The sequence below is a fragment of the Echiichthys vipera genome (assembly GCF_963691815.1).
Source record: "Echiichthys vipera genome assembly, chromosome: 10".
NCBI lineage: Eukaryota > Metazoa > Chordata > Actinopteri > Perciformes > Trachinidae > Echiichthys > Echiichthys vipera.
In genome coordinates, this window is record NC_139835.1 from 16,089,095 (window position 1) to 16,377,452 (window position 288,358).

At 41.1% G+C, this 288,358-nt stretch overlaps 13 protein-coding genes across 23 annotated transcripts; 7 read left to right on the forward strand and 6 right to left on the reverse strand.

Moving 5' to 3' along the window:
- Positions 1-251: 251 nt before the first annotated feature.
- Positions 252-83,999, reverse strand: dip2a (disco-interacting protein 2 homolog A). 7 transcript variants are annotated; one of them, XM_083922133.1, is made up of 39 exons: positions 83,562-83,999; positions 36,560-36,631; positions 31,881-32,000; positions 31,672-31,791; positions 27,027-27,296; positions 24,772-24,909; positions 20,880-20,999; positions 19,607-19,804; positions 19,263-19,354; positions 17,702-17,812; positions 16,506-16,629; positions 16,310-16,419; positions 15,381-15,483; positions 14,721-14,785; positions 14,161-14,254; positions 13,108-13,227; positions 12,815-12,929; positions 12,114-12,253; positions 11,412-11,548; positions 11,200-11,280; positions 10,643-10,770; positions 10,384-10,498; positions 9,977-10,178; positions 9,729-9,829; positions 9,248-9,328; positions 8,566-8,683; positions 8,326-8,447; positions 7,974-8,085; positions 7,736-7,845; positions 7,184-7,314; positions 6,919-7,087; positions 6,314-6,484; positions 5,696-5,725; positions 3,508-3,569; positions 2,289-2,346; positions 2,110-2,184; positions 1,593-1,767; positions 1,382-1,505; positions 252-1,186 (listed from the first exon to the last, which is right to left on the reverse strand). In XM_083922133.1, the coding sequence occupies exons 1-39, from the start codon at positions 83,683-83,685 to the stop codon at positions 934-936; spliced, it is 4,791 nt and encodes a 1,596-aa protein (XP_083778259.1). In that variant the 5' UTR covers positions 83,686-83,999; the 3' UTR covers positions 252-933. The 7 variants fall into 7 exon arrangements, with proteins under 7 accessions (XP_083778259.1, XP_083778258.1, XP_083778254.1 ...); XM_083922132.1 differs by having other exon boundaries at positions 9,720-9,829; XM_083922128.1 differs by lacking the exon at positions 5,696-5,725 and adding an exon at positions 23,545-23,586.
- A 1,915-nt stretch (positions 84,000-85,914) lies between these two features.
- LOC310952725 (CASP8 and FADD-like apoptosis regulator) lies at positions 85,915-90,147 on the reverse strand. The gene is made up of 9 exons (XM_083921408.1): positions 89,844-90,147; positions 89,648-89,753; positions 89,357-89,492; positions 88,959-89,008; positions 88,793-88,862; positions 88,530-88,576; positions 88,342-88,420; positions 87,278-87,782; positions 85,915-87,180 (listed from the first exon to the last, which is right to left on the reverse strand). The coding sequence occupies exons 1-9, from the start codon at positions 90,131-90,133 to the stop codon at positions 87,051-87,053; spliced, it is 1,413 nt and encodes a 470-aa protein (XP_083777534.1). The 5' UTR covers positions 90,134-90,147; the 3' UTR covers positions 85,915-87,050.
- A 1,471-nt stretch (positions 90,148-91,618) lies between these two features.
- LOC310952612 (hyccin 2) lies at positions 91,619-134,774 on the forward strand. Of its 3 annotated transcripts, none has more exons than XM_083921265.1 (13): positions 91,619-91,739; positions 106,394-106,478; positions 111,756-111,833; positions 113,850-113,951; positions 115,063-115,242; positions 117,723-117,803; positions 120,604-120,719; positions 123,043-123,138; positions 123,847-123,963; positions 126,028-126,115; positions 126,356-126,512; positions 127,248-127,427; positions 130,373-134,774. In XM_083921265.1, exons 3-13 carry the CDS (start codon positions 111,783-111,785, stop codon positions 131,029-131,031), a joined length of 1,827 nt encoding a protein of 608 aa, XP_083777391.1. In that variant the 5' UTR covers positions 91,619-91,739; positions 106,394-106,478; positions 111,756-111,782; the 3' UTR covers positions 131,032-134,774. The 3 variants fall into 3 exon arrangements, with proteins under 3 accessions (XP_083777391.1, XP_083777393.1, XP_083777392.1); XM_083921266.1 differs by lacking the exon at positions 91,619-91,739 and adding an exon at positions 104,270-104,308; XM_083921267.1 differs by lacking the exon at positions 127,248-127,427.
- A 4,285-nt stretch (positions 134,775-139,059) lies between these two features.
- Positions 139,060-157,877, forward strand: trpm2 (transient receptor potential cation channel, subfamily M, member 2; the record flags this gene model as incomplete). Its single annotated transcript, XM_083921026.1, has 32 exons — positions 139,060-139,229; positions 139,447-139,615; positions 139,711-139,891; positions 141,144-141,307; positions 141,434-141,614; positions 141,713-141,774; positions 142,002-142,202; positions 143,556-143,658; positions 144,640-144,761; positions 145,225-145,596; positions 145,948-146,085; positions 146,200-146,329; positions 146,605-146,750; positions 146,936-147,048; positions 148,098-148,196; positions 149,144-149,369; positions 149,470-149,588; positions 149,668-149,800; positions 150,438-150,609; positions 150,758-150,938; positions 151,086-151,267; positions 151,958-152,090; positions 152,908-152,995; positions 153,202-153,286; positions 153,379-153,518; positions 153,637-153,689; positions 154,482-154,511; positions 154,609-154,695; positions 155,229-155,307; positions 155,412-155,516; positions 157,510-157,626; positions 157,761-157,877. The coding sequence occupies 32 exons, from the start codon at positions 139,060-139,062 to the stop codon at positions 157,875-157,877; spliced, it is 4,398 nt and encodes a 1,465-aa protein (XP_083777152.1).
- Positions 157,878-182,870: 24,993 nt separating this feature from the next.
- On the forward strand, positions 182,871-191,089 carry map3k13 (mitogen-activated protein kinase kinase kinase 13; the record flags this gene model as incomplete). The annotated part of the gene is made up of 13 exons (XM_083921159.1): positions 182,871-183,510; positions 184,969-185,152; positions 185,305-185,496; positions 186,777-186,935; positions 187,063-187,221; positions 187,405-187,513; positions 187,737-187,846; positions 188,036-188,152; positions 188,596-188,739; positions 189,169-189,922; positions 190,023-190,093; positions 190,323-190,614; positions 190,753-191,089. The coding sequence occupies 13 exons, from the start codon at positions 182,871-182,873 to the stop codon at positions 190,852-190,854; spliced, it is 3,033 nt and encodes a 1,010-aa protein (XP_083777285.1). The 3' UTR covers positions 190,855-191,089.
- Positions 191,090-197,086: 5,997 nt separating this feature from the next.
- pfkla (phosphofructokinase, liver a) lies at positions 197,087-206,329 on the forward strand. Its single transcript, XM_083921946.1, has 22 exons — positions 197,087-197,283; positions 197,825-197,898; positions 198,020-198,097; positions 199,244-199,433; positions 199,731-199,896; positions 200,337-200,381; positions 200,469-200,577; positions 200,815-200,910; positions 201,120-201,212; positions 201,375-201,500; positions 201,603-201,667; positions 201,880-201,943; positions 202,072-202,218; positions 202,305-202,375; positions 202,860-202,947; positions 203,059-203,211; positions 203,673-203,837; positions 203,938-203,999; positions 204,856-204,967; positions 205,118-205,217; positions 205,309-205,414; positions 205,496-206,329. The coding sequence occupies exons 1-22, from the start codon at positions 197,187-197,189 to the stop codon at positions 205,641-205,643; spliced, it is 2,355 nt and encodes a 784-aa protein (XP_083778072.1). The 5' UTR covers positions 197,087-197,186; the 3' UTR covers positions 205,644-206,329.
- A 345-nt stretch (positions 206,330-206,674) lies between these two features.
- On the reverse strand, positions 206,675-210,231 carry LOC310952415 (uncharacterized protein; the record flags this gene model as incomplete). The annotated part of the gene is made up of 6 exons (XM_083921027.1): positions 206,675-206,802; positions 208,222-208,332; positions 208,793-208,980; positions 209,076-209,165; positions 209,290-209,416; positions 210,210-210,231. 6 exons carry the CDS (start codon positions 210,229-210,231, stop codon positions 206,675-206,677), a joined length of 666 nt encoding a protein of 221 aa, XP_083777153.1.
- Positions 210,232-212,435: 2,204 nt separating this feature from the next.
- On the forward strand, positions 212,436-213,607 carry tmem169b (transmembrane protein 169b; the record flags this gene model as incomplete). Its single annotated transcript, XM_083921138.1, has 2 exons — positions 212,436-212,706; positions 212,887-213,607. The coding sequence occupies 2 exons, from the start codon at positions 212,436-212,438 to the stop codon at positions 213,519-213,521; spliced, it is 906 nt and encodes a 301-aa protein (XP_083777264.1). The 3' UTR covers positions 213,522-213,607.
- A 2,714-nt stretch (positions 213,608-216,321) lies between these two features.
- On the forward strand, positions 216,322-224,615 carry LOC310952752 (X-ray repair cross-complementing protein 5-like). The gene is made up of 21 exons (XM_083921445.1): positions 216,322-216,361; positions 216,834-216,947; positions 217,654-217,837; positions 218,648-218,696; positions 218,825-218,947; positions 219,388-219,567; positions 219,699-219,813; positions 220,103-220,241; positions 220,813-220,925; positions 221,031-221,093; positions 221,178-221,315; positions 221,415-221,505; positions 221,904-222,034; positions 222,227-222,423; positions 222,980-223,070; positions 223,169-223,238; positions 223,379-223,488; positions 223,766-223,862; positions 224,066-224,133; positions 224,235-224,309; positions 224,478-224,615. Exons 1-21 carry the CDS (start codon positions 216,347-216,349, stop codon positions 224,490-224,492), a joined length of 2,178 nt encoding a protein of 725 aa, XP_083777571.1. The 5' UTR covers positions 216,322-216,346; the 3' UTR covers positions 224,493-224,615.
- Positions 224,616-225,137: 522 nt separating this feature from the next.
- Positions 225,138-238,438, reverse strand: LOC310952750 (collagen alpha-2(VI) chain-like). 3 transcript variants are annotated; one of them, XM_083921442.1, is made up of 28 exons: positions 238,298-238,438; positions 236,475-236,640; positions 235,274-235,884; positions 234,780-234,800; positions 234,582-234,647; positions 234,419-234,472; positions 234,280-234,324; positions 234,158-234,184; positions 234,035-234,061; positions 233,880-233,924; positions 233,731-233,784; positions 233,465-233,527; positions 231,556-231,618; positions 231,409-231,462; positions 231,281-231,316; positions 231,122-231,184; positions 230,474-230,536; positions 230,078-230,140; positions 229,871-229,933; positions 229,728-229,778; positions 229,067-229,165; positions 227,620-227,682; positions 227,488-227,523; positions 227,344-227,389; positions 227,109-227,261; positions 225,956-226,408; positions 225,829-225,867; positions 225,138-225,744 (listed from the first exon to the last, which is right to left on the reverse strand). In XM_083921442.1, the coding sequence occupies exons 2-28, from the start codon at positions 236,632-236,634 to the stop codon at positions 225,143-225,145; spliced, it is 3,120 nt and encodes a 1,039-aa protein (XP_083777568.1). In that variant the 5' UTR covers positions 236,635-236,640; positions 238,298-238,438; the 3' UTR covers positions 225,138-225,142. The 3 variants fall into 3 exon arrangements, with proteins under 3 accessions (XP_083777568.1, XP_083777569.1, XP_083777567.1); XM_083921443.1 differs by having other exon boundaries at positions 236,481-236,644; positions 238,298-238,432; XM_083921441.1 differs by having other exon boundaries at positions 236,475-236,644; positions 238,298-238,432.
- Positions 238,439-248,084: 9,646 nt separating this feature from the next.
- On the reverse strand, positions 248,085-257,001 carry LOC310952402 (E3 ubiquitin-protein ligase MARCHF4-like; the record flags this gene model as incomplete). Its single annotated transcript, XM_083921013.1, has 4 exons — positions 248,085-248,500; positions 249,382-249,574; positions 250,304-250,459; positions 256,576-257,001. 4 exons carry the CDS (start codon positions 256,999-257,001, stop codon positions 248,085-248,087), a joined length of 1,191 nt encoding a protein of 396 aa, XP_083777139.1.
- A 3,057-nt stretch (positions 257,002-260,058) lies between these two features.
- smarcal1 (SWI/SNF related, matrix associated, actin dependent regulator of chromatin, subfamily a-like 1) lies at positions 260,059-270,359 on the forward strand. The gene is made up of 17 exons (XM_083921170.1): positions 260,059-260,770; positions 260,848-261,199; positions 261,981-262,031; positions 262,132-262,392; positions 262,509-262,559; positions 262,653-262,836; positions 263,093-263,243; positions 264,942-265,103; positions 265,197-265,262; positions 265,717-265,857; positions 266,901-267,119; positions 267,688-267,758; positions 267,980-268,082; positions 268,365-268,547; positions 269,010-269,110; positions 269,329-269,425; positions 269,605-270,359. The coding sequence occupies exons 1-17, from the start codon at positions 260,462-260,464 to the stop codon at positions 269,701-269,703; spliced, it is 2,601 nt and encodes an 866-aa protein (XP_083777296.1). The 5' UTR covers positions 260,059-260,461; the 3' UTR covers positions 269,704-270,359.
- A 2,089-nt stretch (positions 270,360-272,448) lies between these two features.
- On the reverse strand, positions 272,449-280,615 carry LOC310952417 (thioredoxin domain-containing protein 6-like; the record flags this gene model as incomplete). Its single annotated transcript, XM_083921029.1, has 14 exons — positions 280,576-280,615; positions 280,123-280,226; positions 279,936-280,007; positions 278,891-279,007; positions 277,919-278,000; positions 277,668-277,750; positions 277,474-277,566; positions 276,771-276,925; positions 276,270-276,466; positions 275,646-275,790; positions 275,460-275,567; positions 274,774-274,925; positions 274,542-274,686; positions 272,449-272,782 (listed from the first exon to the last, which is right to left on the reverse strand). The coding sequence occupies exons 1-14, from the start codon at positions 280,598-280,600 to the stop codon at positions 272,449-272,451; spliced, it is 1,812 nt and encodes a 603-aa protein (XP_083777155.1). The 5' UTR covers positions 280,601-280,615.
- Between the last annotated feature and the right edge of the window lie 7,743 nt (positions 280,616-288,358).

Genomic DNA, 288,358 nt, shown 5'->3' on the forward strand with positions numbered 1-288,358 from the left:
TTATATTCCTTGCCATTTCGTGACTTTCAATGATCGGCACTTACTGTCTGCAGTCATTCGAAGCAGCATCTTTCACATCACTCATATTGCATTTTGTTCAGATAAAACAATAACTATATTACACATTTTAGATTTAGAAAAGAATGAGATCGATTCAGAACCACAAAATGATTTCTACACGTTCTGTTACTGATGCCACGAACTAAAGTTTACTACTGCTGGGATGAGCAACGGATAACACTAACAGCCCCGTTGATGCAATAACGTGGAATGAATTGAGCAGGGAACACAAAAAGAAATCAGAGTTTTACTTTCAGATGCAGCTGTAATCTGAAGAGCTGAAGAACCACAGATGTCACGACAATGTATGTGCGGGAGACTTTTTCTATGAAAAGCGTAAGACCTGCAATCTGTGAACAATGTTAGAGCTGGTAAGAATTAGGGTTAGGGAACTGGGAACTGGTTCTGTGGCACAAGTGTATGGCAGACACAACTAACATTCATAATATTGGAGACTGACAAAGTAAATAGTGTTAATGGCACAGTGTAGTATAAAACTTTAGCCACCTGCTGTACTGCTATTGAGTGTCCTGGGTTTAAGGAGTCAGATGCTCTAACATACATAAAAAAACTCCCTTCAACAAAACCTTTAAAACGTTATTTGTTGAGGCAAGAAATCACAGGGAGAAACCGAAACCGAGGTTTGTGTCCGTCTTATTTCTCTTGGAATTTCTCTCCATGAAGTTTTGCATCCGAGTTTCTTTTGTATTTCTTGTCCGCAAGCTGAAAGAAGAGCTTGCTTTCTCTCAACAGAAGCCGTACTCGCCACAGGGTTCTGCTACAATTACGAGCCCCACGTTTACTGTCCCCCACGCTGTTTCCTGTTGTGTGACAAGCCACGCGGAGGGGTGACCCTCCTGCAGCAGGCGGCCCTCACATGTTGTAAGCCACATATATGGGGTCCAGCTGGTCGGCCAGGAATCCGTCTCTGAGGTGCATGCGTTGCTTCTCCCCTCTGGAGTTGATGGGGATGACGCCGGGGTCGACCACCACCACCACTCCTACGATGAGGTAGTGCTCCTCCAGGACAACGTTGGTGACCAGGGCCACCAGGTCCAGGGCCTCCTGTTCTGATCCCTCCAGCTCCACAACCACCACGAGGAGGTTGGTCCAAGTGAACACCGCACTGGAGAGGGGAGGAAAGGAAAAAGGCAAGGGGAGACAGATAAAGAGAAAAGAGAAAAAGGAGGGGAAAAGGACATTTTTGTAGTTGGAATCCATGCTGCTCAACTATATTTTGAAAATGAAGACATCTGATAACCAGATTATTGAAATATGAACAGTAATAAAGTAGTGATCTATGTTTGATGTTAATACTGACCATTCAGCTATGCTCTTATGAGAGCGGATAACAGAGGTCTCGATATCAATTGGGTGATACCTCATTCCCCTCAGCTCCAGAGTCTCATCCAGAGAGCCCACCACATAGAGGGCGTCATGGCGCTCTGAAACATGCCCACGCACACACAGATTTGTTAGTTTAGATCAGCAAAGTTACGTTTTGATGTCATGTGAGCACTTCTGATTCTTACCTCCACTGGCATCCGTCAGCTCAGTGCGCCGCAGGAAGCCCAGGTAGCCCGTCCTCGCCCAGACGGTCTGGGTGTCGCCGAAGCTGAGCTTGGTGTTGAAGTGGTCAGCATGCAGCGCCTCCTCACCATAAACCGTGTAGTAGCCTGTGGCATTGTGAGGACTGCTCACCCAGACCTGTTGCACGCACAACAATGACATTTAGTAACTGTTACACAGATGATCATACACATCTGTCCCTCTTTTGATTGAAGTATTGAAGTTATGGATCAGGCATTTCATTATCCAACATTTATAATGAAAGAGAATATATGTATTGACCGGTCACTGGCAACTGTAGTTTGTGTTTTCTGCTTTGAAAACTTTTCTTATTTATTGACTTACTAATTATGACTATTAATACAATAATACAATGTTTACTCCAGAAGACCTGGTAACTTGAGTGCATGAACTGATTGTGGGACAGATAACAGTGAAACAAGTCTGCTCTGAAAAACTCAAGGTGACGTTGTGACTTGCCTCTCCTAGATGGGAGTCTCCCAAGGGTCCTTTAGTCTCTGTGTTGGCAATGATCACCTTCACTCCTGGGAGAATCTGCAACAGCAGACAGTCACATCTCAAAGAAAGCAAAAGAGCAACCCTTTTGCAGCGTTAGGTTTTTTGCCGTGTTTTGTGTGTGTGTTTACATGAGGACGTACCTTCCCAGACTCCATCAGTGGCAAGCTGTGCGGCGACCCTCTCTCTACCAGGCGAACCCTAAAGAAATAAGGACAAAATGAGCAAATTCACAATTTAATTTTAATTCCATTTCTCAATTTGTAAAAACGTGTGAAAAACAGTCTAAACAGTTCGGTTCAAGATCTGAAGGATACATTCATACACTCCAAAATATACTGGCATTTGTTGAAGGGAATTGAGTTTTTCATTACTAAGATGTTCATTTTAATCATGGGAGAACATGACACCGAGATGATCTGAAAGTAAATATACAAAGAGAGGAAGAAAAATCATGCTGAAGGAACTTAAGTCTTGTACAGTAGGGTGTTTGGGGGAATTCCTGTTATCATATTTCTGCTTATATGAATAGATGTGTTGTCATAGATCCACCAGGAAATGAATAATGTTTAAAGCTGATGTGAGACTAAATAAAAGAAGGCCCATTATAAAAGAAACAAGCCCGGGAGGGAGAGTGAAACCTCCCTGTTTCCTGAGTGATAATGTTAAATCTTCCCATAGTCTCTTTACAAAGAATTGTGTGTGTTACAGTTTAATTGGAACACGCAGCTGGTGGGAAAGAGAGAGAGAGAAAATAAGAGACGACCTTGGGTGAATTCACAGAAAGCCTGTTGCTGGCTTCAGTTAGTGTTATTTCAGAGGTTCATTGTGTAATAACACCTCCAAATTACAAATTATCCTATATTTTGAATTTGTAGCCAAACAGGGACTTTCAGGGACTTTCAGTGACTTCCGTGTTCCGATAACTGACCGATCAGGAACGTCCCAACTCACTAGGAAAAGTGTAGCATGAAAGGTTAAAAAAAAAAGGGTTTGAATGAATTTTTATTTGATAGCAATCCCTTCCTATTTTCAGATCTTTATTAGGATACGATTAAAACACTATACTTAAAGGTCCCATAGTATTTTCGTTCTAAATATAAAGCAGGTTAAAGTGCTATAAAAACAATGTAAAAGTATCAAAGCACTCAAGCTACAGAGAAATACACGCAGCCTGTATTCAGTGAGCATAACAGGTTCATTTTCAGAAATATAGAGTTTTGTTCATATGTCTCAGTGTTCGGTTCCTACAACTCTATTTCACAGGTTTTTATTCAAAGTTCACACTGTATGAGACAGTCTAAAGAACAAGAAAACTCTGTTGACTGTGGTCAGTCCACACGGCTGCAGTGGCACCCCTACCTATCGTGTCGTAGAGCTCTCATGTCCACATAAACAGTAGTGGGGTCTGGTCCGGCCGTTCCCTGGAGAGAAACAAGTAGAGTGCAACGTGAGTGGATAATGTAACTCTTACAGCTCTGACATTAATGCTGTATGTTGTCTAAGTGGAGGGGAGATGGAAGCTGCTTATGATACAACTGTTGACAAAGCAGGGAGGAGGAGGGGGAGGGGGGGGCAGCCAGAAGCCAACCAGCCAGGCTACGATAGTTGGCAAAACTTAACAATGTAGCCACAGACACTGCAAGTTCCCACACAGTTAAACTCACCTGCTCTAATGCTGCCAGTTTGTTTTCACAACAGTGTAAGATGGTCGGGGAAAGCTACAGTGCCAGTTTAAAGGAACTGTAGTTGATTTCCTTCAGTTGTTTATCTTCTCAAATGTCTAATAAAAAAAATAAATCTAACTAAGCAGCATTTTTCTTCATTAAATGTCTAAAGCTCAGCCATGCGCCTGAATTCAAATGGAGCCATTTGTCAAGTACTGATTCCGGTTGTCAGATATTGATTATTTCTGCTGTGGGATTTTTCATCATTACTGCTGTAACACTAGTCACAACGCATTATTGCCTCCATCATTCTTTTGTGAGCGTGCCGCCAGAGTGCAGGGCTAGCATTGAGCCACTGAATGGTCGTCTGCGAGGTCAAAGCCAAACACAGAGCGGGCTGCACATCAACAAGACCTAATCCAGAGATTAGTCTTTGCCATAATTCCAAAGTCAGCCTTCTTATTAACCTAATTAAAAGTGTATCTATCACTATTGTTTTATGAACCTGATCAACATCGCTGACTCATCCAATGCAACTTAAGAGTCAAAACTCTTTATGATATTTGTTGAAGTTGAGATTTTTTTTAGAGGTACTTATCCATGGTCAGAGTACAGTAGATGGTGGCCGGCACTCCCCCAGCTTGGAGATGCAGGCAGTAGTCCAGAAACAGAAACTAAGCCACTGCTGTGGATGGGGGCAGCAGCTAAATGTACTTTACACAACCCAAAAAGGCCCAGCTAAAAAAAAATTATCAGTTAAAGTGTCACTCAAGTTAAGAATATTTTCACCGCTTTACCTTGCTGTAAGAATGGCTTAAGTTATGACAGGGAACTAACGCAGTTTTATCGCTCTCTACAAAGACCAGACTCCTTTGACAAAAACTGTTCTTTTGGGGCGGTGGTGGAACAGTGGTTAGAGCGGTCGCCCCATGTAAAGAGGCCGAAGGTCCTCGAGACAGCGTGTTCGACTCCGACCTGCGGCCTTTTGCTGCATGTCTCCCCCTCTCTCTATCACCCCATTTCCGGTCTGTCCTAAATGATAAAGGCTTGAAAAACTGCCCAAAAAATAATCTTAAAAAAAGAAAGAAATGTAATTTAATCTTGTTGCTGGTTTACCGCTGCCTCCGTCTGCTAGTTACTTTGGTAGTTTAGTGAGAAAAAAGTCACACAATAACACAATCAAACCAGCAACTCACATGACCTGCGTGATAAAATTACAGCTTTTTTTTAAAGGAGTCTGGGGGCTTTGAAGAGCGCATAAAGTTCCTAACCGTCATCTACTGTAGCTAATACACTGACTTTGGATAAGTACCTCATACAAACCCACTTCAAAAAATCCAAGCTATCCCTTTAAAGAGGAGAAAACCTTCTACCCACTACAATCAACACAAAAACTAAGCATGACAAATTGCTGTAATGACTGTCCTTCACTGGTAAAAGAAACAAAAAAAACCCACCAACAACAAAAAACATAAATAAAACTAAACAAACGATTCTTCTTCTGTATAAATTTTTGCATCACATTGTGGAATAATGATCACAGGGTTTGAAATTGCACTCCCAGATGAACTTAATCACAGCATAGTTCATGCTGCTAGCTCATGGTATAATGTAGTACCGCATACACATATAACCTATAGCAATGATTGAGAGCCAGCTGGTACAGGTAAGACTCGGCTAAAATGTATAGCGAAAAAAAAAAGAAAAGAGATAAACGAGTGGATTAAGGTGAAGCATGTTTAAAAATCATGCAAAATTAACAAACACGCACATGAACACACACACAAACACACACACACACACACACACACACGCACAAACACAAACATACAGATCCAGCGGCAGCCCAATGAGCAAATCAGCAACTCTTATTCTACAGTTACCTGCTCAGCCAGTTTCCCTAACCTGTTGGGCTGACGGGACAGGGCAGGACAGATAAATAAAGATATATATATACACACATTTGTATACATGGATAACCATGCACACACACACACCAGGGATAGGAAGAAACAAAACAGAACACCAAAGGGTCAAAGGAAAAAATAAAAAATGATGAACATTCAGACAGATGCAGCTCTGCATGGTGTTTTTTCCATTGTTCAACAACCTTTGTAAACTTAAGCTTTATACATTTCCCTTTACCTCAAATTAGTTAGTAACAAGTAAACAAGCTTCCTATTTTGTAGTAAAAAAAAAGAAAGAACGCCTTTATTCGTTCCGCAAGGGGAAATTCAATTTTTCCATTTTGTTACTATATTATTCATGTTACACACATACGGGCCCGAAATACACACACATGCACAAACAAGTCACTTGCATTACAGCATCAAAACTATGCGTTCTTATAAAGTGCTGCAAATCCTGCAATTTTTAAGGATTTCTTGGATGTTTATCTGAATCATTGCATAGATTCATCGCCCCTAAAGCGTTGACCATCATGAACTCTTGACTTTCCCAACCCTACTCCTCCTCCTCTTTATCGTTCACCAGCTGCTTACCTGCAAACAGATCGCCACATTCACCCTGCAGCCGAAGGTGGTGCTGACTGCGCGTGGTGAAAGCCCCAAGTCCTTGAAGATCTTTGAGAAGGACTGAGTGAGTGTTATGCGGGGCCTCTCCTCCGCTACCACCATGCATGTACGCACACAAGACAGGTTCACATTTCGCAACTAGAGTTAGAGAAAAAGAAGAGTTGGATGAGTAAAAACTTTTAATAAAAAGTGCAAATTGCGTGAAATCATACTGCAACCAGTAATAATTTAGAGAGCTGGGTGGATGCAAACTCGGAGCTGACAGTTACATTTTCATATGAATAATAGAGCTTTTTTTATTAGATAGATTCAACTCATTAATGCACAGACATGATTTGTGAAAAAAAATCCCAGTCTCAAGTGCTGCAGATAGTAATCAGCACACAGACACAGAGGAGTGAAGTGTTTCACCCCTGAAGACTATGACTGTCTCCATTATCACAGCGCTGTAGCAACAGCACTACAGGGAAAAAGGAGTAATTGAAGAAAACCCTTCAACTCTGCAGAAGGAAATGCTGCAGTTTGTTGCTTCCCCCAGTGACACCACTCAACACCTGAAGAGACAAACTGACCCGCAGTGCTTCTGTCTGTGAACCCAGGCCCTTGGTGCACATCTCCATGACAGAGTAGGAGCAGAAGGTTACGCGCACTTTGTATTGGCTGACTGCCGCAAGCCACAGAGATGCGTTGCTCTCCAGCTCCAGAGGAGGAACCAGGATCGATTGGTGGCCCGAGTACACACTGAAACCAGAAACGTACATGCAAACAGAGATGCTGAGCACAGGCTCTTTAACGCTGACGATTTTGCTTTTGTGCATTTGTTAGCTGCCGGTTTACCTGCACAGGCACCAGAGTGCAAAGCCCAGACCGCAGTAAGGGTCTAGACAGATGGCGATCTGCCGCGAAGGGTAGAGCTCACACTGCAGTTTGATGGAGCGACATAAGGCACTGGTTGCAGTGTGAGACATCTAGAGGAGAGGATTTGACACACAGAGACACAAATGACGCATCGAAACTGGATCCTGAAGTAACATTCAGCTTAGAAAAACCTCCTTGAGTTTTCATGGATCCATTATTTCACTGACGGATATCCAAGCAGTGTGTGGATAGTTGCCTGAAGCTGAGAATTTTCTGCATATGAAATTAACTATTGCACAGTAAGACAAACTACTCCTACTACCTCTACTACAGCTGGAGATAGATAGATAGATAAACTACATGTGGATTTAAATGTGCTGAGGTTGACCTGATCTACACATTTTAGTTTTAACTTTCGCTAGCTTGTAATGACAGAAACAGTGACGTTGTTTTATTCATGATCTCAACATGACACCTACACCCTATCAAAAACCTAGATGGCTCGTGTGAGTTCTTCAACATTGAACATACTTTGACCCCTGCTAAGATGCCTGTTGTGGACACACTGAAGTCCAAGTAAGCTAACATCTCTGGGGTCGGGGGCTTGTACATCTGGGGACTCTTCTTCCTGGGGAGGTCATCTGGAGGATGAACAGAGGGAGAGGAGGAAGAGTTTTTACAGAAGGCATGAAAATCACACCCTTTCTTTACTTCAACATCCACTCTTTGGTAGCAACATGAGAACATAAACTGTGTGTGTATAATTCACCTGTGTCCAGCACCATGGGCCAGCTCTTGACGTCCACAGCAGCAGCAGCCTCTCTGGATTTCAACAGCTTCATTATTGCTTGAGTGGTCAGGATACACACTGACTTACTGACCTTTAATACACAGATACTACAGTATTAATACACATATATTACATTATTTTAATTATTCACACAATTTGCACCCTTGCACAGAGCAGACCTGAATTTGTGTATAATTCAGTTGATTACATTTTGAAAAAACATACATTCAGCAGGTTTAATTATTGTAATAATAACGCGCATGCTATTGTAATAATGTGCAGAGAGGGATTAATTGAGCACTTTGATGTAAGACAGCTGATTCTCTATCACCTCAACAATCATCTTGACAGTGGGAAGGGTGGTCGCCAGGTTCTGGGGGTGCGGGGGTCTGACGGTGACTGGCACACAGCCAGCGTACAGGCAACCGTAGAAGGTGGCAATCAGGTCGATGCCTGCACATAAAGGTTTACGCTTAGTGTTTGGAATAGACAGGGGTAGTGAAGACACAGCCGTGACACTAAAGAACAGAACTGAAAGTACAAGGAGCACAGTTGCAGTGACACTTCTTACCCGGCGGGTAGACGAGTGCTACGTGGTCTCCAGTGTTGAGGCGTCCTATCAGTGCTGCAGCCACCCGCTCTGCACGCTTGTGCAGCTGCAGACAGGAAGCTGTGCTAGCCACCGTGCCCTGAGGAGCAAAAGATAAGAACACAAGTTACATTAATTTTACACTGCTATGCTATATTTTATTTAACAGATGTAAAAGTTGTAAGATAAAGTAAATGGACAGTCTTTATCAACCAGTAGAGAGTTCTATGAGGGTAGCTTTCACTTTCAATTCAATTCAATTCAATTCAATTTCAATTCAATTCAATTCAATTCAATTCAATTCAATTTAATTCAGCTTTATTGGCATGAATGTCACAAAGACTATGTCGCCAAAGCATAAAAATTCAATAGAACAAACAACAATACATTTCATAGATATATAACGAAGGAAAATGATTTCCTATCTCCTGTTGTATTAGCCTGTTGCAAACCAATAAGTAAAATAAGCTTTTTATATCAAAGCAATGAAGTGGCATGATTTATTAGTTATTAAATTAACTGAATGATCCAGAACAGACATAATTCTCTATAGTCATTTAAAAAAAATCTATGAACAGTTTCTCAACTGCATTTCCAGGAAATGTCACAATACATGTTGCCATGGCAAAACTAAATTATATAAACATTGACAAAAAGGCAGTACCTTAGCATTGAGAACCAGGAACAGTGGGTGGTCTGGAGTGGCCTGAGCCCTCCATTGCAGCACATCTTGTATGTACAGGAACTACAGTGGAGAGATACACATGCAAGTTTAACTACAGAGATATGAGAGTATCAGCAAAGGATACAAACAGAGACTGATGATGCACAAACAATGTAGTATAAATGGAGCATGGTGGCACAAGGTGGGCTTTTGTAGTGGAGCGATGACAGATGTGATGGGGTGCAGTATATGTGAAGCTGAAAATAATATTGGATGTGATACATGATGGAAGTGGACTCTGAATTACTCAACACCTGTGCGCATCCAGATAGCAAAGACAGCAGGAAGTCAAAACTGTGTCCCCTCCATCAGCCGTACCTATTTCAGATTCCACTCCTTCCTATATGGATCTTTACCTGTGTCAGCGTATGTGTGGAGGTGATGAGGGGTTGAAATGAGGAAGACTATCTACCTTACGTGCCTGGTCATTGTCCTCTAGCTGTGCCACGTCTCTCCCACAGGCCTGTGCTATCCTCTTTCCCGCCACCAGGTTTCCCACTATCATAGAAGCAGGACCAACCTCTGTCAAGCATAACCACATTCAGTGACGTTAGGTCTTACATTCATAGAGACATAAATATAAACACAGCAATAAAAAATAAAACTTATGTAAATTAGTCTCCATGCTGCTCTAAACCAGGTCAGTGCTGGCACATCTGGTGATTTTACCTGGCTGTTTTTGTCTCGGCTTGGGCAGGTTGGTGACACATGTGTGAGGGCACATGAGGACGTTGCAGGGATGCAAGGCGCCCTCCAGGAAGCGCTGTTTGGACTCAGATATATGGATGCCGCCCAAGGGAGCCTTAGGAAGCGTGTTTGCAGGCACCAGAGCCAGACAGTACACCCCGACCTGGTGGATGCTGTCTATGGCCTGGAAACAGACAGGTAATACACAAACAGAGGAGAACAGTCATGTAAATCACAGGAGTTTCACAGTCAACTACTGTATGTAAGTAGTAATTACAACTAACAAAGTATACCTGATTTCATCTTACTAAAACAAAACCTACAGATATAGTCCTTCAGTTATGTGTGACTAAGTGATAAGATGTGAAAAAACAGAGCACAGTGAGTACCTGAAGGACACGGCTCATCCACTGGAAGCTGTCTTCCTCAGAGGCGTCTGGCCTCTGCTCTGCCACAACAACGATCCTCTCGTCATGCAGCACGGACACAGAAAACACTGCTATCCTGGAACACATAACATTTGAATAAAACACACTGATACAGTTGGACTGTACTCATCCAATCAAACTGCTCAGTTGCTGCTGCTGCTGCTGCTACTCTCTGTATGGGAGAAATGTAATGAAGTGTAGAGTTTGCTTCCTCTCTTACCTCCCCCTGTAGACAAACTTCATGGGCTCCACCGCCAGTGCTGTGGCAACCACATCATCGGCATTGTGTCTCCGACCACTGACCACCATCAGCCCATCCATCTTCCCCACAACAAACACAAGGTTGTCCTGGAGGGAAAGACAAAGCACATGCCTTTATAAGGGTAGGTCTTGACATTTACCCCAATCTTAAGTACCGTGTGCATCCATACAACTAACATGCAAGGTAAGGCGACATAGGACATTTTGGACCTAAAAAGGTTTCTTAAAAGAGAAAAGAACTGTCAGAAATAAAAACCATCACCATTTGTTGGCTCATGATTGGCCTATTTTATACCCAATTTTTACTTCACTCATTACGGCTAGATAAACCTAAAGACACTGAATATGGCAGATTGAGGATTTATGACAAATTAAGTCTATTTGAAGTTTAAGCAGAAATTATTTCAAAATATCACAGCTGATGTGTTTAACACAGGGCCATCTTAATGCTATAAGACTGACATCAAAGTAAAGTAAGGTTTAAAAAAAAAAGCACAATAATGAGGTAGAACTTACTGGCCCCACAAAGCCCAGCAGTGAGGTCCTGGTAAATGGTCTGTCGCTGATGGAAATCCCAGATGATGTTACTGGTATGGTCTGCAAATACACACGACGCTGTTAAAAACACACACTCGTAAAAATCCATTGCCTCCTCTTAAAATAACTTAGGAAAACAAAAGCATTTGCACTTTGAAATCATTTAACAGTTCCAGAAATAAAACATTAACCTCAAAGACGTTCTTGGTCATGCCCAGGAGGCCGTAATAAGCGACGCCTGTGCTACCTGAGCTCACACAGATCTCTCCAACCTCGTCAGTCTGACAGAGATAGGGTGTGCCCTCCACCCGCACCACACAAACCAGAGCTGGAGACACATAATGATGACAGGAGGGTGGGACATTAGGAACAATATGATATAAGTTAAAGTAGATGTCTAAATTGGCTCATAGATTTGTGTGCAGATTACTTATTTCTTAACTCATAAGAAAAAGTTAGTAATATTCAAAAACTGAGTTAGTTTTTGGTTAAAGTGCATTCCGGCAAAATTTCATTTTCTAATTGGAATAACTGTTTTATGTTGTAAGCAAATTCTTTTGTAATTCTGTTTGAAATGTTGAAATGTTCAAGAGGTCTTTTAGCTGGCTAATGTACCTCGACATCAGCGGATGTTAATGATGTCATAAAATAAGATCAGCAAAATATTTCAATCTCAACATTTATACAGGTGCAAGTAACAATCCTTCAGTTTAGTTTTTCTTTTAATTAATATCCTACAAAATTGGATCTGATCTGATCTGATAAGCTCCATTCTATGGGGACACACGGTGGTGTCAATCTAAAAATTAAGTCTTTCAATCGATCTATCTTAATCTTCGCATTTTACTCATAATCAGAAGCAAAGTGTTAATAAGCAGCGCGGTGCACTGTACCTCCAGGCATGACCTGTCCCACGTCCTGCACTGTAAGGACAGAGAGTTTCTCCTCTGTGTCCACACGGATCACGCTGTGGCTCAGCCCACCCATAGACAGAACCGCCTTCCCTGGAGGAGGAACACCCATTTCTGGAGGTCTGCAGGATGTAGACATTATTACAATTACATTTGTTATTAGTGAACAAAGTGACACACGCTTAGAAAGACTTGCAGTTAAAGACATCTGTCACTTATTCCTCTTTATTTCCTCTACCATTCATGGCAGACACAACATACGATGCCAGTTCTATATCAGATATTAAATACAACTTTTTTCAAATATCAGAATGAGCCATCTGCTGCCTTAGTACACTGTCTTTATTGCAGCAGTACTGACAAAGGCATATGGTTTTGGTAGAATATGACGACCACTTGAATCTGTGAGATATAAACTCTGGATTCATCTCAACATTTCTAGAATCTCACATATTCATCAAAAAAGGCATTTCCTATTTTTAAATAGCCCGTTAGTCTATCTTTCATCCTAAACTTTCTCCATGACTGAGTCAAAAAGAAACACTCTTAAAGAAGCACAAATCTCCCTCTTCTTCCTGCAGAATCGGGCTAACGTTGCAAACGCAGTGTGATTTAATAGCACTAGGAGGCAAAGTGGTGGCAGGATGCTTTTGTTCTTATGCGGTGCAGTAAAGGCAGCTCACCTGCGGATGGCGACAGTCATGGCTTCTGAAGAGCTGGCACATGGACAGATCACCTCAGGTCGCAGCCCACGTGCCTGAAACACGTTGAGGAAAGCGTCGCAGGAGGATATCGACCCTATGATCACACACACACACACAGACACACACACACGCACACACACGCACACACGCACACACGCACACACACGTACAACAAATCAATCATAATATCTCGTGCCTTCAGGGTGTTTATAGAATATATATATATATATATATAATAAATGTATTAAATGAGAATGCGCAGGTGAACTCACATGGGTTAGCTCCATCAGCTACAATCAGCATGCGTAGCGAGCTCAGGCTGATGTCTCTCTGGTCTCTCTGGGCCAGAAGAGACCAGTGCATGTCCCTCGATTTCACCACTGCAACCCGTGCTGTGCAAGGGGACACAAAGACAAAGAGACAGGTTCACAATAGAATCACCCAATCAACACCTCTGTCATTCAGCTCGACAGCCAGTCGCAAATCACAAAATCTGACAGCAGCAAGGTCTGACTCAGTCAACAACAAGTGACTTGGCAAATATCGGACCAGAAAGGAGATCTATTTCATTTTGCGCAGCAGAGCTTCTGTCCTACACCTCCACCAGGCTAACACAATTGAACTAGAAATCAATGAGTCCAACAAACTATTGGTTCAATTCATCCTCTCCTGTCAAACGTGCAGTGAGAATCAACGCTGTTACAAAAACAGACTCTCTCTGGAAGTCAAACTCATTCAGGCTTATAGACACTTAAAACAATAAATACATTTTGTGTGAACTATCATTTTAACGTCAAGCAAGCTACTAATTACTTCAAATGAATGATTAATTCTTGTGAATAACCTGTACTGTCGAGTGTGTGCTACTTTGTAAGTATGATACAACGCACTTTGCAATCTGTAACGTTCCGTGACTGTATCTTGAACAGTTGTGACTATCCCAGTGACAAAATTAGTTCCTGCTACAGTGGGTGTCTCCAGGGCCACATTTTAAAACGCGCACACACACACACACACACACACACACACACACACACACACACACACACACACACACACACACACACACACACACACACACACACACACACACACACACACACACACACACACACACACACACACACACACACACACACACACACACACACACACACACACACACACACACACACACACACACACACACACACACACACACACACACACACACACACACACACACACACACACACACCTAATTGAATCCCTCTTCATAGGGGTTGAAATGCAGCAGGCAGAGTAACGGTGAAAAGTGATATATCTCAAAGTGAATTGACCCTCACCTTTGTACGTGTGCACCTTCTGTATCCAGGAAAGAGGATTGACTTTCATCAGGGAGTAAGGAATGCTGATCACGTGCATCCGATTCATGACACTCTGCCATGAGAACAGACAAGCATCGCGTAAGCACCAAAACGTGTCACAAGTGTATCATAACCACATGTTTGTCACTGTAAACGAGCTGAGAGTCATGACAAGATTTTATCATTCACTGCTCAGAGTATAAATAAAACATTGTTTGTGCTACTGTTGTGTCATTTTAGGAATTTAAATGTGCAACAACAGGCGCTACACGAGCTGTATGTAAATGAAACAGCATTTTTGAAACCAGGGCTACGGTTGGGTGTTAGAAGAAACAGAATATTTTTTTACAGGTTATGAGACAAGAAGCTTCAGCTCATCAGGACGTCATTAGTCTGAATGCATTTACACACTGATAAAGTCATCATAGGGAAGAAGTCAGTCAGATAAAGCAGACATTTTATCAGCAACTGAGGAGCTCTTCTTTTTCTAATTATAAAACCCTCCTATTAGCTTTTCATGATTGTTCAAGACCACTCACAGTAAGAACGCCGTGCCATAATCCTGCTTCTCTCTTGAAGTCCAGGACGTTGGTTATGGTCTCAGCTGCAAATCAAAAAAGGAGATTTTGCCAAGATTAGGGTTCAATCTGGCCTTTCTATTATTCACTAGAGCAAATCACACATCCTCACATTACTTTTAACACAAAACAATCCCTGCATTGATGAGTAAGTCCTGATTGTAGCAGTATTACATTCAGTGAAGTACCAAACTAAGCTTCAGAAACAGACCTGAAGAGTCTCTCGGGCTGCTGCTGCAGTTAGGGAGTTATTTTAGAGCAAAACTGGGACACCGGAGGAGAGGAAGTGCCTTACGTTCTTAGAAAGAAACACAACCAGCTGAGCAGGCGCATTTATCAAACTAGACTGTAATTACTCTGATCGAATCTGTGAGCAGTGTGAAGGGGAAATTCTATAATATTATAGATTACAAAATAGATTTATTTGAAGAATGTGCTCTGCATTATCTAACCTGCTGTATAAATACATAGAAAACAACACTGAAATTCCAAAAGGTCATGCCTAATGTTTCCTTTGTTTTTGTTTTTTTGCACCATCCTATATTTGAATCATTACTAAATCTGGTTTATGTGTCTCTAGCACACCGAACATCACAAACTGGAGCAGAGTTTCCTCCTCACCTTCAAGGTAGCCGCAGGCTTGTGTGAGGGCATGGCAGTGGGCCAGCATGGCTGAATGGGACACTGTAATCCCCATGGTGCTTCCCTCCTTGCTGGTTTTATACTGGATGTAAGAAACACAAAAAAACATTTTAAAAGTTTAATTCCAGAAAAGGAGACATGGATTATATGAAAAAGAAGCATTAAGAATTAGATCAAAATATCTAAAAACACATGAAGATATATTTGCTTTATTATGCTAGTGACGGAAAAATAGTAAAGAACTGTGATAAGTAACTTTTCTGTTATTTTTAAATGTCTACTTTGAAATGCTGCCATAATGTGACAATAGCTTTAATTTCAACAGGCTACAGTTGTTATTACGTCCGTTTTGTGCACATCTGTGAACACAACTGTATGCTCAAGGACCTCTTGTGGTTGCGGTGGACGTTTAAAACATCAATAATGTCAGCCAGCAGCTTAAATGCCTTTGTCGGTTAACTCATCACTTAAAGTGGCAATAAACTTGACTACTTTTTCATCATCATGATGATAAACGTACACTGAATATTTAGCTACCTTCCTGAATACCTTTGCCTGTACATTTTGCAGTCAGTGACAGTATAAAACATTATTCAATAAGAAAGGGTTTTCAAAAATGTGAATCACCACAACCATGAGAGGTCCTTTAGCATAAAGTCACAAATGTAAAACTAAGAAATATTAGGCTCATGGGTCCAGTAGTATTAGCTGTGGACAAACAGATACACAAACGTACACACCACCGAAAACATGATCCTTACGCCCGGCAGATTGATGGCAGAGATAATAAGGAGCCTTTTAATAACAGTATTTAGTTACTTGATTTATAGAATAATGTACTAGAGTGCTTGTTACTGCTAGGTTAGCCCCAACACTGTTGTTAAAGTCAATGAAATTAGTAGAATTACCTCTATGTAGGCTATATCATGACTGGCTTCCCGTATTGGAGGATGCCAGTCTTTTGGAGGCTTCACAACATGTTTTCCATCTGTCACAAACCACAGCAACCGCGGCCAGCCTGCAGACACAGAGGCATAAAGTCAGTTCAAACCAAATGTAACTATACAGACAGACAGTCACAATTAAAATTAAATTAGACTGTACCTTTGAAAGTGGCAACCTCCCCCGTTTGTGCTTTGGGCAAGCCTTTCTGACAAGCATCAGTGGTCAATGCCAACGTGACGCCACAGCTGCCCAACAGAAAGCCAATCTGTTGACTTCCTGCATCCTGGGGGACCAAAGAAGATGAAAAACTCAAGTTCATACTGGCAAAAACTTTGGCAAACAGCAATAGCAACAGCAAACAACAATAATAATCAACTATTAAGAACAATGAAATTCACAAGATGAAAGCTATGAGAAAAGACGCTCTGAGGGAACGTGGGAATAGTAACAGACGATGACTGAAAAAGAAACCTTCAGAGCATCATGCATCAAAGAAGCAGCAGGTAAGAAAGCAGAGTGACAGCCAATCACTATTAAAAGCTCTACCGCCAAGCATCAAAGCCCAGTTGTAGCAGGAATGAAGCCCAAGGTCTGAAACACACTCACTCATATTTGATTGGCTGTGCAAATTAGCTTACAGCTAGACTCGTGCTGAGTAAACCATACTGTGCAGAAAAGGGAGGAAAAAATGTGAGATACTGAATGGGAGCAAAAAAAAGAAAAGCGGAAGAAAGAGAAAGAAGGATTGAAAGAAAGAGGGAGGACAAATGTGAATCTGCAGAGTGAGCATACAAGTTTCTGACTCCCGAGAACAGTTGGCGTGTGATAATAATATTAACTAATATTTTGACTGAAATCACACATCATTTCACCTCACTCAAATCTCGTTAATTACCGCACAGCGTCTCCCAACAGCATGCTTATAAAGGGCAAACAGGAACAGGCATTAATATTCTGTCTGTGTAACTAATGTAGGTGAATTTGGTTCAGTTTGAGCTGCTGGATGTCCTGGAAAACTGCAATGCATCATAACACTCAGTAATTAGGACATTTAAATTGCTGCTGCTGGGGTTGTTATCATGCAGTATATTATGAAGGAGCAAGATGTTCTTTGGTACAAACAGATATTCTGGAATATTGGTATAAACATCTACATTTAAACAACTGCACGCAACTCTAAAGGGTCTCATTTAGGGGTCAAATGTCCAGCAGGGGTCACTACTGCACTTCACTGTTTATATAGAACAGCACATATTAAAAATGTCACAGATTCCCCGGAGATTGTTGCCTGATATCAGACAGAATTGTCAACTCTATGGAGTGAACGGTTCAAAGGACCAAGGAAAAGTCTTTACCTTTCTGGTCAGCGGCACTTCAATAGGCACAGGTACCAGCTCTGCCAGGAGACAGCCGTAGAAGGCCACCATGAACATCACTGGGTCGTTGTTGGGGAAAACAAGTGCAACCTACAGGTATATCATAGAAACGGTATGTTATGGCATGATGTTATGCAGTACCTGTTTAAAGTATAAGGGTTGGAAGGCAAGGGGCATATATACACTGGAGATCAAAATTAAGGAACAAATTATTAATATTTAATTTATTCTGAAATAAAAAAAATGTATTGTTCAGAATTTGATAGAATATCCGCTGTGGCTATACCACTGCTGTACTAGCATGTTATAAAATAACCAAATCACTTCAACACAAAAACAGGGAACAAAATTAAAATATAGTAACCACTGTGTCAGAAGAGTAGATTTAAACAATGTTTTCTTCGGGCTATAGGATTGAAAAATGAACAGGAAGTGTAGTGACCTTTGCTTTCAATGACTGTAGCACATCTGCGCCCACAGGACATCACTAGTTTCTCACACTGCTCTGGTTTGATCTTGGTCCATTCTTCTTCAGTCTCTTCCACAGTTCAGTAACTGTAGTGGGTTTCTTAGCCATTACATTGTTCAGTAACAAGGATTTCCCATAGATTTTATACGGGGTTTAGATCTCTGACATTTCCTCCTCCAAATTTAACTGACTTATTTAGACACTTTGCGTTCAGTCTTTTTCCAGTCCAACAATGAACATAATGTTTCCCATCAGACCCAAATAAAATGAACTTTAGCGATGTCATGTCATGGTTTGGGGGATGTTTTCTGCAGCAGGAGTTGGGCCACTTGTACAGCGACATGGCAGGGTGAATGCAAATGCTTATGTGAACCTCCTTCAGCAACATGCAATACCTTCACTGCAGTAGTCTCCCAATCAGTCCGCAATTTTCATGCAAGACAATGCAACCCTTTCCCACCTCAAAACGGGTTACGCAGTTCCTTGAAGCTTAGAATATTGACACAAGGAAATGGCCAGCCCAGAGTCCAGATCTAAACTGTTCTGTAATTTTGCTCACTGTTTTTTCAGTGCCTTGATTATTTGAAAAAACATGCTAGTACAGAAGTGGTATAGCCACAGCTGATATTCTAACAAATTCTGAACAATAAAAAATAACAAAAATAAATCCATAATAAATAATAATAAATCAAGTATTAATACTTTGTCCTCTAATTTTGATCTCTCCAGTGTGCGTGCATACATATATATACAGACATAAAGTATTATTATTATTATTATTATTATACTGTAAAAAAAAGGAAACCCTGAGCGTTCTGAACAAAAGAAAGAAGACATATGAAGATTTCAAGTAGGCTGACTTGATCATAATATATTCTCAGTGACTAGCTGATTACATTTCTTGTTAGCTCTTTTCTCTGCAAATTTCATTTTCAACACTACTTCATGTTCAGAGAAATACAGTCCTGAACTTGCTGAATATTATTTCAGGAGTGTCAGCAAAATGCTTACAATGCAACTCTGTAACTTACAACTAACTACCATTTAACACAGTTTTAGCTCATGGCTTACTCTGTCTCCGGGCATGAGCAAAGGCTCATTTCTGGTGCTCAGCTTGTTCAGAAGAGTGTAGGCCAGTTTCTGACTGCGAGTCCATAATTTACCTAGGGAGGTGAACATACAGTGTCAAATATTTCACTTGATTTAACAAAACCAGATCCACAAATCAATATGCAAACATACAAAATGGCTGAGAATAACAGCAGATTACAAAACAAGGTATGTAAAGACATAAAAAGGCACAGGCACGTCCTTGTCCGTTATTTGACCAGAGAAAATCCATAAAGAATGGATGACAAGAGGTGATATTGTTTTCTGGTAAATTCTGAGCCAATCATACACAGGTTGTTACACACCATAGGTGAGTGTGTAGACGGGCTTGCCAGCATTGTCGAGTGCTGTCAGACATGGGCTCTTGGGCTGGGTGTTGCCCCACCGTTGTAAGGCTGCTGGCAAGGAGGGAGGCCAGTTGTTGACCACCCCGAGAGGCTCTCCTTCCAGAGGACTCATGTGCTGGCCTTCTGGTTTTGGCTGGTTGGGATCTGGCTGCTGGACTAAATGGGGAACAGAATGGGGCATAAGTGTGATTGTGGATAAATGTATATCTTGAGTGAATTAAAAAAGAAATGGAAAATTTGTCAATTATACAACCCTCTTAGAGGAAGGCAATAAAATTGAATGACACTGACATGGGAGTGATAGAAGAGGAAAAGCTGGAGGATTAAATGGGAGCTGTGTTCTGTCCTTATCAGTCTCAGCTGCCTCGGATACCAATTCCTGAGAAACTTAGAGAAACCTGTGCTTTTCAAATAAGCCGTAGTTCTCTTTATCCTTCACCTTCCTTGCCTCCAAGCACCCTATTCGCTCCTTGATTAGACTTCCATCTCTTCATCACTATTCTCTGTCTCCCCTCACACTCTTCTGAACTATCTGGTAACTGCCATTCCGAAAAGCTTAACTCAGCTGTCAGGATGTACCCTGCCAAATAAAACACCTTTATCAAAAGCAGATATTGTTATGCCTGCTGCCATTTCAGCTGTATGTTTTTTCTGCTCGCATCGAGCAGACCACCGGGGCTTGCCAGGCCAGAGTTTTTGTGCCAAACTCAGGGAGGCTTTACAATTACCTGCTGATGTATTACTATTCCTACCGCTTGTTCATTTTCACAGTGTTTATTCAGCCTGGTACCACCCAAAACCATGTTGGAATGGAGGAAATAGTTAGCAAGGGTTGGTCCGTGTGTCTGTGTGTGTGTGTGTGTGTGTGTGTTCCCTAACCACTCCCCTAGCACACCTGGTGGTCTCAGCTCCACCTAGAGAAGAAAATAGGAAACCACTGATCTAAAAGTGTACCATCACTGTTTATTTGCGAGGCGTGGTGAGGTGAGGTCAACATGACAGTTTATTTAGGCTGCAAAAAGAATTTTAGTGAAATAACTGATTCTGAATTTAGAAATCTCCACTGAGAGCTACACATAAATTAGACAACATCCTACAGTTCATGTAGCTGTCACACTAAAAGAGCAGCAGTCTTTGTTTAACTGCTGCTCACAGCGTAGACAGGCAGATGTTTTTTTTCATGATTTATTGATTTAATAGAAGCAACATAATTACTTTAAGGCCAGCTTACCATCCAAAAGATCCTCAAAGTCATCTACAAAGAACTCTCGCAACGGCGGTCGCTTGGGTCTCTTCAGAGTGTTTAGCAGCTGCTGGATTTTGGAGGAGACGCGACTGTTGACTGGAACACCTACACAATGACATGGATGGAGGGGGTGAAAAGAAAAGTGCAGAAGGAAATAAACATGGCAAGACAAGGATATGGAGAGACATATAGAGATGGAGAGGAAGGATATGTGGAGTGGAAATAGGCAGAAAAGACATATCAATGGATTGATTGAGAGATAGACGAATAAAGGGGAAGTGGATGGATAGGGGAGGACAGATAGGAAAAGAGAAAATGTCAGTGTGGTGCTCTAATGCGACATAGAGGAGAACCAGCTGTCACTCACACTGTAGCATGACAACAAAACAGTGGACCTTGAGGTCCTCTACAATCACCTGGAGGTCAAAGGTTACAGTTTTTAAGTCAAGATACTCTCTAGAATAACCAACACCGTTCACAGATTATAAATCAGAAAATAAAGAGCCAGCTGCCTAGCAACAAAGATGTCCTCCCTGCAGTAGGTCATTCATGAGGTGTCTAAAAAGATGCCTGTTTCACATACAATCTGCAAAATACATAACTGTGGTAGGCTTAAACCAACGATCACCCAGTTCAGTCAAAATGCATGCAAGTCATTTGATGTGTACGTTAAAATTGCTGAACCAGAGCATAAATGCAATACTCAAAAAGCATAATCGCAGAGACATGGAGCTTTGTAAAGACATAAATTACAGAGCAGATAGGAGAGAAACAGCAGACTAAGAATGAGAGAAGAGAGGAGGCGTCCACTTAGATTTCCCTCACATTTTAGACATGGCAGCTCAGACTACAACCATCATTGGACATCATTTCCTCCATATAAATTCATACTTGGTTTGGGAGGGGTGGTCCGTGTCAGACATTCCAGTCAGCCACAGGAGACGAAGGCCACAGCTGCACACAGCCTGCCTGATCTATCTTACTATAATAAGCCTGGCTCACACAGACTGTGCCTCCTCCTCATGTAGGGACAGATGTACTGGGAGTAGACGTGTGGGGGTCAGCGCTGCACCTGATGGGCCAATTAGAAAGCCCCAGACACAGAGGGCAACATCTGAGGGCCCTGAACCTGAACCTGAGCCTGAGCCCCACCCACTCAAGTGCTTTGATCATCAATATCACCAACCAAGACCTGCCTGTGATGATGACTATAATTATTTTTATGATTTTGTAATTACATCATTTATCCATCCATGGCATTAAATTACAGTAGCAAACACTGGCTGTTGTTAAACTTTATTTCTTTCCCATAATATGTATATACAATCAACAGAATTATATTTACCAACGGGCTAAGACCATAACAAAGATGGAGATAAAGAGCAAGGCTGGCTATTCCATTTTTTATTATTGTTTATGAATCCCACAGAAAGACTAGATCGATCCACTATGTATTAAGTCCGACTTGTGATATTTTTGACTTCCTCAAGCCTCAAGCTCTTTTTGTTCTTATTGAAACCTTAATTATTCATAAACAGTTAATTTTCAGTAAGTAATTTCCTAAAACAGCAGGGCATTGTCAAACTTTACTACTTAACTTTACGGAGGAGCATTTGTTGTGGACTATTTTCAAGAAACATTTGGTGCTCTAGGGCACATTAAGGGAATCCACAGGGTTACCAAAACACTATTTAAGAAGTGAGCCCAATGTAAGTAAGAGTCGTTAGTGACTATTTTGATTATAGGTTTACAATTAAATATTTTCAAATGGAGGTCCCTGAAGCAAAGTCTTATCAAATGAGGGTATGTGATCGAAAGTGTATCAATTTAGGGGTCTTGGCACAAAAACGGTTGATGACCACTGCTCTATTGAGTGTTTATATATTGAGTATGTTGTGTTGACTGAAAATAAACGTTAAAATAAACTTGTTTATCATAATAAAGGCACATGTGACCCAGTGCAACAATTCAGCTCATTGTTGTGTTTTTAATTGCTTTTGTACAACAACTGAGGTCTAAGAAGGGAGGAATGTGCTATTTCAGAATTTGCATATACAGACAATACTTGTTAGAATAAATTGTTGGTTTTGGTTTATTTTCGTGGGATCTGACCACAGTAAGAACGCTCCATCAAGAAACCAACACAAACAATGTCACTTAACCGAGTCCAGATGGAACCAAAGTTTCCCTGTGGCATGTTTTCTACACCCAGCTATGTGTTGTTATTAAAATGGCAACAGTGTTAGATGGCTGCCATCAAATAAGCCACTGTGTGGCTACAGGCTAACACGCTTGTGTATCAGAGTTTAGTGAGAAATATAAACTGACAAGTCGGAGTGTCTCGGTGTGAGTGCAGAATCAATTATGTTAACATGCTAATAATTAACCACCCAAAGTGAATAGTTACAGCTGTCATGGAAAAGGCCTTGTCAAACACATCATGATTATCAATTTGATGAGCATACAGGAAAGACATTGTTCGTAGATCCTATAAATGCTAAAGCCTTTGCAACACAATAAGCTAAGCACACACACACACACACACACGCAGAAACTAATGACGGCGGAAACACACACAAACACGAATGCACACACAGCAGAGTGCACACAGAGAAGTCTGCCATAGAGTTGGAAGAACAGTTATAAATACCATCCATTAAACCGAGGGATCCTTCCCTTCCCCACTCACAGCCTGGAGGAGAGACACATCAGGATTTCAATGAAACAATCCTGCTAACTTTGTGTGAAAAAAACGTGTGATAGAGAAATCTACCAGCAGCAAGGCATAGGTGAGAGCTCATAAACGCTAAGACAAACTGTCGTTGTGTTACCATAACAACAAAGATAGGATTTTTTTAACATTTGAGCTATGTTTGTCGGTTGTTTTTAATGAGTTATGTGCGAAAACTTGCATGGGCAGCGTGGGTTTGAAACATCTTGAACAACAAACAGCCAAGCAGAAGGGATAAAAATGACACTGCTCACATCTAAAACTCCCTTCCAATTTATGAGTCAGTTATGTGGGCTGGTTTTAGCATTCATTAGCAGTAAAAACCCAGACAACGCACACAGTCTTAATGACAGAGGATGGATGGCAAGAAGGTAATAGCTCTGCTGAAGCAGTGTTCCAGTTTTCTGGCTCTTAGCTTCTTAAATAAATTTGACATTCATTAAAAGCAGCATTTGAGCTCTGATGTTGAATGAATGAAGATGGAAGGGTGACAGGAACTGTCACTGCTATTAACGACTGCTCAACCAAATTGTTGTTTATGGCAACTCTTTGAAGATAATAACGTTGTTTCAAACACTGTAAAAACATATATCTTACTGCATGAAACAAACTGACCTAATACGAGGAAAAATAACCAGTTCAGCTGACATTTTATGCACTTGATGACACATCCTCTCAGTTTGATTTCACTGGTTACACCTCTCTACACTGCACCTGCACAGCATATTGGGTGCATACTGTACTAGACTGTGCTGTTTGAATGAGGAATGATGTTTGGCCACTGTTAAATGTATGCACTGATTCATGACAAAAAACTGAAGCACCTGTATAAATCATGATCAATTGGTTTTATTAGTGTCAATGACATATTAAGCATCAAGGTAGGAACAGTGTTTTGGTGTTGGAGAGGTGCGGTGTTACCATGGCAACACAAGAGGGTCAGTCAGCAGCTTGTGAGACTACTAACAGGCAGACCGACGCAGAAGAAGACAGAGGGACAGACAGCAGGGGAGAAAGGGAGGTGACTGTGTTTCTGTGTGTGTGTGTGTGTGTGTGTGTGTGTGTGTGTGTGTGTGTGTGTGTGTGTGTGTGTGTGTGTGTGTGTGTGTGTGTGTGTACATGTGCGCACGTGAGTAAGAAACTCACCATCTGCAGTCTCCATGACGGTGGTGTGGTGGTTGTAGCCCCGGGAAACGCTTTGCACCGAGGCCACCTGGGGCCGTTCCGTATGAAGCGAGGAGCGCTCCGACAGCCCCGTCACATCAGGGGGTGCTGAGTGGTTATCTGTGATGAGTGGGGCGTTGGGGAGTTAAAAGGTCAAACACCAGGCCTACTTTGGTCTATCGTTACTATATCAAAATCTACTTCATGAGCTTGCAAACATACCTTTCTGACAGCTTTGAAATTTGATTGAAATGCTAATCTGCAAGTGGATAGTCTTTAACTGCAGAAGACTTTGTTTTAACAAGGATTTCACATTTTACCTCCATTTTAACTACCTGCCAATATAATTAATGAACGGGTTCTATTCAGCGGATACATTAACCTCAATGTAAAAAGTATCCACAGAGAACAAGATGCCTGTGTATTATGATTTTACAGGCAAGTCTGAGGGCATTGTTAGGCATTAAATCTAAGATTACTAAACGTACGTATTTGTACAGCACAAGTGTATTAGTGCTATATACAACCCGTCTACTGCATTAAGCACGCCTATACAACTGAAAGCAATCCAATATAATAGATCTGCCAAATTCAACATTTAGGAAGATTATAATGTTCAGTTTTTGTTGACAGTTTCAGAGAAGTGATAATTCAACGATACATTTACTATTAAAGTCGTAGTGAGAAGTGGTGTTGTTGTACTGGGCTGCATTATATAGAAATATGTTTTCTGATATATATTTTATTTTTAACCTGATATGGTACAAAGTGAAGTGAAATGGAGTATATGTGTTTTGGTATGGTGTGATGGGAACTGAGTTTAACATAAACCAATTAACACTAGTGCTATGGTAAAAGTGTTGTTGGAACCAAAACAAATCGCTGTAAACCGTAGCTGTAGAGAACTGAGGCCTGAGGTTCCCCTCCAAAGAGCCTAATGCAATGTATTAACTGCATATAGCATGTACACAGCACAAATGTATGATTTCAAAACCTGTGATGGTGTACTAGTCATTGCCTTTTGCTGAAGTGAATGACAGATGGAATCAGTTTGAGGGGTCAAGGAACAGGATAACATGGGTGATTTATGTACAGTTCCATTCAGCACCAGTCACATGCTGCTACTTTATGATGTAACCTTGAGAGGACCAGGCTGAGCAGAAATCAGACAGCTCCATCCTAATAGTATATCGTTCTGCAAGCAGACACACATGAACACATGTACACAAGCAACACCATCTCACTTTGCGGCTGCATGAGAGACGGAGGGAGATAAATCCACTGAATCACATTAACTAGCTTGTGACACTCTCAAGGCAATGCGGAACAAGTAGCTTTGTCGGGAAAGTGGCTGGGAGCCCTTTCACATGACTGAATGACAGTGTGATGGCAGATGGAGACAACTAATTAGAAAGACGTGAATTAAAAACTCTGTTGCTGGTTTCCTTTGTCTTGCTTCATCAAGTGCTTTTGGTTTTTCTGTGGAAAGATATGGCCTCGGCAGTAGCAGATGTGTAAGACACGGCTGTCTGTCTGGGATTGAGCTACAGGCATAGAAAAACTGTCTGAGCAACATAATAAGTTAAGATGTCACCTTTGACAAGACATAAATTCTGATTGGCTAGCAATAACAGAATGCACCAAACCTCTGCTGATATCAGCCAAAGTAAGGACAGCGGAATAAGTACAAATAAGATCTGTCTGCATACTCTGTGATTCATGTATATATTTAGATGGAGGAATTCAAAACCATACAGGTAAGCAGGTCATTCTACAGGCGTGTTAAAGGACCATGTGTGAATGCTATTTTACCGTGAAGTTAATGAAACATAAATCAGGATTCTTCCACCAGCACACTTGAACAGTGGGAATACTATAAGAATAAAAAACATTTTAAAAAATCTAATACTATTTCCTTGCTTGGCATGACAAAGTTACCTCATTCTAGTTCGAAAATACCTTCCTATTACCACAACAACCACCTCTGAACTGATGGGATCAGAAAGCTGCATCAATTAATCAGGCCAAGAACACAAGGTTGTGATGTCTTGTGTCTGTTGTCCTATGTTTGAAATTTTAAATGTGTCTTTTACCATACACCAAGCGGATTTGCATCTCAAATTTCATTGTTTGCGCTGCACAATGACAATAAAGACTTCTATTCTATCTCATACAGAGCGACCAGCCGTAATGTGATTGCATATGAGACTGTGTGTGTGTGTGTGTGTGTCACTGACCTAGCTGGGTGTGTGCCATAAGGTCGGCCAGTGCGGTAGCTGCGGCGTTGGCGTTGAGGGCTGCATGGGCAGTGGTGTTGGTGGTGGTGACGGATCTCCCTCCCGGGTGGGATGAAGTGGATGACGCGGAAGATGAGGTGGACGAACCCTGGATGACACGGTTAAACCAGTGCTCAACGGCTGGGTGGCCGTGGCCCTGGTATGGCGTGGAGGTGGCCAGACGTCCCTGCCGGCGCAGCGAGCCCTCGTCTTCTGACGCTGAGGAGGTGTCTGTGTTTGACAGGTCAAGACAGGGCAGCGTCACAACAGTGGACAAAGAAATGGGCTGCAGAATTGAGATGATATGCTGATGATACACTATTCTACTTATACATACTGGAGATAGTATATATAAGATAGAAGGTTGGCCAGATGATTTCAATGAAGATGTAAGTTGTTTAGATGAGGGATGATTTTTGGGAAATGTCATATGTCACTAGTAGAGTTTGTATTTGATATTTTATTACCCGTAGTCACACAAACACACAGCATAACCTTGCCCACTGCAACTACATGTATGCTATACGAATAGTAAAGTGTGATGGACTTTGACAACATATAATATATAAAAATAACACAAACCAAATTGTAGTGAGAACTCACACTCCGGCTCCAGATGCATTTCTCTTTTATTTGGATGAAGTTTTAGCCCTGAGGCCTTCTTCAAGACCTCTTGTCAATCTTGAAAAAATGATGAAACATCATCTAAATAAAAGAGAAATGTATATGTAGCCAGAATGCAAGAGTCTTTTTTTTTTAACCTTCAATACTTTGATAACAGACAGACGAGAGTGTTTCGTATTTGTAGTTGTCAAGGATGTCAATAATAAGAGGTTGTGTTTTTTTACACACTGAAAGTAGACTCAAGTTAACTGAGATTTTTTCATTTTGCAGATTTAAATCCAGCTCTATGTCATGGCAATGTGGGCAGTGTGTACAGATAAACAGTATTTGGCTTTCCTTCATAGCAGCAGTGCACGGAGCACCAGAGGTCTGCGGAGAGTCCACTGAGATCTGCTGGATGATCTGCTGGTCATCCCGATCTGTTGAAATACAGCTAAATGACAGGTATGCGCCATAAGGGGGATTTCATCAAATCTTCGCTGCTACGCTCCGCTGGAATTTCCTCGACATAGGGGAAGCCAAACATTGTTCATCTGCATTGCCATGATAAAGAGTTGATTTAAATTTTGATCATGCAACTAACAAAGGAAGCTTTTTAAGAAATATTTATGGGACAAACTACACAAAATTATATGTCTACAGTAGCTGTAACAAGGAACTTATAAGATTATATTTTAAGTTCTTATAAGAACTTTTTAATCTTATTTAAGTTGAACTACAGTCCATAAATACATACATACTGTATTCCTATACAATACATACACATATCGAAACAGCCTGAGCAAATTTCCTTAATAATATTGGTATACATTGGTATAAGACTACACTAAGTGTGGTGTATGCTCAAGTTATAATGGCTTGGACTCAAACCATTTTACTGTCTCTCCCTTGAGGCAGCTGAGAGCAGTTGGTCTCGGTAAAAATAGCCCAAACAGGAACGACTTCAAAGCAAGGTAAGGATCATTCAAAATGAACACATTCCACTTCATCTGCCAAGCTCCCAGAAACGTCTGTTCTTTCCACATAATCACTGAAGTTGCTCAAGAGCGTCAGGTCAGTCTGAGATTTGTATTCTGAAGAGAACTATGAGTGCAATGAAAATGCTAAACAGGCTTAGGCTTGCCCATTTGAGAAAATGAAATAACCGTTCTAAAAATCACCAAGAAAGCTCACACGTTCCCCCAATTATTCATCATTAACAAAGTAAACAGCAACAGCCCATATAAAGTACAAAACTCATTCACAAATTTCAAAATATTACACTAAAGTCTCTGAACATGCTTTAAAAAACAAGGCCTTAATGATGGAAAATCGGTCCCCAGTCCACAAAGGATGAGAAGGAGACATTTAGAAACCAGAGATTAAGCCAATGTGTGATCAGCACATGCCTGATGATGTTCTCTAAACTGATGAGCCTTCAAGTGACCTGCCTCATAATCACTCACAGAATGTACAGTACAAATAAAGCCAATCAATCGAGGGAAAAAAACCTGTTACCTTCCTCAGGCTTTCTCATGGCCTTGCAGAGGCTGCCAGAGGAAGGCTGGAGGAGGTTTGATTATGACAAGCTAGAATTTAATGTCTCTACAACCAGCAAACTCATGGGGGTTATCTCACATTTATGATTCTGTTTGTTATTTCTCCGCCTCTCTCCAATCTCCCAATCTCTGTAACCTTGACACAGTTACACAGAGGGACATAGAAAGAGGTGTCAGAGAACAAATGCAAAGTAGAAATAGAGAGGTAGAAAGAATGGGAAGGAAAGGAAAAAAGAAAAAGGGGTATTGGTCACAGACAGACTAAATCAAGAATAGATAGTAAAGAGTGAGTCAGAGAAGAACGGGCAGTGATGGAGGATTTGAAGGTAGGGAGTAATATAAAAGAGAAAAAATCTAAGTAGAGACAGATCTCAGTTGTTCTTGCTCACTAATTTAATATTGTACAGAGATACATTAATAAAGCTTCAACCCAGCAGTACAACAGGGTAACTAGCTTTAGCATGTGTCTTTAACTGTAAGTGCAGTGGGCTGATCCATGGTTGTGAGACTAGTGGTCAAAGGAGCGCATGTTAAATCGTGGATAATCACATTTTATTTCCTTTATCTTCATCACAATAAAAGCCCTCCGTTATTTTGTTATTAAAAAGTTTTTATTATGAAGCAACAAAATCAGGAAATGTTGGGTTTTCATCAGAAGTAACTTAACACGACTCCTATACAGATTAAAGTGAACATGAAACAGTAAAATAAAGCTGATATCTAAAAGTTCAAACAGGGACGCAGGAGAGAAACTTACAACAAGAGAGATTCAGTTAGAAGCTACAAAAGTGCTTATATCAGCATGCTAACATGTTCACAATGACAATGATAACATGCTGATATAAGCACTTCAAATATTTTACCACGTTCACGTTCATGATAACAGAACGAAACAAAAAGTAGAACTATGGCTGATGTCACTTGTTTTGTAGGTACTTGGTTCTAAATCAAAGTGCCGGGCAAATTGAATGTTTGACCTGATGATGACAGATAAAAAGTCAGGGGATCACCAAAGTGATTATAATTTGTGTTGAGAGGGACATGAATGTGTGAATGAAATTCCATGGCAATCAAACCGGTAATTATTGAGACATTTTAGTTGAAACCACAAATGCGCACCTTAAAGTGGCGCTAGAGGAGAAGTCAAGAGATCACCACAGAGGGGAAGGCTTCATCTTCGAGAGACCACAGATGTCTTCTAAATTTCATGAATTTCGATCCAGTTATATTTCAGTCTGGAGCAAAGTAGTGGACTGACGGACAAACTAAAATTGTCATTCTTACTCTATGCCGGTAGCTGTGTGGCAGTATCAAAATGATTTTGCTCACATCGGTACTAGTTCTTCACAATCAGACACGGAGTGTGACCAGCTGTGAACCAGTCACTGCAGATTAGCAAAATAAGAGATGGAAAAGGAGAGAGTTAATCCATGTGCAAGTGTGTTAACTACAGAGACCAACAAAACTGAGCCCTGTTCATCAAAACACTACTCAGCGGCACCATTAGTGGCCAAGAAATTCACTAAATCCATCAACAGTACTCTGATGAAATGTTAAAAAGAAGTAACATGCCACTGTGTGCACACTAAGAGCTGTAGCTGCCATTTGCCTTGAAAACACAGTCCCAAATGATCTTGTACGTACAGTATGTCATTTTGCAGATCTGTCAGCCATACCCGTGTACCTTATTCCAGTGGATAACAGTAGGTCACTCAGAGTGATTAAAGAAAAAAAACATGAAAAGGCCCCCTCCTTCTCCCCTTCAAACCCCAATGTCTGAGCTCTTAATCCGTTTATTCGCACCACCACTGAGTCTTCTCTCTATACCAAAGACATGAGGCTCTAAGGCCCCCCACCAATTAACTCTCATACACCAATGATAAAGTCACAAAGTTTTCTATCATCAAATTTTTCACGGATATCCTACTGACTGATTAAAGATTGAATACTTTTTCAGAGAAACATGCGTACAAAACTAACAATACATAAAGGGCTTTTTGGAACTTGAAAATTCCAACAAAAAAGCTGCAGATCACAGTAAAATGACATTAAAATGAACTGGCCTACACAATACAAACTGTAATAAAAGCAGGCGAAAGGTCGACATTTTGAGACTATGTCAAAAATCTGATTATGCCTCCATTATGCAACTCATGTGGGAAGGTCTGCCTGGGAACACAACAGTAAGAACTGAGTCCTTTATAGTAGCAAAGAATGGAGACATTCATCGAACTGCATATTTCTTTCAAGTAGCAAAGGCTTGCAAACATCATCTTCCACCACTGGACACAACAGTGACAGCAGCCTACACTTCGCTGCTCATGGGAACACATGTAAATAACCAAATAGTAGTAAATAGTGTGAGCAAAAGCGTTTGCTTTGTGTGCCCACAGGATAAACTTTTCCATCGGCGAACAGTGGGTTTACAGGAACAGAGGCCTCACCTGGCGGGGTGCATGCCTCAACAGAAGACTGAACTAACACAGATCGTCTCTTGGAGGGCATTGGCATCTTCCTCTCCTTGTACTTTGCCAAAGCTGCTTGGACGGCTTCTGTGTGCAAATCTAAGAGAAAAGATAACACAGTTAAGCTACAGCATAAAAGAATAGCAACAGGACTTTAAAACTCTCAGGCAGTATGGAGACATGATTACCAGATCTGAAGCGTTCATCCCGGGTGTTGGCCGCCCGGGACTTGTTGTGTTTGGAACCCGGGAGAACAGCTTGGGAGGAGGCCTGGATCCTGTTGTCAATTTGCAGAGAAGGATCTACACCTGTAAAGACCGAAGCAGGGAGATGACAGTTTTTAGAAGGACAGAATCAATTGTCCTATAATGCTAAAAAGCAGAAATATCACTCTCAGAAATATGAGCATATAGACCCTTTTGCAGAAAGTACCCTGGGCATACAGCACACTTCGGAATATTGCTTGACTAGATCAAGTATCCACAAGCTTAATCGTAATCCTTACTTAGGCTGCTTTCTTCTAATACAGTAGCTTGGAGACGAGTAGGTCTTCACTTAAATTAATCCAGCCTCTCTCACAGCTTTCCAGCTGCCTTCCAGCTTTCCGAGGGAAGCAAATGCAAATTACACAGACGTAACAGAAAGGAGGTGATTAAGCACCATGAATGTCAAGCAGACAACTTCTTCTAACTAGAGCGTTCTAAAATTATAACAGACTCAAACTCGTCAACTTCTCTGCGCTCTGCGTGACGTAGGCAGCAATTCATCCTTTTGCTTATGCAATTCTCATTTGAGCCTTATTAAGGAACTAGGGGTTAACATCAGAGGGGAAAACCAAAGACTACCGCCTTAAGGAAGGTCACGTCTCAAGCTCTTTTTGTAGTCTTCTACCATTGACTTCAAAAGCTGAATCTTTCTTTGCTGTACTTCATGAGTTTGATCCAGATGATCTTCCTAACCCATTAATTATTGACAGAAAGATTTATGCACATATAAATATATAATGTCAGTATGTTATATGAACACACTAATTAAATAAATGCATTTCCCCAAACTTGCTTCTATTTCCTTGTTGAGTAGTAAATTCACACACAATAGAACAGGAAGCTGTCAAAGGAACAGCATCTATACAATAACTTAGCAATACATCCCACAGCTTTTAACGTATATTTTCCTGACAGTGGAACAATAAGGAAAATAAAGTTTTAAAGGATGCGTTTGTAGTTCTGTAGCCCTGTCTCTATAAACACCACCAACTACTGCTGCGATGTTTCCAAGGCCCCCTGCCAGTTTCCCTCTAGTCTCCTATACCTAAACAATGCATGTTCTTAACTTACGGTTATATATATCAAAGTAGGAGTACAAGAAAAAGCTAAATACATTACATGTTTGTGTGAGTAAAGTACTAGAGGCCCTGTGGAGGTGACAAACATTAACTTGTAACATCATAAGCTCAGGTACACGCTACAGAGGTGTTATACAGGAATAACAGGTTGTCTTTTATTCCTATGAATCCTGCTAACTAGATGCTAAAATGTACATATACAATATACATCATTTACATATACTGAGTTTTTTGGAAAGCAGAACCAAGTCAATGGTGGAGTCCCACTACCACAAATTAAATCCCAGCTCTCTCTGGTGGCCTTGCATTGCCGGACCTATCACCACACAGTGCTGTGTCAGCACTGGGGAAAACTAAAGCTGCATCATTTATCTTTCTGGTAAAATGGGGAAAACGTTCTGGTTTGTTTGTATTTTTAAAAAAAAAGAATAATAATAATTACGATCATCTTGGGCAGCGCAAAGCAGACGGTGCTCTTGCAAAATAGATAGCGGAGATACAGTGGAAGGGGAGGGGAATGTGTTACAGGGTAGGATAATTGTAGGAGAGTTTCTACATTATAGCTGGATACGCAGCCTAAAATGAATAGTTAAACTATACACAGTAACTACTTGATTAAGTTAAAATAAAAATACAGAATATCTTTTGTGGAGGCTAAACGTAAGTAAAATTATTTTCCCATTGAAAAAAAGGAAATCTACAAGTGGGAGAGTTAATAGTGTGGTTCAAAAGCATCTATGACCAGAATATTGCAACCTTGGCAAGTATACCCATTAGATAAGAGCCTTTTGACGACAGTCCTACCATCCCACATTCAGCCAGCTAGATCCAACACCTAGCTGGCTGGCCAGTCAGACACCCAGCCAGCCAGCCTGCACGGCTTTTCAGTGACAGCTTAGTGTGGATCAGTGAGCTCCACACTGTCAGCAACTCTCAGACAGCAGCAGCATACGCATACGGAAATGCACAGCAACATTCACACGCGTTTCAACTAAATCTATGCAATAACACGAGAAAAACAAACAAATATTACACAAGCTTCAAAAAGGCCTGAGGTAATTTAAGGACACATAATGCATAATGATTCACACACACACACACACACACACACACACACACACACACACACACACACACACACACACACACACACACACACACACACACACACACACACACACACACACACACACACACACACACACACACACACACACACACACACACACACACACACACACACACACACACACACACACACACACACACACACACACACACACACACACACACACACACACACACACACACACAAATATGTATACAAATAGTGTCCCCTGATAATAGACACATCAATATATGCTGGTCCCTCATATCGCTATGACAGCCCAGTCACAAACCAGCCTTTCCCCACCTACCGGAGGAAACAGGTCTATAAAAACAAGCCAGGCCACCAGACCCGGTTGCTGGGAAGAACACTCTTCACTGCCCTGAGCCAATCAGAGTCGAGCTCTGCCACAGCAGATGTTGTTATTGGTCCACAGCGAACCCTGATGATTTGAGCATCAGTCTGATGCCAACACTTACCGGTGGGGCAGCTGATGACCCAAGTGCTGTGTCTCGCCTCGTTGAGGGAAAATGCACTCGGCTAATGATTTGCATCGAATACACAGTTAGATATTTGAATCCCAGACATAAGTAACTGATTGAAATTAGAAATAATGACAGTTTGAAAGAGCTGGGACTCAGCAACTGTATTGAAAGTCAGAAAATGAAAACCATCACTCAAGATAAGGTTGGGCACACCTGTATTTTCAGCGAGGAGGTACAGTACAAACATCCCTCCAAGTGCTCCGTTTGACACTGATAAACTTACATTCTAGCCAGCTTTTCCTAAATGTTTGACCTACCAGTATGGTCGACACCTCAAACCAATTATTTACTCTTAAAGTTCCCAGTAAAGCCCAACCACCAAATTATAAACAAAGGAAATAATCCTACTCTCTCATAGATCTTAACAATCCAGCTTTGTATCCCTACTTTACTGCCCTTGGCACATGTACAGTCCTTTGACAACAGTGAAATATAACGCAGTAAAACAGCTTATGAAATTTTGCATGGAGCTCAGAAGCCTTCAGTCTACTGGTCTTCTATTTCAACCCTGCAGCTGTTAAACCCTAACCCACTGATTCACCGTGCTGGATGGATGTGTCATTAATTCCCAACACACATCCCGCTCGAAGGATATCACCCACTCCAAAGCCCATCCATTTCTGCCCTATATCTATCACTTCCTTCTTTATGTGTTAGATCGACTCAGTGTGGATCCTAACAATAGACGACAGACAGAAGAAAAAACAAACACATGAATCCATGATAACAAGGAGGGAAAGGAAGCAAGAGAAAGACAAAATAGAGGAGATGATCCACCTAAGCTAAATAACAGGCCTGCTAACTGCAGTGGAAATCCTTAAGCAAGAAGCCCACAACAGACTGGTTTCCACTGAGGCTTGGTGTTGTGATAGCAGGCCAAACCGAGGACTGCCACGGACCCCGGATAAATGACGGAGACAGCGATCTGGGATATGCCACAAACCACTGCGACCTTACAGTCTGCCAAAGGCGGCTCTGACTGACGGACTGACTGCTCGACTTGGGCTAAATATACACTCAATTGATGTATAAATGTGTTTGCAGTCAAAAGCCATAAACGGATAATAAGTAGTGACATACATCTTGGAAACTTCACGCCTCGCTGTTTTTCAAAGTTAATACCTATCTTCTCAAACACCCACAGCCTAACCCAGGATGGCAGGCACAAAAATGCTCAAACTGCCGATTAAATAAACAAAACATTGCTCTTGGGGCTCTTAGGATTTAGTTAGACAAAACATTATGAAAGTAGGAAACAAACACACGCAAAAATGTAAGGCCAGATCTAGACCCATTACCATTCAAGCAGAGACACCTACTCATTGCAGTTCCATGACAGTATGTCTTCATGCCATGGATGGCCAGCATCTTTTTTTATTTGGCCCCTACATCCGTTACGATAGAGGGCTGCTACAGGGCTAAGGCATTAATAACAGAACCGTGGGTCACTGTTAAAGAATAATCCAGCACACAGCAGCAAGCACACCATATCTAACCAGGTTCTGATGTGTCAAATCCTACAGAGTATCCTTCATGACCATTTTATGACAGTGTGATGGTCCATCTGGTAACTCCGATATTATATATACTCGATTTACTTCATTTAAAAGTTTTGGCTTTGCTTGTATGCTGTTTCTTTATGTGTTCAGATTATATTTTGGATTTATCTTTCTTTTACTTGCAAAAGACGTGTAAAAATGTGCTATATGTAAATGCTACTCCTAAAATTATCCTTGTGAAAATCACAAGATTATTTTTCATTTTCTGTATGCTCTTACAAGGACACTATGCTAACTGCTATGCTAAGAGGCTGCCAGAGCAAAGATAAAGACCTGGACAGTGTATTTCCTCCAGGCCTGTGAGTCTTACCTTGTATCTGTGGGATGTACGGTGCCAACAGCTTGCCTCTTTTCTTCTCATAGCCCTTCTGAGTGATGTCCCCTTTACAGACAGAGACAGAGAAATACAGAGGAACAGACAGACAGAGAGAGAGAAGAGGGGGGCAGAGAAATGAGTCATTAGCTCAGCCGTGCCCTGGTGGTGGTGGTGTGTGTGTGTGTGTGTGTGTGTGTGTGTGTGTGTGTGTGTGTGTGTGTGTGTGTATGCGCGCGCACGCAATAGTGCCTCAAGATCACACTGCCGGGCTGGTTACACTGGCACCACAGGGCACCAGAAGTGGGTTGTGGTAGCAGATGACCAGCTCTCACCCATTGGATGTCTTTCACATATACACAGGAAGTGACATTGAAATTGTTAGACGCGTTAGCTGACATATATGGTAGAGTGGCACATTTCCTACTGAATACTTGAATGATAACATCGACAAGGCAAGAGGCATTTAAAAGACCATTTGTCTGGTGCGCCTGGAACATTTTCCCTTGCAGTGTTTTCACCAGAAGTAGAAATACAGCTGATGTAAGCATGAACTGAATCCGCCTCAGTTGTCTCCCCACACATAGTTAAAAGGCAATCTGTTAAATAAGATCTAGCTGCATGTCATTTTAATAGCTTTATTTGAAAGGAACGTCAATGTACAAGCTTTTCCTAGCCTGGAAATTAAGTAGAGTAAATGAAGAAAAAGAAAACTGAGGGCAGATAGAGACAGAGAGAGATAGGGTAAAGGTAACAGGCAAAGTAATACCATGGCTCTGTAGATACAGAAGGGTAGCTTAACTCCACTAATTGTCTCTAGACTTGGCAAGGTGTAGAGTAGACAAGGATAACCTTATGTCTGTTGTAAACATGGTGATGAAGAAGATGACCATGAATTCCCTAAACTGACAAACATAAATAAACAGATTTTAAAAGATACACAACCCCCAAGTACTTCTTCTTGATTGCTTTTATTGTTGCTGATCTAAGAGCAGAAAGTCCCATTGTCAGGTCCATATCATAACAATCTGACAAGACCCAAAAAGCAATCCCTGGCTTCATTATACCCAACATAAGAATGACTTTGAGGAAAGAGTGGATTGCTTCATCAACTCAACTGCAATGGCCTTTTATTGCCGTTTTCCAAGAAGACATAAACCAACATTGAACTCATAACTAAAAGACAGTGTCAAACAGAAAAAATGTCGAAACAAATCCATGTCCACATGGGATATTGAAAATATAGACAAGTAGGTGACACACTGACTTCAGTGTTTTGGCTGCTTGTGGTGGTTTTGGGGATATCTGATGTCACTTTGTTTTCTGCATATCAGTGGAGGCTAGCTCTTTTGCAGACAAAAGACATATTGATTCAATGAGAGAGGGCTGACTGACAGCACCTCAAGCACATGAACCAAGAGAATGTACACAACTATGCTCACATATATGACCTCTCAAACAAGCTCCAACACCCCTACAAGATGCACTAGAAAAAACAAAACAAAAAACACAAAAAAGGAAGGGCCTTGTGGAAAATATGCCAGTCAAACAGAAGGGCTGGAGGGAATGTCAAAGTCAAACAGCAAATTGACATGACATATGTATGTGGATCCAGTGTTTTGGTAGGAAGCTACCAAAGAAAGTGATTTCTTACAAAAATCAACACAAGATCTCAGTGGTTAGATGTTAACCCTGGAGTCCAATGTAGAGGGATCACACTGTGCTTTATATTAATCTCTACAGGCTCTCAGTGGGGGTCATAAGGGTGGAGGTCAAGCGAAAAAGCAATAAGTTCAAAAGGGTTATCTGAACAGAACAAACTGATTAAAACCTTCCCAATGGGATCGGGGGAATTCTTTATGTCACTCCTTATTGACAAGTTCAACCTAAAGTACATTAATTCATAAAAGGTATACTGTGCACACACTCTGTTTTCTATAGTTGCCCTGCCATAAAGTACATCAATATATTGCAAACTGACACTACCTGTCATGTATTTTTAGCAACATTTCTTAAAAAAAACAAATCTTGATTTATCTTTGCTCCTCAAGCCTCTACAACACAACAGTGTGGTAGTGTGAAGGCAGGTGTTGTTGGTCACACTGGCTGCCACGCTGCCCGCTGGTCCTGAGTCACCAGTAACAGCTGAATGCCCGCACTGTTAAATGTCCAGGAGAGCTGGAGGCTAGCAACAATACAGCGCTGTCCGCAGGCTGGGCCGGCTGACCTGACACTGACTCTTTCTGGTGATAAGTGTCTCTGTTTGTATGTGTGTACATCAGTTTATGTTTGTGTGCATGCCAGCATGTCTGAGTGCGTGCACCACAGCAGCTAACCAGCCTGACAACCACACAATGGAGGGCTATTCTCTGCCGCTGCTCCAAAAAATTCTGGCTAGCAGCCTCAGTGGCCAAGCGGCCCCTAGCACACACTGATCCATCAAGTTATGTCTCGGTGAAGCTAATCTTTTCATCTGAGAACAAATAGCTTTGTCATTAAATATGGAGGAATGGACTCAAGCGTTCAATGCGTAAACAATGGTCCATACTCAGAGTGTTAAAAAGGAAACAAAAAGAGGCACCAAAGGATCAAGATATTTACTGTGTGAGTGTGTATGAACAAGAGCGTGTTTGCATATCCTTGCACATATATTTGTGAGTGCATTTTTATGTATTCACAGACACAGATGCTTCACTTCCCCTCTCTGGTTGAGCTTTGAGTGCCTCCATAAGATAAAAAATGGGAGGATTCAAAGGTCAATATGTGGCCTGCTGCCTGGGGAATAACAGAGGGGGAAAGGGTAGTGGGATGCACAGAGTAATGAAGCAATGGATAGAGGAAAGCTTAGCACCTACACCGAATTGCATAGTCACAAGGGACAAGCTGTAGCTTATAGTATATTTACAGCATTGGGAAACACTTCATTTGACCCCTTTCACCCTCCTGCACTGACTACAGGCTTTACCATGTAATTGAGCTGTAAAGCAAAGGGAAAGGGTGTATTTTCCAAACAAGCACCTGGGGGGAGAGGGGCGGTGGGATCGAGTAAATAAAAAAATCGAGATTGAATGTGTCAAAGCGAACCAAAGCACAAGAGTCATGTCATGGTGGTGAGAGAACATTTCCCGGACTCAGCTGGGAGACTGTATTTTATTTTCGTCCCACCTCCTTTGTAGCCTGGATCACTCCGCTGTAACCTCTTCATCTTCTTCCCAATCATAGCGGGCTCACTGTCAACGCATACTAAAGCCTCCCAGTCATTTCTTGACCTCTTATTGTAATTACCTGCAACAGTTCTTGCTGAGGGGAACAAATAGAGAGTAGAGGAGCAAAGGGATATAATGGCTGATGTCCACATTTTGGGGGGTTTAGTCTTGGGACACCAGCCCCCATCTATCCGAAGGGGCAAGATTTTATTTTCCAGAGATAAGAGGCCTTTTTGTCTGGCATTTCATCCAATGTTGTTACTGTAAAAATAGCTCTCACCTTGCACTGAATCCAATTTTCAAAAAAGAGACAGTCTATCTTGTGACACTGACAGTGACAGCAAGAAAACCCACTGTCCTCTGCTTTGTCCTATTGATCACAACTGACTGATGGCTATTGTTTGGTGAGAGCTGAGTCCCATTAGAGAATTACCTTGAATCTGCCCAGACGGAGATCTTCAATCAGGAAGGGAAATACTGAAGCAAAGCACATTCCTCTACAAGCCGGCACAAACACACTGAAGCTCTAAATGGACATGGTGAGGTTGGCTTTACTTAAGATTGTGTAAGACTTACTTTGATCAGAGTGAAACATTAATCTGTAACAAGACATCCGCATCGTCACAAACATTTACACACAAACACACACTGCACCTTAGATTATTATACACACACACACACACACACACACACACACACACACACACACACACACACACACACACACACACACACACACACACACACACACACACACACACACACACACACACACACACACACACACACACACACACACACACACACACACACACACACACACACACACACACACACACACACACACACACACACACACACACACACACACTGAGCGTAAGTAGTAAGTAAAAGAAACAGCAGCACAGAGGGCTCAACAATCACATCATATTAATGTCTAAAGCCCTGCATCTGTGTGATTCTTCCTCAGTCTGCTGCCTATTAACAACAGAACCGACAGCCGGTCTGTGTGTTTTTGTTGAATCAATGTCAAAAAATTGTGATAATTGCCTATCATAATCACCTGACGACCAAAAAGGTTGTATTCAGATTGCTTGTTACATTTCAACCAACAGTCCAAAACTCAAAGATGTTCAGATGATTATCATAGAAGACAAAGAAAACCAGAAAATTCTTCACATTTGAGTTTTAAAAAATTACTCAAACTATGAATTGATTGTCAAAATAGTTGCTAAATATTCTCAGCTCTGAAATGAATGATGGCAAGATGACTTTGACCACAATCTCACAGAACCTGAGACCTCAATATACATCTTGAATTCTTATATCAAACATCAATGAATGTGTCAATATTGATCGATAATGCTGCGCTGACTAAGGCAATACGCATTTTGTCCATAACGTCCACTGCTAATCGATAGTCTAAAATTCTTATTTAGCTTGAAATAAAAACCCACCTGTCATTGCCACACTGCCACCCTTCTCTTCCTAAGTGACAGACAGTCAGATAGGGGGCCCCACCCACCCTTAGTGTCAGTTCCTGTGCCAGGCTGACCCACAATGTGCTGACACTGCTGCCAAGCCAGCGACCAAGCTGTTTGCCCTTCAGCCACGGAAAACCACAGTTAAATATTTAGGCAGGGCAGTATTTGCTTTCCAGGCTTGTGTGTTGCCTCCAACAAAAGCAGATGCAGCCAGCTGTCATTTAACATTATCTCCCCGCCAGGCATATAAATGTTAGTTTTAAGCATTTGGATTAGGTTTTTCAAATTTGCAGTGGACGGTTTATTTAAGGACGAGACGAGAACTGTTTTGGGTGTTTAAGGTCAGTTCTGTGCACTATTCCACTAATTCCTCAAGCCCCGAGGAAATGGAAATATACCTGTGCTACTCACAACTTCTTCCTCCCCTATGTCTGACAGATACAGAAAATGTTCCAGTTGTTGCTGAGTGAAAGGAGCAGAGATATGAATAACAGGCAAAGAGAGGGATAGATGGAGAAAGTGCACATCCCCACCACAGATTCAACCACATCTCTAGCTGTTTTGTCCGTCAACATGACAAAAAACACTAACCAAGCTGCAGGTAAGAGTGTGCAATGACCACATCAGAACCCTATTAAATTGTTTTAACAGACAGACAGGGGCAGAATAACTCACATGCAGGAGCCAGAGAAGCAAGCGGAGAAGCAAGCGGAGAAGCAAGCAGAGCAGCGAAGAGACGTCTTCAGCAGAGAGAGAGACAGAGAGAGAGAGAGAGACAGAGAGAGAGAGAGAGATGCACGGGTGGATGGTGGAAGGAGAAGAAGAGGCCAGCGGCTGTATACAGGCAGTCAGGTCAGCGGAGGCTAACTAGCTAACAGGCGAACTCTAAGAAGTCCTGCTGTCATAAGTCAGGCTCTTCACCATCCTTTGTTTCTTTTTATAGTGAGAGCAGGAGAACGAACAAATCTCTCTCATTCTTCCTTCCCTTCCCATCACTCCCCTCCCTCTCTCGCCCTCTCTCAACCCCCCCCCCCCTCAATTGACTGCCCCTGACAACCCCTCCTTCTCCCTCTCCCTCTCTCTCACGCTTTCCACCCCTCTCTCCTCCACACAAAGCCAAGCTAGGCTGCAGGATTAGGGTGTCAAAGCAGACCCCCGCCCCCCACCTTCCCACATACCAATCTCACACACAGACACTGTACAAGAACTATAGAAGAGGCTTCGTTAGCCTGTTACAACAAGTTTATGCGGGTCAAATTACAAAGCAAGACAAAGCTTCCGTACTCAGGCAGGCAACCAAAGCACTGGAGTCAATGCTTACTATAACATTACAAAGACCACAGCGGGCATGACTACCTGGACAGCATGCCTGACATTATACAGGTACATTGTCTAAAATGTATTCTACTGTAATTTCCACCTGGAAATTGTTTTGTGAAAAGTCGAGCATGTATTTTAGAGTGAAGGAGAAGCTAAACTGAGATAAGATTGGGCTTATCAGGAGGAGACGCTTGATGTGGAGGAAAACACTACCCTGTGTTTAAACCGGTTGGTACTACTACAGCAGTCCAAGCAGTGTTATCGCCCAAGTGTGTGTGTGTGTGTGTGTGTGTGTGTGTGTGTGTGTGTGTGTGTGTGTGTGTGTGTGTGTGTGTGTGTGTGTGTGTGTGTGTGTGTGTGTGTGCACATTACCATTTCATTTTAGAAATGAGAGACCTATTTACCCTATGGCAGTAAGTTTTAATGAATAGCTGCATATAATTAGGCTCAATTATTGCTTGCAAGCACACACACTAATGGACCTGCACAAAGACTCCAGCAAACGCCCACACACACAAAAGATCATCTCCTCTGTTTCTAAAGACAGATGAAATACATGTCACCTTGAACCAGTGGGTCAGTCACCTTCTGTATGTTGGCTTAAACTCACATGATAAAAGGCTTTTCACATGTTAAGCGCCATATAAAGGGTGCAGGAAAAGAAAACCCCCTATGTAATGGAATGAAGACCCTGCAATGCTACCTCTGTTGAACTTTTAATTAAGGATGAGAAAATAGGTCGTTGAGCAACTAGTTTGATAATGGTCAATTCTTTCAGTCATTTTTCCTGAAAAAAATGCCAAAACATTTATTAATTTTGGCTCCCCCAAATGGGGAAGTAAATTGAAAATCTTTGGATATTGGACTGTTGCTAATCAGGGAAGTCATAGAGGAGATTTTTTTCCTCTTTTTATTTCATAGACAAAAAAATGTATCAAGAAAATGATCAGCGGATTACTCAATAATGAAAATTATGGTTGCATCCGTACTTTATTTTAGTGTTATTTTCATAGCATTTTAAACTTAATAGACTGAAGTGTAGAATAGACATGAGGGATAGAATAAGGTCAGCCAACTCCAGAAAAAGATCTGCAAGTAAAAGTTCATTGCATAGGGATTTACGCTTTATATAATGACACATTTTTGATTCATCTCAGTAGCTGGGTTCATACTCTATACTATAAATAATATGCCTTGACTATTGTTAGAGGCTGTAGTTTGGTGTTGTACTGGACTGCAATACTGTATATTGATGATTTGATATGTTGCCTGAAAACCTCCAATATATGTAAATGACACAAATACTGCATTTAATTGCATCACATTGCATAAGATTTCCTATTTTTCCAGTCACTCAGAGTATTTACACAGTAGTCCTAGACCAGTTTCCATCACAGCTTAATTCCAGGCAAAAATCATTTGAAGTCACATAGTGTATGTTGCCTAGAGATGTCATGTAACCTAAAGGCTATAACAAATATATGACTGCAGATTTATTCGTCATACTGAATGACATGAATGCTAGGATCATTTATGCAAAGCACATCCTACTGGAAGGTTAAAGACAGGGATAAGAGGAAGAAAGGGTAAGTGTTGCAGAAAAGAGGGGTTGATTGAAGAGGACAAGGAGCTCGACACTGAGAGGCAGCTGGAGAAACTGAGGGGTATGTGTGTGTGTGGGGGGGGGGGGGTGAAAGGGGCTATAGGGAGAATTTAGAGCCAGAGGGGGGGATGAGGAAAGAAAAGAGAGGAGGAAAAAGGGATAAGGAATAAAGAAGGATATGATTAAAAAGTAATGACTTCCTCTTCCTTTCACACACACACACACACACACACACACTCACACCCTCACACACACACACACACACACACACACACACCCTCACACACTCACACACACATTTGTAATCCAAAATCACATGGGCGTCTCTCAGTCTCCATCCATCAACTGCTCCAATCACACAGCCGTATCGCTTTTAATTAAGTAGTAGTAACGAATCAGAAGATTGAACGAACCCTCCATTACCACTTTGCTAATACATAACCACCTCATTACATATGCACACACAGCCCAAAATCCACCTCCATCCCCCAGGCTCTGTATGGCTGGTGAGCAGACAGACAGCGTGGATAATAAGACATTAGATGCAGCATTGCCTTACTCAAGGGGCCCTGCAGCTGTGCACTGATTTGGGAAGCAGACAAGAGGTGGGGGGTGGGGGTGAGGGGGGCGTAATTAACAGTCACAGATAAACGCTGACACACACACAAACACACACACACACACACACACACACATTTGCAATGCTTGCACCAGCTCTCAAAAAGAGACAGATGCAAATCAACTCAGCAGCAAATACTAACGCTAATGAGGGATCAGGCCATTGCTCTCAAATGAACAAACCTCACACATTGGTGTCATTGGTTGTATCAGATGTGAAGGTATGGCACCGTGGATGAGAGTGAACATGCTCACCTGTGTGTGTGTGTGTGCGCGCATGCGTGCGTGCATGTGTGCGTGTGTGTGTGTGTGACAGCAAGAGAGAGACCTGGCTGGAGTCCAAACTGAGCTGCATGGTAACTGAGCGATGTGCTACTATTCTCGCTCTCAGCCAGAGTTTCATGATGCGTAATCATGCGTCTCACCTACGCGGACAGCAGCAGCAGCTGTCCTATCCAACATCACACAGTAATTCGGTATACATGGCTTAATAAAACTACCCAGACCAGTGACGACGAAGAGCACAAGTGTGGATAAAAAAAAGCAATACTCTACCTCAGTAGTGCAGCCTCCTTTAGTGATCGTAATGTCTTTTGCACATTGTTTGTTTATAGTATTTTTTTTTAAAAGCTTGAGAGAACTGCGACATAAAGCTGGTTATTTCATACTAGACTATCTCATTGTATGAGTCCTTTCAAGTCGCCTATATTTTACTGTGTGTGTCTGTATGGAGTATGTGTGTGATTTGTGGAGCAAGACATCTGTGTGACAGGCGTGACCAGTGTGGGAGCCTCAAGAGTAAAGACTCTGCATCACAAGAATCTGTTCACAGCCAACAAGCACAATGTGCCTCCAGCTACACTATAATGGACTAACTACTGTATTTCACATGTTTAGCTTATGAGTGCCAACCTTAATGTACTCCCTGCCAGTTCAGTTATTTGATGGCATGCATATAAATCAGCTCTACTGGTGGTGACAGCTTCAACATCTCATTTGAGCGGAAAACTGTGTTTGCTACTGTCATTTGGCCAACACATCCATGCTAATGGTGTAGTTACAGAGTGAGCTGAAGCGATCCACACAAAAACCAAGACTAGTGCCTAACTAGCTCAACATGTCTCATTCAAAATCTACTCTTCACGCACAGATCGACCCCTACTGTTAAGTGACCTGATTAGGAGGTTGAAATAGGTCGTTAGATATGTCATTGTGAGCCGTTTTAAAAAGTAAGAAGTCAAGTCAAGCAAAGTCAAACTCAGTTTCACTGATGCCCCCCCATTCAGGGCTTCACAGCTCTATTCTCAAAGGCAACAATCTAATTTGTTGCAATTAAGAAAGACTCTAAAACACAGAATGGTCTACCCAAATGGGAAATCTTGCCATTGTCAAGACGGTATTCGACATGCTCAGCCACACATGCTGTATGCAGTCCGGCTGTTTTTCATTCCTCAGGGGACCTGTTAAATAAGCCGTGTAGGAAACTAATGTTTTTACAGACCAAGGCTCCGATTGATACTGAGATGAAATTTACACATTTGCTAAATGTTGCGTATTTTGTGCAAGACAAATATGAGCCAAAAGCAAAACAGATCATCATTACATCCTATTTTTCCTCCATATAAAACCAAAGTGACAATAACTTAAGAATAAGAATAATCTCACTCTACTGTCCTAATGAAGAACTAAAGCTACTAACTATGGCTACCACCTACTTGGCGGAGGTTCTAGCACTTTCAGCGTATACCTTTGTGGAGAGAAAGCCTGCTGCGTCCCACGAGTTTGAGATACGATTGGGATGGTGTCCCATCTGAAGCGCCCAGCTCTGTGGGATCTGCTCACTTCTCTGTACGGTCTCAAAGGATGTGGTTGGATTTATTGTCTCCTTCTTTGCCTGGTTATTACCATATGAATGAGTATTTTTTCACTGGCCTGACACAGGCTTAGCCATTAAGCTCTTTGCATTTACACACACATACACACACACACATAAACACCTATGTGCTAAAGTGAGGGATAGCGGGATGGGAGAGAGTATTTTTGCACGAACACACAAAACATCTACACATGGGTACCGTGGAAATCCAATTAAAGGGTGCACACACATATATGCTCAGTGGAGATGCAGGCTATCACCCCCAACTGTGTGTTTGCGTATCCATATCTATATGTCAGCGGCCAGCCAGGGCTAACTCGCTCTGCTCCAAGTCTAACAAGCCATACGGTAAAGTCTTTTGTTCCTCGCCAATGATTCATGACCGGGTATTGGAGGAGAGCCCAGCGTCAGTGTGTGATAACATGAAAGCGTGTGTTTGTGGCTGTAGTCACCCTTTTCAACACAAAACATACTATAGGTCCATTAATTCTTGTCATCACTGCTTATGTGAAAGAGTGTGTTTTCCAAATATACACTGCCTTTTATAGAGAACAAAGCAGGGATATCCAGGTGAGATGGGATCAACACAGCATCGGTGCAGGGCAAAAGAACAAGCAGGTGGCATACAATGTAGGAAAAATGTGCTCAAACACAACTGTGTAACAGCTTGAATCAAGAACCGACCTGAATAGTGGCAGCAATGTTGGCAAACAACGTATCAGTTAATTTCTGGACAGGCAGGCTTGCTTTTAGGTTTTTTATCAAATCCAAAACATTGTACTGTATAACATTTTAAGCACACTGAAGACCACGGTTCCTGAATAGCTCTTACAAGAAGAGATAAGAGATGTTATTACTAGTGATTTTTTGATTGTTATATTAAATGTTTGGTCTGTGAGATGTCAAAAATTGTGAGAGATTACCATCCCAGATGTCTTCAAGGTGATGTTGAAGACATGTTGTCTGACTAATGTATTCAATTCACAGTAATAAAAAATAGACAAGCAACGAACACACTCACATCCAACAAGCTAGAAACAGCAACTGTTTGGCATTTTTCTTTGATAAATGACCCAATGATTAATCAATTAATAATTTCAGCACTATTACAGGTACAAGTTTTTTCTCTCAGTGATATGGGTCACACTTGGACAGCGAGTTTGAGGTGTCTTACTGTCTATTGCTCACAGATGCAATACTGTCACTCACTGGTCAACTGCAGTTCTCTCTCTTTCTAACACGTACCAGCAGTACAACAGACCAATCTCACCAGGCTCTGGACAGGATGACCACAAGTCTCGCCTCCTACCAAACACCATCTGCTCCTCTGTTTCCATATCCCTTTCTCTCTGCATCACAAACACACTGTTCCAACACCTTAAAAATGTCTCTACATGTACTCCCGTGTGGAGATGTGTCTGTGAGCATATACACATACCTACACACTTTCTAGCTCATGTATACATGTGACTGCTCATCTATAATTCAGTAGTGTGGTATTTTCACTTTCTCCGTCAAACAACTGGCTGAACTGTGCTCCTCTGGCTGCACCCAAGCAATTAAGTGGAGCAGTGATAGTGCTCTCAAGGCCAGACTTAAGCCTTTTAAATTTTTACACCACAGCTCAACACAACCATGGCCCTTGTTAACAAGACCGGGGCTGGCTTGAACATCTGGTTGCCCTCACACAAGACATTTGTTACTGGAGTAGAAAAATATAAAACATGCTGCACAGCCAGCAGAATTGTGTTGAGGATTACTACTCTTTTTTGGGACTACCTTGTACTACCTTAGAAGAAAGAGAGAGACAGCGAGTGACAGCGAGAGAGAGACAGCGAGAGAGAGCAAGACAGAGAGAGAGAGGGAGAAGGAGAGAGAGAAAGAGAGAGAGAGATCAGCGGTCTAGTCACTTCAAGTCTATGTTTGCAACACCAGTTAGGGTTTTATATCACATTTTAAAATATCTGTTTGCAGTGTTATTTATTTATTTTTGTTGAATTGTTAAATAATATTAAGTCAATTTCTGTGTTCATTTGTTACCTTTTTTCAACAAGGCTAAATGTTTATGTCAAGCCTGATGCCTTCACTCACATGGTAAGGTATACGCTTCATTCATTCCAAGGATACACACACACACACACACACACACACACACACACACACACACACACACACACACACACACACACACACACACACACACACACACACACACACACACACACACACACACACACACACACACACACACACACACACACACACACACACACACACACACACACACACACACACACACACACACACACACACACACACACACACACACACACACACACACACACACACACACACACACACACACACACACACACACACACACACACACACACACACACACGAGGAGACAGTTCAGCTGGGGCACATGTGCAGAGCTCCTGTCCTAATGAGTCTATTAGTCAGTGGCAGAGCAACCACAACTGCCACCACCCAACCTCCCACACACACATTTTAAACATATTCATGTTTTACATATTCACATAATAAGGCTTCCTCTGACCCTGAGCTAAAATCAGAACCACATCCACACGAAACATTCATTTGGCTGTGATACATTTTAAAAGTGGGAATAGTACTCCTGTCAAGCAGGTTTATTGTTTTACACGGTAGCATCTCGCCCTATCCCACCGGAGTGCACGCTGACAGTAAAATAGTGGTGGGCTTTCGTCTAATCTGTCCAACAGAGGGTGCTAGAGTGATGCGTAACCGGAAGGATCCCACACCATCACTCATCTGTCCGCCTCAACCATCTCATCTATTCTCCTCTTTCCTCTTATCAGTTTCTAGTCCAGACACAGTCACATTGTACAGGACTATTTAATGTGTATATGTTTGTCTTTACATGTGTACTGTCTCAATTTTGTTGGGCTAAATTGCTAAAAATGGTAAGTCTGTCCAGTTTCTTGCATGAAATTAATAAGAATCATTTTTCAATCACTGGAGTAACACCCCATTAAACCACTATTTGAGACTATTAACAGCATAATTTCATGATTGCCAGGGGCAGCTCTGGGCTCAGTGAAGAGTGTGTGAGTCATACTGTACTGTATCTGAGCCTGATAATGTCATATATGGATTAACAGATTGAGCTACAGCATAGAGGTTGAAAACCCTGGCTTCAGAGTGTGTGTGTGTGTGTGTGTGTGTGTGTGTGTGTGTGTGTGTGTGTGTGTGTGTGTGTGCGTGTGCGTGTGTGTGTGTGTGTATGCAAGTGAAGTGAAGTGGCAGCACTTAGCCTGTACTCATCCATCACAGGGGTTGTATGTGCACGTGTTTTCTTAGGAGTGTGCTCTTAATGAGGCTGAACCCTGTGTAATCAGCTCTCTTCAACAAAGGCCAAGCTATAAAAAAGCAATAACTTCACCCCAGCAGCACAAGCAAAGAACAGTTTTACACAAAATATCAAGCTCTTGACCTGTCCAGGCAAGTATTACCCTTCAGCCATATAGGTTTTTCTTTACATCAGTGTGTTTACAGCTGGGCTGCACTGAGTGCTGAAATGATAATCTCTATTATTCTAAGAGATATAATCTGTTAATCTATGGGTAATCTGATGCAGAAAGAGAGCAGATAGTTATGGTAAAGCTCTGTTTAGTTTAGCTTGAACATGTAAAAATAATAAATAAATAAAAATAACAAATAACAACAAACAAAATGAACATTGCACATATACCAAACTCAATATACACATTTTTCATGAACAACATAAATTAATAAGAAAAACAAATATGACATGTCTGAAAAAGAGTAGGAAGAAGTTTTCACCGATCCGGTCCTAGCCCTTCTCCATAACTTAAATTAAATCATATATTTTTACAATTCAAACAGCTAAATCAACTATTCCAGTGCTCTTATGTATAAGCCAAACTATCCACCCATATATAACTTAAACAATACCTTAAATTTGTACATCTTCTTGAATTGATTTATATTTGGACTTTGCTGAAGTTTGTGTGTAGCATGTATACAAATGCATAATGATTGTAGGGTAGGCATTTCTCCAAACCTCCACACAGTAACTCAGCTACAGTTACACAAGTGTGTAAGCCATTTGTTACTGCAATAATAGAAAATGTTAAGAAAAGTTTTATATTTATCAGGATCGGATTTTTAAAATCAGATCAAGTTCATGACAAAAATAGCAAAAAGAAATAAAAATGCAATGTTGACAAATCAGAAATGATTGGATCTGCACCTGCAATCAGATTTAATAACAAACTGACAAACAAACTAATAGAGGTGATAAATGTTAAGGAATTGGGAATATGCCACTATTGTTATGTTATCGGAATTGTGCATTGTTTATGTATATCTCTAAATAGATATATAGAGTATACTCCACATATTTTTTGTTTTTATAGTAACTGTATGAGCCCGGCATTGATTGCAACACTAATACGATACACCTTTGAACGCGGGAGCTGTTACGCATCTCAAAGGCAGTTAAGCTCTCTCCTAGAAATGAGCCATGTTTCATTACGCGCACCGAGAGTGCTGAGAATGCAGATGTGGGCCATTGCAGATAGGGAGAGGTGGGTGAGGGAGGCTGAGAGGGATGTAGGGAGGTTTGAGAGGTTGGGAGAGGGAAGTAGGGAGGGATGCAACGGTGAGTGACTGCTCTTGACTGTACATATGAGAGAGAGAGTGATGCCAGTCTGTGACCTACCCTCAAAGGGATTTACAAAGATAATGTAAGTGCCCAGCTAATGCAGCACACTGGATATTTACCTGCTTCCCTCTGATCGATGGTCATCACTGAAAAGACGTAGGGTCTGTGTGTGTGTGTGTGTGTGTGTGTGTGTGTGTGTGTGTGTGTGTGTGTGTGTGTGCGTGCGTGCGTGCGTGCGTGCGTGCGTGCGTGCGTGCGTGCGTGCGTGCGTGCAGGTCCTATTCAGTTAATGTGTATGTGTGGGAATGGCTCTGCATGTTGTGTGTCTTTTGGTCATGTAGAATGCAATTTGCTGACTGTATTGTACAAAGCATAGTGCAGAGTGCAGGCCTGACCTGACAAGAGCCGGTGAGTCATCAACAACCCAACCCACTAAAGACAATTGAACAAAAGTACTAACTTCAATGTATCAGTATGGAACTATTTTGAAGCAATACAGTCAGATAAAGTAGTCTAGCATGCATGCTGCTCTCTATTCTCAGCTTTACTGTAAAGAAACCGGATTCAAAAGAGCATATTTGTAAAAGCACGCTATTTTAACTTCAAGACTGTCCCTTGTTAGACTTGTTTGAAGCATGAGTAGCAGGAAATTTGACAATAGAGACATGTCATTGTAAAGCACCATAGTTAGGGCTGCTATACAACTCCGACTGAAGGGAGAAATTATGTGGTACAAAGTTCAGCGTCTATTAAAATAGATGCTGTACACTGCCTCTCAGTGCTGCCTGTCTTGTATATATTTTGTGCTTTAACAAGTGGCTTTATGCCGTTTCCTGGAACATAGGAAGCTCCTCTAAAAATAGTTGTGAAGATGGAAACTAAGAAAGAAGAAAGAGAAAAAAATAAATGTTGGTCATTCCAGATTATAGTCTTGTTGTTAGTTCTCAGACGGAGCTTTCCTTCATCCTCACGCAGCCTGACAATGCCTCGAAAGAATCTCACCGCCATTTGTCCATACATTCCACCAAGTATGACATAATTCCTTATGTGGGCCGTTACTATTTCCACACTCTCTTCGACAGATAAGGTGCAGTGTGTTTCCATGCTGCTCTGGATCCTCCCCTGAGGGTACCTGGCCTTGGCATGAAATGCAAACTGCCCACCTGCCTGGGCAAAATGTCTGCTACAAGAGGGGGAGACATGGCTTTGATGTCTCTGGGCTGGTGGGATTCCCTTGAAGTGAGAGGGTTGGAAAAAAGGAGGGATGGAGTAGGAAAGGGAAGAGGGGCTGGGAGATAGAGGACAATAAAGGCAGAAAGGGGGAAATATATTGATTGAACAATGGAAAGAAGAGAGAATACAAATAAAGATAGAAAGGGAGCGAGTATGGGAGACAGGAAAAAGAGTAGGGGGGCATGTGCTTTGAAGTTATGAGCTGAGCGCAAAGACCTGCATCCCAGGAGTAATGCCTGGGAGGGTTAGAGCCTGCAATCGTAAAGAGTGGATGGTTGGCGGAAGGGGAAAGGTGATGAATCATGACGGGCAGGATAAAAGCTATAGTGGACATCTCTCTGTCTCCGTATCTCTCTTCGTCTCTGTGCTACATGTTTTAGCCATCAAAAGACATAAAATTTGAACAGATTTCTTTTCTGATGTCTTTACTGCCATCCACTTGCTTGATTGTCTGCTGTTTTTTCTTTTCTTTACAGACTTTGGCAGCGTGTGGGTCAGATTCAGCCAGGCCAGCAGTGGTGATTTAAAAGCAAGGCTTTCAGCATCTGCAGCACTAGTCCAGAGCGCCCTGCTGTCCAAGATTGTCTATCCCAAGCAAAGGTCACCATGGTGACAGCAGCAGTGCACTCCAAGGGTTGTCTGACACAGGGAGTGAATGTAATGAAAAGGTTGATTGTTCGACTTGCACCAAATTAACAGAAACTAGTTAAAAACAAATGCAGTTTCTTCATCCCATGATGTAAATTATACCACTGTACATCATTTGACTCCAAAACAAACAAATTGAGACTAGCCATTGACTCTTGGAAACTTGAGAAATCTCACAAAAGGAGAAATAGGACGTGCTTTATTGTTTACAAAAAGGACATGGAGAGAAAAAAAAAAAACACATATGGTCAAGTCGTGACAGATAGTGTGATGGAAAATGACAGGCATGCGAGGGGGAGCAGGGAAAGAAAAAGCACTTTATAGGATGGAGTGACCACTTAATCTTTGCTTCACACTACTTACAGTTACCAGGCACTTCCTGTTCTATTGTGTGTAGGATGCTGGCTGTACGTACAGGAAGTGGGCTCTTTGTTTCCTCTCTCCTTCCTGTTGGTGTCGAGCACACTGAAGAGAGGAATGTGTGTGGATCTGGGAGGGAGGGACAACACACGCTGTGTTTGCGAGTAACCAGGAAGGAGCTCCCGATGCGGACCTTTGCACTTGGAAACATAAAAGTAGAGTGTAGCGTGTAGAGTGTATGTACTTCAAACATGAAGAGATGGTGACAACAACAAGAAAAAAGGAGGAGGTTTGTTCAGCAGCTGCACAGATGGGGCGACACCAGATACTTAATATACAGACATTTAACGCAGGCACACACGCCAAACATTAAAGCTGGTCTGATTAGACACCTGATCCTTGCTGATTCATTTGATCAGTTTCATGACTCATCAGGAAACAGAATAAATCATCAATGGCAGGCTCTCGGCTACAACATATGTCATGTCAGCCAACTCTATTTACCACTCTTTATTGATTAACGCCTACACAATAGCCTCTGAAAAAGTGGGGCTCTTTTTGGCATGAAACATCCCATCCATTCTCCTCTTAATCTACCCTGCACGGCTGATCGCCAAGAAAAAAGGGAATTTATCATGATTTTCCATCAAAAAGATTAAAAGCTGTGTATGTGGCCCCAAATCTTTCAGTGTGTTATTGCACACACAGCATGCTGAAACAACATGCTGTGGGGCTCAGTTCAAAGATGAAATGCTCTCTTCACTGAGGGACAAAGGTTGAAAGAAGATGATAATAGGCCATAGAGATCGCTCCGGAGGCATACAATATCATACAAGAACCTCATCAGTGTCAAATTCCCTTCTCACATCCCATTTAAAGTATGTATAAAATGAAAAAGTACTCAACTTGGTTCAGAGTCTGGAATCTACTGTGTGGTTTTTAAAGAGTCTGTTAGATGTCATTGTAATTTCACACTCCATTTACACGTTTTTGCACATCCGGGCTGTGAATTGCAATCTTGCAATCAATCAAATTTGTCAGCAATCAGCAAAGTGAGAACTTCAGACCAACTGGCCACGTAGAAAATATATCATACATTTATTTCAAGTAAGCGTCATTTGCTGTATTATCTAATTTTTGTTCCATTAATTCCATTTGTGCTATTTGTTGTATTTTGATAAATGCTCCTCTTCAACACTGCAATGCCCCACTTTCATTTGAATTTTCAGAGATATGCTTTGCACTCTGCGGGGAGTGGAGCGTAGAATTCTGTATCCGTTTTGGTTTTGCAAGTCACATCCAAATTTGCGTTGAATTTACAGTCCCAAAAACTAGAGCGCAGAGAGGGAGAGAGAGAGGGGGAGAGAGAGAGAGAGAGAGAGAGAGAGAGAGAGAGAGAGAGAGAGAGAGAGAGAGAAAGAGGTCAACATGTTGCCACAAACACCCAGAGAAACTAGTTCCACTGGACAGACAGGTCAGAGAAGATCGAAACAGAGAGATGAGGACAGTGAGGGAAAGAAGCAGGGAGGCAGGCGTGAGAGCAGCTGTCGGAAAGATTGATTTAAAGAGAGCAAAGTAACGACAGCCCAGCATCATCCAATCAGACCCTTGTTTCACAAGGCTTACAGAGCAGGGCAAGAGTCTGTGTTTGTCTGCATGGTAAATTCTCAGAGGAAAGAAATACAAAAAAATAACAGTGAAAGAAGGTGAGAGGCAGTGATAAAAAAGACCTGGGGTGTTGTGTTGTGCTGTCAGTTGTCACTGTGAGTTTGAGGATCTGCCACATGATAAGAAGAATAATGGAGGACACAGAGGGAGAAGCAAGACGTTAAGTTTCTTTTTTTTAAACCATTTAGCTTTACATCACAGGGTGTCCGTTTCCTAAATCTTTCTGTTTCCTCAAGCCAAATGGGTCTGAAACCTTAGTCGATGGAAATAGTTTAGTTATTGAATTTATTTTAAAACTAAAATAATGAATATATTGCAGATTTCTTTCTCACTAATATAATCTCCCTCTGTACAATTAAGTGCATTCTCTAACAACACTATTGCCACACTAGCAGCTCTGTGAAGCTATACTAAGCTCAATGCTTAAATCAGCATGCTAACATGTGACGTTTAGCATGTATATGGTTAGCATGCTAACATTTGCTAGTTAACAAAAAACACAAAATCTATCAGATAACTGTTGATCCAATTTCAGTCTCATCAAAGTGGTGAGCAATACTGCTGCTAGCATGGCTAATGTTATTCTGTTATTCTGTTGTTCCTGTGATACAATTTTATTGAACAGAGATCCATGTTTTATTATCATCATGCGGACATGATAATAAAGCTGAAATTCAAACAAATCTCATCTCATCTCATCTTCAACCGCTTATCTGGGGTCGGGTCGCGGGGTCGGGTCGCGGGGGCAGCAGCTCTAGCAGGGGACCCCAAACTTCCCTTTCCCGGGCCACATTAACCAGCTTCAACTGGGGGATACCAAGGCGTTCCCAGGCCAGTGTTTAAATGAAACGTGTCTCAGCCTTTCTGAACTATCCTGACGCCAGTTATTCTGAGTGCCACCCATCAGCCCTTGTGTCCATCTACACCCCAAAACCTGATGGTGTGACATACACTGTTATGTCCTCCCTCAAGGCAAATAGTTTGAGAAAAACAGAACAAACACGATAAACCACCTCTCCATTAACAGGAATTGTTAAATGGTGTAGTCACTTAAAGCGCTTCTGCTGTGGTTTTTTTTTTCTCAGATCAAATACTGATCTCTAGGCAGGAGGACTTCATGCATGTTTGTCTGTCTATAAGTGTGTGTGTGTGTGTGTGTGTGTGTGTGTGTGTGTGTGTGTGTGTGTGTGTGTGTGTGTGTGTGTGTGTGTGTGTGTGTGTGTGTGTGTGTGTGTGTGTGTGTGTGTGTGTGTGTGTGTAACTGTGACCTGAGGCGTGCACACTAAGACGATGAGGATCTGGAGATTAGAATAAAGAGGAGACAGCTGGGCCCTTGACTTCAGGCCATCTCAGCCATTCACGGAAGTTTAATGGAGTGTGATAATAATGGCAACTAATCTGAGGGGGTGACGGGAGGTCAGGAGGCCCTGATTGACTCGGGGTCAGTGCAGGAAGAGAAGAAAGGGAGAGAGCATGTATGTGTGAAACCTGAAAAACATTGCAAACAATAGCACACCAGGAGATAAAATTGATCTGTAACTGAATCAGATCAATTTCTGTTGCGGCGGCACACACACAGCGACAGACGGAAATCAAAGTTAGTTTACCAAAAAAAAGTGCCCGAGACAAGAAGAGATAAGAGAAAAGGGTGATAGAGTGGAGTGATAGAGTGGTAGTTGTACAGTATCTGTCAGCTCTTTGATGATACGGGACTTTTCCCACAGGGGCAATACCCTCAGACAGGGCTGACGTGGAAAACAAACAACTGTATTGCCTGTCCTCCCTCCCTGTGAGCTTATTTTAGCCCTCCATTACCTCTTTTCCTTCTCTCTTTCATCGTCTCTCTCCCTTCCTCTACTGATCACCTGACCCCTGGCTCTAAATGTTGAGGAAGAGCAAGGATATCCAAACACAGTTTTGAGTCAATGTCTGTCCTTTGGACTATTTTTGCCATATTAAAGATCAATGCAGTGCACTTTTTTCACTGGTGAAATAAGTAGGATAAAAGACCAGCTAAAACAGTCTGAGAAGTTTGGAAAATTACATCACTTTACTGTAATGCAGCCTTTAAAACAACACTTATGTCATATTATGACATCCAAAATCTAGTCTCAGATCACCATATCGATATAATATCCCCAGTCCCAGCTACAGCCTCTGAAGTGTGAGAATTCTAACAGTAGTCATTCTAAATGTCAGCTTTCTAAACTTGCAGCTGTGTTTTACTGTAATTGATAACTAGGAACTAAACCAAGAGCTTAGAAATCACAGCACACAAGTTTTACCTTGCAGCCCTGGTTGGAAATCTATAGTCTGCAAATTGACGGTGCAGGGAGTGGGAGTTAATCAGCCGTTGCTAAAAAGAGGAAATCCTCCCATTTCCCAGCTGCCACCTGTCAGTCCACCTGACACCTGCTCCACCGGTTATGTCTCTCCCCCTTCTCTCTCTATCTCTCTCACTCACACACTGCAGAGCATGCCTTCAGAATGTCTGCCCATATAACGTCATCAATGCGTGCATACTAAACACATGGTAGGGCGAAAAAGTTAATACACATGTACACAGGTAAACCCGCGTTCCTGTGTTTGAACATGCTATTTATCAGGCGACACCTTAACATAACCCGGCAGGCAAAGGAGCAGAATGTGAGAAGAACACTACAAAGGTTTAGGTGCAGGAACACACACACACACACACACACACACACACACACACACACACACACACACACACACACACACACACACACACACACACACACACACACACACACACACACACACACACACACACACACACACACACACACACACACACACACACACACACACACACACACACACACACACACACACACACACACACACACACACACACACACACACACACACACACACACACACACACACAGCTCTTATCCTTTGCCCCACGCTCAGATTCATTTCCAAAACACTTTTTTTTTTCTATAAGCACTTGTACATCTGTATGTCTGTGTTTGTGTATAGTGTTTGAGTGCTGTGTTTTTTTAAACCCCACCTTGCAACCATCCGTTGACTCCAGATATCAATACGCGTTGTGTTTGTTTCTGTGAACTCGGCTGTGTGTCCCGGGTCCTCATATCTAAACTTCTAGCGGAAAGAGTGTGATCAACTTAGTGAATTTACAGCCAGCTGCTGTTGGATCAATGCTCACGCTCCTACATGGCCTTCAACATTACGCCATCACTGTTTTTCATGCCAGTGGGTAAAAGGAAAAAAAACACACATGCATGCAAACATGCTTTGCAACAGACACATGCAGATACATGCATGCATTAATGCACAGACACATAAGCATGCACAGATTCATTGCTCTGCTCTCACACCACATGTGTTCAAAGCCATAACACAGACATGAGTGCATACACCCACACTATAAAGACACATTTTCAAGCCTAATCCTTACTCTTAATCCACCCGGATTCTCATGATATACAGACATAACCTCAATAGTGTGCAGCTTACTTCACAGATCCCTATTAAAAGCGGAGTTGTTGCCACTCAGCTGGTATTATCTCCTTTCCAGCACACTGTCCAGGTCTAATGAGTGACATGGATAATACAGATGCATTGTGCTGGAAGGATTACAAATGTAAACATGTGCTCTCTGACTCAGGTCACGGTCTAGCAGCTTCATTGACAGAGTTGATTATTTCATCTGTCTCTTTCCAACTGTCCACGCTGTTTAATAATGCATGTTGTTATAGCCAAAACCGACCTACATTTAACAGACACCTACAAAGACCCCTATTGCGTGGTAAAAAAGGTCATCGTAAACCTGGGCCCATATCTTTAGTTCAACTCCACAGCAGTCTATAAACACAAATGCTGACTCAGGTCATGGAGCTTGTGCTATGTGCTGGCCAAATGAAGAGAGGAGGCATTGCAATAAATCAGCTAAACATCTCTCTAAGCAGCCCGAGCTCTTTGGATCATTTCCTTATAAGGACCAATGGACTGGTGATGCAGGGATACATTCGGTGTGCTGTAGGTAAAGTACAACTGCTGTGCCTTTCATCAAGTACAACGGGAAGTTTGACTTGAACAAGACTACACAGGGTGGAGGGAAAAGAGACAAAGGAGAAGTAAGTGTAGGCACCAAAAAATGAACTATGAAAGGGAAAAGGAAGAAGGAAAATATAAGGTTGACAGACAGACGAGGGAAGCTGCGAGATGAGAAAAAAGTGAGCAACAAGAAGAATGAGAGCAACAGCTACACTAAATAAACACACACTGACAGGAGACACAGCAAAGTCGGCCTCCAACAGGAAACAAGGGATATAAGTCATGGCCAGTCTACTACCACTATCAGCTCAGAAACCATCAGACACAATGACAAGTAAAAAAGACACTTGACTGCATGTGCACACCAGACACACGAAAACAAAGTAACATTAACAGTCTTGTTTACAACACAAAACAGAGACTGTGCTGTGCATTTGTGTTCAACAACGGACATTTGGATTTCAGGGTAAAAACACCTGCATAATCGGAAACTGAGAGGAGCAGAAACTGCAAATGATTCAACTCTCACTACATAAGTATTGAGCTGAAAAGGCTTAAAGTGGATTCTTGACCTTGACAACAGCAACTGAGAAAACAAAAGATCAGCCGGTCAAGTTTGTTGCATTTGTCTGGCAGTCACAACTTCGGCTAACCTTGGATAGCAGCTGCACTTTCGTGAAATCACAAGATCACACAAATCCATCTGTGTCTGAGCTACAGTGGCTCGACCAATCAGGGTCTTGGGAGGAGCAACTAGCAGCTACAGGCGCGGTTTAGGTGTCTCAGAGGGAGATAGGCAGGAGTTTTATTTTGTGTAGAATGTTCTAAATAAAAAATAATAGGATAAATAACGCTGGTCTTATGATAAATAGTAGTGAAAATAAGCACTGTTGGGTACAGGTACCGAATTCTTAACACCAAATTTGTTAGATTCAATGCAGGTTGCCTATCCAAAAGTCTGTAACAAATGAACTCATTTGTTTATTAAGGTCAAGTTGCTAATTAAACTAGGCTAAGTGCCGCTTAGTGGTGTTTTTACGCTGCTCCTATAAATTGACTTCCCCGCAGGATGAACAACTGAATCATATTTTCTGACCTCATAGGGTCTAATACAGATGGTTCCTCCTTTCTTTCATTATCTGTAGGGAACAAATTATTCACTGTGACCATGTATGGTAAGAGAGGTTCCATACAAAAAAGCTTTAAGAAAGCACTACCTCATTGGATAGCTTTGCAAATCAGTCATCTGGATGCCATACCATTTGGTCCTACGGAGCTCGGCAAGATGCTGGTTGAGGTCAAAGATATGTTAGATGACATCAGGGTAAAGGCAGGCTGGAGATCTGCCTTGTATAACTTCACACAATAGAGATCACTGGGCTTTATTTTTTTGTCTTTCTCTCCGTTTCCCTGTGTCTATTCTTTCTCTCAGCTTGTCTTCTTGTATTTCTTCATCTAACCATCTGTCTTCATGTCCATCCTTTATGTCTTTCAAATGAACACTAAAAAAAATGAAGGTGTGCGTTCTTGGTGTCCTGAAGGGAGTTTCGTAGCTTCGTCTCATCTTTCAGAAGTCTAACCTCCATCCCAGACTCCTCGAGCTACAAGTGAGAAAATGGAAACTGTCTTTTGTTTGGCCTTGGCTGACTCATTGAAAATATAGGAAAGATATACTGTAAAGGAAGAATATAAGAGGCTATAATACAATCACTGTCGTCTCTCAAGTGGAGGATACAGTAATACAGTTTTATGCTCTTGATCCTAATGAAACCACTGTTCCATTAATCTCTCCTACCAGAATTCAATAACATTAATCCCCAGCAGCTTCTCTCCCTCTCTCTGTTTCAGTCCCATGCGCTCACTGCCACGCCATACAGTACACAACTAATGTCATAAAGCCAGGCTGCCTGCCAGGTGTGACCTCATTGACCTTTGGATAATTTGGTGTCGCTGCAAAGTGAGTCACCTTTAGTTTAGCAGCTATGAGGGGACTCAGCTTGGAGGTATAATTGTGTAGGACCGGCATTAAAGGTCATCCTCAGGCCAAAGACTCTTTTGAAGCCGATGGCCCCTGACCGAAGCTGAAAAAAAAGAAGAAAAAAGGCCTGTAGCTCTGCAAGTGTCACGTATGACCATAGCACGTGGACAGTGAAAGGAGTCAAACGGCTATAAAGTGAGCATCTGAATGAAGGTAAAGAAATAAGAGGCTGCCATTGGTTTGAAGTGCATAGGAGTGAACAAGCCAAACTAATTTCAGTTTGATTTAATGTATGACTTTGACATCAGGATTAAATACATTTGTTTTTACAGGAAAAATAACACCATTAAAACGCTTTGTAAATGCCACACACAACAGATTTTGTTCAAGATAAATTTAAAACTGGAACTTAAGAAGGAAAATAGAAAAGTAGACTGTTGTTTTCTGAGTCCTGCAGTAGAGGCAATGAAATTATTTAAGTGTAAACATAGAAAAACATGCTCATCAGCGCACAACCTTTAATATCTGACTTTCAAAAAGGGAACAGGGTCCAGCGTCCAGAAGTCGGAAATACCAGCGTGACGGAGAGCCCGGGTTCGATCGCTCAGCTGATGACGGACACTTCCTCCTGCAGTCTGCCTGATAACAGTGTTTACACTGGTTACCACACAGCGAACTCCTCATCCGAAAAGACTTTACTGCACTGTCAACCGCCCAAACAGACAGAAATATGTCTTATGAATGAAGTCGCAGCATGGACAGTGTCCACTTCAGCGCAATACCTTAAAGGATTCTCAAAGGAATTTCAGGATGTAGCCTAAATAATGTGATTTAAATGCATTTAAAATAGGTGGCATTTCACTTGAGGATGAACCTTGTGTGTTTTGTTTTGGCTTCAGGACTGATCTTTTGGTTGACTGAACACTATATGACAACCAGAAGATAAGTTTTCAGCCCAGGACCCTGTGCTGTAACAGATGATTACTCCTGAGTCGCTTGCAATGCCATAAAAATAATATTAAAAGTGCCAGTTAATACCATAAAGTCCACAAAGCCAGAGTCCAACAACACACAGAGCTTATGGCCGCAGGTGACTGTCCTTGCTTTACCTCTCAGCTGTCAACATGGCTTCTTACATTTAAGAGAAATAAACTGCCAGAAGGGAAAGAAATGCTTTGCTTCCTCTGAGTCAGTGGAAGACATCCTTTAATGCCTTCACCTTAGCATTACTATTCAATGGTAGTACTAATAATTACATAATTATAAAAGCGACATCCACACAATGACTCATCAGTTACTCAGAAGGGCCTTGCTACGTATTGAAGGACAAAGAGGACACAAGTGCAGTGATTCTTTGGAAGGCAGCGTTAGCCTCACCACTCCCCTCTGCAGGCAAGCTGCCCAGAGAGAGATAGAGAGAGAGAGAGAGAGAGAGAGAGAGAGAGAGAGAGAGAGAGAGAGAGAGAGAGAGAGAGAGAGAGAGAGAGAGAGAGAGAGAGAGAGAGAGAGAGAGACTTGCTGACCTGTGACTGTGCTTTGCTTGCAGATGCTAACACAACACACATTCCAATCTGCAATCACAGGACACACATGATCCACTTTCCATGTTCATACACACACATACATGCATAAACTCCAAACAGTTCACTGGCAGCATGACTGAGGTAAGCAGGGGAAAAATTACAGCTTCTTAAAAGGAAAATTCTTGTCCACGCTGAAGATGCATGGCTGCTCAGTCACACATCCCCGGGCCAGGATAAAGGCCTTATCTGGAGAAAGGAAGCACATAAATGGCCTGAATGGCAAGAGAACTAGAGTGAAAGTGGTCCCCTGTGACCTGGAGGCTCATTACATTTAGTAGTAAACAAATGCTGTGGGACCAATAGTGAGTGCAATGGGACCTAGCTGGCTCACAATTTTGCCTAACACTTGCATATATTGTTTTTAATTTGACTTTAACTTGAGTATGCAAGGTTACAACTACACTTTACTCTGATGCTGCACCAATTCATCCATCCATCCATCTATCCATCCATCCATCCATCCATCCATACATTATCAAAACCTACTGGAACCTAACCCAGCGTACACTGAACGAAATGCTAAAGGCCTAAAGTGTACACCCTGAACAGGTCAGGAAATTGGTTAGTGGAGTGGATAAGTGCTGTCCCCAAACCCCAGTTGATCAAAGCCTTTGATGACACAAGACCTTTTTGGTCAATAAGAACTTATCAAACTGACTTCAATTCACTGCAAAGTCTATGGGGTTTGTTCCAAATGGTGATTATCAAACTGACTTCAGCTTGGTGTCTAACCTGCAGGGCAGAGTTATTTTCTGGCACTGCTGTGGACTTGATTGTGACCCTTTTGGGGCTGGTTGTCTCGACTGTGTAAAGACTCAGAAAGCTTTATTTTTTTCCCCTGACATTGCAATGTGCTACTCTAAATAATTGCTTGCGAAAGGAACATGGGATAGATCGATCATTCAATATCCTGCTCAGCTGAATCAGACAGATCCTTGCTCATCCCATTTTAGTATTGATGTAGTTCCTATAAGCTGATTTAGGCAATCCGTTCATTCATTAAATATGCAGTTATTTCTGTGTAATGTGGCTTCTCTTTTTTCCCTAAAGCTTAACAGGCATAATAATGTTTCATAAAAAATAAATCCACCATAAAATACTTCTTATAGTGCTAGAAACTATTGTTGTGTCCCAAATCGCGCAATTCCACTCTCAAACTGGCTTTTTTGAGGCTGGAAGTGCGTTCACACCGGAAGTCGGTAAAATGCAGTGTACTGCATTTCTCAAGGTCGCACACTCAAAAAAGGCCAAACCTCACTGCACTTAATAGCCGCCATTTTGTCTACATAGCGGAAGAGGCGGGGCTAACTTCAAACTGGAAAATGGCGGAACAACAGCGCAACGGAGGGGTAACAACTAGATTTACTTTGTAAATGTAAAAAAAAAGGATCACAAGGATTTTTGGCGGTGTGCTGAGTCAGGAGAGTTGATGGAAAAGCTTTTGGAAAAATAAACAGAAGAAGAAATACGATCGTCATTTCCGGTAAGTGCGGGGCGGCAGTGTCTGATTTCAGACAGCCCTCACTGGGGTAATTGAGTGTACTGATCGTGTCAGTACATAGGGCACACGGTGCACGAATGTCAGTACACTCACTGCAGTGCGCGATTTGGTACACAGCATATGTGATAGCACTGCATTAGTGGTATCACTTGACTAATAACCAAATGCCAAAACACACTATTCAAAACCTATCAACCTGTACAGCATTCACTGATAATTCTCTCTTATCATTGAACCTTTCTCTTTGAAATTTGTTTCTAGTCTGTTTGTAGAGTTTCATGACACTATTCATTTATACAGTGAGCTCAAGTTTCAAAAAATGTTCTCCATCACACATGAATACAACTGGGCTCATTGAAGAGTCTCAGTTTTCTAGTCATACCACATTTATGCAATTCAAATACTCTTTAGTATCTTTGAAAATAATCATATAATAATTGTGTTATGAGAAAAAATGTATGTTTTTTGCCCTAGACTGCATGGGATAAGCATAAAGTGGGCATGTCTTTAAAGCGGAGACTCATGGGTACCCAGAGAATCCATTTACATCCCGATATCTTGGCCATGCCAGTTTTTGCCTTGCCAAAATTTTGCTCACCTTTGGATCATAATTTAGCTTTCTTCCTGACATGTGTGTCATGGTTGGTGCCAATCGATGGTCCTCTAGTTTCTAGCTTTTTAAGGGAACCCCTGCTTAAAGACATAAATTTGAATTCCTGTATAAATTATCTACAAATCAATGATTATACTATGTCCTAGGGTTTTTATTGATTTTTTTCCTAAAAATTAAATAATACACTCTACTTAAATTGGTCACTGTAGGCCACCAAATAGTTCTCACTGTAGAATGTTTAACACTGCAGTTTAAAAGTGCTTGAACTGTGCTAGCATGGTGACAAACTACCACAAGATTAATATGTGTTGTATTTTTTTATTCACATTTTTTCAGAAGTGTTGTTTGTGTTGTTTTCAGAAATTATTATTTAATTATGTAGTGTTATAAAATGCTTGACAGCGGAAATAAAGCTACTACTGGTGCTATGCTAGCACATATTTTCTAACTCTAATCTAAGGATCTATACCAGACTAAAAAATCACCATGACCTTTATTCCCCTCCAATGGTACAGATCAACCCTACTGGCTCACGAACTGTGAGAAATCTCACTGGTGACTGAATTTGAACTAACCACAGATACTTTTACCATACTGATACTCGAAAAGGCAGAGTATCAGTTTAACATCTAATGTCAACATCAAAAGGACCTGTTGGCTCCTCTCAGCTGTGACAGTGTGCAAACTGACACTATCGCTACTACACCTGCTTGGTGGCTGAGGTAATTTAACCATCCAGGGAGAGATCTTTTTTACAGCCTTATCATTTTACAGTGAGCTGTGTGATTTGGAGCTTCTCAGCATTGCTTTAAGACCACCTTTCTCATCTTCTTTCACTGGGAAATGCTGTACCTGAGCTGAAAGTGAAACATTGACAGGCCGATCCCATAGCTGACATAGCCTGTAGGCTTGGTCTGTAACACACACCTCTGTATCTTGTGAATAAATGAATCCCATTCAAGTCCTTTGCCAAAAACAGTTGTGGTTATTGATTAGCAATATCGCCCCCAATGGTCAAAAACAACCAGAAATTCCAAAGGGATATCTTCTATTTTATAAATGGCAGAGCAAAATCTCAGAAGAAAGAAAAATGTATATTCTATCCTTGTACGGTATATAGGCCAAACCTCCTGCAGCATGTTTTCTTTTCTTACCATGTTGAAGAGATATTATCTTATTCCAACTCTCTCACACTCATTCCTTGTTCTACTTTGTCTCTCTGTCTTGTTATCTTCCCTCTATCCTTTACTTCCACATGTTTCATGATCGCTCTAACTGCCTGCTCTTACTCCATTTTTCACAGTCTCCCTCGGTCTGTCTCTCGCTTTGCTTCTCCATCCTCCAGCCCCTCAATAAATATCCTCCCCCTGTGAAACCTCAAGTATTATTGTCAGTGGTCAAACCCTTGGGTGAGCCTCACAGAGAGGAATCTGACAGGCAGACAGAAAGAAATGAACCCAGAAAAGAGTAGATTCCAGCCTCATGCTATTTAAATGGTGTCAGGGAGAGAAGAGAGAAAAGGAGACGGATTCAGAACATCTGTGCTGCAGTAACATGCAGTAATGTACGATAGCGTATTAGGGCCATTGTAGGTGATCCTTGCAAATTCATGACTTTATAAGCTCATTGTAAATTCAACTTAAAAAAAAAAAGTCAGAAATGAGAGTTTTTCCACATAAATTTACCACTTTAATCTCAGAGAATATCCAAGTTTTCTTCTCAGAATAATACACCCCCACCCCTCCCCCAGCTCACCTTTTTCCCCCTACAATAGCCCTAATACACTCTTGTAGTAATGTGCCTCTGGGAAAATGTATGTAAATCTTCATTCTGACAAACATGATAAAGGACTTCAAAACCTTGGGAAGTACCTTCAGAGAAATGACTTTGTGGGTGAACAATCCCACAGATGTAATGGGTGTTATATCATGCAAGCAAACAAACAAACAAACAGAATAACAGCAACCACAGGGGCTTGTTTGCTCACGTCTGTCAAACAGACAACAGCCTGAAGTCCATTTCACCAGCTGCCTGAGGTATTCTGCCAGCTCTCACCGCCTCCCCATACATGGGGAAAACAACTGAATAATATGCTTGTTCTAAAAATTTCTCAAAGCCCTCCCAGGCCTTTTTCCAGCCACACATTCCACATACGCCCACAATTCAAAGTCAGGCAGCCTTTCGAACCAGGCAGCGGCACGGCTGCTCACTGTTCTTCCAGGACACGTGGAAGATAAGGCGAGGCAAGAGTCAGCTGTGATGATATTGTTCTTGCTTAGTAACACTAGCCAGCTGATACTGTCTGCCAACTCCACTGCAGGCTAATCGGCCTCTATTAGTTGATGTGGTGAAGCCTCCGCCTCGCTAGGGAAATTAAATAGTAACAAGCACGAAGGGCCGTGAGTTTATTATGTTAAGTTGTGTCAATGTTTGCAATTCTTTGCCTTATTTTCAATCTACTTGGAGCAAGAGATAAAGCTTTTTGTGTAGAAGTAACTTATGAGTGCCAGAAAAATTTAAAGTAAATGAAGTAAAATGGCGGTGTGGCTGACACTGTGTGGATGGTTCTCCAACAGTAACGAAACATGTGGTGAACTAAATATATTCATTTCAAACCTAAGAAATCATTGACCATTCTTGAGGATCTAGTCAAAGGCTTCACCGCAAGAATGCATAAACTTCTGTAACATCCAACATCTCCAAAAATGAAATTACTAAATCCCAATCCATTTTACTAGACAACATGTCCTGTATTTATGGAACCAGTGTTAGATTGCAAACAGTGGGGTGTAACTCGTTAGCTGACACTTCAAAAACAAGTGGAGTTGATTCCAAGACAAAAACAAACTCTTGTCCCGGCTAAATCTTGTAATAGCATTTTTCACTGAGCAAGGCATTCAGTGCTTCAAAACCCTTCACCACTCCTTACATAAAAAAGACAGAGAACAAGAATAAATGGTCAGTTCAGGAGAGAGACAGACAGGGCGGACAGCATTGGGGTCTGCTTTTGCACTTATCCTCCTCACACACATGTAATCCAAGGGCCAAACCCAAGGCCTAATTCAACAAACAGGCTGTGACACGAGGAAAGGGGGGTGGAAGTATGTGTGTGCGTATTTATGTGGACACACACACATGTGCAAAGCCTGCCGACTTAAAAACACAGAACAGAGCAGAGTCAGGGGTCCCATGTGATTGTCAGCGATAGCACATGGTCTCTAACCGGTGGACAATTCCTTTTGCCCTAAAGGGAAAGTGCAGATTTATGGCAGCCCTGCTGCTCATTCGTCTTCTGTGACCTGCAGGGGATACAGCACTCATCCTGATGCAGCATCAGTAGCAGTGGGTCAGAGGTCAAAGCCTTGAGGATGACACTGCTGAGGCCTGCAGAGAGTTCATCTTCACAGCACTTCCAGAAGACGATGCAGATGTTGGAGGTATTCTTAATGATTTTTATTAGCAGAGCTCTTTCAAAATGGTAAATAAAAACAGAAGACCATATCAAGAGAATTAAAAGAACTACCCTTTTATGTTTTTGTGCTGTACGCAATGCCACGAAAAGCCAGAAAATAGCATAAAGCATTTAATTTCCAGAAGTCTGACTGATGGAATAAGGTGAGCCAGCTCTACTGTTGCCGTAATGACCAAAAAATAATGTATTTTTACAACTCTGCCAGGCTAGATCAATACTGCATGTACAAAAAGCACTGATGATTGCAAACTCCTCTTCAAAAATAGGCTGATATACGCCCAAACACACACACGCACACACATGCATGCACACGCACGCACATGCACACACACGCACACATAGCCAGTGTTTGCGATTACATAGCCTTAATTCTTAGCTTTTATTTCAACATGGTATTTACTTCATCAGGATGACTATAATCAGGAGTAAGGCATCTAAAAAAGGACACAAGTGAAATAGTTTCTTGTGTTTTCCCTGGTCTGTGTGTATGTGGAGAAGCAAATACATCTGGTACAAACAGGTTCAAAACAAGCAATATTAATAATTGGTCAATGTTGAGTTCCCTGATGTCGGACGCAATCCATCTGTTTCTGTGTAAGGGAATATTTAAATCCAGGCCTCATTATTCCTCCCACTCCTCTTCTCCTTTTTCTTCTCCCTCAGCTGACCCTCCGGACACAGACACGTAAATACAACTCTCTTTATAGATTTGACTTGGAAGGACTGACTTTAACCTCAGAAAACCAGACCAAACTGTAAGTCTGAACGGCATGTCATCTTTAAATAGAAAGAGACTGGTTCCCAGACTGGTTTTCAATACATTTTCAACAGCTTAGCTTCGTCAACGTGATATTCATTCAAACATTTTTCAAGAGTTAAAGATACTTTTCTCCTTACACAAAAGGCAAAAATAGAAAAAGAAGGACATTTTGACGATGAACTCACAGTATTCAATAATCCAAAGACGAGATGCACAAGTTGAGAACGAGCATTCATTTACAGGTTCAGTTGTAAATAAGGTGATGAGTTCTTTGCATTGACAGGAAGCCTTTGTTGTGTAAATCTTTCCCGTTTTAGTCCTATTGATCTCCATCAGATGGCAGTTGTGCAGGAACTGCTATTACTCCTCTCTCCTCTCCGCATTCCACACAATTACAAATCATGCTACGAACAGGAGGCTGCAGAAGTAAGCCGTAGGAGAAAGTCTACAATCAAGATTATGTGTGTGTGTGTGTGTGTGTGTGTGTGTGTGTGTGTGTGTGTGTGTGTGTGTGTGTGTGTGTGTGTGTGTGTGTGTGTGTGTGGTATAAGGGGCATGACACACTAGGAGACCTCCCCACAGCTGGGATTTGACTTGACTGCTTCTCCCTCCTAATGACAGCCAGAAGTCAGCGTGTACATTATACTGTATTTGGCATCACTGCAATTATCATTTGGCATTATATTATTGAAACTGTTGAATCATGAACTATTTCATTCTCACTGTTGCTTTGTTGATGTTTAGACCACCACAAGCCCAAGCAACTTTAAAATAAAGACTCAAAATGTAGAATTATGACAGTGACTCACATGAATATATGAATAATCATTGCTTGTATCCTAACGTACAAAAATACACACACCTGCAGAACACACACAGACAACACACTACTGTCTACATACTTGACCTAAGCCCACACACTGTAAAGAATCGCAGGTACCTACAAGTTTATGAAAGTTGGGTGTCTTATTGTACTTGGCTGCCTAATGAGGTTCTTCGATGGAGGCAAAGGGGACAACGGAGAGAGGGATGATAGGAATGAAGAACAGGCTTCTGACATTCAACAACTGAGCTCCAACTGTCATCATAAGGCGAGTTGCACACACGTTACGGGACCACAGCCATGAGCATCGACCGCAGTCTGCAGAGGCCTGTGACCTCTATGTCAAGAATGTTGTGAGTAAGAGCACTGGGACGTGACGTGACGGGTGCATTTATTGTGTGTGTGTGTGTGTGTGTGTGTGTGTGTGTGTGTGTGTGTGTGTGTGTGTGTGTGTGTGTGTGTGTGTGTGTGTGTGTGTGTGTGTGTGTGTGTGTGTGTGTGTGTGGTATATTAGATTACAGGTCAGCTTAAAGTTGAATCCATGTCATTGTTCCTCCGCAAGCGTCTGGGATTCCACAAGAACCATTGTGTAAGAAGGTTATTCAAACTCTTTAGGGTGTGTTGACATTGACAAGCAGCAAAAATGTGTTGATTGCAGTGAAAACAAAGTGTGTTTCATCAATGTATTCAGAAGGCTAATACTGTACGTAGATCAGTACAGATTGTCAAGGTTTGAAAGTGTTGGGCACTTCGAGGGGGGTAGATTTTGGACACTGCTCATAACCAATGCCACATGACTATGGAAAATGAGAATAAAAACCCTCAGTTTCAAAGTAAAGTTCAATGCAATGAAAGGTAAGAAGCTTGGTTCAGAAAAGCTCATCAGAGGCAGTCTAAAGTAGAAAACGATCCTCTGAACGTCTTATCATTCCAAACATCTGGTGGTGGTAGCGCCAGAGAAAACATTACAGTGATTAGACTTTGAACATGCATAGTATGAGAGTTCATACATCATTACTCAGGAATGGAGATTGGATGCAATCTCCTTGGATAGGAAGGCTTACCTGACTATAAAAAGGCCACTGAAACCATGTTGAATTTAAAGAATAAAAATATATGTTTTAGGAAACTAAGGGAAAGACATAAGGCTGCTCAGAGGCCAGGTGGAATAGCACTAATTTGCTTTCATCAAGAAACTGTCTCTGATCAACCACTGTATCCAAATCTTCAGAGGGGAGATAAAATAAAGATCGATATTATATATATCAGAATTTATTTAATAACAATCACAATGTATCATACATGCATTCAGGCAGGCACTTCAGTTACAACTCTCTCTGCAAAGCAGAGTCACGGGTCAGCATCTCTCTCTCTCTCCCTCTCCCTCCCTCTCCTTCTCTCTCCCTCTCTCTCTCTCCCTCACTCTCTCTCACTCTCTCTCACTCTCTCTCACCCTCTCTCACCCTCTCTCACCCTCTCTCACTCTCTGCATATGACTGTTCATGGGCACAGCTATGGTAAGTGTGGCTAAGTCTGTGGACAGTTTTGGTAATAATATTAGAATTTACCTAGGTTTTCTCTTACAAACAAGTTTAAACAACCTTAACAAATGAGTTTATTTAAACCTCTGAATGCTTGTGTTTTTTTCCCTGTCTGATTTCATGTTAATGATATCTCCGCCTGCTCCGGTCTCAGCCATTAACTAAATGAGTACAGTTATTACCAATGATGAATGATGAAATAATGCAAGAAATTGCAAGTTGTAATAAACTAAAACCGTTGAATCAACCGTACAAAAAAGTCCTTACCGTAGAGGCCCAGGATTCAAATCTGACCTGTGACCCTTTCTCGTCTACCTTAAGCAGCATCTATCATGAAAGGCAGAAAGCCCACAAGATAATCTTCAAAAAAGGGTATATATCTCAGCGTGCTTCAAATTTACATATGCATTAGCTCTTAAATGCAGAACCAGGAACTGTCTTGTGAAAAACAGTTTGGATGTTTATCAAGATGATTTACAACTTATGTTTTACAGACATACACATTAGTAAGTAATTGTTATATGCAAAAAGATACTCAACGCTTTGTCAGTTATGCCTTAGGAGCTTTAAATTCAGTTCTGACTTGCCCTAGCTTTGCGTCCCTCCTTTCTTTCCGGCTATACAGGTACACTTTGAATAACACACTTGGAAAAGTCTCTGGAGGGCGACATCAGCAGAGCTCGCCTAAAACAGTCCGCTTGCTTGGAGAACACAGACTGAAAACACATTTTCTGGTGAGCCGAGTTAAGTTTTAAATCTAAATAAAGCCTGGCTTTAGCCCCACAATATAAAAACTCACATAGTTCTATTTTATTCCTTCCCTCCCATATTCCACTGGGACACCTAAGGGAAAGACGTTAAGAGGAGGAGGGGGGACTTGGCCTTGTTCTTTTCAAAGGCTGGGGCAACCTGCTATGCCATGTGCCTGTTTGCTGGGTGTAGTTGTGCCCTGCAGCAGTGGTGGGGATTTGGAAACCCCTCTCCTCATGGTTAAGTTGATAGGTCACAGCACATTCCAGACATTTTCTGTCTGTTTGTTTTCCACCAGGAAGGCTCACAATGCAGACTGCTGCTGCTACAAAGGGTTCTGTTTGTCTTTGAACTGCACATCACACCTGAGTAGGCCTAGACAGTGATTGAACAAACAAAAAAAAATCAACTTGTTTATGGTCTCAGACATCTCTCCGGTCTCACTGCTGTTTTTTTTTTTCAATTTCAAAGAAAATAAATGTCAAATGTGAAAATAATTTTTCTTGTTTTACACTGTAGTCAGAGCAATGTGATTGGGCATCAGTCTTGGCAAAAACAATAAGAGCAATACATTTCCTGGCAAAAAAAGATGACCCTATCTACTGTAAGCACTGTAGGTTTCTTAAAAGTTCCCCTGTGTAGGGGTTTCTCCACACTTTCACTGAGGGCTGCTTGCTGGCAGACTCAACATGAGCCTGTCATACAGTGCAGGCCGACCTCTGCTAGCTTCTGGCCAAGGAAGGTCAACAGAGGCTAATAGGTGTTGATGTCACTGACCAGTACATCATTACACCACCACTCTGGAATTAATTATCATCACTTATTTTAATTAAACAACGCCAACTCCTGTCATTGGCAGCTTTTTTAACTGAGATTCCAATCAGCAATATAATCAACACTTTGACGAGACGGAGCAGATGATTTGATAGACAATCAGAAGCTTCTGTGATGCCTCTTGAGGTGATGGAAGCTTTTATTATAAACAGTTAGCTTGTTGGATGATGTTCCACTCTTTATTATGACGTGAACACTACAGGAATGCATAACACCAGATCTGGCATGTGTGACACTCTTTTGCTTAAGTGTGTAAAGCAATTACAAAGTGTTCAGGAGTTGATGAGTGTTTGAAAGTAATTGAGAGGCAGTGCAGTCAAGATAATGTACAGCATTAATGCTACAGAATGAATGCGTGAAAGAGCATATGGGTATGCTGTTAGTATGGCTTCACTGTTTGGTAATGTGTATTACGTTTCAGCGATGAAAGCAGAAATAAATATTGAATGAAAAAAGCTGAGAATAAATAATCATGACAATCAAGATAGATGAAATGGAGGTTGTTCTTGTTTTTTTTTTTTCCTTTGGGCTATAATGGCTCGCTGCACAGCTCTGGGACCTCGCAGCCCGCTTCTATCCTCTGCAAGCAATTCACTCAGCACCTGCAGTACAAATATTGTGAATTAACTTCACTTATACAGTAAGCAATAATAATAGGTACGCTCTTAAGGCTGATTATTAATCTTTTAGAGGTGCATTGTAGCATTTATAGAGAATTCGGCTATCTGCGGAGGATTCTGTATGTGTGTTAATGTGACTGTGATTGGACCAGAGAGAGGACAGACTGAGCTGTGGTGTTAGCTGGAGGGGGGCTCCTTAGCTTCCAACTCCCATGCTAAGCTTCTGTCTCTACCAGATGGGCACAGAGAGGTTGAGGGAACACACACACACACACACGCACACGCACACGCACACGCACACGCACAAGCACGCGCACACACAGGTGAATGGACAGCAAGCAAAGAATTTACAGCGGAAAGCTGATGAAGGCAGAACAAAACCTTTGCTGGGCAGAAGAATGCAGTGCACAGAGCAGAGTGAATTTTGTCATATGTCCTTGAAGTGGGTTATGCAGCAGTTTGGTCAGCAGATCTTCCTGGCGCGGGTGCCTGCTGCACTGCCCTGCTCTCCAAAGCACATGCCTTCTCTCTTGCAGAAACCACTATGACACCCATTATGACAAAGAAAATATTCTGAAACATGACGAGATATTTATTACGTTTTTCAAAATGGTTTTCACACCTTCTTTCAATATTGGTTGAGCGCTTACAAAAGCACCGTCTGGCCACTCATAGCTCCCAGTGGTCTCTCTGTAGCAGGATGGACAGTATGGTAGCCTAGCGGGAGGCTGGCACTATCTTTCTACTGTTGTCTTAGCAAAGGACCAGTTCTCTGGTTCTATGCAGCCATGTGATTTAAAAAGTTAATAGAACTCAATTGCAGGAGACTTAAGACTACAGAACAATGCAGGGAGACATATAGGAGCCAAGTATTGGGTGTTGGCCAATGCTAAGGCAGAGTCCATGATCTGGGGCTCAAATGTATTTATTAGCCTCATAACAAAATGAAGACCCTTTCACACGCACTGCAAACCTGAAATTACCTCGACATTTCCCAGCAGAGCTGTATATGCGAACACAAATGTCAGAATCATTTGGATTCAACATTAAACAGACTTTACCCTGCTAGCTTGCTAGTCCAAAGTATGTCTAATGTCCAATTGAGTCCTGGTATGAATGTGGGTATGTTGATGGTGTTTCTATTACGTGGCCCGCTCAACACCGAAATAAAAAAAAAACATGCAAGGGTGAAGAAGAAGGGTGATTTACACAAGGAAAGCAAGGGAAATTTCTAACTGGGAGAGATTCTGAAACTTCTAAGGGCCGATGCGGAAGTCGTCGGACAAATTAAAGGAACGAAAAGAGATTTTAATGTTTATGACCAAATCATGAACCGGTTATATGACTGCGGTGTAATCTATGTCATGGCCTACCTTCTGCACTCTTCCAAGGCCTAAACCAAACAAAATATTTTCAGGAAGTGAGAACTTATCACAATCTCCTATTGTGTGCTGCATGTGTAAAAGGGCAACTTCGGACAATGTCCACATCTGATTGGTCCGACACTCTCCTGAGTTGATATGAGCAAACGGCTTAATAGAAGTTTGATATGGTAGTGTACCCAGGCCAGCAGTAATATTAAATTGACAATAATACCACTCAAAATAAATGTGGATAGTAATACTCTCTGTACATGAATGAACCGGTTGAGAGATTGTTAGCTACAAATTCAGCCAGCATACATTATATGTGGTTAATGTCCTTAAGTTTATGGTATTTCATTTCTCTGTAAAGTATGGGAACAAATTATGGGGAATAATTGATTTTTACCGTGTTTTTCCCACAAAAAAAGGAATTGTACAGCTAGCTGTGTTTGACAGTTTACACGGGTCCATGTCTGACCAAAGTAAAATAATGCATGACGTGTCGATTAAACGTCACTTATACTATGTGAAAGATACTCTTCTCTTTTAGGTGTTGTTCTTTCTTACATAGTATATTAGAAAATGCTGCGGTTTGTCACAAGCTGGGGACTGTAGGAGAGTGGCAGTGTAATCAAATTGTGCAGCGATTTGTGCCATCAATTGTAACCACTGCAATAAAGCGCTTTCTGCGATAACACTGCTGAAATAGTACCAGTAAGTCACTTCATGTTTGAATCAATTGAGAGAGAATGAAATGTGATATTTTTTTGGCATGCACACAGAGAGGAAAACATTTTGGAGTCTCAAGTTTCAGAACAAACTTTAAAATCCCTCTTTACCGAAAACCTTTACGATACTTCCACAAAGTAGGTGGGAATTCAAATCAATCATTACTGAAACAATTAGTCAGTGCACATGCTAATCATGTAAAAATGTAAGTAGAGCAAAAATGATTGTTGATAAATATTCACTGCTTCTAAAATTAGATGCATTCTTTTCTCCATTCATACAACTGTTGTATGAATACCTTTGTGTTCGTTAATAAGATTGTGCCATATTTTTTTCAATTGTAAACACTACATTGGTTAATAGTTAATGGGGTAAAAAAAAATAGATCAACTGATAACGATAACCAATATTAATAATATTAAATGAACAGTTCCAACATGGAAAACAACAGGGACACCAAAATAACTGCGCAAAAAAATCTTACTCTGTAGACTCATCCACGCTTGAAGAAACAAAAAGGGAAAAAAAATATTTCTACATATTACAATACCATTCCATTAAATATGCATGGGTCCCATAACGACAGAGGCAGGACGTTGAAGAGCACTGTAAAGAAAACACAATTTAGTGGAATCGCCAAGACAATAACTGGCACTGTGGATCATTGTTGGGCTAAAAGGAAACACAGCTCTGTGATTTGAAGGGAGCACCTTAACAAGAGACACAAGCAAAAGGTAAATGGACCAAATATGCTCACACTTCCATGTGACTCGAATATACAGGCAGAAGCATATGAGAGCGGCACAAGAATCTGAAGCTCCACTCTTCTCTAAGGCACACCCTTGAAATATTTATGACCCTCCACGTTCTATCCTCCACTGTGGCAGGGGCACGGCATAGCTGCCTCTTTATCTCAGAACTGGACTTTACAGCAGCCAGCTAGCTCTCTCAAAGGCTCAACATTCTTCTCTTTTGGATCCTATTACAGAGCTAACCAGCATCCATGTACTGCACAAAGTCCCTTCAGTAATCGACCTAAATCCTGCATGTTCTCAAAGCTCTTAATGCCGAATGCGATTCTACATTTATCAAATGTTTGGTTTTGAATGACAATAGACTGAACTGACTGAGTAAGCCCAGTGGAAGTTCTTTCTTCATAAGTTGGTGGTGAAAGTAAGAGACCACAGAGAGGAATGAGTCAGGGCCAATAAGAAGTCGTTCTCTGCACTGGGTGGTCTTTCCTGAATAGATTCTGGAGTCCAACTCACTGGTGTTTCCTGTACACTCATACGTTCCAAAACGAAGTTTTATGAAACTGCTTGCCACCAAAGCTATCCACTAGCCCCACCGTGTAGACAGGCCTGTGACCTTGATTTAGGCCTGATTGTTTTACAGGCATAATACTTATGGATCTAGGTCAAATATTACATTAATACCCATGCACTTTGGCAATAGAGAATTGCAGGGATGACATATTTTTGTAGGCCAACAGGGCTCAATATTAATAGTTGCCATTGGCAACCATTTTTAGAAATTGGCAACAAATTCTTGGTGTTTGGTTGCCATCAGGGGCAGTAAATAGCAAACATTTTATAACAAAATTGCTGTTACAGTTAGAACTGGAACCAGACAACTGAACATGACGCTCCACCTGCATTGGCGCATTTACTTGCAGACATGGAAAAGCTTCAAAATTCACAAGTGGGGTATTTACTGTGGTAGAAAAAAACGTGAAAATCCCTTAAGCTTGTGTTAATTTGAGGCATCTAACAACAACAAAAAAGGGGGTGAGAGAACCGTGAGTGCAAAACTACTAATTCCAGGTTTTAGGATATAAAACGATGTCATAACAGCAGAAATTAAATGGATATGGAATTTAGTTTCACTTATTGTGGTATGAGTGCATGGATATTAGCTAAGGCTACAAGTCCTGTTACTTACATTCATTCATTCATCTTCTTCTGGACAGGACGCCAGTCTATCGCAGGGCACATAGAGACAAACAGAGACAGACAACCATTCACACCTACGGGCAATTTTAGAGTCATCAATTAAACTAAAATGTGCATGTATTTTGGATTGTGGGAGGGAAACCGGAAAACACCCACACAGACACAGGAAGAACATGCAAACTCCACACAGAAAGGCCCCAGCCAGGATGCGAACCTGAAACCTTCTCACTGTGAGGCAACAGTTCTAACCACTAGACCAGCAGCAAACACGAGGATGCGTACAGCATAAGGTCATAACTGTGGATCTACTGTGAACAGCAGCCAATGAGAAACTCATACAATCATTTATGAAATCATGTGGGAAAGAGCAACTTTTCACACACAAAATGTGTTTGTTTCCATCCTCTCTGTCTGTACTGCACATACCTAATCACATTGTGTACTGCAGTCTTGTCATTAGTTTAAGGAGAAATTAAAAGCACCTGTTTTAAAGGAAATGGCTCTCCCTGCTGATAAAAAAATACTGTAGAATCATCAGGTAAGGATGAGATTGATAACAACCAGCACTGTGCCTGGTCGCCTCTTTATGTACAGGTCTACAGTGAGTAAAATGACACCTTTACACAGTGATTAGATAAGGTGGATCTTTAATGATGGGGAAATTGGGTCACTACAGGAGCAGATAATCGGATATAGATAAGAGAGAGCAATTGAAAACAGAATAAATCTGACACATGTAAACTGAGAAGTAGCTACATTTATGTTGCTCGTTCTTCTTCCAAACACCTAAAACCTGCCACAAACCTTTCTCTCCAGGAATACACACAACCATAAACAAGCCAGGCACCACTTAAACTACCAACCCTGCACTGCTCCCTTGAAAATGTTTGCTGAATGGGAGCAGGAAAAACAAGCGCAATGACCGTCCAGGGCTTTGGCAGTTTCCCAGCAAACAGCAGCACTGGACTAAAACTGACTTTGTAATCAGAGGGTTTAGAGAGCAAACAAAAGAAGGGGAGAAGAAAACCAGGGAATGATAGAGTGAGTCCATGAATTACTCAGCAGACACGTCTCTCCCTCTTTACTCCCTGCAGGAGATAATGGTGACCATCCATCTTCTTGCCATCTTTTTACGCCCCATCTTTTGACCATTCATCTGCATCCAGGTCACCTGAGAAAAACCACGTCCTCTCCAATAACTATGATGTGTAGAGTTTGGTGGGAGGGGATTTTAGCAAATTGTTTTTGAAAAAAAGCCACAGCAAATAGACTGCATTTATACAATATAACGCTTTCCTACCTTAATAATTTGTCTCCCAAGGCAAGGAAATTGTCTGTCCATCAGGAGAAATTTAGGATTCAGTGTCTTGCTCAAGTACAATTCAACATGTGGACAGAAGCTGGCGATCGAGCTGCCAACCTTGTGATTAATGGACAACCGCTCCACCTCCTGAGACACAGTCGCCTCAACCGGTCTCACAAAGCAGAATTACTGAATGATCACATTTTCTCGATCGGCTTCTTACTGTGAGTGAGTCTGACATGAATAGGCAATTTAAAGTTAGAACAGTTTTGTTTATTGAACACAAAAGACTTCTGCGTTTGTGGGCGGGGACGAGTTAGAGGTGATGCCGCACACTTCTGTACTCCAATCACCATTTGGCAACACCTGATTCAGAATCTGACGACAGTTGGTGGGTTGTTTGGTCACTGTACTCAGATGTGATCAAACCACGCCACACGGTCCTGATAAAGCAGATTAGCTGAGTTTTTGACTGTTAAAACACAAAGGAATAGTAAAAGTGTTTGGCCAATATAATAATTACCAAGAGTTTGATATCACTCATACTCACTGTGTCCCCAGTACTGTAAACATGTTGCTGCTGAATGGAAACATGGGGAGACAGCTAGACCTGCTTTGGTGTCAAATTTCTACTAACAGCATCTCTAAACCATTAATTAATATGTTATACTTTGTTTGTTTAATCTGTAAAAGAATGAGTAATGCAAGAAAGCCAGCAAGCATATTACCCAAAAATGTAAAAGTGTTCTATGATAAATAATGGCTAGATGTGTTTTCTTTTTATTTTACTTAAATTGATGCTTGTTAAGTTATGAATAGTTTATGTTATGGAAGAATGTTTAAGATTCAAATCAAAATGTTCAAGGGCTTTAACTGAATATACACAAGGCAGAACCTTTTGGTCATCAAATAAAGGTCTCCTCACTATATCTATAAAATATTTAAATCAGCTAACAGTGCCTTCATTCGATTATGGTCCTATTCTCTGGAATTCTCTACCACAGGAACTAAGATTGGCTACAACAGTGTTGTCTTTCAAAAGCAATCATATCCACTTTTGCACGTTTTTTGGTAGGCTTGAAGTGTGGGGTTAACTGGAAAGAATCCAGATCGTTGTTTTTATTATATCCTATTAACAATAATAATAATACTTTATTATTTTATTCCCTTTCTATTTGTAATACCTGTTTTATGCTATCTTTTATGCCCTCATGTAATACCTTATTCTTGTATGGTTCTTTCATGTATGAGCTTTTTTATTTTATTTTGAAGCACAATGAGTCTACGCCTGTCATATGAAATGTGCTATATAAATAAACTTGACTTGAAATAAACTTAGAAAGCGATTCCAGGTGTAACTCAATGTAGGTATTCAGATTATTAATATTGCCTAAGCAGATAGGCCCCAAAGTCTACACCAGGGGTGTCCAACCCTGCTCCTCGAGACTTGGACACTTCTGGTGTACATAGTAAAGAGTGTTTTCAATGATTTAACTTCACAGACAGATTGAATAAAAGAGCAGCACTGAGACAAGTTGTAAACAAAAAGAATATTAAAAGGGACATAAAAAGATAAAATAACTGTTATCAATATCATGTACAGGTTATGAAAAATGACTGGGTAGTCGGGTTCTTCATTACCATAAAAAGACAGAAGAGTTAAGTTATCTATACATGTTCGCTACGCAATAAAAACAGAGCAAGATAAACTGAAAATGAATCCATATCTAAAGGATAGAGCATTTATTATAACCACAATACAGTGCAGAGATTGTTTATTTCACACATCAGCAGGCATAAACTGCTGACACTGGAATATCAAGCTGAGCTGCTGGACTGCTTCAAACTCAATTCATTCCAATGGCTGCTGCTGCTAAACTGCTTAAGAAAACATACGTGACACATCTTTTCAACTTCATGAATAATTCCTCCACACACACACAGACACACACACATCATCTACTGGCTCGCTCAATCCGAGATGTGTCTCTGTGTGACAGAGACAATCTCTATGACACAATATCATTGAGCAGGATAGAAAACCGGCAGGATTCTCAGACTCTCATCTCCTTCCAATAAAACAAGTCAGCTATTCTTCCCTGAGGCAGGATGCAACGGAGAGGCAACCAAAGGGCATCATCGTGAGGTGAAGAGTTCACAGCAGCGTACAGGAATAGGACTTGAGAGGTTGATCTCTCTTTACCCAAAAGAGAATGTCATTTTCTTCTTTGATTAGAGAGAAAATAGAGGACACTTGGAGTCGGGGAGTCAGTTAAAGAGAGACAACAGAGTATGTCGGCAGGGAAAAAAGCCAGAAAGAGAAGCAGAAGGCAACAGAGTTGAGAAGATACTGCTATCAGAGCTCAAACATGGCAGGATGTTACATGTGGAGAGCAGGAAGAGGAAACTGGACAGATATAGATTAATTTGGTAGCCGCTCCTGAAAACATGTCTATTCCATTAGGGGCTTCAGTGGTAGTTAATGTGCTTATCAAAGCGAGCACCTTTGGTCTATTCCTAACCCTGGTATGGTGCAACAACACACTGCTAACATGGAGAAAGACAGGGTCAGTGCAGAATCTAACTACAGATCAGTGTGTTTTCTATTATTTCAAGTTCTAGGGCTACAATTTTTGGCCTGTAGAGTTAATGTTTTCTTCAGAGTGCGCAAGAAAATAGGGTCACACCCTGGGATCAAATCACAAATCTAATCAGAGGGTCATTAATTAGTATGACTTTACATCTGCTCAGCTATTTTTACCATGTGGGCTCCGCTCAAATAAAGGAGCAGTTAAACAATGAGACCCACTTAACTGACAAAAAGAAACAAAAGAAAATCTTTGAGGAAAAACAAGCACCCTCTTCTTTATTAACAGTGAGTTCAGCTTTATCTAAGGGCTTAGCTGCTACACTTAAAGGTGAAGCCCTTTTAGCACCAAAAGTGACCAAAACAAAGACAAATCATGGTTTTAAGTTGACAGGTGGTGCATTTGGCTTTAGATGTTTTGAATGTTGAATAAAGTTTTGATATCTTACGGGTCTGTAACGTGTTCTTTGTTTCCATTTTTAAATATTATATGGTTGGTTTATGTCTGAAACTGTGTTACATGCGCTGCTGCCTGTCTTGGCCAGGATAGTCTTGAAAGACTGATTTTTAATCTCAATGAGTCTTCTATCCCTGGTTAAATACATTTTTAAATAACAAACAAATACGGGCAATTTCACATTTTATTTTTACATGGAGCTCCAGAGAGGCTAAACGCTGTTGATGCCTAATACATTCAGCTACATACTGTAAATGTTACTTTCAGTATTAGTGAAACTGACATTTGTCCTTTAGAACAAATATCAAGGAAAGCGATTAGGTAGTGTAATAAATCATATCAGTAAACCTTTTTTTCAGGACTTTGTACGGACACATGCTTTGGTGTCTTTGTGTTTCTGTCAGCAGGTAGCCTAAGTATGATATAAGGGACTTATTTAATATAGAATTGGCCTTTCTTTTCTTACTTAAAGTGTAGCAAGTATATGCATGCCATATACTATGCATATGATAGATTATACCCAGCATAGAGGTACACTTTAGGTTCGCTTTTTATAGGCAATCAAAACATCTGATTCTGACTAAAAGGAAAAATACATCAAATAAATCAGGTGAAATGTTTCATGTTATTTTAAAACACAAATAGCCTTATTCAAATGTAAGACAGCTGAGTGACTTGAATTAAAAAGGAATACTTTTTTATAGACAGACAGATGCAAAATCTCCATGTTCCAAAGCCTCTCTGTGCTCTTTTTGTACGAAAGTTGAAGGTATAACAAAGGATAGGCCTTCACCATGAACATGAACACAATCATGGATGCACACAAACAAGTTAGAGGACCAGCAATAGCAGCAAAGTCCTTGGAAAAACTTCATAAGGATCCCAATAAAAACCTTAAGCTCATGTTATCTTTATTAAGACATGAAGGACTTTCTCACTGTAACAACTTTTCAACTTCATTGTGAGATTAGAATGGTTGTTTGTACAAGTGTGTGCATTCACTGGTATTACTTCTTAACTTTCCTTTTTTGTCATAAACTTAAAAAAGGACACTCTTGATTGTATTATGTGAGAAACAGAGCCACATAACAGCAGCATGGGTGTGTCAGCTCAGCTGTTCACGTTGAGGCAGTTTAGTTTAGCAGCTCCCAGTAGTTAACAGTCATGAGGGGGGAAACTACAGCAAGAGAAGTTGAGTTTTTAGGGGTGATTGATAGTAGCAGAGGGGCTTCGGTGATGCTGGCATGTTTTCAAAAATGAGAGCCAAAATAAAGGGCGGTGGTTCTGATAGTTGTCATGTACATGAACAATGTTTAAAGCACCCCTCCAGGGGGGAAAAAAGAACGCTTTGGTCACACTGGTGCGGTAGTTTGCGTAAAGGCTGCATGTTGTTGTCAACTTACCTTCAGAGAGCTCCAGCTCCAGCTCCGCCAGCTTCTCCCGGACCTCCGCCGGCAGAGTCATAGCGACAGCCGGCGTGGGCTCCAACATCATCGTTAGCAACCCGGTGGAGGTTCTCTCGGCCATGGTACGATGAAGCACAAATAGGTCCACTGAGTCGCCGGTGAGAAGGACAATGCGACAAAAAAGAAGAAAAAGAAAACAAAACAATAGCCTCTCCTCACTTGGGTTCGGCTAAAGGAGGACAAATAGGGTGTTGGTGCTCGTTTCGCTACAACGTCGTACAGATGTGTGAGAAACCTCTCCAACCGTCATGACACGGCTATAGCTGTGATGCTAGCAGACACACCTGGCCGTGCGCTTCCATGCAGTGATGTGGTGTGGCCCTGTCAGTGTCTCCGTGCCTGCTGTCTGTCCCTCGACACTGACGGTGTCCTGACTGTCGGCCGCCGCTGCTTCACTTCAACTGTGGAGGGAACTCATTCAACTCCTCGCTTCCCACGGCGCAGTCGCCATTGCATCATAGCAACAGCAGCCCTGACCGTGCGCGTTCACGAGCCCTACTCTTGTGTTTGTGCGCGTCCCACGATGTTTGTCGTACAACTTGCCTGCCTCCTACTGTCACAATCACAGTGCTGCGTGCACGCAGGTACTGTAGCCAGTGGGGTGCATCTACTCAAGTACTGCACTTAAGTACAATTCTGATGTACTTGGGTAATTCCATTGTAATTTACTTTACTCCAGTACACTTCAGAAGAACTATTGTGAGCGATTAAAGTCATTAAAATGAGCCCCACCTTTATCAGCTGCAACATTAGATATTTACATTAATCTCTCCATAATCATCATCCAATAATATATTTTTCTGAAACAGCCAATTCTGCATTATGAGAACTTTAATGTTTATACTGCTTAAGTAAAACTTTTACTTAAATAAAAGGTCTGAGTACTTGTTCCACCACTGACTGTAGCCTACTGGAAATTTAAGGTGTATTTTTTTTCATTTGTTGCATGTCACCCCAAAACCTTCATACCTCATACTTAATGTTGTTCTGTGTTACTATAGAAATTTAATAGAAATATAAACATATATATGGTGCAGTATGTCAGGGATATAGACCAAAGAGGTGTCAGGATATTATCATAATCATTAATAATGGGAAGGCTATTAATTCCTGATAATGGACACCTCATCAGCATGGACAGATTATGAGACAATAGGCCCCCTATAGGCACAGATCTGTAAAGGCCCCCCAACCTGTCTACATACAGTATAATAAGATATCCAAACTAAGACGGTTGACTTTCTTATTTTGTGTCCCTTTGTGGTCATTTTGCATCTCCTTGTGGTCGTTTTTCAATCCTTAGCTATTCCATTTTAGTTTCACGTTTCTTTGTAGTCGTTTGTGTCTATTTTGAGTGGTGATACTTTTCTATGGGGTCGTTTTGTCTCTTTGTGCTTGTTTTAACATCGATTTTTAGTTCTTTTGCATCTCCTTGGCTTGTAGTCATTGTGGGTCATTTGTAGTTGGTATTTTGGTTTATGTGTATGATTTGGTGGATTTGCGTCTACTTTCGGTCACTTAACGTCTCATTTTGGTTGTTCTGTGTTGTTTTATCTTAGCAACCTTTGTCAGTCTGGGCAACTCCCCCTTTGGGCCGCTGAGCCTGTGCTCGGCAGGCCCGTTCAGAAATCCATCCATGATGCTCAGGCATTATCCCTTACATATTATTATACAGAAAACAATAAGTAGCCTATCATTATTTAGGGATGTCCATTTATCTGGTGTAGCCTGTTTACATACATTTCTGACTTTGCTGCTACCATGGAGGACCACAGGAGTCATGGAAACAGTAAAAAAACATTTCTTTCATTAATAACTAATTGTAATTCAAGTGCTAAAAGCAGTTGAAAAGTCAGACGAAATGTAGTGTGGTGGTAATTGAGCAATAGTGTCAGTTGAAGTGGAAGTCCTGAAAGATATTATAAGTATGAGCGTATGAGGCCACTATAGGGCACAGGCAAGTATATAGTACAATTCACACTGAGGATGTTTCAAAGTGCTTTACATACAATTTCACTTCAAGTTACAGTAGTCCTAATTATTCACATCAAATATATATTTTGGTGCTTGACATGGATAATATTTAGGCTATAACAGGTAGGTAATATTTGTATATAGTCACAACACACATTTAAATATAACATTAAAGAAGTGATGACACCCCCATGTGAAAGTAATATTGACTTATCAAGACAAACAGAATGTAGCAAAAATAAATATTGGTTTAACAAATGAATATTTGAAAGGAAAGAAAAAGCCAAACATAAAATATTTATAGACCATTGGAATGATAAGTGTGTAAAGTATTACGGTAAATGGATACAGACATGATCTAGTTGCTTTAACACTATCTGAGGTACAAATTGTTTGAAAATATTGTTACGCTCCTTATTCATATATATATATATGTGTGTGTGTGTGTGTGTGTGTGTGTGTGTGTGTGTGTGTGTTTACTTCACTCAACTAATTATTATCACATTTCTACACAGGTTCAAAAAGTATTTTGAATAATAAAATAAAATAAATACAAATGGCACCATCCCAGTTTTAGCTGCACTATATGAGGCATGAAAAAGATAATGGACATAAATGCTTCAAAAAACAAAGTTATGATGAAATCACAGAGTATACTTTTTGTCTTGCACAAATTGGCGTTTGCTTCTATTGCGAGGCTCTGATTGGCTTGTTTGTAACTCCCTGTGTCCATTTGTATGTTATGACACTATCCAAAAATAATTTTTTAAAAAAGACATGGAAATCTCACTTTTTACATTACTGAACCTTTAACAGTACATCTGTGCACTGGATGTAATGTGTTTAGATTTGTACTATACTATATATATCATAATCTGTGAAAGAAAAAAACAATAGCTTTTTGTTAATGAAATACACTTGTATTGTCATTGTCAGATTGTAGTCAGTTTGTTTACTGAAAAAGAAATGTGTTGTATATGTAGCTTTTACATTAGGCTTATATGCACCATTTCAGTGGTTTAAGACATTGTCATGCACTGTGCATACAGCTTCTTGCTCATGATTCATAGAACTCTGCCATAAAAGAAAAAGTGGAACGTTGTTTTTCTGAGAATGAAAGTTAAAATTGTAAAATATTTGACATATTTGCCTCAAGTGACACAGAGAAGAAGGAAATAAAATTCAGTAGTAAGTGAAAACAAAACGTAATTCATTTCTTCACCTTCTCATGGGATAACGTGCTACTTAACTTCAAACTGTCCAGATCTTCACTGGTCATATCCTCATTTACTTTATATCTGCCATCAATACTTGTGTTTTAAGTTGCTACATCCAGTAGGTGTCACTGAACACACAGTCTAAATAAAAAAGGTTCTTCTTCGGCAAGGAATATGCTACTCTAATGTGAGTGACAGTACTGAGGCTTTGCTGAAAGTGATGGTGATAAATCCTCTATTGTAAGTAAAGATCTTTCCTTAAAGTATGTTTCAGATCGATGTGGTAGCTTGCTCCAGGATTCCTCCTGTTATGTTCAAAGATGGCTCCATTCACCTCTGTATGAATGTCAACAAGATGTGTTTTCCTGTCAGAACACAAAAAAACGGTTTAATCAAAAGTTATTCGGAAAACTGTCTGATGCTAAACAGAAGCTGGATTTGCTGTTGAGTGTTTTCCCGTACCCGCTTTGACCTTTGTGTAAGGCGTCTGTCAGAACCTTCAGGTAAATGGAGCGATGGTGTCCTTGGTCCAGTTGAAGTTCATCCGTCCAGCAGTGACTCCAGAACACATCTGCATCTGTAGGGATGAAATCATGTCTGGAGAGCCCATCACACCCATCTGTCTCCAGATCCTCATCCCGGTGCTCCATCCTGGCATGGGGCGGATACTCTGGGACTCTGTAACTCTGGATGAAGAAGAGTTTGGGCTTGCCGGCCAGCATGGGGCATGCATCAGCAGTGAAAAGACGTCTGACGGCGTCCAGATGTAGACCTGCGCAGTACGAGTCTGTACCCAGAAAACGGTTTGTCGTACCACGGCTGATGATGCAACAGACAAAGCCGTCCCCTTCAAGGTTCTCTCTCTGTCTGGATATCCCTTTGAGAGCTGAAAGAGTTTCATTCACACTCAGCCACTTGTGCAGGACCACTTTGTAATGAAGAGCCTTAAATGTCTGTTCCAACATGTCTGAGTGAGGAAGGAAAGGTGAAACCATAATTTTAACTTTTAACCCTGGTAAAAGATCCATGAAAAAACACTATCAGACTAGGACTGCTACTAAAGCAACCCAAAGATATTCAGTCTATGACATGGGATGACACTCAAACTTTTCATATGGTTTAATTGAAATAACTGTTAGCAGCCAACAAAGATGAAATCATCTATTATTTCAAAAAGAGCAAAAAAGAAGAGAAGCATCCTGAAAGTAAAGGCAAATTTGTGTAGTAGTTAAAACTAGCTTGATCTCAACCAGCTACAACAGTATAATGCTGCTTACACATTGATGCATCAGTATTAACAAGCTATTATGTACTGAATGACGTCAAAGGCCATTTTTCTGCAAAATGAGTACTCTTATTTTGATACTGTAAGTACCTGTTGGTGATGATACTTACAGGATTTTAAATGCAAGACATCCGCTTGAACTGCAGTATTGTTACATTGGTATTGGTACTTGTGCTAAAATAATGGATCTGAATACTTATTCCAGTAAGGTACTGTAGGTACAAAGTGTCATGTGTCTCACCTCCGTCATTACCCACACAGTCTATGATAACACAAACTCCTCTTGGATCAGTGTTGAATTTGTACCAATCTAGTTCACTCTGTAATGCAAAGAAGCAAGCAAACAGGTTTCATGAGTGCACTTTGCTAATTAACACATTCAAACAAACAGGGAGAAAAAACTGCACAAATAGTGAGTGAAGACCTTACCTGACAGTGTTGCTCTCTGCAGACAGGTACTGGTTTATTTACTTTGCCTGATGACAAAGAGGAATACATTGTTATGAATATCAAAGTGAAATACAATGAGGAACCTGGGGCTTTCCAACTGCTTTAATAACTGCGTAGCTATGACGCCCCATGTGAAATCCTTTTTGTTGATGCTTGTTCCATTACTTTGAAAGGGGTATTTTATCCAGCTAATACATATTGTTTGAAGTTGTGTCAATTTGCTAATAAGCAGCCTGTCTTACCGAAGTGGAAGGAGTGTGCTTGTTTTGTTTGCCTCAGAGAATGGGAACTTTTTGGAGTGGGGGATGGGAACTGAAGAGAAGATGTTTTTTTTTTTCAACAGTATTAGTTTTGCAATAGAGAAAAGAAACTTTAAATGTTGAAAAATTACAGTTGAACACTACTTACAGGAGCTTGGTGCCTTTGCTGCTGAGAGGAATGTCCTTCAGATGTTCCGACTGTGAAAGGTTTACATGGACAGAAATACACATGAATACAAGTGCAGCCAATAAAGTATAATTCAATCAATTTGTGATTCTTCTTTAATGTAAATCCACTTTTTAGCAGGATAAAAGCTTAAACGTATAACATGTGGTTTGGTAAATACAGAGTTTTAGTGTGTGTAATTCTCTGTGGAAAGCATGCATTCACATGCACTGTGCATACAGTATAGCCTAAATGGTACAAACTTCTCAGCTGGGAACCCTTCAAACTTCACACTTTCCACATTTCGTGAAGGTGAAATTTCTTTCTTATTATTCATAAACTCTTAACAATTCGAGCGGTTTATGAATGTTCAGTCTCACCTGACATCTTATACGCGGTCACTTTTTTGGCTAGGTCGACCCTGCTGATGTTTCTTAAACATTCCTCTACAAAGTCGACACTTTCAGGTGAAACTATATCCAGCTTCTCAAGTTCAATGATCACATCCAGGAAACTCTGTCACAGAAGAGAAAATGGATTAAAATTGCTGTGGTATAAGCACATTTGACATATTTGTCTCAAGGGACATCCCACCAAAATTCCCCCCAGCCCACACACAAGAATGGGAAATGCACTAGTAAGTGAAAACAATACTTCGTTCATTTTTTCACCTTGGCTTTTTCCAACTTCTCATGGGGTAACGTTCTGCTTAACAAGAACTTCACACTGTCCAAATTTTCACTGGTCATATCCTCATTAATATTAGCCATCAATACTCTGCAATACAAGGGAAATGACGATTACCGTAGGAACCACAAGTATGTTGACGTGAATTGTTAAAATATTTATGACTTCTTAAAACCCAACCTGAATCTGGACAGAACCTGTCCATGTCTCAGAGTCCTCTCCACCTCATCCCTGCTGGTTTCATACACCGCCCTCAGGATATCAAAACGTCTCAGTTGCAACATCAGCTCTGTGAGAAGCAGGTGGCCCCTCTCATGGCACATCGCTTTCAGCATCTCCTTCATACGCGCCACACTGTCGTCCGCGTCTAAGTTCCCACACAGGTAGAAGAGACGCCTGCGTTCACAGCTGCTGAGAGCCTCCGCTATCTGATTGATGGCTTGGAGTTGACGTGGGTCCGGAAGATCCATGAAGAGTGAGGGCTGATGGCGTTTAACAGCAATGAAGGCCTATAATGATCAACAAATAGCAATTCGTGCGTCTATAAACTGGATCAGATTAAATACAGTTTCGATAAACTCTCATGAAAATATAGAAAGAACAGAAAGGAGTATTGAAGCCGCCGTGCACCGTCGGAATGTGACATCAGAGAAACAACCGAGAGAGGAATTTACACAGAAAACTACAGGAAAGATGACGCACAACTAAAAAATGCTTCTTGGGAAGTACCTCTCATGTAGACCACTGAAACCTCTTGAATCTTGCACGCCAAGAGTTACTAAAAACATCTATAGAGCAGCCCTCCTGGTTATATAGCTTATATATAGGCTAGAGGTATGCGAATGTATCGTAATTCGTCTAGGTTTTATAAAACAGCACAATACGCTAGCATGACCGAAGTGAAAGTGAAAGCAAAAAGGCGACAGGGCTTTGATGGCCTTTTTTTTTAAAGGCACATCCGTGTGGCAGCAGACCATGACAATTTCTTTGCAACTACAGACTTGCTGGATTCAAACCCCTCAGTTAATAATGTATTAACATTTATAGCTGCAGGTGTGGTATAGGCTATTGCAAGAAACCCATCAGCATTTAACAGATTAATCATATTCATAACTGTATTATTAATAAGAATACATTGCCCTGGATAAACACCAGTCAGTGTCATTTTAGTGCCATATTGATTGAATGGTTGATCGGTTGATTGATTGATTGGTTGATGACCACAAAGCCTATTTGTTGTTATTAATAATGAGGCGTGGACAATTATTGTTACTGATCTATAGAGTAAAGTAAACCATTCATGAAGCTATTAGTTACAGTATCAATATTATTAATACATTTATAATTGTACCTTATTAGAACACGGCACAAAGAATAATGAATCTATATCATACCATAAAAAAAAAAAAATTATTAAAATTGACATGAATAATATTAAAAAAACACTATTTATTTTCTTTATTTTCTTGTTTTAATTAACAAATTAGATTATATTAGCTCGGGCTACTTATTGCACTCTATCTTTTTCATAAGAACGGGCTTTTCAATAATAGGGAATCTTGTTTCAGATAATATTCACTGAGTGCATTTATGTTTAATTATATATTTGTTTATGTTTGATATTTTCAAATAGATATGCTTTGCTTCAGTATGTTCTACTGCTGCCATTCCATATTCAAATCCTGCCATGGTTACGTGTGTGCAGTTGAATCGGTGTGTTCATGTTTCTTTATCAGAAGGCTATGGGTATAACTTTAAAATGCACAAGTGCGTTCAAACCATGTGATGCTGAGTTATCCGACAGCCTGGGAGGCATCACTCCTGCTCCCCCTGCAGGTCGCCGGAGCTTCCTGCTTACCAAAGCAAGCCACCGATTCCGCTCAGTCCGACCAATCGTGTCGCGCTGTGGTTCAGCACCATTGCAGTGTGGAGAGATCATACAGGAGGTGTAGCTCGCACACACAGAGAGAGAGGGATCATTTTGGAGGAACGATACTCGACCTGGGTGACCGCTTTAGGACAAACAACCACCCTTACTATCCCGGAGTGACATTGCCATAAGCAGCTTCAGTCCTGGTGAGTATTTCATGACCTGGTATAGGTTGTAAAACATTCAGGGTTTTCCAGGTAGTCGCAGTCAGGGGGTTTTGCTGGTGACTTGGAACATCATCAGCACTGTTGGTGTGGATGTAAACCCGTGGCGTTAGCGGGCTGACCACCGCCGACACAACTGTCTTTAGCTCAGGGATCTGCTTCGGCGTTGGAGCCAAGCAGTCAGCCGTTTCGGCCTGGTCACGACTGGTGAAAAAATGAGGATGAGCACCAGCTGCTGACAAGAACAGGCACGCTAACGGCACGCCAGCCAAGCTAACGGTAGCTAACGTTGACGTACAGGCTCAGGCTGTCGTGGCAGTGTTGTAACAGACGTTAGCTAGTTAAGTGGCTAACGTTAATAGTTAACAGTGCTGCGTAGAAGAGCCGCCCAAATAAAACGTTTTAAGGGAAAAAAGCACGTTAGGTTGTTACTTAACGTCAGACACGGGACCGTTTCGTCCTGAAATATATATATACATAATTGCCACTATGGCTCTGGAAGTTGAACTCTACAGAAAAACATGCACCTCGTTTGTTCAAAAAATATTTTATTTTGAAATTATAAGCGGAAGTACCCTTGTAAGTTTTATTATGTATAACTTAATTTTAGTGCTAAAAGGGGCAATAACGTTCATCTAGTGAACCTTGCTGAATCAGTGACTCCTTTGAAATGACACACTTTTATAGACTTGCTTTTCTGTGATGTCCCCATTTATTTATTTTATATATTTATTTGCATATTTTATCTGACTGTTTTTTTCTGTCTTTTTACCTCATCCTCTGGTAATTTAATTTGTGTTATTCACTTGTCATTTCTTCTGTCTTTTAAAGTGTCCTATCGTTTATCTCTCCTTGTTGTTACAGTATGTATGTGTTTGTAGAATTTGATGCGCTTTTGCTTTGTCCGTCAAAGCACTTTGTGAGCTTTTGTTTTTAAAGATGCTATATAAATGAAGTTGTTATTACTATTATTAGTATATATTACTTCTCATACCAACCAATCTTAAATGGTTGGGTCTGATTCTGTTAACGTCTGAGAGGAGTTGCTGTGTACAGTAAATGACTGTCAAGTACAGAGATAAAGTCTCTGAATAGCCTCTTCTGTATTGCCAACTGCCCCGAGTGGCCTGTTAGTGACTTGCATGCTTTATTCTCGCTGGTTGACGTTTTGCAGACACCTATATGCAGCCTACATGTCTCAGTGGCCAAGTTCTGTTAGGTATGAACAAATAACTGCGAGGTGTTAATTCAGTACATACAGGGGAGAGTACACAGGACCTGGCAACTTTAGGGGCATCAGACCAGGATCCTTTTCTCCTAGTAACATTTCATGTGTAGCAGTTTTCAGGCACTGTGCCTATACCTTTTGGCTGAAGACAGTCTGACAGGGTCTCACGCTTCCCCCTGACCTGTGCTATTTGATAAACGGTGCTTCCTTGGACAGTAGAGTGTTTTACATCAGACTAATTCAGTGCTCAAAGTAACCAGCAGCAACCAACACTCCTTAAAACAGCAACATCACTAATTCATTCCTCTGTGCTCTGCCAAGCCAGTTTACTTCGGCCAAGTTCTCTTCTTGTTGATCTTTCACTGATCAGTATGAATGAAATGAATGCTGCGCTGAGTCATACTGTTCATAAGTAAACTATACCCCTCAAATAAAAGCGTTATCATGGGTAAAGATGTAGATCTGAAGATCCAGATAATTCCATGCCATCTGCTGTTCACCCTCAGTCATCACTATCTTCCACTCTCCTCCTTCCTTTAGCTCTTTCTCTATCACCATGCGTTTTGGGACTAGGCTATCATCAGAGCTGTGGCTTTTTTTAGACAGAAACTCCATTTACCCACTTAATCTGTGTCTAAATGTACGTCTCCAGTTGAGTTGTGTTTCTTTTATTGCTCAGTGTAACAAATGGTAAATTATTTTTGCCCAAGTTCTTTGACGAGGCCCTAAATTGTATCAGATCATATTGTGGAGTTGGTGAAATCAGCAGTATACTGTAGATGCAGAGTTGTATGCTGTATACAACTCTCAAGCTTGCCCAATGGCTTCAAATGGGATTCACTAGAAGCTGAGTTGAATTCTCATGAACTTTGAGTTGACTATTATGAGAAGCATTGTCATTTGTTGCCCGCATGTCTGCAGCCGATGTGAGCTTATTGAGACAGCTCTAAACCAAAACAAATCTAACTGTAAGTGTACTGAGCCCCAGAGTGTGTTGCCTCCCTCCCACCTATGGTGATGCACACGCCTAAGGGATCAAAGCTGTAATTAGCCTGCCATGGATTAGCAGTGGGGACTATTTTCCACTGTACTCGCTCCCACAGAGCCAGAGGATCACACACAGGCAGCCGGCCCCCTGTCCTTTCTCTTCTTCCAGTAGGGAAAATCTGAATTGCCACTTTTGTTGTTGTCTCCTCGAGGCCAAGCAAACGAGAGACACAGCAAATTCAGCCCTGGAGAGTTTGGGCATTATGGATTTTCATAAATTGATTGTAGCGTTTTCCTTTGTTTGTTATTCAGCGTCCAAATTGGTTCTGGACGTATTTATAAGTCACCAGTAGAGTCATTCTAGTCCTGTTGCGTGCAGACCGTCTTGAGAATCAGCTGGATATGTGGTTGGCATGCAGAGAGAGCTGTAGCGCTGCTGACTCATTGCACTGCCAGGTTTAAGATCTGTCTGTGTGTTGGCTGTGCATCCACGATATACACAGTATGTCTCTCCCCCAGAACCCCCCTGCACAGAGACTTGTCTCCCTGTCAGCCAAACACGAGCTCATACTGTTCTTCTCGGGGCTCTAAATAGAGGTGGAGCAGCATAATGTGTACTCTGTTCTTGTTTGTAAATTAATCAATACTCTCAAAACTGTTATAACAAGCTTTGGGAATCACAGGGTATATTGCCCAAGCAGATGATGGTACAGGGAAATTCTGCTAAATACAATGCAGGGGGTGGGGGTGGGGTTGGGGGTAGGGGGGTACTTTAAGGCTGCAACTAACAACATTGTCATCATCAATTAGTCTGACAATTGTTCTTTCAATTGATTAGTTTGTAAAATACATAGGAAATAATACCTGTTATTCTGCATATTCAAATGGTGATGTATTCCAAAAATCGCTTGTTTTTTCCCCCCAAATGTCCAAAACCCAAATACAGTATAGTCAGTTTACATCATACGACAAATGAACAGCATAAAATTCTCACATTTGGAAAGTCGGAACCGCTGATTGTTTGGCGTTTTTGCTTGGAAAAATAATAAAACAATCAATTATGAAATGGATGCCAATTACTTTTCTCTCAGTCGACTAATTGGTCTATTGACAAATTGTTGAAGCTCTTGTTGTGTTTCTAAAGTCACAGGATTTAGTGTGTAAAAAACTGCGTACCTTTATTCTAGTTACAGCAACATGCATGTGTACTATCAAATTATAATAAAAGAAAAAACGCCAACATCTCAAATATTTTCAATTTTGGCTAATCCATGCTTGTTTACAGTGTTTCAATAACCTCTCTAAAAAGTTGTTTGTTTTGTTTATGTGGTTTGACAGTGGCTGGCATATGACAGAAACCTATACATGCTCGCAGTGTAAGATTTTAAAACAATCCCACATTGTATGTGGAAAATTGCGGTGGGAGATCAGGTGGTTAACCTTTAATCCACCATTCTGCATTAGAAACAAGGGACAGCTAATCCACAGCACATATTTTAGCCAAATCTATCGGATTACACTGTTGATAATAAACAGAAAAAAATAGCTATCAATATATGCAAGTTGTAGTAGTACAGTACCAAACCCCAAAGTATTCAATTTACAGTGGTATAACAGAAAAGCAGCCAATCCTGAAATGAGAAGCTGGAGCCCTTGAATGTTTGATATCTTTGGCTGATAAATGGACAACCCTGCTGCTCTGTAGTAGTGTCCTAGAGGTCAAAATGGTTACGATGGTTGAACATCACACAGGTTATAAACACTGGGGCTAAACTCAATTGAGGGACTGTGGGAAAAATGGATTAGTTCCTTTGGGAGCCTCTTATGATGACACAGAGATATTTCAAAACAATTTTCACGAAGAAGTAACCACAAAGTATGTTGAAAAAGAAAAAAAACGTTGTTATTCAAGACTGTTCCCCGCCAAAACTTACAGTTGCATTGATCAGTTTGACCAGATAGGCTCATTTGACATGCTACTACTACTGAACAAAGGGGATTTGCATATTCCGCTGTTGATCCGAACACAATTTACATGAGACTGTACTGCTTCTGAACTTTCCGACTCTTGTACTGGATGTCAGTCGGGAAACGCAAGCTCTGTATCATTAGTATGGCAGCATGGATGGTTTGTTTTAAAAGCCAAGATAATAGGTCACCATCCTCTCAGAGCCACTGTTTTCTGCTGGTCTTTGCCTTACTGTCGATCGGCTCTCCTTCTCAGCTTGCTGGTCACGACTCAGCGCCTGTCTGAAGTTGAACAGATGCCAAAGCCTGGCTGACTCCAGGAGCCTTTGAATTATTGCCAGTTATTTGTTGTTGTGATATGATGGGAAAGACATTGAAGGAAAGTGGGGCTTTTGCCGGAACAAGCTGTGAGAGATGTTTACTGTAGATGGAGGCACCTGTTAACTAAAGTGTTCCCTCACATTTAGTTTGGCCTAGCTTCTAATGCTGCTAGTATAATGAGCATTGTTTGGTTATAAACAATGCTGATTATAAAAATAAACAGTTTGCATTTAGGTGTCTAGGTCCAAAAAATATGATAGCTTATGCTTATTAATTTTGGCGCCAGTTACCAGAAGAAATCTGTCATTGTCCAACTAGTGTAGTTTCTTTGCCTCTGTGGTCATGGATAAAGCCAAAATGTTGCCCGCATTATTGTTGTTTTCGTATTAAGGAAATAATTTAATTTAATAACCATTATGAGTCTCTTGGGAGAAAAGAAGTTAAGAGACCAAGCACTCTTGATTGTTTTGGTATTCAGCGGTTTTGCAGCCCTCTCTCCTTTATTTTCCCCCTGGTTGATCCTTCGGTCATGCATCCTGTGGTCTCAGGCTGGTGGGCCATGAAGCGTATCGGCACAAAAGCTCAAGGTGGCCCATTGTTAGAGGACGGCTGAGCAGCTTATTTGGCAGTACAACATTTTCCTCTGTTTCTCTGGAGTAAAGTTAAATGCTTAGCGGCTCCCCCACACACCATGCACCATGTCAGCAGCCGTTGCTAAATACTGTGGAATTAGTGGTCATGTGTCGTCTATAGTTTGAACTGTTGGTGAACTTGTGACTGCCCAAGCTTTCATACAAAAGCAATCCCCTCAGCCTCATGGCTCTTGTGTTAGTGTTTATTATGTTCACCTGTACAAGCTAATGCAAAACAGTAGTACTGCTGTAAATCCGTCTTGTGAAGCTTGTAATGTTCAGTTTTTTGACAATTGTTTATTAACCACTATTCTTTGTGGATGTAGCGAGTGGTAGGGGGTTGTGTCTAAATGGTGACCCTTGATTTGCAAACCTGTTGCGAGGCTCTCTGGCTAGCGACCTATCTTAACCTTAACCATTCAAGGTCAATGCCTAACCTCAACCATTTCCCAAATCCACAAATCTTGGGTTAGCCTACCATCTAGACCCTACCGTGGTAGGGCCGTGACTATAACCTCTATACCGTGGTCATGTGATGCCTACTTGGCTTAGGCGGTATCTATTTTTTCATACCATACTGAAATTCCACCAGGGTACTGGTATTTGTGTAAAAAAAGGAAGCTATTATAAGCCTTGCTGGGTTTAAATACTTCTGGCCCATAGAATAACTAATAGATTAAAAATAAGCGCCCTTCTTCCAGCCATTATTGCTGGGTATTGAGGTGCGGCGGCAGCACGTTGTCTGTGAAACGGACTAGTAAAGCTGAAATGGGAGCGAAGGAGGTCAACAGAGTGACAGACAAACAAAGCAAGTCACTTATTCCATACCCTAGTATACTTTCCTCATCATCTATGTGACACTTGTCACTTGTTGTCGCTACAGGCATCGCGGACGACCCTGCTGCCCCGCAGACAGTCATTAGCTGGGATTGGTGGAGCAAAGGGCCAAAAAGCACTGCAGTTTCTGAGCTTGTTATTGTCAGTAATAATTGTTTCGTAATCATATACTGCCAAACCACTGGGATATGTTGCTTTTTCACAGCGGTAACAAAAAATCCATGGTATAACATAGAGGCGGTGCCATATTGGACAGCAAAATGATGATAAGGCGTGATGGTAATGTTTACTTCTTTTAGACAGTGAACAGAATATTAGAAATGCCATGACATCCAAAGAAACACCACCCCTAACCACTGCTTAGAAAATTGACATACTTCTGTGACAGTGTTAACAGCTGAGCGTTCCAACCCTCATGAGGGTTTATTGTAACCTGACTCTCGCCAGATGAATTTCGTTCCACCTTGCTTCCGCCTAGCTCCACTCATCCACCTGGGATCGCTCTGTAGGAGAGGTGTTTTAGAAGGATGGGTCTTATCAAAAATCCTTGCATTTGATTGGATAAACCACTTGCCGTCATCTTTATTGACATGCTATTTCAACCACTTCAGGCGTGGTTGAACATCAACATCAATGTTGATGCCTGCATCCTAGATGCGAGCCACCATTATTGTCTGAATCAAAACTTGTTGTTTCTCTGGTATGTCACTTCTATAAATATCCTGCCCAGAGGTCCTGATTGGCTCAACCACTTTTCAGAGGTCCCCAAATCCCTCTCCTGTGGAGCGATCCCAGATGGATGAGTGGAGCTAAGCGGAAGCAAGGGGGGACGAAATTCATCTGGCGAGTGTACTACTACAACACTTTGGAAATGGGACTACAGTAGAGTTGGTGTCATTTTTCCTTTTGTAAGTAAGCCATGGCTTGTCAAGACACTAAAGCCCCAACACATTCAGTCACTCTATACAAGGGCTTGCTTACCCTGATACTTGAAAATTATTATTTACATTATCCACAGGGCATCCACGACAACCCAGTGTATGTCATCCTTTATAAGATACAAGACAAAATGCTTAATGTATAGCATTGCTTTTTCCTATTATGGGTTACTGGAGGGTATGTCTGTGGGTTTATCCTGCATGCGTGGATGTGCATACACGCAACATTTGCATTGAAATCATTTGTATGCCTCAGTTTGAGCAGCTGAGAGGAAGGAGGTAGGATGCTATTGGCATTCACCTGTGCTGTTGTGTGTTGTGGCTCACCCTTTGTAATTGGCGGAACTCTGTGCGTGTGTGTGTGCTGAGTTGAAATACGGGCCCATCCCAACACGTCTGGCCCTGCAGCTGCAGCAGAGCTAATTTTAGCCCAGGATGTGCGTACGCCTCAGTTCCCCTCGCCTGGCCTATGAGAGATGAGGAGAGGATAAGGGGGAAAGAGTAGCCAATGTTTTACTCTCTCCTTCTCCCTTCTATTCTCTGCTCATTTCTTTCTTTCTTTTTCTTTCTTTCTTTCTTTCTTTCTTTCTTTCTTTCTTTCTTTCTTTCTTTCTTTCTTTCTTTCTTTCTTTCTTTCTTTCTACAAAGGAACATATCCACCGTAGTTACCATGTCGCCTGCCTGTCTGTGACCTTTACTCACCAAAAGTCCTTTCTGTCACTTGGCGTCTCACTGGGGTGTGTACCTGCCGCAAGGGCTGCACGATTATGGCCAAATAGATAATCATGATCGTTTTGATCAATATTGAGATCGTGATTATTCTTACGATTATTCATTGATTTAAGGACCAACATCATTTTTATCGCACTTACACGCTTAATTAAACAGAGCACTGCTTTCTCTTGGATGTTACACTACATTCACATCAAAAGGGACGAGCTCTTCGTCTGCTGCTCCAGAAGTTTGATTTTCATTTTGCCCGTCTGCTCTTTGTTTTATTTTTCTCGTCTACTGCAGCCGCAACATTCAGCAACGTTTTTTACCAGGTAGCCGCTGCAGGCTACAGCTCTCCAAAACTGAAGCCACACATCTGGTGTGTTCGCTGGCTGTTAGTTTAGAAAGCGTTTGATTTGATATGCAGCAGAGATTACTTTGAGCGGAGCCTGCATTTTAAACATCAATATTGCAGTCGATCATGCAGCCCTATCTATCCGCCTTACTTTCGTTATAATAATATAATATGTCTATGGCCAATTATTCTGTATAGAAAACCAGGCAGGGGTCATTTCCCACTGCTGTATTTTCTATTAATAAACTCCATTCTATTCCTGTGCAGACAGCCTACTCCACTGATGAGTGGCTGGTTCTTGTTAAGAACGAGTCAGGCACGGGGATGGAGATTACAGCGGACTGGTTCACTGTTGTCAGGTATTAGAGTTAATCCCTCTACCTAGGGGAAAGTATGTGTAGTGTGTGTGTTGGCGTGCGTTTCATGAAGAATGGCGATCTGCAAACTAACAAGCTCCAAAGAAGATGTGTAAAAGTCCCTTTTGACACTCAGGAACACAGGGCAGAGGCAAAATTGTGTGTGTGCTTGTGCATTTGAGCTTTGCTACATGTTTGTGTGCAAATCAGCAGACTGAAACAAAACTCACAGTGGTCATGAACCTGCCCCAGATTTTCATGCGCCCCTAAACCTGACTTTTAAGCCTCTGTAGACTCACCTCAGTTTAATTATGGGTCTAAAGATATATTTGCTAAATGGAGCAGTTACATTGCCCTAATTTAGGAGGTTCAACATATTAGAATCTCTCAATATATATATATGTGTGAAGCATCATAGTATTGAACTGTAGTGGCATTCATCCAACCTGCTAGTAAGCAAGACACTGAATCCCACCTGTTCTGTGTTTGACTCTGTGATCTGAGTTTACTGTTGAGAAGAGGTTAAACCCAAAGAAAATTCCCCAACAGGGATCAATAATTTGTCACATTATCATCGTTGGGATATTTAGTTTGTCATGGTCATAGGAAACAAACTTGAAGGAAGAAGGACAGGGCTAGAAGTGGCACAAACACAACAGGCACCGAGCTTGCTCAAGCTCAATAATTCATGGCTGACTGAGCTAAGCTGACCTTGAAAAATCCCCAGTGTTGGACTGTTGAAACCTGGCACTGCTCATTTAGGGCAGAGAGGAGAAGTTGAGACAGACAGATACAAATCCACATATACGGTGCTTTTGTAGCCTCCCTTTTCTTAAGGTTTTTTTCCCCCGCTCACATTTATTGATGCATGTTAAGAGTCTCATTATCACAAAGAATATTCATTTTGGATTTCATCACTAGTTCACCTGTGCTCTTTGGGTGATTTTCACTAGGTTTGAGTTCACATGTGAAAGAGAAACCTCACTTAATGCGCCACAATAGGGACAAGAAAGGAGCCTTTCTTCAAGAGATTTTATTGTGAGAAAGCTTTAAAAAAAAACAACTGTCCATAGAAATTAGTGACACAACTAAGATTGTTTTGTGCCTATAAATAAATGGGTCTTTCTTGATTAGCAAACTCTTTCACAGTATGAACTAATTGTCATATTCAGCAGTGTCTTTTGTGGCCACTGCACTTGGTACTGTACAAACATCAGGAAAAAAAAACATGCTGCTGAAAAGTATTACCCAGTTATCCCAACCTCTGACTAAGGCAATAGCAGCATTTGTTCTAACAGTGCAACACGCCGTGCTTGCTTTTCTTCCAAATGTTTCTAAATTTGCCCCTTTTTTTAAATATAAAATTGTGGCCTTTTATTTAGATAGACAGCTGGAGGTTGACAGGAAATGGGAGAGAGAGATGCCTATACGCTAACTTGCAGACTTTGAACTGTTTGGAACTGACTCCTGTGGTGAAGTAGTTAAATTTGTAGGGAGAAATAATGTTTGTTTCCTTCCGATCACGTAGCAACTGCAGCGCATACAAAAGCCCTTTGTAACATGATACCCAAATAGTAAGTGTTGATTGTGTCAGATATTTCAGTGACTGTTTAAGTTCGAGTTCAAGATTCTGCTGGTTTATTCAGAAGCCAAAACAACAAAAGTGCCCAGTCCCAAAAAAGAGCTAATACAAGTCAGTGTTGAGTTTTTTTTTTGGTAACACAACTAAAGGCAGTTTTATTTGGACAGACCAATAAGTTAAATCATCCAGGTCTGTCCCCACCCCCTCTCCTGGGTGCAGCAAGAGAGGTTCTCTGTATTTTGCAGAGCTGTAACCTTGTGTATGTTTGCATTGGTTTAATGAGTCACTTAGTTTTGGATACTCGTATGATTCATCTGTCTGTAATGAAAGATGAGTATTGTTAGGTGCTTCATAAAACCGTCCATTCAGTACTCACTTGAAATAAGACTCCAGTCACTAAGGGGCTAGATTGTCGGCGAAAGCTGCATGGTTTGATGCTGTGCATTGTTGCTAATGTATCCTTTCATCGGCATAATCATCAGTTGTACGTGAGCCTGCAACCTAATGTACAGTATTGTTCAGTCAAGCCCCATCTAAAGAAGGTTTTCCTTTTGTTTACGCTGACAGTAAGGTAAACAGAAGAGCAGTGCATGATTAGCATACAAGCGCACTGTCTGCTGTAGAACTGACTTGATTGGCGTTCTTGTTGTGTTTGTTTAAAGAGTTGCACAGCATGTCGATTAGCATGCCGCAGCTGTTGTTAGTCCTGTATGTCCTGGCAGCTGACGGAGGAGAGGACCAGCCAAGACAGTGTGCGGGTAAGACTCGTAGAGCCATTGGTAAACACACAGCAGTCTTGCCCCAACATTCAAGATGTCAATCTTACATTGTTGTTTTGGATTTTTAGCACCGACTTGACTGATTGCATAAATGGATTTTTCACTTACCAGCATACCTAACACATACAGTACTTTTTGAATCATGTGACTGCTTATAATGAAAACAGTCTCAGCCATAGTGTGAATAGTGGGCACAAGTGCAGTTAGAAAAACATGTAGCGCTGAAGATCTGCCTGACTGGGCTTTTCACTGGCCCTATTCTCAGGTATGCATTAATTAGTAGCTGTGTGAAAGGTTCCACTGTATAAGCTCCATAAGATCAACATAAGCATGGCTTAAAGATCTTAGGCACAGAGCAGTTTTACATTAATATAAACTACTATCAATAATAATTCTATACATTGTACACATTTCCACCTGAATAACTTTTCAGGCTCATTGCTATAACCCTGGCATAGGAATAGATTTATGCTGTGTAGTAGGGTGTGTCTGTTTGTGCATTTATATTTTACCGTCATGGTACAGGGGTCATAGCCGGGTGCACGCACAATATAATGTAAGTTAACGGCACGTAATGTGGAACTAAAGTTCTCAAGCTTGCGTTCCGCCCGGAAACCTTAGGACATCCAGCATTAAGAACAAGGTGCTGAGGTTAGCACAACAAGCAGTTTGGCGTGTGAGTCAGTCACTGTTGCAAGCACAGATGAAACACTGGAAGACCCACCTGCAGATTCCCGATCAGCTACATCAGCAACGGAGAGAGAGAGTCAGTTGTGTGTAAGACAAGGACAGTGTTGTCGGCGTTGCTCCACCGTTGTATATTACGTTAATGGAAACACATGCTAATGTATATTCGACTGTATAATAATATTTAGGCTTTTCTCTGTAGTCAGCAGATATTAAGCCCAAGAGCATATGAGCATATGAATATGGATAAATAATGACAAAAATCTATTATAGATGGGTTCTGCGTTTGCATTTAGGCCAATGCTATCTCCTCTTTGCTCTCCACATGTACCGTTTACCTGCATGCAACCAAAGCATGCTCAAACAAGATTGGTCATAGTAAGGAATGGAAAATTAGACCACCTCTGCTACGCAAATCTTGTCCCGTTGCCTACAGATTCTTCATTCATATGCAGATATGTTTTTTAGAGATTACCGGGGTGATAAATGTTGTTCATGAGTGCTTTGATTTATAAATAAGGTGGTAATAATTGAAACACATTTCTACTGCACATTACACAAGTTTTATTTTGTATTATTCTATGTATTTTCAGTTTCACAGTATAAGCAATTCTTTTCTGTTGTATAGTCTCTTGTGACCTGATGCCTTTTGGAAAAGTGTTTGTTCAGTGGGCAAGGCTCACTTATCAACAGGTCACTTATCCAGTGAGATATCTCATAATCTACTAGACGTATTGACACACAGTTGGTACAGACATCCATCTGCCTGACTGTAAATGCACATAGGAACAACATGCGTTAACTGCGTTGTCTCGAAACTAAATACACAAAATACAATTGTTGGCTTTGTTTCAACGTTGTCCGTCGTTAAACAGCGTGTGTAGCAATGTCATTGTGATTTGGGGTTTGAAGTGCCGTAAACAGGATGGGTTGGCGCTCTCCTAGTCCCTTTGTGAGCCCCAGCAACAGGACAACAAGCTGGTCCTGCATAGAGGAAGAGCGACCCTTGGACGAAAGTTTGCTTATTGTCATTGGCCAGGCCTCATTAGGTGTATGACGTATTTAGCCAACAGTGACTACTGGCTCGGGAGCATTGTTGTTAGTAGACACGCAAATACTGGGATGAGATGGGTGCAGAGTGGGGAGAAATTGCACTGTAGTCCCGAGGTAAGTTTCCAGCTAATTATGCAGTGTTGTAACCAGAAGGAACAACAGAATTTCATTTATATCATTTGTTTTGCTATTACCCAGCCATTGCTAGATGTTTAATATATCTTATTCTAACAGTAGGTTTATATTGATACCGTGGCATACTGTGGTGGTACAGATTAAACCCCATGTTTAATCTGTATGATGGGGAGAACTCTACACGATATCTTCGGCTTAAGGCAAAAATCCCTTGAGTAAGACTGAAATTGTTGAGCTGAAGAAAGTGCATTCTTCTTTTGTTATTTTGTTGTCAAATTGTTATTGATGCATGAAATGAGCTCTATCGAGATAGAATATTTTGTCCATATCATCCAGCCTACTGCCCTGCTCATTGATTTGCAATATACACCCAGAGATATTAAATAGAGCAATACCTCACAAACAATACAAAACTGTTATGTTTGGTGAAGTTCTGACACATCATTTCTACCTTTTCAAAAAGGAGTGAAATTATGTTGATCACATATAATGGGTACTCAACATAGTCTGCTGTCTAGAGCTCAAAATATTTCCGTGTGAGACATTTATCTTACACAGTTCTGTCATCTAATAAGTAATATATGTAATTGTTGTTGTTGTGTTGTATTATTCATTCCTCCCTTTGCTTGATTGACTCGACTTGGAGCCCCTGTTAACCCTCAGCTTTGATGAATCATACAGTCATAAATACATTCTTTGTGCACATCATTTAAGGCAGATGGGACTTCTGCATGGTCATTTCCTTGAGTCTTTGTGATGAATTGCTAATGTAAGAGTCCTTCAGATAAACACAAGGCTGTGTTGGAGAATGCCTAACATCAGATGGAGGGCTCAGTGGTGTGGCACCGTCTGCACCGTCTGCCTCCCAGGGACACGTAGCAGAGCGGAGCAGAGCTCTCTACGGCGTCTTCATATGTGCCACCGAAGCACTGATTAATTCTGCCCAGTATACAGTAACTACTATGGGTGTGGATCCTTAAGATGCATTTTTAGCCGATGAGGACAAGTCAGCCAGCTAGCTGTTGCTATGCAACAATAGGAAACTTCAAAATCGACTCCTTGGACCGTGCCTCAAAAAAACCTTCAAAACAAAGTGTTTGTTGAACAAATGCTTAGTTATAATTATTAGTTTGTACTGAATACATGTAGTAAAGTTTCTCTGCAACACAGACATGTTTTTTAAACTGAGCATATTTAAGTGGAGGGTCATGCTGTTGTAGCAACCATCTGTTGGTTTCCAAGTCTCCGTGTTGTCGGCTGCTTTATACATTATCTTGACTGATCTTTCATGTGTGTGCTGTACTTGATAGAACATTGATATTGCAGCAAACAACCAGTCTCTATGTAAAGATATAGTGGAGTAATGGTGTCCTGAGCAGAGGATGAAGTCACTCTCCCTCTGTGTGTGTTGTAATCTGAGTTTCTCTGTTTTTTGTTGTGACAGACGTTTTGAGCATGCGTGCATGTTAGTGCATGTGACTGTGAAAAACATGTCACATTCACATATTTGTGTGGAGACAATCCGACCCACTTTTTCTACAGTATTTGTTATTTGGAAATACCTTTAACTGTAAAGGAACTGTAACTGAAACAATGGGCTGGGATTGACTCCACACAGCTCTCACCCCAATATGTGAAATAACAATGTTTTTTTTGTGACTTTTTTGCATTTATGAAGACAAACAAACAGAGAAGCTCGGATTAAAATACACAGTGGGAGAGTGACTTCATTCCGCTCATTACACCACTATATATTTACATGGAATATAGTTGTTTGCTGCTCTGAATTTCGAGTGCAGTCTTTCTAGTTATTTACAGGGCCGTATTTCTTTTCAATCCAGTCTGAAAAGAAACACATTTGAAGGAAACCAAGGTGATATCATTAAACACCTGCTTGTTTTGACCAACCAACAGCCAAAGATATTAAATTAACTATAATGTGAGATAAGGACATGCACCAAACTCTCACATTGTATTCAGATTCATCAGATGTTTATTTATTCAAGCTGTATGAATACAGTTTGATTATATTGATTAATGGATGTTTTTCCCTTGTCGTTGCAGTTGACCCTAAGTGATTGACAGATGTGTGATACTGCGGAGAACCATTTGCCTCTCCCAGTGGAGATCTGAGTTCTGGGACACTGAGGTAAGTACAGGGGTTTCATCTGTTCTTTCAAAAGTAGGGGTTATCTCTCTTGGAATGTGGCAGGATTGTGTCAGTGTAAATGCTTTCTAAGGGAGCAGTGTGAAAAGCCATCCTGTAAGTATGTATCTGAAAATTAGTATGTATCAATAGAGTGATATAATACGACATGATTTTACAAAATGGGCATTTCTTTTTGGGTGAATAGTTGCCATTGCCTGAAAGTCATTTGACTACGGTTCCCATGGTAACTGATAAGCCTGCCCCGCCGATGGCGAATTTCATTTCAGTGAGTCTTTGATGGTTTGACAACCCGGAGGAAATGAATGAGTCAGCCTTTTATGAAGAGCTGAACAAGCTTTACTAAATGGAGCCTTTCAATTCACACACTCAGATTGAAGGAGCGTGCTCACACAAAAAAGATCTGACTCGTTCAGATCGTCATCTGCTCTGAACAGCGAACATGATCTCTGTCTCCTCCGGCACAGCAAATCGGATATTTTGCCCCTCTAAGCCTGTTTTGTAACATTTTCAGGCTTATCTGCACCATTCGGAGAGCCGTGCATTGCTTTTATTTTGGATTTGTTAAAGTCGGAAACCTCTAAATACTGGTATAAAATTACCGAAGTGCCTTTAAACTGTTAGATATTACAGTAGGTAGATCCAGGTTTTATTATTTTTCCTCTGAATGGAGTCGATGTGTTATGAATTAAAAAAGAAGCCAGTTTTGCCTCTCTAATAACATGAAATCATATAATTTGAGCTATAACTGCTGTTTATTCAGTTAGTGTGATATCAGTGTAATATCAAATAATTAATTACATTTAACTTACATTTAACATTGTGTTTGGAGCTTTTCTCTTTTGGTACTTGTGAAATTAGAGTTTTTATTGTAGCATTTATTTATTTACATCATTTACTACCAGCCAAAGTAAGAAAGTTTACACATCTGGTCTTGTGATATAAAAACTGTCAGAACTTAGAGAATGAGAAATGTAAGTCCAGAGCAGCCTTGGAGTTTGTGCAAATTCCCTGGCCTGTAATGATTTTGGTGTACCAAATAAGATTAAACAGGGGTATGTCAACTTAATGGCTTTCTGTGGAAGTGAGCATTAAGTCTGTGCGCACTGTTTTACACTGTTTTGGGACTTGGGGCAAAAAAAGGAACCGCGTGAACATCTCTTACAAGCAGAGGTTGCTAAATCTGACATAGTCTGTTTGTGCATATTCCCAACGTTGTGCCCACACAGCTTTTTTCCTCTTGAATCTGAACAGTTTCATACGTCTTAACTGTCTGCATGATCTCTGCGCTCTGACTTTATTTAGATCCGTATGTGTCTGAAAGTTAACCGAGGACACTGACCCAGATACAGCTGCAATGAGTTTATTTACAACACTTTTCTGTCAAGTGTCGCATGCTGTGGGAGCACATTTTTGTCAACATGAGGAACACATGACAGTGAGAGGAGCTAACTTGTCAGACTTTACATTGTGATCACAGTGTAAAGACATACATGTACTGTACGTACGTGTATGCTTAATTTAGATATCCCATTGCAAAGCACTTGAATAGAGTGTCCAGTTGTATTTTGTCCTCGCTGTGGCAAATTAAGCGTCTGGTCCGAGCGTTTCAAAGCGTAGAGCAGCAAAGTCCTACAGGCTCTGGTGAAGTTTGATGGAAGACAGAGAATGAAAAAAAACTTTTCAAAACGATCGACACATTAAGATAAGGATAACACAATACAGAATCAGTTAATAAACAGCAATAAAGGAGAAAAAAATGCAATCAGAAAAAATAAAGCCGAAAAAGGTGAGATCATAATAAAAATAGAGATGCTATGAGAAGTGATACAATAACTATAAACCGCTAAATTATGTAGTAAGTTGTAATAGTTTAGTTAAGTAGTAGTACTTAATTGGGAATCAACTTCACGTTTTCTTGCGTATTGTCAAAAAACAGATTTAGCAAAAGCTTTAGGTCACGTTTACGCTCGTGAGACGGAGCTGAGATGCGAGCCTGCACGGAGCCAGTGCAGACAGCTGCACACATTATAATGGGAGCCCATCTGTTGCGTGATACGCGCTGATACGATTGCCACCTAGATGTGGGTTTAAACTGTGCGAAATGCTTTGATGCATGTGTTGGCTGCAGAAGAACACTTTTAGAATAATCATAATCAGCAAGCAGAGGCTGTTGCCTGAAATCTTAAATGGGATCTTCCCACTTTGAAATGAGAATAAATTGAGTTAGTCCTAATCCCTAATCCCATCAACTCAAAACCACAACCTTATGAGCCGCACATTTTTTCTAAGGATGAAGACTGCAGGGCTTTGACAACTGAACACAAGGGACAGAAGTTAGAAACCAAACTCCTCTCTTAGAAACACCCTTTTACAGGAGCACCATATATATGTATGTTCTTGTCACAATTATACTGTCTGCTCTTGGCTTTCTTAAAGGCTAACAATGGTAGCTCAATCGTGACAGCTTTAAGTGAAGGTTGTCAAATTATGTGAAAGGATTTTGGCATTTATGGTAAGCGAACTCTAAAATTACATAAGCATTATTTATGTCTGTCATTTTGGCAGCTTGGCACATTGTGTGTCTTGCAGTTGCCTACAGTCTGTATCCAAACTGTCACTGGAGTCTGTGACTGCTCTGCCTCTCACTCAATCTACACACACACACACACCTACACACACACACTCACTCACTCACGCACGCACGCACGCACGCACGCACGCACGCACACACTCGTAGCTAGCCTTTTTATGGGATAATGAATGAGGATATATTTTCCATGGGATAAAGTCTGAAGGAGAAATGGCTTTTTATTTTGGGCAATTTGCAAGTTAATTTTAGCTTCTGCATACAGAGAACAAGACCAGGTATAACAGTGTGCCTGTAGCTAGAGAACAGAATATGTATGAAAAGACTAGGGACAAACTGTCTTTCCTCATCTTTCTTAATGTGCTATGACTAAAAAGTGTGTGAACATTTAATTCCGATCTCTACCTCTCTGTTTTAATTTAAGTAGGGTTTTATTGTGTGTTCAAAGCTTTGTTTTTGACATCGTTGCTAGTTAAGAGTAAAGCTTAGCTGCCCTGTGAGCTTTGGGACAGTTTCACAAGATTTCATAAGAATGCACATGAGCCGAGGACCATAAAAGACTCTAGCTTGGCCACCTAAGATTTGAATAGTCAAGGGAAAGGCCATTTGACTGCCTGTAGTGGTTCATGTTCATGTCATCACTTATCCACGGTGACAGGCGAGGTCACTTAGGTGGCTCTTATGTAACGAGTGTGGTCAGCATCATAGCTTTCACACTCCGAGGCATTTTTACGAGCTCTATCCCATTTACTGCCATTTACATCATTGTTGACCACTTTCTAAAGCATATATGAGTACTGTATATGAGTATCTAGAGATCATCTTGCAATGGGATCACACCAGCTGCAAAGCCAAATTGGGCCAGGGACATAAAGGAGAGCGGAGAGAATGGTCTTCCCTGCTTCTTAACCCCGTACATCCACTGCCCTTGCTTGACCAAACCCATCTTTGAACTCATCCTTCATTTTGATATCGACTACAAACCTGTAAAGTTTTGTGACTTCATCAAGCACAGTTGGGACACTATTGCAGTGACAAAGACACAGACAGACCGACATACTGTATATACATTTGGCATAATATTCAGAACCGCCTCTGTAGTACTTCCCGCTACAGTAAGTGTCTCCAGGACCACATCAGGGTTCCCACGTATCATGGAAAATCTAAAAAAATAGAGACTTTGTTTTCCAGTCATGGGAACACCTGGAATTTGATAAAAAATGACCAAACAACCTGGAAATAGTAATCGTATTTTAGCTCCTCAGTCAGATCGCCTCCAAAAACCTAGTTGCGTGTTTCGTTTGAGACTCGACTTGCAGTACGACCCTTCAAAATGAGTTGACCTAGTGTTGTCGCGATATCAAAATTATGACTTTGGTAAGATACCTGCCTATAATACCTCCATATCTATACTGAAACCATACTATGGCGGAAAAATAAAACATCATCAAAGTAATGGAATAAAATATAACATGACAGCGTGTTGAACTTTTTCTTAAAAAGTCAAAATAAAAATATATACTTTTGTAAAAGCTGCTGAGCTTTATAGCATGTTATAAAGTACAACACAAATGACTCAGACATGGTGGAGGTCTGTCTTCTAATCAGACCACTCGAATTATATAAATTACAATAGATATTATTAATTATTTACAAAAATGTACATGCTATGATTATATTACCAGCACTGATTGACTTAAAATGGATCATTTATAACTGGTGTTGTAAATAAGCATACCCCAGCGCATGTTATGTGAGGGGTCTGCCCGCGGACCTCCTCCAGAGTCAGGCTGCGGGGGTGTGCAGGGGCGGCAAAGTTAATGTCTCCAGTGTGAACTATTTGCATACAGAGATGTGTGAACCACATCAGACAGTTAAACAGTGAGCTTTAGCCCTGACTGCCTCGTGCACAAAATAAACACTCGCTTGACTGCTTAGAAACAATTCTAGGACGGTCGGCAGGAGAACTCGTGCCACTTTCAGCCAGGTCTGTCACTGTGAAACCACGCCCACTCTGGCTGCAGGCACTGATGAAGCAGAGAGCAGCTGCACACAGACACACTGCCCCGCTGTCGCACAAAGTTCATAAAGTGTCAATACTAATAAAATGTGAACTAGTATTGATCTAAGTTTTCTAGTATCGGCTTACCATGCAACACTAAGTTGACCAGACGCGAATCGAGCGCCCGCTTTCCATTCTGGCTCCAATGTGCCAAGTCCAGGATCAGTAGGGCCTACTGGTAAATTATATGACTGTTTGTGAGGAAGTGTCGTTGTGTATTTCCAAGAAAAGCTCCTGGAAAGGTTCTGGAAGATCATTTCTTAGAAAGAGTGGGAACACACACACACACACACACACACACACACACACACACACACACACACACACACACACACACACACACACACACACAGTCTCACAAGGTGAAAACAATACCAATTTTCCAATCGTCTAATTGTTGCAGCTCTACGTGTCAGTGAAAATGTAGTTTCCTATATTTTTAAAATGCTTTACCCTTCTAACTATCTGTGCCTTGCTTTTCTTCCACTCTGTCCCCACCCACATCTCCTCGTCTCTGAACCTCTGTTCTCCTTTTCTGTCTCTGTATTTCCATCTCCTCTCTCTCTTCTCTCTTCCCCTGTTCCCTCCTTGTTTCTCTGTCCTCCAGGCAGCCGAGGGGGGGTCTCTGAGGAAGATGCTGGGTTCAGAGCGCGGTGTTGTCGAAGAATGGCTCTCAGAATTCAAGGTAACAGGCCTTCCTCTCCTCTGTTCTCCATCATGACTCATGTCAGTGAAATGTACTCCTGGAGGTCATCTTTTTAAAAAAAAATGTTTTTAAACTCTCCATAGAAACCACACACTGTGGGTGTAACAACAAAAAACAGAGTGTTGAGTGCAAGTGCAAGTTTGTGCATGTCCCCTCTTCAACATTTCAGTCCTTTTGTACATTTTGAATTAGTTTTCACAAAGGTTATGTCCTTTTTCGACTAAAGTTCTTAATACACTCACTCAGTACTTTTTATTTGTCAAGTAATGAATTCACACAGGATTATAAAAAAATAGGCTTTACCACGCTGTTATTTCATATGGACTAACTAAAACATGCCATATTGTGATATATATCATTATTAAGATGTGAAGTTACGTCGGAATAGAACATTTTGGCTATATTGCCCATCCCTACTTCCAGATGTAATTTAAAAACAGATTTCTGTTTAATGCTCTCTAGAAACTACATTCGCTGCAGCTGCCCTCTACACTATATTTGCTTATGCTAAAGTACAGCTGCATGGGTCTGAATCATCTCTCTGACGCAGACCTCACTTCCAGTGCATACCCGACATGTGACCAGATCTTTTCTAATCAGGTCTATTTTTATTGGACTAGCTTAGGTACTTAAGTAGTTTTTATGGTTTGTTCGTGTTACCTCACCACTAACACTTCAGTTGCATGAGAATTAAGGGGGCTTTACAAACACAAAAAAATGTCAGCAAAACATCTCTAAACAATATCAGACATGTGGCTGATTGGAGACCTTCTGAAAAGGGGACATTTGACAACTGCATCCAGCAGACATCAGGGTAAACATGACAAAATACAGGTCAGACCAGTGAAAGCTAACCTGAGCAGCCTGTTGAGTCTGAGATGTCCTGAAATAGCCACTGTACATTTAGTATTTGAAAAGAACTTTATAAGATCCAGAGAGAGCAGAGAAGGGAAGACAGGCCAAACAAGAAGAAGTTATTGTGTAAGGCAGAGGAGAGCACGTAGTTGTGAAAGGCCGAAAGGCGGGAGTATGATGAATAGTGAGGAAAACGGATTGGTATGACTCATTGTGTGAGTTGGTGCAGACCGGGCACATTGTGTTCAGTCCTCAAAATGACCATACTTAGGCTGTACAGAGAGGATATCTCTGCTGTCTGTTGTCTGCAGACAAACACATAGTCTTGACCATTTAAAGAAGGATTTAATTCACCACAGGACATTCTGACTGTGTTGATGACGTTCTCCTCCTTTAAAGACTTATTTTGTGATTCCTCTTCATGAGTTTTATCGACTTATCACTTTAACGGGCCTCACTGAATTGCAGTCAGCGAATACTCCACATTTCCCAGAATGCTCTTTAACATTTAGACATCTCATAGTCGCAGTATAAAAACACAATTGTAAATAATCCAGTACATGAAGTCTGAAATCTATTCCAGTTGTGCATGGTGCCTCACTGTCACAGCTAACTGGTCCACATGAAAACTTCAGCACTATCTTTAATATTATTAGGAATACTTGGGATTATCCTGCTGTGAAATATGCTATTGGGTGTGTGGTTTATACAGTTTTTCCAGGTGGAGAGAGTGATTAAAAATAACATAGCATGAGGTTGTTCATTAGACCAAAAATAGGATCTATTTGGGAAGCTGCTGGTGGAGAAATTGCCTCTACTATGATGGAGTTTTATTAAAATGATTGTTGAACACCCACACAGGTGCTTTCAATCACTCGTACTGATGTAGACCTTTCATCAAGATGAAGTTGTGAAAAAGGGCCACAGAAAACCCTAGCGTCCACGGCATGTACACTTCTTTCTGCCAACAATCTCACAATGCAGTTGCATTTAATTTAAGAGACCCAAAAAAACTACCCCTGTGGCCCTACCCCTCTCCCCAATTCTGGACAGTTTGGTTCTTAACTGCAACTTGACTTGTCGGCAGAGGCAAACAATCGCAGGGCTGTAATTCTTTCTTTCTCTCTCTCCTCACTCCAGTCCTTACCAGAAACCCACATCCCCAGCTACGCCGGCAGCCTTCACCTAAAGAAGTCCCTGGTGCCCGCACTCTACAGAGTCATCCAAGACCCCAACAATGAGGTCAGAGGGTACACACACACATACAGAGAGTCCCAAGTATGGATGTTTTTAGCTCTATTTTGTTTGTCACTCTATTGGTGTTTTTACACTGGACAAACCGGAGATTTGGCTGCCTTTTTGCCGGCATGGTCCGCATATTCAGAGAGATTGCAGCAAATTGACGGCCTGATTTAGATGTTGTGCTTCATGTCACACGTTTTACGTGAAGAATATTTCACCTCGGTTTCACATAGACAGGACGACAGAATGCCTTTGCCTGGCCGCCAGTGTGACGTAACACGCAACTGTGTCTTCTAGCTACACATGACATGAGTATGTTTGGTTTAACGTCTCCTATACCAGTATTTTCTCTTTAAGGGACCTAATGACACAATTTCTGAGAAAAGGCCTGAGGCACTCAATGAGACGGGACTTTAATTTCATTCTAATGATACAATTGGTGCATCCAATTCTCAGCACCCCCCCACCCCCCACCCCCCTTTTTCCGCGGTCGAATTTGGGTGTCAAGCAACCAGGGATCTAAATTCCATTAGTGTTGTCAATCTGGCTGTACAATCCCATTAATGTTCGGACTAGTGATCCAGGAGAGAGGAGTGTGTGTGAGACAGAGAGAGAGAGAGTGAGAGAGAGATTGCTAATTGTGGTTGACTGTTGCGTGTGGGTTTTTTGTTTTTTTGCTGATGACATGTAGGGCTAAATGCCTTGCCAAGTTCATTAATGAGTTGCCGCTTATTTCAGGGTCAGTCACAGTCCAACACACACACGTACACAGTAGTGCTGTGTGGGCACTCACTTCACTGACCCCTGAACAGTATAAACACATTGGCTCAGCTGGCTCCCCTGAGAGTTCATTTGACCGGACTTCCATGCAGTGATTTATCCCCTCTGCTCCTACACATCTTCCACTATTAACCAGTAGCAAAACTTCCCCCCCATCAGTCCATTCCACAGGTAAAGTCAGTTTAGTAGTTTCCTTCTCCATCTCCTCCTGAGCTTATCTTTCTCTTTATCTTGATGAATATTGTATTTGCACTAACATCTCAAACTGGCACTTATTTACATTTATTTATATGTACTTGCATTTACTCATGTCCCCGCCCTCCACTCCCAGCTGCTGGAGCCTGTGTGCCACCAACTGTTTGAGCTGTACCGGAGCTCTGAAGACCGCCTGCGCCGCTTCACCCTGCAGTTCCTGCCTGAGCTGGTGTGGGTATATCTGCGCATCACAGCCAGCAGGGATCGCCAGAGCAACGGGTGCATCGAGGCCCTCCTCCTGGGCATCTATAACCTGGTGGGTGGTTGTAATGACGCTGAGGGGGGTAAAGACAAGACCTTGTAAAATAGAACCATTTAGGGCAATTCATTCTTTACATGCCAGCTGTGAGATTATTTTTTGTGAGCCATTTTGCATCCCCAGTTCAAAGTATCAATAGGCAGATGCTTTTTACAAGTTACACACCCTGTCTTTTAACCTTACACTAATCTTAACCCTTCATAGCTGGCTAGACAGTTAAGTTAGGTAACTACAATCTACAATCTGCCCTATATATATGGCTGCTAAGAGGAATGCAAAAAGCAAATGCAAAGTAGCTGCTAGGAGACAAAATAACAAATCCTACTATGGTGAAGGCATGACAGGCACTACTCTGCCTCTTATTGGCTAGTACTGGTTGGTTGGTTTGGTTAGGTTAAGGCATGAGGAGTGACATTTGTTGAGGTTAGGGTAAGAATATCAGGATAAGCCAATCAGGACTGAGTAGGGAAAGTCTGTGGCAGAGTAGGGCTGGTCATGCCTTCATCATTCTAGGAAAATAAATATTGTTGCCTTACATAAAGCCGAGCAAAGGATCAGTAAGAATAAAAAAAAAGAACTGTCCTGATGGATTCTTGTCCTTTACATGGATTGTGTGTGCAGATGTGACTGCAAACATACCACACTTACCACTTTTACATTATCTATTAGCTGCATAATAGTTTTGTATTTGTCGATATGGATGTAGGTAGGTATATTCTTTTAGAGGAAAGGTTGCACTTTTCTTTGAAACATATCTGATGACATTTGTCTCCATAAGAGTTAAGAAAGCTATGAATGGCTTGGTGTCAGTTCATGGAGAGACCCAGGAAAGATTGCATCACCAGGAAACACCCTTGGGGAAATAGGCTAAGAGCCTGAGATATCAATAGAAAGAGCTCCATGTCAGCCAGCACTGCTATAGGTATATCCATGCATAATTTATTTCTCTGCATCCATACTAATACACACACACACACACACACACACACACACACACACACACACACACACACACACACACACACACACACACACACACACACACACACATATATACACATACACATACACATACACACACATACTCATAGACCTCTCTCCTATGGTCATTGACGACTCTGATGAACAGCTTTGCTCTCAGCAGTCCCATTAGATATTCAGAGATATACTGCTATAGCCATTGAAGAGCAGGACAAGGCCTGAATGAACAAGGAGGGAGCCACATTTCAAAGCCTAGATTATGGATGCTCGGATGGGTCGATGGATAAACTGGTGTTTATTGTTTTCTTTGTGTTCATTTACTTGCACACAGCCAGGATATAAAAAAAATCAGACCACTTTCATCAGCACACATGAAAAGCACATTTAACCATTTTTATTGATACAACATAAAAGACCCCACCTTCCACATCTACAATAGATTATACAGATAAAACAAAAATATTTACATATTTCTTAATGCCATCTCAAGATAACAAGAAAATTACCTCACTATCTCTATAAAACAATAGATTGTTTCCACCTGTTACTTAAATAATAAGATGATAATTATGTTTATCAGAGATCAGAATTTCAAACGGTCCACATCAAGCTGGCGGTGACAGACTTGTTGAAGTTAGCGGAAGCTATACACACGTGACTATGTCCAGTTTTGAAAGTACAGTGTTGACAAAGGGTATACACAAGATACCATTTAAGGAAATAAGATTACTTGACTTAAAAATGCATACCTCTATTAGTAAGGAAACTGTCTTTATTCTTTGATTATGACTGTCTGACGTAGCCTCAGATTTGCCCACGCAGATTAGAGTGACGACTTATTTGTAGCGGTGCTTAACGGCGTGGCAATCCTGATCTCTGATAAACATAAGTAATGAGAGGAAACAATCATTTGTTTTCTTGTGAGAACGAGTTCATTATCTGGAGATAACAGAGGTTGTTTTCTCAGGATAATGAAAATAATTAATAAGATGACATTATTTATAAATAAATAAAAAGCACCGCATGAATATTTTTATGTCTCTCAGTCAGTTAACAATGCCTGCGCCGCTATGCTCACATGTCGTAGAAACAATTGCTTTAATAAGCACTTAATTGGTTTACATGTTTTGCCTGTGCTTGTGACTGGTGGAGATAATCAGTCATTACTCTTAGAGGTGGCACCATTTTCAGGGACACATTCATCTTTTATTGAGTGGTGAGGGTGCTAGCAGTGACATTTAATCTGCCTCGTCAATAACACATACCAGCAAAGTGGTCTTACTCCAGCCCAACAGCACCGCAGACGACACTGCAGATGTTAACCGTATGCTGCTAAATGTCCACAGAGAAGTGCTAAACTGGGTTAAAGTTATGGAGGTAGAAATCCAAATTCAACTCAGACATTTAGTAGCTCAAAACAAGCAAATAATTTACTACCTCTCATTATAAATAACCCAGCTTTTATGTTTCTTCCTCCCTTTCTTTTGGTTTTGCAGGAGATCGTGGACAAAGACGGCAACAGCAAGCTCCTCTCCTTCACAATCCCATCTCTGTCCAAACCATCGATATATCATGAGGTGGGGTTCCTGTCTGTACTGTCAATCAATACTTACGTTCACCACACCTCTCTTTTCAGTGTACTTTTCTATTTAACCCCCCTCTTCTGTATCTTTCTTTCTCTTCTCCTTCCCACTGACTGTTGGAGCGATATAGAGACCTTTTTTAATTGTTATTTGCAAGATGACACCACCTCAGTGTTCAACATTACAGGAAGTCATTAACCACACCAGCTGTTTGTTTATAAGGTGTCAGTATGCGTCTGACATCGCAACTAGGGGTGCTTTCCACACAGTTACTTTTTTCACATTTTGCATTTACAAACAAACTTTTATTATCTTTAAATTATGAAGAAAGATTGTCCAATTTATTGCACTGACTTTTCCCCTGCCTTTAAATGTTACCATTATGTTTTGAGCAAGTCGAATTTTGAAAACATGTAACACTTTGGGTAAGCCAACAAGGAGTAACCAGGAATAAATATTTTACAGTGTTCAATTATACTTAGTATACTTACTACTATACCAAATATACTCTTTTTGGATTCTCTAGATTTTTTTTTATTTCAAAATGAGGTGACTTTTAATGGTCCCATATTACCAAAGTGAAACATTTTCCATGCCTTTTTAAATAATAAAGCAGATCGAGGTGGTATAGAAATACTAGAACTAATACTATTAGTCCTGCAACTAAATATTTTCATTATAGATTACTCTACCAATCAATATATTGATAGTTTTTTAAATAAAATGTTTACACACGTCCGTTCAGACAGACAGTATGAGAAAAGTGATTTGTTTTTTCGAACATTAAATCATGTAAACATTTTCAAGTAGAAATCCAAACTTTGGTTTTCAGTCCTCTTTTATTCAGTTTCTGTCACCCTGGCAGGGGAGCTGGCAGGGTAAACTCAGTTTTAAAGTCTGGTCTGACTAAATCGGATATTTGCATTCACACATACAGCCTCGCCGGTTAATGTCTAGATAATTTCAGGTTTGCAGTGCATGTGTGAAAGGGGCATCACTCTGTCATGCTAGGTTTGTGACACGCCCCCAACTTCTGAGCTGACTGCTAAAACAGGGCACAGTATTGACTATTGTGCTGAGCTGGAATTCATTGGGAAGGTGTTTAACAGGGCATGTTGACTTAGACCATTTACTGAAGGCAGAAAGGAGCAGTGTGTCTTGTGGGCCAATTTTTTTTTTTCTTCCACCCAAAGCAGAGCAAAAAGTATGCCGTATATTTTCATACAGTATGAAGGCCCTTAGTGGGTGCTTGTGTGAGTGTTGATGAGATTATAGTGTGTGGCGTGTGCTGAGGGCGAGTTATTGCTGTAATTACGAGCTTGAGAGGCTCTTCCCTCCATGCTGTGAGAAGGAAGGAGGCGGGGTGAGGGGGGTTTCGTCTGTGTGCGTGCGTGAATCAAACAAGCTTCCTACTAGGCTATAGTATGGCTCCACATATGACAGGGCCTTATCCCCCAGGCTTCCAGCATTAGCATAAACTCCAGTCTCTCGTTTAATTAAGCCTCCTCTCCTTCTCTGCTCAGAATTGTCCAAGATACAGAATATCAAGTCACTTTAGGGGTGACTTTTGCTCCGCAGGTCGTCAGAACATATTCTCAGTTGGACATTAATTAGGCATTGCTTCACTCGTCCTGTGCCGTTTTCTCTTTCTATTTTATGCATGAAAGAAAGAGAAGATTTAAGGTGACTTTCATTATCAATTATTTTATTGTTCTGGATTTACTCAATACAGGATCACTACTTGATGCCAGTACAAAGAAGTGTCGAAAGTTCTTTAGACAAACAATACATGCATTTGATCCTTTTTTTTTTTTTTTTTACCCAGATCTACAAAAAGTGACTATTTGTATGGTTTTATCTTGCAGCCAAAGCATTCTTCAATTTAATACTAATGAGAGGTGCAAGTATTAAATTATGTACTCTATTGGTATCACTGTAGAGTACTGGTAATGATACCCAGCCCCACCTGTTGTTTATATATTTATATAAGCACAAATCAGAAAAGAAGCCCTCTAGAAATTGTTTAGCAGAGGTATTAAGTCACAAAGGTCGTCTTCATCATGGCCTTAGTTAGGAAGATGACGGCTTAACGAGCGCCTGACTCATTGAAGATATCTCATGAGATGTGTGAAATTAACACCGTGACATTTTACCGCTCCAATGTTTTATTTCATGAAAGTATATTATCTTTTATCACCATGGAGGAGATCATTATGTCAGGTATGGTGGCTCACTTCCACTCTAAAACACTTTAGGAAACCCTGCCCTGTCATTATAGGTGTGTGGAAGAAAGTGGAGAGACTCAAATAGAAACATAAATTAAGTAGTTGAAATGAACTGGTGCAGAAATACTGAGAGTTCATGTTGCATGAAGGACTTTGTAGATGATAAGGGGAAACTGCAACACATAACTTTTAATGGAGTAGTCGTACAGTCAGCATATCAATCAACTAAAAAGTTTGAAACAAATCCCAAATTTGGGAATTGGAAAGAAGGGCCAACAGACAGAAGTCAGGCGATGCCAGTTAATCCAGTCAGAGGCCAGAGTTTGGGGAGGAGGAGAGAAACATCCAGCAGTAATATCATTCCACTGCAATAAAAACTTGACCACTAATCACAGCTGTTTTCCATCTGAGCCCAACAAAGCCACCAGCCTGTCACTTAACAAGTTGAAGTTTACAGCAGCTTGTTTGTGCCTTGTTAGAATTGCAACATTACTGCTAATTTACTAGCATGTTGTAAGAGCCGACATAGTGGACAAGTATTGAATTTGTTTTTCCTTTTGTGTGTTTAGCCTTCGAGCCTGGGGTCCATGGCACTGACAGAGGGGGCCCTCTGTCAACATGACCTGATCAGAGTGGTGTACAGCGGCCTCCACCCACAGAGAGAGACCTTCACAGCTCAGAACAGGTACCACTCTGACTCCGCCAGTTGTTTAACAGAGAGGTAATAATCTGAGAAGCAGTAACGTCACACAAGAGATTCAATTATAATAAATAAATAAATCTTTTAACCACAACTTACTTGTTTCTTAAATGTAGCTTACTTGTTGTTTAAATATACTTGTTTTATTGTATTGTTTTTTTATTGCATTATGTAAAGTGTGAGTATCTTAAAAAGCGCTATACAAATAAAATGTATTATTATTATTATTATTATTATTAAATTGCAACAGTTCAGAGACATCGGCTGAATGACTTTACCAGAGGGTGAAACCTTTTTTGTTTCTTTTTGGATGCTGGAGAAATGGCAGTGATGTAGGCCGTTCAGCTTCAGTAAACGCAGGTGGCCCCACCACACTGTCGTCATTCTCTTTCGTTTATTTATTTATTTGTTTCTTTCACATCTCATCTCATCCTTCCACCCTTAAGATGAAAAATACCTTTTAAGCTGATCAGAGCATAACCCTGACTCTCATTCAGCGTCGTCTGACCAGGCTCGGGCCTGAAAGCTTTTTTGGCTCTCACATTTTCTCCGCTGCTGTGTGGATGAATGATATTCTTAGCATAGTAATTAAGCGTGTTGGAGTCCCCGCCAGAGAATGGTCGGCGGCCGTTTGTGCGCAGTGACACATGGCGCAGATAAGGACGCATCATCAGCTCTGAATCTTCAATCTTCTGTACGAGCAGCACAGATAACACGGCTCGTCCTGCGGCTCGTCCTGCGGCTCGTCCTGCGGCTCGTCCTGCGGCTCGTCCTGCGGCTCGTCCTGCGGCTCGTCCTGCGGCTCGTCCTGCGGCTCGTCCTGCGGCTCGTCCAGAGCAGTGCAGCTCCCTCGGCTACGATGAACACAGAGCGTCATAAATGTAGTGAATGGGTTTCAGCAGGGCCAGGCCTCGTAGCTTATCGAGAAACCCATTTGTGTGCCTGGGCTTGAGATAGCGTTTATTAAAAAAATAAAAGCCTGAAGCTCCTAAGAGGTGCCGGCTCACTCCAACTGATGATATACAACCAGGCCCTTTACCTCCCCCAGTCATTTATGGCCCTTACACTCAAGGTTCTCCTCCTGGCTGTCTTCCATCAGCACACACTGTAAAACACATAGGGATGCACAATCTCGATATCTGCACTGATATCTGAAAATGGATACTGCCATATCATCTCTTTACCAGAAGCACCAGTGTTATCTATGATGCCATGTTGATCTCTAGTAGGGCTGGGTAATATAGCCAAAATCTTCTTTCCGATAAAGTTAATTTCATATATTTATAGTAGATCTATCTCAATATAGGATGTTTTCTAGTAATTTATTGAATAAATAGTCTTTAAAACAACCACATGGTAAAGCTTATTTGTGTATACTTGACAAATTAAATGTACTGAGTAATTTTTACATTTTACTAAGAAATTTGGTGCAAAATAAAGCAATGCGTCGTTCAAAATGTTTTTTCAACAACATAATAGAAACTATCTACAACAATATATTTATACTCAAACGTAGTCTATCAGAAGAGGTAATCCCAAATCACCTCCAACGCAAATGTAATATTTATTTTGGCTCTACATTTTAAAACCTCTCTCTTCGTGCAGTTTGGAGGCGGACAGCTTCCAGCTTCAGGATATGCGCTGAATGTTCTGATCTTTATGCTTCTTAGTCTTTTGTGGGAAGGAAGACAATTAAAAAGGCTGTTTGGGTGAGAGGGGTCCTTTTTAATACTTATCCTTGAAGTCTAGCCTTATATGTTTCTGCTTAGGGTGACAGATCGCAACCAATAATTCTGGATGCTGTACACACCACTTGTTCTAGCTGTCTCCTGTCCTCAACTGTATTATGGGTTTTTAAAAAGGAGTTTCAAACGACCCACTTTTACACTTTTTATTTACAGTTTGGTTTCATACCCATAAATTACAATATGTCAAACATAATTCTGATGTCAGTTTCAGTACCAATGACTGAATAAAGTATAGTCTCAGGCCCTGTGTTTGGCCTGGTGTGCGCTGAGAGTTTAAGGGTGATTATTGCAGCATAGTAAGCTGTGCGTCTGCATAAAATACAGTAGCTCCCAATGAACAGAACTGCTCAGGCAAGCACTTAAACTTCATGAATTGCTTGACCACCTCTACATAATTGTCTACAGAAAAGGTGTCACAGAAATCGGAGGGTAGAATGTTAAAGGAAAATGGAAAGATGAGGTTCAGCTGAAATGAGAATTAATTTGGTTTAAACTAAACAATTCGACCCTAATCAGAGTCTGCATTACTGTGCTTGATTCAGACTGTTTTCTGGTTGCAGGTTCGAAGTGCTGTGTTTCCTCATGCTCTGCTACAACTCTGCTGTGGTGTACATGCCCATATCTTCCTATCAGTCAGTCTGCAGAATGAGCTCACGGTGAGGAAAACACATGAGAGAAGCATGTGTCTTTTTCTTTGTCTTTTATTGCCTACAGTTTTGTCCTTTCTGTACCCAATTAGCCTCCGCTTCTACCTCCATTTCTTGCTCTACTGAACCAAGCATTAGATCACCTCCTCCGCCCTGTAGCCATGCACTGACCTCGATACGGACTGTCCTGGCTGCAGGAGGATTTGATAAGTACACTTTCACTAGAGATGAGTTGTCTGCGACTGGCTGGATGAAAGCATCATTGCTGGATACCTGTCTCAGTCTTTCCGTCTCTGGAACACTCAGAAGCCCTGGGGTTACGAGAAAGGATCTATGTGGAATTCACAATATGAGGCTGTTGTGAGCCCGCCCACTGTGAGTGAGTGGTCAGACGACGCCTGAAGCAAGCTCAGTCTAGACAGACTGTAACCTTGAAGAGTAAGAGCACAGGAACAATGCTCACTGTTGAGTTTAGCCTCAATGTGTAGACCGCAAACAACCCGTCGGCTAACCTCGTCTGACCTCCACAAGAATAGCAGTTTCAATTTTGCTCCCACGCTCACTGTTTGATTTGTTTGCTCTTTGTCTAGTTTGCTCAGGAGGTGACTCTTCTCATCAAGGCTCATCTGATCTGTGCAACCTCCCTCCGCTGCATGACTTTACTCAACTAACTCACATGACCCTGCGTGTGTTTGTGTGTGTCTGTTCCCTCCTCAGGCTGTGTGTGTGCGGCTTCCCCCGGCAGCAGCAGAAGCTTTGGAGGGAACCGTGCAACCGCGTGCTGCTGGACCCCGAGTTCATGGTGCAGATGCTGACTGCTGTTTATCACGCCATGTATGTATCTTTAAAGCAATAACTGATCGTTTTGAATGACTTGTTTGCAAGCAGTTGGCTCATTTACACATACAGAAGTTACAGAGCAACTTATTAATTCATTTTATTTTCATATGTGTTTGTACATTCATTTTGTTTTACTGTAGCTCTGTTGTAACTCCTGAGGTGAAATATCCACTGTGTTCAGCAGCAGGTAGTGTACAGTGTTTTTTTGTTGTTGTTGTTAGAGCTAGGTTTTTTTCCTGCCCCAAATGACACTATGGGAGTGATCAGAGTTCACAGCCAGACAGCTTAACAATGGGCTGAAAGTTGCTATAAATCTCTGTAAAGGCGACGGGAGCTGCAGGTTCAGGTGATAATGCCCTGTAGGTTCATCAATACGATGAACGAATACAATAGCGACCCCTTTCAAATGATCTCATTGTTTTCATATTGTCATTTCATACATTATTTTTTTTTTAAAAGCTGTGGCTGGAAAGTGGCTTTCATCCTTGCCCTTTCACATCACTGCTGTTTATTGGCAGATCATTGAAGACACTGAATAACAGATAACAGGCAGTCCGGAGGAGGATAATCTTTGGGACTCCCTTTAACAGATATCATTAACCCAAGTTCCTTTATGAGCTACATAACACAATGTTTCTCATTTTTGTTATTGTGCCTCTGCGGGACATCACTAATGAGGGCAGTCTCTCTTTATAGTTTGCTGCGATCAGCTGCAGAAAATCTCCTCATAGCATATGCTAGCTCTTTCTCCCAAGGACAGAAGCTCCCCACTGTAGAGACTGATTACATCGCCGGTGCATTGTGGGAGCAGGTGATTTCATCGCCTACGAGGACAGTCGTTACAAAGCTGATTACGGCTCCTTGATGATAGCTCGTCCTCTGAGATGGATTCCCTGATACATGGCCACTGTTAAGGATGTTGTAGTGTGTGTATGGGGGGTGAGTGGGTGAGTGAGGGGGAGTATGCATTCTGTCTCATCTCCCACCATGAGGGTACACAGCAGTCAGTGCCTTTGGGTGAAAAACAGACTAAATCCCAGAGTGTCTGTTCGTTTGTGTATGTAAGAATAATAGCCTTTTTAGTAATCCCTATCATAGTGCACATTCACCCTTGGCCCGAGCAGGCGCACTTGAAGGGCAGATAAACATGAATCCACGCTCCACACAGGCGGAGGGACCTTGGTACTCATTGAGGACACTCTGGGATTTAGGTTAATATGTCCACTAATGCTACGGTGCTGTAATGCCACATAAAGAGAGAGAGGGACACACACACACACACACACACACACACACACACACACAGGCATATCAGAACAAATAGACACACGCCAAATTTAATTTAATTTAATCAGGTTTGAAATGTATTCTGAACCAATTTTTTTCTAGCCTCCAAAACATCAGAGAGTGTGTTTTCACCTACCCATTCATTCTCTTCTTTTTTATCTTGAGTCTAAAGGGAATCTCACGCATTTCCCTCTGGCTGTTTGATTGTTGCATGTAGGGCCGGATCAAAGAGAGTTCAGCCATGCAGTTCTTCTTCTTTTCTTGTTCTTTTTTTTTTTTTTTTGCAATGTTTAATGTATTAAATTCTTGTTGCTGTTCCTTTTAAATCTGTCTTGAATGAATATGGGGTTGTGACATATGCAAAGCTAAAGATAGCCCTCCTCTTTAGCAAAGAGCCAGGTGATGAACCCAAACATTTACATGTACGAGCACTTCTATTAGCAGCATTACATTTCATAATTGCCAAACATGCAGGTTGAAGTTTTCCTGCATGCATTTCCACAGAATTCCCAAGGAATGTATGCATTTCATTTCATTTTAAATGAACTTCACTTTATTTTGTAGGAATAAACGGTAAAGCATATGTTAAACAGACAAGGAGAGGTATCGCCTCCCTCACTGAAGCTGCAGGCATGACTCAATAACTAATAATAGTTCACGGGGATGTGACTCAGACATCAAGGCATTTTGTCAGACGCTCCCGTTTACACAAATAAGCTCACAACATGACTTTGTGTGTGTGTGTGTGTGTGTTTTTTTTGTGCTGTGTAGATACAATGGAGAGTGGGAGATGGGGCGGGAAGCTCTGGAGGACATTCTATACAGAGCCCAGCTGGAGCTCTACTCCCAGCCTCTCTTGGTAAGAGCAACAGCAACTTTGTCTGTAGAGTTAGTCACAAGTTCAACCGTCTAAAACTTTAGAACTTGAGTCAAACCCATAACACTGACAATACTTTGCCACATTTCACACAAATATCAGCACAGGCTCCGCACAATCCTTAAAATCAAGGACGATTGCCAAATCATGCTTCAGATGTCCTAATACCCTTTTATCATTTAACTGCTTATTGATGTTCATCTGTGCATGTATCATCTCCAGCTGGGGAACGCCATGAAGAACTCGCTGCCGGCCAGCGCTCCCGATGAGCCGCGGGGGCGCAAGGTGCTCCAGGTGGAGGTGACGCCCACCATTAGTCGCATCTCCATCTCCGCCATCACCACCGCCTCCATACGACGCCACCGTTGGAAGAGAGAGGGTAAGACTGCAGCAGCCCAAAAACAGGAAGACCTGCTGTCAATAGCTGCAGCACACAGCGAAGGGAAGCAGAGAGATATCAGTAGATGTGACAGCACAGCAGACCCATTACAATTACCCTCATTATTAATTTATCCCTCTAGCGAAGTTTAGAGTTATGTTATGCAATAAAAAGATCAGTTAAGATTTAAGCTGTAAACTTACAAACTTTTTTTTCCAATCAGTGAAAGCCCACAAGCAGGAAATCTTTGGTGAGATAATTACTTTCCAGTGTTTTTTCCTTAGCAGTGAGAAGGAAATCTGTTTCTGTGTGAAGCAGCCACACCATTAGCATTGTCCAAATGGTGTTTTGTGTCAGTTATCGTATGTAATTGTGGTCATATAGTCTCCGTGTCGCAGTGCTTGTGCCGCTCACTGCTCCTTAGTGCACTGTTTTTTGCCCGTCTTGTCTATCAAGTGTGAGCTGTGCTTCGTATCACCAGTTAAATGTGTAGAATAGAAACTCGCAACAAAATGGTGCCTGTAGATTGTGCTGACTCCATTTTGCCCAGTAAATTGGTCATTAATGGTGCAGTTCACTTTAAAATTCCTTTTTTTCCCTCTCTATATTTTGTAATCTACAAATTAATTTACAGACAGATGTCAGGCCTGCTGTGCCCATGATGAGGTCCAAATCGGTTGAGCCTCGCTGCCACTAAAAGAAACACGTTTCCCCGTCTGTGTTGTTGACTCCCAGATTGTTTTGACCACTCAACCGGTGCAGACTTGAGCCTCATCGTCAATCCTCCTAGCCTCGCCCACCACCACCACCTACACCACAATCCCTGGGACCCCGCAGCCAAAGAGGAGAGAGAAGGGCGGCCTCACAGCCACCACAGCAGCAGCAGCAGCATCATTCCCCCCATCACATTCGAGGGTAGGGGACAGGGGCGGACGCTCAGAACAGAGAGGGTCTCAGGAGGAGGTTCCCCCTTCGATCTGTATCTCCCCAACCCTCCTCCTCCCTCTCCTCCTACCCCTCCTCAACTTGAGGGCGATAACTCTGCCGATCCCATTTTGGCTGCCTCTTCACTTCCCCAGAGTATACTAACTCCTCCAGTCTATAAGACCTTCAGCTGTCTACTACCAGACTACTGCTATTTTTTCGTCTCATCCAAGAATGGAAGAGTCTCCTATTCTGGGTTTGAAGGAAGTGTGCGGCTCGTGGCCATTTTGCATGGGCCTGTCATCGTGTCATATCCTCTCTTTCCTCATCATGCCTTCAACATACTTGAGACTGCAGCCCTTGTCACTCACTGAGCATGGTTCATTGCCCAGCCTGCAGCTTGACCTTTGACTCTGGGCTTTTTTCCTCAACTACAACTTGTTTCTGCAGTGCCCCTCGCAGTGTTTGACAGCACCGCCAAGTTTTCGGTCACTCAGGCCAGCAGCAACCGTCTGCTTAGCGCCGTTCCGAAGTGAGAGGCCCTCCATCTTGTTTTACAGCCCAGCAGCTTTATTGTATGCTAATTTTGCGTTCTGCCACATTTATTTTTTCTCTCAGCTCAGTGAGTGGGAACGAGCCCGTCATCATGCATGCGCACGCTACGGCAAGCTTCAAAAAATGTCCGCAAAAAAACGTGAAGACCTGGAACACACACAAAACAAGGCCAAGTGAGCAGGCTGAATATTGCCAATTGTTTACAAATCTAATACTTTGAACTGCAAAAGGCTACTCCACTGCTAGGACCTCTCATACGGCCCATTTTGTCTTGTTGAATGTGTGGCCATTTACATGTGTGGTTGCTACATGTTTTGAAATTTTGACATAACTGAAGATCAGCTCATTCCCTGGTTTTACGGTCAGCGTTTGCAAGTGCCACCCCGTCTTCTTCCCATGATCTTTCATTAAAACACGGTTGTTTCATTAGGTAGAACTGAATTACAGGACATTCTGTTGCAGAAAGGAATACCTACCTTTACATGTCCTTTAGTTTGGGGCTGTGATTTTGAAAATGACCATACTGATGCTTTTGTATGTTTAATCCTGTTAACTACAAATTTTATTTACTTTGTTACAAACATTTTCCCCGGTTTACCATACCGTCCTTGATTGAATAAGTTCTCAGTACAATAGTTGATTTAATCGACAGATCTGTAAAACTGAGTTTCTCCACAAAGAATCCTGCAAAAACAACAGATATATGTATATTGGAAATAAGTAGCCCAACTCAAAGCATAAGAAATGTATAATCAAGTAAAGAAATACTGAAACGACCAATTAGTCGACTAATGGACAAACAAGGGGCAGCCCTACATACATTTTTTTAATTAGAAGTACTTTATTTATCCCTAAAAATCACATTATCTTTTTCATATGGTCTCTATATATATATATATATGTGTGAATATATTCAGGGTTTTAGTTCCTAAAAAAGTACCATATATATGTAAAGATTTTCAGCAATCAGACCTAATATTTTGTATGTCAGAGTGTCCTCGAATGCACCATAAAGAAAGAGTTTTTAAAATGGTCCCTGCTCCACATTAGCACACAACAAAATAACACATTAAAAATGAAGGCAGAGAGATGCTTACTGTAGTGGATTATCCGTCTCAAGCACATTTTAGCCTCTGCGGGCTGATTTTTTTTCTTTTTTAGCCATGGCCAGAAACCAATGACAAGCATTTAAATGTGTTGCACAAATAAACATAAGTCAGAAGGCTAAAACTTGCAAAAACACCAGTATGATCTTTAAATTGCAAAGACTTGAATAACTTTAAGCTTCATCTCAGATTGGGTTGACTTGTACTGGCTCGCAGACTCGCCCATTTAGCCTCATGGGCTGTCAGCTCTAACTTGACAGCTATTGATCTGATGAGGTGTACGGACCCGCCTCAGTGCTCTTCGCAGATTGGCAGGCCGGATTCGGCCATCTGACCGCCGGAGCCAGTTCTGCGGGAGAAACGAGGGATGGGGCAGGAGAGCATGTGTCTTCTCCTCGTGTGATGTGCATGTAAATCCAGACCTTTTCTTCTCTTGTTTCTCCGTTTCTTTTTTCTGGTGCTGCCTGCGGTTCCCTGTCGTCCAATTTTGCTTGTCCCAACACTGCATGACGGAGACAGACAGCTGATCCTCTGTCTCGTCTGTTTAACAGGCTTTATCCTGCATACTGTATGTCAATAACATGCTTTTTTTCTAATTCAATTTATCATCTTTTTCCCTTTCAGCTTTCAAACATAAAGGACAGAGATGGATAGTTAAATGTTTTGTTGTTAAGATGTCTTCATGTCAGTCTTGTGTCTATAAAAGTATTACTGGATATACAGTATATTATCTAAATATTCAATATGACATCTTTTGATAGACAAGCTTTTCTCTCTCACTCCCATCTGGCACTATTGAGCTCACACTTTTCCTAAACAAACAGCTCTTCAGATTTCACTTGATCTGTATTACATCAGATGATCAAAGCTCAAGGTCTTTGTGCACCACATTGAACTGTTTGGTGCATAATGAGTGAGCTAATGAAGCAGCACGGTCAGTTGAGTGTGAGTGGTAGTGCTGGCCCTCGAGAAGGCTATTAATTCACTCTGTGAATTTATTGTGCTTTATTTATTTACATTTTCATCAACATTTTTTTAATTGTATTGCTTCTTTGTCGCAGGCTTGTTCACATTACCGTTGACAAGAATCAGTAGCTAAAGCCCTTTCTCCAGATTATGGTGACATTTTTGCACCTTACTCTTTATAGTAATTGTTTTTTTTTAGTATTTTGGAAGTTGTTTGTAGACACTGTGTCAAGATCTTCTTTTAAATTTGTGACCTTGCTCACTTTCATCCATCATGCTTTCTTTCCGTCCGTGCATGTCCGTGTTCAGAAGCTGACGGTATGAGCGGCGGGGAAGATTCCTTCAATGTCAACGACCCGGACGAGGGATTCTCCTCCGGGGCGTCGAACAGCAGCCAGCCCAGCGGCACTAAGGCGGGCGGCGGTGTGGGGCCGAGAGGCGGCAGCTTGAACAGCAGCAGCAGCATCAAGAAAGCCATCACGGCCCGGTTGTCTCGGGACAAGGAGAGAGAACGGGAGAGGGAGAGGGAGAGGGAGAGGGAGGCCGAAAAACAGGCCGAGTTGTCAGCAGATCACCAGGCCGCTGTGAGGAAGCACCATCAGAGGCAGCAGTCGCCTCCAGCCAGCATCAACTTGGATGCCATCCAGCTGAGCCCCATAAAGAAGCACCTGAGCTTCCCCGTGGGGCCCGCACTGGTGCGGACTGGCAGCACCTCCTCTAGCAAGTCCTTCGACTGCATGAATTTCAACCTTAACGGAGGGGACGAGGAACGAGAGGAGACGGCGGGGGGTTCTGACAAGGAAGGCGGGCTTCCAGTAGGCGGCTCCCACCGTCACTCTACCATCAGCCTGAAGGAAGAGCACCTCATCAGGCCAGAGGACGCCCAGGACCTCCTTTCTCCTGGGGCGCCTCTCACCAAGCAGTCCCGCTCCCCCAGTTTCAACATGCAGATCATATCACAGGTCTAATGTGCAGTGCAGGCCATGGTGGTACACACACACACACACACACACACACACACACACACACACACACACACACACACACACACACACACACACACACACACACACACACACACACACACACACACACACACACCTGTTCATAACACTCATCCACATGCAGTTTTTTTCTCTGCGATATTTTACAACCCTACTGTGACAATCTCTGTCTACCTATCTGTGTGCGTGTGTGTGCGTGTGTGTATGTGCGCACTAGAGTTGTGTGTCCACCCGTTTAACATCCATGACAGTCTAGACCTGCAGTTGTTGCTGGTGGGTTTAGCGTTACTGAAAATGCAATGAGAGGAAAAGTAGTAAATGACTTCCCACTGCTGTAACTACAGTCCAGCATGTCTGCACTGTATCCTCCTGTCTGACCAAGCAGAGCATTCCTCAAAAGGGAGGAAACTTAGTGGGTAAAGTCATAAGGATGCCATGCTAGCTGAAGGGGATATATATATATATATATATATATGACATTTCAGATTTTTGAGTTCCTGACTGAATCAGTCAAAAATGAATCAGCAATAATACTTACCGTCGCTCATGTGGAGAAGAGTGGGGATTATTGCTCTTTCTCTTCATTCCTTCCCTTTCATTCCCCGGGCTCACGTGCAATCGTTCTTGCTGATTATCTTCCCTTTGTTTTTAATTGGGCATAAATGGTTGTGAATGGATTAAAGTTTATTTTTAAATGTTTTTTTTTTTTTTATTACAATCCAAAGAAGGTAGCATTTGTGTTTTTTTCACTTGTGTGACAGTTATTTGGCAGAAATCAGTCGGACAAAAGTCCTTCTCTAGTTGTCAGCCCACGACTTTCCTTTTATTCTGTAATCTTAATATTCTCATTTGATCTGTAAAATCAGACTTTTAAGATTGTTGTTAAGCAAAACTGGAGTATGGTAAGGGTTTGTGTTGCTCTGAGCTTTTACCTGGACAAATCTGAAGAAATCACCACTGTGCAGCTACAAGAGGATTTAATTAATCTTGTGACGTGATTTAAAATCTGAAGCTGAATCTTGTGGAAGAACTGGATTAAACTATAGTAGAGAGTGCAGGTTTGGGTCTTAAGCTAAAAGGCAGTGACTGTATTTTATATTGGATTGTTATTAATGGTTCAAACCATTTAATGGGTCCTTCCATCTGAAAGCACCTGTAGGTGTGTTTGGGAGGCTCTGGCTTGCATGCTGTGTCAGTCTGAGTCGGTGACGCGCTGCCCTCCGGAGGCTTGTACCAGTCACTGCGCATGGACAGTCACCATGACGACAGTCTTGCCGTTTTTGTGCTCTGATTGGTTGCTCATGAAACATTTTGTTCTACCTCATTGTGTGTTCACCCTGCCACTCAGACACCTGTCTCCCAATCAGGCGCAGGATTTCAAGACCCCATTTAGGTTTGAACCCGGAGCGCTTTGCTCGCCACATTTTGGCGGTTAAATACTGGGGATCAAACTGGTTTCACACTGCAACTGTAATGACACTGTAGTAAAAAAAAAAAAATCTGTGTGCATTCACGTGAGGAGTTGTGACTGAATATCTCAGCCTTCATTTCAGTTCAATCACACCACGCACAAAACAATAGCTGCAAAACAACAACACAACTGTCTTCAGGTTTTCTGTCATATATCAAACAACCACATCAGGATTAACCTGATTATTCTAATTCCCCAGAAATGTCCTGCTTATCTTTTTTTTTTTTAATGTAATGGTTTTTCAAGTGCAATTTTTTTTTAATCCTCATGTGCATGGAGTAGGATCTTCTCTACTGTTAAATGCCTGCATCTGCCTGCACAGTGCTAGCTAGCCTTCTGTAGTGCTCCCTGCCCAGGCTGAGTGATTTGAACATGGTGTGCTTGTCTTGCATGTTTAGAGCCCTGCAAAGCACCGCTGTTTCAGATGTGTGAAACAGCCAGCGAGCCAAACCCAAGTTTCGCCCTTGTCCTCGCCAGATGTGCCAATACACATCCTCTCCTTAAGGAAATAATGTCTTGCGTGGTTGTCTTAAGTTAAAATGCCTTTTGTTTGTTCTGTTTACCAGTCTTATTTCAAAGTTAATGGACGGGGGGGGGGGAGGGATGTTTGGACATATGGCTCAACGTGCCCTTAGATGCAGATTCAAACTTTTTTGCCATACATTTTCTTCTCACTCATCACCGGTGTGTGCGACATACATTCACAGTCATCACTTTTTGCTGTTCACATGTAGAAGCAGTATATTATGCGTCCGTGTACTGTAGATGTCAGCTGTTGTATTGCATTTCCCCATGTCTTGCTCAAGTGCTTGTTTAAAAATGAGGATGAATGATTAATGTACAGTATATAACAAGTCAGTTCAGTCTGCAGTGAAAGTCCCACACAAACTCATGCTCCCGCTGTGCTGGAAACCCCCACAGCTGCTGCTCCTGGTCCTGAGTGAGTCCCGTGTGCACTTTAGCCTTAAACATTTCAGGCCCAAAAAGCCTTGATCCGTCGGCTCTTCGGCCTCACACGCTCCTCGTAGGATTGGACTGAGGGAAGAGAGAAGTGCAGCTACAGTTCACACTCTCACCTGGTCTTGTCTGCTGTCATCCCTGTGCTGTGTGGATCACAACAAGCCCTATTCCCATTTGCTGTAGTTTGCTGTGAGTAGAGTGGCACCTTTTTTGTTGTTGTTTTTAAAAACTGTTGACGTGTTCATGTCATTAATGTGCCCCTGAGCAAGGTTACCAGCAGCCATGTTGGTACTGTGTGTTGACTCAGAGTAACTGACAAATATCCCTCAGTGTCTCTGTTGTTACTTGCATGTGATCAGGGCGGGAAATGAAGACCAGCAGGTGAATGTTGATTAAAAAAACATGTCTGGGTATTTTATCTGCTATTACATTTTGGTAGAACAATAAGCCTAGAAATCAACATGAGGTCCTTGCATTGTTTTAAAAACAAAAATGTCGCATTTAGGTGATAATAATTTGTACTTGGTCAGCCACTGTTGCTGGTGGCCTACGTTCATTTCCTGTCCTGCATGTGATAACTGTGGGCTTTGTTTTCATACAGTCTGATGCACTTTAATCCATCCACCTCTCTCCTCAAGATAGTTATTGAAATGATATATATATAGATGTGCAAACATGTATACACTCAATGCAGGGTTTTAGTCTCTTTTAAAGTAGTACTTCTATGTGATGTCACATTCAACACAATGCTATTTTTGTTAAAAGTCTGAGGGTACAGCTATTTATTTTTCTTTTCAAAACCAAATAAAAAAATGCTAAGGGTGTCTGGAAGGTCTCAGGAGATTCTCAAAAAGCCACATTTTAAACATGGCAGCACCAAATTTCTGTTCTTGAAGTCAGAATTGATTCTATGCAACATTTTTTCCCCCTTTTTTTCTTTTTGGTGTTACCGGCTTTCATTGATCTGTGTCGAGTGGAATGGGGCAGATGCATTTAAGCTGATTTTTAAGGTGCAAGTCCTCAACAGCGCCCCCCACAGTGCTGCAGAGCAAAGGACCTCTCTAATGTGGATGAAATAAAGAGGACCATCCATTTGTCATCCCTCACGGAGAGGAAGCCACACTAGGACTTTTGGCGCATGTCAGGCCCTTCTGTCAGTTTGCTGCTCTGTGGCTCAAAGACATCTGTGGTGTATGAAATATAAACAGATTAGCAATGATGAATTGAATCTACGTGCTTCGAGGGAAGCTGCTGGACGATGTGATAACACTGTACTATTGATGTTGTATAAATGGAGAGAGAGACTTATTTTAAATCTTGTAAATAGAAAATGTACAAAGATGAAACCAAGATAAATATAAAAAACTGAAGATCAGTCTGAGGTGTAGAGAGAAATTAATCTGTATATTGTTGAATAAATATTGTGCCGTAAGGGATAAAAGAGTCCGTCTGCTTTGTATGTGGAAGTGGTTCAATACTATTATAAAGACATACAGTATAACTGCTCTGTTGATAAATAAGCTTATTTAATGAATACACAAAGTGCAGTTTAGTTTTACTTACTTCTACTATTTGACAAGTGTTTCTGAAAATGTAGTTCTTGTAGCAGCTGATGGTGCATTACATTAATTTTCATTCTGTAATTTATATATATATATATAGAGAGAGAGAGATTTATAAATAAATTTTAAAAAAAAACTCTACTGCCTTGTGAGAATTAGTATTGGACCTCAATAGAAAAAAAACAATTGTTAATTACAACCCTAGTAATATGTTTGATTTTAACAATAGCATATTTAATAACAATACATGAGAACAAGAAGCAGTTGAGTAAGTTAAGCTTATGTAAATTGTGTTTTGGTCAAACATTTCAAGCAGGTTTTGTTAAATGACGGCCCAAGGACATTTATGTCTAACCTTATTTTAAGTTGTTACTGTTTACCAGACTCTAAATCACAAGTTATTGCAGTAAGAATAGTAGTCTTTATTGCAGAAAAACAGCTGGTTCCAGGTTTGTGATTGGAGCTGTGATCAGTGGTGATGTGCTGACCCCTAGTGGTGGTAATATTGTACATGCAGGTAAATCAATTTAACCTTGAAATGAATAATTCATGCTGTTGATTGTGATTCACATGCCTGTGTCTACAGTGAATCGCCACTTTATCCACAGTCTATGTTATCTTCTTTCAGCCAAATGTTACTTATTTGAATCGTTTCCATCATTACAGGGGCTGAGATTTGAATTTCCTTTCCAACTTTGCAAAAACCTGAAAGCTTCACTTTGCCTCAAACATCCCATTAACAAACGACTGCAGCTCACTTCCTGCTGTACACCTGTGACCATGACAACACATGGTGGGCCCATGGACTATAAATGAAGAGAAATTCATCACACCCTCTAACCTCTTTTCCAGTTACATACACCTTTACAGCAGGGACTTAAAGATGTACTCCGTCATAATTGAGATACGCTGTTTCTAGAAGCCTCTTTGGCAGTAAGATGCAGGTTAGAGTCAAACCTGTGACTGCTCTAACCACTCAGCGCTGCTCCATGGCGTACATCTTTAACTGAATCCAGTGGTTCTTCAACTTTGCACTACCACCTCAGAAAATATCAGACTCTCTCAAGCACCGCCACTAAGACCAGTGTTAAAATACAGCAGTGTATACCCACACTATTCAGCTGCGGACAGGAAGTTTAGCCTTTGGCTCATGAACGTGACTGTGTAGGAGCAGGCTGACATCGAAACAAAAGTATTACAGGAAATGCTAAACTTGTTTTAAATGATGTTTCACAAGTGTTTCTTATTTATTTAGTAATTAATGTTTCCCCAAGTACCACAGTTTGAGAACCAGTGACTTAATCGACTCAAACATTAAAGACCTGCAAAATGGTTTTGCTCTTAGTAACATAGTTTAACCTAACCAGTATTATCAAGATACTTTCTAGTAGAGGAACGTTAGGCCTGTTGCCTTTTTACTTTTTAAAGCCACTTTATGGACTCAACAGAGCAAATGACTGAAACGACTGTCATCACAAGGTCCACAATAGTTTGGATTGAAAGCACAAGAGCAGCTACTAAATGGACACTGGTTACATTTCAATCATCTGCAAAAAAAATAACCAAAACTATCATAAAACAACAACAAATTAGCCTGTTGATTATTACTGACTTAGCCTTCTGAATTAAAAGCATGCCATTATCATAGGAGAGCGCTAAATGCTAAAATGCTGATGCTAAAAGTAGGTACAACCATGTTCACCTTGGCAGTTTAGTGTGTAAGCATGCTAACATTAGCCTATTAGCATTAAACACAAAGTAACCTTGACAACCATGACAAAATTGTGTGAACAGCTACTAAATTAACCTTGTTGTGAGGTTGTTTTGTTACTTTCTTTTCCAAGGTCATGTTTGCATGGACTATTTCCAAAAACAAATGTACTGGTTACTGATTAACTTCCAGAAACATGTAGTTATCATACAAGAAAAAATATTTTTTTAATAACAGAAACAAGTTCCTGGACACTCATCACTCTTTGTACAGAATAAACAGTAGGCTACTGCATGCCAGATGAGATTATAATCCATAATACCTGAACTGTCAGACACAGTAACTATTAAATTCAGAAAATGTTTTTTTTTTTTATGAATGACAATCATAAATACAAGTATATAATAGCTACTGAGAGCCAATCAGAGCTCCATTCAGTAACAAGATCCCTAGTTGAATACTCTGGAGGTGTCACCTGGCAACAAGGGCTGTAACGCCTGGCATGAAACAAAGCTTTTCCACATGCCTGAAAGTGTGTGTTCTGTCAAGTCCGACGCCAGAAACAACTTCATGTTAATGCTGTGTTTCATCCAAATCAAAGGTGGATCTGAAGACAGTAAAACGGGTACGTTAACTATGGTATATGATACTTAAATGTTGATTTGAGTGAGCTTTCCTCCCGTCCACCTGGGGTCTGAAACATTCTCTGAGCTGTGAATCACAATGTGTTTGAAACTCACATTTTTAAAATGTATATATCACAATCCTTTGGTTTGTTGGTGCGTGAAGCTTGAGCAGGAACAGGAGGTTAATATTGTTTTGAGAGGGTGGAGCCATATAACAGTGGCAACATAACAATTACAGCCTTTCTCTCCAGTTGAGATAACCAAGGATTAGGTGCAACTGACTACCGCATATCATGACTGAATCAATGGGTCAGTTTGGACTTTATATATGTGGTATTGTAGATATACAGGAGGTCCTTAATTCAAAAATCAATTTGTTTGAGTTGAGAGTATCCTGCTCTTCCAAGGTGGAAAGTGGAGGAAGTGGAGATAATGCAGAGCAGGTCAGCGTGATGAAGGAATTTGTGAGAATACTAAAGTCCCAGGCTGCAGGTTTAATAGATTAGGAGTCCATCAATGACTATGCACACTCTTCCTCTTTTCTCTTCAGACTTCCTCCACAAGAAGCACTTCTTCCAAACGAAGGGTTTCAACTCGACTTCTCTACTTCCTCAGAAATGCTGCCTAAATCAGAGAATAAGATTCACCCTCACCAAATAATCGGCCAGCTTCGGCAGAACAAACCTGAACTCAGCCAAGTGGTTACTCGTTTTAAAAAGGTATGTGTTTGCCTGTCACATTACTTTTTACAAACAATGTGCTAAGTTAAAATATATGAATACTATGGTAATTATAGAGAATGGCCCCTGTCAGTGTTATGGTAAAATTTAGCAGTTAAATCTACAATCTCTAAAGTACAATATATACCATTACATGTAATATACAGTACCTTACAAGCAGTGTTGGAAGAAGTACTCAGACCCTTTACTTAAGTAAGAGTAATAACAAGGTAGAAATACTCTATTACAAGCAAAAGTCCTACATTAAAAATTCATGCTAAAAGGTGTTAGCATTAAAATATATGTGTATAAGTACAAAGAGTAAAAATAGTCATAATTCTCAATAGATTCATATAAATATCTAATGTTGCAGCTGATAAAGGTGGGGCTAATTTTATTTACTTTATAGACTGTTGTGTGGCTTAATCTAAAACAATATATGTTATTTTAATTGTTGATTATATTTTGTATTAGTAATCTGTAAAGTAACTAGTAGCTAAAGTTGCCAAATAAATGCAGTGGAGTAAAAAGCACAACATTTCCTCTGAAATGTAGTGGAGTAGAAGTATAGAGTAGCATAAAATGGAATTACTAAGTACAGTACTTGAGTGAACATACTTAGTTACTTTCCACAACTGGATTAAGTACAACAAATAGTTTTGATTATTTGTGATGAATCATTCAAAACCACACAATGTATGTTTTTAAATGTATATCTTTAGCCACTCTCATAATGCAGTTATTTATTGATCCAGAGCTTGTTTATGTGGAAGGTTTAGTCGGGTTTCAGCAGTCTGCTCAGCTTTATCCAGCTCTGACATCACTGATGCAGTACTTTGAGTGTGAGCCAGCACACAGCAGTGACTGCAGAGGCTCCTCTCTCCTTTCATGCTCACCCTGAGGCAGATCTGTGCGCCGTAGCTCCCCCCATGTTGCATCCAGGATGGGGGAAGCTGCCGTGAAGTCTCGGCTGTTTCATTCTTTGGCGATCGCTGCAGTCAAACCCTCTAACCATCTTTCTCCGTCCCCTTCTTCCCAGCGCTGTGCCTTCGCTTCCTGGACCAGAGAGAACATCCACAAGGGGCAATGCTGCTTCTTTGAAAAAGATGTCAGGTAGGGTGAGCTGCTCTGTGATGTGTTGCTGATAAAAAGAAAAGTATGAACTGACCCGTGTAGTTTGATGCTGCTGCAAAGTAAAGCAGAGACGCTGTAGCATCAGGGCAGTTGAGTCAATGTTAAGTTAATTGAATCTTTTGGTTGTTTCCAGTAATTGTTTCTCTGTCTGTGTGGGAGGAAACATTAGGAGCATTAGCATTTATTTCTTCATTAGAGAGGATGTATGTAAGTGTGGCTACTCAAAGGCTGAGCATGTGGACGAAGCCATCAAGCCAGAGGACTTCATGGGCGAGTCGTGGGACAGACAAAGACATGTCAGCAAAGTCCCCACGGATGCTTTTGGAGACATCAGCTTTGGTTGTTTGGGACAGAAGACTGGCAAGGTGAAACCGTCCTCTCTCTATAGCATGTAACCTAACATATAACATAACGAATGTGAGCCTGTGTGTCTTTATCCTTGCCCTCGTGTCATTCTCAGTATGTGCGAGTGTCCACAGACACCAGCTCAGAAATCCTGTACCAGCTACTGACTGAGCAGTGGAAGCTTTCCCCTCCCAACCTCCTGATCTCAGTGACCGGAGGAGCCAAGAACTTCTATCTGAAGGCTCGTCTCAAGAACATGTTCAACAGAGGTCTTATGAAAGTGGCACACACAACAGGTCAGCCTCAGACGTCAGGCTGTAGAGAGTCTGTGGAAGCATGTGTAGTTGTGGAGTGTGGTAAAATATACTGTATATACCTCAAAGGCCCGCTCCTTCTGCCTGAGCAAGTGCTATTTAAAGTAAAGTGTTTTTTTATTCACTGCTCACTTCTCTGTCTGACTGTGTCCCGTTTCACACTTGTCTTGTGTTTATGTGCCAGCTGTCAAGCTACTCAGCTAGAAAAAATCAAAACAAATTGTAGTTGGTGAGTCAGCGCCTGGAAGATTTTGCAAACTGTTACAAACTAGTTTGGTCTAAGGGTTTAAAGCTATGGCTCTCATCACTAGTCCTAACCTTGAGATAGCTAAAGAGGTTGAAAACAAGGAAACCACACATAAGGGCTGCTTTCAAATATCAGAGAGAATAGAGTGAGGTAGGTTCCCTAGGTATTAGGCCCATGGCTAGTTGGTTGGATCCTCAAACAGTATTTGTATTTTGAATTTGTATTTTTATTTGGGTCTCTTTTAGCCCATTGGCTAATCTTCCAAGAGTTCACTGCAGTGCAGTCTGAGTAGTGTCTTCCACAGTGAGCCTCCATTGGGCGTTCAACACTCTGGCAGTGACACTTTTACCACACACAGAGTACACCGCACCCACAACCATCTCTCAACATGAAAGCAGCCCACAAACAGACAAATAAAGAAAACAAGAAGAAATCAGTGTCTCCAAAAACGGTACGCTAGAAAGATGGCAGTCTGTGTCCACCTACTTTGGCCTGTTTTTCTTCAGTTAGTTCAAATTAAGGGACTTTTTAATGCTACAGCATAGTATAGAAAACAGTGTGCACCATGCTTTCAAACGTGTGCCAAAGGTTTTTTGCTTTAAATGTTCCCGTGCACACCACTAGGTTCACAAATCATATTTTCTGAGTTTGGTTGAATAGGCCTGCACAGAGCCCTGACCTTAAACCTGTCCAACACTTAAATGAATCTGAACACAGGCTGTGGACAGGTTGAGATTTTATTAGAGTTTTGTGTGGAACTATATGTTGGCTGGAACATTGACCAACCAGTGGAGACTCCAGATTGGAGAAAAAAAAAAGGCTAACTATTCCTTTAATGCCCAAGGTTTTTGATTGGCATACTCAACAATCACATGTGTGTGGATATTCACATGTCCTGCAAATATAGTATTTGTACATATGGTATCAACAGTATATAATATGTGGACATATAGATGTATGTGTTATTAAATTTGTTGTTGTTCACAGGTGCGTGGATCATCACTGGTGGTACGCACGCTGGTGTGATGAAGCATGTAGGGCAGGCTATGAGGGACCATGCCTTGAGCAGCTCCGTGCAGGGCCAGATCGTGGCAATTGGAGTCGCAACGTGGGGAATAATTCATAACAGGGACGCTTTGGTGCATTCAGAGGTATGATAAACACATTCACACATTTGGCTCGTCTCTTCTTTTGGTAAGATTCATCACCTGCATGGAATACATCTTGTTTTTCCTTCCTTTCTCTCCTCCTCCTCCTCCTCCTCCCCTTGTCTGCAGGGTCGTTTCCCAGCCCATTATTTGATGGACATCAAGGACCAGGGCCGACTCTCCTGCCTCGATAACAACCACACCCACTTCCTGCTGGTGGATGATGGGACCCAGGGACACTATGGGGTGGAGATTGAACTGCGTAGCCGTCTGGAGAAATACATCTCCGGAAAGCGTCTTGGAATCAAAGGTTAAAAATAGCTGATGCAATGTCTGCAGAAGCAACAAGCCGTTTTTTTAATCTAATCCTACTTTTAATATTGATTTTTTTTTTGGACTCACTTCCAGAGAGTTGCGTGACCATCCCTGTGGTGTGTGTGGTTTTGGATGGAGGACCAGGCACTCTAAATGTGAGTCAGTTTCCTGTGTGTGTTTGTGTGTCTCTCTCTCTCTCTCTCTCTCTCTCTCTCTCTCTCTCTCTCCCTCCCTCTCTCTCTCTCTCGCTCTCTCTCTCTCTCTCTCTCTCTCTCTCTCTCTCTCTCTCTCTCTCTCTCTCTCTCTCTCTCTCTCTCTCTCTCTCTCCCGCTCTCTCTCTCTCTCTCTCTGTCTTGTCTGATGCCCTTGTGTCTTGTCCCAGACCATCTTTAATGCCATGCTGAATGGTACACCATGTGTGATCTTGGAGGGCTCTGGGAGAATAGCAGATGTGATCGCCCAGGTGGCAGGACTGCCTGTGACCCGGGTCACCATTGCCCTCATCCACCAGTTAATGAAAAAGTTCTTTGGCCAAGAGTATGAAAAGATCCCCGACCTCAAGATCATAGAATGGACCAAAAAGGTATGTAAACATACTGACAATCTCAGCAATTACAGACCAATTTCTAAATTACAGTTTCTTTCTCACTACTGTCTTAATTTAGCATGTTAGTATGCTGACAGCTTATGCACAGCGGAGACTGATGTGAAACGTCATACGTTTTGCAGGTATTTAATCATACACCAAAGGATTGGACAAATTGAAGTTTTGACCTGATGATCAAAGTTCTTACAATGTATCCTCTTGGGACCATTTCTGTACCAAATTTAACAGTAATGCATTCCATCCTTATAAATGTCAACCTCATGGTGGCACCAGAAGACAAGTCAGAAAATCATTGGGGAGAATCATCACTGGGTACCATGAATCTCTCTATCAATTTTCATAGCAAACCATCAAATATTTGTTCAGAGATTTCAGGGACCGACATGAATTAAAGTAAATGTAGTAGTACTATTGATAAAATAGTAGTTATACCATTTATATTTTTGAGAATTTTCAATCTAGATCTAGATACTGGAAAACAGTACTTTTAACAGTATTTGATACTATATACCGTAACGTCTTGCTTAATTACTTTGACACAGCTCTAGTCCCGTTCCAAAAATATCACAATCATACATTATTGATGCTTCATCCTGTGCCACAAGGCTCAAGTTTAGGTCCTCTAATGTTTTCTGTTCTCTCTTGATTAAGGATCTTGAACAAAATCAAGGTGGTACACCGCAATGCCAGCTCAGCTTTTTGTTCATTCACACAGAACCAAGCAAAGGTGTTGTAATGTCACCCCAGTTGTGATTTATTTGCAAAAGAAGCGTTGGTGACTAGTTTGAGTAAGCCGATCCGCACCGCGAATCAACTACTCGAACCCGACCCAACCACACACAGACGGCAGGCGTAAAAAAAGCTGCAACAGCCCTGCAACAAAGTGTGTGAAACGGTCTTTAGCCTCCGTTCACAGGCTCCCATTGTTTCCAGAATTGTTTTAAGAATTTTATTGATTACTTTCAAGACTAAAAGTCTCGTCCCAAAATACGCCTGTGAATCCTTGATGCCTTATGAACCTGAACTGAGCCTGAGGTCCTCTGGCAAGGGTCCCGGCCAGCCTTTGTGTACAGGTTTGATGTAGTCTTGCAGAGCCAGACCGATCTTCACGGCACTGTGTCGGTGCTGGAGTATGGTCAGGCTACATTCGCTTAACATCTTGGGTTAAGGGGAGAAAATGCACTGGCTTGTTTGTATTTCTTTAATCAAATCATAATCATCTTGGGCGACACTAAGCCCCAGATGCTGAGAAATGCTGGAAATCAGGTTTTATCCCAGCACTGCACATCCGTGTGAAACTCTGCACATTGTGTCTCCTTTCTGTGCCAGATTCAGGACATCATCAGGATGTCTCACTTGCTGACAATATTCAAAATAGGCGAGGACAATCACGAGGATGTGGATGTGGCTATTCTTCAAGCACTGCTCAAAGGTAGGGGTTTGGTTGTCAAGCAGGTGCTCGGCACCAGACTGGACTTACTGTAGGTACACAGTGTAGGTACAGCGTTAAGTATAACGACAAAAAGTCTAAGTGCCAAACCAGCTCTTAGCAAGTATAATGTTGCTTCTCAGAGGGCTGATGGACCCGAAGGTGGTATCAGATGTGCCGAGAAAACCAACCACATATTCTTGCAGATGTTGACTTTCCAAATTTGATTCACCCCGCCTAATCTATTCACATACAGAATGCATTGCTCCTTGCAAAGGTAGTTCTCCTAATGCTGTTCTTGAGAAGACTGTTTGACACTCATTTAGAGCAAGCTTAATGCATATTGTTAACTATACTGAGCCAAAGTGCACTGAAACTACTCTAGACATTCACTTAGCATTTTGATCGTGATGAGTCATCATTCTAGCTAAACTGCTTTTCCTGTAGTTTCCATCTCTGAGCTCTATTAACAATCCAATATTATAATGCATTTCCAGGCAGTCGTCCTGCTCAGTGGAATAGTAGAATCTTTTTTGTGTGTGTAAAGCCTATTTGTTGCTAGACCATTCAGTGTGACCCCAGGTTAGCCTAAATCATGATACAGTATTAAAGTGCTGAAACTGGTATTTAATTTATTGATTTGTTGATAGAGATAGAAAATGAATTGCCAGCAATTCAATTATCAAACAAAAACAACAAGATAGTTCTCCAGTTCCAGCTTTTCAAATGTGACAATTTGCTGCTTTACTCCATTTGCACCACACTGTGATAAACTGACATCATTAATAGACATCAAATTGCATTAGTTGCATCAGTAAAAAGTCTCTTGATTGAAGAGATGAGTGGGTGATATGTTGTGTAGAGACACTGTCTTGTAATTGTAACAGAAAAGTTTATTTTTTTCAGTGTTCAATCGATTTGTTGACATGATGTAAACAGAACTGAGTGTCACATAAATTATGCCACTGTAAATTCTCCACTCAGCTTCGAGGACCAGCGAGTCACTGGGAATTGAGTGCTGGAAAAGGCAGCTGGAGCTGGCTATAGCCTGGAACCGAGTGGACATAGCTGAGACCGAGATCTTTACTGAGGAAAGCCAGTGGAAGGTGGGTTAGCCTGTTATACAACAAACTGTAAGAGCAACACCAGCAGCAATCTGTGCCAGTCAGAATTGTCAAATAAATACCTTGCTCTGAAATGCACACGGTGTTGCAACTCATCTTGTATATTATATTGTAATGGAAAATGACTTGGAAAACATGGGAAGTGATGCTTCCGTAAGATAATTGTCTTTGTTGCGGCCATCCAAGAAAATTGCAGTGGTGAAAATGTTTTTCATGGAGATTTCAGCATAACCTTGTATCGTTAACATTTCACGATACAAGGGCCATTGGACTATTGTATTAAAAAATGTATGAATAGCACTGTATCATAAAAGACAGTTGTTCTCCACACTTCTATCACACTTTACATAAATGTCTAATTTTTAACAGTCCTCCCCTACTTTTACATCAAATTAAAGAAGTGTGCTGCATTGAAAAAGTGTTCTCCTGGCTTGTTCCCATCCAGTCCAGTGACCTCCACTGGGCCATGTTCTCAGCCCTGGTTGGCAACAAGCCTCAGTTTGTGAGTCTGCTACTGGAGAACGGTGTTAGCCTGAAGAATTTCCTGCAGGACGAGGAAACCCTGTGTGAGCTCTATAAACAGCTGCCCGGCTGCATCTTTCTCCGTAAACTGGCCAAGCGGGTCCACAGCTCTTACAGAAGAAGGAAAGCGTTGCGTGTCAGGCCTCGGGCTCACTCTGGGCAAGGTGAAATGATCTCCATGACTCATGTGTCTGATGAAGTGCGCCACCTGCTGGGCAGTTTCACCAAGGCCATCTACCCTCCTTCCGACATGACATACCACTTTGACATGTCTAGAGAGGAAACATCCATATCAGTAAGTTTGTTTATCCATCATCTACATAGATCTACATACTTTCTAATCAAATTAGGGTTGTAACGTTTGTAAGTGGGGGTTTTTATTTAACTGGGAGGATTTTCTTTCTAACACTTACAAACAAATACATTGTGGATATTTTCTGACTTCTGTATTTCTTTTTAAAAAGTACTTTTAGGCCAACAAATAAACAAAGAATTTAGTATTTTCCTACAAGGGTTGTGAACAGGGCGTTGAGATTTTCACATTGTAGAAAAGAAGAGTTAGCTAAAAATATATATATATGAAAAATCCAAATTGGTGTCTGGGAGCATGCAAGTAATGCAACAACTTCCTTCACTTTTCATTTAGCTGTCTAAAAGTCAGACGGGTTCCCAAGCTCCACTCAGGGAGGACAGTGCTGAAGCACAGAGGGACCCGGGCAGAGACCTTTTCCTTTGGGCTGTCGTCCAGAACAATAAGGAGCTGGCTGAAATTGCCTGGGAGCAGGTGATCAGAACACTTCCGCTTATACCGAGAAAGTTTGAAAACAGTCATTTTGCAAGTTTGTGTGTGGCGTTGCATCTTTTTTTTTTTTTTTTATCTGTATCTACATGGACCCAGTGTAGAGACTGCATGTCTGCTGCTCTGGCTGCCAGTAAAATCCTGAAGACAATGGCGGAAGAAGGAGGTGATGCAGACGAGGCAAAGGACTTGCAAGAGCTCGCCGATCAATATGAAAAACACGCTATGGGTATAACACTACAGACATGACGAGTGGCTTCACTGATGTGAGATAGGTTGTTACAAGGTTAGCATTTATCTACATTGTGTGTGTGTGTGTGTGTGTGTGTGTGTGTGTGTGTGTGTGTGTGTGTGTGTGTGTGTGTGTGTGTGTGTGTGTGTGTGTGTGTGTGTGTGTGTGTGTGTGTGTGTGTGTGTGTGTGTGTGTGTGTGTGTGTGTGTGTGTGTGTGTGTGTGTGTGTCTGTGTGTCTGTGTGTCTGTGTGTCTGTGTGTGTGTTTCCCAGGTGTGTTCAGTGAGTGCCACAAATGTGACGAAGAGCGGGCTCAGAAGTTGCTGGTTCGTTCGTCTCCGTTTTGGGGAAGGACTACATGCCTGAGGCTGGCACTGGAGGCTGATGATAAAAGCTTTGTGGCTCAGTCAGGTGTTCAGGTGGAGCAAACTTTCAGCTTTATCTTTAGAGGCTTTTCTTTTTAACATTTTAGAACTTAGGAATGCACCCTGAGACGTGAATAAAACACAAACTTTTGGAGTAGAAAAAGTAGACACTTACACATTAACATGACATAACTTAACATTGACTGCTGTAGATTCGGTCTAACATTTCTGTCTTCAAGGCTCTTCTGACCCAAATCTGGTGTGGAGAGCTTTCAGTGGACAACCCGGTGTGGAGAGTGCTGATCTGCATGGTCTTTTTCCCACTTATCTACACTGGCTTTCTGACTTTCAGGTGAGTCCCATCAGTTACATGTGTGAAACAGTAAGGGCAGTAATCTTGCCAAAGTCAGTCTGGCCAATGGTTGTTCTTCCTGGTCATGGAACCAAGACGTCAAAACCCTTATGATGTACGCATATCAACCTTGAATAATATTGCTGCCATGAATACAGGATACAATTTGCAGCAGTTTATGATATTTGAATGAAGCCAAATGCCTTTTATGCCCCCCTTTAATAACAAGATTAAACATCATATCAGTGTCAAAAAGGTTTAGGACTTAGTTATATGACAGCATGTCAAGGAGGTCTGAATATGTTTAAGAGGAGAGAAAATATAGTTCCTATTACCTGAATAAAATGTAGCGGCCGAGCCAGATTACCTGCGTGTGGTCTACCTCGCTCAGACTACTGCCGTTCGCGCAGTTAGCGCTGCCTAGCTTTCTACATTGAGTTGTGGCTATGATAATGGCTATAAATAATAGAATGTTTTAGTTAGTTTCATGACAGATGTAATTTACATTTCTTTTAGACCCAGAAGGTTGATAGTCTGTCCACAGAAACGAAACCCAAACCCAAAGTGTTGCGTTAAGTACAAATATCTCGATTTTTTGTTCATGTTTGTGACATTCTACATCTATGAACATTGAAACTGGAGTGAAAGAGAGTGTTTCCATGTCTTTTTTTCACTTTCAAGCAGGTCAAGGTGCTATATAAGTTCTGACAGTATCAAAATGCACACAGCCCGTATTCAGAAACTGTGCCTTTAAACGAGCCATCAGGACTTCCATACAGTTGTGATGTCACTATACTGTACATAGGGGTAGCTTAAAGACGCACTAAAATGGAGAGTGTGAAAACAGGTATATTCAGACAGACAATATGAGAAAAATAATATTTTTATAATAATAATAATAATAATGTCCTTAATGTCAAGACGTTCTAGTAGAAACCCAAAATAAAAGTTTGGACCTGAATGAAGCATGAATGAGCATAATATGGGACTTACAGTATATAGTGATGTTAAAAGTGTATTGTTTCCTAATGAGTTATAATTCTCAATAGACGTGATGAAGTCATTCAGAGAGACGCTGTGAAGAACGAGGAGATCAAGACAGTGGAGACCGTAACAGGAAGTACACTTCGAACAAATTCTATTGGGCCGTAAGTAGACAGTCGCCTCTTAATAAAGACAATTGTACTTTTGCTGAGTAGTCGGCAGTCTGTTGCAGCTGCTACTCTACTATTTCTACTTTTCTCTACTTTTTCACTTTGTTATTTTTGTTTACTTATTTTGTTAACTGATTTTCACTTGCAAAAAAACAAACATCGTCGGTCAGTGACCTTCAGCACGCGGTATTGCAGTCGCTTTACCGCACCGTTGTGACGAAAGAGAGCTGAGCCGGAAGGCAAAGCTCTCGATCTACCGGTCAATCTTCGTTCCTACCCTCACCTATGGTCATGAAAGCTGGGTCATGACCGAAAGAACGAGATCGCGGGTACAAGCGGCCGAAATGGGTTTTCTCAGGAGGGTGGCTGGAGTCTCCCTTAGAGATAGGGTGAGAAGTTCAGCCATCCGTGAGGAACTCGGAGTAGAGCCGCTGCTCCTTTGCGTTGAAAGGAGCCAGTTGAGGTGGTTCGGGTATCTAGTAAGGATGCCCCTGGGCGCCTCCCTAGGGAGGTGTTCGAGGCACGTCCAGCTGGGAGGAGGCCTCGGGGAAGACCCAACTAGGTGGAGAGATTATATCTCCACACTGGCCTGGGAACGCCTCAGGATCCCCCAGTTAGAGCTGGTTAATGTGGCCCGGGAAAGGGAAGTTTGGGCTAAAGCTGCTGCCCCCGCAACCCGACCCCGGATAAGAGGCTAAAGATGAATAAGTGATGAGAGTGAGGAAGTGATCTTCACTGCTGCACTATTTAGTTGTGTACCTTATCTTATCCTAATTCACTAACAGCAAATTACACTTTTCTCTTAGACTATTTCTGACCATTTCCTGACTACAAGAGACTGTACACAAACTTATACACACCTTAATATTTAACATTTTTGTGATTCTCAAGAAATAAGTGTCCAAAATGTCTCAGACCCCCAATGACCCTTCTGTCCACAGCGTCTTCTCCGGCCTGCAGCGCCTGAAGCCTCTGAGCAGCTGGTACAGGCTTGTCCACCTGTACAGTTCTCCGCAGGTCAAGTTCTACTGGAACATTGTGTCTTACTTCGCCTTCCTCTTCCTGTTCGCTGTGGTGCTGATGATTGACTTCCAGGCTACGCCCTCTGCTGGGGAGGTGCTGCTTTACATCTGGCTGCTCTCTCTGGTGTGTGAGGAGGTCAGACAGGTGAGAGAGTGCAGCTGGGCCACGTGTTATTGCTGCCTCTAGAGCATGCCTTATTCTAAGAAATATTTGTATCACACCAGTTTGTCTTTTCGTATCTCAGCTGTTTCATGATCCGGATGGCTTTGGGTTTCGTAAGAAAGCCCAGATGTACATCAACGAACTGTGGAATATTTTAGATGTTCTGTCCATCCTCCTCTTTATTATCGGCCTGGCATTTAGGTAAGTTTCCTTCCTCCCGGGCAATTTAGGCCAAAGAAATGCTCCCCTCTCTCTGAATCGCTAAGTTTTTCTATTTCAGGCTGACAACTGAGCTGTTCTATGCGGGTAAAATCTTTCTCTGCATCGACTTTGTGGTTTTCTGCCTCCGTCTCATGGCCATCTTCAGTATCAGTAGAACCCTGGGACCCAAAATCATCATAGTCAGGAGGATGGTGAGAGGCTTACATACAAATCTAATGAACACCAACCTGATGTAATGTGGGTGCAACTGCAGAACACAAAATGCTATACGCTCCAAAACACCTTTTATCTCATACAAAAAGAAGCTTCTATATGTGCATGTTGTGTTAAATAAAAGGTGTTTTTCAACAAAGTATTGTTTGTCACAGTCAAAACCTTATTATTGTTTGTACAGAGATTATTGGGGATCAACAGGGCCCCCCCTTAAATACTTGTCACTGCTAAATAAAGAATCTGTTATAGTGATGCTTTAGGCAGACTGACAAATCTAACTCTCTGAAATTAAAAAATGTAGCCCAGTAAAAGTCTTCCAGCGTAAAATAAAAGTCTCCGCTGCACACATTATATGTGGCATGTCGCAGTATTCAGATCCCCATATTTAAATGTCTAAATTGTTAAGAAAAAGTGAGATGTCCATGTCTTTTTGAAGCGCTGACCAATCAGAGCAGGCTGAACTGAGACAGTATGAGAAAAAGAAAGTGTTTTTTGAATATTATGTAACATCATGTAAGCATGTTCTAGTAAATGCCCCAGATATAATGGACCTGAAAGACAGCATATGTCCCATTTAAGTGTTTCTACACTGTGACTGATTTGTCCGTCCTCCAGATGATGGATATGTTCTTCTTCATGTTCCTGCTGAGTATCTGGGTGGTGGCATACGGCGTTGCCAAACAAGGCATCCTCATACACAATGAGGATCGACTGGACTGGATCGTCCGCGGGGCAATTTATGAGCCGTACCTCATCATATTTGGGGATGTTCCCAAAAATATTGATTGTGAGTGGAGATACTCACTACTTTTTTTTTTGTTTTGTCAAGTAAAAAAAATAAAAAGACTGAATAATTACAGACGTTTATGAGGATCAGACCTGATGGTTTAATTAAGATATAACCAAGAAGAAAACAATCTCTTTGCCCCCTGCAGATGCTGAATTTGACATAACCGCCTGCAGCATGAATGGCACCGATCCCCTGAAGCCAAAGTGTCCTGTGCTGAATGAACACCAAACGCCGGCCTTCCCCGAGTGGCTCACCATCATCATGCTTTGTGTTTACTTGCTCTTTGCCAACATACTGCTGCTCAACCTGCTCATAGCCATCTTTAAGTGAGTCCTTCTGCACATCTTTTTGCCTTAATTCAATTACATTTTGAGCTTATCTCTGCCACAGAATTGATGCTACCTTGTAATAATAAAAACACTCCTCTATAACCAGCGTTCCCTTGTCATTTGACTCTTGTGTTCCTGACACAGCTTTACGTTCCAGGAAGTTCAGGACAACACGGACAGAATATGGAAGTTTCAAAGATATGAGCTAATCAAGGAGTACCACAGCCGCCCTGCTGCCCCTCCTCCTCTCATCATCTTCAGCCATCTTTACCTCTTCATCAGGAGGGTGGTACTGTGCAGGCCCCCCATCATGAGCAAAGAGTTTAGTAAGTATTGGAAGATTTATTTCTGCCTATGTTGAAAGTAGACTTAATGGTTTTATGTTGCAGACTTCCCCTCTAGTTTTAGTTTAGTCACTCTATTAAAAAGCTTTATTTATCGCACAATAACATTCTTACTGATTTTAGACTATAATGGTGGGCTTTTGAGCCAGATTGTTGCCATCATAGGTCCTTGAAGAAAAATGTCAGATTCCCAGATCTGCTTTGGCAAAACAAGCATTTTTTCACTTATTTTAGAGCTTTTCTGTGATTGTTTTTACAATGGGGTTACAATTTCCCCCCATGTACCGTACAACCACCTTTAATCACAAAGTTATACGCTTAGGTCACAACAACTAAACTGTCTCCATGACAACTGAGAAACCTCCTCTGCAGAAACAACTAGTTTGTTGAAGTTTACTGGAAATAGTTTTCTGAATGTGCCTCTATACTGAGTGTGAAGGTTCACCATTGGTTTTGGAAGTAGTAGTTTGACAAGAAAACAACGTATGCACAATTTCCTTGTCCTGCACGTGTCAGGGCTTCATCGGCAGGGGGAGTTTGCTCAGACATCACAGTATGGTGACAGAATCAAGTATGGGGTTCTGGTTACGTATGAGAGGACATCGTTACCTCTGACCTTTCTCCAATGACTCCCGATCACTGACCTTTGATCCCTTGGATGCTGCTTTTCAGAGAGCGAGTTGCCTCAGATGGAGGAAGAGGACCTGTTGTCCTGGGAGGCCTTGATGAAGGACAGATACCTGCTGTCCACACAGCAGGAGCAGAGCCAGAGCATGGAGCGACGCATCCTGGACACAGCCCAAAAGTAAAACTCTACCACAGGAATGTTGCCCAGTGTTAGCTGCCTTACAAACCTCTGGAGTACATTTAATAGGTTATTAAAAAATGTTTAATTTGAACTGATGGGATAAAACTATCCAGTATTTTACAACAAAAATTACAAAAAGTCAGGAGATAAAAACAGAGAATTATTTTTATAGCATATATAGCATGTATTCAGTTTTTCTTCACCTGTGTCCCTTTGGTAGCCATTTGGAAACAAACTTTGAAGGTGCTCTAATAAATATTCTTGTACAGTATCAATAATGGGTGAAATGACTATGTGACATGTGTAAAACAGGGTTCCCATGTGTCCTGAAAACTCCTGACACCTGGAAATTGATTAAAGCGACCAATGAAATAATCAATGTTGTCCGGGAAAAATTGAAATTGTATTTCAGCCCCTCAGTCAGATCGCCTGCGTTAGGCCAGGTGTGCATTTCGTTTGAAACGCAGCTTCCCCCTGCACAGTGGTCTTCATCGTTATTTCCTGCCACGTCAAAAAATCAGTTAATGCAGGTTTAAAATAATAATTCAACCTTTTGGGCAGTGGATTTATTTGCTCCTCTGCCAAAAGTTGGACGAGAAGATCGACCCCATTTTCATGTTTGAGAGTGGATCAATTGTGTCGTCTACCTATTGGCAAGATTTCACATTTTAACTGTTGCTCTAATGCAGCAACATTGTCTTTGTTTTTACAGTGGGGCTCAAACTGTACTTTGAAGTAAAAAAAAATTAAAAAAAAATTGAACATTAAACAGTCTAGGAGTGACGCCTACACTGTGCTTTGTTTGTTTCCTAAGGGTCACCACCATAACTGATCGACTGGAGGGGGAAGAGGAGACGAGCTCAGCCGCCACGGTGCAGAGACTGGCTCGACTAGAGGAGCAGGTTGTGACCTCATTTTCTGTTATCAATGATGTTGCACCTGCATCTGTAACATTTCACGCTACGCTGTTGGAGTGAGGAGCCATGCGTATTAAAAGTGATGACACACTTTCTCTCCAGATGTCCCCACTGGAAAATCGGTCATCTTCAACCTTTTATAAGCAGTCATCATCAGAAGTGTTTGACCCACTTTTATTTTGTCTCATCAGGTCGTCCAGTCAGCTAAAGCCCTGCAGTGGATTATGGACAGTCTGAAAAGTCAGGGTTTCGCAGCAAAAGAAGCACAACCACAGAGTCAGCAACAAACTTCCTCATTCAATACCAGTGTTCACATATTTCACGCCAAATCTCCTCTTAATTGCACTCACTTTTATTTTCCGCTGCAGTATCAATTACAACGGACGAGTCCCCCGACATTTATTCGACAGAGAAAGAGGACGGGTTCCACGTGAATGCCCGTCAGTTTCACTACCCCAACAGCAAACTCACACGCTTCCCTGTGCCTGAGGAGAAGGTGCCATGGGAGGTATTTCACTTACATTTCCACCTTAAAACTACCAGCTGCTGGTCCTCAACAGCACAACATCGCTGCATGGATAGGTGGTTTATTGGATCCTGGTTGTTTTCATGTCCTCTTTTTTCAGGTCAGCTTCAGCTCTTACATTCTGCCCGAAAACAGTGAGGACAATGTGGACGGGTACGTTTTAACCAAGAGAACACCAACAATTATGTTTTGTTGCTGTTGGGCTTGGCAGTTGTATTTGTGCAGCTCAGATAAGTCATTGTGGTGTTTTGTCACGATGACAAGAGATTTTATTATTAAAACATCTCAAACCTACGAAAGCCCTCACATGGAATATAAGGATTTTTTTGGGTCTGAATTTTGTCTCCTAACATTAGAGGAGGTGAAAACAAAGTTGTGCTAGGGTAATTTTTCTTAAACTATTCTGACAAAAACAAATGAAAAAACAAAATAATAACAAACAAACAAAAAGACGTGCCCTAAGCCTTTTACTGAGTGTCTATTTACACCTGGGTGAATATAGCCTTTGTCGCGTGATCTGGCTATTTACACCTTACCCTGACTTATTATTTTGGCAGTTTGGTGAGATTAAGGCAAATAAAACCTACTTGGCTAGGGTTAGGAAAAGAAATTGGTAAAAATTGCACTGTTTGGTATTGACACCCGGGTACAAATAGCATACATTGATACTTACACCTGGGTGTAGATAGCCTTTGACAACTTTTTTTTCTGTTCTTACGTCATAAACACAGGAAACAAAATCATTTAGATAAGATTTTAAAAATGGATCACCAGAAAAAAAAAAAAAAATCTCACCTGCATCTCAGGGCTTCCATACAGGCAAATATAAACATGTATCTGAAATATTGCTTGACTTCCTTCAAACCTAACCCTGGGCCCACTATCTCATTACAAGTCCTCCTAGTTCCTCATCTCTTATGTTCAATTTATTCTTTCACCTTGCAGATCAGAAGCAGAAGCCTCCGTTAATTACAGGTATGATACTAGATATGACAAACAAGTCATCAAATAGCACGTACAGTGATCTTACAATAATCCCTTGATGTGTGACGTGTATCTGATCCGTCATTAGAAACCCAGGAGGGAGGACGGGCATCAGAGGACGAGGTGCACTAAGCCACCTGGGTCCAAATCTAAACACAGATCTTGTGCTTACACGGTAGGTCATCACATGTCCTTGCAGACCTTTTAAAAAAGTGATTTTATCGGCTGGACTTGGTTATTTGTCTAGGAAGACGTTCCACCTCTCATCCAAGAGGCTTCATCAGTTCATGTACGTATCTGGCCAGGCTGGGACGGGTCCAACTAACTGGTGTGAGATCCAGGTATTTAACCTCTCACAAGGGCGCTGATGTCACTGGAACCCTTTTTGCTCCAAGTGCCAACGACTGTTGTTAGAGTGACAGTCGTTTGTGGGAAGTTGGTTTCAGTGATCAGCGCCCTTGTGAGAGGTTTAATACCTGGATCTCCACACCAGTTAGCTGGACCAGTCCCAGCCTGGTCAGATGCGTACATGAACTGATGAAGCCTCTAGGATGAGAGGTGAAACGTCTTCCTAGACAAATAACAAAGTCCAGTTGTTTTTGACTGAAATTGCGACGATGACCTGGACAAATGAGAACATTCACAGGCTTTAATCGACATTAATCCAGTGGTCTGGCATGATCAATGACTTTGAAAATTGATTTTTAGCTGGCAAGACAAAGAGAGATCTGTTTTGGAGTACCTGGTGGTTTGGGATGAGACCCAGGGAACCTTGGCTTTACCTGGGGTGAGTCACACTGTTTCTTCACTTCAGTTGTATTTTGTTGTTGTTTTCACTTTTTGAGCTGTTCAAATAAATTCACCACTCTGTTGTGGTTTTGAAACCTTCAGGGACCTGTGCAATCAGATGCCGATCACTTGCCGGTGACTCTAAAGAGAACACTGGGAAAGAAGCTGTATGAAAAAGTGGATGAAAAAGTATCAGAGGGAACAAAGGTAGGTTTGTTCAGCGCTTGAGCTCGGGTCCAAATAAATGTTCCTTGGGTTTACAGGACAGCAGTCCGATTAATGAGACATTAAGTACAGCAGTGAATAAAAAGCAACAATGGAATTCAAAGAACTTAAACCCTAAGACCATTTAGAGGAAACAGCCAGACACCAGGGGGCAGCTGTGTGTTATCTGCAGCTGGAAAACAAGTTAGATTTGGTTGAAAAAGCCAATACCTGTTAGTAAAGGAGTAAAACAACAATAAAATATGACTAAATATTTAAATCAAAGACAGGCAAGAGGGATTAAAAGGTATTATGATATGATGCTCATTTTTAGGTTCATTCTTGTATTTTGGGGTTTCTACTAAAACATGCTTTAATATTCAAAAAACACAATTTTCTGTCATTTAAAAAAAGTTTTTAAAAGTATAGTATAGTTGTGACATCGCAATAGTCCAGAGGTTCTGACTGCTCGTTTAAAGCACAGTTTCTGAATATGGGCTGTGTGCATTTCTCTTTCTCTGGATTAAGATCTTGTAACCTGTATGTCATTTGTTCATAAACAACCAGGTCTCTTCCCGTTCCTTGAATTTGTCTGACGTCTAGGTGACGGTAGAAGTTCCCAAATGTCATCGTCTCTCCCATTAGACATTTTTCTTTTGGCAACCCTGCAATAAATCCTCCCTTACTGAAGGTCCTATTGTTGTTGAAACTGCCTTGAATAAGTATTGATTCAACTTTATAATCATTTTGGAAGCTGCAGTTTGTGGCTACTGTCATATGTTATACCGACAAGTGTTTTTATTAATTAGCTTACTCTCATTGATATAAATGGGTTGGACGAAACCAAAGACCAAAGAAGTTGAGGCTCTGTTCAGCTTAAATCAGCCAGTGCTGTGTTCAGGGACACGTGGCTGTTGTGATTTATTTTGTTTGTATTTAGCCTTTATTTAACCAGGTTAGACCCATTGAGATCATACATCTCTTTTACAAGGCAGACCTGGTCAAGACAGCAGGAATACAGTTACAGTATAAAAATCAGACAACAAATAATTATCCAAATTAAATCATTTTTATGTGAAACATTTGCATACAGAGAGCCTGGACACCAGAGTTTTGACCAGATCTTTAAAATCAGTGAAGGGTACAAGGTTTTGAAGATGTAGTTCAGTCTACATCTTCAAGTAGTGACAACAAAACGGCTTTAAACTCTACCTCGTCAACAGACAGAGGATAGACAAGAAAACCATAAACAGGGCTAGAAACTGAAATTCGCTCCCGAAGGAGGAGAAACCAAAAACTCTACACTGGTCTAATAATGAATAAACTAAGAAACGTTACAACAGAAAATCACTCTCGAGGAGGAAAATGACAAAAGGCTATAAAATGATCTACTCTTCACTGTGCTGAGAATAATTACAAAATCAAAAGTTCCACAATGAGGGAGGAACAAAACAAAGGGCTATGACTATCTAGAAAACAAAAGGGTTCTCAACTGACCAAAAAACTTTATCAAAATCAAAATCACTCTTCGTCAGAGGAATACAAGGAAACAGAAAAACAAGCAAGGCAATACTTATCAATTTACAAGGCAACTCTGTGGCAAGGCTGTGAAATGCTGGAGCTTCATGACACGACGAAATACTCTGGCGACGTGACAGGGGAAGACAAAGACAATATATACACCAGGGAAGGGAGCACAGGTGGAAACAATCAGGGATTAGGGGAGACACCAGACCGGTGACACAAGAGGAAGGGCAAGTGACCTGAAACGAGAGGAGAGTTACTTTTCAAAATAAAACCATGAAATTCACAAGACAAAAGCCCAAGACAGGACATTCCTCATCGCCGTGTGACACAAAACCTTTTACCCTTGACCCTGGTACCCTCGTACCCAAACCTGTTGATCTGATTACTGTTGAAGAATGAACTGCATGAGATGAATGATCAGGAATGTAAACAGTTTGGCTGATTCTGACTTGTAGTTGCTGTGTTTCAGGTGTTTGAAGGTTACGTGGATGACTGCAGGAACACGGACAACGCCTGGGTTGAAACCACCGTCCTGAACATTCACCTTGACGTAACGAGCCAGGAGATGGTGGATATCAACAGCATGGTGAGGACAAAAAACTTTGACTGATGGATTTTTTTTGTTTGTTTCCTCTGCATTTGGGTGATATTTGGGGATGATATCCCCCTACAGTGGATATAGTATTGCTAAAGATGGTTTTGTGATTATCTCCGTCTCAGGTGGTGAGCAGCCGCGGCGCTCTTCAGTGGCGGGAGCTGAGCAGCAAAACCAGATTGAACCTGAGCCAAAGAGACTCTCTGCGTATGGTCGCCGAGCTGCACAACAGGAAGTTCTGATGTTCAACACGTGCCGTAGCTGCGAATGTGCTTCTCCGTCCACGGGGTTCCTTCCTTCCTGTTCACGTGGCCTTTTTGTTAAGTTTGATTAATTCTGTAGCACTGAAAGCACTTGAAACAAAACACTTTGAAGCCATAATGTACGTAAAGTATGCTGCTGTTATTATATTTCAACAATTTGCACTTAATGTCGTGGGACAGTAAACTCAACGTTAAGCCGCCACACTGTGCCGTACACTTCATGCGTGTGAGCAGTCATATCACTGAGAATAAATACCGCAGTGTTGAGGTATTTTACACCACTAGTACCATTTTATGCTACTTCATACTTTCATTTCAGAGGCAAATATGCTGCTTTTTACCTAACCCATTTTATCTGACAGTAGTTAGTCCATTATTGTTTCATATCTTACTGTATATACAATCATGCATTACTCCGGAAGGAAAATAATGCCCACAACTACTTATATTACCACACCTACTACTTTAAATACTTAAATAAAAAAGGTTTGACTCTTTGACAAGGTAATTATTCATTAATAATGCAAACATGACTTACAGTACATTCTGAAAGGGACCATACTGCATAATAAGCACTGTTATCTTTTTAATATATATTTTGCTTCTAATGAGTCTGTATTATAAGTATTTTATTTTGTTATAGGCCATTTTGTTTAAGTAAAGGTTCAGTTCTTAATCATTTATCTGCTCAGTTTTCCTGTATGCCATGGTATCTGTGTATGCTGTGGTTTATTCCACATCTGTCCTTCACATAATCAAGCACTCCTGGCCTTAATCATTATTAAAAAAGCTTCTTAAATCGAAATGTCTTGGCTGCTTCTGGTGTTGAATAGAACAGTTGAATCTCTCTGCAGAAAAATGTTTTGTCTCAGAAATGAAAACCACACTGAACACTTTGGCATTCATCATCTCAGCACAGTGAACTCATGCATATTCGTTTGTTATGTGTAATCTGATTTTAGGCAATGTTTCTTTTGTTCACCTGCCAAGTTTGCAGCCTTGCAGTGGTTTCGGAGCAGCTTGTGAGGCTGCTCATTGGCTCAGGCAGAGGTGGCCAGAGCATACAGTGCAGTATCGGTGTCACACCCTCTTCATTCCGCTGCTTGTTTTTCCTCTTTCAGATAAATCAACTATTCCTTCACCAGTAAGTCACAAAGCATGCTCTTACTCTGTGAACGTGTGCAGAACGGTGTGTGTGTGTGTGTGTGTGTGTGTGTGTGTGTGTGTGTGTGTGTGTGTGTGTGTGTGTGTGTGTGTGTGTGTGTGTGTGTGTGTGTGAGAGAACTGACTGCAAGGTTCATACGGGCACATGAGACGTTCGTAAAGTTTAAACTGCAAACTCTGTAGGCAGTAAAATGTCCAATGTCTTCTAACATTTCTGCCTTTACTATTAATATTATTATTATGATGATGATTATTATTATTATTATTTGTGCTGCCAAGTACCCGGTGGTGCAGCGCCACCGAAAAGATACAGAAGCTATTTTTAAACCACGGTGTCAGAGTGGAGAAAAACGAGGAGCTCTCACTCTGCTCCTATTTCTTGATACCGCAAACAGCACCACAAACCGCAGCTTACTATTCAGGACTAAACATGACTTAAGTCTCTATAAATAAATGTATCATAAACAAATACAGGAATAAACAAATAAAAAATGCAGAAAACCAATTTCAGTCAAAGAAGCTCCAAAAACACTGAGAAGCTCAGAATATGCTAAAGAGAAGAACACAAGGCAGCTCAGCGTAAGGGCACGCATGCAAAAATCTCCATAATTATTATTAAAAAAAAAAAAAAAGAAGAACTAAAGACAAAATGTTGATGATTGCAGGTGTTTATGTTCACGTAGTATGGCAACTGATGGAAAGCCAACTTGTGACAAAACATGCTAAAATGGGTGGACTGAATATATATTCATATATATATATATATATATATATATATATATATATATATATATATATATATATAAATATATATATATATATATATGTATAAATATATATCAATCAAAAAATAGTGAGCCATATTATTCTTGCTGCTGGATACAACACAACATTTTGCAAATTCTCACAAACATCATCAATCATCATCAACCGTTCAGCATCATTAAAAAATTAAACACTAAAGCATTACAATCTTACATCATGATGACATGACACAAGTAAATAAAATAGGAAAGATAACTTAAATACACAATAAAAAGAGAGGAACTTAATAAATTAATAAATACCAAAATAAATAAATAAATGAAAAGGTAAGCTGTGGACTTTTGCAAAGATGCAAACATAAACACTATAAATGTGTCTAAGTTTGGTTTCTGTTGCAGTGAATGACTGAATCAGCTGACAGGACGTTAACAAGGACCAAGGCTGTTGCCATGGTAGCAATAGAATTCTGTTGAAAAGGTCACATTTCCTTGAAAAATAATCTTGTAGTATACCAGCTGTATAAATACTTTTCCTATGATTAATATTTGGATAGACTCTAAATATGAAATTGACTGAGATTTTGAAAATGTATCTTTATCAATATGACTTTTTTTTAAGTTGACACCTGGTGTATTGTTTTGTTTTTGTTTTCATAGTAGAGATTTACATATGTTGCTTTCAATTTAATGAAGTGATTGTTTTTGAATGTTGAAATAGTTCTCTTTTTTTCCTCCAGATCTCCAAAGTATACTGACACACCCAAAATAAAAATGTATAAATGTTTCTTCTTCAATTTTACATTGTTGCTGGATTATTTATTTTTTTACATCAAATTTATTATGGAAAACTTCGCAAGAATTAAAACCAGATTAATTAAAAAAATATTCCTTTTTCAGCTGGAGCGTCACTCATTTTGCAAGAGGAGCGAAGATAAGTTAAAATATTCCTTAATTAGTCTCACAAAGGGGCAATTTCCATATTACAGCAGCAACGTGGATAGCAAACATAAAGGAAGCATCAATAAGAAACAATTAATTCTCAATAAATATAGAAAAATATGAACAATATAAACACAGAGAAGTGTAAATATAAGTATTACAGGAAGAATAAACAATATTTCTGAAAGTTTATATTCACACTAAGGCACAGAGGGGAAATATTACTATTGAATGAATACTTTAAAATGAATCAACAAATATCTTGCCACAGTTTACGGGTATATTCACATTTCCAAAACAGATGAATAACAGTAAGGGAGTCACAAAAGGTACATTTCAGATCTAGATCAACATATTTGAATATGATTAAGAAGGATTTAACCGGGTCGCATCGATCAATAATTTGAAAGGACACTTATTTCACCTTATTAACCACAAATAAATTGAGGAAGAGACCAGATTTTTTCCCAACATAAGTTATTTACACGACTTTTCCAGCAAAATCTTACAGGAGAAGCAGAGATCGGGGTTCATCACTCTAATAGACGATCTTTGACGACGTCGGGGGCTTCACAGGTGTGCGTACCGGTGCGTACGTCCAGAGTTTCCGGAAGTGACGCAGCACGCTCACGCGACCCCACTGGATTGGACAATAAATAGATGGACTGAGAGCGAGAGAGAGGGAGATAGAAAGAGAGAGAGAGAGAGAAAAACAGAGGCGGAGGACATCTCTGAGGGATTCAACGAGTTTAACGGTAATATACTCTCGTTTTTACCCCTTTGTATCGACAAATGAAGCGTTACAGTGACGTTAAAGCTCTTATTTTTGCGTAGTTGGTCTAAAAAACTTCTCGTTTTGCCGGTGGGCTGAGCTGTGAGGGCTGAGCTGAGTGGGCTGAGCCGGGGCAGCTGTCAGTGGAGCCGCGGGTCTCTGGGCTTTAACACGACGACGATAAACTGTTGGAGTTCACTTTGTTTATGACAACACGTTTAACACCTCGGTGTCAACAGAGAAAGGCTGCACCACTGGTGTGAACCACGACAGAGTCGTACAACAGATATAAAGTGTTGCGCACACAAGCATTAAAAAGCTTACAGTTCCTTTTCTCTTTCATTATGTTACCGAGTGGACAGTCTTGTTGAATATTGAACCGTAAAAAAAGACTATTTCCTTTCTTTGTGTTTCCTTGTTTTAACTTGGAGAAGCAGGGAATTATAGGCTGCTGTTGCAGGAGAGCAGGTTCAATTATAGTGAGTGGTGAAGAAGTGGCGACTACGTGGCTAAAAAAGGGTAAAAAAAAAAAAGAAAGTGTCCTGGCTGGGACAGGTTGGCTCTGAATTAATATACAAAACACAGAGCATTCTCAGTTTTCCCCATTTTTGTACCTCGGCTTGAGACCCCTTCGTCCTTCAGCCAAACCTCCCACGGACCCCTTCAGCAAGGGACAGCACAGTCGTTGGTATAGACAATAAAAAAATAAAATAATAAAACAATAAATAAATACAAATACAGGTATCTAAATGACATGAAGTAACTTAACAAGTAAAAGAAGAAGAAAAAAAGAGCATACATTTGCATCAATAGACATGAAATAAGTATACAGTATGATAAGTAGAATAGTCTTGGGGGATAAATGAATCAATCTATGGATGAATGAGTAAATGTTGACATTACTATAAAGGCCGGGACTACTGGTACGCTAGTTGTTATGGCACCCACCTCCATACATGCACATGGGATTAAGGCAGGGGACAGGACAGGCAGCAATGCATCAAATAGTCGACAAGGGGTCAGAGCATGCCACTACTGAAAAAGGTCCCCAGCAGGAATCCAATCAAAGTAACTAAGTAATGGTTGCCGGTGAGAGTAAAATGTATCATGATCCTGAAAATGTAATTTTTTCCAGTCGTGTTGTCATATAAACTGCCACTTTGTCAGTTACACCTGCAGTAAATCCTGCCTCCATGAAGTGTATAATGTTCAGTGTATAGTGTTGTAGTTGGTGTTCCTGTTGGATTGGATCGCATCATGAATTAATGAAATATGTAACTTTCTAATATTTTGTCATTTTATATCATTGAGGGGAGAACTAATATTATACACATCTCTCAGTATAATGAAATACATTTAAACTGCATTGCAAACTAGAAATTGATCCACAAGTCGAAACAAGTCATTATGCACAAAACAAACAAAAGTAATAGTGTAACAGAATAATTGCCCTTTAGATAGTAGTAATTACTTTTATATAACCTTTAAAAGATTTAAAAACAAAATGTTCAGGTCTGTCGGGTTATGGTATATTATTCCTGTTTATCCAATTATTTGCAATTTCTGAGCCGCCTTTTCGCGCGTCACCTTTACCTCCAAGTCGCACAATGTGTTTGTGTTAAGAATGACGAGTCAACACAAATTTTACCTCTGGGCTTGGAGAGGTCATTACAAGGTAAAAGGTTAAAAGTAGTTGTGACGGGGTCGCATCAAAACGCCTTTGTATGGTAACCTGACTCCGCTAGATGGATTGATTCTCATTTGCACTGCATATCCATGTGGGAACTCTCGTTTGGAGAACTTTTGGGAAGGGGCGAAAATACTGGTTGCTGATTGGATAAATCGTCTGTCTACAGGCCAAATCTACCAATCAGATCAACGAAGCGTATGACGTACTAGCAGAGTGTCGAGGCAAAGCTCAGAAAGCAAACGAGATGTCGGTAAAGGATAGTTGCATATTTTACTTTGAGAAAAGCCTCAAGTGCCATTTTTTTGCTCTTCTTTCAGAGAAGGAAAACTCTCTAATTCTGATAAAACTTGCTCGATAGTTGCATCAGTCCCTTCTCGCTGTGTCACACTTAAACCCGCCTCAAAAACCAACGCTGACTGCACGTTCGCTTGGCAAACTACAGCAAATTTTCTCCTACGCAAGTTACCAGACTTATCCGCCAGTAAAATACAATGGAGCTTGCACGATCAGGTGGTCTCACGAGGCTATGGGCCAAAGAGTTGCACATGAACACACCACGAAGGCTGCAGCCAGTTGCAAATACCACATAGGCCTATGTTCTGCTTTTGCGTGAGAGGAAATAACCATCCACACCAGCAGGCGGCATTAAACCCACAGGATTCAAGACGCTACGAAGTCAGTTAGCACATTAACAACACAACCCAATGTTGAAAGAACAAATTATAGTTACAGCACACAAGCAAAAGAGAAGAGGCTGAAAATACAATCTTACCTGATATAACAAGTTTTGTTTCGATCTCACGCCCTCTTTGATGACATTCCTCACTTCCGTTTGTCTTCTCTTTGCTTATACGTCACTCTTCAGAGTTTTTGTTTTGTCCAACTGTTTTTGAATGTTTACATCGGACCAAATCTGCAGTACACACACACCTCCACCGCATCAGACCTCCGCGAACCCTTTTGGCGGCATCTTTTTACGGGGAACAGTCGTGTATATAAATAGTCGTCAGGACCGCCGTCAATGCTCATGCAATACATGTGCAATCGCGCAGTGCCGAAGCCAAGCCCTCTTAAACGGGCAACGGACGAGAAGCACACTGTACCCAAGCACGATTCACGTCTAGTTTGCTTGAACAGTGCGAGTTCAACTTTACCATGCTCATGAATAGTAAGTGTGATTAGGCCCTCTGCTGCAGGTCTTCCCCTCTCTCCTCTTTCACTTTCTAAATAGAATTCCCCAAAATATCCTTTTTAAAAAACAGTTTCAACCAAAACGGAGCATTAAAACCTTCATGAAGGGAGGATTTACTGCAGGGCTGTGGTAAGTTTTAGCTCATAAACTGGTGATGTGTCCTGTGTCAGATGAGGGACCTGTGTGCTCTCTCTGAGCTGCTCTCAGCTGCCATCTGACACAAATCAAAGATGAACATTCATCCGTCTTTCATGAAGACTTCATGTCACAACAGTTCATTTCTGTCCCACACACTCTGACAGTCAGTCAGCGGTGGAGAGCGCTAAAATGTGTGAGCGGTGGATGCTGTGTGCTGTCATGGCAGCAGCATTGTGTTCTACTCTCATTGTGCTGAGTGCGACATTTCCAGTAAGTGTCCACGTGTGTCACTAATGGCTGTGCCTCTCTTTTAACCGCTGCCCGTCCGTGGTGCAGTTACAGGTCACACACTCGGCACCAATCAGCCAAATGTTGTCCCCCACTAACAGCATGTTGAAGGCTACACCTCTCAGGTGTTCTTAACTACGGCACAGAGACACCCAACACCAGCTTTACAACAAACGTGGGCAACTATAAATGTGGGCCTGTTTTGCCATTTGAAGCTCTTTTTGAACAGTGACGCTGAACCCCAAATTATATGTAATTTCACATTGTTAAACTGAGTGACATGTTCCTTTTATTACCACTAATATGGGCACTGGGTTATTTTTGGCACTAATATTTTTGTATATATATAAACCACAGTGTGCTCATTTGTTTTAGAAAATGACTGATCCTTCTATTTGAAAATAAAACAATTTGTATTTCTGTTGGCTTAAAATATGAAAACATTTACCCAATACCTAAAGATTTATGTCTTTAGTTGAAATCACTGGGCTGGGGTGTGAGTTGTTTGCGAGGGATTTGTTGGCAATAAGAAAAATATAGCATACCACAAGTCTTATCCTTTGAGTGGTTCAACTCTCTGATGCTGTTGCATGGCAACGTGATGTTTTTCCAGGTGCCAAGAGTACCTGCACATCTGAGCTTTTGAGTGCCACATGGAGTGGAGGTGGGGGTTCTGGTGGATGCTGACGTAGACGTGGAGGCTGTATTTATATAATTGACATGTGTAGCAACAGCAGCGGCGTAGCCTTGCAGCTGGTCCGATCTCTCTAATCCGAGCTCCGGAGACTCGGCTTTGTTGTTTGTTTTCGGTCACATTTATATAGTGGTGATTCCAGTTAGTGTTATGTCCCGTCAGGCTTAATACATTAAGCTCATTGCTGTGTTTCATGAAGAGAGAAAAAAAACAACCTTTAACATGGAAGGTTGTTTTTATGTGTCATCAGTAATAGGGACGGGAATCAAGAACTGGTTCCAGTAGAGAACCAATAACAAATTGTATTCCTCTGAGCTTTTCTTTTATCAATGCCGACATGTTTTTCTGACATTTGGGCATTCCAAAACAGTGACGTCAAACTCATGCGTTTGCACTCTTAAAAACCTTCATAATAAAAAAAGCTGTATAAATATTTTTTCATTTAGTCAACACTGTGTAGAAAACAAATCATACCAATAAGCAGAATCAATACCAGCATTAATATTAATACAATCTTATCACTGCTGCTCCTGATGATCAGTTACAACTGTAATGTGAAAAAAGTACTGTTGCCTGATTTAAAAGGTAGTGTCTGAGTGAGTAATTTCCCTTGTCTCTCTTTTAGTAAAATAATCAAATATGTGTCTCAGGTGTGTGTGGTTTACAGTAATGATAATGGCTGTAAAAAAAAAAAAAGACATCACATAGTTTAACGAGCTGAATGTTCACATCGCAGGCAGCGCAGCCAGTGAAGGGCAGTTGAGTGGAAAAAGCCAAACAACAAATGTTGTGAACATGAACGTCCTGCCCACTCTTTCTATCTCTCTATCTCTTCTTCTCCTCCCTCAGGCCCTCTCCCCCTTTCCCTTTCCCTCCTGACTGACATTTCTGTAATGACAGTGTCTGAGCTCCTGCCTCCATCCCATCCTTAGCTTACTGTGCGCCACACGCAGGGCCAGCTTGTCACACCGAGGGCCCGTCTGGCTCGCCTCACATCTATATCAGACCTCGAAATGCCAATAATGGAAACTCAGCTTGATTGAGAAAGTAAGCACCCTCCATCTTCCGGGCCCCTCTCTTCTGTTGGCTCTCCGGGAGATTGAGTCGACGTTTGCCCAAAAGGTTCAATTGAAACACTCACGGACGCTCTGCTGGTCAGCCTGTATACGGATTGTGATTCTGTTGAGAAGTAGGTTAAGCCCGACATGTCTTTGTATTTGGGCAGGGGTATTACAGTACTGACTGTGAGGGGGATAGATTAACTCAGCATTGTTGAACCCTACATGGCTGCCTTGGCACAGCTGCTAATAGTAGACAGGCTTTCCTTCCTGGAGAAATGGTGGATGAATTTTGGAGAGCGTTCAGTGTGTGCTGGTTATGGGATAATACAGTCATATTTCAAAAAGTGATACATTTTAATTTTTTCTATTTATGTGGCTAACAAATACTAAGAAAAACCTTCAGAAGACACATTTTATGTGTAAGTTTGATCAAAATGCAGTTAACGTGGATGATTATTTTCTATATGATCTTCCGTGTATTGGTAGTGTGTGTGTTTTTGTGTTGGTTGGTACTGTATTCATGCAACTGAACATGGCTTTAAATGTATTTCTCTCTTGTGATGCGTCTACTAGCCAAGTTTCTATAATTACCACAGCCTGCAGCGCCTCATGGGGAGCATATTAACACACACGAGTGGAGGAGCAAGAACCAGAGCACATGCACAAGTCATACAGGCTACGTGTGTGGTTTGCAGTATCTCTGACCTCTGATATGTGCATCTGTAAGATAATATGTGAATAAAAGGGATGCACTGTTGTCCACAATATGTTCTTATTTGTCCATGAGTTATGCTTGTCTAATGCAATGGGGATCATTTCCTTAAATCAATCACAGCATGCACCACTTAACCAAAACAAATGTTAAACTGGTGGAGCAGCAACAAGCCTAAAGTAATTCAATTTTATTTATAGTGCCAAATCATAACAAAAGTTATCTCAGGACACTTTACAGACTAGGTATAGACCACACTCAATGACTTATTTAAGATTAACATAGACCCAACAATTCCCCCGTAGAGTACGGTGGCAACAGAAACCTTTCCATATATCCGTCAGGAACGTCGGACAGACCCAGCTCTGTGGAGGACGGACATCTGTCTGCACCGGTTGGGGAGGAAGAAAAAGAGAGAGAAAAGACAGACACAGAGACAGACAAACTTCCAGTAACTAGAATAATATCTATAGTAATGTGAATATGACTTATATGTTATGGCAGTTAATACAGCAGAATAGTAGAAACAAGCACAGCTAAGGTTATGGATTAAAAGAAAGTAAAGTAGAGACCAAATTGGGATCACACCTGCTGCGACGCCATATCAGGCCACGGGCCTAACAGCCGGGCTAGGGCTGCTAAAAATAATTGGTTTTAAGAAAATACATTAGAAAGATAGATAACTAGATTGATAACTAGTTAAAGAAATGCGTTACTTTAGGTCTTTGCCGGAGCGCCAATGCTCTGTTCCGAGGGGGCTTTCTACTACAAAAGAGACAGGCCAAACACTCTTCATATGAACACACTGCCATGACACAGACCTGGAATGAAATCTGCAAAATATCTCTTTCATCATTTAAGCATTTTATCAGGAAAAACTGTCCTACCTATGCCATCATGTTATGGCTGGGAAGTTAAGATGAGTATTTGCCTCACTTTTTGATATCTTCTAGAATAAACGATTGATGAATTGAGATTGAAAAAGTAATTTCTATGTGTTTGTTCAGCTCTAAAGACAACATTAACAAACATTTTGATAAGAATCACTTGAATGTATTCAGGTTTTTTTTCTTTTCTGAAAGTGAGACATTAACGATGCAGCTGTATACTTTATGTAGTGTATGCTCTGCCCTGCTTTCTGCTCCCATCTTGATACATGTAACCTCAAATATTGGTCTAACCTCTCACTCCAGTGAGCAGCAGGCAGCACAAGCACCACACACCTCAAGCAACAAAACAAGCAGTTGTAATTTCAGGCAGACCACCACTGCCTGCCACCTACTGCAGCCATACACTCTTTCTTAACATCTTCCGTCCAGAGATGTGGAAGAAGGAGGAGGTGTAGGCTGTGTGAACATGACATCCCAGCATGTGTTCATTCCTCCCACTTCTGTAATTCTCTTTAGTGAAATAATTAGCAGCAAGAAGGCTGGAGAGCCTTCATAACATTTTATGTTATCTAAGACTGGCTGCTGTGTTCTGCATTAAAGCTCTGCACACAATCCCATAAATCACGCTTGGGATTACCAGGTGCAGCATGCAGTTAGGAGGGAGGACAGCACAGCCAGGCTTTCTGTCTGCGGCTCCTTATCTGTTTGCTCCTGCAGTCTACTCTGGACCTGTGATAAAGAGGGAACCAGGATAGATGGATTGTTGTGGTGCGGGCAGAATCCTGAGGGAGTGTTGAAGTCATTGTTATGTAATTTCCTCTCAGCATGGATTGGTCAGGCTGTGGGGTTGTTGGTGGGCTCAGCACGGTAATCTCGCAAGCATTATCTGCCTCTCAGAATCAGTGGTGGTTGTGTGCAGGACTCGCTCATCCATGCCTGCCTTTGTAAAGCCAACCGATGAGCCAGGCCTATCTGTTTAACTATCATCCATCTTAGCCAAACAGGTTTATCCTTGTGCATGAAGTTAACATGCTCAGGTCTATTTTCATTAGTTTAGGTATTTCCCTGACTCATCCGACTTCTTCCCTCCAATTGTTGCCTTTTATTCTCCAGTTGACCAGCTGGCTCTGTGCTGCTCGATTTACAGGATTACAGATGGTAAAAGTAAAAGTGTTGAAATAACACACTAGCGCATCACCTAGTTGTGAGGATTTTTGTCCAGTAAATATAAAAATGTAAGTTATTCATACTGTTTTACAGTTTATGCATAATAATTAGCACTATTTTCAGATAAGGGGAAAAACAGTGTTGACAAACAAAAAAAATCTGCCTTCTATCTCCCATTTATTAATAATAAGGCCTACTTTGAAATCAGTATAGTAAATAATGATATAATATAATATTGGACTGGGTAATATGATGATATATATGTATATTGTCAAAATGAAATAAAAATGTCTATTCTTTATATTATGTTGTTACCATTGCAATGTCAAAAAAGCAGCAACAGATCTGCGTTATTGCAATATTTACGTAATTTGGACGATGCTTTAGTTCTTATCCTTGCACGTTGTGTTCTTTTTGTACTGAAGTTCTTACTAAAATGAGAAAAAATAGTTCTTCAACTTCATTTGTCAAGCAGGCTAGTTTGCACGGGTATACAAAAATAGGCTTTACCATGTGATTATTTATGTATTAAATTACCAAATGAAAACATGCTCTGTTGTGATATACTGTATATCGAACTAATTCTAATTCCTATTTCGGGATGGAAGATTTTGGCCATACTGCCCAGCCCTGATTTAATACATGTTACTGTGTAATTTCAAAGTATTTTAGTTAACTACTGCAACCAGTTACTAGAGTTTTATGCTTCAATGGCAGTTAACATTAGCCTAACGTTAGCCTACCTGTACTTGTACTAACTTTTAAAGGGACTACATGGGGTCATCATGTACCCAGGTCGCATAAGCCTCGGCCTTCGCAGATTTCATTCAGCATTTTTTTAGGACTAGAGGTTACGGAGAGGGTCAGGGTTAGGGTCTACAGGGTCTATTTGCCATGGAATTTGGCACTGATTGTGGAATAAAGACCAAACCGGGGAACACTGGGCCTTTTTTAAGAAAAGCAGGGAACATCCAACCTTGTTTTTGTTGCTTTTTTTAAAAAGGGTCCTATGTTCCCCGGTCACATGCAAAGCAGGGAACATAGGTACGCTTCTGCCGTGGCTACCTTACCAGCTATCTTTAGCTTACGTTTACTTGGTTTAGCTCTCCTACCTATGAAGGTTTGTTGGCTGAACAAGGAATACGTTATTTATTCCTGACTCACTGGCCTACTGCATGGAAGTGAAGATCACTTCAGAAATAAATCTCAATATGATTCAGTTTTTAACGAAGTAAAATCTCTCTTCTAAAAGCGTCTGTGTCCGTGCAAACAAACTGTTGTGATGCCAACAATAGGCCTTGAGTCGATGAGGTTTTATTGACAGTTTAATTGATTTTCACACTATTTCATTGTTTACCACATTAATTGTCTTAGAGGTTGCCTGTTCAGTACTTTTTTTGTACCTTTAAAAACGTGTAGCCTATCTACGAAAATTCTAATGTTAAATTGAATTGAAGCACAAGCAGCTGTACGAGGACATTGCCTACATAAAATAAAACGTAAATGATAAACTGCCAAAGTTTGCCTATCAAATACGCGTAACAGTTTCAACAAATTTTATTATCTTTAATAAAATGAGCCTAAAGAGCCTTAAAAGTGGAGATTCAAGGTTTCACAGAATGTCAATGTAGCGTTTGGTCATCAGAACGAATTAAAGAATAAAAAAAATGTATCTAAACTTAATTTCTTTTCTTTTATGCTGTTTTTTTCACTTGCTTACTTATGTTAACTTAATCCCTTGCATTGGAGAGGTTTTTGTGGTGACATTGCTTGATTTCTTCTCCCACCATCTCCCAATAGAGATGAAGACTCAGCTTACAGCTAAGGAAGATAAAACACACACAAAAAAAGAGGCTTCCTCTGTCTGTGACCCAGCTCATCCTTCTCCCACACACGTTTGTCATCATTAAGTGTGCGTGTGCGTGTGCGTGTGCGTGTGCGTGTATTTGAGAAAGGTAAACCAATGTAAGCTGCGATGGTGTTTTTTTCTTATTAATGCGGAGGACACAGGAGCTGTCAGTGCTGTTGTTGTTCCGCTGCTGGTGAAATAGTAATGAGTGTGTATAACAGAGCTGAGCCAGTGTGGTTTACAGCTTTGTTGCTCTTGGACGAGAGGCCAGGGCACGGTAAGCACTGACTGGCTCTGCATCATGTCTGTGTGCCGGTGATGGAGACAGAACAGGAGGCTTTGGTCACTGCTGGAGAAAAGCTAATTGTGAGACAGAGCTCAGACTCTTTGTATCGCTTTGAAATTTTTTAAAGAAGTTTCTTTTGAGCACCTAAGAACTCTACATCCTCCATAAGAGGAGAGTAAGGACGTCAATATCTGATCATAACTGTAACAACTCACTTGAGGGGCTTAGAGTAATTAAATGTCTTTGTTATGCTTAATGTTCAAGTAAGGTCGTAGGTAACTTTTATCAACTTAGAACTCATCATGTGTAATTGTTTTAAGAATGATGACAGAGTTGACATTGACCTGTAAAACTGATTGGCTCTCACAGAGCTGGCCTCTAATTGGCTCTCACAGAGCTGGCCTCTGATGGGCTCTCACAGAGCTGGCCTCTGATTGGCTCTCACAGAGCTGGCCTCTAATTGGCTCTCACAGAGCTGGCCTCTGATTGGCTCTCACAGAGCTGGCCTCTGATTGGCTCTCACAGAGCTGGCCTCTAATTGGCTCTCACAGAGCATGCCTCTGATTGGCACTCAGAGCTGGCCTCTGATTGACTCTCACACAGCTGGCTTCTGATTGACTCTCACACAGCTGGCTTCTGATTGACTCTCAAAGAGCTGGCCCTTTTTCACATATTCAGCTTTTTTTATACTTTTCAAAACGGCCAAAAACACAACATTTTCTGCCTTTCATTGTTTTATATGATTTTGGATTGAATATTCTTGGTTTAGTTTTGTCTTCAGAGTTGGGTTATCATTTCCGTTTTCATATCCCCCAATCATCCATAGTCAATCCGATCACCAGGGGCGGTGGCTTTAAAATAATCAGACCTTTAAGCAGCACAGTTAAAGTTGTGACTAAGCATTTAACAGCTTCATTCTAAAAATCCTAACATCCTGTTTGACAGTTATAAGTGGTCATTAAAGACTTCCAACACCTCAGTGGCATAACAAGAATTGACCCGTACACTGCAATTTAACAGTTTGAAGCAAACTTAGGCACAGTATCATCTGAAGTAGTCAGGCAGGTGGCTTGTACATGTTGCTCCAGTAAAGGTAAAGACGGTAGATGGTCGACTCAGCAGAGGTGTGTTGGAAGGGCCTGGGAGGCCATGAGCGTTTTCTTTATTCATGATCACAAAACATGAGGTTTGCTTTCATTTTGTGGTCTTTCTTGTAACACTGATGACATCATTTATCAACAGACATAATGTACTGAAAGGTAGTGTGAACAAGTTGAATGGATTTAAATCAGTTTCGCAAAATTGAAGGATGGAGGAAATAAAGTGTGAGAATTAAATATAAGTTCGAAATTAAAGACAGCTCTTATATAACCACGGATCACTGTAAATTTGTGGGTTTTTGATGGTACTGAAAATCAGCTGTGTTATGTTGGTTTAGGATATTTATAATTCATTTTTGGATAGACGCTTCCATTATCTGTTATTAATACAAGTAATATGAAATGTAGTTTGCTGTCTTGGCCATAAAATGTTCAATTTCTTTTGAAGAAACTTAGTTGGAGGGCATTGTCTCTAGCTTGTTTAGCTTATACAATGTGGCTTTGCTTGTTTCCATGTGAGCACACAAGCTTGTGATCTGCTGACCTTTGGAATCTCGGCTATAGAGCAGAGCACCAGGTTTTCACTAAGCAAAGAGGTCAGGTTTTTGAATTCCATGCTTCTCTCTCTTGCGCATGACAAGAGTAGCAATTTCGGCGTACACCCACTCTTGTTCTCCTCGGGGCCAAAAGAATGTTTGACATTTTGTCATTTTTGCACTTTGCTTCACAAAAAGTGTAGTTTTGTCAGATCTACCAATCTGCTGAACACACTCATCATTCCCTCACGTCAGTTCCATTAGAGCCAGCATCCTCGGCCATCTGTACCGTGACTCATTTGACTGTCATTTCACACCATTTTAAAGGGCGCTTTTGGAAGTCTCCCCCTCAGCCTCGCCCCGGGATACCAGACCTCCCCCTCTGGCAGTGTCCCCTGCTGGGGTGTGGCCTAAGGAGGGAGATTTGACAATGCTGCTCCAATCTCCCAACCCCCCACTCACCATGCATCATTACATTCCTGCTACTCCCTCTCCATCTTCATCTTCCCCAGAGGTTTGGGCCTGTAACGAGAGGATGGGGTGGAGAATCTGTTCCCTGAGCCTTTCCTTTCATTCGCCGGGTCTCCCTCTCAATCAGTCTCTTTTGATATACCCCCTCCGGTCCCAGGCAGTCTCAAGCTCTGCCATCACCACTATGAACTACAGACACAGCACTACCTCTCTCCATCTGAGCTGCACCCCCTTTTCTCTCAAGGCATTTTATTATCTGGTGACTAAGCCGCTCAGTCAAATTCTTAATGTCATCCTGAAAATGTTGCAGATGGCAACAACTTTTTTTAGCTCTCTGATTGAGCATTATGGACTAACTAAAGATTAACATGTCACTCACTAATATGAACCTCTCTCTGTGTGTATGTGTATATATTTTTATGCAGGTCCGAAGCAAGAAGCAGCTGAAGCCCAGATCACACTCGGCTAACCTGTGAAATGCTCAGAAACCACCTGACAGGTCAGTATGTGTACACACCTGCACACAAATTATGATGAGAAGCTGAATGATTTAGTGAAGTGGTTTTAGTAAAGCTCAGTGTATGGACTCCTCTCAGGTGGTTTAATTTGAGATTTGAGAAACTTGGCAAACTGGCCAGCTGATTTAATACGTAAAGTCACATATATCCTTTTCCCATTGTATATGAAGTTTTTTTTAAATGTAGGAATCCCGCTTATTAGTAGGTGACTCTTTTCCCATTGCTAGCAGACGTGTATGCCTTTCTATGCGTTATGTTAGAAATCATGCATGCGCCGGTAAACAGAAAGCGGCAGAAGTTACCAGAGTTTATTTGACTGCAAGAGCAGGTCTGCACTGTGTGTGTGCCTGTATGTGTGAAATGTTTTGTCAAAAATAGATATCTCATGGTAGAGTACAGGAGACCGTGTGCAGTCATACAGTATGTGGGATGTGGAGACAATTGGCAGGAGAACTGATGTCGGATGTACGGATTTTGTACAAAGGGATTTTCTCTTGTGCAGAAACAGTCTGTCCTACTTACAGAGACGCCACTGCAGCCTAACCTGCTGTTCCCAGCTGGTGCTGCTTTGAAAATACATCCCCCTCCTCCTTCTCTTCTCCTCTTCATCTCTCTTTAACACCCCCCCCCCCCTTTCTGCTCTTTGAGCCGCGTCCTCTCTGCGTCAGACAGCTCCATTCATGAAAAGTGTGACGTGAGCCGGTCTTCAGCGACACGGTGACGCTGCCAGCCACCCACTCACATCCCAGGTGCTGCGGGAGTTAGAGGAATGTCCCTCACTCTCCAGCCTCCCTCTCTCCCTGCTTATCTAGCCGTTTTTCTCCATCTTGACCGTCTGTTCAGCCTTTTTTTCCCCCGGCTCTTTTTTTCTCCAGCCCTGCCTCGGAACTGAGAGAGGACCATGAATCTGAGCTCTGTCTGCTGTGAGTAATGTGCTGATGCTGTGTCTTTGCCGTTCGCTGAGTAAAGGGGTGTGCCGTGGATGTACTTCTGCTTGTAAATTTGTCTTATATGTTGTTTTCTTTTATCATACTTCTTCCATGTGCGTGTGCAAAGAGACATTCTAGTATGTGAGCGTACGTGCTGTTTGTAGGTGGATCAGCTGTGTCAGTGTTTGTTCATTAGCAGTGCTGCAGGAGTGTGGTGAGCGATCGTGCGTTGGTGCGTGCATGAGCTATTTTAGGCTCAGTGGTGATGCTGCTGCTGCTGTTTTTTGATGCAGTACTTCTACTGTGCCCTCTGAAGGACAGGTTTAGATGTAGGTAAAGGTATAGAGCAACAGAACCCCCGCCCTCCTCCACCCGACGGAGCAGCCAAATGATACTCTGGGGCATTATATGCTAGGCAGATGACAGACTTTTCTGGGACACACGTGCACTGCGAACAGCCACTGGCATTTCAATATTTGCACATAAACAAATTACATTCACTTTTTTCCCCCCCAGACTTTGTTTTGGTTCACTCTGCCTCTCTTTTTGTTCATGTTCCCCTGCCTTCTTCACCATCTTTGATTTTTCTCCCCCACTTTGCACCTTCCTCTATCTATTTTACTCTGCTTGGCAGCAGCTCTGTGTGTGCCCACCTCTGTCCTCTGCTACTAAGCATGTTTATGTAACTGCACAGGATGAGTAGCCGGCAGCCGGGCTTTAGAGGAGTGGAGGAGAAGGAGGAGGGGAGAGCTCCATCCATCCTTCCATTCTCCACAGAGCTTTTAAAATAACGGCTGCATATTAATATCCATGTTGAGTTTGCTATTTGGGTTTTATTTCTGGAGTGTCCAACTTGGGGGACCAGATTTAATATTAACACACAGATGAGGTGCATGTTGCAGGGGTAGTATAACCCCAGGAGCTAAAAGAAGCCCTAATGTGTATTGATTTCCTGGCTTTCTGCTGTGGTAGAGTCTGTCTTTAGGCAGGAGAAAGGACATGTAGTGCAACACCCACTTCCTCTTGTTAAACTCACATGCCCCATTTTTTATTTGTGTATTTCCATTTTGCAGCCATTAAAATGGTGTCAGTCACAGTCGGTCTCCTGCAATATGGGTGTTTGTCTGTTGTGTCACTTTTTTGTGTGTCTGTCTCTCTCGTTGGCCCTTGTTGTTGGCGGGCCAGGCAGGCCGTCCCTATTAAAAGAGCACAAGGGTGATTGTTGTGGCAGCAGCTGCTGCTCTGGTGTGCAGTGTTGAGTGTGTGTGTGTTTGTCTCTGTCGTTCTGTTTGTGTGTGTGTGCTGCTGTCTCCTGGCCGTGCAGGGCAGACAGGCTGAGTTCACATGGAGCCGGCTCCTCTTGTGTCCTTTGTTGTCACTCTGGGAGTCTTTCCCATCGGAGCATGGTCGGTACAGTATCATGCCGCAAGCAGCCTCAGCAGCAGAAAAGCAGTTTCTCTATCTCCTTTTTTTCCCGTCTCTCATTCATTTTTCTCTGTTCTGACTCTTTTTCTGTTTCCAACAACAGCATTTTCCTCACTATCTCCCTCATTCATAACCTTCCATGTCCTTTTCTGTCTCCCTAATCTGCATTTCTTCCTCTACTTTTCTCTAAGCCATTCTCTCCCTCCACTTTCTCCTTGGCCCCACCGTCCTTTCTGTCTGTTATTATTCATCATCATCTATCTGGTTAGCATTCATAAATAGAGCTCTGTAAAGCTTCATCGTTAAGCATCGCTGGGAACAAAGAGCCTGCTTGACTAAAAAGGGAGATATTGGAGCCCTGTGAGCTCTTCAGAGCAGAGTATGCGTGATAGCTGCTGATTTGAGGAGGCTATGTGTCCTGGTTGCAGTGCCTGCTGCAGCCTCACTGAGAGGCTGGGAGAATGAAGCTGGAGGGAGAGTGTGTGACATGTTGATGGCGCATACTCTTTTCTTCAGTTATTTATTTTCTCTCCAACTCTGGCTGGTACCAGCTTAGACTTTTTCATTCTGACAAGTTATGTGTGTGTTTGGAGTGCTAATTATTCATTTAATTCTAGTGTATTCCTCTAGAACGTGTTGGTTCTGTTTGTCAAACTCACAGGAAAAAACACATCGATGTGAGGAAGTAACCGAGGTGTAGCTCAGTTTTTTTTTTTACACTTTCATCCTCCTATCATTCATCTCTCTCAGCAGTGTCATTCATCCACCTGACCGCTCTCATCCTCTCTCTGAGTAATACATCCTTCACAACAAACCAGCCATATTCCAGGCAGCATTTGCCACCTGGCATTTTCCCTGTGGCCTCAGCAAGAGCAGATTTGACCTTTTTCCTATTTGCCCCTGCCACCTCCAGTCACACCCTGGGCAGGCAGGGATTATTGTTCGCTCTGAGCAGCCGGAAGACATCAGAGGGAAAAACGAGAAAACATTTTCTCCATAAAATATAATCCAGATTCCAAAAAAATCAGAGGTCGTGTTTCACTTAGTGCCATAAAGCATTACGCACTTCGGCAGGAGATCCGACCACGCCGCCAGGAAGTTTGCCAGGCTTTGAAGCCAATTTGACATATTGGCCGAACGGTGTAATAACAATTCTCGTGTCTTTTACGTGATGCGCGTGGGCTCAAAAATTCTTTCCCCAAAAGACTTACATGGCAAAAACATTGGGAAACGACTAATTTTCACGATTAGAATTTGATCCATTTGGTCCAATAGTCAAATGCAAATTAGCCGGAGATATAAACCAAAAGTAGCCAGTTCAGCCGGTGGAAATCTCTAGTGTGCCTGCTCTGTGGGCCCAATAGTGCGGAAGTAGTGCAGATCATCCGGTATTTTTTCATTCAGTAGTTGAACTTTTTTAGGAATGAACAGGGCCTCACCTCCAATGCAGTATCCAGTTCTCTTTATACATAAATGGATCTGTTCACCAAAGGCACCATTTTCTCTATTACAAGTAAGTGTCAGTGTAGCCTGAAAATTATTTTTAACATGATATTTTAAGGGGAAAAAATAGTTACACAATGTGGCTTTAAGTCAGATGAGTCACCAGAAGGAGTCAGACTTTGACAGCAGATGCCTGAATGATGTGCCAGAATTTGTTTATTTTCCCCCTCCACCTCTGCGCCCGCACCAGCAGATTATTACTTTCACCCACCTACAGCAGGCTGTCCAATCCCCTCTGGCAGGACTCATGGACATAGTGGCAAGGGAAAGCTTATTTACATATCGGGCCACATCCCGACAATCAAATCAGGGCTGGGCAGCTCTGTTGGCAGAGTCATGTTTCTGAGGTCTCTGTATTTGATGTTCATATTGCTAAATATGTAAGAAATATGTCTGCCTCCAATGACAAAGACATCTGTGAGCAGTATATTTCCTAATTTCTGTTTCATAACATTGTTTACTCACACGATGAGCACCCACCATGAAAGTCCATAGTCTGCATTGACAAGGGAAACAAGCACAGATACCAGAGTTCAGCTGTTCAACTATGACCCAGAATATCAGACGGTCACATGTGATTCAGACCATGGAGACTCCTAAGCTACTAATGGTAAGAGGCTCTTGTGTTTGTCCAGTGAATTTTGCCTTTATACTCTAAACGTTCCCTTTTATTGTTTACCTGCGGTGCTGAGTGGAGACAAATATCGCTCTCATTGTCTGTTTGTTTTAAAGAGAGGCGGTCAGGGGGGATAGAAACTTTCTGTCGTTTGACAGAATCTGTGACAAGGTTTGACTCTGGCTCAGTGCGCTGCAGTCATACGTCTCTGTATGCCTCAGCTATATGATGATATTAAAGTCTGATTTATTTTAAATCTTCTGGGCAAGTGTTGGTACCTCATGAGGCTAAGATTTGTACCTGACTTCTCTTGATATGAAGAGCTATAAAATGTTCTTCATTGTTCAAAAAATGTCAATATATTCTGATAAATGCAAAATACTACTCCTCACTCTAATATTGGTCCAGACCACCGCATTGTTCTTTAAACATGACACTTTCCTGTTTTCTCTGCACGACAGGCTAAGGGGTTTCAAAAGCAACCTCCAGGCTTTTGGTTTGTCCAAACCAGAGTGTTGGATGAGAGTGAGTGTGACTGGTAGCAGAAGGTCAGGATGGATGCTGTGTTGACATGGTAACGTGTGAATGATGAACCGGGATAGCGGCTAAATTGGTTCTTTGTTGGTGGCGCAGCTGTTACCTAAAGGGAGGGTCTCCCTATGGGGCCCAGCAGGGATTCCCTTAATGAGGAGCAGAGTGATGGAGACACAGATGATGCTGCTGCTGCTGCTGTGAGTGTGAGCGTGAATGCAATGTGCACCCCTGAATGTTAAAGGGCCGCCTGTCTGGAATTAATATATCGTGGAAGGTCCAGCTGCTTTTGTGAAGGAAACACAATCTAAACAACCATGTTGTGAGTGCCACAAAAAAAAACCTCCCTTCCCCAGTGGATTGCTGGGATCTGTGGTGGGATTATTAGATCCTGCCGGACACGCCCTGGACTTTGCACATGTTGTTACACACATAAAAACTCACTCATCGCTCATATAAAAGTTGAGGTTATTATACTGCTCCACCACATATTTAAGTGTGTTCATATACTAAAGAAGTACTAACCATGATAGATTGTGCTATTGGCCATTGACATTAGGTCACTTTTTGAGAGGCTAGAAATGAAAGGAAGTGTTTAGCGGATATATGGAGGGGGAGGGCTGAATAGGGTCTGTGTATGTGCAAGCTTGTCTCTAGAGCCCTGTAGAGGGATTAAAGGATCAGCCCCTGATAATTTCTCTCTCTCTTTAGCTCTCTCTCTCTCTCTCTCTCTCTCTCTCTTTCTCTCTTTCTCTCTTTCTCTCTTTCTCTCTTTCTCTCTCTCTCTCTCTCTCTCTCTCTCTCTCTCTCTCCCTCGTTTTTCTTTTTATCCACTCAGCCGAGCATCTGCATTGTTTCCTTCTCAGAAGCAATATCTACTTTTTTAAACATTTGACAAAAACATTTTTCAACATCAGGGTTGGTCAGTACATCCTTTGCCCAGTCATGCTCAGTTTTGAAAAGTCGTGTGAATAAATGACTGTGTAAATGAAACCCTTCTTGACGAGGTGCAGACATTATTCATGGGTTTCTATGCACATAGAGATCTTCCATTAGAGATTAATGGGAGAGAGCAAGAGGTCCGCTTACTATGGTTGGTGTCAGATATAGTAGATGCATAAACTCAGTCCTGATTCTGTCGGGAAAAGAGGAAAGGGGTTTGGCAGAGAGAGAGTACAAATGGATAAAATGATAAGTGGCTGAATGGCGTCAGGTTTTCTGTCAGATTGTGCCCTGTAGTCATTATTTAGGCAATATAATTGTGCAGTTTTAGCAAGGTTATAGGGGTTACTTTGCGTGCAGGCTTGCGCTTAACATGCATGTTTCTGTCCAGCCGACCACATCCACACACTGCGGCCCACGTCAGAAGCCTAGCTCTGAGAATCGTCCGTGGGGTGGAATTACAGCACGGGCCTCTACTCGCATGGCTCGATTGTCTCGGCTGTGGAAGGGATGGATTTATTAGATACCTGAGAGAGCATTCTCTCCTTCCCCTGCACTCTCAGCAAACTGCTTGGATACAGGCCTGCATTATAGATGAGCTTCTGGCAGCCACTACACTCTCACAGCACTCAGGTTACCCTCCAGTAGATACACACAGATAGAGTACATGCATTCGCACAAACTTTTAAGCGGCATCTGTGTGGGCCAGTGGACTAGGGCGCATATCATGTAACTGTGAGCATCTCCACTTTGAGTCCTGTCAGTAATTTCTAATCCCTTTTCTCTTTCACTGTCTTCTCTGTTCTTCATTTTATTGTCAAGTATCCAAGAAGAAGGCAAAAAGACAAATAACAAATGCATTATTAAACACACATGTTGGCCTCTGGAATTCAGGCTCTGTGTCGCTATCTGCATCAGAGGGATTTATTGTGCTTTGACCTATGCCTAGTGGAAGAGTTGTGCATTCATGCCAGTGTTCAACGCAGAGGGCAACATGAAGTGTCTTTCAGTTGGACTTCATGACTGGCCTGTCCCCTTCAGGAAACCTCCACGTAACACAGAGCCAGCTCACTGCTCTGCCTCCTCCCTCCTGGACTTTGATCTCCTGTTCCCAACTGTACACACTGTACAGCCTCTCGCTATCTCTTTCTCCCCGTGTCCCTCACGCTCTGTTTTCTACCTCCCCTCAAACTCGTTTAGATTTCTAAGGGCATGTCCTCCTGGGTTTACAGGGGAAAATCAAGTATCATTTACAAAGCAATTGATTCACTCACTGCATATATATATATATATATATATATATATATATATATATATATATAGTAAACAAGCACAGTGTGGAATAAATGGCCATCTGTTTGTCTGAAAACAGTATGTTGACTTATTTTACAGCTAAATGGTACATTAAAGTATGTCTCTTTTAAACCCTTTATTTGAGAAATTGGCAATACAGTATCATAAAATTGATTGATATTTGATCAGCGCTGCCTAGTTCCACAATGTGGTCAGAGTTCAGAGCAGTCATTGCCGCTGCTTCAGAGACTCCTCTGCTCTCATTGGTTATTTTAGGTCGGTCACGGTGGAATCTAGCAGTTGCCATCATGAGCATTCAGGGAGCAGCTGGTGGAAACGGAGATATAGGATTTTTTTCACAGACTGTCCGTTTCATAGTGCCATCAGGATTTAGTGAGAGTTTCAACAAATATAAAAAGCTTGAACTACATCTATGATCTAAAGCATAGCACTTTGGTTAACATTCTTCATTGGGAGGCACAGAATATTCAAGCATTAGCATGAATAGCCCGAAAAAAAAAATAGAAATCAAGTTCCACACATGATGACATCTAAGGCAGCTTCATTTTCTCATGAAGACTGTGAGATGCTATCAATAGCTCAGACAAAGATAGTAGGTGAACCTACATCAGATTAACATGCTGCTATGTATCATCATTGTTTAAAAAATAATTATGTGTTCTGAGGTTTTTAATTTGCTTGAGTAGCCAAACACAGACCCTCCAGTCTGGATAGGACATCTATCAACAGTTTCTTAACTCACTTATCGCAATATAAATCAATATAAAGGCAGGTTAAGATGGTATGGATTTTGCTTCAGGTGATTCAGTGACTGAAATGAACTAGCATGTTTGCTCTATGGCTGGCTACGGGCCTGCGGTGGCTATGGCCAGCCTGCTGGTTAAGCAGTAAGAATGGACTGTGCATGCCAGATGTTTTGCTCTCAGCGGTCCTAATACACAGCAAGACTTATAATCCCTGCTATACTGTTACTGCTTCAAAGATAACATAGTAAAGCCCCTGTTGTGTGTGTGATTGGTTTATTCCAACTGTATCCCAGACATTTCCCAGAATTGCATTACTTTTATCTACTTTGCAATGTCTTTCATTCAACAACTGCCTCCTACGTGCCGATTTTATGCCCATCTGACCTCTGCCTCCCTGCAGTGTTTGCACTCCATAGTTAAAAATAATTATCATTGATGAAAGCTCTCTCAATCCCAGATCTGTGAGAGGATTGCATTTCTCTTTGTGGAAGTAATAAGGCCCCATGGCAACAGCTCTAATCTTGTTTATGTTGTATCAGAGGTGTCTACATTCATCCAAATTAATTTAACCCTGCTTTTTATTTTGATCTGCATTTCATTTTCCATGGACTTTATCATTTAGATAACCTGTCTCTTTCCCGTTCTGTATCCATCTCCCCACTCTGCAGGTGATTTCCAACATTCAGACAAACGAGTGTGTTAGGACGCGCCCCGTTCATTAACACTGGGTAGCCCATGCACATGCACGACACCATGGGTAGCTCCCCCGAGGTGCTCTCTTGGACTTCCTGCCCCAGTCTGCTGGTGGGCAAGCTGAAGGAGGAGCTCAAACTCACTGTAGTTGGGGACACCATGAAGAAATCAAACTCGCCCAACTCCCAACCTCAGCCTCCTCAGCCCCCTCTGTCCAATTTACCTCCTCAGATTATCACAGACCTGGCCCCACCAACACACCTACCTGTTCCCCTGCAGACGCTGCAGACGCCTGGCCAGGACGAGGACTCTGTACTGGGGGGTATAACTCCCCCACACACAGCCTTGAGTGTGGACTCAACACGAAGTGAGGGCGGGCAGTTTGAAAACAGCGTGCTCCAGCTGCAGGAGCATGACCACGAGGATGCCGGATCGCCAGCCTCCTGTGAGCATGGGTGTGGCAGTGGGATGGAGGAGCAAACGGGAGAAGGGGACTGCCCCATGGACCACAGTGTAGAGGGGAGGCAGAGCCAGCACCATCACCCTGATGACATTAAGCTGCACTTCCACAGAGCGGGGCCTGGGTCTGGTGGGTTCTTGGAGGGGCTGTTTGGCTGTCTTCGGCCTGTCTGGAACATCATAGGGAAGACATACTCTACAGAATACAAGCTACAACAGCAAGGTTAGAACTGGGTTTTATCTTTTTGCATGGAATTAATCTAAAACTAAATGCTCTGTGCTCAATTCAAATGCCTCTTTAAGGCTCCTGAAAAACAAACTTCATGTTTCCCCTAATGTAGTCTGAAACTGTAATTGAATAGAAAACCTTAGCTTTACCATATTTCTGTCGTGGGTGAAGCTGTACAGCTGTCAGTTTGAATTGAGGTCATGGTTAAGGTAGGATCACCTTGCTGCAGGGCTGGCTGTACAGGCTGGACACCGAGGCTGCAGGATGCAAAGTCAGACAGAACAGGGCTTTTACTAACCCTAACCTTAACCCACGTGTGATTTATGAAACATTCGTATCTGACCAATCTCAGCGTACGAATGAGCGGGCCTTGATAAATGCGGCGGCTGAATTCGGTCGTCATTAACATGTTACGCCCTTAAATATTCCTGGTTCGGAGGTCTCGCCCACTGAGGTCAAACATGTAGAGGAGAAACGCTGGTCCGAAAAGAAACTTTTCCGACACACAGATCGGCATCCTGACATCCGAGATGGAGCAAAATAAAGATGTGCTTTTTGTTAGTCTTAAGAGTGGAATAAAAGGGGCCCATAAAAACGCTGTATGAAAAAGAATAACGGAGGCAGTCAACCCGAAGCAGCGCTCCACTGTGGCCCATGTCTGTGTGTGCGCGCTGCTGAACCTGCGCTCCTGCTCTGTAGCGGGTTTTGCCAGCTGGGCTATTAGGTATTCCGTTAGAGGATAACCTTTGTCACCTAGAAGAACCATACCAAGATGTTAATCATCTGAAACCTTTTTAATGCAATTTATCGAGGATAGCCACTAACCGAGGAGATGACTTTGGCTCTGCAGTGCGTCTTGCTGCAGCCGCGCGCCCACACATTCATTCATTAATTCATCTTCAATCGCTTGTCCCTGTCGGGGTCGCGGGGGGCTGGACCCGAGCTGTTTAGAAATATAAAAGAATCGTGTGTGTGTCCCTGGCCGCCACATTTAAAAGCAACAGCTTGGCATCACAAATCACCTGTACATTTATCGAGTGATAGTTTTTGCGATTGATGAATGCATAATCATTCATGGATGGTGCCTTCAGACGCACATGAGTACAATCAATTGCTACAACCACAATTTTTATTTTTCTTATTCATTTTAAGAATCCGTTTTGATCTGTACTTAATATGTGACTGCTTATGCTTAATGACAGCTGAGGTTTATTCATTATTTTCAGACAGGTTTTGCTGTGCTTCAACGCAAATACACAGGCTGAAATGTGCGTACATGATCTCAGACCAGACGTGAGATTTGATCGTAGCTCCCGCTCATGTCCAAATTGATAAATGCCGAAGTTTGCCAGGAAATGGTCGTACGCACGTTTTTCTGCCGTACGTTCGTTTAATAAATGAGGGCCAATATGTAGCTTGTATTTTGACAAAATGTAATTCACTTGTTTCTAGACATGTGGGAGGTTCCATTTGAGGAGATTTCAGAGTTGCAGTGGCTGGGCAGCGGGGCACAGGGAGCTGTCTTTTTGGGCAAGTTTCGCTATGAGGAGGTGGCCATCAAGAAGGTGCGTGAGCAGAAGGAGACGGACATCAAACACCTGCGAAAACTTAAGCATCCAAATATCATCAGCTTCAAGTAAGTCTACAACCACATGACCTGATGTTGTCTTGTTGTTTTCAGCTTGTGAAGCTCTGATGGTGTCCAAGTGCACAGTTGACACGTTGGAGTTTGTCATTATCAGGATCTGTTGGTCTATAAATGTGTTTCCTGTGTTTTGTCCAACTCAGGGGTGTATGCACCCAGGCGCCTTGTTACTGCATCATCATGGAGTACTGCGCCCAGGGACAGCTGTATGAGGTGCTGAGGGCGGGGAGGAAAGTGACCCCCAGGATGCTGGTGGACTGGGCCTCAGGCATCGCCAGCGGCATGAACTACCTACACCTGCACAAGATCATCCACAGAGATCTCAAGTCTCCCAAGTGAGTTTCCTTGTTTTTTGAGATGAGTATAATTTTTTATAATGCTTCATACGGTTTGATTTTTGTAACTCCGACGACTGTGTATTCAACTACTGTGGAAATGATCAAAAAAATATTGAGCTGGAGCCTTTGTACAATAAAGCTGCAACGATTAGTCGACTTATCCATTAGTCAGTTGACAGAAGGATAATATTGAGAAATTTCTCAAGTATGGAGATTTTTTTTGATTAAACTATATATCTTTGGGGTTTTGACAAGCACGATATTTAAAGACAACACCTTGGACTATAAGAAACTGCGATGGACATTTATTTTCACTATTTTGACATTTTATAGACCAAACGCTCATCAATTAATCGAGGAAATAATTGGCAGATTCATTGATGAAATGAAATTGTGATAATGAATCGTTTATTAAACTACTTTACAACTGAGTTTCATAGAAATATAGTTAAATTAAAAGAAAATGCTTCAGTATGTTAAGCAACAATGTACCCTCCTGATCTGCAGTAGAGTACAGTATGTATTCTTGGTTTTTCACTTGCCCACGGCTGTTGTTGTCTCATTCTTAAAGCTGATCAGTCTTGTTTAAGATTTCTTAGCCCACAGCAGCAACAACAATTCATCCTCTCAGCTGTTAGTAGAGTGACATTAACTTAAATGCCATTCTCAGAATTAATAAAAGCTAGCTGCCTTGACTTAAGATTAAGACACAATGTCTTGTCTCATCCTGCTCCTCCTTGCTCCTCTGCACACTGTAGGCCTGTTTCTATAATCAATATCATCATGCTGCTGCTGCAGTGCCAAACACTGTATTAGTCAGCAGAATGACAGCAGACTGAATCTGCTGGAAAGGTCAGTCTCATTTGGCTAATGGGGTGTTTTGGATGCAGAAAATGTGCTTCTGTAACGGTCTTTTAGGTTTGAAGATTAAAATACTACAAAAAGGAAGTCAAGGCCCTTTAAAACCAGTAGAAATGTCACAGGGAAAACTTGCCATGGGTCTGAAAGATTTAACCAAGGTCAACTGACCTGGGTTAATGTTGGTATGACACTGCTTGGCTTCGATATGAAAGGGTGAACATGGGTTTTTATAACTCTAGAATTACTGTGCAGTGTATATATATATATATATATATATATATATATATATATATATATATATATATATATATATACATTTTATTATAGGACTACATTAAATGTGTAGGATATACTCACTTTTTTGGGTCATCTCAATCAATAAGTCTGACCTTGCCTGTTTGTGTCTGCCTTTTTAGTGTTTTGGTCACCCACAACGACACTGTGAAAATCTCCGACTTTGGAACGTCCAAAGAGCTCAGTGACAAAAGTACAAAGATGTCATTTGCGGGTACAGTGGCCTGGATGGCCCCAGAAGTGATAAGAAATGAGCCTGTGTCTGAAAAAGTAGACATCTGGTGAGTTCTGTCACAGTATATATCTTGGATAAAAGTCTAATATTTTAAGAGTTATCTGTTGTTGTTGTTGTTGTTGTTGTTGTTGCTGCTGTAGTGAGATCTGACTCTCTTCGCTGCTGTGTTGCAGGTCATTTGGAGTTGTGTTGTGGGAACTTCTGACTGGAGAGGTTCCCTACAAAGACGTCGACTCCTCAGCCATCATTTGGGGTGTCGGCAGCAACAGTCTTCACCTTCCTGTCCCCTCCACCTGCCCAGATGGCTTTAAAATCCTCATGAAACAAACATGGTGAGTGTGGATCATATGTTATGTCTAATAGCATCTTTAACTGTTGGAATATAGCTGTTAAAAAGGTTTTGTGCTTTGTTTATACTCAAAACAAATGCTTACAATGAACCACATAGGATTGCCTACATTTATACTATTCGCATTTAATCACATCTCCTCTCTCTGTTATTTTGCTGATTCCAGGCAAGGCAAGCCGAGGAATAGGCCTTCGTTTCGTCAGATCCTCTTACACCTCGACATTGCCTCTGCTGATGTCCTAGGAGCTCCTCAGGAGACCTACTTTAAGTCTCAGGTCGGCACTATTAATGCAAAACACAATAACCTTCACTTTGTATTAGTCACAGGACTCTATACACTTCTTTTCTTAAGATATGTTTGATATGCTTCAATAACAGGTATAACAAGCCTTAGACAGTATCTACTCTGAGTAACAGTGCTGGGTTAAAGTCATCTGATGACTTATGTTTCTGACAGTGGATTTTCAGCTTTTTTGACTGTGTTCGTCCATATTACAGGCAGAATGGAGGGAGGAAGTGAAGAAACATTTTGAGAAGATCAAAAGTGAAGGCACCTGTATCCACAGGCTGGACGAGGAGTTGATACGACGCAGGCGCGATGAACTCAGGTGTGTAAGAGAGGAGAGACAGATGGAGACATGTATGTATTTACAGGAGAAAGAAAGCAATAGTGAACATATTTCAATCCACAGTTCCTCCTGATTTCAAAATGGCTTGTGTGTTAATGTCAGTTTAATTAATGATGCAGTTGTGAAGTTGGACGGTTGGAAGTGAATATTTGTCTGCAACTCTCTCAGGCACGCACTGGACATCCGGGAGCACTATGAGAGGAAGCTGGAGAGAGCCAACAACCTCTACATGGAGCTCAGTGCCATCATGCTGCAGCTGGAGGTCCGAGAGAAGGAACTCATGAAGTATGTAAATAAATCCTTTATCAAAGTAGTCATCAGCTAGCTGCTCCTTTCTTCATATCAGGCCTTAGTTGTGTGTATACTACTATTTTATCCTTGTAAAAGGCATTTCCAGGAATTAAATTATTACAATGGCCTGGCATGAAAACTGACCGTATGTTCAACTAGTGGGAAGAATGAAATAAAGAAATAAAAAAAACATCATTGTTTTGGGTCAGTTTATAGTAACTAAAACAAAAGGGCATTCTTGAATCACATCGCAAAGAATTGTCAGGCTTTTTTTTCTTTTTACATTTCCACCTAAACGTCCTAGGCGTTTATTTTCATTTTGCTTTGGGAATGACGCGAATAATAAAAGCTTCACTTTCCTTTCCTGCATTTATTGTTTTGTGTGTTTTCTTAAAAAAGTAATGCTGTCATATAAAATAATTCTGCCATCCCTGCAGGAGAGAGCAGGCAGTGGAGAAGAAATATCCCGGGACCTATAAGCGCCACCTGGTTAGACCCATTGTCAGGTCCAACGCTGTAGAGAAGCTCATCAAGAAGAAAGGAAGCATGTCTCACAAACCTGGGATGCCTCCTACTAAAAGGTCTGAACCGCAGCAAAAGCTAATTGTAAAAGAAAACACTGTAATTTTCCGGCTTCAGCTGCTATACATCCATTAGTATTTCCGGGTTTATCTAGATCAGGCATCTCCAATCCTGTGTTTTAGGTTTTCTCCCTGCTGAAACACACCTGAGTCTAATGCCCTGCTCTTATCAAGCAGCTAAAGCTTGTCACAGGATTGATAATCATCAGACTCAGGTGTAGACCAGCAGGGGAAACCTAAAACATGCAGGGCAGCGGCCCTCCAGGAGCAGGATTGGAGATGCCTGATCTAGATATAAAATGTATGTCTTAAATAAGTGAGTAAGATTTAATACTATATTTTCATTAAAAGACACTGGACATATAGTGTACGTGAGAATAAATGAATTTAGATGCATTATGTTAATGTTGCTGTATGCGTTTCTTTCAGGCCAGACTTACTTCGTTCTGATGGCATCCCCAGCCTTGACCCTCTCCCTTCCCCTTCGCCATTATCAGCCAGCCCGAAGATCTCCACGCCTCCTGGCAAAGCCCGCTACCGCAGCAAGCCTCGTCACCGCCGGGCCAACAGTAAGGGAAGCCACAGCGAGTTCCTCGGGGTGCTAAAGCCTCTTGCTGGGGCATTAGAAGACACTCAGTCTCTCCAGGAGCAGCCATTCCTCCATCACCACCACCTCCCACCACCAACTGAGGGGCCCTTCCTCCCCTTGAAGGGCCGCGAGGAGGCCGTTGTCAACTGTGCCAACAACCTGCGCTACTTTGGCCCCGCCGCCCCCCTCCGTAGCCCCCAGACAGACCACCTGCAGCGTCGCGTTTCTGGCTCCAGCCCTGACCTCATATCCACTGCTGTGGATGCAGACACACGACAGCGGACTTCATCCAGCGGCTCTAATCCCGTTCCAGGTGCTGGTGCTGGCTCTTTGTGTCCCTGCTGCCAGGCGCACCCTTTCCCTGGCTGCCTACACTGTCAGGAGACCCCTCCTGCATCAAGCCACCCAGAGCTGCCCCACTACTCTCTACTCAACACCCAGGAAAATACTGCATCGTCTTTAGGGGCTCCCAGCAAAGATCCCGCCTCAGACGGAGAGGCCACAAAGAAGGCTCAGCCGCAGGAACAAGCAGCATCCCAACGCACTCACACCCTGCTCACAGCTCTGCCCCGCACTCTCAGACCAGTCCGGAAGGTGAGCAAAGCTGGTAGCCTTACAACAGTAATTTTGTAGCATGTGTTTGTGTTCACTGTGAAAGATGATGGATTAACAGCTGTAATTACTTCTCTTACAGGGCGGCGATGAGTCATCTGAAGAGGAAGAGGGGGAGGTTGATAGTGAAGTAGAGTTTCCAAGGCGACAGAGGTAAAATTACAGTTGGTCCTTAAATTTGCCATCTAGACCTTCACCGTGTTGTAACTCTGTTACATCATGTGGTTCAACAAAAGAAAATGACACGCCATTCACCCCACCATAACCAAAGATAATCATTATAGTTGAATATTTCAAAAATACAGCAAACCAGGTATGAACCAGTCTGAAATGTAACTACTGGATTAAAACCACATGTTTTATTCTTCCTCTGCTCCCAAAGACCTCATCGCTGTATGAGCAGCTTCCAGTCTTACTCCACCTTCAGCTCAGAGAATCTGTCTGTGTCTGACGGAGAGGAGGGAAACACCAGCGACCACTCCCACAGCGGGCCCTTGGAGAGGCTGAGCAACAGTCAGGAGGAACACTTGGATGAGCTGCTGTCGCACACACCGGACATCCCCATCGACATCTCCACCCAGTCAGATGGCCTCTCTGACAAGGAGTGCGCCGTCCGCAGGGTGAAGACCCAGATATCACTGGGCAAACTGTGCTCCGACGAACACAGCTACGAGGTCAGTGCCGCGGAATGCGTGCGGTCCTATTGTGTGTGTGAGCGCAGTAATTTTATCCAGGCTAGAGATGGTCAAATAATAAAATTGTTATTGTACAACAGTTGCCTGATTCTCTTTTCTCTTTCATTTTTCTCCCAGAATCCTCTACAGTTTGGGGACTCGGACTGTGATACGTCAGAAGCAGAGTGCTCCGATGCCACCATTAGAAACAAGAAAGTCGGGGCTCCTTCCTCGTGGTGAAACCCGCCCTAGGACTTGGTTCTGTTTTTACCTGGAGGCCATCGTGTCCCACTCTGCCCTACAGAGAATACAGCAATAAGAGGACGACATTGTAAACAAAGCTCCTTAAAGGCAAACGCCCCATGCAATCTCTCCCAGAGCCTCCCCTTAGAACTACCCTTCCCTTCATAAACCCTCATCTTTAGCACAGCATCCAGGCAACCCATGGCAGGGATTCCATCTTGAATGATAATGTACAGTAGATAGTGTAACATTCGTAATTTATTTTTGTCTGAGTTTTGAAGGACAATTCAGGACATCTGTAAATTCTCTGATCTAAACAGAGAAAAAAAAACTGACATTTTGAAACTGAGCAGGGCTAAGTGTGTGGTGGTGATGATGATGATGATGATGATGATGATGATGATGATGATGATGATGATGATGATGAGAAGTGTTGATGTACCAGAGGCTGACAGCTAGCAGTGTGGAGACGCTGCGATTGTCAGCCTCTCAGGTGACTGACGCAGACGCGAGGAGTGTCCATACGAGCCTTTCGATCTGGCTCTCGTTGCTCTTAGCATCTTACTGACTGAAATCCCCAACCAACAAGGAAGATCAAACTGCTTTATCATGAGGTTACAGTGTGCCCCACTTCCATCCTGTCCAGACCATAGTGAGTGGGGAACAAGGAGCTCAACACCAGCATGAACAACCTCGCAACTGGACTCCCTCCCTCCCTTAATTCCCAAGTAAACACCATGTGTCTCGTCAGCCATCAGGAATCCGCGCTGAACTGTGTCCGAGCATGCCTGTGTAGCTCGCAAAATGCAAACGCTGCCAGAAGACTGCATGAAGTAGACAAGCTAGCAGAGCAACAGAGATGAAGACTCAGCTGACAGCTAAGGAAGATAAAACACACAAAAAAGAGCCTTCCTCTGTCTGAGACCCAGCTCATCCTTCTCCCACACACGTCTTTGTCATCATCAATCAGATGTCATGACCCTGTGTTGTTTAGGGAGGTGTGTGTGTGTGTGTGTGCGTGCGTAAACACAACGCTCTCTCCTCTCCATTAGACATTGCAGTTTCAAGTCTCATCTCAGGATTGTTCGGACTGTGAGAAACTGGACTGGACCAATTATTGTACGTAGGAATCTTCTTTGAGTTGCACATAATATGGACAATACAGGAATATTTAAAAAAAAAAAGGTTTTACAGATGGCCTTGATGTTCAACCCTTTATTCATGTAACAGACATTAATGTCATGTAGAGATGTAGAGCATTTTAGTTGCAATCCAGCTGCAGTATCCCATTTCTTGAAAGGTGCAGTGTCTCCCATTAACCACTTTGCTAGCAGGGTCATTTATATTGTCTGGAAATGTCCAAAAATAATAATGGTTTTCTGTGCTGTAGTGAATAAAACAGCAATAATGTAGGTTGGCGCTCAGGTGATGAAGTTTTTTTGCTCAGGATCCGGGGCGTCTAGCTGGCTAGACACAATACAGTGACTGGTGGCTAGAGGAGAGCAGCAAGTTTCAAACAGCGTATTGCAGATGCTATTTTTTTAATTGTCCCATTTTACAAGCTTTCTAGGGGCTTTGCTGCTCAGGTTTTATGTTGCCAATTGGGAGCAGGAGCAATATATCAACGGCCACTAGGTGGTGACGGTTACAATGAATTACTTTTCCTTGTGCTACAGAAATGTCCAGGCTCCTTTTTTTTCTACTCAATGTAATTTATCCGATGTTTCCCATGAATCCCGGCAATATTACCATTTTGTTTTGTCGTCTTTGAAAAGGGGTACTGCACCTGAGAGAGCATTATTTTTTATATCCATATTAGAGTGTTTGTCAACTACCTTAATGATTCTGTGGTTGGGGAAAAATAGCCAGCCAAGGTTGAATTTCACAATGTCAGCTCAAGTGTACGCAGAAGGCTGAGATTGGGAATAAAAGCCAGAGACAAGGCCACGGAGCAATAAAAGCTGCTCTTGGTTTTCAACCACCTCATCTCAGTGTTAGTTACTCCTGTATGTAAACATCTGTAAATGTAATGTAATCTGTTTTCGTCTTCTCTCTATAACGTAACGCACAGCTCTGGCAGATCCTTCTGTCGCCCATGACCATCCTGCCTGGTTCAAAATGAGCAGTACTTATTTATCAGTATTGAACACTGAAGGAGGATGTGAGTCATGAGAACCGGGTAGCACAAGGTGAAACTAAAAACTGTACTGATGGATCAACTATCTTTTTGCTTGAAAGCTTTGGAAAGGCTTACACCTGGTACCGAAAGCAGTTGCTGCCTTTCCTCGAGCCTCCTTCAACAGTCTTCACTGTGTTTACGTACGTGTGAAATAACCTAGTGTACTGTAATGACTGGGTAATCCGATCAAGCTGTTAATATAATTGTCTTTCTGCTATGTACCCTGTGAAGTATGATTGTTGGAAAGGTTTAATTTAATTTTGATTTTTTTTTTTTGTAGCTGGCCTACATGATTATTTAATTAATTTATTATGAATGACTTGAAAGGTGTTGTTCTTTTTAATTTCAGGCAGCTTTAGAAATGTCATGACTTATGATTTCTCCTGAGAAGTATTATTTAAAGGAAGCACAATGAATTGGTATGGGAAGAGGACAGTATTTGTATGGGAGAACAAAAGCATTGTCATATCATTGGCATCATTTCTGTCTTTGCAACCCTGCAGGGGACCATTCATCATTAAGATCATGAAGTATTGATTTATCAGACTTTACATCAGTAATTAGCAAACCTTTTTTTTAATCTCAGTGTAGAGTATAAGGACTCACTTTTCGTGCAGCAGGGTAAATGACACGTTAAGCCTGAAGGCATGTGTGATGTTGATTTCTGAGATCCCTTCAGCTCGTTTTTCATCGAAATACCAGTTACTTACGTCTGAATTTCTGTGAAATTGTCTCTAACTATAGACATCATGTTGCCTCATCCTATGTATCAAACATCTGTTTCTTTGTTACTCTCATTTCCAACTCCTTTTCCTGTTGAATGGCATTACGATCAACCAATCCTCTCCGTTTCCTGTATTATCCAGTGTACAGTGCAATGGGTATCTGGGAGAATAAAATCAGAGCAAACAACTGCATGGAATAAATGCTGATGTACTGTACCCAACACACTGTTGTCCATCTCTTCTGTGACACAGAATTTCCTCTCATTAAATATACTTGTAATGTGTATTATTTGGTGGATTTAGTGAGTTTGAGAGATTACTTCCATGCATGTTTCATGTGTATTCACAGAAGCTACTCTACACAACGGTTTTCTATAACGTCATGAATATGAAAGACAGCAACAGCCAAGATTTAAGAAGGTAGCACGACCTCACACCCCAATATACAGTATATTGTTTAAATTGTACGTATTTATTTGATTAAGTTATATCTTCTGTTAATTGTATCTCCCTACATTAAAATCCCATCATAATAACACCTGGCACATTTAAAGACACTGATTCAAAGACGAGTCTATTGATTTAGTATTTGTTATTACCAGTTTGAAAGTGCAGCAACTGGTTGTTTTGCTCCCCAGTAGAAACCACAATGAAAACTGTGGTTCAATACAATATTTTGAGGAGATACTTTCATGTATTTGTAAAAAAAATTTAAATGCACACATATATATATATATATATATATATATATATATATATATATATATATATATATATATATATATATATATATATACACACACACACACACATATATACATATATATATATACACACACACACACACACACACATATATACATACATATATATATATACACACACACACACGCATATATACATATATATATATATACACATGTATACACACACAGTATATTATGTATGTGTACCGGTGGTGGAAAAAGTGTCCAGATTCTTTAGACTGTGAAAATACTCCCCTACAAGTAAAAGTCCTGCATTAAAAAGTATTAAGTATTATCAGCAAAATGTACTGAAAGTGTCAAAAGTAAGAGTACCGATAAAGCTACAAAAAAAGCCTTTTGTGGTTATTATATATTAGATTATTATGCATTCATGTGTAATTAACATTTCTCTGTTGTTGAGGTGGAGCTGATTTTCTATTTGACAGAGGGATCCAAATCAAAGAACAAGTTAATATTGTTTTATTCTGAGATGTTGTTTTGTATTGTTCTGAATTTGATAGAATATCCACCGTGGCTATAAAAAATAACCAAAGCACTTCAACAACCTTAATTTTGAAAAAACATTTTTTTAAAAAAAAGCAGTGAGCAAAATTAGAGAACACTTCCAGACAACTTACTTATTGTTGGACACACCCTATTTATCTGAAGCTCTCCAGGTTACTTTGCCAGATGGGGAGCTGCTCTAAGGTGACTGAAACCCTGAGACAGTAGGTTCTCCAGATGAAGGCCAAAGGGACGACCCTCTCAGCCATCAGAGAGAGGTCGGGCGTTCAAAGTCTCTGATTTCAAGAATATTTAAACTTTACAAGGACACAGATTCATTTAAGTCCCTCAAAAAGGCTGGTCGTCCATGCAAAACAAGTGCAGGAGAGGACAGGGTTATGAGAAGACTCTCAATGGGGAATTGGTTCAACACTGCAGCTGGAGTTGCTCACCAGTTCAGTGCTGAGCAGGACAAAGATCTGTGTCTCGGGGTATTTGGACTGAAAGCCCACTCTGCAGTGACCAAACCTCTCATCAGCAGAAAAAAATAAAAAGACTAGACTTGCCTTTGCTGAGGAGCATGTTGTGTGGACAGAGGAGAACTGGTCAAGAGTGACTTCAGTGATGAGAGTAAGTTTAATTTATTTGGGTCTGATGTGAAACATTATGTTCGGTGTAGGACTGGAGAAAGACTGAACCCAAAGGTGGAAGTGTCATGGTTTGGGGGATGTTTTCTGCAGCAGGAGTTGGTCCTCTTGTTCAGCTACATGGCAGGGTGAATGCAAATGTTTATGTGAACCTCCTTCAGCAACATGTAATACCTTCACTGCGATTTTCTCCCTATTAGATCGCAGTTTTCATGCAAGTCAATGTCCCGTCATATCACAAAATGGGTTACGCAGTTTCTTGAAGCTAAGAATATTTACCAATGAAATGTCCAGCCCAGACTCCAGATCTAAACCCCATAGAGAATCTCTGGAAAATCCTAGGCAACAAAGTAATGTCTAAGAAACCCACTACAGTTACCAAACTGTGGAAGAGACTGCAAGAAGAATGGACCAAGATCAAACCAGAGCAGTGTGAGAAACTAGTGATGTCCTGTGGGCGCAGATGTGCTGAAGACATTCAAAACAAGGGCCTCCTCTACACTTCCTGTTCCTTTCTGAATCCTAGAGCCCGAAGAAAAATCTTAAAATCTTAAAGTCTTCTCTTGTGCCACTGTGGTCTACTGTTCTCTAATTTTGCTCACTGTTTTTTCCCCCACAAAATAAGTGTCTTGGTTATTTAAAAAAAAACAAAAATGCTACTGCAGGAGTGGTTTAGCCACAGCGGATATTCTATCAAATTCTGAACAATAAAATATAACAGTAGTTCAGAATAAATCAAGTATTAATACTTTGTTCTCTAATTTAGATTGGGTAGTTTAATATATTTCACGTTTGATTGATAAATGATTTGTTATGTTTTATAAAATAACCATGTTTTATATATATATAAAAAAAGCAAAGTACAATATTTGCCTCTGTAATGTAGAAGCATAGAGTTGCATAAAATGGAAATACTCAAGTAAAGTACTTCAAAAGTACCTCAATGTTTTGTATTTAAGTACAATACTAAAAGCTGTTGAAGTTAGGTCGTGTCGTACGTGCTGTTGTGGAGTTGTCTGGGTGTATATTTACTTCAGGGTCCAGCGAGCAGGCGGGGGTTAATCACGCTCTGCTGAGCTGCAGCCCGCATGGAAAAAACTGCTCCGGACGGTGCGGGATTATAAAAGTAGTGCCCCCAGTCACAGAGCTCTAGATGGTAACCCGAGATGGTAAACTCTCGCGAGACTTCCAGACCACCAATACTATACGTAACCATTAGATTCACCGATACCAAAGCATCATCATCTAAATTTAGCCATTCGAGTTCAATGTCTAACGTTAACAATAACCTCGTCCATTCGAGGGTGACCATACTGTTGATCTCGCGAGACTTTCGCAAATCTTGGGTTACCGTGTAGACACGCCCCTCGCCGCGAGCCCTTCTTAGAGCAGGGCGGAGTCATGAGCCAGACCCTGGAGACTGTGTACTCAAGTTTAACCTACTGCCAATGAGGAAGCGACGGGTTTGACCGGAACGAACCACTTTATTAAGCAAGTTAACGGATACTTCTTCTTGTTTTGAACCGAGATGCTCAAAAACATGTGCTCGATGGACCTGGAGAAGCTGAAGATGACGGGAGCTGGTCGGGCCATGGCAGTGCTGACCAGCGGTGGAGATGCACAAGGTGACTTTAAAGTCTGACAGATTAGCATTAAAGTTACAATGCAGCCAGCAGCATTTACCTTACACATTTAGATATCAAGCTCACTTTCTACAATACATGTTAATAACGTCTGTCATCTGCTCATGGGTCAAAGGTCGGATATTGGCTGCGTACATACATGTGACCTAAAGCATGTAACTGTAACTCACAGACGGACACATTTAAGCATCTGCGTATTGTTTATGTGCTTTAACTTCAGTAAAATTAGGAATGCAGGACTCACCTGTAACAGAATATTTCTGTGTCACTTTTGCTTAAATAACAAACCTGAGTACCTCCTCCACTGGGAGCTCAAAGTGTCAGCGTCCGTTCATGTACTGCTTTTCAAGGACATTGGTTATTGTCTCCACACAGCAGGTGTGCACCTTTGCCCGATAAGAGATAATGAAGTCATAGCCATCGTTGTCTTTGATTTCCTCATGCAGGATATTTGTGCAACAGCTTGTGTGTAATGAGAAACAGAGGTGAACCAAATCTTTTTATGCAAATATCCTCGACCCAGGGATGAATGCTGCTGTCCGAGCTGTGACCAGAATGGGCATCTACGTGGGGGCCCAGGTCTATCTGATTTATGAGGTAAACAAGCTGCTTTTATAAGTATAATCCTTTTAAAATGAGTTAGGACTTTATTCTTGCTGTAGCGGTTCATGTTTTTAATGTTTAACATTAACATACTGTTTGGAAAATTACTCTTTAGGGATACCAGGGCTTGGTGGATGGTGGAGACAACATCAAACTGGCACACTGGCACAGTGTGACCAACATCATCCAACAGGTAAATATTACCGTTACAGTCCATGTTGACATCAGTGGTAAAGGGGGCTATCAATAAAAATGCCTTTTTCAAAGAAGATTATTTAAGAAAAAGCACACGTATTACTCAAACTATAAGCAAAATAGCAGAACCATCATTTATTGTGTTGATTAATATTGCTTCAGTCATATTTCAAAATCTCTATGAAAAAGGCCTATTCTGCTTTAATTGTGATTCTGATTTTCATTTGTGTTGTTTCTTTCCGATCTTAAATATCTCTCTATTTCTCTTTCTTTTTTATGCTTTTATTAGGAATGTTAGTATTTCATCCATCTGGTCTCTTCTCTTCCTGCCTGTATAAAAAATGGTTAGCCTATAACCTGGTAAGAGGCTTGGCTGCATGTGCTTTAAATTGTGTCAGTTAAAGAAGCAGCAAGCTGCACTATGAAAAAAAGAATAAAAAAAATAAAAAAAAAGCAATTCAAATGATCCCACTGTTCTTTTTGCAACATTTCTCCTAAATGTATGCAGCAAAAGTGTTGAAGGGCATGTGCCACTTTTTCTAAAGCAAATCTATTTTTTTTAATTGTTGTGTTTAACATACTACACCATACTGTAGTAACCAGATAAGACCAGATTCTGTATTGCACTATTTTTGCTTATGATCCATTAATACAAAGCAACATCTACTTGCTGGTAGTCTCAGGGCTCATGTTTATGAAGTTCAAGAGTCATATCCCGTCCTCAGGTTGCTTCATTCAAATCATTTTTTGAGAAAAGTAGAAATAACCCCAATTGTATGTAACAGAATGTGTTTTTTTTCTTATTTCCTTCTAAAATAATAATTATCTCACAGCCCCTTTGATTAATTTTTTGACCCTGTGTAGGTCACGTCCCACAAGTTGGGAACCACTGCTGTGCATGGGGGTTAACATTTGACATCAAAGGACAAATGTGTCTTGAGCGATCTAAGTCTCCTCCCAATCCCTGCTCTGATTTCATGATTTAAGATATATGTATCAATACTACTAACAAACTAAACGATCTGGAGCCAGAGCAAAAACAAATATTTCTGTCACTAAGCATGACATTTTTCATTGTCAGATTACAATGTCCCGTTTGTCTTGGTTTGATTTGTCACTTGTTTATATGATGTTTCTGTTGCAGGGTGGGACTGTGATAGGTAGTGCCCGATGCAAGGCCTTCACAACCCGTGAGGGAAGACTCGCTGCCGCTTTCAACCTGGTGAAGAAAGGCATCACCAACCTGTGTGTGTGTGGCGGAGACGGCAGTCTGACTGGAGCCAACATCTTCCGCAGTGAGTGGAGCGGTCTGCTGGACGATCTCGTAAAGAAAGGTAAAGTGCTCTTTTTTTTGTCAACTTGACACTGAGTTATGGCAATATATAGTTATATATTAAATTATATTAGTTAACCCTCATTATGTACTCATACTGTATATTGGAAATAATACGGTAAATAAAAATGAATTCTATGCTGAAAAAGCCTTTTATGGTATAATTTCATTGTCCAAGGTATGTGATCAGCTTTGTCGACACTGCTACTGTTGTATATAGACTGATAAAGGGCTGTATCTGTATTCCGTGTAAATAATAGACAGCTACAACAATGTGTGTGCGTGTGTGTTACTTCAGGAAGGATCACAGACACTCTGGCCAAGCAGCACGACCACCTGAACATCGTGGGGCTCGTGGGCTCCATTGACAACGACTTCTGCGGCACCGACATGACCATCGGAGCTGACTCTGCGCTGCACCGCATCATGGAGATAATTGATGCTATCATGACCACCGCACAAAGGTCGGACACTGTGTGATAATGAACAGTGACACCCACTGAACCAGCTGCTGCTTCAAGCAATTATTATGAGGCCACTGACAGTCATTCTTAAATATGTTTTAGAATATGAAGATATAACAAAGGCACAGTAGTAAATAGATATATTTTTAGCAGTAATGGATAAACTGGTGTCTGTTTTTGATTATTGTTCTGTAATGTGCAATTCGAAGAAATTGTTGTTGCAACCCTATATCCGACTTGGTGTATATTTATACCTGCAAAGTGAACTAATGGAATGAAATCATCAGTTATAACCCCAGCTCACCTGTTCAAGCCTGTTTGGCATGTGATCTTGTCTGGACTTGCTCCCTTGGATCTCGACACGTTTCTACAATCTCTGTTTGTGTGCTCACATACTTGCTGCAAATGTTTTTAATATAAATGTTGTGTACCTTGTGCAGCCACCAGCGCGCTTTCGTTCTGGAAGTCATGGGGCGTCACTGTGGGTGAGTAACACTGACACTTTTTTTTCTCCTTCATACGCTGCCACTGAATAAAACAAATTGTCCTACTACTTTGTTCTGTTACTCCAGGTATCTGGCCCTGGTGTCAGCACTGGCATCTGGGGCAGACTGGCTCTTCATTCCAGAGGCTCCTCCTCAGGAGGGCTGGGAGGACCGTATGTGTGCCCGTCTAGAGGGGGTAAAGACACAAACAACTCAAGACTGTATACAAGTTCTAGGCACATTCGTACTTACTGTATTTGTATTCACAGGAGAGGTTACTCTGTTTCTAGTAGGACAGATATAGACATATTTTGGTTTACAAATGTTTCAGGACTAGAGGCTAAATTGCCTCTATGTAAAAAATACAGGACTTAGAAGCAGGATTGTGCTAACTGACTAACTGGCTAATATGCATGTATTTGTTTAACTCCAGAGCCGCATAAAGGGATCAAGACTCAACATCGTAATCATCGCAGAGGGAGCCATCGACATAAATGGCAAGCCCATCTCCTCAAGTTACGTGAAAGATGTAAGTTAAAAGATTTACGGACTGGGGCTGATTGATGAGCTGTCTATACTGTGTGTTCACTAACAACTGCCCGTAATGTTAAATTATCATTCAAACAAGCTCCCTCTCAAATGTTTGTAAAGCACTTTTCTCTCACAGTATCTCTGTTGCGTATGCCTGCTTAATGACAAACCCACAAAACACTAATAGGCCTTCATGTGTGTTTGAAGCTGGTGGTAAAGAGGCTGGGTTATGATACCAGAGTGACAGTACTCGGCCATGTTCAGCGAGGAGGAACTCCCTCAGCATTTGACAGAATACTGGTGAGTTGGATGGTGATTTTTTTTATTTTTATACTGCAACATTGAACATTTAACTGCATAAACTGCGGGTCTAAACTGCCTAAATGTAGAACATACAAGACATTACTGTTGATAGGAGATGATAAAAAGCACTCGTAGAGTATGGACTCTTGTGTTTTCCAGAGCACTAAGTTGGGGGTGGAGGCGGTGGTCGCCCTGATGGAGGCGTCTCCCCACACCCCAGCCTGTGTCATCGGCCTGTCAGGTAACCATGCCGTTCGTCTGCCTCTAATGGAGTGTGTGGAGATGGTGAGTCGCTCTTTTCTATGTTCTATAATTGAATTTAATGGACATACTCACAAACAGTGGGAGGTTGCTGTAATTTTTTCTCGACTGTTTAATCATTTGTAGACTAAGTTGGTGCAGACTGCCATGAACGAGAAGAGGTTTGATGAGGCTGTCAAACTGCGCGGAGGGTGAGCTGATTTTTTTTTTCATGTATACTAAATAGTTATATTCATTATATCATAATGCAAAATTGTGTTCATGTACTAAAGTAAATGCCTTTAAGGCCCTTGTAAATATATCATCCATTCATAGTAATTCTATAATGAACAAATGTAATTTTGGTGTTGTTTTTTATGTGCAAATAATAAACATATATGTGAATAATAATTTTAATTTGCAGGAGTTTTGAGAACAACTGGAACATCTACAAGCTCCTTGCCTTCCAGAAGCCTCTCCAGTCTGAGGTTAGTCTCTCCCCAACATGGACACGCACCTGCACATGCACGTACAGTAGTAGCCTTAAATGCGTGTAAAAGGATCACAAAAGTTAAATACATACATTTCTATTAATATATGACTCGTGTTCCCTCAGAGCAATTTCTCTTTGGCTGTTCTCAACGTGGGAGCCCCGGCTGCAGGGATGAATGCGGCGGTGAGGTCCGCTGTGAGGTTAGCGCTTGCTCATGGACACAAGGTCTACGCCGTCCATGATGGCTTTCAAGGACTTGCCAACGGAAATGTAAGGGTATTTCCCACACCGCAGTAGATTTGAGCTGCAAGTAACATGTATGACAGTGTTCAGTACTGACACCGGTCTGTCTGCAGGTTTCTGAGATGGAGTGGCACAGTGTGGCGGGATGGACCGGCCAAGGGGGCTCACTGCTGGGGACAAAACGGTGAGCATTTCTATAATATGAACATATTAAAATAATCATAAGAACACTCCAGCAGTTAGTATTTTATTTCCATAAAGTTTGGGGAATTTGCAGAGACGCATTTCTTTCATGCTTGTTGTGGTCAGCGCGGTCATCTGGTCGTTGATACTGATTGTAGTCAGAGCAGCTCCAAGAATTGGAGGCTTACTTACCGGGTCCTGTAGCTAGCCAATCATTGCGTTGGGGTCTGCAGGTGCATGGCTCAGCGCTCCGCCCCTACGCACAAGGTGCCCCCAGGCCGAAGTTGCACAAGATTGCCATTCGAACCGTGTAGGCCAATTATACTGTGTTATGGATCCCTGTCATGGCTGTAATCAATTAGCAGGTCTGCATTACAGCTAAATTTGAGAGGTGTTTTGGATCAATGTGAAGTTGATGAGGTACTTAGATTAGCTTAAACAACATATATTTTTAAAAATTCTTTCTGTTTGATGTACTAATTCAGGACTCTTCCAAACAAACACATGGAGAAGATTGTGGAAACCATTGCCAAATTCCAAATCTCAGCTCTGCTCGTAATTGGAGGGTTTGAGGTATAAGACACACTCCTTCAAAGAGCCAGACCTGCAGTGCCTGTATATTATTTTATACTGTCAATGTTACATCAAAGAGGTTTTCAATCTATCTCCTGGTGACTTTCAAAGGCCTACGCTGCAGTGCTGCAGCTGTTTGAAGCCCGGGGTCGCTATGATGAGCTCTGCATCCCCATGTGTGTAATCCCTGCTACCATCAGCAACAACGTTCCTGGAACTGACTTCAGCCTGGGAGCAGACACGGCTGTCAATGCTGCCATGGAGGTAATGCTGAGCAGATGGCAAATTAACAGTGTGACTTTGATGTTTCAGGATTAACAGGAATAGAGACTGAAGCGAGCCAGAAAACCTCACATAATATGAGCTGCCGTATTAGTGAGTTACACTTTGAACTTTGCATTCTTAGTCAAAGCAGGGGTGACAGTGAGTATTTAGAGCTTTAGTTTTTATATTTACACCTAGAGAGGAAAACAGGCAGCACTCTGGTTCACTCCTCTGGTTCTGTGTTAAGCACCACACCTGGAAAAAGTACCACACACACACCAGAGCTTTGTCTCTCTATAGGCCTGATAATGGGTTCAAAACTGTACACAGCACAGTACAGGTAAAAGATAATTAGGAGTGAATCAATGTCTCTTTCTGCCCTCCCACACAGACACTGACCCTGCCTTTGATTGCCTTCAAAATGTCTCCTTTCTCACCGCCTTTTTGTTTTTTTTCCTCAGGGTTGCGACAAGATCAAGCAGTCTGCCACTGGGACCAAGAGACGAGTGTTTGTGGTGGAGACGATGGGTGGGTTCTGTGGATATCTGGCAACCTCCACTGGTATAGCTGTAGGTGCTGACGCAGCTTACATCTTTGAAGACCCCTTCAACATCCACGATCTGAAGGTAAGACCAAAAGGAAAAACCTCTGCTGTTTATTTTCTTTTGTCTACAATGTTCTTAGCTTTCTGTCTCTTTAATTAATTAATGAATTGTCTTTTGACAGACCAATGTGGATCATTTGACTGAAAAAATGAAGAAGGACATCCAGCGGGGTCTAGTGCTGAGGTACAACACTTATTCAGACATTATTTTGTAATAGAGAAGCTAATGAAAAACGTGCATGTGCGTCTCTTCATGCATTTTTGTACCCCCTTAGTTTAGCGCGTTAGGATCACACCTTCCAACACTCCAGTTTTTCTCGTGTTTCAAGGCCATCTCCTAACGCCCTCCCGTTTTGGTGTTTATCCCAGGAAACTCACAGAATTTCCATGGCCATGTCGTACACAAGCCCATACATTTTGTGTTTGTCTGATGTCACCCAAGTTGCCATATCGTCTATGAATCACGATCTACACGCACAATCCTCACACTACGTAGAATTTCAACCCACCTGTAACTGCAACCTGACAACCCACAACCCAGTTCAAAGGGCAGACAGATCAGCTAACTTAGCATAGCTGTTAGCTTAGCTGTTGTCAAAATGGCAGGGCAGGATAGCGTCTAAATACACCTGCAAATTTAAGCAGAGTTGGACTGCACAGTTTCCATTTATGTTACTTTGACTAGATTATGGAGCTACATTTTAAGTCTGAGGACTTCTAAAGTCAGAAGATTATTGTTTGTACAAAATTTCCCGGCCATCAATCTGAAGGTTGTTGATATATTTCAGTCGGCATCAAAGTAACACCATTCATCCATCTCCAACCGGTTGTTGGGGTCGCGGGGATGCCAGTCAATCGCAGGGCACATAGAGACAGACAGAGACGGACAACCATTCACACTCAATCTAAACTATTTGAATTCAACAAAACAAATGTAAAAGGATATACTGTACAGCATATGTGGAACATGTCACCTTGTATACATGAAACGATGTCTGATTGATTTGTTCCTTTGTTCCTCATTTTCTCCCTCACAACAGGAATGAAAAATGTCATGAAAACTACACCACAGATTTCATCCATAGGCTGTATTCATCAGAGGGGAAGGGCATCTTTGACTGCAGAGTGAATGTGCTGGGACACCTTCAGCAGGTACGGAGCCGCGGTACATAAGTCATCAACAAAACGGCTTATATAGCAACTTAGTTTCAGTTACAGTGACAACAAAACTGACACCTATATACTGTGAAGAGATGGAGTATTGTAATATATTCATACTCTGCTTGTGTGTTTGTGCTCCAGGGAGGGTCACCTTCTCCCTTTGATAGAAATTTTGGCACCAAGTTGGGTGTGAGGGCTATCCAGTGGATTTCAGAGCGACTGACTGAAAACTTCAGACAAGGTAGAGTTACTGTATAGTCATAGTTGACATGAATACATTGCCCATAAACCTAAAGCTTATGTAATGATTCCACTGTTTTCTTCCCCTCCAGGCCGCGTGTTCGCCAACTCACCGGATACAGCATGCGTGCTCGGCCTCAACAGGAAGGTTATCTCATTCATCCCTGTCACTGAACTGAAGGCTATGACTGATTTTGAGTAAGCAGTGTCACAGCTTTTTTTTTAAATCACAAGTTCATTATAAATGAATCAGTCTTATACGTTATTTATGTTTTTCAGGCACCGGATGCCCAAGGTCCAGTGGTGGTTGCATCTTCGGCCGCTGCTAAAAATGTTGGCCAAGTACCAAACCAGCTTCTGTGAATATGTCCCTGGAGAGATTGAACATGTGACTCGACGCTCCATCAGCATCGACTCTGGGTTCTAGGCTTTCCAAAACTACAGTATACTCGCTGCACCTTTTTTAACCTTATCTGTCCATCCTTTGTTCCGATTTCAATCTGCCACTACGCGGAATTGAAGCCTTTAAAAGAGAGCATTGATCTCAGTCTGTTGTCAGTCATAGTAGCTACTGTATATTAAATAATGTAAAAATATATTTCAGGTATTAATTTACTAGTTGAGGAATTAGACAGAATTGATTTTCTATTCCTTGTGACAAGACTGTGTGGTCAAATCACTGCCATAAAATGACAATCAGTGTGCCATGAAGCTCAAATTGTATTCATTTACTACTGAATATATTATGTTTATTATTTATTGTCACACATGTATTCACAGCACTACATAGTGAGAATTAGACTCCACATTTAACCCATTCTATTAGAGCAATGGGCAAATTCTCTATTCTTCTCTAACAGAAATATCTGATGTATATCCATGTTATCCCGCATTAATTGAGAGCTACTCCATTTTTGGACCCCCCATCTATCAAAAACTTGGTCTAGTGGTTGTTTTTGAGATTCTGATTCACGTTTTAACTCAATGTCTGAACGTGACTGACTCATGGGACCAGTGGGTGAAACACTGCTTCTGTCATTACTTAATGAAAACTGAACAGCAATATTAATATGCAGTTTCTTACATAAAATAATAATAATAAACTTCACAACTACTGCACTTCGATAGATACATCTGTAAAGAAATATGAATATGTTGTGTATTATTTTGATACTAATGCTATAGCTTCAATAAAATGTAATTCAACAGTGATAATGTTAGAAACATTTTCCTTGTAATCTGAATAGCTCTTAAAATAAGATAAATACCATTTAAGAGAACAGAAAAATCCTACACGACAGACTTCGGTTGGATTTTAAACTTGAAGTTTTAAAACGGTGTTAAACCATGAACCATTACCTAAGGTATTCGTCTTTACTCTCTATATTAGAACATCAGCAAAGAAATTGATCTTACAAACACAACAATTCAGCATTTCAGATTTCTTTCCTCCATCTCTCAAAAGTTAAATGAAAATGGAAAATCATCCCTAGTGTTATCTTTGTTGGTTGTTTGGGGGTTCTTGGGGGTGAAGTCAAACTTGAAGTCTTCACTTTGCGCTGGCTGACCAAACAGGAACTCAGGACCTGCAAGATAAAATAAATACCTGTAGTTCAAAGCAGGTTATATAAATCACAAACATTTGATTTAATACTTACAGGATTTTGACTCTGTGGTTTTCTGAAAAGAAACAGATCATAGTTTGATATTTTTGCTCAAAACATACTGTATGAAATAAAGAAGAGTTACAGTAAAACAGCTGTACCTTCTCGTTGAAATAAGATCCGCTAAAAGCGAAAGATGACTCCTGTAAAGAAATTTGAATGTAATTCCAAAACTAAGAAACAGTGATATCAGTCCCTTACTTCTTTTGCTTGCTCCTCACCTCATCATGTGACGAGCCCACGTCAAATCCAAACCCAGAGAAGCTCGGGGTGCTAGGATCAGAGTTCAGAGAGAACAGGAAAGCTGGAGATTTGGTATCAGAGGGGCCTTGATGTGGGGAGCTGGCAGGGCTAAAGCTGAAGTGAACAAATGAAACAGAGTACTCAGTGGCTGTCTTGACAGTGATTCAGAGTGTTGGATAAGTCAGACAAAGTCTTACTTAAATGGGAAAGTTGGGGTTGAAGGCACAGCTGTCATTTCTGCCAAGAACGACTGAGGATTTGTTTCTTGAGATGATGGCTGAGGAAAATCAGCGAGCCCCTCATTGTCCTCTCTACTCTGTGCCTGCTCTTCGTCTATAGTTACTGTTTCCTCCACCTTGTCCTCCACTGCCTCCTCCAAAGCTGATGCTGTTGATTGCTGTTCAAATGCAGTAAACACATTGAGAATAAAAGTATTTCCAACAGGAAATGTTGTCTAAAGTAGCATTTACAGCATAGACCAAATGTATTTAATATATTCTGATGCAACCGATTTCCAATAACATCATCAATGTAAAAAACTGAATTTTAGAAAATGAATTAAATCAGGATATATTCCCGGGACAAAGGCGTGTAGAGTTTTCATAAATGTGTAAACTGTTAACAGTAATATCTGTGATATCCTTGGTAACTGATTTATTCTGGAAAGAGACGTTGCTATTGGGTTTTTCAGATATGATGTGACAGATGCTGTGAGAGCATAAAAGAGTACTTCTGATAAAGGTTTTCAGTCCCATAAAGCTGGGACGCTCAATTGTGAAAACCAATCCAGCAGACTCCTAGATAATCAGGCTTTTGGTTTCTAGTAGGGCTCAAGCTCCAAAAACACAGGGTGGGTTGTTTCGTGGGGGTATGAAGTGGCCATTTGATTTTAAGGACAGTCTGGGTATGATAGACAAAACATTACCAAGGCTTGATCCTCTTGTCCAGTTTCCTGCTCTTCAGTGTGCATGTCCCCTGGCCATCTTTGCTCTGAAGAAATAAATATTCTGATGTTACATAAACATCCAAACAAGGCATCCGGTGTGTAAAGTGTTGCTATTATTAACTATAACACATAGCAGACTTTCCTCTACTTACCGTCCACTGGATGAGATGACTGCAGCTCATTGGGTTCTGCTTCTGGGGCAAGGCTGTAGGCTGTAGCATACCCGCCCTCATTTTCCTCATGAATTTCTTCAGCATTTGCCTCTACAGACGTTTTATGACCATTCTGCAGGATCTGTTCAGACTCAAAGTTGCAACAGGACCTGCTTCAACTCTTACGTTTCATAATTGCGAGAATTTTGCCACTTCCATTAGTGTTGTTTGATATATCTTTAGTACCTTAGTCTGGTTGAGATGAAGAGAAGAGATGTCAATAGAAACGTCCTCGGGCTGAGGATGTAATTGTTTCTCTGCTCCTGCTATGGGCTGCTGATCTGAAACACTATAAAGAAAATCAGAGAAAACCTGAGCTTTGCTTGCAGTTATGTGTCATTATTCACTGTTATCTACAGTTAGGACTCACTCAAATATACCTTTCTGATAGTGTCTCATTGGAAGGCGAACCGACTGCTGGACCTTTTCAGGGAGAAATTCAATTATATTAAAAGCTGTAAATAGTTCAGCTCTACCACAGGAGGTTATGATGACATAAAACGTCTGTTACCAGTGAGATGATCCAGCTCCTTCTGTTTCATTGTTATTTGATCATCACAAGTCTTCATCTTATACTCAATCTCCTCTTTTTCAGCCTGCAGCACGAGCAGCTTTTGTGCAAGAGGATTTTGGTGATAATATTCTTTATGTGACTGGAATACCTTCTTGTAGCTCCTAATTCTCTCTTCGTAGACCTCCCTTGTTGGGTTACAAATAAAGTAAAATTCAGCTTTATTTATTTATTATTATTAATATATTAAATGTAATTGAACACAACAACTAGCTGAACCCACAAGTCATGGTTGTAGCTGGCTTTTCTGCTCTCCAGTTCTGCTTTCAGTGTCTGCTCATACTGAAGAAGCAGGCTATTGGTCGCCTTCATGCTAAAGTTACATGAAAAACAATATATAAATATATCCATACGTCACTTATGTCAAGTTATAATATGTAAAATGTCATTCTAGTGGCCCATCATGGTTTATCCCATGTATTACCTGGTCATCTTACCTTTTAGCATTTGCTTTATTATGTATTACAGTGCTCTGCTTCACTCTGATCTCTTTTTCAAGCTTCTCGATGTCTCTGTGGAGTATTTCAATAAAAGACCTCCTCTCAGCAGTAGCATCTCTGAAAACTGTCGACAAAAATGTGAACACTTGATAGACACCATTTCACAACATTAAATATATACTACACTCAACAGTTTGTTTGTTTTTACCTTTAATTTGTTGGTTGATTGCTTTTTTCTTCTGGAAAAGCTCACGAGTTTGGAGAGCTATCAAATACAAACAGTATTCTTTATTTAAAAAGAACTAATAGCAAAATCCTTATTATCATTAGTTTAGTAGAAGTGATATCTCCTCACCTGTATGGAGAACTAAACATGGCTTAAGGCTAAATGTATAAATTAATAAATAAATAAATACAGGAATACATAAATAAGTAAATTGATTAATACATGTATCAACAGATAAATACAACAATAAATGCATGCATGAATAAATGTATAGATTAATAAATAAAATAATAAATCAATGCTTTACGTTAATTTCTACATTTTTGGTCATCTACATTCATTTATTTCTGTATTGCTGTGTCCCTATGTTAATGAGGTCGGGGGTCCAATTTATTTCTGTAGCCCTGTAATTATTTATTTATTTATTGGGACTCAACCCATGTTTTTATCCCTCCATACACCTAAATTAGCTTAACGTTAGCTTGCTAGCTTACTGACATCGTCCGTTACCTAGCCAAACCGCTAACGTTAGCTAAAGTTAAACCTTTACATTGCAAGTTAAGCAAACATTAACTGATAACAAAAATACAACTATTAACCTACGATAAACTCAATAACTAAACTCACCAAACTGAAAAAGGAGACTTTCAATATTATTAACGTTAAGGGAAATTTGGTCGTTCATTTTTACAGCAGTCCGACGTTTGCGACATTAACGTTGCTAGGCAACTGACGGGCGGGATGCCCTGTTGACTGCTGTACTGTTGTTGTCAACGGTTTTCTTATAGTTTATGGTTCAGACGTTAGCAGATATATAGAAGAACAAGGTATGCTGTAACGTTAACGTTTTCTTATAATTAACTGAGATCCAAGTAAAAGTGACTGATGATGATGATGATGATGAATAACAATGTATTGTGCATTGTAGTAATAAGTGTTTAAAGTGCAAAAAGTGTTTTCTCTTCACCGGAATTAGCTTTGGTTAGTTAAAGGTTGAATATGTAGAATCCTTATTAAAAGCTATATATCTTAAAATATAATACAGCCACGGGGCATTTTGAGGGGTACAGAATGAAAATATTGCTTTTCCATAAAAAATATATATTTAGTCTGAATTAATATGTATATTTTTTTAGGTCCAGCCAATAGGCCGGCATGCGGGTTGCCAGGGTTGTCTGTTGTTGGTTGCAGCTACTGTAAGCTGGCACTGGGTGAAATGGAGTTTGCATTCACACGATTGACTGAGATAAAGGAGTTCAATGGCATTAAAACGCACACCAAAATGTCTGCGTTTCTCCTTGATGGTAAGCTAACTTTCATGTTTACTTAGCTGTAAAGCTAACGGTAACTGTCCGTCAAACTCCTCTGCAAGACTCAGGTCTGCAGGATCTGACCAACATGGCAATGCCAGTGCTTTTCATTATGTTTTGTTGTTGGGACCACGATCTTGAGACACTAGATTCTCCACATTCAACCTTTAATTTACACTGAACTATGGTAGTCTGCTAACACTTTTTATACATTTAGCCTAATGCTTATAATTTTGTTTTCAGCACTGTATTAACATAATCGTTTGTTAATGCTGACATTATTTCATGTAACTGTATACAAAATATAATGTTAAGGGACCAAATAGTGAAATGCTGTAGTCATTGGCTAAGATAATGTAACGTTTCATGTTCATACTTTATTGTATGATTATTTTTGAGTATTTATCTTATTTTATTCTACAAGTTGCCTATATGTATTAATCCTCAGGTCATATTCTCTGAGTGTCTTAAGCTAAAGATTTTTTTATTTTTTATTTAAATATTTAATATGATTTTAGGCATACTCATGACGTCAGTCAGGAGGATCATGGATGGGTCGTGATTGGTTTACAGAGGTTTGAGGGGCGGGTTTAGTGCTATTCTGGAAACACTTTTGCGTAGCGCATCTGTATCGGCGAACACGCAGCCCTGTGATGTGTGGACACTTGCCAATGTCTCAGACAAATTCAGTGATTCATCCGCGAACGATATACTTTATCTACCCGGCGCTCGTCCAACCCATTGAAGGTAAGATACATTTCACTTGCAGATCTATTTAGAGAGTCCGCCGGCTGCTGTCTGCAGACAAAAGAGCGGACATGGGTGGGATTTAAATGGGAGGGGATCAGCTGTGTGAAGAATGGGTTGCATTGTCTATTTCACCTCCTCTCATCAAATTATATATATTTTTTTGGAAAATCACTACAATCAGTCTATGAGTTGTGTAGTTTTTCTGTCGTTATGTCCGTAAAGTGAATGGACTGAGCTCGCAACATATCAGCTGAGAGTGAGTGTCGTTGCGCTGTCATGCAAAAGAGAGACAACCCCCCCCCCCTTTTAGAAGAAATCTATTACGCTTTGTTTGACATATCTAGAGCAATTTAGTCTCCGTCTGTTCTGCTCAGATGCATGATGCGTTTAGATCAACGAAAATGTGATATTTGGTAGATTATTATCAGTTATCATCACAGAAAAAGCGACTGTACAGAATCTAGGCCAGGATGACTGCATAGATGAGTGCATTATGACTGAAAAAATGCTTTTAATGTCTCTCTGTCTCCCCCTGTGTGTGTGTGTGTGTGTGTGTGTGTGTGTGTGTGTGTGTGTGTGTGTGTGTGTGTGTGTGTGTGTGTGTGTGTGTGTGTGTGTGTGTGTGTGTGTGTGTGTGTGTGTGTGTGTGTGTGTGTGTGTGTGTGTGTGTGTGTGTGTGTGTGTGTGTGTGTGTGTGTGTGTGTGTGTGTGTGTGTGTGCTTTTATCACTGCGTTCAGCCAGAACCTTCCTCAGATTGAATACATTATGAGTGGACATAGTCTGTGCTGCTTCACTATTAGTCTCCATATATAACCCATCAAAGAGTAGCCTACAGTTTACTGGATCAGGTGAGAGCATGGCACAGATAGAGGAGCCTCAAACTGAAGGAGAAGGCAGCCCCCAGATGCTCTCCTTAAGATCAGACATAGCAGGAAACCATGTGGATGACGTGGAAGTGGGACCCCCCATAAGGAGGAAGAGGAGGAAGAAGAAAGACCCTCGTCCGGAGTCCATTATTGTTTACCGCTCTGAAATGGAGAGGGCGCCTGGAGAGGACCAAGGTGGTGAGGAGGGAGCAGAGAGAAGCACAGAGGGAGCTAAATTCCTCTGCACACCTACAGGCGAAGGTGAGAGGGGTGACAGATTGTGTTAATATCAAGGAGCCACATGTCATTTATTACTACTGAAGGAAAGTGTTCTCATGTGTTTGACAAATTTGAGGTATTGTCAATAGTAAAGAGCCAAGTTTTTTTTTCTTTTTTGTTGTTTGTCATAGGTAACTCTTATGTCATATTATCTTTTAACAGGAGAAGGATGGAGCCCTCCTCCAGACAGCCGGTACGTGACCCTGACGGGCACCATCACACGAGGAAAGAAGAAGGGTCAGGTGGTGGACATTCACCTCACTTTGACAAAGAAGGAACTAAGGGATCTGGCTAAGTCAAAGGAGCGCCTCGACGCAGAGTGTGAGGCAGGGGAAGGCTACAAACGCAACTGCAGCTTAGGTGTGTGCCAGGGACCCCATGTGGTCCTGTGGAGCCTCTCCTGTGCCCCCGTGATTTTCCTCCTTTCCTTCATCACTTCCTTCTACTACGGCACTCTCACGTGGTACAATGTCTTCTTGGTGTACAATGAGGAGCGGACGTTCTGGCACAAGATTACAATATGCCCCTTCCTCATCATCTTCTACCCCATGCTCATCATGCCCATGGCACTGTCTTTGGCTCTGTACTCCGCCGTGGTGCAGGTGTCCTGGGCCTTCAGCGAGTGGTGGCAGGATGTGAGAGACCTGGAGAAAGGTTTCTGTGGCTGGGCCTGTGGGAAGCTGGGTTTGGAGGACTGTTCCCCCTATAGCATAGTAGAGCTGCTTGACTCTGATACAGTTTCTGGCACTCTGCAGAGCAAGGCCCCCAGTGAACTCGCCCAGACATCATCAGTGTGAAGTGATGTAGTCAAAGTGAATGTGCCACAACATTCAAGTCGGTCACAGGAAAGTATTTCAAAGTCTCACTATACTTTTCTGTAATTTACGACTTATCAAACACTGCCTGAATTGTCCTGAAATGCTGAACCATTGTTGTAAACTGTTATTGAATTTACCAGAAATTATTCTTCTGAGCATGTTTTCTTTTTTAAATTATCCTCAATCACTGAATCCTACTCATAACCTTTTGATACATGTAGGCCTTGGTGCCTGGCTGGACACTGATGCACACATTGTTGGAGGCCTGGAAGTGAAACTAAGTTTAATTTCATCTGTAAATATCTGTAATTAAATGAATGTGATCACTGAGCTGTGCACTGACATCAACAGGATGCATTTAAAACGCAACACTGTCTTGTATGTGAAGTCCTCATAATCCCTCTGAAGTTGTATTTGTGTGTTAAATACTTTCTGAAATTTTTATTTTATTACAGATTTGATTGGGAATATGCACAGTTGACAACCATGTTGACTTAAACAATAATCACTTTAAGATGTCTTGTGAAAGGGTTCTGTGTCACGTCTTGTTTTTAAAGGATGGCACATAGAAATAGAATGAGAGTAGAACAGCCTTTTTCAGAGCAGGATGGTAATTTTTATGTGTGCTCTTACCATTGCAAAGAACTCTGACCGTAGTGGGGTAACTCATTCTATCTCAATGGTCAATGCACAGGGCGAACACACAAATTATTTATGTTAACATTGCAATATATGCAATATGCTGCATTCATGGAATAATTGGAAAAATTTGTTCCTGACTGGGTAAAAATCACACTGCATTGATACTGTGAGATAGGGCATGCCTTGACGGAGGTCTGCGCTCCCTGACTGCCCTTCTCATTCTGGATGATATTGTGCTTTCATGGTGCATATTCCTAAAAATGTATGCGAGTGAGTGCCTGTTGGCGTCTGGGCTGATTATATATTAAGCTTCCATATGTTGCTGCTGTTGGTCTGTACTTGATATTAACATGTAGGTGTCAGAGTACACGAAGAGAGGAAGGACGAGAAATCAAATGGGGCAGGTGAATCCAGACATGATTTGAAGCAATAGTCAGGACAAGCTGATAAATAGGACATTTCTATGCTGAAGTTGGTTTTTTTTAATTGTAATTATTTTTTATATATTTAAGGCACCATCAACTTAGATGTGATCTTAAACTACACTGAAGTAAAAATAAACTGTCATTGTCCTCCTGATAATTCTTGTTACGTTTCACAGTAATATTTTGAATATTGATTTAATTTATTTTCAATATTTAAGACAAGTACACTTCCTGAAATGTTGTAGGTAGCTGTATTATCATCTGGCACTATGAAGTCACTGCACTGCAAACAGCCATCAGGGACTGGCTGATATGCAAAGCTGTTGGGGTTGGTTTAAGTTGAACAGATTGATTCAATATTTTGTAATTCCAATATTTGTGATTGAACCTGGCTGGGTGGAGTGCTTCAGTTTTATGCAGGTAAAGACATGGGTCAGTCTTTCTGGATTGAGTCTGTATTCCACAAGTTGTAAAACCACAGGATGCAAAGTAAAGAATTACACAAATGAAATAAATTGTTATGCCATTACATCACAACTATGTGGACATTGTAAAAACTACATTATGGAAAAGAAAACCAGGTCACTGCTTTCTGTGTTGATTATAATGTCTCAGCAAAACAAGTCAGCATATACAGTATCCCTGATTGTTGCACATAGATGCAGATGGCTCCCTGGGGTTTGAGTGGTCTGAGATCTGATTATCAGCACCCTGGTGTTACATTGGGATACCATATGCCCTTACAGTGCTTTAGTCTAAAAAATATACTGTTGGTATATTAGACTAAAGCACTGTCAACACATATTTACTGGCCTGTGTACTGGCCTGTTTCATTGCTTATTGTAATGTTTAAAACACAGTCTATTAGTCAAAACCACACAAATGAGCCATGGCCGTGGTTACTGTACTGTATGATTATAGACTATTATATTTATTTCAAACATGTTACAATAATTCAAAAATAATAAGAAATAAAGAAGAATAAAACATCAGTAAACATATAGCTCCTCTCAATATTAGTCTCAGAAACAACTATTATAATAAATAAAATTATAAAATAAATTAAATAATTAAAATTAAAAAATGTACATCTAAAGTAATATGTCCTCAATTACTGTATTTCTGTAAATAAGAAAGTTTTAATATTAGGTATTAAGTGTGGATAAGGTTTGAAAACAGCTTTTATACCTTTTTCATTGAACATTTTACATTGTGGGGGGGGGGTGCCTTGGGGTGACTGGGTATTTCGTATTTCTTAATCTATGTTATATTCATTCGTTCATACATTACTCATTTATGTTTAATTTTCTATCTATCTATCTATCTATCTATCTATCATTGTTTTATCTTTTTACCTCACTATTTCTGAATCCCTGGCTGCAGCCGTCCGATTTGCATAAGAGCACAGACTCTGAGCTGAGTGGCGTATGAATCGCTGGAGGGCGTTTGACCTAGATCTCGTAATAACATTTCTTTGCACCGACTCAACAATCTCAACACCACATTATCACTGCCGCTTGCCATAGGTCCAGTAGGTTTCTTTAAACAGCCATATCGTATCGTATGGTGGGCAACCAGCCGAAAGAAAGAATAGGTCGTGTGTGAAGCTGTCAGATAACTGCGGAACAATTATCACTCTAATCAGGAACTACATTCTTTATTGCTGCCGTTTACAGTTTCCCTCCGGAGCCATAACAGAGTGACACGCAGTCTCCTGAAGAGGGAAAAGAAAAGAGGATGGCAGGAAGCAAAGTAAGTTGGTTTATCTTACATTTATTATAGAAATAAAAAAAAAAACTCTTTTCAGTTTAGTTAGATAATGTTCGCTGTGTTACTGGACAGTTTCTAAACATAAGAAACGACCAGTTTTCTGTCATTTACTTTAGATGTTAACTAACCATTGGCGACATGTTGGGACATGTTGAGACTGAAGCTGACGCTGTCAATCTGACACCAAAAAACTGGGAAATGTTAGCATTTTTTTTTTTTATATCAAAGTTAGTTATTTTCAAAATATGAATATGCAGACTGGCCTGGGGTCCCAAGCTGTTGCCTGCCTTGTTTGCTGGCAAGAGAGGCACCACTGATTGGACAGGAAACATTATATAAATATAATGTATTAAACTCGGTGTGGACTGGGTTTGTTCCGTGAGAAAAAATGGGTGGCCAAATAATACCTTTTGAAAAAGTAAAAATACCCTCTTGTATTGTGTGTTTTCTGCAGTCAGCGCTGGTGTTGTGCATGGATGTGGGATTCTCCATGTCCAATTCTGCCCCAGGTGAAGAGCCTCCCTTTGAAGTTGCCAAAAAAGTCATCCAGAAGTTTGTCCAGCGCCAGGTAAACTTCATCTCATCTCATCTTCAACGATTTATCCAGGGTCGGGTCGAGGGGGCAGCAGCTCTAGCAGGGGACCCCAAACTTTCCTTTCCCGGGCCACATTAACCAGCTCTAACTGGGGGATCCCGAGGCGTTTCCAGGCCAGTGTGGAGATATAATCTCTCCACCTGGTCGTGGGTCTCCCAGAGGCCTCCTCCCAGCTGGACGTGCCTGGAACACCTCCCCAGGGAGGCGCCCAGGGGGCATCCTTACTAGATGCCCGAACCACCTCAACTGGCTCCTTTCAACGCAAAGGAGCAGTGGCTCTACTCCGAGTTCCTCACGGATGGCTGAACTTCTCACCCTATCTCTAAGGGAGACTCCAGCCACCCTCCTGAGAAAACCCATTTTGGCCGCTTTTACCCGCGACCTCGTTCTTTTGTTCCTGTTCCTACCTTGGAGTAGACTTTACCACGGAGGCTGAGTAGTGTGATACCCCTATAATTGGTACACACCCTCTGGTCCCCCTTTTTAAACAGGGGAACCACCACCCCGGTTTTCCATTCCCTTGGCACCGTCCCAGACTTCCACGCAATGTTGAAAAGATCCTCCCAACCCAAAGCTTTCAGCATTTCAGGAAACTTGTACAACACATTTACAAAAAAGTTACAAACACAATCTACTTTCTCTATCATCTTTGACACACATTAAAAACACAATTTTACAGGTGTTTGCAGAGACCAAGGATGAGCTGGCTGTAGTTTTGTTTGGCACAGACTCCACCAAGAACTCACTGGACCAGGATGACCAGTACCAGAACATCACTGTGCATCGTCACCTTATGATTCCTGATTTTGAGCTTCTGGAGGAAATAGAGAATCAGATCCACCCAGAGAGTCAGCAGGCTGATTGTATCCTTTTGCTCAATACTTTTGACAAGTGTATCAGTTAACTTCGCAGGTAAACTGTAGGTATTAAGGCTGTTTTTTAAGACAACTTTTTATTAGTTCATGTTGACAGAAAATAACGTACGGATATAGTTTAAAATAATTTAAATGAATCATGGTGGATTGTGCATCTTTACTTAACGTGCAAATAATATAAACATCTGCATATCCATATCGACCGTACCATAAATTGGCATGTGTGCACAAGAAAAACAGCATCTAAATGCAAAAGATGCTACATCTAATAATATTTTCACTCTCAGGTAACAAAGAGCTGTATTTAGGCAATCCCAGCCCACTTCCCAGAAAATGTGTTATACGAAATTACATATATTGATATAAATTCACCTAAACTGTGAGAGGATTTTTATCAATATCATTCACCCCACAAAGCTCATTTTATTTGTAATAACACAGGGCTTGCAGGAATTCCGTCATAAACTTTTTTATCTCAAGACATTTTTTCGTCATTGCAGGGTTCATATGTTGGGGCTTTTTTGTAACAACTAAAATCAAATATCAGCAGAATTAGAAAAACAGAACTAATACCTATAACCTAATGAATGAGTTTAGATCCCCTCAAATGATATTTCAGATTTAATTGTCTAAACAATGTGCTTGCATTCTATTTTCACTATGTGCCTTTAATGTATAAAGCAGACAATTCCTGAGAGTTGTGAGGTAAAGACTGACTATATTCATGCGTCAGATCCTCCTTGTGTACGGCATCATACTACTAAATATTCTGTTAACTCCTTAACTCATGTTCAACAGGGCTGGATGCTCTTGTTGTGTGCATGGATCTCCTTCAGACAGAAACAAAGTGAGCAGCTGAATCTCGTACATAATTCTCACGATTCACTGAAGGAAAAATGCATTTAAAGTTTCATTTTGCTTATGGGATTGTTGTTTTTTCAATGATGTGACATTGTGTTTGTGGTTTCTTTTCAGGGGGAAGAAGTGTGATCGTCTCAACATTGTCCTCCTGACTGACCTCAACACTCAGGCCATTTCAGAGCATCTGGATGTTGTTATTGAAAACCTGAAACAAAATGACATCACTCTGCAGTTTTTGTAAGATTTAGACGCATTCCCTTCTTGTAATTTTAAAACAACTATAATGTAATATATAGAAGCTCCGCATGAAAATATAGAATGATGAGAATAGTCATACAGGTGTGTGTGTGTCAGTACTTGTAATAAATCACAGCCATTTAATTATTAGAATGTACATTAGAGCTTTTAATGAGAGCTCGATAAAACATCCATGACCACCACTGTGCAGCATCAAAATCGGCTGATTGTGGGAGGTATTTTCTTTTGCTAATAATTGGTATTTTTGATTAAACTTGGCTTGCTATGCACATTTCTGATTTTCCCTGATTTTCTTAATACTTTAATTGTACATTTACTAAAAGGCACTGCATAAAACAGGCATTCTGATCAAACCTTCAGTGTTAAATGGTTCCATGGCATTTACTCATGTATACTTCCTTCCACCAAACCATTTCCAGTTTGCCTTTCCCTGCAGCAGATGATGAAGAGGGTGCAGGAGATGCAGATGGAAGTGGCCCTGGTCACCCGGGCATGGGCAAAGGTCTGTCCAGCGAACAGAAGAGTGGCCTGGACATGGTGAAGCACATCATGCTGAGCCTTGATGAGGAGGAGGGCCTGGATCAAATTTACTCCTTCAGGTTGGCGGACTTGTATTAAACACAGGATATTTCTCCTGTCTATCTTTCTCCTCTTTGCTCCCTGAATCAAAAGGATGATGTCTTCATTTAAAAGTTGCTCTTTTAATTAGTTTGCTTCACTCCCTCTGTAGGAATGCAATTGAGCAGCTGTGCATGTTCAAGCGTATCGAGAAGAGACCCATGGCCTGGCCCTGTCAGCTGACCATCGGCAGCTCTCTGCCCATCCGTATTATTGGATACAAAGCAGTAAGTTGACTGTTGAGTGCAAGATAAATAAATTTAAAAAAGGTTTTTGACATTATGCATTCTTAATTTACAGTTTCATTGCATGGTAGTGTTGTTCTTATTACCTTAGTATTGTAAATGTGTAGCAGTGAATGTATTTTTTGCTGATTCACTTACTGTATGTGAAATAAAGCCTTTTAAATTCATTTCCCTTAACTATTGCGTGAAATAAAAACACATATAGCAGCTTACCAGTCATAGGCACATAAAGGTTTTCTCATCCACAAATGCTACTTGCCATGTATTCCAGGTGACAGAAGAGAAACTGAAGAAAAGTTGGATTACAGTTGACGCTCAAACCAGCCAGAAAGACGACGTGAAGAGAGAGACCGTCTACTGTCTGGATGATGACAATGAGACAGAGGTGCAGAGGGATGATACCATCCAAGGTGAGAAAGTCATTTGACACAAGAGGACTTAATGTTGGATTTATCACGTAATAACAGGGTTGTACAGGGGCTGTAAAACCTAAAAAACATCACACTAAAATTCAAATGTTTTCAAGTATTTCCAGCACCCGTACGAACTCTGTTTTTAAGTGATAAGTCCAATAAAAGTGCTTGGAGTTTGAATAAAGTGCTTGAAATTTATGTCATATGGGATAGCATATATGATGTAACAGAGAAACGAAGATCTCCATATTTGAGAGAGTCTGAGATTTTTGCATGAAAAATGACTTTTGATAATTAATAAATAGTTGGTATTAGTACATTTTTTTGTCAATATATTGGTAGAGTTAGTTTTCCTTTCATTTGTCACCCCTCTGTAGAAAGCTGTCTCAAAACATCATGTTGATTGTTTATTGTACAGTAACATCTAATTTAATGTGAGGAACAAGTGCAATAATAAGTATACTCAATACTGAGTATTGAAATGCTTGAAAAGTGCAAGAATTTGACTTTGGAAAAGGTGTAGAAACCCTGTAATAACACAAAAACAATGCCTCTTTTTCCCCCACAGGTTTTCGTTATGGAAGTGATATTGTTCCCTTCTCCAAAGTAGATCAAGAGCAGATGAAATACAAGCACGATGGGAAGTGCTTTGCTGTTCTTGGCTTCTCCAAACAGAATCTGGTATTATTCTTTTTATGATATTGTCTCAGCTGAAGGAAATCTAAACCTTTTAGACTGAGCTGGTTACATTATTCACTGCTGTTTATTTTTACCATCTGCCCGCAGGTACGTCGCCATCAGTTCATGGGAACTCAGGTCATTAAGATTTTTCCTGCCAAAGATGATGAGGTGAGAACGGAGAGACCCGCCACATTGCTGGTGACTGTATGTTGATACTGACCTGTTTCTGTTCTTACTGTTTGGTCTGAGCAGCATGCAGGAGTTGCGCTCTCCGCTCTCATCCGAGCGCTAAATGAACTCAACATGGTGGCCATTGTTCGTTACGCCTATGACCGGCGCTCTAACCCTCAAGTAGGAGCAGCCTTTCCGTGCATCAAGCGGGACTATGAGGTGAGATCACAGACTCCTAAACATGCATTTAAAGTATATTAACTGAATTTGTGTCAAATAGCACAGAGCAAACAGTCTTGTCTGACTCTCACCCCATAGTGTCTGATGTACGTCCAGCTGCCCTTCATGGAAGACCTCAGACAGTTTACATTTCCTTCTCTTGAAAACAATAAAAAGTTCACTCCATCAGGTACAAAACCCCTCACAGAATTGACTTTTAACACACTCACAAACTCACACACGCATATTTAACTGACTGCAGGAAGCTTTCCGATTTATCACAACAGCAGCTACAGTATTTAGGCCTGCGGGGAACATGTGGGAACATACATGACATTGTTGCCCCCTTTCAAGTGCACAAAGATGTTACAATCTTAACCCCATTTCACCCGTTTCCTTGCATGTACTTAGCACACACAAATTGGGTTGTCTACATCTGCAGTTTATACATATGTGGCACAGAAGTGCAGTTCACATCACAAGCACTGTGTGCATCTTTTTTAAGAGAAAAATAAGTTAGAAGACTTCACTACAAGACGGAGGAATTGATTTGATTTGAATTTTGAATTGATGATGTGATTCCTCTAGACACCCAGCTGTCTGCTGTGGACTCTCTGATTGACTCCATGATGTTGGTAGAGGAGGAGGATAATGCAGAACAAAAGGACATGTTCAAGGTCCACAACATTCCCAACCCTGCCTTCCAGAGGCATTTCCAGGTACTGCAGTTTGCATTTAGAAAATACATTAGGTCTATTACTCACTATGTTATCCTATTTTTGAAAGAGACGGGTCATTCTTTCATGTCAACACTTTATCTGTCTGACTCTAGCTTCACCAGGTCGACATTAAACCAGGTTTACTTTATCCCCACTGTCTGTCGCACCTCCCCTTCCCAACCTATATTTCAGTGTCTGCATCATCGGGCAGTAAACCCTGGCACCCCTCTTCCCCCCATGGAGCCATGGCTTAAGGCTACTCTTGAGCGTCCTGATGTCATTAGTGAACGCTGCCAGGCTCCAGTAGAGGAGGTGAAGAGGAAGTTTCCTCTCACAGAAGTGGAGAAAAAAAAGAAGCCCAAGACTAGTGCTCAGATTTTTGGCAAAGAGTAAGTTTGATTCAGTGTGGTGGTGTTTTTTTTAACATTATGTACACTTAAGCACACACATCCAGTCGTGTGAGATGATAAGTACAAGGTGCAGGACAGAAGAGCATCTATAGGCCATTTCACAGTTGTGAACATAAACATTCTAAATGTGTCCCAGTTTATTTCCTGTTGCAGTGTGTATGAATGACATCGCTGACAGGAAGTTAACAACCCAGGCTGTTGCCTAGCGATGGAATTCCATTCAAAAGGTCTATTGTAAAAAAACTATGTTTATAAATTCGAAATGGTCCATAGCAGAGAGAAATGGAGTCTGCACACTATATACTGCTCTCATGAAACATACATTTATTTCTACCAAGGTGACGTTTTGAACTTCGTGCTCTTCTTCTGACCTTTGAATGTTACATAGGGCTGAAGATTGTCTCAAAGCATTTAGAAAGAGATTTTTCTTTTGTGTATTGTTATCTTACATTAGTGTTTTGTAAGTGTGTGTGGAAATTTTACTGATTGTAAAACTATTTCCAGTATTCTTACTGACCCCTTATACCATTGACAGCTCTGAGGAGCCAGATGCCAAGAAGGCAAAAGGAGACGAAGAAGAAGAGGAGTATAACCTGGCTGACATTGCTGAAGGCTCTGTTACTTCGGTGAGACTCAGGGCTGGATTGTATAATAATCTTTCTAAAGAAATACTTCAAAATTTCAATTTCACTTTAGTCCTCACTAATTTTGAACACCTAACCAGGTGGGAAGCGTGGATCCAGCCAGAGACTTCCGTACTCTGATCAAAAAGAAGAGTCTTCCATTCGGAGAGGGTGAGGTCCAGTTTGTTTCTGCTAGCTGGTCTGATAAACATCTTTTCTGTTTGTGTTATAAACCATCATGACTCATGTTCAGCCCTTGTAATTGTGTTTATCTCTTTGTTTGGTTGTGGTGACCCTGGTGTCCTTCCCAGTTTGTCAGCAGCTGACTCGCAGGATAGAGCAGTTGCTTAGCAACAAGGACACGCTATACTACATGAAAAGCATCACCTGTATCCAGGCTTTTAGAGAGCAGTCTGTTAAGGTAAATAAACATTCATTATCTTCCATTTAGGGAAATGCAGGATGATAATGGGGTTTCTGTGAGAAGAGGCTGTGTGAAATATTTCTTGACATAATAATGCATAGTTTTGGTTTTGCTATGGAGATTATGAGTCAACTCGAGAAGATTGCAATTAGTCTGTTTCGTTTCTCGCAACTTGAACTGAGGCCAGTTCTTGTGTGAGTGTGTGTATGTAGGTGTGAGCTTTTAGCAGATTCCTAAAAGGGTTTTGGATATTTTATAACTCTTCGTAATTCAGCTGGGGGATGCCGGTCTGTACAATGGCTACCTCCAGTCCCTGAAAAGAAGTATCCCAAGCAGAGGGTTGGAGGTCTTCTGGGAGCTGCTTGTTCAAGGTATGATACGCCTCTTCACCTGTGGCTACAGGATCCCTCTCAAATCATCCCTCCCTTAAGATGAGAAGACAATTTCACATGATTTCTTGAATACAAAATACGTAAGCTGATTAATGCTTAAAAATGCATTGAAGCCTGAATCACAAGTCTGCTAAAAGGAGCTTTGGTGTTTTTGGACTCAATTCCTGCTGTTTGATTAACAGATGCCATAACCCTGATCAGCAAGGACGAGGTTGAAGGAAGCACTGTATCCAAAAATGAAGCTAATCAGGTGACTCCCCTATTTAAAGCAGTGTGAGCTGCTGAAGAAACAGCAACTTTTTTACATATTTGAAATATGCTCCTACTGACTGAAGTCTGTTTTCTCTCAAGTTTATGGTTACTGAGGAGACAAAAGAGGAGACAGCTGCACCACCAGCTGAAGATATGGGAGATGTTGATGATTTGGCAAGTGTGACTTTTTTATTCTGTAACCTTATCAGGTTTTAAATATTTAACTGAAGGGCTCCAAACTCATGTTGAGACTATTTCTTGTATATCTGTAGGCTGGCCTATTGAGACCTTTCAGATAAACTCTCCAGTCTGACATCTTTTTTTCTTTCTCTTGGTGTGCAGCTGGACATGATGTAAGAAGGGAATCAATTGGAGCGTCTGCAGTGGACACGCAGAGAAACGAGAAGAATGCGATCATTCAGCTCTGCCAGACCAATCCAATTCAGCCGGCCATTGTTCTGCCTCCCACTTGTGGCCCCCTGATACTCCTGGTGATACTGACTGTGTACATACAGCGCAGAACAGTGTCTGACTTAGCTGTTTATGTTTACACCAGTACTCTATAAGAGACTTTTAATCTTTACAATTCAAAAACATTTTCTTCAAGCACTGAGGGCTTTAGACGTGTTTTGTCAAAATTATTGTCATTTTAATTAATATCGTGTTCTGTTTCCAAGATAAGTTTCAGTAATGCTGGATACATCCATTACAATGTTTATGTGCACCACGAACTCTTTGTGACTTCACAGAAGACAACACTGCCTTGTCCATTAAACTGCAGTTTTATTATCTTAAAGCTTAATGATTGATGGTGAATGCTCATTTTTGTGTAACAAAATGTTTAAGATGAATAGTTTTCGTGACAACTATAATAAAGCACACTGCTGTGGTGTCATCTGCAAATTGTACAGTGCAAACAGAATCGTAGTAAACCAGTATCTTGTGTTTTAAATGCTTGATTAACAGCAGTAGCACCAGTATGATGTTCACATTCACATGTTCTCTCTTTAACACACCCACTGGATGAAACGGTCAAATAAAGTGGACCGGGACAGATCCGAGAAGTCTTTTCCTTTAAAGATAGCGGCCTGGTCATCCAGGGCCAGCTCCATAAGGACTTTTTGGTCAACGTCACTTCCTGTAGCCACCACTGTGGAGACAACCTGTGCCCCACGCATGGCACTGACCGCCTCGTCCAGGTTGTTGCTGTCAGTAATGCCGTCTGTGATGAAAACAAATGAAACCTCCGCGTTGCGTCTTGTCAGGCGAGCATTACCTTTACCCACGATTGTGTCAATGGCGTGGAAGATGGCAGGCCCTACGCTTGAAGAAGAATCCAGATAAGGCAAGCGTGCTATGCCACCGGCGATGACCGCAGGGTCGTGTGTGAGAGGAAAAGCCACATGGTTCTCGCCCTCGCTGCCGAACTCCATCAGTGCCAAGCGGGCTCGCATACGATCATTCTTGCCTCGGGCAAGTACCAGTCTGTCTGCCGCTGCCATCACAAATTCACGGACACGCCGGAAGTTCTCCGTCCCAAGGCGCTCTGAGCCATCTAATAGAAATACCAAATCCACCGGCCGCTGGACACAAGGAGCTACATCAGGTTCTGTAATGAAAGAAAGCTGATCGCTTACTGAGCTGCACTCCATTATACCACTGAACAAATCATCAAACAGTGAATAACACTCACCACTTTTACAGGGGAGATCAGGGCACACAATCACAGGATCTGGAAGAGAAGAACATGGATATAATGGGACAAATGGTCAGAAGGACCTGTATCATCCTGCTGTGTGTGCGTACTGGTCTAGGCTTACTGGGACAGAGCACAGTCTCCATTGTCTCGATGAAGTCGTCAGCCACCAAGTCAACGTAACGCTTCATCCCAGTGACGCGTTCCTTCTTGTTGCATGCAATCGACCCCAAGATCTCATCATCCTGTTCCTTTTCAAACATATCACCAACCCCGATGGCATTCACTACCACATCATTGTCACAAAGGTACTGGAGCAGATTCTCGTTGTCACGGGGGTCAAAGCGGCCGTCTGTGATCACCACCACTGATACTTTGGCTTGGGCTCTCTTGCCGTCCCTGATAAGGTTATCATAGGCAAACTTGAGAGCCGACGGTGTGAAGGTGCCCCCAGCAATCCACTGCAGCTTCTTCACTGCCGTTTTAAAGGCAGACATTGAGTTGATGTCTGGGTCATCGAGACGAATGGCCTCAAAAGTCCCGTTGTGACTGAACTGTACAACTCCGACTCTTGTGCCTAGAAAAGAAAGACATGTCAAGTGTTGCAGATGAGGCTCGCCGTAATCTATAAGTCATTAGAGTCAACAAATCCCACAAAAAGACCAAAACCAAGTCTGTCACTCAATACTTTACCCGGTTTGTAAATGTGTCACACATTTGTTTTTTTGTAACCCAAACTGTTAAATATGCATTTGGCCAGGACTACATTAAGTCATGTATGGATACACATATGGTGCAGTTGTTAGTATTTACAGCAGCAGGATGCTGTGGATGTGGAATTGACTCAGAAGTAACTGCAATGTCCATGGCTCTTTTATGCATTTTTCGTTTTTTTAAGAAAACAATGGAAGTACGGCACAGAGGAATAAACTATACCAGGCGTGGGTTATGTCATAAATGAATGGTTAGTGTTGATCTTTACATTGGATTCTGTGAAAATGAGAAAAATCTAAAATATTGCTCACGTTATCCTTTAAATGTTTTAGTTAATGTCCTTTTCAGCAATTGGAAAAATTCAAACAAGCATTTCTAATGTTTAGGCTTATGGTGAAACGATATTAAGTTGAAATATTAACTGGCTGCCCTTAAGATGGCTTTATATTCAATGGTGATTCACTCTTTGGAACTGGTTAATCTTTTATGGCAATCTCTGCTTCTTGTCACTTGAAATTGTGTCTGCAAAAGGATTTGCTGGGATGTCTGTTGCTCAACTGTACCGGTTGATGACGCAGGGTCGCTGGCCATAGATCCCAGCCTGTTGATGGTGTTGATAACAAAGTTCTTTTCCAGGGTGAAGTTTGTCAGCCCAACACTCTCTGAGCTATCTATTACAAATACAATGTCCAGAGCTCCACAGTGCTTCTCGCAGTCTGAGACAAAAGACAAGAACTGGATCAGTATGTTTAAAGACGCTAAGCGATCGTGCGATGTTTGATCTCTGATGATATTTACCACAACAACCACACGTCTCCCTGATGTAAGTCATGACGTCACAGTCCTGCAGTGACAAGTGTGCAATGTTAAAAGTAACAACCAAGCGAATCTAATCAATGTATAGTATTTTCAAAACTGCAATGCTTTTTAAAGTTGACTCACATTGAGCCCAGGATCGCCCGCTGGCCCTGGGTCCCCCTGCCCCCACACACACATGCAAAGAGAGAGGAATGCAATTGGATCTCAAATTTGTACGCATGGTCAAGTCATTTGAGTGGTTGTGCTGTTGCTTACATCAGATCCAGGACCTCCTCTGGGTCCTCTTTCTCCTGGCTCACCCGATTGACCTGGTTCCCCCTGCACAGAAAACAATTTTCAGTGAAAGTCAAACATTTTTCTCTATCAAGTTCAATTTCTTTAATTAATATTTTTTTCTTTACTGATGTCTGCATAAGATTAACCCCAATTGTGCATAAAAGGTGGTTTTTCATGCAGAAGTCTAATGTATGTATGTTCCAAACCACAACTAGTTTGTTTCATGAAGCATTTCTAAAAAACTAAACCCCATGTGTGCACTATGACTAACTCGACACAACATCTTAAACTGTGCAACTACACGGATGTTAATTGTTAATGATGGTGTTTGTAGGTGATCTCAGGAAACATCACAGCCATGTGTGCCAAAATGAGAAACTGCACCTGGTATAATATCATGGTATTATATATAATATGCACGCAATGTTTGGGGTAATTTCACCCAAATTACAAAAGAGATATTGGAGCGTATCCTCTAACTCAGGAGGATGACAAGAAGGCCATGGGTCAGAACTGAAACCTGGTCACTGCAAAGGACTCATATTGAATCGGACGCACACTCTACCGGGTGACCTTGAGGTTTCCGCAAAGATATGCTAATAAACTTTCAGTTATTTCACCTCAGCAGTTCATCAAAATGTGTTTCTGAACACGTTTGAGGCGAGAAGTGGGCCATCCAGTTGTTGAATTTTAACTCATATTAGATCTACAAATGCCCAATTTAAAAGTTTGTTTTGACTTGTAAGGCCAGGGTACTGATGCATTGCCTGTTCTTGGCTGTGGTTGTCTTTCAAAATGTTGCAGAATGGGAACAAAGTTAAGGTATCGCTGACGGTGCAACATGCATGTCAATTTAATTAAATCTTCAGTGTCCTTGTACATTTGTTGCCACCATAAATGTGTTATCACTGTAAACGTGATCCATCAAAGTTAAGCAAAACGTGTTGATGCCTGTATAAATTGCTATCAGCTAGATACCTTTGGTAGGCTAACAGAAGCCTATATACTGTATATTTAAAGGCAAATTGTGCAGAATTGAAGGCGGGACCTGCACCTGCACACTTGCTTGACTGTTCCTCAGTGTGTCTTTCATTTTGGAAAGACGCACTGATGTTTAGCTTTTAAAAGTAATAATTCTGTGTCGTGAGCAAACAGTTAATTCTACTTTTATTACAGTATACTGTAATATCAGACATCTACTGTAAAAACTAGGGCAAATACAATGAAGGCTATCTGCGTGGCTAGATATTATAAGTGTTAAGAATCCCTGAGGCGTAGCAGCATGAACGGCAGACATCTTCAGGCACTTTCTGCACATCATGAACATATTTTCATTTCATCATTCATTATTAAGCTACATGTCTCAGAGCACAAGTTGCTCTCACTGAAACAAATTGCACTTAAAACATTTTGTGATTAATCTTACAGGCCCTCCTGATGGTCCTTTATCTCCAGGTTCTCCTTTGGCACCACATTCACCTCTGCCCCCCCTGGGTCCTCTTCGACCAGGATCACCTCGGTCTCCCTGGAAACACCAGAGTTGCTTCACACAGGTATTTTCTGTTTTCTCTGTCCAAATGTAAATGCAAAAAAACAATTGCAGCGTTGCTAAGAGCATGCCAATCAACTGGGGGTGATTTGATCCTGACCCAAAGCCATTTTGTCCAATCAGAAGCCTGAAGAAAAGCTATAGTTGGAAGGCTACCTGGCTTTGCATGAGGTAAACCGGCAGCAATGGTTCATCGATCCATCATAAGCGCACTCTGACACCTCTGTTCCTCATATAGTGGAAGAATAACTGTACATTTATGTGTAAGCATGTCAAACATCTTGCTAGCAAGATAAGAACCAGCACTAATTTGGACACATCCCCCATTGCACAAAATGTTGCCTCATTTGTGGCGCCTCACTAAGGTGATAACAGCACACACACGTCTACACAATAACACCGAAAACAGAGTTTCCAAAAGCGTTCGACACGTGGAAATAAGGCTAAAATGCATTAATACTACATAAAAAATACCTGGGTGCATGTGCTTTAGACTCAAATATGCAAAAATGATGTGAGGTAAAACAGAAAACCGTACATTGGGTCCTCTTGATCCAGGATAGCTGAATCCCGGTCTTCCGTTGTCCCCCTTTACAAGAAAAAAATGACATCAATCAGAAAATGTTAGAGCATATTACACGACGCATTGATGAAAGTGATTCAGAGAAAAGTTTTACCCACTTTGGGTCCAAGGGGCCCAGTGTCTCCCCTTGGTCCAGGATCTCCGGGATTTCCCCTTGTGCCCTGCAACCGCAGAAGAAACTTTCAAAATGAATGTCGTATCATTTACCGTGTATTTCACTCAGATCATTTAAGAATCCAATTAAAACACAAGTTCAGACAATGAACATTTAGCGTTGATGATTGAAATGTTATAAAAAGACACACATTAACTCCGGGGGACCCTGGTTCTCCGGGCCGACCCCTCGGTCCTGGTACTCCTTGGTCTCCCTGGAAGAGAAAGTAAGAGAGAAAACATCATTACTGGACATCCCCTTCGATACAGCCCACATACTTACTCATGCAGATGGGAATTTGGCAATGCACTGTACTGGACCAATTTCTTTTTAAAAAGCTACTTTTTTCTTTTGCAGAACAATTTCCCTGGAAGATGTGTTTTTATGAAAACAAACTCAGCTCAGGCTGTTTTGGCAGTACACCAAGACATGAAGGGGAGGCTTATTATCAGATGTTATGGGAGGTCTGAGGAAGACTTGCTGAGTTCTCAGGAAGCTGCTGAGTCATCCCTCTACCAAGAATCCACCCACAACATGATCCCCTCACCTTTGCACCATTGGGTCCATCTTGTCCGGGCCGGCCTCTGCCTCCGTATGACCCTCGTTCTCCCTCGAAAACAAATGAATATGTTAGGATTTGAATCACGCCATCAATCGTCAACTAACAACAGATTTCAGCAGAATGTATGTGTGTGTGTGTGTGTGTGTGTGTGGGGGGGGGGGGTTCTTTTGAGATTATGGCGAGGAAATGTTTTGTAGCAACGCCAAATCAGTGAGCAAGGGCGTGTTTCTGTAAATGCCCACAGAGGGATTAGAATCTCATGGGAGTCATGTCTCTCATGCGTTTTTTAAAATTCTCTTGTGAGATCAACAGCGTCCTCTGTGATTTGTTAGCGTTTCGCAACACTAAGTTGTTATTTGGCTGCTGGATCACCAGCTCCAGCTCCCGTTCCCATCATGTTCCTCTCTGCATGTTTTTTTTTACACATTACACTAAACTGAGTCATATTTCAGATTAAATTATATAGTGTTGCATTTTCTGCAGCTGTGCCGAGTTTGTCTTTCAAAAGGCAACTGCTCTCAATGCAACGTACCTGCTCCAAAAAACAAAACTGAAAATACAGAAAGGACATCAGTGGATGAAAGAATGATTAAAGTAAACACAAATGTAGTTTTCTCTGAGCGCCAAACATACCTTCTCTCCTTTTAGCCCATCAGGACCTTGTCCTCCCTTTGTTCCAGAGTCTCCTCTCCTACCCTGTTAATATTTATTATTTAATAAAAATTTATAACAAGCTATGGAAAATTCTCAAAATGATATGATGATGAATATTTTTTCTCAAAAGTGAGATACCGCTTCGCCTTTTGGTCCGGGTGAGCCAGTAGACCCCTGCAAGAATGAATGGTTCTATTTCAGTCAGCTTTGTAACATTCACTTATATTCACTTATGTATAATAAGTAATAAAATAAATGTTCTGTACCGGAGGTCCCTTTTCGCCCGGTGGCCCTGGGTTTCCGGCATTTCCTATTTCACCCTAACAAACACAGATGTTTGATTTAGTTTTTCCGTGAAGGAGAATATTCATTTTCTGACAATGTTTTCTGACTGAATTTAGTTTGATATTTACCTTTGGTCCCTGTCCACCCGCAAGGCCAGGGGGACCTGGCTTTCCAGGAATGCCTTGGTCACCCTAAACAAACAAACAAACAAACAAACATGACTGAAGACATTACCTAACGCACATCTTAAAGTCTACTGGGCCCATGAAATATTGAGATGTTTTGCAGTTTCTAGTTTTAGCTCTATCCCGTTGTGAAAATCTTGACCTGCTGGTGAACAAAAAATGCAATATCAGTATTTGGGATTGATGAATTTTGCCTCTTCATAGTGAATTGAGAATAACTGATTGAAAACAATGAAACTGATTAAAAATGCTGCACTATTTTTAACCGCAGCTGCAGTGTCGGTCCGCCGATTCACCACTTTGGTCGAGACTGAAATATCTCAACAACTATTGAGTGATTTTTTTGCACAGATGTTCACGTTCCCTAGAGGATGAACCCTATCCCTATTCTTTTGTTTGTGCTTTGTCGTCTCTCAGGTCTCTGCTGATGGTGGTGGGGCCTGCTGTTGTGGTCCTGCATGACGCTTCCTGCTACTATTATAATCCATAACCTTAGCTGTGCTTGTTTCTACTATTCTGATGTATTAACTGCCATAACATATAAGTCATATTCACATTACTATAGATATTATTATAGTTAGTGGAAGTTTGTCTTTCTCTGTCTTTGTGTCTGTCTTTGTCTCTCTCTGTCCATCTGTCCGTCTTTTCTCTCTTTCTCTCGCCTTTTCTTCCTCCCCAACCGGTGCAGACAGATGTCCGTCCTCCACAGAGCTGGGTCTGTCCGACGTTCCTGACGGTTATAGGGAAGGTTTTCGTTGCCACCGTACTCTACGGGGGACATGTTGGGTCTATGTAAATCATAAATAAGTCACAGAGTGTGGTCTTTACCTAGTTTGTAAAGTGTCCTGAGATAACTTTTGTTATGATTTGGCACTATAAATAAAATTGAATTGAATTGAATTGAATTATTCACTTTGATTGTCCTCCGATTTTCCTCTAGCGCTACCATGAGGCTGACATTTATGAGTGAAATATCCCATCAAATTTTTGAATGGATTTGAAATTTAGTTCAGACATTCACATCCCCCTCAGGTTGAATTCTAATGATGTTGGGAAGCCCTTCACTTTTCATCCAACGTTGTCATCAGGTCAAGATTTCATTTGTAGAATACTTGAGTAAATGCCTCATGTTATATGAGGGCTCTCAATCTTTCGACTCAGTGAGAGTCTTGAGAAAATCGACTCCCTGCAATCAGGTGCGTGGCACCAGGTGTGGGGAGACTTCATACACCCTGAATCTTCAGTGCTCTGTGCCGACTCATTATTTCACCTTCAGAGGTAGTGAGAGGTTCTCCCTGGTCTCAGTGTGTCTATAAACACCACCTCAGAACTTTGTGTGTATTTGATGCCTGTTTCCCAATGTATAACTAGGGGTGATGGAGAGTGTGTTGTGACTCCAGTCATTTGGGTTATCAAAGGTCTCCCTTTTCCTTTCGTTTTGTGTTTTCTGGGTCTCCTTGACAATTTTGGTTTTGAGTCAGCTGCCTGGCAGCGGTGGTTTAGTTAATCATTTTAGTACTTTATTTCATTAAGGAAGCCTGTAGTGGCTCTATACAGTTTTGTTGTTTCTTCTCCCCTTTTCAATCTATTGCGATTTTGTGGTTATCCCTCTGGGAAAACTTTGAGACACCCCTGGGTCCACACCTGTGCCCCTCCCTTTACCATATCCCATCAGCCTCAGATGTAATTTTCTCTTGGTGCTTAACAAATGTTAGCATGCACACCACACTAAGATCGTGAACATAATCAAAATTATACCTGCGTTAGCATTGTTAGCATTAGCTGAAAGCGCTGCTTTGGCTAAAAGTACAACCTAAAAGTAAAACCTCGCAGTTTGGATTAAAACACAAACCTTTACTCCTTTGTCACCAGGTGGCCCAGTGTCACCAACGTCACCATGGTAACCATCTGCTCCCTTTTAGAGAAAAAGACAAAATGAAACAGTAGTTTAGTAAACCAGCAAACTACCTATGTGGCTGATGGATGTAAAATTAACCACCCACGTAAATCAAATCAATAAGATTGTTGAGTAGAATTGGACCTACGTTTCTCACCTTGGTCAGAATATACCACATTTAACAACAGCACCTTGAGAGCAACCTGTGAAAATTAATTTACCTTGTCACCTGAATCCCCTTTGCAACCAGGAGCTCCAATCCGGCCAATTTTACCCTGAAGATTTCCCAGAGACAACGATATCGTTAGTGTACTGAACAGACCAGAGTCATGGTGGCTGTACAATTTATTTCTATTGTATGAAAATTCACCTTTTGGCCATCCGTTCCATTCTTGCCGGATACTCCTGCCACGCCCTGAGTATTTGGATGTCAGTGAAGACAGAACATTAACTACAGTATGCAGTAAACACGGATGTGGTAGGATATAAAATATGTGCAAGCATCACATTAAAACTGTTATTTACCTTTGCTCCAGCTGCTCCGATTTCACCCTGATGAGGTAAAGCAGATTAATTTAACATAATTTAATTCAAATTGACAGTTGAACAGAAAAGTGTGGTGGAGTGATATAAAGATTTATCTCTCACCTTGTCACCTTTCGAACCAATCTCTCCCTATATCAGAGCACAGACGGACATGTTATTGAGATAATGAATGACAATTTAGCTATGAAGCACACAAGATGATCAATCAGTGGGCCTCAGCAAACCTTTGGACCGGGTTGTCCGATTGGACCTTCAATGCCAGGATCCCCCTGAAATATGATAATAAATCATATTCAGCTTAAAATGAATACCATATTGTTTTTACAGAATTTCAAGTGTAATCGTGATGCTACTCCTACATACCTGTCTTCCTGCTTGACCTTTAGGCCCAGCAGGACCTCCGTCTCCTTTCATACCCTAGAAATAAGCAGAAGTATTGACGTTTCAACATAACAATATTTGAACAAACAGAAAAATACATAGTTTCTATATATTTTTAAATAAGATTTTGTTTTTCGATACTAACTTTTGGACCTCGAGGCCCTCTTGGTCCAGGGATCCCAGGAGTCTCAAAGCATCTATGTTCATAACACTACACGATCAAAGAGGACAGCAAAACAACAATAAACTTAAAACATGAAATCTAAGAAATCGTTTTTGGAGCAGAAATGTATCCATTTTTAATGACAAGTCCCGTAACATACACATAATAAGTATTTTTTACCTGTACATAGGCTTGATGTTTCTGCAAAGAAAAAAACAACAGTAAGTGAAAAGTACCTGATAGTGACACTTTAATTTAAAGGTCCCATATCGTAAAAGGTGAGATTTTCCTGTGTTTTTTAAATTACTTTTTCTTAATATGCAGGTTGAGGTACTTTATAAATACTGCGAAAGTGTCAAAACACTCAATCCACAGAGAAATGCACACAGCCCTCCGAGAGCACAGATGCAGAAGACCCGGAAACACTGACCAATCAGAGCAGACTAGGCTCTTTTGGGACAGACACTATAACGTTTCAGACAGAGGGTGAAAACAGGTACAATCCAGACAGACAGCATGAGAACAATGATGTGTTTTTGAAAGGAAAAGTAAACCTGTTCTAGTAGAAACCTAAAATATATGTATGAACCCATAAGTGAGCATAATATGGGACCTTTAAATCTGAGTTTGAATATAAGCTTTCAATATAAGAAAGTTAAGAGATTTCAGATCACCATGGCTTTTATGATACGATTGATGGATTTTGTCTGTATTTCCGGTTTCCCATCAACGATGTCCACAACTATGTAGTCATCGCGGTACAGTTCAGCAGGAGAGCTGGCCATCTCGGTCATCCCTAATTTGTCGATAGTTCTGGACGGTGCCACTGAGAAGATTTGGATCCCTTTCTCGCGGGCCCTCTCTGCCGTCGCCTTTATCCCTCCACATGGTTCTCCTGTCACAAACCCATCAGTGATGACCACAGAGAAGAGGACGGCTTTCGTCTCTGAGTAGTGGTGGGTCATGTAGTGAGACATTTTTTCGAGGGCGCAGTCGGTGAAGGTGCCTTTGCCCTCATATATAATCTTATTGAGGTTCCTGATGAAGTTCTCCTTGGTTGTGAACTGACTGAAGACATGCTGCGTCTCAGAGAAGTTCAGGCCTCCAATGGACCAGGAGATCTGGACCTGGCCCCTATACTCCTCGTCAATCAGGCTCTGGGCAAACATCTTGGTGAACTCCCTAATTTTATTCACCAGGCTCCCAGGAGGGGACTCCTGTAAGGCGATGGTCTCTGAGGTGTCGATGGTGAAAAACAGCTTGATGGGGCAGTCAATAATCCCAGCTGGAGGAGAGAACATCGATAGAGCTGTTAACTTTACTGCTTTGTTGCACTTTAAGTATCATTTGTGGCACTAGACAAAAATCACAAATCAATCAAAGTACATTTACTCAATGATGTGTGAAGTAAAGTTTTGAGGGTAGTTTTACTAAATTAAAAATTTTGCACACAAAACATATGAATGAATTGTGATGCTTTATTTAATTTGATTTGCAAAGCCAACTCTGTTTATCTACTTTTAAGCAAGGAAAATATCAGAGTACATCTTCCACCATTGGTATAGTTTTGTGGTACTTTTATTTTCATTTCATGCTATTTCTTACTTTTTACTCCACTACATTTTTTCATTCTCCAAAGCTAGAGTTGCTCATCCTTGACCAAATAACACATTAGCACTGCTTATGTGTTAATGCATCAATTACCATCCAATAATACAACAACACTAACAGGGACCATTCTACATAATGGTTACTTTTACTTTTGATACTTTAAGTACAATCGGTTGCCAAGACTTCGTTAGTTTAACATCCGTAAAATTGTTTCTTCAACTACTGAATAAATGAAAATGCTAGAAATTGATGAATTAAACTCACTCTTACAATCTTGAGGTCTGGGTGTGGGCTGGAGTGGAGGCGGAGTTGGTCCTGGACTGTCACCTCGCCCAGGTATGGGCCTGGGCCCACGAGGGGTCAGACCTTGAGGGACTGCAGCTTGGAGCATGCATAGAAAGATGAACCCAGAAATCATCGCCATTTTTTCCTGCCTAAAAACAAGACTGAGATGAGGGGACAGTTGTCGAAGGCTTACTTTTAACTCCAACGTTCTCTTTGAATGCAGGAAATAGCTGTCACACAAGTGAGACTTAACAGAAGGCGTCTCCACAGAGCTCAGGAATGTTTATCTTTGTTTTAAACAATCTCAGTGAAGAACCACACTGTGTGGAAAAAAGACAACAATATTCTAAATTGTAGCTGAAATGGAAATTTTAGTTGTTGCATCTTGTCTGTTTGGTGAAACTAACATCCACGGTTCACAAATGTTTTCCTGTCAAGAACAATAAAACATAAAAAAAGATATCAGAAGATAAGATTCTGTTTAAGGAAGGTCCGCATCTGAAGAACAGTTGTGTGGTGTTAGCTGATATAACAGGATTACAAATGTATAAATGAGGATAACATTTACTCAAAAGCAGAAAATAAAATACAAATGATTAAGACACAGATTCAACTGTTGTTTTTCGACCCACATCGACAGCTGGGGTTCCCTAAACACAAAGACAACAGATCATTTATTGAATGAAATTGATCCCAAAACAGCTGGGCTGTTGTGCACTGGTGGAAGGTAAGTACATTTACTTAAGTACTATTTTGAGGTACTTTTACTTTACTTGAGTATTTATTTTTAAAGCTGTTTTTTACTTCTACTCCATTACATTTATTTAACATAAAACATACAAACATTTCACTAAAATAATGTTACATTGCTATAGATTAAAGTACCCAACTGTATGTAAAGTAGATAAAAATTTGCACCATGAGCTATAACATTAAAATGCTGCTCATCAGAGGTGGAAGAAGTACTCTTGTATAAGCAGAAACACCAGTGTAGAAATATTAAGTATACTTATATAAGTATGCATTCAAATGGTTACTTAAGTATAAGAAGGACAGCATCAAAATATGCTTAAAGTACAAAAAGTAAAAGTAATCACTATGCAATATTGCTTTTTCAGATGAGGCTGTGTTATTGGTTTATAACTATTGTTGCATTAATTACTTTAATGTTAATGCTGGTAAAGATGGATTTTATTTTAATAACTTTATATACTTGGTCTACTGTGAATTTCCACCCAGGGAGCAATAACATTGATCTTAATCTGCACTGCATTATAATCTATTTATTTATTAGATTTTGTAATATTAATCTGAATAATTAGTAGTCTTACCAGAGTTATCACAGTAGTGGAGTAAAAAGTGCAACATGTGCCTCTGAAATGTGGAGTCAAAGTGTAAAGTAGCAGAACATTGAAATAGTTAAGTGTAGTGCACCTTAAAATTGTACTTTGGCTTCAGTATTGAGTTACTTTCTACCACTGTTGCTTTTACATTAATGCATCATTGTGGTCCAATACAAAATATATAACTTTGAACTTGATCATTTTGCATGATGAGTAGCCTACTTTTACTTTTAGTGTTTTAGGAGGACTGCATTTGACCTAAATTACTTTTTGAATACAGGACTCTCACTTGTACTTGTATAATTGTAATTTAATTGTCCTTTCCGAGCTATTTTCTTACAAAAACACATTTAGCTCTAAAGTCAGGTATGGTTACACACAAAATAGCTTGCTTCATAAATTGAGTTTATTATAGGCTTTCTGCTGCTTGATCCTTTGGAAAAGTTAAAGTGTACTCACCGCAGCGAGACAGACAGGGGCAGACAGAAGTCAAATCAACAAATTCAAACAGTTTCCAGAGACTGTTAAGGACAGATAACCATCTCAATCAGAAAGTTCCCATATCAGCGAGCTCGGTCAAGGTCAGCTCTCTGGTCGAGGAGCCGCCCGTCTAATCTCTACAGAGGACTCACGAGCGCGTCTGAGGGGCGCGCGTCGGACGATCACACGCACGCGGAAAGGGAATTTCATTGGAGGGTCATGTTTAGATCATCTGTCTGGTGTTTCGCATAGCAGCTGGAGACGAGGGAGACGGCACGGTCTCCGAAAAACGATGGCGTGATTCTGGAAAACGAAGCGGTTTTAAATAAACAGGACACGCCGCGATGCTCTATTTATCTGCCTGATCTGACAGAATAAATGTCACAGACTTATTCTCCAAACACTTGAACTCCCCTGCTTCACATCCTTACATGGAGAGAGCTGCACACACTCACTCTGTTTACATTTCAGGACAATACTACAGCCCCAGAGATGCATTGGGAACATTGGAATTTAACTGCCTGCCTGCAACTATCCAAAAAAATATAGTTTATGAAACAGTTATTTGATGCGTTTGCTGCTTTTTTTGTTTGGGGTTTTGGACTGCTGGTGAAATCATTTTGAATATATCTTATTGGACTGTGGGAATAAATGGTATATATAAAGTATAAGTACATTTACTAAGTGCATTTTTCGCGGTAGTACTCCTACTTCAATTGACTATTAAATATTTTGTCCACCTCGCTTTAGGCATTAAGATTTAACATACAAAACATACGATGAGCTCCTAAAGTCTGATGCTTTGTTACAGAAACCTCAACAGTGTATAAAGTAGTATATCATTTGTCATCATCCCCTTTTATTGCCAAAGACTTCGACAGCGATTTTACCATCATTCTATCCAGCCACTGACCAAACATTAAACAATCATGATGATAAACAGCAGCAGCAACCAAGGATGTTTTATTATTAATCTAGAATAATTATTATTTCTAAGTTACCACTAAAACCACACCGCACTTTTCAGTTGACATCAGAGGTTGACCCCAAATGACCCTGGCCTGTTACTCACCAACACAGTTGAGTGTCTAACAAACCTGTGGAATAGGCATAAGCCTGTGCAGAGCTGTTTGAAACCTACTGTGCATTGTTACCATGTTTACTTTCTAGCTGTCTTCACTGCTGCATTTCTGGGTGCAATACTTCCACCTATGGAATAGCTGATGTGAAACCATCAGCTACCCTTAAAAGTATGGCTCCTTAGTGCTACTATAGGGCTGTGTATTGGCAAGAACCTGGCGATATGATAAATATCACGATACAGGGGTTACAATTAAATATATTGCAATATATTGCAGTTTTTTAAAATCTAGTTTTATGAAAACCGTTACGGTGAAGTGGAGTCCGAAGATTACAACATTTCTATGGAGCAGTCAAGGTTTAAACAAGACAAAATGATCCACTGTCTGCCACAAATCTTTGATTGTAACTTTACAGGATTAAAAATCGACAGTGTTTTTGAGAATCAATACAGTGGGCTATCACAAAACATATCACGATACTCAAGTGCATCAGTATTTTCTTATACGCCTCGCAGGTGGACCCACAAGGCTGAGCCTAAAGGAACAGATAACTCAATATCCTGTTACTTTTAGATGCTGCTTACATTTTTCATTTAATTTAGTTTTAATGTTCTTTCACTCTTAAAAAACTAAGTCTGAATATTTGCTGTAAAACACACACACAGACACACAGACACACACACACACACACACACACACACACACACACACACACACACACACACACACACACACACACACACACACACACACACACACACACACACACACACACACACACACACACACACACACACACACCGGACACACACACACACACACACACACACACACACATACGTCCTCTGAATTTGGAGATGCATAAGACCCTTCAGCATGGACTGGTTCTCACTGCCACGAGGCATAAAATCAATTTTTCATTGTCTCTTGAAGGACGTTTTTCCTTTCAGACGCTTTAGATAGATCATCACAGATGACATGCCTGTCTTATCATCCGGGATTTTCTTCTCCTTTTTATTTATTTTTATAAATCACGGGCAGAGACGTGTCCCCTCTGCAGTCAGTATGGGGAGGTCACTCAGTTGTCCTGGTGATTGAAACGCTATGCTTAATTTAACTTTGGTGTTGAAAAGAAAGTGCACGTATGTACATGGTGAAAATGTTTTGTGAGGCACTTAACAGACTCATATAACGTCATTTCATTTCACTGTATAAGTTCCCAGCTGACCAAGGACTCCAACCATTAAAATTAATCACTTGTGTTTTTCATACTGGGATGCATTAAATATAGGGTTAATCTAAACAGACGGAGCTTGTTGCTGAAATTTCGAATTATTTTGAGTAAAACAATAATTGGCTAAAGAGGCTTACAATCATAATTTGTGTGACTGCCACCTGCCGTAGTCTGTGTTGTTAAGGAATTAAGTAAAGAAAAGACATATTTTAGGTTTATTCTAAGCCATTTATAGCACTCAGTTTATGTCTGGCAACGTAAAGATGTACAAAAGCTTAGTATGTTAATCATCATAATAATTATGTAAAAGCAACAACATGTAGGATTTGCTCTCAGGCTCCCCCCGTAGTTGGAAAATGGTATTTTTTTAAGACTACTGTCGCAAAAGTTGTTGTGGTTACATGTCAGGGGATACAGGAGCATTTGGTGACAAGCTGAGGATACACAAAACGCAGCCTGCCCAAGCCAGAAGTCCCAGAGAGAGGAATGTCTTCAGAGTAGCCCATAATGTATTTCAGCATGTAATGTCATATGCATTGGCGGATTAAGGTGGTCATGGGCCCCTAGGCTACTGTCTGTTTGGGCCTACCACCTTATTAATCATGCTTTGTCAGAAAAAACCCTGCTAGAACAGAAGAAGAGTCCGCAACCTTGAAAAATCCTGTCATTTTAGGAATTTTCTTTCATAGATCTTGGTCCCATTGTTCTTTCAGTCGTTATGCTTTTCTTTTCTTGCTCCGCTATCACGTTTCCTTTCTAGCATTTTGCAGCTGAGTGATGTATCATTTGATAGCAAAACAGACCTTTTGAACCCGGCCACATGATGGCAGCTGATTGGGTAAATGTGTCCCATATCCATCCAATCAGTGACTTCATTTTTTAAACGTTTCTAAGGGCCCCAATAGAAGCCGAGTTTTTTCTCCCAGTGTAGTAAATAAAATAAAAAAATAGAATAGTCTGGCCAATGCAGGGCCCCTGCACACTTGGGGCCCCGAGGCTGCAACTTAGGCCAGCCTGTGCATTAATCCGCCTCTGGTCATATGGATATAATTTTGGGGGTTTTATTATTTTTTTCAGACGCCAAAATATCAAAGTTCTTTTGTTCGCGTAGCTCACGTTTACAACCCAGTGCCATTAGCAGGCTACTGTTTTTCATGAGAGCCAAGTCGTCATCGGTGGTGGATCCCTCTTCCTCCTTTAGCTCACACCAGCAAGTGAACGCTGTGCCAATATTGATCCTCGTCCGCCCTCGGATTCTGTCACTTTCCCTTTTTCTTTTCTTAGTCTCCTCCAACAAAACCTTTGCTTTCTTCGGTTTAGTTTGGTCAACACTGTATACACAAGCTGTACCCAGTCAGCAGACAGACATACACACACTACGCTAGAAAGCTGGGCTTTGGCATCCGAGGCGGTGAGGTATGCTGTAAAGCATTTTTTTGTAGTTTTTTCTTACACATGTGTCGACCTGACATCCGAAGTTTCATTATGCCAGTGAAAGCGATACAGACTTCGTCAGGATACAACAGATGTGTAATTAAACTTATTGCAAGTTGATGCACCATCACGGGTCAAGGGTCATATATTATGAAGGATGAAAAACTACATGGTGTTGCTTTGAGCAGCTAAATTGTAAGTCCATAAAAGCATTACAGTAAGGCTAAAGAAATAATAAAAATCCTCATTAATCCAGTAAGATACCAGGAGTGAGGTAGCTGCAAGCTTGGAGAGAAAGGCATGTAAACATTATAGAGAATAGATGAGACGATCTGAGCCTCACATAAACCATTTGCTGTTTATCTAGTTCCTTGATCACGCACATTACTTTGAGGAAGCAGCTCCCCATACTCGGATATACCAGATCTCTATCACCACTAAAATATGATCGTCTAGTGACATCTTCACTGTTGAACACAAAACAAAGGAAGGAAAACATAAAACAAAATATGTTGAAAAACAAGAAGAAAAACAGGCCTTTTTCATGTTTGTTGCCCGGTCCAATCTGGAAATATAATGTATAATAAAATTGGCCAGATACTATAAATCTATGTTGTTTAGAGTATGTCCAGTCATGCACAGTGCAAACAAAACAAGGCAGTCATGTTAAACAGGGAAATTTTGGACTGCTGCACTTTTGGGATTGGACATTTAGCTGCATGTGCCCTACTTTGAGAGATATATCTCAATCCGGTCACACACTGTACTCTGACATTGTGTGACAATCAGCAGGAATGCCTTTATTGTACAAGGCGGTCTGATTTTATCCACATTAAAAGACTGCATGCTCAGGAAGTCCCTCATTAGGGCCTGAGTTAGAGAAACACAGTGGTACCACTACTGACCTGCTCACAGAGTGCTGCAGCAGTTTGAGAAGCACCCAAGTGCCTGTGTGTGTGTGTGTGTGTGTGTGTGTGTGTGTGTGTGTGTGTGTGTGTGTGTGTGTGTGTGTGTGTGTGTGTGTGTGTGTGTGTGTGTGTGTGTGTGTGTATGTGTGTGGTGAGGGTGCGCTTCTGTAGAGATGCTGAGTGAGCAAGTGAGCGATTAAGAGAGATGCAGGGAATCTGAGTTTCTTTTTTCCTTGGCAACACTCTCTTTAAATGCAAGCTGTGCACCGTGAGGAACGATGTGTATTAGGACCTCCACAAACAAGCTTCTTACACGTTAGTACAGCGATGATGCCCTTAATTGTTTATACATGTATATGCTGATAACAGATACACACCAGATTATTATTCTGGCAGACCATATTTGAATTGTGACGAAGTGAGCTGACATGAGACAGTTTATGAGGGACAACAATGGAAGTAAGTTCAGGACTTTGTCGTTCCTGCAAAACTCTATTAATATTTTAGACTGCTGTCCATGAACCAAAATCAAACCACGGTGTGAACATAATCTATTACTAGTAAAAGTCAGGGAAGGAAGGGGACATAGCAACATCTGCCACAATGTCTGATGACACTGGATGGTGCAGGATGTAAATAACTATCAAATTATTCTCATAATGTCTTTAAATAGAAATATTAGCACAACATGTTACATAAGGATCAAAGTAATACAAATTGGCTCCATATTATAATGGATTATTATCACTGATCTATTTATAGACATTTAACCCCCAAAAGATGTGTGTATGTATGTGTGTGTGTGTGTGTGTGTGTGTGTGTGTGCGCGTGTGCATGGGTGTGTGTGTCTTCCATATATGAATGATTAGTTGTCTATTTTACAAAGCAAATAACACTTTGATATTTACTCTCAGAGTTAATATTGTTCAAAAATATGTTTTCGTCACATGAATCATATGATGTAAAACACTTGATACTGACTCAAACAATGAGCTCAGAACTGGCAAGAATAAATCACTATGTCCAGACATTTCTTTGTTTATGTAAGCAGCATTTCAACGTCGTAGCTTGTGGTGTTGGAGGAAACTTTATTGGGGATGGTAAGATTAGTCTGTAACATTGCATCATATTTTACGAGCAGATCACATATTTTGCATGTGAAGTAATCTGAATCTAGTGAGGGCTGTATAGCTACCATTGAGGACACCGAGTTCATGCCTCGTGTCCTGTTTTTTTGTGGGTTTTTTTTTGTTCTTTTTTCTTAGTAACTCTCCACCACTTGTGATGCCTAAACTGTATATCATCATGGTTTCACACAGACAGCTAAAGCTATTACACTGAGCACTACTGCAACTAGAGTATATAGCAATGTTGAGAGTGAGTTGCCTGGGTCCAGACCTGGGTGTACTCACAAGTCCTCGTGAGCAGTACACCAATGAGCCACCAGGGGGAGAACACAAGCTACAAAAACAAGTTACTGAGAATCATTTCTAATACTGGTGAATGATGGGCAGAATATCTTTCCTCTTTTCAGTTTGTTCCTCACTTGTGAAAGTCAAATTTCTACTTGATGGAAGACGTCAGTAATGACTAGAAGAACCGGGCGGTCGGAGATTTAAAGTCTCTAGCTTGGTGTGGTGCGCCTCAGTGGTAAGTCTTATCATTGAACACCAAGATGTTTTTGGGTGTGAATCTCCGCTCCAGACTTCCTGTTTGGAGTGTCTTCCTGTGTGTGTGTGTGTGTGTGTGTGTGTGTGTAGGTCTCCCCTCACAGTCTAAACAAATGAAGATGAGTTGAACTGGAACCTCTAGATTGTTTTTTTGTTTTTTCTGTGATGATTCACCTAAAAGATTCTGCCCCATGGTTTCAGTAGCCCCTGACCTTGAACAGATATACTGTAAGTGGGCACAGCGTGTCTGTATTCTGACCATAAGTGTTGTTAAGGCTGCCTCTCCTGCAACTTCTTCTGACTGTCATTTCATCTCAACTCAACAACAAAAAAGAAGAAGAGACAATCACTTCAAAAGGGACCCTTTTCATTTTCAGAGGTAGGACCAGGACACGTTTCAGGAAGGGAGTGGATGCAGTGCTTTCTGCCCGTCTGATTCAGACTTCAGATGACCTGCTTGAATATCACATTAGCTGGATGCAATTTCCCCATTTTCAAAGGTTCTGTGTTGTATACAGGCTGCAAAAATCCTTTTTGGGTCAATTTTCTGCAGATGAAAGCAATGCGTACAATGGTTTTATTACACTGTACAACCAACCAGGAGACCATCAGAAATCACTGCTTTGTATGAATTTCAAACATTTGGGCTCTGCAAAGTGCATCAATTATTTGCTTTAGCAGAGATGTTTGGAATATTAGCTTTAACATTGTTTGAAATTCTGATTGATGAGGTTCATGAAAGACCTTTTGTCATGTTTTCTTCAAGCTACTGCACCAGTAGTTCTGCCTTAATTTTCATTTGGCTCATTTCATGCCATCAAAATTTTATTTTTGATAGAATAATAGCGTTGAGGTTATCCAGTGATTAAAGGTCCCATATTATGCTCATTTTCAAGTTCACACGTGTATTGTAGGTTGTTACTAGAACATGTTTACATGCTTTAATGTCCAAAAAACACATAATTTCTTTCTCATACTGTCTGTCTGAATAAACCTGTATTCACCCTCTGTCTGAATGCTCTGTTTTAGCGCCTGTCTCTTTAAGCGCCCCTCCTCAAAAAACCCAGTCTGCTCTGTATCTGCGCTCTTTTTTTGCACAATCATTGTAGCCGGGGAATGACTGTAGCAGCATTTTCGTCTAACTTATATGTAAATATAGATATATAGTTGTGACATCACAACCGTACAGACGTCCTGACGGCTTGTTTAAGGACACAGTTTCTGTACACAGGCTGTGTGTATTTGTGTGCAATCTCACCTTTTCCAATATGGGAGCTTTAAGGACAGAGATACCTTGTTAAAATTTGAAAATACATTTAACATTTCATACATTTCAACATACAACAACTGACCACCATTGAAACTGCTGCAGAAGTGTTCCACATTAACCCTGATAGAGGACGTTCAGATGATAATTCCTATGCATTTGGTTGTTTGGTGGGTTTTATCAAAGCTACGTGTTAGCTCCTGTGAGTTCAAAGAGACAAGGTGTGAAGAGAACTGAGGCAAGCATATTCATGATGAACTCTCTGCAACCTCCCATCTCTTTGCAAGTTGATTCTATACAGAAGCTCCCACCCATTGATATCAGCACTTCATAGCTTAAATAATTCAGCAGAAATCACCGTGCTACCAGATTCTCTGCAGATACCATGAGGGTGAGCAGCAGATTTGCAAAATGTAAGGTAACAGGTAATGCACTTCATGCTTGTGCTTTGTTTTCCTTCAGTACAGCAATGCTTTTTTTCAGGTTACAGTGTACTGTTGCATTGCAAAAACCTCCAGGAATTAAAAACGAAATTACTGAACATTGAGCTTCTCATTCATATTGTATTTATTTTAAGATGATGATGTGTTTTAATGTAATGCATGTTGGAAAAGGCTCAAAGGCTTCTGAGGCAAAGCTCCTGAAAAATGTTACACAATATAATCAGCTTTGGGCTTTTTGCTTGTCATGGATAATATTAGCACCACAAGGTTTCTTTTTAGGAGACCACATCCAAATGTGAGACTGTAGAGTAATGAACAGTGTCTTCACAGCACAGCATCACAGTGTCAGGGTGTTGTAGTTGTGGGAAAAAAATGGGTAACATCAATAACAACCTCCCTATCTCCGCCCCACTATGTTTTGCTGTTTCTGTCCTCCTACAACATGCTTTAGAGATCTTGTGTCCCCTGGGACAGAACTGATCTTTCATGGACATGAAACAAGAGCTGTGGAGAAATATCAAAGAAGATCTGAATGTGAGAGCCAAGAGAGGAGGAAATCGCTGGCTTTTTTGAGCCAAATATGAACATGAATGTGCGCCTAATGGACTGCAAGTGACACCTTTGCAGTGGAGCAGAAATGTGTTTTCATGTGTGGAGATACTGGCAGAAGCAGTTTGGCAAACTAGATGACTGTCCGTAGTGAAGTTTTTCCATTGTTGTATGGATGGGTGGTATATTGATCTGTTGTTAGAAATACTGTAATAGGCCCCATCTGGGGAATTCTATGAGTAATAAGAGTAAATGCATTCACAAAACTTAACAAAATCAAATAATGGTGTTTGGGAGGAAAATCAGCAGATAAAGTGCTCATCAAAGACAAAGAACAAAACAGTGCATCAAACCTACATTGATTTAGCAGGGTATAATACTGAAAATATGGTCTAAAAGGAGTTTAAACTGCCTGCTGTTTACTGCTCTTTATATTGCTTGTCATTTGAGAATTACAATAATTTTTTTGCTGCCCCTTTTTGCATTTTCCTACCTTATATTCAGAAGCTGGTATTCCTACTATTTCTTTTATTTTATGACATACAGCAGATGTTCGACCTGTGCCAGAGGTAGAGCGGGCCATCCTCTTTTTGGAAGATTGGCGGTTTGATGCCTGGTGCCTCGCGTCTGCATGTCGAAATGTCTGAACCCCAAATTGCTCCCTGCTCTGTGAGTGTGGTTTGAATGATTGGATTAAGCTCTGAATCGATAGTAAAAGGAGCTTAGAATATCTTCACTGTATATTAAGCCTGTGAATGTTCTCATTCGTCCAGGTCATCGTTATCCGCAAAGCAATTTCAGTCAAAAACAACTGGACTGGTTGTTTGTCTAGGAAGACGTTTCACCTCTCATCCAAGAGGCTTCATCAGTTCATGTACGCATCTGACCAGGCTGGGACTGGATATGTCACTGTATATTGTTTCCAAAGATCAACTATGAAAATCTATGCACGTTAATAAATATTCTTTACCCCAAAGATAACAATTTTCCAACCAACTCTGCAAATCAAACAACTTCAACTTTTATTCAATCGATTTAAGGACACCAGAGATGCATTTTGAAACAAACAAGAACATGGAATTCATCCAGTGCAGTTAAGATGAAACTTTTTTTTTTTCAACTGGCAGCTGGTTCATAGATCTTTGTCCCTCCATGCGAGATCAAGTCTCAACTGACTATTCAGACTGTGGTGACTCTCATGACCAGCTCTCGTGTGCTATTGCTGGGTTGGCTGCGGGCCTCAGGCTGCCTGAGGTGGCTGAGGAGGTGGAGGATGTTGTAGGGACAGTGTTGGTCTGGCACTGCGCTGTCGGGGTCCACTTGTGCTCCCAGTACCACTGCGGCTGTCACCGCAGTTGTGGAAGTGGAACCGTCGGCCGTGGAGGCTACCACCATCAGCGAGGGGGTGGAGGTGGACACTCCTACCCCGGTTTGATAGCCAGGGCTGGGTTGAGACAGAGTCCTGTCCACAGTGGCGTTCTTCAGGTCATCGCTGTCCATAGACTTATCGTAGTTCAGGACTTTCCATTGCTGGTTCACAGCCTGCCAGCGGTGGAAGATCCGAAACACAGAAGGTCCCTCGTGGACAATTAGCGCTGTGGAGATCAGAGCATCAATTAGACAATGTCATTGTCTGGAATCGGTCTTAAGGACACCACTGAGTGATAAATATCTCTGCAGTGGTGGATTCACTGTGTTAAAGCCTGCAGGAAGTATTATTCGACAGAACAACTCATCTTCAGTGTCGCATCGTAACCCTGAGAATTTGTAGACATGCCATAACTTATGACACAGCAATACTCATCACTTTTGGATTTTAGGTTAGCGAGAATGATGCATCTGTTCTCTGGGGTTGCTCAATAACATCTTATCACAGTTTAAAATTGCTTATTGATTCATGTTCATTGAACTCAGTATCTGGAAAATTGAAATCAATTTGGCACAAGAGATGCGTGAACCCAGGGATTTCATTGCATTTTTTAAATGTTAAAGTCATATCGAGGGGAAAAAACATCACCACTACAGCTAGTGTACGGATCATCATGTAGCTCACAGATTTTAATTGGTAATGTCTTTAGTACGATATTGTCCGCTGATACTGCTCTGTGCTGTAGCAGTCTGCTAAAAATGGACACTTAATAACTTCCAACCTCTTCTATAATTACAGAGTTTATTGATAAACTCTTCAGCTCTCTTTCTCACCCACCCCAGCTTTGTGGATAAGTGAAAGTCCGGTCTTTGTGTCTGCCAGGTGACAAGTTAATCTCTGTAAAGTGCAGTGTTAATGACTCCACAGTCAATCCTCGCCACAAAACCGGAGACAATCAATCTCCTTTCCTCTTATCCTGCTGTCTTCTGCAGTGCCAGTTGGAGAGTTCTTAATGTGAGATAACACAGTCAATCCAAAACATGCAACATTATGAGGATCAAATTATATTAAACAAGTAATAAATCAATGTAAAATCTGGCATCTCACCAATGCAGACGATATCCATAAAGCCGTACATGCCGTAGCAGATCTGGAAAAGCAGATCTTGCCTCTGCCAGCGTGCTGATGGGCTGAACGACGACCACACCAGCCAGGAGATACTGGCCATCAGGAACAGGGAGCCCAAGATGGCTGCTGCTATCTGCACTTTCTCTATTACTGTCAAGGAGATGGCTTGCCACTGCAGGAGGACACAGACCACAGTACAGCTTAGCTCTCTGTATGTCATCAATACTGGGGGACAAAAAAAGAGTACAAGTGACCTAGATGAAGAGTAGAGAGATATAATCAATGGGTACAATCACTGATATATAAGCCATATTTAAAAGAGTCACATTATAGGTAAATTAGGCTGGCAATCAGAAGACTATTCCTCCAAGGGGGAATGCTTCAAGGGGGAGGGAAAACAGATGTATATATGTGAAAGCAACACATATGACTTATCTTTGAGTTTCTTTAGCATTTTGCACACCAAAAAAAGACTTCAAGGAACACTACAGCTGAAGCACAAAATCCAAAAGCTCTTTCACAGCGCCGCCTAGAAAAACCTCAAAAATCAATGTCCACTCACTTTGGTATCGTATCACCAAAGTCTGAGAGTGAGAGAAAACTTGCCTCTGCGTTCTTTCTGGTTTTAGAGATCAGAGGGAGAAAGCCTTGTCTAATTCCGAAACTTTCATTTTTTAGTTGAACCCCTCAGTGTATGATTAGAGCAGAAGCTGCTGTCATGACTTAAAGCCTGATTTGTGAAAATGGTGCTCTACCATAATTACATTTTTAAATGAAAACCAAAAATGCATTCGTAGAGGAGAGGGGTCTGGGGATATCTATGGTCCTCATAAACCCTGACAACACTCTTAATGACATATGTCTTTCATCAGACGCCTATTTCCCAAAATAACTTGATCACCTGTAGTGGGTTCTTGGTGCTGATGGCAATGACCTGATATTTGTAGTAGCAGAGCTCACAGGCCCAGGAACCTCTCTCGCTGATCCATTTGATGAGGCAGGGATGGTGGGTGCAGCGTACTGACCCACTGCACCGACATGGGCTCAGAAGCTCCCCCTGTAGGAGAGAGAAAAGAAAGAAATCTCAATTGTCTTACTATATTACCATATTACACACACACAGACCCGAAATATGCACATGCAACCTATATACATGGATTAAAAGAAGAGATGTCAGAACCAGAGTGCTTGGTCCATACGGGGACTTGGGTCAGCAACGATTTGCTTCTCAAGCCAAGTCCCAATGGACTGAGCTACTGCTGGCACCGGGTTAAGCAATACCAGCAACACAGGACAAGAGTTTTTCATAATTCAGTTCATTTGAATACATACACTGGGTTAATTGTATTAGTAGAAGCACACAGAATGTATGCTGCAGAAATGCTGCAAACTACAACAAGAAGAAAATAGCAGAAATGTCCTGCCACAAATACTGGACTTAACCTTAAGAATGGCCTTATAGTGATTTATCAAGAAAACATATCTCTCTATTTCAATGGAATTCCATTGCTAGGCAACAGCCTCGGTCCTTGTTCACATCCTGTCATCCGATGTCATTCACATTCACTGCAACATAAATCAAACTTGGACACATTTAGAATGTTTATGTTTACAACTATGAAGAGGTCAATAAAAATAAGGGCTGATAATCCTTTGTTTTCTCATCATATTTACTCCCTGAAGATGTAATATGCTGCAGGTTACACTACATAGATTTACACTTATTTCTGAGGTTTTTTTGCTGCGTTATTGATCTTCTGAGAGCTTTTTAGAGAGAGAGAGAGAGAGAGAGAGAGAGAGAGAGAGAGAGAGAAGCATAACACCAGTTCAGGTGTGAAATGAAAGCTTTGCCTCACACCAAGTTGACAGGCAAAAATGCTTGACTACTCATACAGTTGAAAAGTAGAGGATTAGTCACTAAGGCTTTTATCTAACAGCAAACCACCAAAAAAAGCTCCAAATGTTGCGCTAAATGTAAACTGCAGCTCGTGAAGCGAATATAGCTGTCACATATATGTAGATAAATATTCTTTTGTAGTTGTAAATATGTGAACTGTATGTAAATTTTGATTGTCTCCTTTACTCTTCCTTCCTCCATTCTCTGCTCTCTGCACCTTTTCTTCTCTGCCTGTACCTTACATAAAGGGGAAAATGTAAAATCTTGTGCTGTCCTTTGTTTATCAAGTATTCATGAGCGCATTTTAAACAGAATTCAATATTTGGTAGAGTTATTGTGAAAGATATTGTTACTTGTCATACTGGTCATCTTGAAGTGACATTTCTGAGCTCAGTCAGTTAATCAGTCAGTCAGTCTGTCACTCAGTTAGTCAGTATAATTGGAGACATTTCAAGTCCCCTACATCGGCCTGGTGACAGCTACATGTGGCTGATTTCACTGACTGATCAACTATGTTTGTGAAGTGTGGTTAACATCTAAGCTGAAGTAGCCTAGAGGACTTAAATAGATAGTTTAAGTAGGTGAAAGCGAACCAGACCTTCACTTCAGCACCTTAAACGTTGGTGGAATAAAGATCTATTTTCAAGAGCAGGGCAATACTATCAATTTACTCAGGAGAGCGGCTCAGTGGTGGACTTATGAACTCTTGAACCATGTGAATATTTAGCAAAGCATTACTGAAAAGGAGCATATCACTGCTGTCTGCTGAGAGAGCGGAGATTTAGCAGCTTCTTTGAGCTACACACGTTTTCAGCTCATACAGAGGGGCCGGTTTTCAAGAAAAATACATTCAGCTGAAGTGATAATATGAAATTTCACAAAATTTGGCATAATTTGGTTTTCACTTAACAACAATATGTGCTCAGCCTAACCAACCATTACTCTTCCGTATTCAGCCGGAGGAGCAAATGAGATATTTATAATCCCTCACCCTAGGTCCCAAGCTTGTTAAAATATACCTTGTCATAGTGAATATAGATGATGACCCAAAAGATGAAGGTCTGCCACCATTTTTAAGCTCCTGACCTGCAGTTAAATAAACTTGGATCAAAGCAGGTCCTTCTTGTATAGATGTTCTGATCTTAATAGGACTGAACAAAAAGCCTGCAGTGAATGAAAAAAATTAATTAGCCAACCCCCTCTGCTGCGAGAAAGCCCTCCACCTCTCTATGCTGAGGCATTAAATTTCCAAGCAAAGGTATTGTTAATTCAATATTAAATACCCACTGTCCTCTTCTACCATGAACATGGCATAGAGATTGTGTAAAAAAAAAAAAATGCGAGCCAGTTTCTAAATTATTTCTCCATGGCATCATCGTGCCGACATCTCTGACAGACAGAGCAGAACCCTGGTCGAGGAGAAGGGAGGGTAAAAGCGGGGATTTAGAGGAGAAAAGGCCCATCTACAGATGGCCAGGGTGGGAGTGTATTGGCAGAAGGACCAGAACACTTCTGCAGTGTCCAGTGGGACTCAGACCGCTCACTGTGACCAGTATGACTGCAGCCAAGAGCTGAAACCTAGATCACTCCAGTACAACTGAGGCTGGAGAGAGAGCAAGAGAGACCCATAATAAATGAGGCATTACAGCCCACGCATACAGAAAGTGATAACTACTGTAAATGTCCTTTTGTTGATCAAACAGCAATGATCATTAAAAAAACAACAACAGAACAATGTATTAAAAAGATGATACGCCGGATAGCTTTGGCTATGTTATTCCATCTCTCTATGCTGCATTATCCTAAAAACACCTCCGTGCACCTCATTTCCCCTTATTACATTGGATCCGCTCCCAATGTATATAACGCCATAAAAACTAAATTAGAGATGGCTATTATCATTTCTTAAGGGTCTGGAATCAATACAAGTGAACTCTATTAACTGTAGGCAAAGAGAAATTGTGGTTTAATAAACTAGCTTGCTCCCACAGAAACTGAATGAAAGCGATTTTTACAATAGCCAATGACATTCAGGCCACAAGCATATTTAATAAGTACCTGCTGTCATTTGGAAAACAGCTTCATATGCACATTTTTAACCATATTCAACAAGTTAGAGGGAAAAGAATCACTGAAAAATTCAATTAAAGGTCATATAATTCATTTACTTGTAATGAGTGCTCATAAAACATATGCTGGGGGACGTTCCACTCATTGCTTATTTTACGAGAGCCATTAAGCCTACAGTGACAGCAAATGGTACTTTAAAAAGAAATTGAGTAAAAGAGTGAGCGCGGTTTATCATATAAGCTCATGAATTCACAGTTTATGTCTTCAGCAAGGCCAACAAATGTCATGTGCTTGTGTAACTTGTAACATTCACAACAAATGGCAGAGGAGCCACGCTATGTCCCCATGATGGAGCGCAGAGAGCATAATGCCTCGGCACTGTGGGGCTGTATAGAAAGAATGATGCTTGACCCCGCGAGGCTTTTCTTTGTGTCTCAGACAAACACACTGCAAGAGTGCATTATCTGTGTTATGATTTAGGGTGGAAAGCCAACCTTTCTTTTTTCTAAGCAGCGGGGACTCGCATATTTTCAACGTGCAGCTCAAGTGAGGACAGGACTGTAGAAGCATTGGCCCCAAAGGGCACTTCAATGCAATGGTGCATGACAATTGAGGAAAGGTTCATTCACTGTATATTATTTTACTTTACTTCGTATATTACTTTTTTAAACATGTTTTCTTTTTACATTTGTGCACCGTGTGACTATTTCATGATCAGAAGATATAGCAGAGAAATTCCCTATATATTCTTTAAAGGACAAGGTTGAGATAAAGTCTGAATGCACACGCTTGAATAAAGCCAATGCTCCATGCAATAAGGCCAGAGGATCCTGTATAGCTTCTCGCTGTATGAATAACCTAACCTGTGACATTGGCTCGGCTGTTATACTGCACATTGTGTGTGTCCGGGAATGTAATTTAAATCCAACAGAAGTAGTCTGGCTCGAAGGATTGGTCAAGATTTTTTAAATGTTAATACAAAACTCTCATGTCTACAGTAAATACATAATAGTTTCTGGTCTTTGTGATTATTCCTCCGCCCTGAATATGTTGTGTGAATCTCATGTAGGTGATGTCCATAGTCTTTGTTCTGTGTGTCTTTTCGTATTAAATTCCCTATTTGTGCTTCCTCGTACAGTGTTTCCTTGCATTGTTAGGAAGGGGGAGAAACGCAAAAAGGAAATTTGGTACTACAAGGACTTTGGAAGATATCCACTTGATTTAGCATACAGACTTCTGAAGGGACAACTTCATGGTCAGAGGAGAAGAGGAATGATTACAGAGACTAATACCTTTCAATGGGCTTGTGAGTCTTGTATTGTACTCTATTAAGATAGTTTTGGAAAGAAGATGTGAAACTATCCTAAAAAAAAAGAGCAGGATTTTGGCTGTGAATCACAAAGGGCACCTCAAAGAAAATGGCACCAAAAACAGAGACAGAAATTCGATTACACAGACTTATTACATCGCTTGGTGTCATATTAAATCAGAGTATCATTTTTCAACGGTTGCCTCTGTCAGACACTCAAGGCTCTTCTCTAGTGGGGTGCTTGAGGAAAGCAATGCCTCTCGCTCCCTTCTTTACTCTGTCTTGAGTATCTCAGCCTTGGGGATGGAAGTGTTTTCGAGGTGGATTGTCAGATCAGATACCGGCTGCCTCGGCCTATGTGACATCCTGGAGGCTATAAGGGAGAACAGAGGATAACTAATGTCCCCGCTGCCTGTATCCCACAAACAGTCCACTCATCTCTCTTTTTCAAATGGAGCCTCATTCTCCTTGCACCCATTTACACCTCAGCAGATCCATATCTGGACCCAAACCAACAGCAGAGCTGACAGGAAAAGGAAGGCCGGTGATAGATAAGAACTTGCATAATGATGAAAACGGCATGAAATCAAGTGCTATTGACCAGCTGGAATTGTCTCAAGGAAGCATCGATGAGATGAGTCGGAGGAGGCCATGGGAAACAATGCAAATTTCAACAAGGTGGTACTTTATATGCACTGCAGAGTGTGCTGACTATCTGGAGTTTTGGAAAAAAAAAAAAAGACAAGGATGAAGCCTTGTCTTCCAATCTCAAAACTAGACCCCATGTCAGTAATAATAACAGCCTGTGCTCAGAGGTGGACTGATGCAGAGAATTGCTGTTGGAATAATTATTTGATGAAACATAGTGGGATCATAGACCACACAGTGCAATGACCATGAAATGATACAGTAAATCTGCAGCTTTGGTAAAAGTAAAAGCGACCATGTGTGCAGACTGCTGAATAAAAAGTTATGTTCTACACCTCAGTTTTCTTGTTTCACACTTTTTGTTACATGACTTCATTACCAACTGCTGAGGTGTGAGATAATTAATTGATGTGATCTCAAAGGCTCTGTCAAACGGTGTAACTAATGCGTCTGCAAATTGCTAAGTGCTTGCTTCTCTGATACAATTTCGTATCAGTTATTGGGGCACACCTTAGCCATCTTCTTTCAGATTTTTCCTCCTGATGTAGTGTGACATTATCATCAATATGGCCCTGATGACAGAGGCATGCAGTGTGAAGGTCCTTCCAACCTGTTCTCCGCACATTATTCTTCTTTCTTTTTTTCGTTGTTGTTGTTGCTGTGTCCCTGTGGTGTGTGCATGAGCAGCAGAGTGGGAGGAATTATCTGATCGTTTCATGCATGTAATGCTTCTATATGAATTCTCCCTGTTTGGTTATAATGAGTTGTATACTGCATCTCTGGGTATCCTCCACACCTGTCAACCATGGGGACAAGATCTTTCATTATCCTCCCACTGCTTTAGCTATAGCTGTCTTTTCAAGCCAAGCAGAAGGGTGAGTGCAGGATGCGGTGGGATCCTTACTCAGGCAGATCTCCAGCTGCTTGGATTCTCTAATAAGACACTGAGAGTGGGTTTTGTCACTCTGGAAATGAAGCTTGACCAGTGCATCATCATATAATAGAAAGCCATGCATCAGAGGCTCTGCCAGGAAGAGATGATTTTTTGGGGATCTTAATGGTCACCATTCTCATTACCTGGTTTGGTCTAACACACTGCATGCTGCATGGAGAGTTGGGATATTTCATTGCACTAAGATGAGAGAGAAGGTGTTTGAGAGTGATTCATTGTGAAATAGGTTGACACTACCTACATGACATAAATACCTTGTTCTAACATTTATGCAAAACATTGTTTCCCATGACTTACGTATTCGGGTCCCTGGAAGCAGATCCTGCACAAGGGAGTCCTGAAGCCACTTTCTGTGTAGCTGGTGAGGGAGAACCTCTCCTCCAGTTTGCCCTTTGAGCAGTCATCAGAGGAGCTGCTGCAGCCGCGCAGGGCTGCCGACAGCTCTGCAGCATTAACCCAACCCGGTCGCTCTCCGCCCTGTGTCCCGGTGGCTCCAGCCGCAGGTGTGGCAATCCGGTCCCCTGCCTGCTGGTGGCTCCGCGTTAACGTGTTGTTGTTATCGGGGACGGTGACGCCTGTTTCATGGCTTTCCGTACCTTGGACGCTCATGGGGGTCAGCGGAGGTAGCGGTGTCGGCGGTATGGGTGGCCCGAGAAGGAGCACCCTCAGGTCACCGAGCAGGACGCAACAGCGGCTCTTCAGCATGCCCTGGCTGCGCAGCATCAGGCTGTATCCGGCCACAAACTCACAGCACCATGCAAAGATGCTGGAAGAAAACAGCATGCACCGTATTTGTCCCCGGCATGTGCAAACACTTCATATGGCGCGGAGATGGGAGAGTGGGGTGCGTTTTTTTCCGGCGTTTTGTTTGGGGTTTACAGCAGCCTTTTAGTTTTCTGTGTTGGTATATTCTAACTGAAAGTCTTTTATTGTCTTCCCACGAGAATGTAAATCCAAAAGGCAAATAAATCCCATCGATGCAAACAAGTGTCTGAAGCCATTAAGTTCAATAAATGCTAAAAGAGGAAAGTCAAATGTTAGATTGATAGGAATATGCATTCAAGTAATAAGGCTATGGTCCGTTCACTCAGTGTCCACTGTCATTTCATGGCCTTAATGGTCTGCCTGATCTGTACAACATAAACTATCTAGACAGGCTTCTCCCTCCAGATTCACGACGAGTGCAGAACCCAATAATCAAATCTGCCTTGGTACAATGGACTGATAGCTAGACTAACAAATGTCAGCGCTCATTCTTTAAATTCAAATATTCCTACAAGACTGAGCGACACCTCTTTAAATCAGCAGAGCTCAGATTACTGTCGACATTTTACGGCTTTCAAAGCAAAATCAAGTCAATCGATGGCGTGCCGTGAAGCGAAATCTGTCTTACCTGGCGAGCAAACCCCGATTTCTAATACGACTCACAATTTCAGGATTTTTCGCTGACAAGTCTGCGTGAAGCTTACATCCCCAATTATCGGATTTCAGTGTCCAAGGAACGAGGCGACGGATTTAAATTCCTCCGTTAAAATCCAACACGACTGCCGGACTGTCCTGCTCCCGGTGAAAGCATCCGTATCCCCGGATTCTCCTGTGATCATTGGCTGCTGATTTGGTGCTGCAGCTTCAGCACCATGATTCCTGGGACAGCTCCCAGACGCCACACGTCACCACCGCGCAGTGATGCAAGCAGCCAACTCATTATCAAACTGAGACAAATGCACAGGAAAACGGTTAATTGCTACTTTTAGCCAAGACATCAATCGTTACAGAAGGGGGCATTAAGTTAAAGGTCACACTGGTTGTTTTTTTCTTTCTCCGGAATGAGATGTTTACTACCTTTCATCATGCAAACAAAGAGCAGGAAATGAAGATGTATCCGTTAATTATCAATAATTAAGCAATTCAATTATCAGGCAACACATGGCAAAACACAAATTATTCACAACAGCTAAGCCAAATAGTGCCATTTTGCTCAACCCAAATACCACTTAGGTGTGGCTTAAACGTAAAAAATGATAATGTATGAAATTTCTCAAATTACAATAGGCAGCCACCAAATGGACTCATTTCGTCAGTATAAAAAAGGACCATGGAATGAAAACACTGATCAAAGTACTAAGACTCTTTAATTAAGTAAAAGTAGGCTAGCTGGGCTGTAACTCTTATTTTCATTTATTAATCTGCATAATCTATCCTAATTTATTCAATGTTATGCTTAACCACTTGTTAGTTAAATGGCAGAAAACTGTCAGTAATGTCCATCACATTTCATAAAGCCCAAGTTGGTTTATTCCAATTACTTGTTTTGTCCAACCAGGATATTCAGTTCATGAAGGATCAGAAAACCAGTGAATATTCAGCTGGAACCAAATAATTTTGGCAGTTTTGCATTAAAAACGACAAACAATGAATCAATACTAAAATTGATTGCAAAAGTACAGAAATAGGCTATTATTAAATGTACTTGAAATGTATCAAAAGTAGGTGGTTTACCAATAATGCAAAATTACCTCTTTCAGATTGCTTTATCATTTCACTGTATTTGTGTTAATGCATTAACATGTAAGCAGGGTTTTAATTTGGTAGCTGGTTAAAGTAAAGCTAATTCCGACTTCTGTTGCCTATAATCAGCAATGCATCATATTATAGAGAATAATAGTTAGTAGTCTGGACTAACATAAGAAAAGCCTAGGTGTGTGTCATGACGCAGACTATTTCCCTCTGACAGGCAGTAGAAGTATAACAAACTCAAGGCATAAGAGCTTAACAGAAAAGACTGGGGAGAGCAATGTGGCTGGTCACGGCAGCCATGTTTTGATTGACTAATAAAAATAAACCTAGCTCTGGCTTTTTTGTGTCAGATTTTATGGTAGCTCTTACTCCTACTCTTTTCTATTCTGGCAGGTTATTGCCAAGTACGTGCCTGATTGAATTAGAGTAAAAAAACAAATTCACAAAGTTAACTGCTTAACTTCCAGGAACTAAAATGCAACAAGTTATTGCAAAAATAATGACGATAATTAATCAGACAGAGACAGGCTTAGTGTATTAAATTGGTCTTTTTCAGTTAATGTAATCACTCTTGGCAGCCCCCCATGGTGTCAAACAATCTTTGAGAAGAAAGATGTTCAGTACGGTTGCATAAGAACATCTAATTTCAGTCATTGAGTCCGAAAATAAACAAGAAAACACCGACAGCAGTGAAGAAATAGTTCAGGTCCAAACTAGCAATAGCAGTGTAAAAAATATTCCATTAAGTTACAACTAAAGTAAAGTATTTATGATGTATTTTTTCCTTTTTATTTTTTTCTTCCTTTTTGACTTGTATTATTATCAACTGTTTTTGTCTTCTCATTGTATTATATTGCTATGTGTTTTGGGTATACTATCTGCCTGTATTAATAAAAAAAAGAATAGTTAAAAAAAATAAAATAAAAAGTAAAAGTCCTAGATTCAAAATCCAACTTGTGCAGACGTATTATCAGCTAAATGTACTTAAAGTATCAAAGTAAAAATAGTCCATTATTATTTTTCTTTTTATTATTATTTAAATTGTATTTTATTATTATTATTATTGTTATTTTATTTTATTATTATTATTGTTGTTTTTATTATCAGTCAGGTATAAGAGCTATTAAATACGTTTTATCGTTAATATTGACGGACCATCTCATGCTCCATCTACATCACCTAGCAACCGCCACCTCCACGTGCCTGCTTGTTTTCAAACGTCACTTCCTGCGCGGTAGTGAGTTAAACCAGCAGCAACTGCTAGCGGGTTTTCACTTAGCTGAAGATGCGTCACCCGCTTCATTCGTGTAAACTTTACAACCTCTGCCGTCTTTAGGTCACACTGTTGGCCATGTGCTCTTCAGCGAATGACTGCTCACTTGTGTCTAAACTGCTGTCGATAGTTTATATAACGTATGTTGTTACGTTTAACTGTCGCCGCTCAAGTTAGCAACGTTAGCTGGTGACGCACCGTTAGCAGGGGAGGCTGCAGTACAAGTTCACAAACATTAAGATAACGTTTATAATTGTCCTGAAAGTCCACGTACTGATGCCTGGACCACTTGTTTTTAGGTTTTTATGTGCTTTGTCAAGTTCTGAGGGCGATAAATTCATCTGATTTTGTGAATGGCCTGAGTTAGCGTTGGTTGCAGCAAAGTTCACCATCATGTCTAATCAGCTGACTTCTGAGCAGCAGCGAAAGATTGAGGAGAACAGGCGGAAAGCTTTGGAGAGAAGAGCCCAGAGACTTGGACAAACTATCAGCAGCAATGTACAGGTACAGCCGTCTAAACAGAGCTTTGCCTCGGCTCACCACAGAGACACACTCTGCTCAGCTTCTGCACCAAAACGGTTTGTTCCGCCCTTCAAAAAAGACTCACCGAGCCTCAGTGACCACAATCAAGGCCCAAAGCATCAGCACTTATCTGACCCTGGCAACAAGAGTACGCAGAATAACTCTTCTGCCATGAGACAGGTGAGATTTGTGCAGTGATGAGCAATCATTTATTGTTTGGAGGAAAAATAACATTAACTTTCTGTCTTTCCTTGTAGATACAAGTAATTGAGCCACTTCCTCAAGCAAGAAGTCAACATGTCAGCAGCCCTGTCTTGTCTAGCGGAGGAAGCTTTGGTGTAAAGCCAGCTCAACCTAAACCTAACCTCACCTCCAACGGCTCTGGTGGTGCTGTTAGTCCGTTTTACAAGCAAACTGGCAAACCTGCCCAAAGTCCTGTGGCACAGCTTCCCTCCAACTCGTCAACATTGAATGCTGTACCTGCTAAAAAGCCTGCCATCGCAGTAAGAGGAAAATGTACACCTCACACAGAGGGCAAATTCAGAATAGAAGTGGGCTACCACGCAGAGCTGATTGCTGTTTTCAAATCCATCTCCTCCAAGAACTATGGTAAGTACCTGCCACTGCAACTATGCAGCCTCACACTCTTCGCCACCCTCAGGGAAAACCAACAAATACATTTTTAACATGTGGGAAACCCTGATATGAACCGTAAATACTTGAGCAACACTTCATTTTTTATTTTATTAATATCTAGTTGTTTTTATTATTATTATTTGTATTATTATCATCATTATTCTTTAGATATTAAAGTTATTATTAGCGTCAGTACATGTAAAGAAGTAGTATGGGAATGTAAAAATACTTGGGCAGAATCAAACAATATTCAAGACAGGCAGTACAAAAACTGTCAACATTCGTTTTCTCACGCTTTTTCAAGTTTATCATATATGCCTCATACCAAAATAACCAAACTCTCAATAGATGATGTAGGGTTATGCACCATCATGCGCCAAGTAGGTCTGGGTAACAAACCTCAATCATTTTTGAGTCCTGACTCACTGTATTGTGTTCTGTAGCAGCAGGTGTTACATTTTCAAATAATAGGCTACCCAGCGTTAGTTCCACATTGCATCTGTGCTCATAATCAGGACAACCTCCAAGGCCAAATAATGAATGACTGAACTGACCACTATAAAAAATAAATCAAACTGCTCTCCTCTGGCCAATGCATCAGCGTTGTCTTCTGTAGAAGAAGCCAGGTACGCAAAGATTTCATTCAATTTTATAAATGGGAATAAACAATTGAAATATGTAGTGATTTTGTACAATATGTCTGGTTTTGTCTGCACTGTCTTTTATAATAATAATGTATTCTGTTCTGGCTTAGACCCTGCAACAAAGATGTGGAACTTCAGTCTGGTGGACTATCAACAGCTAAGTATGACCCCCCCTCAAAAGTAGCCTAAATTAAAGGCATGGCAGAGTATTGGTCTTCTTTGGGCTGCTGCTGCATCTCCTATCTTTACCCTGTGTCGCAGTGGAGCAAGCGGCTGCAATTCCCTCTGTGTCTTTGAGGCCTCTGGAGGGAATGGAGGCGATAGACGTTGCAGCAGCCACCAGCGGAGCTCGTGACGGTGCAGCACTGGGGGCGCTGCTGAAGCTTTGTAACGGCTGGCAGAAGCCTGGGGCCACTGTGCAGGGCCAGTGCGTCCTGGTGTCTCCAACAAAGTTTGAGGTTGATGTCGGTTACCATGTCGATGTCATTGCAGCATTCAAACAGATGCCAACAAAAAACTATGGTAACAGTGACATGATGCAATGAAATATCATTTCTTCTGTCTGCTTGACAATCTTTTATCATGTTTGCGTTTTACGACCTCTGTTACAGGATGTTGTTTTTGTTGTTGTGTGGCAGATATGAAAACAAGAAAGTGGAGCTTTTCGCTTGAGGATTACAAAAGACTCTGTGAGTAAAAACAACATGCTTTTTTTAGCTCTGTGGTCCTTTGTCTCCGTTACATTTGCCATCTTGTCTGACCGTGCTGTGTTCCATACCCAGTGGATCTCCTCAGTGGGATAGCAGCAGTGGAGGTGGAGCCTCTACCCAGGGCAATAGTCCAGACTTTCTCTGCCAGGTTTGACGGGACTCAAGCCAGGTCTTTAGACGTCCCTGAGGCAGACCTCTCCAGCATCGACCCCTCGCTCACATGCAGCCTCATGCCCTTCCAGAGGGAGGGAGTCAAGTAGGTGCCTTTGGACAGCCATTAGTGCTGTTTCTGCATAGCGTAGCCAAAAACACAATACCAGGAGACAGCTATTGATCTATAATCTTCTCAGTCTAGTGGAAAATGAAGAGATACTTCACATAATTAGCCAATATTTCTGTGCCATTCCTCCTTGACTCCCAAGTTTGCAGATTTTAAAGAGTTGGATCAGTATGACTTCCACTCACTGTCCTGATGTTACTTGTAATTCTATCATTTCTTTGTGTCCTTGTAGTTTTGCGGTGTCTAAACAAGGCCGCCTCCTCCTGGCTGATGACATGGGCCTGGGAAAAACTGTGCAGGCCATCTGTATAGCAGCCTACTACAGGAACGAGTGGCCCTTGCTGGTGGTGGCTCCGTCCTCTGTGCGGTTCACCTGGGCCGAGGTAAAACATTCTGCAGAGTGCGGTTTAGAAGAAAGATGGCTCATTATTTAGTAGGTGCTAGATTTTATTACTTGTTTCCATTTAATGGCATCATTATCAGTCTGAACTAAGTCCGCAGGCACCCTCTTAAAGATATTCTGATAGTCTCCTATGACAATAAATCCGCCTTAAGCCCTGTCCAGACCACAGATTTGAGATGAGTTGAAACTACTTTCTGCATTCTGAAACCTGCCACCAGTGAGACAAGGCGAGATGGTGTATCATCTCCATAATAACGCCTCTCTGTACTTCTGTTCTGCACAGGCTTTTTTTTGTATATATAACTTGTAGCATTATAAAATATAAATGTTGGAGATACTTGCTACAGCTGCATTTCTAGTTGTGATGAAACGGCAAAAATACTCTATTTCCCTGATTCGCTGCTTTATTCTTGATTATGGCGCTCCCTCTCCTTGTTCTTTGTAGTGCTCGCTCGATCCTCTCTCACATAGTCGTTGAGCCTCGGTCCAAATCTGCCTTTTCAACCAGATGACAGTTTGTAAGAGACTTGACCAGTGGATTTTGCTAAGACTTAATTGGCTGTTGCAACAGATGACATGTCTAATGTTCTAAAACCAGCTGCTGGCGATTTGACAAGCTGAGTCACAGGCCACAACATCAGCCGGTTTGAGTCCAGATGAGACGGGTCAGTTCACACCGCTGCAAGCAATTGTGCTTTTCACATTATAATGCAGGTTTCTGCTTAAAGTTCATCTGCATTTGAGGAGGCTTGTACTGTGTTAGGTACTGTATCTTTAGTAAGAGAGATGGCGGTATTAAATTTCATGTTTCCATTCTTTCTCTCATGATGATGATTTGGATTGGACATGCTCATACAGTTTATTTATTGAATTCTGTTATTCCTATAGATTTACTTCACCCGATATAGCTTGAACTGTATAGTTTCACACATTATATATGATTTTTTGCCTTTTAATTTGATTTAATATAGGTGAAAAGTAGGCTTGCCTTACTGTAGTAACAAGGTAATTATGAAGCCCCCCACACTTGGCATCACTGAAATGTAAGCGCCTCTTTATCCTAAATTTTCCTTCCAAGATTTCCATACTTTCTAATTTCATCTCAGGTGTCTCATGTTCTGTAACATCCATTCGCTGCTTAATTTGTAGCAGCATTACCTGGCTGCGCTAGCGGCACACTTTGAGAAGATATTTCTTTTGCCTTCTGTCTCTTGACAAGAGAAGACAGTCTGCTCTCTAAATAGATATCTTGGATCCAACACAGTCCCCCAATCTGGAGTTGGAATCACAGAGGAAGGTTTAGACACCGGATGTCGGCCCATTAAATGATGCTTACTCTGTCTGGCTTGGCTCTTATCTGCACTGTTGTGCTTTTGGCCAAATCCACTGCAAAACATAGGAACCATAATAACTTGGTGATTTAAGCCAGGTTGACAGGCTAATGGACAGCAAGTAGGAAACACAGGGGACATAATTTTAACTACATGATTAGTTTTTAAAAAAGGGAATGCTGTTAAAGCAGTTAGAATGAATTATCAGTGATTAGTAGCATTCAAACCAGCGTCAACCAGTGTTCATTATAAATTTCAGAGTAAGGGTGAAGTTCAGTTTGGAAACTAGTACTGTTATTCTAAGGAGATCTCTGCATCTCTGACATGATAAGTATCTATGCCTGTAGGCCTTCAGACGCTGGCTCCCCTCCCTGAGTCCTGACAGCATTAACGTGGTGGTGAAGGCCAAAGACAATCTGCGCTCTGGTTTGGTCAACATCACCAGCTACGACCTGCTGGGCAGGATGGACAAGCAGCAGCCAGGAAACCCCTTCAATGTTCTCATCATGGTTAGCTGTGTGATTGTACTGTGAACCATATTTAGATTTGGCTGTATTTTTCTTTGTGTGTTTAAAAACTATGATTTTTGTCATTCTGTGCAGGATGAGTCTCACTTTTTGAAGAACATGAAGACTGCTCGTTGTAAAGCAGCCTTGCCTCTGCTGAAGGTGCTTAATCTTCTTTATTTCATTTAGATTACTAATGTAACGTACACCAAAGAGGTTATATATATATTTATTTATTTTTTTCACTTTGGTATTGCAGTAACAATGCAATTAACCAAAAGTGTAAATCCACGGTTTATTACAAAGTACACAAAAGCATTGCTTCTCTACCAACATTCAAAACATAATATTGAAACTGTTATTATAATAAAATAAAAACTTTCAAATCTATTAATTAGCATTTTTATACCCACCACACCTTTTTATATATGAACATCTGTCACAGGTTCAGACCCAATCCCTGGGATAATGCAGTTTCCCTGTGTCACTGTACTAGAAGAGAAGAGATCCACAAGCCCAAACATTGCAGCATTAGGCTTGTGGTTAGGTTTAATTTCTTGCTTTGTCAGCTCGACTCTCTTCAGTGCTCTGATCAGAGTCTTTTCTCCATCCTCAGGCAGCAAAGAGAGTGATTCTTCTGTCCGGGACACCTGCTATGTCCAGACCTTCTGAGCTCTACACCCAGATTCTGGCTGTCAGACCTGCACTCTTCCCTCGCTTCCATGAGTTTGGGATGCGCTACTGCAGTGCCACTCAGGTAGCTTAAGCCTTGAGAATTTGCGTCTGTCCAAGTGTGATGCTTAATTCTGTTGAGCTATAATTCTAGGACACCTCAGAGAACATGGAAGACTTAAGGTGTAGGATGAGTGACTATTTATTTATCTTCCTCACTTTCATTTGTAGACTGCAGTTCTTTGAATGGATAGTCCAGTATGTGCACCTGGGTGGGAAATTTTGACAGGTCTGCTGAGAACAATAGGATTATAAAGGATGAAATGAGTGCACTGTAAAGCCAGTGTACTTTGGCGAACAGTGTATAAGTTAAAACTGATTGTTAGGGGTCAGCGGTTTCCTCGACTGTGGTTTATTTTTTATCTTCACTGTTCTCTTTTTGTTGCTCTGCTCTTGCCACTTAATCTCCTTAATTAATTTTAGAGGGTTCAACATAGGCTGAACATGGCAAGTTTTGAAAGGCCAATTACATCTTTAATTTTGTCACAAACACTAATTTCGTAGATTGTGGAGATTTTGCTCTGCTCTGAAAAGTTTTCCACCATGGATGATGCATAACATTAGCCTGGAAATCCAGACCCACATCCGTCCAGACGTAGGGTCTGGCAACGAGCGATAGACCGTTACAACTCAAGGGGCGGAACCAACGCATGGGTTTCAAAATACCACTGCACCAATTTGATAGCAATACGACCACTCAGAGCAATGAACAAGGTGACGCATCTAGCCAACTTGGATGGCGCATCACCATCGGTTACGCCTGGCCATAACGGATAGTATGATTTGATTGGTGAGTTAGGATTTTCTGACGTAGTTAATTAGGTATGTGCAAATTGGTGTGTCTGTATTTCATAGCATAACATGGCTTTAACATCCTGATCTAAACTCGGACACAGTTTGATTCCTTTAATGGAAATCTGAGCGTTTATGTCTTCTACTAAGTCTCTGGCTTGACTTGCTGGTTTAAAAACTGACAGGTTTGTCCTGTTTCTTTTGTTTCCATATCAATATCCCACCATCTTCTTTTTTTTTTTTCTTAATTTCCTCTTCTCTATCCCCCTCCTCAAGTCAACTTGGGGGTGGGACTACTCTGGCTCATCTAACCTCGGAGAGTTGAGGCTGTTGCTGGAGGAGTGTCTGATGTTGCGCCGCCTCAAGAGCAATGTCCTCTCCCAGCTTCCGGCTAAACAACGCAAGGTCGTCACAGTGACCATAGATGGTGTCAACGCCCGCATAAAAGCTGCTCTGTCAGCTGCTGCCAAGCAGTTGGCTAGTGGACACAGCAATGTAAGTTACAGATGTTTCCACAGTCCTGGGAAAACTAGAAAAGTCCCAGAATTGGAACTTTATTACAGTTTTTTATCAGAAAGCCACTGTGATTTCTATTGCAATAATTAAAGAAAACTGTAAGATCCTGTTGGACTCAAAGATGTTGAAAGTTTCTTTATAATCAATCTCTACCAGATGTTTTTTAAAATGTCAAAGTTGGTTGAAAATGGAATATTCTGACCTTTTGTATCATTTAGTACCCAAAGCTATTGATTACGAAAACTAATAAAATCCAATGGTAAGTTCTATTGAGTCTCTGTGTTGAAAAAGGCATCAGAGTTAAGAAAACATTTCAAAATCTGTTAGCCTAAGGCAGTTACATGTATTGCTTCTGTCCTTGAGGGAGCCACAAGCACTTTAAACTGACCCAGAATAGTCAAGATTATTTAAACACTGATGGGAGCGAGTGGCTTAGCATGATAGTTCATTATCACACTGCTCCTCAGAGTAATGGCAGTCTTATCAAATCCTTAATAAGAATCTCCTGTCAGTTCTTATCTTGTGCTGTGCCTTATCTCTTTTTCAGAAAATGAAAGAGAAGGAAGCCCTCCTCATCTTTTATAACCACACAGCTGAAGCCAAGCTGCAAGCCATTATGTAAGTACAGACCCTCTAATGGTCGGGAATCAGTAAGTCAAATCAGCTTAGACGTGATGAGTGCTGAGATTAAAATGTAAAATGAATCCAAACCTTTTGTCCGGCCATTGTGATTGCACTGGATCTGAGATAACTTGAGAGTTTTAATAAATACTCATGAGATGAACTATTTCATTGCTTTCTTTGAAACCGTTGAGAGCTGTTGTTTCTGTCACTGCCAGGGAGTACATCACAGACATGCTGGAGTGTGGGAGGGAGAAGTTTCTTGTGTTTGCCCATCATAAGTTGGTCCTGGATCATATCACCACCGAACTGGGGAAAAAGGTGAGTAAGATGTACAGATACAGTACTACACTGCACAAAAGCAAATGCATTCCATTTTGACTTTCTCAACCACAATGGCTCTTTTGTGGGAGTTAAAGTCAACTCTTGGGTCAAATCTCATCACTAGCTTCATGGAACAAGTGTGGGTGGCAAATTTGAGCTCACTACTACTACAACTACTACTTATTAGAAGTTCAACAAGGAAGGGTTGTTAAATTAGATTATTGATTTGTACTGGCCTGCTACTCAAGTCTACTCTGGCCTTTTTCATTTCTCCTACAGAATGCCAGTTACATCCGTATTGACGGGTCCACTTCTTCAGCTGAACGGCAGCAGCTGTGTGACAAGTTCCAGTACTCAACCAAGACCTGCGTGGCTGTACTGTCCATCACTGCAGCTAACATGGGTCTCACCTTGCACAGTGCTGACCTGGTGGTCTTCGCTGAGCTTTTCTGGAACCCCGGGGTAAGACACAGAATGTTATTGCTGCAATTTACTGTGTAGTTATTGGGCCTAGTTTATTAGGAACAAATTTTATTTTGGACTCAATTTTGGTTCTATACAAACCTATCTTTTAGGCAGCTGATTTAATCTCTTGCAGTGACGGAGACACATATCACATATGATCACAGTCCAAGTCTAAAATTGGGGAGTAAATGGGGACACATCTGCAAAAAAAAAGCATGCTTCATTGTGAACCGATTCCCCGTACTCGACCTGACCTCTGTGCCAGCTACCTCAGCTTCAGTTCCAGGAGGAATCTTAATAGCGCTTTAATTTCCATTGTTGGCAGCTTTAACCCTGAGTAATGACTTTACATTTTATTGATATTTTGCCTCAAGCAGAGCACTCCTTGACCTTCACCGCAGCTGGATGAAGGGTTGGTGATACTAAGAAAACTAAAAATGCCTTTTCTTCCCCCTGCAGATTCTCGTTCAGGCAGAGGATAGGGTGCACCGTATTGGACAAACCAGCAATGTTAACATTCATTACCTGGTTGCCAAGGGAACTGCTGATGATCACCTGTGGTATGTGTAAATCAGTGGGCAGTATGACCTAATTACACTGATGATCAAACAGTTTTTTAAAGTCTTTTTCCTCCCGTATTTATCAGTCTACCACTACTGAGCCAACTGAAACAGTAGGGGTTTAAGTTAATGTGGGTTGTCTGATATGCATATTGTGACAAGAAGTGAATTGAAGTGATTCTGCTTTATTAATATAATTATTCTCTTTATTGATGCAGGCCAATGATCCAGGAAAAAATGAATGTCTTGGAGCAAGTGGGTCTGTCTGAGTCAAACCTCTCTGACAAGGCGGTGAACGCCAGCTTCCATTCTAAGGTAAGCTCTGCATCTGTGTATAAATACATGTATAATCCTGTTTACAGTTTTTAAATAGCTGTCACACATTTACATAAATAACACATTAAAATTAAGCTACTCAGTACAACAGAGCTCACCTAGCTAGAAAAAAAAAAAATCTGTAGATTCTCTGAACTTGAATATTTGGATTTGTTCAGGACCCTAACCAGAGGAGCATCACAGAGATGTTCCAGACGTCTTTCACTGAGGATGACGGCATGGACGACGCCATCTTACTTGAGGCTGCAAACGCCTGACAATAGTTCTGACCAACACCACAACGTGGTCGTACAAAGAAAATGGAGCGTCAAAGACTATTTCAGCAGATGACTCTGAAACTCTCCGCGTTAACAAATTATATTTACATCACTCTGTTTTGTAGTCCTAGTTTCCTGTTTGAAGCCTATCATGACTGATGAACTTGTTTTGTAAAACTAAACAAATGCTTCAATGACTTTAGTAGATAATTATGGAGCTAAATTCAGGCCAATAGTTTTGATCATATGAAAGACAATTGTAATTGAAAAACAAAAAATTTAAGCTGAAAGTTCGTTTTGATTTTCAACTCTGAAAATACGTACCGGTATATCTAAGAATGTGTTCAAACCAAAACTACGTGTAGAAAAGTTTTTTTCACAGATATAGACAGATACACCATAAATATTTTTTCAGTTAAATGAGATTTGAATCTGAAAAAATGAAATCTGCAACTAAAAAAATAATACCTCAAATTTCAAAATATATATTAAAGAGAATAAATGTGTGGCAAAAACCTTTCTACCCTTATTTGTAGTTTGAATATGATCAAAATCAAAACTTGAACTTTCAGCTTCAAATTTGATTTTTTCTATTACTATTTTTCTTTTTCAATTGATCAAAACTGCTGGATTTAGCTCCCTAGATAATAAATAATAATCTAACCTCTATATTTTTGATGGTTGTTGTTGTGTGCTGTTGCAGTCAATGACGGAAATGCTGCCCATTCAAAGCAGACTGGGCTTTTTCAGAAGACAGGCGAATAAATGAAAGGTATATTAAGACAGTACAAGAAAAATAATGTATTTTTTTAACATTAAAGCATGTGAACATGTTCTACTAGAAACCCAAAAACACAAGAATGACACTGAAAATGTGCATAATATTTACCTTTTATAATTCATAAACCCCAGTCCCAATTAATGCACTAAGAACGCCAGGAACTTTGTGGTGTAGCTTTTTATAACTTGATATTCTTGACATTTACACAGTTGATTTACGTATGTCGAGTAAGTTATCCTCAGTTGTTGTGGATTCTATTATCATTAAGCTAACGGCTAAAAACATTCAAGCCTACTGTAATCGCAGCATGGCAGTAGTAATATTGATCAGACAGTTGAAAGCAATCCAAGTCCGGCTACAGATAAAGGTTCTGTGAACCCTGAGATTATCAGTTACTTTGTGGTGGGCGTATGATCACAATGGTCTTAGTCATGTATCTAACATCTCAGGTAGTGTTGGAAGCCCAGAAAGCCTATAAAATGCCATTTACAAGTGCTCTCTAAGGAATCACTTGGCTATCGATCCACCATCAGCATGTCTATAAAGTGAGTTCATGTCAAATTAATGTCTTGTTTATTTCATGATTCATGGAGTGACATCACATTTTTTCCCATAATGTTACAGAATAAGCCCACAAAACAAAAGAAACTAGTTTGCCGATTCAGTTTGAGAGTTCATTTCCTTCTGCCTGTGGGCTGCAAGTATTCATGTTATGTGGGTCACCTGTAAAGTAAGAACAATTTGCTCAAGCCTTTTGAATAACATCAACCACATTTATTCCTTTAACAAAGACCCTGCAACCAAAAAAAACAGTATTACCTAACAATGTTTTATTGTTCAAATTCATAGGACTCACAGATGTGCAACATATTGTCCCCTCAACCTATTAATATATAAAAAATGGAATCATAAGAAGGTATAGCACATTTAAATGTAATTATCCTCCACCATGTAGCTGCTCATGATTAACTTCACTCTCTAAAGAGATTGCAAAAGCAGTTTACATACCCATTCCAGCTGATGTTAGTGACATTATGAAGATCAATGGCCTCATTTTCTCTGAATCAGAACGGATACCTCTTCTGGCTTGTGGAAGCTATCTAAATTGTCAGGCGAGAGACATATCTACTTGCTAGCTACTCTCTCTTCCCAGGGTGAAACGCAGTAATTGCCGTGTCCCAATTCAGGAGATGGATCCTGCATGAAAGATGCAGCCCACACAAAGTCGGGCCGAACCTGCACCTCCTCACCAAACACAAATAGTCTCAAAGACCAAAAGTAATTGTGTTTTCGGGCATTCCCCGTCAAAAGTACAACATACAAAGCTGACGAAGTTTAAATACTGTATCAGTGGAAATTCTACCAACCTCATGGATGGAAAATGGCAAATAGACCAGGTTAACAGTGAATACATCCTTATACTGCAGTTATGATCTAAAATTCTGTGACATCCTGTGATTAACGACAGCTTTGATGCCTGGTTTCTATTTTTCACAACTTGCAGATGCTTTCTCATTGGTCTTATTGATGAAATATATTTACCGTTGACTGATGACCAACACCTTACAAATTCCTCTGCTCAAACTGACCAGTGCACAATGGATTGTGTGAAACTGAGGGGTGCAAAGGCATATATACTTGTGTATGGCTGTAAGGTCCTTTCGTTGGGAACAGGCCTTTGTTTATTACATATTCAGTCTAGAATTGCTGACTTTGAAGAATCAAGCACTTGAATTGGGCCAGATAAAGTGTCAGTGAAAAACTTATTACTAATTGCATACCTCTGTGATGGTTATCGGGCATTTCTTCAGATGTGGATTTTGACCTTCCTGTGTTTTCATCAGCAAAACAGTCTTTGTCTTTTGCTGCAAGAAATTGATGGTTATTTCAGGTTTACAATATATTTTTTTGTCAACCATATGACATAACTGGATTGTTTCTAGCAGAAATACGGTAAAAAAAACCTAAGTGTCATTCATTTGGGACCAGGTGGTGTGCCAGATGGAAATGACTGTCACACACATCATAAGATTACCTAAAATTGTTGTGTCAGTCTCTCCATCAGTGGCAAGCTCTGCCTCTGAGCAGATGTCACTGAAGATAAAATGGATCTTCTCCTCTGCATGCTGTTCATTGGAGGAGCCGTGGACTGAGTTGTGGAGGATATCTGAGGCAAAGCGGGCCCTCAGGGAGTTTGGGGACGTCACCTTTGCATGTTCAGGGTCTACAGGGCCCATCATGGCCCTCCAATCCTCTACTGCATTTTCCTTGGTCAGGATGATCATCATACAGGGCCCCCTGAAACAAACAACAACAGACTATTATGTAATGAAATGCCATTTTAAGTATTTCCTGGTGAAGCCTGACTCGCGTCATGTCAGATTGTTGGTTTATGTTATATGCTTTGCTACTATGACCAGTGATTGCTCACGGTTGCTGACACATATGACTGATAAACATTACCCATTCACTGTCATTGTATTCAACACAAACATATGGGAAAGATGGATGCACCTGCCCACATTCTTATTCATCTCATCTCCTCTTCAACGGCTTTTCAGGGGTCAGGTCGCGGGGGCAGCAGCCTTAGCAGGGGACCCCAAACTTCACACTAACCAGCTCTTACAGGGGGATCCCGAGCGTTCCCAGGCCAGTGTGGAGATATAATCTCTCCACCTAGTCCTGGGTCTTACCCGAGGCCTCCTCCCAGCTGGACATGCCTGGAACATCTCCCTAGGGAGGCACCAAGGGGGCATCCCTACTAGATACCCGAACCACCTCAACTGGCTCCTTTCAACGCAAAGGAGAAGCGGCTCTACTCCGAGTTCCTCCTCCGGATGGCTGAACTTCTCACCCTATCTCTAAGGGAGACTCCAGCCACCCTCCTGAGAAAACCCATTTCGGCCGATCTCGTTCTTTCGGTCATGACCCAGCTTTCATGACCATAGGTGAGGGTAGGAAGGAGAGCTTTGCCTTCCGGCTCAGCTCTCTTTTTCGTCACAACGGTGCGGTAGAGCGACTGCAATACCGCCCCTGCTGCTCAGATTCTCCGGCCAAACTTGCGCTCCATCGTCCCCTCACTCTTGAACATAATCCCTAGGTTCTTGAACTCCTTCACATTCAGCTATCTGTGACAATATGGTCTTTGTTGCTATGGATATAAATTTTGCAGGACACTTAGTATTGTTACAAAAGCAGCCTTTGACTAAACCTTCCTAGTAAGTTTGAATTTGGTTGAAATGTGAAACTTGTTTTAGATGTCTAGGTTAAATATTCCAGCTGTTTAATGTGTATTATATTTCAACATGAACCTACAAAGGGCCTGCTTTACTCTGACATTTAGTCATTACACATTCTAGACATCTAAAAAAAGTCACCTTCCAACTCAGTGAAGCTTAACATAAACATATCAATGAGTATTGATCTGCAAATCACCAAAGTGCTTTCTTGGATGATGCTATAAAGAATAACTGGGCTACCCTGAAAATCTTGTTTTTTTTTTACTGTCAGGGGTTTATCTGCTCACCTGGCTGCAGTGATTTACAGGTGCACATTTCTGAACACACCCAACAGGTGAAACAGGCCTGAAACTTCCAACCAGAGAGGGCAGTAAAGCTGCTTTTCATCCTGGTTTTAAGTTAATCCTTAAATACGTCACAGGATATAAAGTGGTACCTTAGCTTTAAAAACAAACTTGTAAAACATTCTACAATGGCTTGAATATAAAAATACAATTTTAAGCGTAACTTGTGGCATAGTGACAGGAAAGGTAGTTTCTCAGACTGAAGTGTCCAGCTCCACACATCTATCTGTCCATTGTATCCTGGCAGTTGTGTATCAACCACGTGAAGGAACTAATCGGAGCGGAAGATAACTCTACAATCAAAGAATGAAACTGAGATGGACTTTCTAACCAAGCCTGAGGCTGCCTTGATTTTTAGCAGCTAAGATTCATGTTAAAAGGGGCTCTCAAAAGTTTCAGCGGCAACAGGAATTAGGGCAGGGCTGCTGTGGTCAATGTGCCCTTCTCCTGTGGCTGTGTTTGGGATATGCTTACCGACACATGGATTCCACCAGTTGGTTGAAGAAAGGCTTCTCCCTGTGATCTTTGTAAAACTCCTCAGCCATCTCCCTCGACAGCACCATCTCCTTCAGCTGTGTCACAGAGAAACCGCTGTCTCTGATCTCCCCCAAAATCCTTTCTGCTAGAGTTAATAGAAAATATACTATAAGATGACTTATATAAACGCAAGTTCATTTTTATATTTTACTAAAAGAGCAGAAGTGACCTCTGTGTTCCTCCATGGCATCAGGTTTGATCACTGCCAGTGTTCGCTGTTTAGGAAAGAAGAAGTTGATCTCTCGTTCTGCCTCTTCATGGCTTTCACTGCCATGCAGCTGGTTGATAGGCTCGTTCTCCACAGCAAATTGGGCCCTAAGACTGAGTGATGAGGGACACGGAAGTCACCATTACAGGCATGATTAGGTATCTTAGTATCTTAGTATTTACCAACTAATATTTGATGGTTTCCAGGAATTATTATTTAATGAAGTGGTGTAATTTGTAATTTTTTCACTTTGGCACACCCTGCCTTATCTGCCTCTACTTCAGCTAGTGATTTGTCAAATTTTTAAGATTGCCTTTCAAGAAACCCCAGAAACTTAAGTGAACATTGTGCATTACACGCAGAGAGACACAAGAATAGAACTTTATCTCAAATGTATCTTTGTCTTGTGACTACACCACGGTTGGAAAATAAAATGTTATCTAGTTGATTTCTTCCTGTGTGATTGTAGAATGGTAAGCCTTCTCTCTCTTGTTTTTAATAACCTGAAAAGAGAAATATAATATAAGTCCTTTCTAACAAGCTGTCAGATGGTTTAACAATGGAACCTCCATTTGTTATGACTCCACAGTAACTTCTCTGGACTCTGGATTTAATTGTGTAAATAAATAAAGCAACACATCACTCACCATTCAGGACTCTCCTCTCTGGCTTTAATAACATCAGCAGGACCAAGGATGTTTTTCCAGTGATGGACAGCCCCGGTTCTAGCCAGAGCCAAAACTAGCACTGGCCCACTGTAAATACACACATATTAAATGCATGTCTGCAGTAACAGATTACAGTAGATTTTTTTCAGAGCATGTGTAAGTTACCTGGTCATGCTTTGGAGCAATGCAGGAAAATAGTCCTGCTCAACATGTTGGACGTAAAACTGTCTGACCTGCTCCTCTGTCAACATCACCTCTCTTTGGAGAGCCACGGTGAAGCCTGACTTGTGGATTTGAGACAAAATCTCCTCTGCAGAACAATAGATATCAAATACACACTCATTGCCAGTTTATTAGGTACAACTAGCCAATGCGGTCTAATGCAGCAGTCCTGTAATAAATCCTACCTTCATGAAAGTTTTTGCTTAAACTGTTCTAGCAGTTTTAGTTTTAGCAGTGTATTTATTGCATTGCATTAGACTTCATTAGTTTTATTCGTGTACCTATTACAGGGATAGTTCTGATTTTTGACTATGAAAAAGTTCCTCATACAACTCCACTTCAAAATATTCAAACTATCTTTTTAAACTGGCATAAAGATAGCCATATTCTAATTTGAAAGTATGATATAATTTTCTGCAGAGATCAATAACAAAAAAAATCTGCAACTGCCCCTTTGTGGTGGGAATCAAAATGCAGTTGCACCATGTCAATATGAACCACCTTTGTGTGTTTTTCTGTGCTCACACACTTGTGTACTTGCGCTTGTGTACTTGGCACAAGCCCCACCTCTGTTTTCTCTGGCAACGTCAGGCCGGATAAGAGCCAGTGTCCTCTCCACATGCTCTTCCTCCCCATCCTGCTTCGTAACTGAAGCCGTCCTAAAGTTGGGGAAGAAGAAGGCGAGCTCCCTGCTGGCCTGGTCGATGTCCTCACTACCGTGCACGGCGTTGAACAGTGTCTGTGTGCCGTATTGTGCCCGCAAGCTGCAGGAAGCCAGGGGGGGAGAAAGGAGAGGAGAGCAGATGGTTGCTCGGCTGGTGCTCGACCAGAGAGAGGCATAATGTTTGGGTGTGTCTGACGGAGCAGGCGAGAATGTGCTGTTTGTTTGCTTTTTCAGAGTTAAGCCTGAGATTGTTTCACACTTTTGCAATCGACTGTGCGTGAATAAATGCCTATGCTAGAAACAAATGTTCTTCTTAACAAAGCATCCATATCTTACGGTGTTTATACCATTGTTGATGTTTTCTCAAATCCATTTATGAATGTAGCATACTTCCAATAACTAACCTTTCTGGTTTATCTCTCCTGGCTTCCTCTATGTCTGCTGGGCCAATGAACTCACGCCATGCTGGTACAACGTCAGCTGAGCCCTCAACCTGAGAGAGTACCAGAATATGGGAAGGACCACTGGACATGAACTGCACCAAGTCTTCTAAGCAAGCCTACAAATCACATACACGCAGAGACAAGCGCATACACGTGTTAATGCAATGAACACATTTAACAAGAAAGACCAAAGGTCTTTTTACATTGTGAAATCAGGATTCATATTTAAAAGGTGTAAAAGAAAATTTGTATTTATTTATTTTTAAAAGGCAGATACAATTTATTTTATGTATTATATCATGAAGACTATTGCTTTACCCAGGCACATTTCCTTACCTTTTATATTTCTGAATCTCTAATCATTTAGTCTGATCACAAACAGCGTGATAAGCAAAAAAAAAAAGCTGCTTACACAGCAGGTCTATTTTGAGCCCTGTGCAGAAATGCAGATGGAAGTGTGATGTATTGCAAACTAATTGAAATGATTTTTACACTGGTTGCGACTACTCTCCCATTAGGATGTTGACTGAGAATTTAAATTACCCATACTCACTAACATACACTAAACTGAAGAACAAACACTTACTGTTATGCCTGTATCTGACAAATGTTCGTCTAAGATGCTTTTTTGCTATTATTCTATTATACAATATTCTCACCACACCTCTTCTGCTTTGTGCTGGTAAAAATCTCGAGCCTCAACCTCAGTCAGGGTGCGCTCCTCCTGGGTCAGGATCTCAAACCCAGCATCTTGAATCTAACCACGGGAGTAATGTCAGGATAATGAACAAATGTCAGCAGGAAGGCTTGAGACAATCTTGTCTTCTCAGAGTGTGAGCAGTGTAAGTCTCTGTGTACCTTCATAATGATCTCATTTGCCTTGCCGTGAGCAACAGCATCTGGTTTGATGATTGCAACTGTGTAGGATTTACTGGCAGGAACTACAACAGAAAAGAACAACATGAGTGACGATTGGCATTGCAGATAAAATGGTGAACAGAATCATGATGATGCTGGTAAACAGCAATGGTAATCACAGTAACAGCATTATCAGCAATAATGAGAAAAATCAATTGACAGCTAATATGATTATCTTGCTTCCACAGTACCAATTATGTTTTCTTCATTTTCTGACTCATGTGGCGTCTCCTCATCTTTCTTCTCATCATCCACCAGACCATCATCTTTAACCTGATGGATAAAAAACCACAGCAAAATGAAAACAATGAATGCTTAAGTGGGTGTGTACAAACACAAATACATACTGTATGTCCTTGTATAAATGGACTATGGCTGGAACTATTTGTTATTTTAATATTGATTCATCTGTTATTTTCTCAGTGAATACATTTTTTTGGTCGAGAAAATAATGAGCATAATTATGAGAATAAATCAATGGTGATTGCTACAATTAGCTTGTTTTGTCAAACTAATCCAAAAAATGTAATTTAATCTTTTAATTTAAGACAAACAAAAGCACTAAATGCTCGCATTTGTGAAGCTAGAACTAGAGAATGCATTTTTGCGTAAAAAATATGTTGTCCCTTTACTGATTATACTGTATCACAAAGCTAATGGACTAAGCTGCAACTTAGCAGTGTATGCTTATTTATGAGTGTGGTTGTCTGTACAGTTTATCTTGGCATGCATGGACTTTTCACTACTTTTATTACATTTTCTTTGTCTGGTTATACTGTATGTCGATGGGTGTATTGGGGTGACAACTTATTTGTTGTATTTTTGTTGTGTTTTGTATATATTTGTTCTAAATAGTTTCAGATTCATTTTCTGACGATTGGCTATTTGACTTATTGATTCATTGATTAATTGCTAAATAGGAAAACATTTTGTTACAATGGTAAAAAAAGCACAGGTAGAAATAATAAAATCAATGACGGCTGAACTTCATTTTTATCCTTCAGCTTACGGGGACACTTGTGCCACCTGTGTATTTCCTCCTATGACAAGTCAAAATGTCTGCTGTGAAAAGGCCTATTGCTTCAGCTCTAGAATTAACATATGTGTTAATATTCTGTACTGTGTAACTGTGTATATGTATGTGGGTTTAGCTTATTGCTCACCGCTTTGCGTTCACCCCCTTGCTCCAGGACCAACTTCTCCTTGGCCAGTTCCTCAACAATTATCCTCTGAAGGAGAGGAGCATTGGCCCCTCGCAGCACAGCCACGAGCTCCCCACCCTGTTCATTCAACAATACGCAGACCTTTTCATTCAATTTAACTCAACAAGCAATGACAAACAGAGATGCAAAAAAGATTCTGCACACAAAGAACAAAAAAAAAGGAATGCTGGATCAGGAATGTGCACAATTCTGATAAAAGGGATTTAATAAATAAAATAATTGGCTGCATATTGCATCACCGCCAGAGAGATCACGACTCTATTCACGGCCCTATTTTAACTACATCATTACACCTCTGAGCATTATAGTCAGGATAAAACGGAAAAAGAAATATAGCCAGAAAATAAACAGATAAATATAGAATTAACTGGAGAAAATATTAGGACAGAAATTAGAATATATCTTTGTTGTCCATCAGGGTGGAAATGTTGTCTTCTACTCACCAAACACAAGAAATAACAACAAAATAACAGTTAGAAAAACAAACGCATACACAGGGTCACATATTAGACATTCAGAACAGTTCATCTTCACTTCTTAAATACATTTTTAGTTGCCAGATGGACTCTATAGCGCCTCCCGGAGCTCAAGGGCTCAAACATGCTGAAGAGAGGATGGGAGCTTTTTCCTAGGCCTTTCTGTAAACATTTTTTGTCAAGGGCTTTTGGGATTTGCCAGGTTTTTTTTGCCATTGACACAAACTTAGAACGTTTATTCTTAAATCTACAGTTTAGGTACAGGAAGGTGAAAAGTTAAAACCCTCAAATAGTTTTGTATACTATAAATTCTGCTGACTGACTCAGAGGCCGCTACGTTTGATAAGGCTATAGGGCATCTCTTAATATACGCTGAAGCATGAACGCACACATTTACTGTACAAGCCTACACACACACACACACACACACACAGACACACACACACACATACACACACACTCACACACACACACACACACACACACACACACTCACACTCAACACTCACCCCATAGAAGAGGAAGGTGGGTTCACACTTGCCTCGATACCTCTCCAAAGCATCAATGCTGTCTGCCTCAGCCTGCACCACACACACAAGCACACACAAAAACAAGTTTAGATCTGCTTCTTCACATAACTTGGTTTAAATTTTGAAAATTTAAATTGTTCAAATCATTAATTCACTTGGGGCTTACTGTGGCAAAATGTAACAGGTCATCACCCAGTTCGTTCTTTATTTTTCGTAGGAGACTAACCACAGCACGACAAGGACCACACCATTGCTGGTACACATCTACAACTACAATAGCGATGTGTGTGTGTGTGTGTGTATGTGTGTGTGTGAGAGAGAGAGAGAGAGAGAGAGAGAGAGAGAGAGAGAGAGAGAAAGGGAGGGGGAAGAGGTACAAGCACTCAATCTGCAGTTATCCCTATGAACACAGTGGGGCAGCAGCATACAATAAATTACATCCAAATGACAAAGCTCATTCACACACTTGCACTCACACACAAAGAAATACAAGATACAACTAGTTACAACAGTATGATGCAGATGCATAGTGTTGTGATAGTTTCTAATAGATTTGAACGTGGCCTATGGTAGCAACAACCCCTTTCCTTGTGAAGTTCTTAACTTGGTTTAAAGTTACCTGTCAAACCTTTGGTCGCAAGCATCTCCTCCCACTGCTCTTGGTTTGTGACAGACGCCTGGACGAGAATAATAAGAACAAAAAACAATTCACGTCAATGCTTCATAAAGCTATCTTTAAGCATAGAGGGCTCTTTACAAACGCCAACCTGCAGACTCGCTTCTTTCTTCTTGCCTGCCATTTGCTCAATTTACTTGAGATTTCTAAAAGAGCTGCCCAACGAGATTATTTTAAAGATAAGCTTAATTAACCTGAAATTAAAACGCAAGTATGGTCGAGTTTCTAATCACGCTGTCAAATCTCCCCAGATGCCGCTCACGCTTGTTTGTGCCCCTTAGTTGCTAAGCAACGGTGTCTTCCGGAGCAGAACTATTTGACTGAAGTGCGCCGCTAAAATAAGTCCGTCAGCTTCTGTTGGCACTGTGAATGAACACCAAAGCAGGTTCTTTTTTGATTTGTTTTATATTGATACGCAGTTTGATTCGTTTAATAGCACATGGCAGTCAAAACCTCTGTATGGAGGACTAAACATGACTCAGTCTCAATAAATAAATAAACAAACAAACAAATAAATTAATACATAAATGTTTAAATCAAATACAGGAATAAATAAATAAATGCATGAATACATTAATAAATGGGACCTCCTACCTCATTAACATACAAACACAGAAATACAGACATAAATAAATGCATAAATAATTGAATGAATGGATAAATAAATTGATACATAAAATACATGAATAAATGGGACCTCCTACCCCATTAACACATGGACACAAAAATAAATAAATGTATAAATAGATAAATTAATGCATAAATAAATGAATAAATAAAAAATGCATGCATAAATGGGACCTCCTACCTCATTAACACATGGACACAAAATAAATAAATGTATAAATAGATAAATGAATGCATAAATAAATGAATAAATAAAAAATGTATGCATAAATGGGACCTCCTACCCCATTATCACATGGACACAAAAATAAATAAATGTATAAATAGATAAATGAATGAATAAATAAATGAATAAATAGAAAATGCATTCATAAATGGGATTTCCTACCTCATCTACACATGGACACAGAAATCCAGAAATAATTAAATGTGTACATTAATAAATTAATGCAGAAGTAAATGAATCATTTAAAAGAATACATACTGTAAATAAATGGGACCTCCTACCTCATTAACATGTGGAGACAGAAATACAGAAATAAATAAATGTAGGTGAACAAAAATGAAGAATTAAATGTAAAACATAAATTAATTAATTTACTCATTAATCATGAACTAATGAAGCCTCTTGGATGAGAGGTGAAACGTCTTCCTAGACAAACAACCAGTCCAGTTGTTTTTGACTGAAATTGCTTTGAGGATAACGCTGACCTGGACAAATGAGAACATTCACAGGCTCATTAATCATTGTTTTGGCATTTACTTATTTATTTATTTATTCCAGAATTTATTTATACATTTAATAATGCATTTATTTATTTGTTGATTCATTGAGACTTCAATCATGTTTAGTCCTCCTTACATCTGTGTTACTTTTATCCCAGCTCGACTCAGTTCTTTTTTCTCGCATGAGTTCGCAGGGGCTTCAAATATTCAGCATGTTATCCAAAGATTATGCTACCAGTGGGGATTTTTTAAGAAGGTGCAGAAAACTCCCCAGTCTGATATCAGTTGTAGCCTCAATAGCTGGCATTGCAGCTGCTCCTAATCACTATAAAGGTAGGCTACATACAGAGGGAACTCCAACACACGTATTTGCAGCTATAGCTTTTACTTGAACTGAATTAGGTTACATTTACATACAAAACATATGATCACATTACAAAATCTATGTCTATGTTGCATTACCCAACAGTATGAAGCAGTTATTATAAATAGCTCCATCCCAATCAACTAGAACATTTAAGTGTAGCCTACCACTTACATGATGAATCAAGAATAATGATCCAATTATATAATAACAAGGACCTGCATAATTAATTATTTCACTTACATTCATAGTACAATGTCTAGCTAATACTTGCAGGACTTACTTGTATTGAGTATTTTTTTGTAGTGTAGTATTGCAACTTTTACTGATATCCCCTGGAAGCGTAGGCTACTTGCAGGTGAAATATACTGAAGTAACATTTTTGGAAGTGGAGGATCCTGTGGTTAAAAGGTAGGATTATCTCGGCCTTGCTGCATCAATTTTGACTTTTTTTTTTTCTCCTTCAAACCCCTAAACATTATTGAGGTACAATTCTAAATCACTTGAGTATCCCTTTATGCACAGCTTTATTTATAAATCATCACACTATGCAAGTGAAACAGTAAACATTAAACTAGATAAAGTGATAGTAAACAGTCCCCCACAGAGACAGAGCTTTGCCTTCTTACATTGGTATACTGGTATTTTATTCTTACTCATTATGTACACCATAACTCCCCTGTAAATGAAGAGTGTAACCTAAAGTGTTACCCAACTTTAAATTGTTTTAATTATAATCTTACACTTTTTGACCTACTAAAGAAAAGTGTGTGTGATGTTTTGCTACAAGTGCTGTGTTGAATTGAATCTGTTTTTTACAGCAAGTTATTCAGGTAATTTCCTCCCAAAAAAACCCACATTATATGTGTGGCCTACATCTTTCCTTTGGTGATGAAATTCACATACTTCCTCACTCAGTGCTATCCTGACACCTCAGACAGGCTTCTCTCCAACTGTAACATTTCATTTAATAGTGAAATAGGTCCTCTAAAAAGATCAGACCACTTCTGCATGCTCTTCCCGCATGAATTTCAATGAACTGCTTGCACTTAAGCGGTTCAGCTTCACCGCCTCCTCCCTCACAAAGTGGGCCCAGCAAAAACAGTTCGGAACAATTAGAGTAATTTTGTAAAAGGACAAATCACAGTGCGTTGCGACAGTGAGTGAGAAAGAGAATCATAAAATGAGACACTAAAGATAAATGGCAGGGTGCTTTATACTATCAACAACAGCCCTGCAGTTCATCTTGCTCCCTCTGTGCTGTATGTACCGTATGACATGTTTCTATTAGAAACCCTGTGTGCCTCACTCTAAGCTCATTATGCAGCCAGATGGGAGTTACAATCACATCCCCTCCATCATGGCGGCTGTGAGAAAGTCCTTGCCCTGAGAAATAAGATTCATAGTGCATAATTTGCAGGCCTGTGTTCTTGTTCTTTCGTCAGAGAGATGTAAGGAAGTGATTGCTTTAGTTCTATAAAGTCAATGAGAAACATTGATTTGATGCTTTTCTCCCATGTGCCCATTTCAAATATTGGCCTTTGTGTAATCAAATGTCATCAATAATGACGGCTGCTGCTGCGTGCTTGCGGTTGACTGTTACACTGAACGGGTATGCTCTTGCAAACTGAAATGTGATTGCTCTGTCTCAGGGGAGTTCACTGGGAGAAGATTGTTGCAGGGTATTTAGACGAGATGTCACTATCTCATTCCAAGCTGTGACGTTCAATTAATCACTGCCACAAGTCAGGGTGGCATATGTTCAGACAAGGAATGGCTGTACACACTTCAAATGAATACGCTGCACTGTCTATATCTTTCTAGGTGGTGAGTAATCATTCCCACAGAGTTCACCTTTATGTTATGAATATTCCTAAAATCTGAATGCATCAACAAAACAGAAGTGAATTGTTTTTGCTTTTAATTTAAAATATTATCTGTCTCATTTAGGTTGCTCATGCACTTAGTGACAAACTTCTGTGTACTTGTCTGCTTGCTTTATGTCTCAAAGCAAAGGCTTTTAAAAATATATTTTGGCCTCAAAATATTGTGTTTCATAAACCCTCAGACAAAATACTTCCAACAGTTCTTCACCACTGACCGTCGGCTGAATTCGGAGAAAATGTTTCTGCAGAATGTCTTTGCCTTGGGCCATTTGTATGACACACTTTGAAGGTCTTTACTTAAAGCTGGTAACCATACTAATGCAAAAAGGTTTTCCACGGTACAGCAGGTCCTTCCCCCAGTCTCTCAGGCCTTCAGTCCCTATGTGGACTAGAAGAAACCACTTATCATCTCCTCTGGTGGTTTACTGTTAATCTCTACTCAGTGATGAAAGACGCAGAGGATTTGAGGCTGCGACAGTTCTGAAGATTAATCACCATTAGCACATCTAAGCACAGAAGTCATATTTAAGCCTCATTAAAGAACTTGGTTTGTCGTGTTTATTCTTGGAAGAGGCTTCGTCCTCCTCAAAACTCAAGCCCAAAGGGTTTTCGTCTAATTGTTCAGAAACAAATGTTGTAGAAATCTCAGTTGGTCTGTAGCTTAACGCCCTTAAGGAATTGTTCAAAAGAAACAAAATATCTTAATTTGTTTTCTAGTTATTGTATTTTTTTCGTCTCTACTGTGAGGAACTGTATTTTACAAACATTAGGGATCGCTGTAGGGCAGGAATAAAAATCTATTTTCAATATTGATGAATCTGCTGATTAATCATTTGATTCATCGATGAGTCAAAGAGTAGTGACAACACACACGTTACAACTTTGCAGAGCCAAAAGGAAAATTATGAACAAAAACATCAAAGTAGCTGCTTACACTTCTATTAATGAACTAATCGATTCAGCTCGAGATTGCTACAGTGTAAAGCAAAGATGCAAACACAGACTATGTGCAAGCTAAAAATAAACCGACATCTAATGGCAGTAATGATGAAAGTACAAAAGTTCCCAAATCACACACGTTTTAGTCCATCTTCAGTAGATGAAGAAGAAAGTGTCAGATTGTCTGTATTTGTGATCATATATATATCATTGGCACTAGTGAAATGATACAAGAGAAAATGTTTAATAAACTCATTTGCAAAAGCTGATGCTATTTTTATGCACAAAGATCACGATTCACCAAACAACAGAATTGTAAATGTGCATTAGACAGACATCCAATGGCAGAGGCTGGTCTTTATTTATTTCCAAGAGGGCACTGTTGCCTGAACATTGAGCCACTCCTCCACCCCCCCCCCCCCCCCCCCCCCCACACACACACACACACACACACACAAACACACACAGAGTGCTCCGTTAGTTTTTTTAATAGCAGGAAAGCCCTGTGCTCTCAATATGCTTGTTGCATGCTTATCAGCTCTCCCAGGCCTAAAACTTATTCTGTAAGCAATACAGCAGTTGAATACAGAATAGCTTAATTTTGGGCTGGCATATTTGTTAAAAGTCATGGTGTATAATGTTGAGCACTGTCAAATTGAAAGAATTAGAAACGCTATTTCAACAGGCGGTGTTTAGGAGTGACAGCTTTTGAGTGATATGGTGCTGGATGTAATGAAGCAAAGACAGTTTTTCGACCTGTTAGTATTTCTCTCAGCCAACTTCCCATTCTTCTTTTTCTATCATGACAACCATGACGGTGTGCGGCTCTGGGGCTTCATACACATGGAGGACTCCAGCTGAGAGGTAGTTTGTTCTCTTCCCGCTGCACTAATGGAGAATTTATACAGAGTGAAGGGGAAGTGTGAGCCAAAGGGAGTTGAGGAGGAGTGTAGATTGGCAGTCAGTCAGTCAGTCAGTCAGTCAGACAGACAGACAGCAGTAGTGATTGACTGTCAGTCTGTAGAAACAGGAGGGAGCTTTCTTCTCTTTTCCCTGACTACAATGTGACAGAGGAAGCCAGTACGGAAGAAGTCATCTGCATCTAAATAGAGACCGCCAATGGCTTTGTCAGAGTCCATTAAGCAAATTACCATGTTTGATAAATGCATGTACCATCTTTTTTTTTTCAACCATTCATACAAATCAGCCTGAAGCAAAAAATGTCTTTGTTTGCTCTCCTTTAAAGGGAGAACACGCAATGAGAAGTGGGAAAGAATTCCACTGAAATATCATTTTGATGCAAATTATGGTTGATTTGTGCATTGTATGGTGGGCTGCCTCATATCAGGTGCGCTCTGAAAGAAAACCACTTTAGGCTATACAGTATACAGTAGACCTGCTTTGATTAATATGTGGAAATTCATGATTACTTTTGCACAGATGCCACTATTAGGCTGCTGCCATTTATTTGGTTATTTGTTTATCTTTTGTTTGTTAGTTGGCACAAGGGGCAAAGTTGCAGCTTATTGCTCCACGTCGTAGTGTGAATGCAGCTAATTTTTGTGCCTGGCTCTGTGGCATCATTAGAGGCAGGCAGGTTTCTGTTATCTGTCACAGCTGAGACAGCCCCAGGTTAATAGCTGCAGTCACTCAGTCTACTTATTCGGCTCTGCTGCTTCCAGAGAGCCTCATTTCCCACATCTGCAGCTCACTTGCTCTCTTTCTTCAGCATACAGTGTTGGTTGGACTGATAAGCAGGAATACTTTACACCTATCAGGGTTTTGACAGGGTGATTTTTTTTAAGCTAACAATCTCTCTCTGTATACAATCTCTCATATTGTGAAATAAATGATAATAAGCATAACAAAGTGCTCTACAGTGACACAAAGATAAGACACTACTACTACTACTAGTAGTAGAAGTATGAGTCAATTAATCATTTAGTCAATCTGAAGAAATTTAATTGGCAGCTATTTTCATAATCGATTTATAGCTTAATGCCAAATATGTAATGGCTGTAGATGGTTTTGCATGATTATTTTGAGGTTTTGGATTGCTGCAAGGACAAAACAAAACATCTTGTAACATTAGCTTGGGTTTTGGAAAATGGAGATGGGTATTGTTCACTGTTTCTGGTGTTTCATACACCAGACAATTAATTCATCCCAAATGAAAATAACTTGTTAGCTGTAGCCCTAAAATAAAGATAAATGCATACACAGAAAAAAGATGAATGTTATTCCTGACTTGCGGTTCTAAGGCTAAAGCTAAATAACAACATTATCTAAGAAAGGAGCACTGACATGTATTGAAGGTGTGATGCTGAACTGTGAATCCGCAAGTTAAAACCTGAGAACTTTGCTTTGCTCATCTCACCTACATCAACACCCCCTACACAGGCATACAACACTATCCTCTAAGAGACTAGCCAGCTTGCTATTTCAGATGCGCCTTCAATGCCGATAATTCAAAATGATACCTTGTCCTGGGGTGAGAACAAAAAGGCCCCGGGGCAGCCGTGGTGGAAGGGGAGAAAAAAAAGAGTAAAATCAGACCTATTAAGTGGATTACGAGTTATCTGCAGCACAGCGTGTAATTGGTTTTGTGTTATCGTTGTAATGTCAGAGAGGTGCTAATTGAAAAGCCAGTTTATTAGTGGGTAGACAGTCTTCAGAGGGTTGGGTTGTGGTTTAAAGGTCTTGTTTCAGATAGCCTCCCAAATGATTATAGATAATAGAGTGCTCCCTTGCTGCTCTCTCAGAAGTTTTCTGCTTATTTTATCCTTACTTTGCCTGCAAGTCTTATGAGACTAGAACTCAATAGTGGTAATAATACGTTTCATTTTGAAGTTATGTTTTATTTGTAGTGTCATACTCTTCAGCATTTTTACTGCTCATCAGGGCTCTTTCTTATGTACTTGACGAAAGCAATCTGTCTGAAGCCACTGTGAGTCATGAGGCATAACCAGCAAACACTGCACCCCTCCAGTCTATTTTGTGTTTTTTTTGGTCAAGGCTAGAGACAGGCATTGCCTCAGAATTGCTGCTTTTATCACTTTCAGTTGTTTAGGCAGCAGTTGATTTACGACTGACAGACCTCTTTAGCCATGACCAGCCTTTGTCTTAAGCTTAAAACGCATAATCCTAAAATCTCACACAAAGCGGCAACAAACAGAAAAGGTGA

Coding starts and splice junctions, on each gene's coding strand:
- dip2a (XM_083922127.1), bottom strand. CDS start 83,685: ATGGCCGAGAGAACCTCCACCGGGTTGCTAACGATGATGTTGGAGCCC. Junction 10,771..11,199: donor TGCTGGGCTTTGTGGGGCCA/GTAAGTTCTACC, acceptor CTTTCCCTCCAG/GACAACCTTGTGTTTGTTGT. Junction 8,086..8,325: donor CTGTCAAGATGATTGTTGAG/GTGATAGAGAAT, acceptor TGTGTATTAAAG/GTCAGTAAGTCAGTGTGTAT.
- LOC310952725 (XM_083921408.1), bottom strand. CDS start 90,133: ATGGATCTTCCGGACCCACGTCAACTCCAAGCCATCAATCAGATAGCG. Junction 89,009..89,356: donor GACCGCGTATAAGATGTCAG/GTGAGACTGAAC, acceptor AACCTTTCACAG/TCGGAACATCTGAAGGACAT. Junction 88,577..88,792: donor AGCACACTCCTTCCACTTCG/GTAAGACAGGCT, acceptor CTTTGTCATCAG/GCAAAGTAAATAAACCAGTA.
- LOC310952612 (XM_083921265.1), top strand. CDS start 111,783: ATGCTGGGTTCAGAGCGCGGTGTTGTCGAAGAATGGCTCTCAGAATTC. Junction 117,804..120,603: donor AACCATCGATATATCATGAG/GTGGGGTTCCTG, acceptor TTGTGTGTTTAG/CCTTCGAGCCTGGGGTCCAT. Junction 123,139..123,846: donor GTCTGCAGAATGAGCTCACG/GTGAGGAAAACA, acceptor TTCCCTCCTCAG/GCTGTGTGTGTGCGGCTTCC.
- pfkla (XM_083921946.1), top strand. CDS start 197,187: ATGCTCAAAAACATGTGCTCGATGGACCTGGAGAAGCTGAAGATGACG. Junction 201,668..201,879: donor GCTGTCAAACTGCGCGGAGG/GTGAGCTGATTT, acceptor TTTAATTTGCAG/GAGTTTTGAGAACAACTGGA. Junction 202,219..202,304: donor AAGGACTTGCCAACGGAAAT/GTAAGGGTATTT, acceptor GTCTGTCTGCAG/GTTTCTGAGATGGAGTGGCA.
- LOC310952752 (XM_083921445.1), top strand. Junction 216,948..217,653: donor AGAAGTTTGTCCAGCGCCAG/GTAAACTTCATC, acceptor ACAATTTTACAG/GTGTTTGCAGAGACCAAGGA. Junction 223,489..223,765: donor TTAGAGAGCAGTCTGTTAAG/GTAAATAAACAT, acceptor TTCGTAATTCAG/CTGGGGGATGCCGGTCTGTA.
- LOC310952750 (XM_083921442.1), bottom strand. CDS start 236,634: ATGGCGATGATTTCTGGGTTCATCTTTCTATGCATGCTCCAAGCTGCA. Junction 231,185..231,280: donor CCGGACCAAAAGGCGAAGCG/GTATCTCACTTT, acceptor AAATATTAACAG/GGTAGGAGAGGAGACTCTGG. Junction 227,524..227,619: donor GAGGAGGTCCTGGATCTGAT/GTAAGCAACAGC, acceptor GTGTGGGGGCAG/GGGGACCCAGGGCCAGCGGG.
- smarcal1 (XM_083921170.1), top strand. CDS start 260,462: ATGTCTAATCAGCTGACTTCTGAGCAGCAGCGAAAGATTGAGGAGAAC. Junction 265,104..265,196: donor CCTTCAATGTTCTCATCATG/GTTAGCTGTGTG, acceptor CATTCTGTGCAG/GATGAGTCTCACTTTTTGAA. Junction 267,120..267,687: donor TGGCTAGTGGACACAGCAAT/GTAAGTTACAGA, acceptor TCTCTTTTTCAG/AAAATGAAAGAGAAGGAAGC.